Here is a 259,672-nt window from a genome sequence, read left to right as displayed (position 1 = left end):
CACCTAGAGCTCACAATCTCACCACTACCACTAAGCCACATCTTTGAGCACCACATCCATGCATATTTTAAATATCTCCAGGGGATGGTGACCATCTCCCTGGGCAAATTCAAGTTCAATCATATCTTCAAACAGTTGCGAGTGCAAGGTTCTCTTTAATGAGGTATAGCTGTGTATTCTGAACACTTGTTTGCAAACACACTGCACATTTAATCCATAATAGCAAAAAAAAGGAACTGTCTGAAGAGCTGCAGCGTGGTTGTTTCCTTACACTATTTCTGTTTTTCTATTTCCTTATGTTTTGCTGTAGTATTGCCTTCCTAGCTCCTCCCTGCTTGTGCTACCAAAAGCATGTTGGTGGCAGGTGTCTCTCATGTGGGGTTACAGACTAAAGACCTCCATGAAAAGTAATCAAATATTCAAAACATACCTTTTAAAAGTATTGCCATTCTGGCTACTTGAAGAACCTCCATGTAATTTGTATTCAAGTCCACTGCAAGTGGAGTGTTCAGGACTATTATACAAAAAAGTGTAGGCCACTTTGATAAACTGTAGATTCCAAGCAACTCACCCTGAGCAGCTGATTCTGAGCTGTAGAGCATATTCTGCAGGACAGGAGGGAGCCTGGAGTGCTACCATTGCACCAAGCAGATGCTCCCTCCCATCACTGAGGAGACACACAATGCCCCTGCAGCAGGGCAGAGGTGTGCAGTACATCAGGAAGGGCACAGCTGCTCTGCTGCTTCCACAGGTCCCAGGACTCCTCTATGAGGGTAGGTAGGGCTCAGTTTCCTATTAGCCCACTCATATCAAGACTGCTACAAGGAGACAACCCAAGCATTCAAACAGGAACAATTCACTGGTTCTGGACATCTTCAGTTTTGTATCTGAGCTCTTACTGAGCCAAATAGAATATAAAGTGAAACACTGTGAGTTAGAAGCGGAAGTAAAGGTGGTATTTCTTGGGGCTATTAAGTGGTTTCTAAGGGACTGTAAGGATTGTCACACTTCACATGGTCCTAGTGGAACCAGAAAATTTATGCTCAAAACAAATCAAACTTTTCCAAATCAGAAGGCTTGCTGTAGGCTTTAAGCCTTATTCTCTCTTTGAATCAACCCCTCTGATCAGGTTACTGCATCCAGCTCTGGAGCCCCAATTACAAGAGGGATGTGGACATGCTGGAGCATATCCAGAGAAGGGCCATGAGGATGCTCAGAGGGCTGGGGCACCTCTCCCTATGAGGAGAGACTGAAAGAGTTGGGGCTGTGCAGGCTGGAGAACAGGAGGCTCTGAGATTACCTTCTTGTGACCTTCCAGTATCTGGAGAGGGCCTATAAAAAAGCTGGGGAGGGACTTTTTAGGCTATCAGGTAGTGACAGAACTAGGGAGAATGGAGCAAAGCTGGAGGTGGGGAGATTCAGACTGGATGTGAGGAGGAAGTTCTTCAGCATGAGAGTGGTGAGAGCCTGGAAAGGGTTTCCCAGGGAGATGGTTGAAGCTCCATCCCTGGAGGTGTTTAAGGCCAGGCTGGATGAGGCTGCGGTAGGATGTCCCTGCCCATGGCAGGGGGGTTGTGATCCCTTCCAACCCTGACTGAGTCTGTGATTTAGTCAGAGAATTGCACGGGAAGAGGCAGGTCCTATCTCCACCTTGCAGCACATGCCCACTTCCGAGCGTTTTGCCGGGGTGGAAGGAGGCAGCTGTTCGCTCAGCAGAAGGGCCGTTGAGAAGCAGATAAAGGGAGAGCTGTAGATAAGGTTTGCCACCCCTCGGGGCCGGTGTCACAGTGCTGTTGGTGCAAGAGCGCCACGCAGTGGGCAGCCGTAAAAACGGGATCGCCTCTAAACACAGCAGCGCTCACCCTGACTGCCTCCGCAGGTCGTCCCTGCAGCCTGCTGCACAGCTTACTGTAGGGCTACACAGAAGGCAGAAGCCTGAAGTCCTAGCCCAGACATTTCCAGGTTCACCTCCTCTGTAATTTGAGTGGCATGACCACGACCAGCTGTAAATCCAAATAAAGGCTGATATTCTTGTGTGGAACAGAATTCAACTTTTGCAACTCTAACGTTAATCAGAAGCCCTCATGACCGAGAATATCTGCGTGACTGAAACTTCAAGCGTGTCTAGAATGCAGCAGATACACAGCAACCAGCTCAGAAGAGAGACCAAGGAGAGAAAAGGCATAGGAGGCATAGGAAGTTCCATAAGGAGGAATTCTTTCACTGTGAGGGTGACACTACACTGAAACAAGCTACCCAAGAGGGTTGCAGAGTCTCGCTCTCTGGAGATATTCAAAACTTGCCTGGATGTGTTCCTGTGTGATCTGCTCTTAGGTGATCCTGCTCTGGCAGGGGGGTTGGGCCTCTTTTGAGGTCACTTCCAGCCCTTGACATGCTGTGATTCTGTGATTAAACCAGTGTCAGATATACAGGGAGCTACAAGGAAAACATAAAACATAAAAAAGCATAAGTAGATGAGGAACTAAATGAACCATAAGACAACTCTCCCTTCTTAAAAGTAGTCTTCAACTTCCAGCAGAGAAGACAGGATGGTAACTCTTGAGGCTGCCACCCTTAGGAAAAAACTGAACTCTCTTTCTCCACCTTCACCACAACTCTTGAAACTAGAGCACAAGACACAGAAGCTTAAAATTCAGTTTACAGTACATGTGTAAATGTAACTTACAGCTCTATGAGCAGCAGAAACAAGGGTCTGCTATGGAATCCCTGTGGATGACTCCCCACACATTATGGGGCTCTCTAATATACAATAAAATGCCTGTTCTTCAGCCATGCATTACACAGAATCAGTCAGGGGTGAAGGGACCACAAGGACCATCTAGTTCCATCCCCTCTGCCATGGGCAGGGATGCCTCACACTAGATCAGGCTGTCTAGAGCCTTATACAGCCTGGCCTTAAACACGCCCAGAGATGGAGCATCAACCACCTCCCTGGGCAACCCATTCCAAGGTCTCACCACCTGCATGGTGAAGAACTTCTTCTTAACCTCCAGTCTGAATCTCCCCACTTCCAGCTTTGTTTCATTCCCCCTAGTCCTATCACTACCTGCCATCCTACAAAGTCCCTCCCCAACTTTCTTGTAGGCCCCCTTAAGATACTTAAATGGCCACAATAAGGTCACCTGGGAGCCTTCTCCTCTCCAGACTGAACAGCCCCAACTCCTTCAGTCTCTCCTCACAGGAGAGGGGCTCTGGCCCTCTGATCATCCTCATGGCCCTTCTCTGGACATCAGTGTTTCTCTCGTGCTCTGAGGTCCTTTCCAACCTCAGCAAATTAGCAGTAGTTTTTTTTTGCTATTTCAACATCCACAAAGACCAGAGGCATGCATAAAACTGGCAATTTGCCTAGGGAAATATTCGCCTTCCCCAAGTTCAATACCGAGCTGTGCATTGAATTTAGCTGTTAGAACTATTTTAGCTATTATAGTTGCACCAGAGTTTTGAACAGCAGCTGGAAAACAAGTATGCTGCGATACGATACACGTTGAAAGCATTCACTCTTAAAGCAGGCGTTTTGCACAGATTTTTAGGTAATCATTTCTGCAAATCCTCAGGAGTCCACCAATAAAAAAGCAAGCCACATGTACTTCTGCTTGTGACCACAAGAGGGCAAGCTCTGGTCGTGCAGCCAGCTCTGCTTCTGCAGGCAGCTCTCGCTGTTCAGTGAGCTCTGGTTGTGCAGCGAACTCTGGCTGCTCTGCAAGCTCTGGTCGTGCAGCAAGCACTGGCTGGTTGTTCAGCATGCTCTGGTCGTGCAGCAAGCACTGGCTGGTTGTTCAGCATGCTCTGGTTGTGCCGCAAGTTCTGCTTGATCACCAAGCTCTGGTTGGTTGTGCAGCAAGTTCTGCTTGTTCAGCAAGCTCTGGTTGGCTGTGCAGTAAGCTCTGGTTGTGCAGCAAGCTCTGGTTGGTCATGCAGCAAGTTCTGGTTGTGCAGGAAGCTCTGGTTGGTCATGCAGCAAGTTCTGGTTGTGCAGCAAGCTCTGGTTGGTTGTGCAGCAAGTTCTGCTTGTGCAGTAAGCTCTGGTTGGTCATGCAGCAAGTTCTGCTTGTGCAGTAAGCTCTGGTTGTGCAGCCAGCTCTGGTTGGTCATGCAGCAAGTTCTGGTTGTGCAGCAAGCTCTGGTTGGTCATGCAGCAAGTTCTGCTTGTGCAGTAAGCTCTGGTTGGTCATGCAGCAAGTTCTGCTCATGCAGTAAGCTCTGCTTGTGCAGCCAGCTCTGGTTGGTCATGCAGCAAGTTCTGCTTGTTCAGCAAGCTCTGATTGGTCATGCAGCAAGTTCTGCTTGTGCAGTAAGCTCTGGTTGTGCAGCCAGCTCTGGTTGGTCATGCAGCAAGTTCTGCTTGTTCAGCAAGCTCTGGTTGGTCATGCAGCCAGCTCTAGTTGGTTGTGCAGCAAGCTCTAGATGACAGAATTGTTTCTAAAAGCCAGCCAAGATGTGCACTATCCTGGAGATTGATGTGGTAGTTTTGCTCTAAAAACTGGATTTGGGTTTATATTCAACATAAAATTCACTCAATGTGGGATATAGAGGCTGGCTCCTACCCCACAGGCAGTCCAAGTGAACCTTCCTGAGTGCAGGGTGGGAGAGGGGAAACCTCATTGCTTCTCAGCTGGATTTCTTGTTTCTGCAGCTTTGATGCAGCTCCTCAGCAACCAAGCTGGAATTTGAAGTGTTTAAAGTAGAGACATCTTTCTTATTACTTTTCTGGTTATCCAAGGTGTTCAGTCTCTCCATATCAGGGCCAAAGACACTTCTTTTTCTTTCAAAATGCATAGTTGTGGAGAACTAAGAGGAATTTCTCTCTCCACCTTTACCCCAGCACTTGGCACACAAACACAAGACATAGAAGCCTAAAACCCATCCTACAATACATATGTAAATATAACCTGTGGTTTAAAATGCCTAGAAAAATTTAACCTATAGCTTAATTCCCCCCTATAGATGAAAACACCACCTAACATCATCTCCCCAGCCTAGGCATTTTACCAAGAAGCTGGTAACTCTGACACCTCCTTGCAAAGCTCTGGAACAGGCAGCGTTTCCAGTGTTGCCAGGCACACTTTTGACCAGTGCAAGCTGCTGCCGTGCCTGGCAGGTCCCAGGCAGAGTTGGGGAGTCCCACATTGCCACCAAGCAGCCTGCACACAGCTGCTCTGCTTGGACACTGGGATTGTTTATTGAGGCACAGGCTGTGTGCACCATTCGGTCTCCAAGCTGAGGCATGTTTAATGTTCACAGATGTAGTCAGGCAGTCTTGGCTACATAACATCCTTTGCATTGCCCAAGGCATCTGCTGGCTCTTGCAGCCCATGTGCAAGGATGTAACCAAACAGCCCTAAGCTCCCTGGCCTGGGCTCAGGGCTGGCTGAGCTCACGTAGCTTGAGAACAGCATCTCCCCGGCCCAGCAACTCCATGCTGGGAGTCCCAGGACATGCCAATACAAGCACTTGGCTGCTGTAGCACAGCTATGGGACTCCAACTCACTACCACTCAGCTCAGCCAGCCTGGAGGGCAGGCAGACCCTGGAGTCAAGGCACAAGTTGTCACTTTATCCTCTACCAAATTCTGGCTGAGCTTGCTCTGGTCAAGGCTGTCCACTCTGAGGGCTCCCACTTCCTACAGCCAGATTGGCTGCTCCTGTCTTTTTATGCTAAATCCAGGTAATCTTTGGGGTTAATGCAAGCAGTAAGGTGGATTTGGTTCCCTTTTTACCCCAGAAATTTTGGGCAAGTACAGCTGGCTGCTGTGATGCTGAGGCTGACTTCAAAATATGCTCCAGCCACCTTCCTTACTTCACTGCACCCCTGGGCTGAGACCTTTGCAAAAGATGGGTAGGAAGGGAGGGGTGGGGGTAAGACCTGTAGGCCTGCCCTGTAGCTCTGAGCAGGGCTCCCCAACACATTTTCCAAGCTTTTCCAGACTCCTCCAGTTGTTTCCCTCTGAATTAAACAGGTAGGTAACTGCAAGAATGATATCTTGCAAGTCTTATTAATTCTGCAAGAGGAGCTGCACTGGATGGACCAGCACTTGGCCATTGCTGGTTCTGGTCAAAGATGAATATAACAGTACAGGCATACAGCAGTGCTTCTCTAGCCTCCAATAATGGGCACTTCTGAAGCTGCCTGAGCAAGAAATACTTCATCCAGTTAACACTCCTGATAGATATTTTCTTTTCTTAATATATCTAATCACATTATCAACAAGGTTGGAAGAGACCTCACAGATCATCAAGTCCAACCCTTTACCACAGAGCTCAAGGCCAGACCATGGCACCAAGTGCCACTTCCAATCCTGCCTTGAACAGCTCCAGGGACGGCGACTCCACCACCTCCCCAGGCAGCCCATTCCAGTGTCCAATGACTCTCTCAGGGAAGAACTTTCTCCTCACCTCAAGCCTAAATCTCCCCTGGCACAGCCTGAGGCTGTGTCCTCTTGTTCTGGTGCTGGCCACCTGAGAGAAGAGAGCAACCTCCTCCTGGCCACAGCAATAAGGTCTCCCCTGAGCCTCCTCTTCTCCAGGCTAACCAATCCCAGCTCCCTCAGCCTCTCCTCGTAGGGCTGTGCTCAAGGCCTCTCCCCAGCCTCGTCGCCCTTCTCTGGACACGCTCAAGCATCTCAATGTCCCTCCTAAACTGGGGGGCCCAGAACTGAACACAGTACTCAAGGTGAGGTCTAACCAGTGCAGAGTACAGGGGCAGAATGACCTCCCTGCCCCTGCTGACCACACCATTCCTGATGCAGGCCAGGATGCCACTGGCTCTCTTGGCCACCTGGGCACACTGCTGGCTCATGTTCAGGCAGGTATCAATCAGCACCCCCAGATCCCTCTCTGTTTTGGTATCCATAACATCCCCCAGCTATGAGCTTCACAGGTGAAAATGAAAGTTAGAATCCAGCTGGTAGTGGTGTCTATCTGCTGCATATTCAAGAAGTTCTTTCAAAAACAGAGCCCTTAGCAAGAAACTTTGAATTTGTTGTCACAAATTTGAGGAAATTTCCTGGGCAAATTTCTCTAGATCTTATTGTCCTCTACAACTACCTAAAAGGAGCTTGTATTGAGGCTGGAGCTGGTCTCTTCTCCTGAATTACTGAGGAAATGGCCTCAAGTTGCATCAGGGGAGGTTTAGGTTGGATGTTCAGAGAAGTTCTTTACTGAAAAAGTGGTCAGGCACTGGAACAGGCTGCCCAGGGAGGCGGTGGAGTCACCATCCCTGGAGGTGTTTAAAAGCAGAGTGGATGTGGTGCTTGAGGCTATGGTCTAGTGATGAAGCATGTTGGGATGAAGGTCGGACTGGATGATCCTGGTGGTCCTTCCCAACCATAGTGATTCGATGTTGTGCTGAGGGATTTGGTTTAGTCAAGGACCTGTCAGTGTGAAACTGCTGTGTGATCAACAGCACTCAACTCTCTGAACCCTATTACCCACTCCCAACTCAAACACTGCCAGGAAGGCAGGGTTATACCTCAAGTACAATTTGCTTGTCTGTATATTCCCAAATCATTCTATTTCTCTGGAGATTAAGTAGCTTAACTGTTGAGGACCAATCTGTTAACAGACATGTTGCACACCATGGATGTGCAGATGTACACAAGTCAACTCTTCTTCTTGGTACTCACCAACAGCTAAGGAGTAGTCGTTCCCCTCAGGAGGGCGTCTCTCTCCATCCAGGGCCTCAGAAGTGGAGTGGCTCTTCTCCTCACTCACTGCAAATGGATACCCAAAGCACACTTTATATTTTCAAAGCTTGTGGCCTGGAGTTGAAAGCTGCCACATGGACAGCCTCCATAGGTCACCCAGAGATGCTACTGCTTACTCTAAGCATGGAGCACTGTCCATATGATACAGAAAACTGGAGGGTTTTCCCCTATGTTTTAATATTATTTTTATTGGGATCAATAGAATATAAGAATGTTTTTTTTCCATCTCCCTGTTCTACTCTTTTCTTGGAGAAATTAGATTTGCTTTCTTAGTTTGGAGGAAAGGTGGCCAGCACCAGAACGAGAGGACACAGCCTCAAGCTACGTCAGGGGAAATTTAGGCTCGGGGTGAGGAGAAAGTTCCTCACTGAGAGAGTCATTGGACACTGGAATGGGCTGCCCGGGGAGGTGGTGGAGTCGCCGTCCCTGGAGCTGTTCAAGGCAGGATTGGACGTGGCACTTGGTGCCATGGTCTGGCCTTGAGCTCTGTGGTAAAGGGTTGGACTTGATGATCTATGAGGTCTCTTCCAACCTTGTTGATACTGTGAAAGAAATTCCTTATACAGGACAGGGATCTCTTCTTTCCCCTCTCCCACAGCACAGAAGTACCACCATCTAGTCAGGTGCTATTTTACCTGTAGCCTTCTGTGCATGGTCCAGGCAAAGAGAGAAAAAGCAAGAGGTTTCTAAAGCCAAGAGAGCTGCTTCTCAGGGGAATTAAATGGTGGAACAGGCTCCTCAGGGAGGTGGCTAATTCCCTACCCCTGGAGGTGTTTTCAAAAGAGGCAAAGTTGTGGTGCCAAGGGACATGGTTTAGCATCAGACTTGGTAGAGTTAGAGAATGGTTGGACTTGATGCTCTTGAAGGTTTTTTCCAACCAAACCAATTCTATGAACAAAGCACACAGGTGTAGCCTGTATCCCCTTTTTTTTCCCCTCACTACATTTCAGACCATTTTCTAGTGGGCACAAAAGAAGGATGAAAACTAAGAAATCAACTAAGTATTCCAGCTTGCTAAAGACCTCTGCATGCATTTCTTAGCTTTGAAGCTCTCTACTCACCACAGGATGATGTCCAGATCTGGAGTGTGGACTAAAATGTATGACTAAAAAAGAAGCACATCAGGTTTCTAAGTAGTGTCTTGATTTCTGCTGAACACAGAACTGAGCTTGCCCTCAAACACATACGCTCTGAGACAGAAGTCTGGCATAGCTATGCCCGTAAACTTGATCTTGGTTTGTGTGCCATGGGAACCCACAATCTTTCTCCTTACTCTGCTCAGTGATTTATTTGTTATTCTGGTGTGAGCAAAGACATATCTTTTTTCCACTAGCCCTTTAGTTGCCTGAAAGCACAGAAAAAGTTTTGCCCTGGGCACATTATCTCATGAAGAAAATAAAAGCTTCTAATACACTTTTGTGTCCTTGCATCACTATGAATTTGAATTGTTCTTCAAATGACCACTGTGTTTACAGTGGCCTCAGAAGAAAGTAAACAGAAATTAAATATTAAATTATCTCCATTCTACTTGGTCAGACAAGGGCTGGCTGAAAATACAGCTGCAAGCAGCTAGAGCGGTTGCAGTTTTATTCAGCAGCTGGCCCTAGGGAAAGGTTATTAATGAAACACATCAAAATGCCTCAAGAAGAGTTGGAACAACTCCACAGTTTTCTCAAAATTGGGCAAGACTCATGAAACTTGAAGGCTATTTCTGAGAAAATGCCTGGAGATGGAGATAAATCTCATGGATGGAGCAACAGACTTTGGGAAGACAAAGCAAGTGGGTACATGGGTGATGCTATGAACATCTGTGGCAGTCTTTTGCACTGCATGGGGTAGCTGCTGCACATCAGAGGTAACCATGTAATAAAATACAGGCAGTTACTGGCATTTAATGCTGAGCAACAAGTCCACTTCAATAGCAAGTGGTAGTGGTAGAGAATGGCTGGACTCAATAATCTTAAAGGGTTTTTCCAATCAAAATAATCTCATGATTCTAGATCCAACATTCAGCCTGCTACTAGGGAAACCATTAACTGCACTGTGATGGTTTGGGTGTTACCTGCCCCACCACACACACTGAGGAAAATCACCCAGACTAGACTCAGTCAATCTGGAAATTGAAGAATGAAGCTTATATACAGCTTAGCACAATATACAAGCAGATATTCACAATATATACAGCTATAGACAGAAATACACAAGTTAAAGGTAATACAGAAACACAACAGCCTTCCCAGAAACTTGAGTCCCCAGGAGGGGCTCCCAAACACCCTTCTACCTTCCTCCCTCCCACTCCTCTACCTTATCCCAGACTTTGCCTTATGCTCAAGGTGAGTTTGGAGGGTCGGACAATGGGGTTAGGAAGCAGATTAGTCAAGCAGCAGGTAAGGTTAGAGAAAGAAACTCATGCAGCCCCAGAGACAGAGAGCAACTCCATTACCTATGTTTATGTTCTTGTTCTTATACATCTCAGCAAGGCAATGAGTGCAGTAGACATCACCATTGTTTCCTTTTCACAGCCTATCATCTAATTCTTCTCACCAAAATGTCCCAGCTAGGCTCAAACTAGCACATGTAGGTATGCATGAGCTTTGGGTATGATATGCCACTAAAGCAATACAATCTATGAAACATTGACAATGCTGGAGTGATGAAATTAGTTTCACACAATTACAGAAAAGCTGCAGGAAAAAAAAAAGCTACTTTTAGATAGGGGTCACCAAGGAGGATTCTTTATGCAGAAGAGGAGAAATCAGAGAATGGTTTGGGTTGGAAAGTCATCTAGTTAGTTCCAACCCCTCTGCCATGGGCACCTCCTGCTAGACCACGCTGCTCAAGTCCCCATGCAACCTGCCTTTCAACACTTCCAGGCTTGGAGCCTCCACAACTGCTCTGAGTAACCTGTTCCAGTGCCTCACCACCTTCAAGGGGGAGAATTTCTTCCTAATGTCTAATGTAAATCTATCTTCTTCCAATTTTAGGCCATTATCTCTTGTCCTGTCCCTCCACTGGTGAAGACAGAGGCAAAGAAGTCATTGGGTTCCTCAGCCTTCTCTTTAGATCAGAATTGTCTGTGGTCCTGCCCAGAAATTGCTCCTCACAAGCCCCTGGCCACCTGCAAGACACAGAATATCCACCCCTGCAAGCAACAGGAAGATAGGTGTGAAGTTCTGGTGAAAATGTCCTGCATTCAGGCACCTGCAATCACCTGAGCCACCACTGGCACATTTCAAGCTTTCTTTGGGAAGCTGCTGGAAGCACAGACACTGTTCCTACAAATAGTATTAAATTCAAGGCAATTCAAAGCAGAAATTAAAGCTCCTCTGTGATTGTCTTCTCACCCATGCTTTGGATGATTCACATGCTGTCTACCTTAGTTAAGTGGGCCTCTCTCATCACCCAGGTCCTCTAGACAGCTGCTCCAGGTATCATTACAAGCTGCCTATCCTCTGAACAAGTCTGTGCCTGGCACTGGTCTTCATCTGGTACAGCAGACTGTGAATCTAGTAACTTCTCAAGTGCTGCTGAACATCTTAGGATACTCCTTCTGATATGGGTTAGGAACTTCAGCACCACTGAAATTTACCAGACTAGCTCAGCCAGCTTGGAAATAAGATCAAGTTCTATTTACAACATGTACAAGCAGATGTAACAAATATAGTTACAAGTATTTACAATTATATACAAATTAGAAATAACACAGAAAGCCAAACTCCCTCCTAGACAACGAAATTGTCTAGAGGGGCTCAAAGCTACCCTCCCTTTCTCCCTCTACTTTCCCAGACAAACAAAACAACCAGCAAAGCGTAGGTTGTTATGTGTTAGCCAAGATTAGAGGAGAAATATTAGAGTGGAGTGAAAAGGAAGCAAACAGATCCAGCAGCACAGACCAAGTGAGAGAGATTATTTACATTTTGGCTTTTTATCCCTCTCAGCAAACCAATGAATGATACAGACTTCACCATTATTTTCTTTTCACAACCAATGATCTAATTCCTCCCATTAAAATATATTCCAATTAGCCTTAAACAAGCACACCTCTTATCACACATTGCTTAATATTTTCTGGTACAAGAGGTCTCAGAGGCCATGGTAGAGAACAATATGTACAGGAGAAGGAAGACAGTTATCAGAGAATCGTAGACTGTCAGGGGCTGGAAGGGACCTCAAAAGAACATCTGGTCCAGCCCCACTGCCAGAGCAGGATCACCTAGAACAGATGACACTGGAACACATCTGGTTCTTGAATATCTGCAGAGAGGGAGACTCCACAACCTCCCTGGGCAGCCTGTTCCAGTGTTCTGTCACCCTCGCAGTGAAAAAATTCTTCCTCAGGTTCACATGGAACCTCCTATGCCTCAACTTCCACCCATTGCCCCTTGTCCTGTCAGTGGGCATCACCAAGAGGCTGGCTTCACCCTCCTGGCACTCACCTCTTACATATTTTAAACATCAATGAGGTCACTCCTTAGTGTCTTTATCTCCAAGCTAAAACGCTGCACCTCCCTCAGTCTTTCCTCATAAGGAAAATGTTCATCTTCCTTAATAATTTCTGTGGCTCTGTGCTGGACTCTCTCAAGCAGCTCCCTGTCCTTCTTGAGCTGGGGAAGCCAGAACTGGACACAATACTCCAGATGTATTCCTAAAGTATGTCTGGTCTATTCCATCTAATGTATTTTGTCCATGCTAGCTATTACAGGTTGAGCCTCTAGGGGACTGGGAGGCGGTCTGCAACCTTACTCCAGCTCGCTCTTGACACCTTCTGGTGGGTGGTCTAGAACCTGACCCCAGGAGCAAAGGTTAGCCCACTTCCTTCTGCAACCCTATAAAAGCAAGTGAACTTCCTGCTCTCTCTCTGCCTCTGCCTGCTTTGCCTGAAGAGCAGCACCCTTGCTGCTCCAGCCGCTAAAGCTTCGGCACGCGGTCAGCCAACCATGTGGTGGACCAGCTACCTCCATCCATTGCCATCCATCCAGATTTGCACATATTTTTATATCTGTTTCCCTTCCCTTATAGCTCTATAAACTCCCTTACCTCAAATCCCCTTTATTTATTGTTATTTTTAACTTCCAAAATGGGCACTGGACTGTTTTCTTTGGGTGTGTTACCCCTTTTCACTCTTTCTACCTAATTGTTTTCAAAGGGGGGGGGGGGGCATCCTACATTTAATTCTGTTCTGTTGGGCTTTGGGAAGCTCTAACCTAGAACACTTGCATAAAATAAGATGACACTCAAGTCATGGCACAAGTGTTTCATGACAAATGCAAGTCCCCTCTTTGGGGTTCATACAAGAAAGAAAACGACTAACGAGGTAACACATCATTTTGAATGCTTAGACCTCATCAATTCATGGCTGCTGCTTGAAACCCTGCCCTGTGGAAACCTGTTTAAGTCACACATGAGGAATTGCACAGAATCTATGTGCATACCTGTCAAATTGTTGTCAAACCGCAGAAGTGTTGTTCTTTGTGAAGAATTAACTTTGCCTCTCAAAAACCAGATGTGCATCTGCGAAATTACTTCAGGATAACTTTCTTCCCTATTCTTTCCCATTAATCACAACCTGATTTACTTCATTTACTTAAACCTTGAAAGAGAATGGATCATTCTCTTTCATTGCTGTTTCATTCTGAACCTATAAGGAGTCTTTGCCATCGCTATTAAGCGCTGAAACTGCTTTGTATTGTGAAGGCGCTTAACTGTTATTTCATTGTATTTTCATCTCTGAGAGAATACAGAATGAATTTTTGGTGTTAGAATCATAGAGCTGTTCTGAAGAGAAGTTTTAGATCATCAGGTTCAAGCACTGAAACATTATCTCAGCTTTTGTTATTCTAAAGAGCAACTGATGGTGCTGTAATGATCACAAATAAACACATTCTCAGGGCAAAATCCTCTCACAGATTTAAACCTTTCTATTTTGACTATACTTTCAAAAACCCTCACAATTTAACTGTTGACTTCATAAGAAAGGACAAAGTAACACTGAAAAGGTGTGACAATTCAGCTGACAAAGGGTGTGACCTCAGTATTCACTAATACCAATAGAAATTAATTCCATGATGTTGATATAGCCTCCAAATAGGTCCTTCAAAATCTCATAGCTGAAAAGCTGGGTCATGAAAAGCTGAAGAGACCAACACCCACGTCACTACAACCTACAACTTCCTGAAAGAAGGATGGAGCCAGGTGGGCTTCAGTCTTCTCTCCCTGGTAACAAGTGGTAGGACAAGAGGAAATAGCCTCAAGTTGCCCCAGAAGAGATCTAGGTTAGATATTAGAAGAAACTTCTTCACTGAAGGGCTCTTAACCACTGGAACAGGCTCCTCAGGGAGGTGGTTGAACCCACATCCCTGGAGGCGTTTCAAAGAGGCAGAGATGTGGTGCTGAGGGACATGGTTTACAACCAGCCTTCACAGAATTAGGGAACAGTTGGACTCAGTGAACTTAAAGGTATTTTCCAACCACAACAATCCTCTGATTGTATAAAGGAAGCATTTAAAGTCACTTGAGTAAACCAGAAAAGGCATGTACTTCAGAGACAATCCTCTCTTTGTCTAGATACCACGATGTAGTTTTCCCTAAGCCGTCAAATACAGCACTGTTGACCTAGAATTATGGTCATCATTCATTCATCAATTCATTCATTCATGTATTGAAACAGTTCCTCAAACTGGAGTTTCCTGCAAACTGGAAAAGCAGCAGTAGCAGCACAAGAAACCCTCTTTGGCTTCCTACAAAGAAAGAAAACTTTACCTGGCTAAGTACCTGTGACCTGGTGCACGACTCAACTCACAAGTGGTATCTTTCCATTCTCCCACACAGATGAACTTCTTGGTTGGTCTACCTTCCTTGCCAGAGCTCTCATGGATTTATTAGTCCTTGGTGTGCTATCAGTGAAGCCATCAGAAGAGTAGGTTTTGGCACAAGACATACAAACAATAACAGACTACATTGCAACAGAACACCTAAGCAGTCCTTGTCTGCTAGGTGCAGGCCACACCAGTCTCATCTTGACAGCCAGAGGAAATGCATGAAGCAGGTTGCCCTTCCATAACTCCCAAACCAACCTATCCTCAAAGCAGAAAGTCAGGCCACAGCCTGACAGTTGTGTCAGATGTCAAACCTGATGTCAAGGATGTATTGTACAGGTTGCAGTTAGGAATGTGTGAGGATGGCACAAAGAGAAGTTTCTTTATCAACCCTTTTGGAGAGAGATGTAAATGACCAAACTTTTATGCTCACTTGATTTAATGGTATGTTCTCAGTGGCCCTTCACACAAAATATTTGAGACAACCAGAAGAAACTGCCAGGACTAGAAGAGATCAACAGTGACTCCAGATCATTTAGGGTAATTTAAGGTTCTAGCAGGACACTGCAAATGAGCACAGCACTGTGTAGGAGCTGCACTCAAGAAGAACCTGGTTCATCCCAGTGTTAAAAAATTGCTTGACCTTTGAATAACTCTAATGGTAGTTGTGGAAGTAAAGGCAACAAGAAGTGATGTCTGCTGATAACAGTTAAAACCAGAGTCCTAAGATGTACATTTGCTGAACAGAGCCAAGCAAATCATGAGCTGGTGCCCTGGATCAGAGGTCACAAAGGAAGAGAGGATGAGGAGCAAGGGCTTCAAACTAAAGAAGAGCAGATTTAGATTGGATGTTAGGAACAGATTCTTTACTATGAGGGTGGTGAAACACTGGAACAGGTTGCCCAGGGGCTGGAGCCCCATCCCTGGAGATGAATTCAAGGTGAGGCTTGACAGAGCTCTGGGCAGCCTGATCTAATTGAGGATGTCCCTGCTTGCTGCAGAGGGGTTTGGACCAGCTGACCTTTAGAGGTCCCTTCCAACCCAGACCATTCTATGATTCTATGAAGAGCTGCAGCATTTCTTGGCACATTCAGGAGATCCCATGGCTAGTTTTGACAACTATCATGTGATAGCCAGCCAATAGATTCTGCCAGTGGGCAGAGGATCACATCTTGTTGCCAATAAGCTTTAAGAGATTTACTGTCTTCAAGAGCGACACAATGTTTCTAAGCTCTCTCCCAGGCAGTAGCTTCTCAGCACAGGATGAGCTCCAACAAAGCATCTAGCAGGTGATGGGGAACTTCAGCTCACATCTTCAAAGGTAACATGAATCTTTCAGTGCTCTTTGAACCAATTCAGGACACACCTCAAAGCCACCCATAGGTCCAGAGGAAGGCTTGTAGCAAGGCCATGAAGGTGCTTTTGTCACAGATGAACTCTCAGAGCAGACGCTGGTTTGCAGTGTGTCTCAGGCAGGCAGTGAAGACATAAATCTGTTCAAATTTGAGGGGTGCTTTGTAGAGAGTTGAAGCCCCTTTGAGTAACACTCTTCTGTCGGCAGATAATAAATCATGAGGATATTATGCCAACTGAGCGTCTCTTTTAGCATTTTCAAACACAATGTCACGTAGAAGGACACCAGAGAAGTAGGGAGAAAACAAAAGAAACTGCAAGCCAGGGTCTTGCAAGTCTCCAGTGGAAACTGTTTTCATGTCAAATGACCTAACTGTCAAACATGAGTCACTGCTGCCATTGCTCCCTGGCCAGAGGAGGGAAATGTGTGCTCTGCGGTCAAGGCAGAGCAGGACAGGATGATAGATCCCAGGCAGTTTGCCTCTAGTGCAAATGAGCTGTTAGGGTTTCATAAAGGTATCTCTAGAATGCACATCACATTGCCAGAGCACTCCATGCAGGACTGGAAACTGAGCCTTCCAGTCCCTGTGACTTTACCACACTTCAATGACAGAAAGCAATACTCTTGGAAAGCTCTCCTTAACCACTGCCCGTGTTTGGTAACTGTGGTGACTAACAGGAAGCCATTGTTTCAAACCCAGCTTTGGAACCAGAACACTGTAGGGCTGCTTCATCCCTCTCACTGCTTTTCTGCCAAGTGCCAGCAGTGACTGACAGTTCCATGCAAAGAAACGTTCAGGCTGAGGTGTTAATACTTAGACCTGGAAAAAAGCTGAAGCACCTGCAAAGGTGTGTACACACATGCTTTTTGGAGAGCAAGGGGGCTGCCTAAACTAAGAGCCAAGTGGGCCAGGCCTCAGCCACTGCAATGTTTTGAGCAAAGCCCCACCAGCTCATGAATGCCAAGAATCCAGCCTATTGTCTGCTTTTCAACCTTGCTTCCTTGTCTGTGAGAGTCACCCTTGCTTTACTCAAGTTTAGTGTACTTCAATAACTTAGTCAACAGAGGGAAGTAGAAGGCAAACACCACTGTCTCCCAGAAGCCCGAGCTGACTTTCTGGCAGCTGAGTGACACTGGAGGCATCACTGGAGGAAATCCTCCAACCATCTCCTCTCTAGACAAAGCATTGCTGCCTCTTAAAAGTCAAAGTGCCCTGGCTCCTTTTTGGTACCAGCAGTGTATGTGGTTTGAATTATGTCTCAGTTCTTCAGTGATTTGCCCAGAATGAAGTACATGTTTGGGAAAAAGAAAAAAGGCTAACACTGATCCTGCCCTGCTCGCCTGGGCACCTTAGAGGGGTGTGTGTGTAACACTGATCCTGCCCTGCTCGCCTGGGCACCTTAGAGGGGTGTGTGTGTAACACTGATCCTGCCCTGCTCGCCTGGGCACCTTAGAGGGGTGTGTGTGGTTAGTCACACTATGCCATCCCTTGCATGCACAGATTGGGTTCTCTCTGAGATTAGAAGAGGCAATTTAGAGGCCAAGTGGGAGGACTTGCAGTGATGTTGGCAACTGCTGTGACGTCTGTGTGTGAGCCTGCAGGACCTTTCAGTGTGCTCACTGCATTTCAGATTGGGGTTTGCAGTACTACACTCATTTTTTCACTAGCAGTTAATTCAAACCTATTAACAGTGACTCTTTCAACAAAGCATGAAGACAACCTCTCCTCTGGAACACACATTTGCAGGAGTGTAATATTCTTGCTCCACTTAAGTGCCACTACAGCTCCACAGCAGAAAGATGTTTTCTGACACCAGATTATTTTCTGTAAGAGACCACTGGCACTGAAATTATCTTGCAGCTTTGACCATGTAACACTTGGGATCCCCCAGGTCCCAGGAAGAAAAGGATTTCCTTATGTGTTATGTGATCTCAAATAACCTACATCTGCCACCAATTAACCCTCCCAGTTGAAGAGATCCAAGGAGCAAATTAAAGACCTTCAGCCCTCCTGAAGAACCATGATCTGAGACATTGTAAGAGAAGCTGTGCTTTCAAATGACTTAAGAGCAAGTACCTTACATACAAAGGGCTGTTAAAAACAAGGCATTGAGTTGTGGACTTAGACTGCAACAGATCTCAACCCCAGGAAGACGACACGGTGAAACTGAGTTATTACCCATCGTGCCAAACCTCTGCACAGTGTTTGGTTTGGGTTTGTTGAAGGATTTCCTCCTTCCCTTGTGCCCTACACGTCAGAACCGAGCTCAGCTGCTGGCCTTAGAGGGACAGGAAGGAAAGCTAAGGGAGCCAGCCCACTGTGCCCCAACGTGCAGAAAGCCAGAGACACCAGGAGACAATACCCACTATAAAGCCCTCTGCTAGAACAAAAGCACTCATTGCACTCTCAGTCTCTTTGAAAGCACCAGCATCGTAAAAGCTATTTCTAGCGGCACCTATTTTCTCCCTCTCTCGTAAATGGCATGAAAGTGTTTCCCTCCCTATTGTGCAGCCAACCCCCACCCCCCACAGCTCCCTCACTCCCATGGGCCACACAGCGATTGCTCTGCTGCCTCCCAGCCTTCCTCCTCTGAAAGTCAGAGCACAAACCCAAATCATTCCAGCAGCATTAATCTGTGATGTGTTTTCTGTACACCCCCTAACAAGTGAAGTGACTGATGGATTTCTGTGTGTTCTCCAGAACACTTCTCCTACCTTACCTTATGAGGAGCAGCTGAGGGAACTGGGCTTAATTTGGAGAGGAGGAGGCCTGAGGGGACACCTCATTGCTCTCTACACCTGCTTGAAAGGAGATTGCTTGAGGTGGGAGTCAGTCTTTCCTCCCTAGTATCGAGTGGTAGAATAAGAGGAAACAGCCTGAAATTGTGCCAGAGATTTCAGCTGGCTATTAGGGAAACTGTCTCTGCTGCAACAGTGGCCAGGCACTGCAACAGGCTGCCCAGGCACTGCAACAGGCTGCCCAGGCACTGCAACAGGCTGCCCAGGCACTGCAACAGGCTGCCCAGGGAAGCAGTGGAGTCACCGCCCCCGAGAGGCTAAAAAAAACTGTGGAAATGGCACTTCAGGACATGGTTTAGAATCACAGAATCAGTCAGGGTTGGAAGAGATGACAAAAATATCTAGTTCCAAGCCCCCTGCCATGGGCAGGGACACCCTACCCTAGAGCAGGCTGTCCACAGCCTCATCCAGCCTGGCCTTAAACACCTCCAGGGACTAGGCCTCAGCCACCTCCCTGGGCAACCCATTCCAGCCTCTCACCACTCTCATGCTCAACAACTTCCTCCTCACATCCAGTCTGAACTTCCCCACCTCCAGCTTTGCTCCATTCCCTCATGTCCTGTCACTCCCTGAGAGCCTAAAAAGTCCCTGCCCAGCTGTTTTGTAGGCCCCCTTCAGATACCTGGAGGGCCACAATGAGGTCGCTTTGGAGCCCACTCTTCTGCAGCCTGCACAGCCCCAACTCTTTCAGTCTCTCCTCACAGCACAGCTGCTGCAGCCCTCTGAGCGTCCTCGTGGCCCTGCTCTGGACACACTCCAGCACAGTGGTGTTTAAGTTGATGGCTGTACCCTGTGATCCTAGAGGCCTCTTCCAACCAAAAATATTCCATGATTTTAAGGAAGTTCAGCTTTCTCTCCTTATGAAGAATTCCTAAACAAGCCTTCTGTGCAAAGGACTTTTTGTTCTTCTTCTCTTGACCTTATGAGGGGACCACTTGCCAAGGCTGTGGTTTGCTAGAGTTCCTTCTTGATTTCTTGAAAAGGTTCTTGCCCTCACTCCAAGGTACAGATTGGTCATTTGAAGCAAGCCAGCCAGATGTAGGCACGCAGGCTTTGCTGTAGCATCTAGCTGTTTATTTAGTGCTACGTGCTTGTGACTGTGCCTGGCATCAGGCAGGAGAAGCAGAGAGGAAATAAACAATAGGTCAAGTGAAAAATAATCTATAGCTGTTATTGCTTGTGCCCAGGGAAGGCTGTAAGAGCACAGCTGTGCCACGGCAATGAAGGCTCTCATGCAGAAGCAGAGATGTTGGATTGTAAGCTTCTCATCCAGGTAATTATGTTCATTTTGTGAAGAGAAGCAATTTCGGTCAGAGTAGAAGCCCAGCCTGGCGCATGTCCTCGCTCCCAAGTCCCTGCTGAGTCACACAGGGCTGGTAACCACTGTGACAGTTGGGGAAAATGAGGAGGACTGACTGAGGGGAGTATCCCCTCCAGAGCCGTTCCTCAACCCTGACCTCTTTCCACAGTCCTTACCAGCTTCTCTCCGTGCCTTTAGCCCCTCCCAGAGCTGCGCCGGGACTGCCAGCTTTTGCCTCCTGGATGCTTTTGTCCCTGCGAGATTTCCTGCTGAGGTCCCAGCTTGCACCTCCTGCCACGGCCCAGTGCCACCCTAACCACCTGCGCCTTCTCCACAGGGCCTTTGGCTATGCCCCCTCCGCCCCCACAACGGGTTTCTCAAACAAATACTTTGCTCCCCCTTAAACTCACTGCTTTTTTTAAGAGCTGGTCCACATGAAGATCATCTCCATGTGTGACCAATTATCCCTGCCGGCTGCAGCGAATCAAACCCCCTCAGCCCTACTGGTGAGCCATACGCGTGATGAGCTGAGACACTCTAAAGGAAGCTTTCCACTTATTTATGGCCTAGTAACAAGGGGACACAGTCTCCAGTTGTGCCAGGGGAGGTCTAGGCTGCATGTTAGGAGGAAGTTCTTCACAGAGAGAGTGATTGGCATTGGAATGGGCTGCCCAGGGAGGTGGTGGAGTCACCGTCCCTGGAGGTGCTCAAGCCTGGATGAGGCACTTAGTGCCATGGTCTGGTTGAATGGACAGGGCTGGGTGCTAGGTTGGAGTGGATGATCTTAGAGGTCTCTTCCAACCTGGCTGGTTCTATGATTCTATAGACAAAAAGCTGTGTTACAAATGCAATGCTGAGTTGTGAAGTCCAGCATACAAAAACACATCTAAAGGGAGTATTAACTTTGCCTAAGGCATCTGTTTCGTTCCAACTCCTGGCTGAATTTTCTTTCACCAGAGAGCAGTGAAGGGGTTGAGTTGCTGCTGAGGTAGCTGAATGTGGTGGCTCTGGAGCATGACATAACAGTCTTACACTTGAGGGTACTATAGGAGCTGGATTCTTTTTCTTTTGGCTACTGGTCCACAGCCAACTGAAGATGAGGCCCAGAAGGCCTCTACAGGCCTGTACACCTGTATCAGGAACAGTGTGGCCAGCAGGACCAAGGGAGTCCTTCTGCCCCTGTACTCAGCACTGGTCAGGCCACACCTGGAGTACTGTGTCCAGTTCTGGGCCCCTCAGTTTAAGAAAGATGTTGAGGTGCTTGAATGTGTCCAGAGAAGGGCACCGAGGCTGGTGAGGGGCCTGGAGCACAGCCCTGTGAGGAGAGGCTGAGGGAGCTGGGGGTGTCCAGCCTGCAGGAGAGGAGGCTCAGGGGTGACCTCATTGCTGTCTGCAACTACCTGAAGGGAGGCTGTAGCCAGGTGGGGGTTGGTCTCTTCTCCCAGGCACCCAGTGACAGGAGGGGTGGTCACAGAAGGGAGGGGAGGCCACAGAAGGAAAGAAAAGGATCCTGTTTTAACACCTCAGCCAAGCACCTCAACCAGCTGTTTGATTTTTAACTTTCTGAGTCCCAAGTCCCTACCCAGAGCACAGTGCTACACCTCCACAGGACACTGAGAGCATCACTGAACCTTGCAGGAGCAAATGTAGTGGTGCTGAGACTGAGAAACCCTAGGGATAGGGAGAAGGAGTGTTATTACCAAAACCATCCCACTTCAACATAAAAGGGGTCTCGACTTTTCTCCTGTGCCCTACCCACACCCCTGGAGTACATTCCATTCTGCAGCTTCCTTGACCCTGGAACAAAGAAGTGCTGTGTACTGGGCCATAGCATGGTGTACACATTCATCTTCATCATCCCTCACTGTCCCACAGGATTAGCAGCAGTGCTGCAGCAGTTCCAGTACAAACAGGTGAGGAGCAGACACTGTCACCAAAAAATTAAATCTGAGATGGCACTGGCCCCTGGCAAAGTCTTCTCTGGCCTTTTTTCAGTTAGCCAGATGTAGCCATCAAAGGAACCTTGCTTGGAGTGTGTCAAATGCAATCTCACAAAAGATCTCCTTTCTGATGGGAGTTTTGGGTTATAGAATCTAAGGCAATGCAGAGAGCTGAGCTCGACAGGCTGCTCCCCAGCAGGCTCTGAGAGAAAAAGTATTTCATTATATAAATCTGGAGTCACAGCTTTTCCAGCAACAGCTTGTTTGGTGCAGGCTGGGTTTCCATCTCCTGCCAGGCCATCAAAATAAAGTGGAGGGAAAGCTGCACTCCCTACCAGAGCACCTGGCAGTAAGAAGGGGGGTTGAAGTTTGAGGGTGGGATTTTTTTCACATCAGAAAGTATACAGCCCAAATGAAAGCTAAAGAGTAATGCCATTATTGGTCTCATTTTGCCTTAAAAAGTGCAGGAAGTGAGACTGTCTGCCCATCACATTATGAGGGTGCTGATGCTGTTCAAAAATAACTTTAAAAGCAAAGCAGGGATTCTTCTACCAGAAAACCTGATGTGTCACTCCTTCAGCCTCCTCTCTGGGGACAAGCCATGGGAATTCCCAGCCTTGGGCCCCTGTGGCTCTCAGCCAGCCCTGTCATTGAGCTGTGCTGTCAGCCTGGGGGTGCTGCTGTGCTGCAGGGGTGGGAAGTGAGGCTCTAGCTTGTTAACTAGCAGGATGAGGTCAGGCCCAAGGGTGCTGTGGAAAGAGTCCTGCAGACTTCTGTCAGCACCACAAAGAAGCAGGAAGCCTTCCTTAACTTACCAAAGCCTTCCTTACCACCCAAAGATTTTTCAACCCTCATAACAGACTTCCCTTTAACGCCTTTGAGTGAGTATCCAACACATTCAGGGCTCCCCAGCTTCATGGCTGGTTGGGCCAGCACAGGTATGTGAGACTTTAGTCCTCCTTGCAACTGGCATGGGTTTACCAGGGTAGGGAGTGGCAACCATTTAACTTCAGATCTACAATCACACCTCTCAGTGTGCGTGGTTGATTTGGTGCTCCAAATCCCAGGCCACAGCTGTGGCCACATGGCAGCTCTGCCCCTGACTTCAGGTTGGGGCTGCCTTTGTCCCTTGCTCCACTCATGCCAGTGTATGCTGTGGAAAAGGTGTGGGCAGCTGGAAACAAAGCACAGAGGGCCAGAGCTCAGAAGCCTAATGGAGAGAAGGGCTTGTTTTGAAGACTCCTGGCCTGAAGAACTATTTCTCTTTACCCTCCCCACACCAACATCATGGATATTTAGAATCATAACATTGATTTGGCTGGAAATGACCTTTAAGACCATCAAGTCCAACCAATCTTTAACACTGTCATGTTTTATATAGCTAGTGCTAAACCACATCCCTGAGTACCACATTTCTGCCTTTTGGAAACAACCTCCTCTCTGGGGTATTGGTAACTCTGATTTTCTCCAGTAGGTATGTGCACCATTTGCATCTCCCCCTATTCTGGTTCTTAACATGGCAGACTTTAATCATTATTATTGCTGATGCCAGACTGAGGAAGAAAAAAAGAAAGAGTAATTTTGTCGTTGCGTGCTGCAGAAAACATGAAAAGTCTCTAAGGAGGCCAAACTTCCTGTTACCAATGCCTTAAACTTTGCCCCACCTTTGGGAAGCACAGGCAGCTCGTGGAAGAATATCATCCACTCTAACAATTGATTTTCTTATGTACGATAACGTCAGACCTTTTAAATAAAAGGCTGACCCCGCTCCTTCTAAAATAATTCATCTGGTTTATGGAGTGTTGTTCTGATTATATACAATTCCCACAAGAAGGGAAGTACCTTTAAAATAAGGACTATTCAGTACTAGTACAGGATTTCCTCTTGTTGTTGATAATTTCCTCTTAACAGAAGACACCACGGATCCCAGAGAAATTCAAAGGGGCAACCTACAGACAGTTAGGCATCTACATTTCACAGGGAACATTGTTCAATCACACTGATGTTTTCCTGATGAAGTAAAAAATAGATTCACCTGCTGTGCAGCATGTCCAAGAGTTCCTACAGCACACACCTCAGGCCTCTTTGCTACATTTTGAATCCCACAGGCTTTCACGTAGCCACCGCTGAACAACAGCAAATGACAGCTACTCTCATTTCATCTTTTGCTGTTGAAATCCAGCCTCTGACACAGCCTCTGTTGGAGAAGGCAGATTTGGTAATAACAAGAAGCAGCATTACCAAGTTATTATCTTCACTATCAATAGCAGATATATGATGTGAAGCAAGTCAACAACTCTGCATTCTCTCTACCAAACACTCTTTATCTCAGATGAGTGGCCTCCATACTCCGTTTTACTAGAGAAATAGAAGAGGTAGTTTTCGACCACTGGTCTGAACATGCACCTGCCCTCTCAGCAGATAGCAAAGGAGACATCACACCTATGTAGGTGGCTAACACACCCCCAGAAACACCATACCAACCCCCAGGAGCTAGGTGGGTGCATTGGCAGCCAGGTACTAGCTGCTGCTGGATGCTGAGTGTATTATGGAAGTGGCTGCCAGTCACCAGGTGCCCATATAAGTTATCCTGACGTACCAAAGTCTCTGTCAAGTTGGGCCACAAACCCTCTTTTGTGCATATGATGCACTTTAATTCCTCAACCTCCCTAGACCCACTTGGCCAGAGCATGCAAATGCAATCAGTAAATCATATTGTGACACATTCTCATAGCCAGTTATAGCCCATGTGAGCCCTGGTTCCTCCCCAGCCAGCAAAGTAACCCATCAAATTCCATGGAGACCTTCATACACATCCACTCCAGCACCTTACTGGTTTTCAGTTATGTACTTTAGTCTTTGTATGTTGTGCATCTTACTGAGCAAAATCAGGCATACTAAGAACGTTACCATCCCCACTCTGTAGCCCTTCTGTACTTGCATGCAGCTTATTTTGTCACCTGATATCACTTACTTCCATACCTTTGCAAAGGGCAGCAATGTAACTCTTCATCTGTTTGTGGCAGAAGCTTCACCGTGCTGAGACTGCCCCAACAAGCAGCAGTGCAGAAGATCTGCAGAAGCAGCTCCAGCTACCCTCCATTCCTGGTGAAGAGCTCTCCAAGTGCTCAGCTGTGCTGACCACTTGATAAGCCCTTCCTGCATTACACAGCTGTGTTACATGATATATTGAATTACATACAGCTGGAAGAAAACTGAAGCCTGTGAACTTTGGTCTGCTGAGCAGGCTGCATGCAGCACAAGTCACAGCAAGGCGCTTTGGTCCACTCCTTCAAGCTGCATGAGTAATGAGTAGAATTTGCTGGAGAAGAAACTGTGTAGGGCTAGCTGGAAGAAGAGAGAATAACATGTAATACCCAAGCACTTCTGTAGTAAAAGCTTTCACCAGATGATGATTTGAGACTTCCAAAAGACACCTTCAGGTATCTGCATCTTACCAGGCCCTGGCATTTTGACGTTTCTTACTGCAGTCAAGCTCCTATATTGCAAGCATGAGTCAGTGCCTGCATCTTCTGGCTCCAGAAGAAAGAGACTGCCCTAATTTGTATGTGTAAGCTGGGCGAGCGCAGAGGGAGGCATTCAGTCACAGCACAGCGCAGGCTGCTGGGTGGTTACCACACGGCCACTGTCCTGCCTTAGCCTGCTGAGTCACAAGTACCACAGCCCAGCTCTGCTGCCTTTCATGTGCGGCCTCAGAAAAAGGGCTTTGTAAATCATTTTTGTTGCCTTCCAGCACAAAGCTCACATCCTCCATGTTAGTCACTGTAGACTTCCAGCTCCGCATAGAGTGTCCTGACCCAAACTGAGTGTTTCTGGTCAGAAGCACTTGTGAATACACACACAATGTAACACAGGAAGAAGGATTTCAGTTCATCTGTGCTCACTTGGGCATGTTTGCTGCTTGGGAAAAAAAACTGGCAGGCTTCCCACTGCTATGCAACGGTCTGTGAAGTCTCCTGTCACCTGGGACTCACATGCTGATGTGTGAGTGAAGAGAGCAACAGCCAGGATTCAGGAGGGCTCAGCATGATCCTAATAAACTCTGTCATGCTACTAGTGTTGAGAGGGGAGAACTGAGCAGAAACTGGCTCAAGAACTACTGACAGCTTCTTTCCAAAAGCTAAAAAAATGTCATTTTCATGAGCCTTTCCTTTACGCCAAGGCACAGAACGGATTTCAAAGGGCTTCTGTCTGGTTTTATGCAGGATTTACCAGCCTCTTAAATTTATTCTGCACTCAAATCCAGCTTCCTTGATAAAGGAAGATAATATTAGCTTCTATGAAATACCACATCATCATCTCACATCCCACACAGAGCCTTAGCCTGAGGATTTCCCGGCAGACACAGTTCATCCAAAGCAATTGAAGGTAGTTGAGGGGTCATGGGATCAAGTCACATATGCATTTCCTTTCTTCTCTGCATCTCTCTGGTGAAGCTTGTGCTCCTGAATTGCTCTTTTGCAGCAGCATAAACAAGTGAATGTTTTGGGCTCAGGAGAGAGCTGTTGTCTGCAGAAGCAAGCTTATTTTGCCTTTCTCAGTTTGTCTTTAGAGATCTAGCAACCTAGAGGAAGGAAAAACAGCAGAACATCTCAGAACTGTGGGTTTGGGGAGACAGCATCTGTCATTCATATATAACATTTCCATCTACCAACGTCTCTGGATGAAAGGAGAACAAGCATTGCCATCCCTTTTTCCCAGCTGATAAAACAGATATGGAGGCAGTGACTGCCAAGCAGGGTTTACTAAATTAGCAGCACAGATACAAGGCTGCACTTCCGCTGCTCATGCTTCAGCTGCTGGGCCATGCTTTTCCCATTGGAATTACTGTCTTTTGGTGAGTTCCTAGAATTCATCTTTCTGTGATAATAATCAGTAGATTCTAAGTCCTTAGAAATGAATCTAGACTTACTGCAAAAGCTGAACAAAATTAGTGCTTTTCATTAATACCTTTGCCATTGCTAATGAAAAAAAAAAAAAGACAGTGGATATGGAGACAAGCACCAGCAGCTCAACTTTTATTGCACTCTCTGCTTCTGAAGTCCATTCAAGAGGAGGACAGTGGGACAAAAATAATTACAGGGGTCTTTCTACACAAAAGAGGCAGCTATTTAGAGGCAGGCAAAGTCATTTGAATGTCAATGAAATAACCATTAAAAGGCTGAGAAGCATTGCCATTTATTAAAAGATCTAAAGAACAGTTGCACGGACTAAAGCAATCTTCTAGGTAGGAGTTGTTAATTTGGTATAAAAACCTATTAGGGAGAGGGCAGAGCATAATTAAACAGGAGACAATACACACCATGGAAAGGACAGGGGATTTGGAGTTTCACAGCCTCTGATTTCATGTTTCTACATGAATGTCTGAAATCTCTCCATAGTAACATCTCTCCACTTTCAGCTCCCGCCGTGTCCTGCGATCCGTTTCCAGCCGTGGTCTCCTGCAGCCCAGCGAGGAAGGTAAAACGAGGTTATGCACTCGAGTGCCCTCCCACTCTTCCCAGCCTCACAGCAATCCTTCTTCCGAGAAAGCCTCTCATCAATGCCACTCCTTAATTGGCCCGAGAGCCCCTCTTTAAACAAAGCTCTCATCTCCCACAGGGCCAATCTCTTTCTGCTCTTCTGGCAGAGCTAAACCCAGACGAGAATGTGCCATTTACCACCACTCATCCAAACACACCGGAGAGAAGTGAGCTAGTTCTAGGAGGAGCTGTGGATGTTCCGTGGGTAGGATTTGCAGGTAGGATGGGTTGCATCTGGAGAACAACATCTCTCTACACGTAAGCCTGGCAGCCTGTGACTTCAAGCCAAAGTGTAAGATGTTAGTAACATTGCTCAGTAACAAAGACAGGGTAGTGAGAGGCCTTGGGCAGATTCTGCACTCATGAGCACGAGGTAAACCAGACTACGAGGTACCCACTTTGTTACAGACATACAGGACAGATAAAGACTTCATGAGTTAGTCAGGAAAGGACTTTGTGTTGCACTTTTTGGAATACAATTCAGTAACATTCAAGTGCAGCACAGCTTTAACATCTTCTTTAGAGGTACTTCTGGTGTTTTCACTGTCAGGCAAGTAAAAGTGACACACAAAATGAATCCCACATTTTCCTTCCCTCAGCTGTTACTCTGAGGCACTGCAGCTCTTCATGTACTCAAGTAATCCGTAATACCAGAGGACAAAAGTAAATACAAATGCCTACAGCAGGACTAAGCAACAACTACTCACCACCTCCCATGACACCCACAAGGCACAGAACTCTCCACTGGTAAATATCAGCATTTAAACCGCTTTGTTCTTTCTCCTTTATTTAGCCATCACACAAATACAAGAGCAGTCAGACCCCATCCCGTGGAACTCACAAGATAAACCTACTCAGGTTCAGATTCTCATGAAGCCAACTAAAATACACATGTGCACACAGGGAGAGCGCAGCAGAGCCCTCCCAAAGTGAGGGGTAGTACTGAACTGCACCCAAGGGTAAAACACAACAGAAAAATCAACTGGTTCTGATGTAACTGTTCAGCAGCAACTGGCCACCTAACAGGTTCCCACTGTACCATTCCATTCACTAAATACCAGCATCAGCCCTTTCAGGTGCAAACCTGGAGCTTGCAGAGGCAAAGAGTCTGACCCCAGTTAGTCAAGAACACAGGGCAACAGAACAATTACTCCACTGTGACTCAAAGCAGATCTGGCCCTATGAAACAGGATAAATTGGTTTGCTTGAAAAAGACCTTTAAGATCGTCAAGTCCAACCACTCCATAACTCTACTAAGGTTGGTGCTAAACCATGTCCCTTAGCACCACACCTCTGCTTCTCTGAAACACCTCCAGGTATGGATTCAACCACCTCCCTGGGGATCCTATTCCAGTGGTTGAAAACCCTTTCAGTGAAGAAGTTTCTTCTCATGTCCAATCTAAATTTCCCCTGGTGCAACTTGAGACTGTTTCTTACGGTCATCTCCTGCAGAAAGCCTACTGAGGTGACAACTGTGTTTTTCACTTCCCCTGCAACTGAACTCACCACCACTCTAGTATCTAATTTCACTCTTGCAACCTCCCCACTCTCAAGTTTGCTCTAAAGCACATACTGTTCCTTTTGGAACAGATAGTCTAGCAGTTCTGAGATGTCAGATGTCCGCTCAGGACCAGAAGATGACCATCCAATCTACTAAACCACTGCAGAAGAAACAGAAGTTGGGCTCTTAGATAAAGCTGGTCAGGCTGTTCCAGCTGATTTGTCGATGCTTTCTTCAGCCTCCAAAGTAGTTTACAAAAAGAGTAACTCCTTCCAGAACATCTTGGTGTAAAATACTAACAAAATCCACTGCCTGTTAATGCTGAGAAGAGTGGTCTTGGAAAATCTAGTAACTAAACTTGGCTGTTGCTAACAAGAACAGGTGACCTGGCCTCAAAAAAAGGTGGTCTGTCATGCTCAGGAAAAAAAAACCACTTGCAATAAACCATTACAGAAGTGATTTCAATGCTCAGCACAGACCTAACACAAGAGTTAACAACCACTATTAGCATTTTATTAACAACTCCAACAGCTATTAAAAAAAAACCCAAACCTAATACAAAAATGTAGAAAACAGAAAGAAAAAATCCCAAGAGATAGTTTTTAGACAAACTTAAGATGAAGCTGTACCTTTGTCCCAGTCATTAAGAACTTCAACTTTAAGCGTGGCAGAACCCAGCTCAGCTAGGTTTGTAGGTTTCCCCACCCTCACTAAAGAGTTAGTTCTTAGAAGGCTCCAATCTCAGTCCCCCAGGGTCTGTAGGGTTTGCTAAGGCTTGCCGACTGTGTTGGTGCTGACGGGCTCAGCACATTGGGGGAGAGGAGGTGGAAGGAGCCAAATGAAAAGGGGAACGCAGACAGGGATGCCATGGAGGAAAGAAGAGGAGGAGACAGTTTGGTAGTAGATGTGACCACGGGGAGCACTGGTCCAACGCTGCCATTTGGGGGCACTCTGAGTGAGGAAGTTTCAGCATGTGGGGCGGCAATTCTGGTCTGGTGATGCGGTTCTGTGGGAGATGCTGTAGTACTGGTGTTACCGTGCCCATTTTGAGCCAGCAGCAGGGGGTGAGATATATGAGGGTGATGTCCAAAGGCACTGCCCCAGGGAATGTGTCCAATACCAGTGTGCGCGCTACTTGCCGCTTCCCGCTGAGAGGCGTAGTTATTGAGGTGAGAGACAAGCCGAACGCGCAGAGGGTCAGAGGCATCCAGCCCCTCGATGATGCTCAGGTATCGAGCCACCTCAGCCAGGCACTCTCGAAAGCCCAGACTCCGGTAATCCATAGCCAAAGCGTGAGCATCAAAGTAACCTACGAGAAAAAGAACAAACAGTGGAGTCCTACCGGGCTGTTTTCTAGTCATTGTCTACATGCAGCCTCCCCACCCTCCCCTATAAGCATATCTCATTTGGATGTGGTTAGTACTCCCAACCAAGATTAGCTGCCAACCTCCTCTCTTTTTCTGTCTAACAAGCTCTTCTTTTGTATCTGTGCTGTGATGCTGCAAGTCCCAAGACCAGTTGCAAACTTCCATTTTTAACCTGAAACTGCATGCTGGCACTGGAGCAAAATCCTTTTGTCTTTTCACATTTCTCGGTGCAAGCAGAACCACAGCACAGTAACAACACACAGTGACTTATCAGAGGGGACTCCTGCAGGCAACCTACTGTTCTCCTCAAAGTGAATTTCACCACTGTGGCTAATTCTTGTCACTACTTATTTCATATGGTTGCTGGCTTTCTCCTAGCTTCTTCTCAAATGTTCAGAGAGTTAAAGAGACAAACATTTGACAACAACATAAACTTTGTGTTTTCCACGTTATCACAGGCATTTGTAATCACTGTCCCCTTACAACACTAAAATGTTTCAGTGTTGGCGACGCCACAAACCCCCAGTTCCTAACAGAACACGGGATTCCCACTCACTCCCTCCAAGCACCCCCACAACACACTCCACCACAAACACCAGGGAATGCAAGCTGCTACCAGACACAAAACTTTACCTTTCCCTCCTGCTGTATGCAGCATTTTCAGATGATCGACAGTCATCTGCAGAATCTCAGCTTTTTCCAGCTTGGCTGATCCCTAGGAGAGGACGGGAAGCAGGAAACCCTTTAGGCAGAGACAGAGAAGGCAGAGGGGGCAAGCTTTGCTCGGGAACAGAGGAGGAAGGCAGGGAGGATTTGAGGGGTGGAGAGGTGGTGCGTCCCCAGGCGCTAACCTGCTTCTCGAAGGCGCTGGGCACCAGCCTCCTCAGCTCGGACAGGCTGTTGTTGATGCGATCGCGACGGCGTTTCTCGATGATCTAGAACAGAAAACAGGGGTCAGGAGCGGGCGGGTCGGGGCTGAGGGGACCCGCAGCCGCCTGGCAGACACTCACCCCTCGGCGCCTCTTCCTGGCCAGAATCTGCGAGGTGGTGGAGGGAGACATGGAGCCCGCGGCCGAGCTGAGCGCCCTGGGGGGAGCAGCGGGACAGCGGTCACCACGGGGTTCGGGGGACAGGGAGGTATCTGGGCTCCGCGAGGCTGAGGGAAGGGTCACCGGGCCGCCTCACGGCTCCCACTCCCGCTGTGCTCACCCATTCTCGTCCGCGCTCTCCTTCTCCACCTCGACGGCCTCGTCTAGCTCCTCGCTGTCCGACGAGCTGTACTCGGGGTGCGTCCGCTTGACGGCAGTGGCGGAGCGCGGACGGCCGGTAGGGAGGCGGCGAACGGACCGCGGAAGGAGAGTGCCCAGTGCGCGCCCCGCGCCTCGCCCGGCACCCGTCTCTCCCATGGCACTCCTCCCGAGAACCGGCGGGCACGGACAGACAGCCGCGCCGCGCCGCGCCGAGCCCAGCCCGCCCGAGCCGAGCCAAAGGCAGCACACCGCCGCCGCCGCCGCCGCCCGGCACCGCCACACGCGCCCCCGCCGCCCCCATTGGCCGCCGGCGCCCCAGCCTCAGCCAATGGCCGCTGGCCGGGGGCTGGGCCCCGCCTCCCCGGCGGGCGGCGGGGGCCGTGGGAAAGCGGCGCGGGGGGGCCGGCGCGGCACGGCACGGCACGGCCCCGAGCCGGAGGGCTGGTGGAGGCGAAGGGCCTCTGCCTGCCCTGGTGGCGGCTCCGGAGCGCTTAGACGGGGCCCTGGGCGTGATGCGGGGGCAGAAGGGGAAGCTGAGAGGGAGCAGTTGCGCCCTTTCGGAAACAGGAGCTGGATGGGAGGCTAAAAGCCGAATGCTGCGCGGCCTGAAACGGAGGGGACTTGGCTTTGCCGGCAGCGCGGAGGAAACCAAGGCGGCGTTCTGACTGCGCTTTTCTAAACGGCAAATCTGCCACCAGAGTCCTTCTACTGTCACCCCTCTGCCAGCCAGAATCCTTTTCCCTGTCACCCCCTTGCCAGCCAGACTCCTTCTGTTGCCTTCCCTCTGCCAGCTGAATCCTTCCCTCGCCTCCTGCCCCTGTATCTTGGAGGTGCAGAGAAGCAGAACAGATTTTATGACACTGAAAAAGGCTTTGCTGTGCAGTTGCTGGCAAGGAGGAAAGGTCTCTCTGTGCTCGGCGTTGTGGCTGGAATGCTCACAGTGACCCCTTGCTGCTTAGGGCTCTGAGCCTGGCTTCCCTGATCCCCAAAGTGCCATTTTCCCAGCACAAGTCCTCTCCTCCTGCCAGCTTTCTCAGGCTGAGGTGCTGGCAAAGTGGGGCAGGTGAAATGAAGGTATACTCTTTGAGGTGGTTTCATAGTAATTAAATTTTCATTTACATGAAGCCTTTTAACTAAGGCTCCTTTTCTGAGTTGATTTGTTTGCATTTTGGAGTCAGAGGAGCTGGGGGATAACCAAGATGTGCATGGTGTTACAGCGAAGAACAAATGGGCCCAAGTTTCCCCATTTCAAGCCCCTGGAATCGGTGCCTTCAGCCTCTCATTTGATTGGGCAAAAGTTGCTGGCACAGAGCTGCTCCAGATTTCAAGGAGTTGCCTATAGTTTTTCAAACCCTTTGTTGGGAAGGGAAAGCAAAGATCAGCCCAAATGTAGCAAAGAGCTGCAGTTGAGATAGAAGCAGTACTGCATCCGCCTCTAAGTAGCTAACAAAAGGCAGTGGAAATACTTTGTTCCCACATTACATTTTTTGTAAGTCCACCCTTTCTGCAGCGCTATAATTAATCCCGTGTCAGCACTTCTACTACATTCTCCTTGCCATTCTCTCTGTGCTGTGAAACATCTCTGCCTGCACCACTTATTTTACAGGACCAAAAGCCAGGTCAGTGGAACACACAGTGACACTGATGCCTTTTTGGCCTTCAGACTACACAGACTCCCGTGCAGGCATGTGTATGTCTTCTTCCCGTAGTGGGGGAGGGGAAAACCAAACCAAACCAAACCCAAAAGTTGCAAAAGAAGTTCATTGCATGTGTGTAGAGAGCTTCTCTGCAGTCAGATCCTGGGGCTACCTTCCCTCTCCATGCTTTTGGAGCTTGTAGGCACTGACTTCTCTGAGTGATTTACAAGCAGACAGAGTGTAGCTGGGCCTCAGTGCAGGCAACTGTAGTTGGCTATCAGTTGCCACGGGGAGACAAGAGATGTTTGAGTATGTGTGGTTTCAGTCTTCCCATCCATCATTAGTAGGCACAGACAGAAAATCAGCTTGAAATCACACATAGTCTTTTGGTACTGAGCAGGGCTGGATTTTCAGCATTGGTCTGTTAACCACGGCTTGAAGGGAAGTTTCATTGGCCATAAGTTGGCAACACGTGGAGACAGAGCTGTCATACACCTCTTCTTCCAAAGGGGCAGACGGAAAGCAGCCCTTTGCTTGCCGAAGTCCAAGGGGACTAAAGCGACTGTGCACAAGAATGCACTTCTTAAAAACGCTTAATTTCAACCCCCACTGATACCTTCACTGCAATGAGACAATGAACATTAGGAGCTGACAGCCTTCTCTCCTGTCCCCTACACCACCATGCTGCCTCCCTCTTCCCTGCAAGCACCCTCTTGTCTTCTACAAGCCCACCTTACTACAGCCATGCCCACACCTCAGTCACCTCACCATTTACACCTTATGTTCCACACCCCTTCCTAGCCTACACACCTGCCTGCTTCCTCGTCACTTCTCCATCACTTCCAGGTATGGCACAACTTAGTGTTTCCACATTTGAGCTCCACAGCCACATCTGGCCACCCCAGCACTGGAAGTGGGAGTGGCAGGACAGAGCAAAGTCATCACAGCTAAGCAGCGATTCAGCTTTGAGACTTGCGGGAACCACTGGTCATGACTGTCCCTTAGAAGGGAGTGGTGTCCCTTTTTGTGTGCTCCAATCTCCTTTTCTTTGTGGAATGCCTCCTATAGTGATTTCAGTGCTAGGCAGAGTCCCATTGAAAGGGAGTTGTTTATTGTTGCTGCGGGCTTTCCTCCAGAGCGGACCTGCCACTGCTGACCCTTGCTCTAGTGTGAGCACTAAATTAACTCCCATCGCCTTCCTTTAGGTCTTCTCTCCCAAGGGAGCAAGAGCTTTGAAGAGTAATCCTGTCAACCTGTCACTCCCAGTCCCGGAAACTTGCCGTTGCTATGGTTACTGTGCCCAATTCAACTGGTGGCTCTGGCACTCGCAGCCAGGCGAAAACGCTGATGCTCCTCTCCTCCGCTCCACATATATTAAGCTGCAACATCAGCTCTGCAAGCAAGAAGTTGCTGTTCCGAGCCTGGTATTGTTTTTCACTGACTTTGGGCTGAATGTGGCGATTTTTTATGCCACTGACAGTTTAAAACTGTCGCAGATTGGATGGGAGCACCTGAGAAGTGACAGGAGGGACAGGAGAGATTTTTAGACTTCTTGCATGTAAATGCAAGTTCTAGCAGTGTAAATGTGTTTTCTCAGGAGATGAGTGCTGAAATTCAAGTCTGCACATCTCTCAGGTCCAGATACCCAGCTCAGAAGTTAGGCTTGAGCACTCTAAGCACAATGGCCCCAGGTTCTGCCACGCAGATGCTGTGCACCTTTGTGCTTGACCAGCCACTGTAGAAGGGCATAAATGTTACACATTCACACTCTTGTGCATCTCTAGTTATGTCCAGGTCATCACGATATTTCTTTTTCAAGCTGGCCAAGGATGGGGATAATTTTTACTTCAAAGTCCTTACTGTAAGTGGAATGTCTCAGCTGCAACTTCTGCAACACAGGTTTCAGCTCCCATGTTTTGGAAGTAGTCTTTAGCTATAAATAAGCAGCAATAGCACTGCCAGCATATTAACAGCAGCAGTGCAGACAGGTTTCTCTCCTGCATGACTCCTAACAATGCAGGTAGTCTCTGCATTTACCTGATTAGTTTTCAGCTCATCTCCAAAACCTGGCCTGGGCTATAAATGTGTAGAATGCTAATCTGTGGTAAACATACACTCAGGGTGCTGAGAGGCACAGCTACCTCAGGTTCACTGCACCTTCTGACTGAGTGGGACACAGGCAGACCAGATATTTTATCACCTGCTTTCATTTCCAATCAATTCAGCCCTTTTTATGCAGGATCTACTCTAAGCCCAGTCTCTTACAGCCAAAAGCTTCTTGCACTGGACACCTCTTCTTCCATTCCCAAAGCACAGGCTGTCCTGCATGCCAAGACCCCACAGGGGAGATGACACTAGGTCGTGTTAGCTAACAGATGCAAAAGGGGGCCAATTTGGGGTGGCATAATGTAGGAAACTCTGGTTTGATTTGCACCCACCTTTGCTCTTAATCACAGGAAAAGCAGATGCCTGTCCATGCCTGTAAGACTGCACCTTGTGTGGAAAGTCACATGAAATTCAGTAGCATGTTACTGGCAGGACAACCAGCAGCACTGCCAAATGCTAGAAGGGTCACCTACAAACACCATCCCACCAAGGTGACAATTTCACTGTAGCTGGGCAGTTTCTTTACCCCTGTGTTCATTGCTTGGTCTCACATTAGAGTTTGCAGTGCAAATCACAGAGTAAAACTATAGTTCTCTTTTTGCTGACCTATTCCAATCAAGCCTTCTGTAGTTTGCCAAGATGTTTTCCTTTTGTTCAGAAGTACTTCACTCATCACTGAGCTGAGGAATAATCACACAGAAACCTGCTCTGGTTTCCTGCTGTCAAAATCCTTGCAGTCCATCCAGGACCAGGATGTCTTATCCATTTTTCCTGTGCAGCTTTTCAGTGTTGAAAGAGCAGTGTTCACACCATGGGTGTTAACAGTGATGTATGGAAGTGCCTGCTCCAAAGAGTTTACAGTCTGAAACCTACTTTGAGTTTCCTTTGCCAATAAGATGCAGCTTTGAGAAAAAACGTGTGCTGTTTGTTCTTGCTAGGAAGCACAGGAGAGAAAACTCACACATCTTCTGTTCCACCATGCACACTGTTAGTGAAGTGTGCTCTTTCATGGGGAAAACCTGACTTTTTGGCAGATGGAAACAATATTTTTTTTCCTAACAAGTTTCCAAGAGGTAAATTTCATTGTGCAAAAGCAAAGATGAAAGTTGAGCGCGCCCTGTGGCTGCTGGTAAGCACAGTTTGAAATAAAGCAAATCAAAGTAGTACTTCATTGCTTTTGAAGGTACCAGCTATTAAAAGCTTTGCTGACCATCACACAGGCAATTAAATCAAAACAGCAGCTATTGCCTACCTGACATGGTGAGCACTGACTCCTGGAGTAGTGTTTCTTTTATTTTCTCTCAGATGAAAACTTGTATTCACCTCACCCTTCAGCCACAGCATTTACAAGGCACCTTCTGTCTCACAGCAGTCAGCCATCTGAGCAGAATTTAGACCTGGGGAGACAACCACTGCATAAGATACCCTCCCAGCCAGACAGTAATGAACTGTGAGGGTAAGTTTAGCATGTGCAGTGAGAGTGAGAAAGTGCCAAGGATTTCTAATTGCCACAAGGCAGTCAGGACTTAGGCTGAGGTTTCATCATGGATATCCTGACCAAGTAACCTGATTTGCCTACTTTAGATAAAATAAAGACTAAGCTTGACTGCTTCAAATGTGAAACCTTATTCTATGCATACAGAGAGCATCTGGACATTAGGGGATGTCAAAATCAAATCATCGTCATTTGTTACTTCCATTACGTTATGGAATAGCAGGATAAAAATAAACAAGAGCAGAGAAGTGCCACTCTGATTTTACCAGAGCAGTTTAGACACTGAACCTTCTTTCATTCCCAAAGCACAGGCTGTCCTGCATGCCAAAACCCCACAGGGGACGTGACACTAGCTAACATGCAAACGGGGGCTGATTTGGGGTGGCACAGTGTAGGAAAGTCTGGTTTGATTTGCACTGAACCTAATTTTTGTCAGGGCAACTTTTATTTCCTAAATAAGCTTCATGTGCATCAGCATCCAGCCTGGGAATTTTTTACTGCAGATAGAGGGGTCATAAAGCAGGTAAATTTGAGATTCAAGCCAATTTTGAAGTGCCACAAAAACATAGTAGCAAAACAGCAACGGCCTGTGCTGACACTGGGGATATTATCCTTTGGGATGCTTATTTCAGCCCTGTTCCAGTACTTAAAAACTGGGTTTCAGAAAGGTCAAAACTTGTGAACCCTGCAGAGCTGACTAGTATAGCACTGCAAAGCCAATACCTCGCGTGGATCCACTGCTCTCAGAGTGACCTTCATTTCATCTTCTTTGAAAGAAGGTAATTTATTCCGAGAGAAACTGTTTTCTTCCAGAATAGCTTCCATCTGAAAGATTTATTCCAGATCATCTCAGATACAGGGAAAGAGGAGCTAAACAGAGCAGCAAACCTGGTCAGCTACAGCAGTGACTTCCCATGCATAGCCAGGCCTCCCTTTTGATTCATCCTGCTGCAGCTACAATAACGCCTCTCGTGTTTACCTGTCACAAAAAAACAGTCACCAGGACATGCCTCTGGGTGTGCAGGTGCCCAAGCACTGCCCTGCTGTGGTGAGGAGCTCTCTATGGTCGGTGTTAACGGCAGTGCTCTGAAGCAGTGCTCTCGGTGCTGAAACCACAGCAAATGTGCTTAATCCCTCACAATGGCTCTGCTATAATCTGCCTACAAGCTGTGGTCAGCCAGGGAACAGTGACTACTTCTCACATACATAACATATACCAAACATATTCGGCTTGGCAGGAAGACAAGAAGCTGGAAGTGTCACACGGGAGCCCAGCCCCCTGACAGCATGAGACATGTGCTTGTAAGCTGTCTCAAGGAGGATATTTGATTGCCCTCTTTCTTCTTCTGCCTCTCTCCCAACAAAAGTGGAGTGACCTCCCCTCATGACCTGGCAAGTGCTGAAATTCCCCAAACACATTTTTCTGTTGTGCCCCAGCGCTGAACAAAAGGGAACGAAGCAGCCTCAATATACTTGGAAGGCTGGAATGAAAATAATAGCTGGCTCTTGCTGGTCCTGCAGACGTGGACCAGCTCGTCCTGCCCAGCACGGCTTGCGCTGCCCCCCACCCTCATCTGCTGCACTGCTGGCAGCTCTCGGGGATTTATCCCCGGCTTTATTTATTTATTTGTGCCTTCATTCAGTTATTTATTTATTTGCAGAAGGGCGGGCGGGGGGAGGAAGGGGGGTGGGGGGTGTCTATGTAATTGCAGTTTACACTGCGTTCCCACGCTCCTATTGTTTGGGACTTTGTTTCCTATTCCCATCACGTGTGCTAATTAGTTGGAGCTGCTGGCTAGCTGGGAGGCGTGTGTCTGGACTAAATGCAGAAAGATCACTTCCTGGAGGGATCTAGGCAATCTGAACAATTCTTTGCTTTACTTTCAACCCTCTCCCTCCCCCTGGCTTAACCAGTCAGGGAAGAGAGAAAGGAGTGCTGCCTGGCGAATGCTAGGTGCGGGAAAGGCACAGATTCTCCCTTCTGAAAAGCAGCACCTCACAAAGTGAAGGGAAATTGGGCTGGAAAGAACGTCTCATCTCTGTTCAACAAACCAGGTTTATTTTTTTTTCCCTCCAGAAGTCTCCACTGTCTTTCTGTTGTGGCTAAGAAGGCAAAAGCAACGTTTTTAAAAAATCCTCAGGTTCTTCCAGCCTGCCCTTAGGAAGTGAGTCAGATTTTTACGGCCGGGCTAAAGCTAGCTCATGCCATGGCTTGCAAAACAAAGTAAGAGCGAGAGAGAGAGAAAATTACCTGACTCATGGCATTTGGTTATTAGTGCAGGCGTCAGACAGCAGGGCCAACTCACATGGCAAGACCAAGTACCTGCACAGGGATCAAGTTTTAAACTCAATATTTGATTTAGTTTAAGTGTGGTTTGTTGTTGTGGGTTTTTTTGCTTTCATATCTGCAGTTAAATCCTCCTACCAGGAGGGTTCTGCACTTTGGCCACATCAACCCCAAGCAGCGCTACAGGATGGGGACATAGTGGCTGGAGAGGAGCCAGGAAGAAAGGGACCTGGGGGTGATGGTAGATAGTAGGATGAAGATGAGCCAGCAGTGTGCCCAGGTGGGCAAGAGAGCCAATGGCATCCTGGCCTGGATCAGGAACAGTGTGGCCAGTAGGACAAAGGAGGTTATTCTTCCCCTACACTCAACACTGGTCAGGCCACACCTTGAGTACTGTATCCAGTTCTGGGCTCCTCAATTCAAGAGAGATGTTGAGGTGCTGGAACATGTCCAGAGAAGGGCAACAAAGCTGGTGAGGGGCCTGGAGCACAAACTCTATGAGGAGAGGCTGAGGGAGCTGGGGGCGTTTAGCCTGGAGAAGAGGAGGCTCAAGGCAGACCTCATTGCTGTCTACAACTACCTGAAGGGAGGCTGTAGCCAGGTGGGGATTGCTCTCTTCTCCCAGACAATCAGAAACAGAACAAGGGGACACAGTCTCAAGTTGCTCCAGGGGAGGTATAGACTGGATGTTAGGAAGAAGTTCTTTCCAGAGAGAGTGATTGACATTGGAATGGGCTGCCCAGGGAGGTGGTGGAGGCACCATCCCTGAAGGTGTTCAAGAAAAGACTGGATGAGGCACTTGGTGCCATGGTCTAGTTGACTGGATAGGGCTGAGTGATAGGTTGGACTGGATGATCTTGGAGGTCTCTTCCAACTTGGTTGATTCTATGATTCTATGACTATCACACAGGTGCCTTTCAAATAGTGAGCACACTACAGCCTCCTCAGATCATGCAGGCAGCGTGCAGCCCACACAGGCACTGGTCTAGAGATCCTCTGGTGAGAGCTGCCAGAGCCCCACCAAACCCTGGTGTCTCATCAGCAGCCTTGACTGAAAGCTGTCCCGTTCAGTCAGCAAGTCCTGTGGCTGTGGTCTTGTCCCACTGGTGTAGAGTGACCCTCCATGCTCTGCAGTTTCACACACTGAGGATAAAGTGAGGGGCTGAGATCGTGTAAGCAAGGGGAAGTGCTGCAGCTGCACCAGGCAGGGGAAGGGGCACCTGCAGTCTGTGACAGTCATGTCTGAGTCTCTTCCCATTTCAACCTTGGGCAACTGGCTTGGGTGCTGAATGCCTGTGTTATCATCACAGTCAACCTCAGCAAAGACACAGGGGTGCTCAGGAGGCAGGTCCTAACCTATTACAATCATAGAATTGGTTGGAAAAACCCTTTAAGATCATTGAGTCCAACTATTCTCTAACTGTACCAAGGCTGGTGCTAAACCATGTCCTTCAGCACCACATCCTCCAGGGATGAGGATTCAGCCACCTCCCCGGAGAACCTATTCCAGTGTTTGAGAACCTCTTCAGTGAAGAAATTTCTTCTTACATACAACCTAAACCTCCCCTGCCACAATTGGAGGCCTTTTCCTCTCATCCTATGACTTGTTACTAGGGAGAAGAGATCAGTCCTCACCTCACTCCAACCTCCTTTCACTCTCAACAAACAAGGAGTGCCAAGCGCTCACCCGAAAACATGAGAAGGTCTAAGGCTGCATTTGCTTCTCTTTGACCAGGCAGAAGGTTATAAAAGCAGAGTTTTGTTGCTGATAATCATAGCCAAGCTCAGTGCAAGCACAGCTGTGGTAGTGTCCAAAGAAAAGGCCAAAGAAATGGCTCTCAGTCTGCTCTGCACTATGGGATTGCAGCTAGACAAAAAAATTGCACTTCCTTCCTCTGGGAAGTCCCAATATTTCTACACTTTCATTTTGTTTTTCCTTGGGTCAGGAAGAACTGAAGTATCTTAAGTCTATTTGGTTTGGGGTTTTCCTGTCCTTCCTGCAGAGAAAACAAGTCCTAGTTTTTGGAAAAAGTGAAACACTCTCCTGTGAGTCAGCTCAGCTTTAAAGGGCATCTCTTTGAGAATGATATTCATACTTGGATGTTGTCACCTATAGAATTCCAGAATCATAAAACTGTTTTGGTTGGAAAAGTCCTTCACCATCAAGTCCAACCATTCTCTAACTCTACCAAGGCTGGTGCTAAACCATGTTCCTCAGCACCATGTCTGCCTTTCTGAAACAGCTCCAGGGATGGAGATCCAATCTGGGAAGCTTATTTCAGAACCCTTTCAGTGAAGAAGTTTCTTCTAATATTCAACCTAAACCTCTCCTGGTACAACCTGAGGCCATTTCCTCTCATCACTTGTTACTAGGGAGAAGAGACCAACAGCCACTTCACTCCAATCTCCTTTCAGGGAGTTGTAGAGACTGAGAAGGCCTTTCTGTGGCCTCCTTTCCTCTAGACTAAACAACTGCAGTTCCCTAAGCTGCTCCTCATAGGACCCCTCATATGATCCACTTTCTGGGTGACTTGTCTCATGCTGCCCTCTTTGGCTCAGGGTAGAGGAAAATACTTTGATTGGCTGAAGGTAGAGGCTGGCTAGGTGGCCCAGAGCAAGGCTGGGTCATTTTCCTGCTGTGGAAGGGACTGTTTGACAGACTCAGTGTGCCAGTCTTCAAAGCTGGCATCCTCATCCCATCATACATATCCTACTTTCTGTTCATAACCACTTCTGCCATTTCCAAACACTTCACATCCACGTAGTAGCTCTAATTGCTTTGGTAGGTAAATTGGGAAAATATCTGCAGTCTAGCTTTTGATGAGATAAGGAGCTAGAATTTCAGGAGAGATGTGATCATGTACCTGGTGACCCAGCCCACTGCAGATGTGTGGGCACTTCTGGTGCTCCAGTGGGTCACAAAGCACAGACTGCCTTGGAGTCAGGTTCACACAGTGTGAATGTGGAGAAGCTTAATGAGACAAAGACCTTCAGAGTCCACCCTTGCTCCATGGCCTGCTTTACTCAGGAAACAGGTGGCAGGTGAGGAAGGCAGCTTATGAAAGTATGAAAGGTGTTTGCATGTGCTTTGTGAACTTCACTAATGCATTAAATAACCCCTGACCTGGCCCCAGGTTTGTAACTTTGGCAGCCATGGCAAGGAAATGTTTCTGAGCAGTGTCCTGTCAGGTCTTTCTTTTCCTAGTAGGAAGCATCCCTCTCCCTGGGAATGACTACAGAACTACTGAGGGGAAAGCCAATGTAGCACTAGTGCTAATGTAGAACTTAGAGAGTCTGCAGCTTTCTGCACCTGTGGTCCTCTGCTGGCTCTAAAGATGACAATTTCTTTCTTTGCTTTTTAATAGACAAGTCACAAACTGTTCCAGGCACTGACCTGCCAGAGAGATGCCGAATCAGGCAGACTCTCACTGCAGGGAGTGGGGAGTGCTGCCTTCAGATACCTTTTCAAGGATTTTTAAGGACCACTAACATCTTTGCACAAGTAACCTGAACCACAGGAAAAATAATCCAGCAAAGAAACTCTGTGCACTGTAACAATTACAAAACTTCACCAGGACTTAACCTAGTCAACATTTCTTTTAGGTCCTGCAACTCATTATTTATATTTAGAAATTACAAAGCTCCAGCATGGACCAAAACAAAAAAATGCCCAACCCCAAACAACCCCAGCCCATCAGTGAGTCATTCAAAAGCTCTCTGTTCTTTTTCCTGTTTTCTCACTGAATATGGAAAGCAGCTCATGATTCCTGCCCTGATATGCAAAGCCTATCTGAGACTGCCTTAGCTGCCTGAGGGAGCTTCTCTTGGAGTTCACGGCCACAGTTGTCTACAAGATTCACTGCAATGGAACAGCACAGCTCAAATAGAGCCTTCTGGATGCTTTGGTTGTAGTTAACTGCAAAATGCTCTGCAAAGATGCCCACCTCTTTTGGAACTAGAAATTAATAGAATCATAGAATTGTCACGTCTGGAAGTGACCTGAGGGATCATCTAGTTCCAACCTCCATGCCGTGAGCAGGGACACCTCACACTAAATCAGGTTGCTCAGAGCCCCATTCAGCCTGCTCTTAAAGACCTCCAAGGATGGGGCTTCCACCACCACTCTGAGCAACCTGTTCCAGTGTCTCAACAACTTCATGGTGAAGAATGTCTTCCTAACATCCAATCTGAATTTACCCACTTCCATTCCCCCAGTTCTATCACTATCCACCATCCTAAGAAGTCCCTCACCAGCTTCTCTGTAGCCCCCACTTCAAATACTGGAAGTGGTCGTCGAAGCCTTCTGTTCTCCAGACTTAACAGCCCTAACTGTCTCAGTCTGTCTTCATAGGAGAGGTGCTCCCACCCTCTGATCATCATCATGGCCCTTCTCTGGCCATGTTACAGCATGAGTAACCTCACTTCATAAAATCATAGAATCATCAAATCACAGAAAAGACCTTTGAGATCACCAGGTCAAATAATTCTCTAACTCTCTAAGTCTGGTGCTAAACCACGTCCCTCAGCACCACATCTCTGCCTTTTTAACCACTTCAGGCACAGGGATTTCAGCTTTCTCTCTGTGTGTGCACTGGTACAGTATACTTAGCTATACACAAAAGCATTTTAAATGTTTCTTTTCCATCCTCAGCAGGTTTTAATCAAACCACATTTCCATCCTGGTACTGGTCCAGTACCTGTAACTGCTGGTTCACTCCATGCTGCTGCTGCCTGCACCCAGAGGATGGCAGATGGGCAGGAGGAAGACTGTGCTGCAGGCTTGGGCATGCTGACTATCCAGATTGACTCCTCTGTCATGGCCAGCAGACTAATGTAGGTCCTTCTTCTTTACCAGTTTTGATGTTGAGATACTGGAACGTGTCCAGAGAAGGGTGACAAAGCTGGTGAGAGGCATGGAGCACAAACCCTATGATAAGAGGCTGAGGGAGCTGGGGGTGTGCAGCCTGCAGAAGAGGAGGCTCAGGGCAGACCTCATTGCTGTCTACAACTACCTGAAGGGAGGCTGTAGCCAGGTGGGGTTGGGCTCTTCTGCCAGGCAACCAGTAACAGAACAAGGAGACACAGTTTCAAGTTGAGCCGGGGAAGGTCTAGGCTGGATGTTAGGAGGAAGTTGTTGGCAGAGAGAGTGATTGGCATTGGAATGGGCTTCCCAAGGAGATGATGGAGTTGCTGTCCCTGGAGGTGTTCAAGAAAAGACTGGATGAAGCACTTAGTGCCATGGTCTAGTTGACTGGACAGGGCTGGGTGCTAGGTTGGACTGGGTGATCTTGGAGGTCTCTTCCATCCTGGTTGATTCTATGATTCTATGATTTTCATTAGTTTCAATTTGCCACTTGTCAGAGGTGATGGGTGTTGGCCAACAGGCTTCAGCACTATTGACTAGAGAGTGACTGATTGACAGATGGACAGACAGCTAGGCAGGTAAGTGAGATGGTTGCCAAAACTTGGCTGCTAAAAGAAATCCATTTTAAAAGAGCCTCCTTTGAGTACTGGGATGTTTCCTCATGTCTGAAGAGGAAGGAATGTTGCCGTGGACCTGATGGTCTAAATAAATGTGATGCAGGTTTTTTAGGAAGAGTCAATATCTTTAGATCCCTTTGTGTGCCCAGTTTATCGACTTTCTCAGCTATATCTCCTGGACTAGTAAACTCTCTTTGCAAACTTTGCCTCTCTTAAGGATTTGCAAGACTCTTAGGCATTGGAGTAATGGGCCTCAGAGTAGGTACACAGATTAGATAGTTAATCAGTCACTCGCAGATGGGTTCTGAGATAGGAGAGCTTTCATATGCTCTCTTGGAGAGCTCTCAGGTTTGTGATGACTGAAGATGGTGGGGGGATGGTTTCAGTACCACATCTGCAACTACAGGAATGTAGAGCCCACCTCTAACTTGAAAATATTTGCATAAAGCCTTCAGGTAATATAAAGGGAACTGATTACTTTATACCAGCTGGATTACAGCAAACCAATATTGACTTCAGGTTTTGGATGTCAGTAAGATTTATTTCATGCCAGGTAAATATTGACTGTGGCACAGCCAAGGCCAGTATTTACTCTGGAGGAGAATCAATCTTGGGGCTCAAAACTGGAAGTCAATATCTTCATTGTCATACTTTTTAATAAATACTAAGGAGGGGGAGCTTTGGCTAATGGGAAACATACATAGAGAGAGAGAATCTCAGAATCAGTCAGGCTTGGAAGGGACCACAAAGATCATCTAGTTCCAACCCCCTTGCCATGGGCAGGGACACCTTACTCTAGATCAGGCTGGACACATCCTCATCCAGCCTGGCCTTAAATGCATCCAGAGACAGGGCCTCAACCACCTCTCTGGGCAACCCATTCCAGCCTCTCACCACTCTCATGCTGAACAACTTCCTCCTCACATCCAGTCTCAATCTCCTCCCCTCCAGCGTTGCTCCATTCCCCCATGTCCTGTCACTCCCTGATAGCCTAAAATATCCCTCCCCAGCTCTTTTGTAGGCCCCCTTCAGATACAAGAAAGTCACCTCAGAGCCTCCTCTTTGCCAGACTGAACAGCCTCAACTCTTTCAGTCTGTCCTCACAGCAGAGCTGCTGCAGCCCTCTGATCATCCTCATGGCCCTTCTCTGGACATGCTCCAGCATTTTCACATCCCTCTTGTAATGGAGGCTCCAGAACTGGATGCAGCACTCCAGGTGGGGTCTCACCAGAGTGGAGTAGAGGGGGAAATCACCTCCCTCAACCTGCTGGCCACACTTCTCCTGCTGCAGCCCAGGCTCTGGTTGGCTTTCTGGGCTGCAAGTGTACACTGCTGGCTCATGTTGAGCTTCTCATCCACCAGCACCCCCAAGCCACTCTCTTCAGGGCTGCTCTCCAGCCCAGCCTGTGTTTGTGCTTGAGATTGCCTCAACCCAGAATATATACATATATATATATATACACAGAATATATATACCCAGAATGTATATATATATATATATATATATATATATATATATATATATATATACACACACACACTCACACATATACATACATATATATACAGAATTTAAATGAATAGTTCTGATGCAGTGGGGAAAAAATATGGAAAGAAATTGATTACCTTGGAGCAATAAAAGATGGGAGCTGCTGAAAGGAACTGCTGAAATACTCTTAACTCCTGTCTAAATCCTCCCTGCAGACAGTGGCTGTTGACCTCTTGGAACAGCAAGAAAAGGAAGCAGAGGCTGCCATCAGGAATGGTGTTACATATGGAACAAGGTTCCCGGCCTCCTTTGAACTGTCAGTTGATTTTGTCTTAATACTCTGTAAGCTCTACAAAACACAACAGGCCTGCTCAGTTATGGGGTAGGTTTAGGAAGCTATTCAAATTGTGGTTATTAAGAGTTTTGTCACTTGTGTCTTTGCAAAGAAACACAGCATCCCAAACTGAAGCCAAGAGGAAGACAGAGAGTCTGTTTGGATTTGGGGGCACAAACATGGAAAATGCTCTGTGTCACTTCTCACTCTGCTGGCAGAACTGTGGAAAAAGGCATTAAAATCCATGAGCATTATGTTATCCATGAAATTTCTTGGCACATGCACACACATCCCATTTTCCCTGAGGCAACACACAACACTTTCCCAGTTAAAGTGCTACAAGAATATAAAAATAGCTGCTACCCTGATAACATCAGAGATAATCCTGTTAATTACAGAGACAGACAAACAGCCTGCAGGATCCCATGGAGCTGGAAGGGGAGGAGTGCTCCCCAGCATGGGTAACGGTGTGCAGGAGGCACTCACAGATAGCCCCAGCTGTGAAGAACCAGCCACCATCAGGACAAGTCTGCCAAGGACTAGGGATCATTTCCCAGAGGCCTCATTCATGCCACCACACTGGTGATGGCAGCAGGATGGGTTCCATGCAGGTTAGCTAGAATACACTTTCTCAGATAAGAAACCCACGGGCAGATTCTTAGCCAGGCATACGAGCTGAGACCTTCCTGACCTGGAGCTCAGCCCCCCCCAAATGACACTGATGTTAGTGGAGCCAGAACTGGGTCTCTAATCTGTAAATTCAGCCTTGATGTGGACACCTCTTCCAGGTGGTGCCAAAGACCCCCTGCCAAGAGTATATACAAGCAAAGGAGGAATACGTGGCCCTGGGCTGCTTCACACCTGCCAGCTGCATCAGGAGGCACAAACAGCAGTGGGGACACTTGCTGAGCCCACAAACGTGACAGGAATCAGGTCTCTGCAGCAGGCCATTCACTGTCTGTGATGGCTCACAGCTGGATTTGCCATCATCTTTGCTTGCTGACAACTTCTGCTTGCCTTTATACACTCCACAGACTTAACAGCTGTTGTGGCAATTGCTGGAAGATCCAAGATGAGCACCTCCTTGCTTCATGTCTTACTTGTATTTCTATGTTGCAGAATGCAGACATCTTCAAAACACAGACATCAGAGCTGAGGGAACTCAAACCATCCTCCCTGCCTCTGTCTGCTCCTTCCTCGCTGGGGCCACCCCTGCGTGTGTGTGTGGGCAATGATGCTCTTCAAACAGCCTTTCAGGGACTCAAATACCACAAAGCAGTTGCCAAAGTCATCCAATGACAGAATTAGCTTGGGTCCATCCTCTCTTATAGCAAGTGACTCACTGTATATTTGGGTCAATAAATGTCAGCCTGTAACAAAATGACTTCATGAGCTGAAGTTACTGCATGTGAATAAGACAGCACGGAGGCGATGTGATCATCCACTGCCTTTGGCCAAGCAGCAAATTGCTATTTTATCAGGTTTTCTTCTTCCTGTAGTTTTAATGTTTGGCCTAAAAGATGGAAGAAATTCTGTATATGGAAGTCTACATTTTTGAGGTAATAGATGTGAATTTTGTCCCTCAGTTTGCTTCAGTTCCTGACTGATGCAAGCATCAAGGGAAACACAATGGGTTTGGAATAGTATACTCGCCTGCATGACTGCCTCAGAATGTTGTAGGAAGGATCTCTAGAAAGCAATGTGCAGCAGTCCTTCTATGGCAGCATCTACCAGACATAGAGTTGTTGGGGAAAAGACAGCTCCCACACAGGGACATGTGGTCCTCAAGATGAAAAACTGCCACATGCTGAAAAGCCACCTGAGAGCACTTCACCTTGTGAGAAGCACTTGGTCTCATAGTGGCAAGGGGCTGTTTTGGCCCAGGTGATTGATTTTGTGTGTTTGTGTGTTCACTGTGATCAGCTCCAACTCTGCTGGCAAAACTGTGGAGGAGGGCATTAAAATCCATAACCATTATCCATGAAGAATCATAGAGTTCACCTCTTTTTCTGTGTGGACTTCTTTCCTACAAAGCGCTGCTTCCAAGGATGGGACATGCTTGACTCCTTCCTGCTTGTCAGGCCTTCAGCCTCTGTGTTCAAATAAATATGAGCTCTCCCTCTGGGCTCATGTGAAGGGTAGCCAGGCTGTAACTGGGTCCCTCAGGAGGGCCTTACATGAAGAGGAGATGAGATTTGTGGCTTTGATTAAGCCAAGGGGCTAAAGGAGGAGATGAAGGAGGACCCAGTAAGAGCTCTCCCTTACTTTCACCTCTCATGCAAAGAAAGGCATAATGATGAAATGAGTATTTGTCATTTGTTTCTGCCATTCAAAAATACTTCATCCCTTGCATTTGTGCAGTTTTAAGACTTCTTTGCTTTAGTGACATCCCCTTCCTTGCTCAGATTCATAACATTTTTTCTATCTGGCTGTGCTAGAGGTCTGGACCGCTCACTTTCCTCCTCTCTGGGAAGTAATCACCAGTTTGTGTGGTCTAATAAAGGGTCCCAGAGGGCTCAACATGAAATAGCCAGGGCCTACAGGAAAGAAAACTCTGTGGAAACTTGCACAGCCCTGCTAATCTGCAAGGAACAAAACAAAGTTGTACCCTGGGGTAAGAACCAGTAGCGACTCGCTTAATTGCTACCATGTCGGCGTGCGAAACGACTGCCTCTGCACCAGCTAATGCGAACCTGATGCAGGCAGGATTCTGATTAGAACCAGCTAAATTTCACTTCAAACGAGCAGATAATCCCCACAACAGATCTGCTGTGCAGCCAGGCCTCAGTTTGTTATCTGAGCCTGGTGAGATGCCTGTGGGGTGACAGGGCAGTCACCTTTAATATGCAACTGGTATGAAAGGGGCAGCCAGTGTTGCTGAATCCATGTCCCTCCCTTGCCCTCCTCCTGCCCAAGGAAGGGAAACTCAGCATGAGAGTGATGAGAGCAGAAGGCAAAGCACCTCTGATTAGACCACAAGCGATCCTCTGCATCCAAGCCCATTTTCTCCTTTCCCCTGAGAAGCTGTGCTTCAGTGAAGGCAGCTTTACAAAGTCTTCCAAGTCCAGTAGTCTCTGCTGTGACTGCACTAAGAGAGACTGCAAGTGCAGAGGCAGAGGCCACACACGGCTCTGCTGCCTCCAAGATTTGGGATCAGAAAGTCACAACTCAAATCCCTGCTTTGCTCCAGCTGCACAAGCCCCAGTGGGGCTGGCCAGCCAGCACAGAAGCAGTAATGCCACGACCAAGATAATGTCTGTCTCCCTTCCAACCTTCCTATGGTGGCCCTTCCCCAGATTGCTGCCCAGACTGGCCCATGCAATGGCCTCATATTCTTTGGCTTGGACTCTGGGAGCAGCTGATGATCTGCTCCAAGAGCAAAGGCTTGGCCCCACAAAGGCCCTGGCCACAGTCCCAGGCATTGCTCCTGGTGTGCGCCGAGCCGTGCTCATGCTGTCCGGCCCTTCAGCGCCTGCCCAGGCACACAGGAAGCCTGTGGCAAAGCCAGGAACAAAACTGTTGCCAGAACGACCTCCTGGCAGCCCTGTGCCTGCCTTAATCACTAGACTGCACTTCCTTTGCTTCACCCATTACACAAGATTTCTTCTTTTCTGGTATTTTCAGTGGGCCACTCTCCAGTTTCTAGTGGGTTTCAGCCATGGTAAACAACAAGGCTGCTGTTCCTTTTAGGTGTACATGAACACTTTTGGATACAAATTCCTGGCATCTTCTCTTTGAGAGGAATCAAAATCCACAAGAGTGGAAGCTTTTCTTACAGTGCTTTCAATGGTCCTGTAATTCTTTCCTCTTCCAATTTAGTCTACAGTGAAGTGTACATGGCAGTGATGTGGTATCTCCTAGGCTATACACTGCAGTCACTGTAGCAGAGATCCCATGAGTGCTTGGTGGCACATGGCAGACATGTCCTTGCTCATCACCAGTGGAGATTCTATGGAGACTCTGAGCAGGTGCAACAAGGAGCAGTACTGTCAAGACACTGCACAGCTATGCATTCTGCATACACCATATATATATATATATGTATATAATACAGAAAACTACTTTAGGTCTACCTGAAAATACTGAGGCAGTTCATTATTAGCTCTCCCACAAGGAAACTCTGGCTTTGAAGGAAGTATCAGATGGGTTGTTAGGAGGAAAAGGGGATGAAAAAGAGTAGCTGTCTGACACTAGTCAGATCAGTAGGTAAGAGCAATAGTACACAGCTTCTCTTTCAGATCGCTCACAGTCTGGTGTCCCCATGCCTTCACAGCACCACTTGTTTGGTTGGCATGGGGCAGGAGAAGAGAAACCTTTATCTTCTGTGTGCAACCAGCATCCTGAATGATTTCTAGAGGAAGAAGTGCTGAGGAGCACAGGCCATTGCTGCTGTTGCCAGCAGTCAAGGAGCTGTTCCATACTTGCAGCTACTCTGTAGATGGTGTCTGGAGACCAAGGTGGGACAAATGGCTCATGGAGTGCACATTTGCAGATGTTCACTTCAGTAGGCTGCCTCATTGGTGATCTTTTTCCTTTCACCCCTCTAAGACCCACTTTCCTTCTTCAGCATCCCACCAGCTCTGACAGGCACATCACCCCATTTCTGCAGCATCTCTTTCTGCCTGCCAGGAAACAACATCCTGATCTGCAACCTTATAATGCACACAGGCTAATCTCACACATCCAGTGAGCCAGAGCTGATAACAGAGCTGACATCAAAGGGCTGAATCCCCTGATTTGTGCTGCCCAGACATAAACTAACTGCACTCTACACCCAGCATCCCATCCCTCTGACCTCTGGGGTGCTGTATTTACCAGGGCATTCCATGTGCTAAGTCAATGTGGAAATTGGGTTAGTCATACTTTCCTGGAAGTGTGATTTTGCCCTGCTTGGCTGCAACCCCTGAGCCTCTCCTGCACCAGGAGCACTTTCAAACCTGAATGCTGTTCCAGTGGAATGCCTTCCTGCTCCATTGTGAACCAAGACCAAAATGATTTGCACTGGGAGCCAGCAGGAATTCATCTTCTTAATAAAAAATAAAACACCACAAAAAAAGAAGAAAGGGGTATGCTGAGGTGGCCAAATCCCTGCATTTCACACAGAGGTTTTATTTCAGCTGACAAGTGGCTATGAGAGATAGGAGAGTCCTGCAGAGAAGTCACAGTACTGGGTTGTTTCCTAGATGAACTGCTGGATCTCTCATGGAGACTGGAGGAGCCCCAACACAAAACATAACTGCTGATCTTTAACGTGCTGTGAGAATGAGAAACCGTACTGCAAGCAGGCAGTAAAGAAGGAGGAAAGTTATCTGTTCCAGGTAATGAATAGCCAAAATCTCAGCAAGACATGATAAATTCAAGTTGTCTGAAGGACAACATCATCCTTTTTATTGATATTTGGTAGGCCTTCTCTGAACTTAACAGGGTAAGCTTTGGAGGACACATCACACTTCAAACTGAATTCTCAAAACTGCTGGCAAGTTCCTAATGTAGCAAACATCTGCAACAGTAGAATACACTAACTAACTCATCAAAAGTAAATCATATTTCAGTGACTTTGACAAAGCATATTCATTTCAAACTTCAAATAAACTGAAGCACTTCTCTGTCCAGTATCCCCTTCTGGAAAGAGCTCTGCTTTGAGGAACAGTTGTTACCTGTTGCTAAACACTCCACACAAAGCTCCTGATGGCCAGAACTTGTGCATTTACACTGATTCAGTCCTGACAGCACTGGAAATTCAAAGGTGAGTTATTTGTGCTGTATGCCTTGACACAAATGGTGTCGCCTGCCTTGCCACACTGCATCAGCACCTTCTTACCCAAAGGCCAAAACCTGCCAAAATGTCTGAGACTCAAATGCATCTCTGGCTCTGACTTCCTACCCCCTTTGACGGTTACCTCTCATAAAGGTCATGAGAAAGACTCATAAACCCATGAAAAGATTTCTGAATATAAAACTTGCACTGTATGGTTTTTCCATAGTCTGTTGTTTTGTATAATGCTCTGCTGTCAGCTAGCAGATCCTTCAAAAGAATTCATTTCTCACTTTCAGAACAAACTGTTTAGCTGCATCTGCAAGGGGGTGGGAGCAGCCCTTTGTCCTGCAGCCCTTTCACAGGGCCGGTGTAGGGTTAGCCCTGAATGACAGCAACTGGGACCAGAATCAGGGAGTTGTTCAGCAAGTGAGCTATGACAAACACCAAACCAGTCAATAAGCTGGAGGAGAAACTCCTCTCCTCGTTGCATCACAGCTTTTGGGTAACATAGCACTGAACAAGGTTTTCTAGTCCCATTGGCCAAAGAGTGCAGCACCCGAACCCTATCACTCTCCCATAGGGGTGTGTCAGCTTCACAAGAAGGTTGGGCTGATCTCCTCCAGCAAAAATGACAAGGTCATACAGTGATTTTCTCATTGAGAACACAGCTGTGCCCATGGCAGCTACTGGAACCTGATGGCTGAGATTTCAGGAAGCACTGCCCCACATATATTTCCAGTTCTCAGTTCCTAAGTGTAAGAGCATGAATCTGAATATCAAACCCACAAGAATTTGGTGGTGGTTGTCTACTAAAGAACCTCTGGAACAATCCTTGCACTCTTTCCAAAAATCACCAAACAATAAACAACCACAAAACTGAATATATCCCCCTCCTCAGATACTGCAGCAGACAGGGCTGTAAGGAACTCTGGATAAGCACTGAGATAACCCTGTGTGGACATGGCTTGCAGCAGCTCAAAGCTCCCCTCACACTCAGTAACACAGACATCATTTACAGGAGACATAAAGGTCTGTCTGTCTTCATGTATCTACCTCTGACCTTGGCCTTTGAACAAGGGAACCAAGAAAAAAGTGCACTGCAGGGGACACTTTCATAGATTCATAGCATGGTTTAGGCTGGAAGGGACCTTAAAGGTTATCTAGTTCCAACCCCCCCTGCTGTGGGCAGAGACACCTTCCACTAGCCCAGGTTGCTCAAGGCCTTATCCAGCCTGGCCTTGAACACCTTCAGAGAGGGAGCATTCACAACCTCCCTGAGCAACCTGTTCATGTGTCTCCTAATATCCAGTCTAAATCTGCCCTCCTCAAGCTTCAATCCATTCCCTCTTGTCCTATCACTATGAGCCTCTGTAAGAAGTCCTTTCCCTATCTTGAGACGTAATTTCCTGTGACCCAAAGCAGTGTCAGAGTCTGTCGTGTGGCAAGTTGGCTGTGAGCTAGGAATAGCAAACCCTTGCTGTAAGGCTAGGGGATTACTCTGCTGGGACTCTATCTAAACTACTGAATAAACAGGCCAGGGCTCATGAGGCCAAGGGCCACAACACAGCTTATAGCCACACAGCTAAACTTCCTTTTCCCTCAAAAGAGTGGTCTCATCCCTTCTGCATATTGGAGACTGGTGAGCAACCAAACAACTTGGATAATCATGGAACAGAGGCCAAGCCCACAGCCAGCCATCTTGAAATCCCAATGCCAGTGGGCATCCTGCTGTGAATCTGGTCTGGCTGCAGCTGATACAGCTGAAGCAGTTGCTATTCAACGCACCCATCATCCCTTCATCCCACCCACCTCAGCAGTTCTGCCACCACAGCTGTGGGAAATATTCCTTCAGGCCAGGTTAGCCAAATCTGGCTGAGTTTGAAGAATTTTGGTAGAAGGTTCTTCAAGGAGCTGGGTCATTCAGAGATATGACAATTAAGGACTGATCTGCTGTGATGTCTGTAAGAGGTAAAATGATCTGAAGTCAGGGAACTTTTCCCCTGGCTGACATGCAGGCAGTAGATGCATGGTGGCCTTGTGTGCCCTGCACACTGATCACAAGTCACTGGCTGCTTGCTTCAGTCTGTACCTCAGTGTGACAAAATATGATGGTACTGGGAGTCCACCTTTACTGGGAGCTTCCTATCAGTGGAGAGTGTAGGACACTGGTCCAACCTTAAATCCTGGGAAGAGCAGGAGAGAAATGCCTTTGGTATTTATATTGCAGGGCCACTCACTACGAACCATAGCATACCTCTATGTCTTTCCCAGTTCAGGACTCAGAAGAGCTTGAGCTCAGTGACAGCCTCTCCCTGTGGCCAGCTGCTCTGGTTTTCAGCCAAGCAGCACAGAGCAGCTTGCCTTGCATCAGTCTCTTTGACATCAGGGTCTGCAGAGCATAGGTCTGATCCTGCCCTGGAACTGGGGGTGAGTTGCCTTCTGGATCTGTGGGATCTGTGGAGCTTCGGCTCCACTCTCAGGCATTTGTCTGGCTCTTTGGCTTGTGCTTTATTTATGAGAATCAGCCTGGAGGTTGAGAAATTACAAACGGACAGGCCAATGTTTGTGAGTAGAACTGAACAGAGGGGATTATGCAAAGCAGGAGACACTGGAAAATCAAATGAAAAATACTGTTTGGGTTGCTTAATAAAAATAAGAATGAAAGAGAGAGAGAGAGAGAAAAGAATGAATCTGGATGTGAGCCTTTCTAGTCATTTTCTGGCCCCTGTTCACCCAGCCCTCAGGCAGATCTGCAAACGCAGGCGACTGAAGGGGAGGCAAGGAGGATGCTTCTTGCCTGGCAGAGCAAAAGCCGCCGCCAGTGGAACCTACTGTGTTGGGAGAGAAGGAGGGGTGCTGGGCAAAGAAGGCTGCTGGCAAGCGCGGAGGGGTGACAGTGGGCGAGGAGGGGTGGCTGGCATGCAAGAAGGAATGGGCAGTGAGCAAGGAGAGGTGGCCGGCAGGCAAGGAGGGGTGGCTGGCAGGCGCCAAGGGGTGGCTGGCAGGCGCCGAGGTGCGATGGCCCCACAGAAGGCCAGGCATTGTGCGCGGGTACGGCGAGCCGGCGCTCCGGTGCCAGCCAAGAAAACAAATGCCTTCCCGCTGTCTCCTGGAAATGCTTCCACCGCTCCCGCTGAGCGACTTCATTTCAAAGCCAGATGACTTTTTGCCCTTTCTAATCGAGCTTAAAATGTTGCTGTTCACCCAGCAGCCCCCCATCCCGACCCTCTCGGCCCGGAGGCACTAATGGCCCAGGTCTGCGAAGTGCCAGGGCAGCACCCGGCAAGTCAAAAAGATGAGGAGGGCGACTGGTATGTGAGGAGACCGGAGACCGGTGGGCTCTTACGGGTCTCCCCCACGGCGGCAGCGAAACGCTGTAAGGCGCAAGTCATAAGCGGTGTCGCTTGGAGCCAGCACAACGCGCCGTGGGTCTGACCGCTGCGGCTGCGGGGCTGCCACCCTGCCTCTCCCGTCCCGCCCTTCTGCGCCTCATTCTGCCTTTTCCCTGCCCTCCGCGGCCGCGGAGGAGGAGCAGACTCGGGCCCCGCGGGGAGCGGCGGACGAGCTCCCGGGCCGGCCGCGGGGAGAACTCCGGGTCCGGCCCCACCGCCCCCGGCCTGGCCCCGCAGCTGCCTGCCCGCCCGCCCGCCGGCCCCGCCGAGGCCGTGTGTGTGTTTAGGAGGTGCCGTTTCCCACAGCTCTGATCTAATGCAGCTGTAATTCAATCTCCGTGTGAGCGGCACTCGGCCGGCGCTCTCCCACCCGCCGGCAGGCTCCTCTCTCCCAGGCTGTGTGTGTGTGTGTGTGACACATTTACACTGTCAATCTGCCGGGCTCCCCTCACACAACCCCGCGGTATAGCTTTACCGTGTCAATCAGGCGGGCTTCGGGGGACTGTCTGCGGCCAGCGCTCCCGCCGCTCCCTCCCCTGCCCCGCAGCGCAGTCACCCTATACCTGCCACTCAGCCCCGGCCAAAGGACTTTTGTTCAACCGCATTTGTGTGCAGCCACAAAGAGTAAAGGCAACTGAAGCAGATAAGGCTGAGAACCTGAAACAGATGTAAAAGAGATCAGATCGAGTGTTCTGCGGATCCCCAGCTCCTGCAGAGATTTATGACCCCTTTTAACCCCATTTTAAATAGGTTAAACTGGGCTTGTTTTATAGCGATGAAATTAGAAGGGCGCTTGGACAGAAATTCACCCAGAGGCACGGATCAGCCTCCTGATTTTGCTCCATCCCGTATGGCTAAGCCAGCCCGTTTGGCCACTGCGTTGCTCGTCCTTTGAACACTTCTCTGTGATCTCATTATAGCTCACATCCTCTGAGAGATCGCCAAGCTGCCAGCTGACCTTTAGCCCCCTGAAGAGTCCTAATTTTGGGTTGGCAACTTCCATCTCCACTTAGAGCGAGACGAGGTGGGTGGACAATAGCAGCGGCCGAGGACGAGGAGCACAGCACAACAATAAGCTGTCCTTGGAAGTGCTGGGCTGCGATTGTCATCCCAGACACAATCATGGGAGACTCAGCTGGGATCGCTTTCTTTTGGCAGACAGCTTTGAACTCTGCTTTTCCCTTCCTGCTTCTCTGTTAATTATAAGCTTCTGCTTCTTTCCACTGGCAGATGAATCTGCCAGAGGCAAGACAAACCAGAGGGGTAAATTCTGCTCAGCTAGCAGTGCTGAGCCCCAGTTGACTAGCACCAGCTTACTCCAGGTTTACACCAGAAAGCCTGAATTGAGAGGAGAATAGAGCTGAGTAGTTTGGCCAGTGGTTTGTACCTTGCAGAAGGTCTGGCAAAGCACTGTGGTACCCACTATGGATAACAACAAAGCTCTTCAGCTCACTTACTGCTCACAGAACTGCCCTGCTCCTCCTCCTCCTCCTCATCACACATGGACTGACAGCACCAAGTTCTAAAATATGCCAGGATGAAGTCACTTCTGGAGGGCTACATCAGAACTAGAATGCTCAGGAAGACCCATTCTGCATGTCACATTTGTGGACTGGGATACAGGCTGAGCTGGGAAAAAGCAGTGCTGGCCCCTGGGCTGTATCTTGGGAGTTGGCGGCCAGATTCTCTGAGCTGAGCCTTCAGCTGGAGCTCTCCAGCTCCTGCACTACCCGGGAGCTCAGCAGCCCCCATACAACTCCAATACCACTGCCCTTATTTAGAATCATCAGGGTTGGAAAAGAACTCAAAGATGACCAAGTACAAGACCTGTGAAGTGACTTAATGAATTTTTCTAAGCAAAAGCATCAGAGTTTCACTTGATACCAGGAGGGGGCTTTTTTAGAAGTGTGTTTCTCACTATTCTCCTAAAACAGAGGTGCAAATCAGAGGCAGATTTAGAAAGACTACCATAAAAAACTCCATATATTTAATTTCTGCCATACAGGGCTTCTTCTGAATTCCGTCTTCTCTCTGGTTTGGGACGTAGGTAAAAGTTTCCCAAGAACAAAACAAAGAGTGTTCAACTTCTGGCTGTGCCTCTGCTCTCCCACGCATGCACCTGTGTCCACAAGCCTCTAACAATAGGCTCCAGAGAAGAAGAGAGAACACACAGATGAAAAAATAGAAGTGTCATGAAATAGTAATGGAGGTCTCTACATTTTCCCACTTTTGGGGTGGGTATTTTGTGCTGAACTCCTGCCCAGGACCTGACTCACACACACGCAAATGACCACAGATGCCAGTGTTTCCCCCCCATATTTTGCACATGAGATAATTCAGCTTGCAATGAGGGGGCACAAAACCAAGTGCTTGCCGCAGCTGCCGCTGCTGTGAGTTCGTGTCCACCAGCAAACACCCAGAGACAATGAGAGAAGGCTCCACACATGGGACAGCTGCTCCTGGAGAGGCAGCACACTCAACACAAAGCTCCATGTCCATCAACTGCTGCAGGGCTGGGGCTCAGCCCAAGTCCCAGCCTCTCCTGTCCCCCAAGCTGCTGGGGAGTTAAGTTCCTCTGGTTTTGTGCAGACTATCCCAAGATCAAGAGTAAGGGGAAACAAGATCTTCTTGCTTCTTCAGAGGGAGGCCAGGTAGAGCTTACCCTAATTCCCTATTCCCATCATCTCTGCCTTGGCCTGCAAATTAACACCATCATCCTAAATCCACAAGCTGAGCAGAGAGAGCTCGTTTTATTTAAAGACAGCATAAAAAGGATATAAAAAAAGGTTAAAAGCCCCATATAATTATTTTATTTTATATTATTTTATTTTCAGTCCCGTGGTATTAATTAAAAAAAAACATTACCCAGCTTGAGAATTTGATTCCTTCTGCCTGATATAGGGAAAGGTCTCCAGAGTCCTTAATCACCATTTAGGGGCCCTGCTCTTTGAAGGGCCATAGAGGAACAAAGTGGTTTGGGGATTAGTGAATGGCTTTTATTTCTTCCCTAATGATGAGAAAAGTGCAACCAACGCCTAGGGCAGATGATAAATTGAGTCAGAAAATGTTGTAGGAGTGCTCTTTGCTAAGGTAGAGGATCACTGTCAACAATATTAAAGAAATGCTTCTGTTTGCTCATAATAAATACCGTTTGAATCATTAAACGGTGGAGACGGTACTGGCCATATTTAACCGCCTCGTACCTGAAGCCCCTTTGCAAACAAGCCCTTTGAAGTGACTTCAAAGGGTCTGTGCACATAAGGAGAGGCAGCAGTATCAGTCACTTCACTGGTTACTCACGGGGCTGCTGAGGAGAACACAACAGAGCTGAGCTGCCTCTGCCCAACAAACCTCATTCAGAGATGGGAGTAAAAAGGAAGGCCATCCAAAAGCGCCTATGATGTTTTACTCCAAAGAGGAGAAAGAAGAAAATACAGCATGTTCCCTTTGACATTGTGCCCCAAGCCACTTTGAGCTGGGGTTTCTTTCAGCCATGGGAAAAAAATCCTGAAAGTAGCGGGGGGGGGGGGGGGGGGGGGGGGAAGGAAGTCGCTATGGTGCTGTGCAGCATGTTTCTGAAGGATCTGTGGTGGGGACGAGGAATCCAGGACACAGCCAATGTCCCCAGCAGTCACTGGAGACACTCCCTGGTTTTAGAGGCTGCCAAGCTGGGCTCAACTCAAAGCTTGCAGGCAGCACCAGTGAGAAAGCTCTGCTGGCAAGATGGGTACAGACTGGGAGCTGACTTAAGAGAACACAACCAGATCTGCCAAGCAGACTGTCATCTTTTCCCTTCATAAGGCTGAGATACAGCTCCAGCTCGGTGTGCAGATGGGAATGAAACTACCTGCTGCTGCAGCAGCCTTTTCTTCTTCCCTGCTTTTTATAGACCACTTTCCCCATATGAGTCACAGAATTCAGGCTGTCCAGATAGCAAAGATGGCATCAGAATTCTGCAAGTCATTGTTTTATAGCTTAGAGGAATGATAAAGGTTCTTCGGGTAGATCTAGAGCTCAGATCACCTTCTTTGGAAACTAGTGAGATCCAGACAGGAGGTTAACTTTATGTCTTCATTTTACCTCTTCATTGATTGAAGAGGATGTCTATGAAGGTAAGGCATTCAAAAATGCACTATTTGTATGTCTGAGGTTACAAATTTCAATTCTTATGACCATTTAAAAGGTTCAAAAGCATTTTCTGAAGAAAAGCACAATATGAATACCAACCACATGATTTTTTTCTGCAAGATATACTTTGTGAGCAGCCCTCACCAGAGATGTCAGTGTTCTTCCTGCTTCAACAATCTAAAAGCAGCTTCTAGGGTGTTTGGATTTTGGGTTTTGGTTGGTTGGTTTGGGGTTTCTGTTGTTGGTTGGATTTTTGTTTGTTTGTTTAGAAGGAACTTAGGCAGGATGAAGAATCAGGCAAGAACCTCAGGACTTCTGAGAGAATTAAGTGTTTTTAAATGACAAAATAAAAAGTGCCACCAGTTTATCTCTGTGGAGACAAACAAATTACCTGCTACTACAGGGAAGCAATTTGGGTAGCACCTTCAGTATCTGTAAGGGCTGAAAAAAACCTGATAGGGCAAGTGCTCCCCAATTAGCAACTGGCAGAGAAGGAAAACACATTGTGAAGGAGAATAAAGCCTAGCAGCACGCTTTACTGCATGCTACTCAAACATACAGAACAAATGCTGAGCAGGCCTGATTGTCTTCATTAAAACCCTCACACCGTGCAGGTGACATAAATAGATGAAGTGGGGAAATTACTAAGGAATTTGTAAGATAAGGAGCTGGAGAGCCTGTGTTTGCCTCTCTTGCACAAAACCAAACAAACGTGGGAGCAACAGCTTTTAGTGAAGTTTGAAATTGGAAGCAAATCTTTCAACTAAGGCAAGGAAGTGCAGAGATTAGGAAAGAGATGTGCTCATGAAATCTAAGGATGGGTGCTACATAGACCCCCAGTGATGCTGAGGACAGACACTCAGGAGTTGCATTTTACACATGCCAAGAACGTAACACTGCCAGCTTTATGTCTGTGGAACGTAGAAACACGTTATCAGTGGTTCAAAAAGGCTTCTAGAAAAAAACACAAACGGGTTCAAAAAAGGCTTCAGACAATCTGCTGTGGCTGGAGGAAGCAGAGAGAGGAAGTGAGAAGCAAAGCTTCATGGTAAGCAGCAGCGCCACAGCTTATGAAGCCCTTAGGTCATGGGAGGGCAAGGAATAAAGATTCCATTCCCGGGACTAATGCCACTCTGGCCTCCTCACAGGCCAAAAGAAAGGGAGTACTGCCCTCAATCAGGAGTGAACTGGAGGATGTCTGGCCTGCTCAGACATAAGACTGATGAGGTAATAGCTAGAGATAGTTTTGGCTTTGGAGCCAACCTTAGGAAAAGGGATCCTTCTGCAAGGTAAGAGTTAACCCTGGAAGTGTGTTTGTGAGTCTGGAAACTGCAAACACACTGTGAATAGGCAGAAAAGCTAAATACACTGAGAGAGAGAGAGGAGCCATAGAGAAAGCTAAATCAATTGTAGTACAATGGAGCCAGGGATGAGGGCAATGGGTTCAGTGTTGCTAAGTAAACATGCAGGAGATTAGGATGAGCAATAAGCAGAAGGCCTTCCACCTACAAACAAGCTGGGAAAAGAGGGCTCTGGGAAAGCTGTGCAAATAAGCAGAAATGACTTAAAAAGATGTTTAGAGGAGAAAAAATAAATCTTGACAAGAGTCTTGCCCAGAGTGCTTCACATCAGCGCTGATGTGGCATCAGAGAAGGGCAGGCTGCACCCCCACATACCTCCCTCTGCCAGTACTCTTTGACCAGCAAGGCCAGACACTGGTGTCCCTTTAGAGCAGGCTCAGGTTTAGATCTCATTTGTGCAGGTGACAGAGGTTGGGTGATCTCTTAAGGAATAAATAACAGAAACGTTTGGCTCAAGAAGGACAGAGAAGCTTCCTGGGCAGTCAGGTTTTGATTTCATCTGAATGAACAGCAAACAGTGGAACAGAAAAAAAGAGCTAAGCTGAATTTATATTTTCTTAATATACTGAAATGCTTTTCATACTGAGTTGATGAACAGGTTAATAGACAACAAGCCAGGATATGAAGCTTTAATCTGTCAGCTGCCAGTGTTCCACAGAAACAACTTTTTCTGCCCTTCCAGTCATGATATTTTATGTATTTACATAAGAAAACATGAAGTAGAAAATCCTGATAATTTAAATACTCTTACAGCCTGAATTTGTTCAGAGGGAAAAAAAAGAGGAAAAAATAAGGATGCTTTTTCATTATTTTCTTTTGGGAGAAAATCAGATACCACACGGTCATAAAGCCCTGAATTGAGAGTGATAACAAGTCCCCTTTCCCAAAGAGCTTACAATGTGGAGAGGGGAAAAAAAAAAGGTTTTGTGTGTGGAGGGGATAAATGGTCTTTTCATATCCAGAATTGCTTTATTTTTGCATGAGTCATAGCAGGCTTGAGTAAGTCCTTTACAATGCCTCACATTTTAGCTCTGAGCATGGAAAGCTTCTGTCAGAAGTCCCATCTCTTAAAGTCACCCGAAGGCTGTGTATTAGCTAGGGACACTCAGAGCCACTTCCAACACCATAGACCCAGTCCCAGGTCAGTGGCTGTGACCCCACAGTCGTCACCACCCTGGGAGCTTCGACATGTACGTGTAAGCCTGCTTGGATCACACCAAAGTGACTTTCAGATGTCAGCAGGGACACATGAGCCTGTCCATGAAGGTGGAGACTAACTGGTGCTAGCAACCAGTTTAGGGGCATCTGAGTAGCTTTCTTTTCTTTGTGTTTTTGTCTAGAAAGCATCCCTAGGGATCGCGAGGGTGGCTCCTGCCGGGGAAGTCTTTTGTGCCAGCAGTTAAACAGGATCTGTTCAGGATGCTCACACTTAGTTCATACCGTTCTACATTTTCAGAGCCTTTTTCAGTCCTTTTACCTAAGCCTGAAAGCTTTCAATTGTTTCCTCAGTGGTGAAAGATTGGAATCGGCTCAGGTCTCTGGGTGGAGATATCCTCTGGGCCACGGTATTGTCGCCCTGTCCCTCCGCAAGTGGCCGTGTTTGCTAGGACACCCAGCGGGCCTCCTCAGGAGTAGACATGGCCAAGTCCTGCCCGAGCAGTTTGGGGGCACAAAAGAAAAGAGAAGAGATGGGAAGCCTTTTAGCCCTCCCAGCTGTCTTCCCACCAGCCAAAAGTGCTTCCTTATCCATCTCCCTGGGAGAGGCAAGGGAAATATGTAAGAGTAGCCTGCTGGAGCACAGAGAGCTGAACAGCTCTTGCTGCAGGATTTCTGGATCACTTCACACGTTTCCCCTTTTACTGCTAGGAGCCATAAGCAAGATATGGAGAAGCTCCCCAACAGAAAACCTGCTCTGAGTGGCTTTCCTTCAGCATCTGGCATTGCTCTTAATTATTCTGGGGAGAGAGGGAAAATTTCAACCCAAAACTTTAGAGACAGAATTTTGGATGATGAAAATTATTTCTTTACCCAGTGGAAGAGCTTTGCACCTTCCCACTGCACTCTTCCAGGGCTAAACAGAAGTCATTACAACTTCTGGCAGTTTGCTGTAAGCCAGGCCTGAACCAAGGCTATTCCTGAGGATTTTAATGGACTATATACAAAAATAAATTATACAGTCAGTACAATAGCCCTGCATTGCCTGTTTCATACTAAAATAAGCTTTGTTCCCTCTGTTCACCTTTGAATATGTCTAACGAGAGATTTCCACCACAAAAATGGTGGGGAGAAGCTGTCCTGTCGCTCAGACATCTTTCTCTCATTGCACCCACCAGAATATGGCTGGATTTGTTCCTGACATCTCAGTGCCACATCTGCCACATATTCATATCCATTAATGAGCCTTTCTCCTGCTCTGAATGTTACTTGTCACATGAGGAAGGTGAATCTATTATAAGGTGAGTCATGACACAGTCAAGATCAAGCAGAAAAAGCCGGAGAGATTCCCTTAATAAGCAGTGGCCACGAGTGCAGTCAAGAGAAGACAGTCTTCAGCAATTATAATGAAAAACCATAGCCAAGACACCAGTCAGATCTGAATTTGTCTCTTCTTATCTCACTGCATTGTTCTGTGACCACAACATCACTTCATTTAACTAAGTCCACTGTCACCCTGACATTAGGCACTGGCAAGGAGGTGCAGAAGGGCTCAGTGCAGCCAAGATAGAAACCTCTGAGGGTACAGTTTGGCTCCATTCAGTCAAACCAGTTTGCTGCCAGACCTACATGCATGGAAAACAATGAAAATGTCTTCAGCCTGCATGCTGCAAGAGGACATAGATTAGCACTAGACTCATGGTTTAGGATCAGACTTGATAGAGTTCGATAAAGTTTGACTCAATGATCTTTGAGGACTTTTCCAACTGAAATGATTCTATGATTCTATGACAGTTCCTGAGTTTATAAAGATATGGTATGGCCCAGTCCTGCTGGGATTTAATTGCCAGCACCCTTTGCAGTAGGTACGAGTCACCATTGTCACCTGTCAGGCTAATCTCAAAACAATCACATGGGCTTCTCATCCCATGAACACCCCACCAGGAATGCCCGACCTGAGGAAGCAAACTGCAGCTCAACCTCGGGGCTCCTGTAGCTGTGGTCAATAAGGAGCACTGCCCAGTCTGCCTCTCTTGTTGAAGAAAAGCCTCCAGACCTTTCAGGAGGGGCAGATTAAGTCTCTCAGGTTTTAGGAGCAGCCCAGCATGCCTTGTGCATCTGATGGATCCTCGACAGTGCTGGTAGCTTCCAGCCTGACTCTCTCAAATGCCTTTCTCACAAAGATGCATGGTAATAATTTGCACAAGCTGTGACCTCAGGCCACAAATGCCACCTCTTGCATCTCAGGCCCCTGCCACAGTCCTGTGAATGGACTTGCCCATTCTCAAGCTGTCCCTCTGCTTGTCTCACCATGTCACAAATGAGGCTCTCACTAGGCAGGGCTCACAGCAGCATGGCCAGACACATTTCTTTATTTCAAGTTCCTTCTGACTTGAGTCCATCCACATGTCTCTGTGCTTCTCCCCTATTTAAGAGAACTTTGAAACAGATCTTGATGCAGCTAGATGAGCTCCACTCTAGAAACTTAGCAGTTTGAACTGTTTTCACTTGGCACCTCTAAAAACTGCACTCCTTGTTTATTAATCTCAGGAATAACCCTGCCATGAAACCAACATGCTGGGCTTTCTAAAGCAGGACTGCCACTGTGCCTTTTACTTAACCCAAACTATTAGATCCAGATTTCCTTCCATGAAGACTCAAGTGTATCTGCCACCCTTCACAGAGAAAACAGCAGGAGATACTGTATGGCCTTTCTTCCAAGAGCAACATGTACTTCCCATGTACACCTTTATATCTGCCCCAGCCTGCATGGGTACAGCTGTTAGAGACCAAGGCAGGGAGATGTAGAGCCAGGAGAGACCATAAAGGGCTGGCCAGGACCAAGAGGAATCTTCCCCTTGCAGTAACATCTTATCTGACACTAATGTCACCTCTCTTACTTGTCTTAGCAGCAAGACTTCATTCTTCACCCATAAACATCCCCTTGGAATTAGGCAGGGTTGCCTGTGTCTAAGCACAGTGGGATCCCAGGTGCTGCATGGCTGGCACAAGTTCTAGGAAAGGTAACAAGAAATGGTGTGGCAACCAGCAAAGCCTCTGGGAGAGCTGGGCTCCCTTGTCACAGTTGAGGGGTGGCAGTGGGAGTTGTTTTGGTGTTTGTAGAGGGGCAAAGGGAAGGGCAGGTAGAAGCAAAGTGAAAAGCAGGTAGGCGAAGAGAGGATCAGCCACACTGAGGAGTGGGAAGGAGAAGGGTGTTCTGCCTGAGCCAGGGAACAGCTGGATTTTTCTTCACTTTCTCCTGACTCCATCCTTCAGGGCCAAGAAAGACATCTCAAAACCATGAATCAAGCAAATCATACTGACTTAGAAGAAAAGCAAAAGGAGCCCATGGTAACTACCACAGCTTGACATAACTTCTGAATGAGGAGAGCTGAGGCAGTCACTACAGAGCTGTGACCTCCTTCTCAGGTGAACTGCCCTGTGTGAACTTTTGGCTGGTTGTTGCTGGGTGACTGGAAGCCTTCATCATGTTTTAGTTGGTAGCACACAGAAATAGAAAGTCACCAGGACAGGCACATAGAGAGGCACACAGGGCAAGTGCAGGCTTGAAAGGTTTTAAAAGCTCAGCTCACAAGTGCACCCACCCTGCTCAGCAAAGGAGATTCTGAGCCTTTTCTCTTAACACTTCTTATGTTCTGACTAAGATAATCAAATGACTCAGTCAGTGAACATGGCTGGCATTAAAGTCCTGGGGGAGGGAAAAGCAGAGGTAGCAAGCTCTAAATCCTCTGCCAAATCCCCTTTTCATAATTTATAGTCTGTCACCAGTTTATCACCGAGAACTGTCCCTCTTTTTCTCATTCTCCAGGCTCCTTTCCCAGTGGACAGTCCATGCCAGCTGTCTCAGCAGCAGGAACGTCCTTTTTTTCCCAAGCCTCGACCTGTGGGAAAATCTTCATTGGCCAGTAATTGATTCCACCCTGCCAGCTCCATTACTTTAGTCTACAGTCAAACTGCCAGCAAGCTGGAGACAGGCAGCCTCAGCCCTCCCCTGCTTCCACTATTGAAGTCCGCTCCTACCCAGGCCGTTAGCTACTGGAGCTCTGAGCTGATGTGTCAGCCTGCCCTGCAATTAGCACTAATCTGAAAATTGGCCTTTGCTGGCAAAGCCAAGCACCTGACAGCTAATTGTTGATGTCAGATTGATGTGAATTTAATATGGAAAGGTCATTTATTAAAAGGGATCCTTTTTTCTTTCATTTTTTTCCTGTTGGTCTTGGTTTGTCTCTAGATTGCCACAGGTCCTTACAGCCCACAAACCAATAAAGGTCTTATACTTCATTTAACTTAAGGGGCATTCTAAACACCCTTTTCAAAACTCTGGTGTAGGGCAGTGCAGTACTCATCTGTTTATATTGTTTGTAAAGAAACCACTGCTAACCAGTTATTGGTTTTAGTCTTTTTCTTTTGAATCAAAATACTGGGAGAGGAAGAAAGGCTGATAACAGAATAGCAACTGCCAGCCAGCCTTGGGATCACAAATGAATTAAGTTTTGACTCATCTCCAGAGTTCTGCCAGACTGTCTTTACAGCAGGCTACTCCAGCCTTTGCAGCATTGCCTACTCCAGCCTTTACAGCATTGCCTACTCCTGCCCTGGACACCCTATGCTGGTGTCATAGGGAAAATATCACTCCTGATGGTTTTAACACAGGTTCTGCCCCTCAGGACAACAGAGCAGGGACTTCCCTGGTGGCTTTGTGAAGACAGAAGCACTCACTCCTGCAAGCTTGACCCTGTGATCAGACATCAGAAGGCAAGGCCATCCTGGGCACAGAAATCCTGTGTGAATCATAGAATCATGTTAGGGGTTGGAAGGGACCTCTAGAGATCACCAAGTTCAACACCCTTGTCAAAGTAGGATCACCTAGGGCAGGCCACACAGGAACACAGCCAGAAAGGTTTAAAAGTATCCAGAGAAATACACTCCACAGGGGCAGCCTGTTCCAGTGCTCATTCACCCCCATGGTGAAGAAGTTTTTCATCATGTTGAGGAGGAACTTTCTGTTTCCAGCTTGTACTCATTGTTTCTTGTCCTATCACTGGTCACCACCGAAAAGAGACTGACACCTTCATGCTGACAACTACCCCTCAGCCTTCTGTTCTCAAGACTAACAGCCCCACGTCTCTCAGTCTCTCCTAATAACAGAGATGTTCTAATCTCCTAATCATCCTCACAGCTCTCTGTTGCACTCTCTCCAGCAGATCTGTGTCTCTCTTGAACTGGGGAGCCTCAAACTGGAAGTTGGCTGACATCTATCTACCATAAAATGATGTCTCCTGCTGACAAAAGCTGCAGCTAAACGTATTCCATGAGTGTAGACTGAAAACAGACTGTGCTGCAAGCATGATCTTTGGGAGCACCCACTCAATGCTGCACAGGTTACCACCTAGCACCCTTATAAACAGCATAAAACAGCAAACTCAAGAGGTAATTAAACAGAATCAGGTTTGTTTTGATGGGACATGCATATTCCAAGTGGTTAAAAAAAGGGCAAGCTTTTGCAAGTGCTGAGAGGAAATCAATCTGTCCTATGGAGCCTAGAAGGCCAGCAAGAAGACATACATATGTGGCACACATCAAACTCTGGCACACAACCTACACTGAGGGGAAAAAAGCTAATGGTTTTCAGTGGAGCAAGGCAGTCTCCAGCATGGATGAAAAGTGGTAAATCAGACAGGACACAAACACAACAACTGTTTGATACAAATCATGTTCTGACAGGGAAAGGAAAAGTACCAGAGTGAGCTGTGTGAAGCAATTGCTCCTATTTATTCCACAGGTGGAGGAAAACATTTTTGCTGTACAGGGAATGTATTTGCTCTTTGAAAGGAGGTGGTCAAGTATTTCAGAGTCTCTGCCCTCTAAATGAAAATACAAAAGTCTGTCATTTGCATTCTTCCACCAACTTCATGCCACAGAAATTCCAGCAGGAAATATCCAAATGTGCAGGATCTAGAGAAGGATTTTCATGCCAAAAACCCTTTCAAAAGAAGATTTAATCATTCATTAGGCACTGCCTGGATAACAATGTCTGTGCATTACTTTCAGTATTAAATTTCATCCTCTGCAGGGAAGTGTTTAATGAATTTGGAAAAAAAAAACAACAACCCAGAGGCGAATGAAAAACACAGTAGAGTTTACTTGAAATAGTGAATGGAACACTCAGCTTGCTGGAGCTAGGTGCTGGGACAGGCAGGAGCTGCTCTCAGCACCCAGCATCAAGGAGAGATCATGGCAAAGTCCTGAACATCATGCTGGTCCCCAGACAGATGATAGACAGCTTTGGGCTCTCCAGCTCAAGAAGGACAAGGAACTACTGGAAGGGGTCCAGCAAGGAGTCAGCAAGATGCGGATGGGACAGGAACATCGACCTTACAAGGAAAGGCTGAGAGAACTGGGGCTGTTTGGCCTGGAGAGGAGGAGGCTGAGGGGGAATCTCATCAATACTTATCAGTATCTGAAGGGCAAATGTCAGGATGAGGGAGCCAGACTCTTCTCAGTGGTCCCCAGTGACAGCACAAAGAGCAGTGGACTCAAACTGGAAGACAGGAGGTTCCATGTGAACATAAGGAAAAAATTCTTCACTTTGAGGGTGACTGAGCCCTGGACCAGGGTGTCCAGAGAGGTTTTGGAGTCTCCATCTCTGGAGTCACTCCAAACCCACCTGGATGTGTTCCTGTGTGGTTTACTCTAGGTGACACTAGCAGGGTGGGTGGACTAGATGACCTTCAGAGGTCACTTCCAATCCCAGCAATCTGTGATTCTGTGAAAACTTTCATCACCATAGAGCTGCTGAGATCATAAAATGCCTCATTTGCTCTGATGGGTCCTGGGCACGACAATCCTCTTGAGCAGAAACTCCAGGCCACTGTGGATTTACGGTGAGCAGCTCTGGCTGAGGGCTGTGTGTCCCAGCCACAGAGCTGGGGGGAGGGGTTGACGGGTTGCTGGCAAAGTCTTGGGTGCACCCTGCATGATTCTGCCACAGCGTGTCCTCCTGCCAGGTAAGCACCAAGCTCTGGCACAAAACTGCTTTCCTGGCACCCTTGCAAGTAGCACATGAACTAAGCAAATGCTTGGTTTGAAATACACACTTAAACACTTCTGGGCTGGTCCTTAGCTGGGACTTAAAGATGTATTGGGAAGTTCTGGCAGCATTCCTGGCTACAGGAAGGAAATGTTTAAAGCTGCACAACTGCATCCACATTAGAGTTCTGAATGTGTTAATTAAGACAGTCTGTTGCCAGCCCTTCCCTTCCTACATGAGACGAAACCCACCAGGTGACAAACGTGTCTGAAGTGACTCGTGTGCTTCAGTGCTTCCCCGAGTATGAACCCCTTTTTGTAACGTTTGTATCCTCACCAAGACACAGCTGATGACTCCACTCTGATTCAAGCAGACATTCAGTGCCTTCCACTGAACAGGTCTGAGAAGATGGAGAGTCCAAGTGGTCTTCTCACTGTGCTAGTTTGAAGCTAGCTAGAATGTTTGGGTGAGAAGGATTAGATCACAGGATGTGAAAGGAAAACAAGGGTGATGTCTACTTCACCCATAGGCTTGCTGAGAGGTATAAGAACAAGAATCCAAACATAGATAAGGCACTTCTTCTTGGGGCATTGCCTGAGCTGCACTTCTCTCTAGCCTCTCTGCCCTCTCTCTGATTAATCTACTTTATTTCCTAACCCCTTGGCCGAACCTCCATTCTTCTTTGGGACTGGGGTAAGGTTGAGAGGGGTGAGAGAAGGTAGAAGGGTTGTTGAGAGCCCCTCCTGGGGACTCAGGTTTCTGGGAGGGGAGTTGTGTTTCTGTATTACCTTTTACCTTGTATATTTCTGTCTATAACTGTATACACTGTAAATATCTGCTTGTATATTGAGCTAAGACGTAAATAGAAGCTTCATTCAAATTCCCAGAGCCTTCTGAGTCTAGTCTGGGTGATTTCCAAAGTGGGGGGGTGGGCAGGTAACACCCAAACCATCACACTCACTCCCCTGCTCAGGGCAGGAGAGCAGCAGAGTAGGTGTTTGTCTAAGCTTTCCTTGAAGATTTCCAACAATAAAAGCTGCACAAATTTTCTACTCCTTCAGCTTCCTCTCTGACAGAAACTACTCTGTGAAGCCTAACGTTCCCCTACTGCAATGTAAACCATCCCTTCTCCTCCAGCTTCTGTGGCCATGGAGAACACTGACGTGTACCTAGGTGAAGCCCTTTGCATTTTCACTAGTCCAAACAACATGGATTTTGCAGTGTTTGCTCAGAAACGTATCCCAGGACCCTGAGCATGGCTTTCTTCTGCATTCTTAACAGCTGACTCACCTCCTTTTTGCAATATTGAAAGTAAAACTGGAGCTGATGCCCCAGTGGAGGTCACACAAGTTCAAGTAGAGCAGAAGGATGAGGCCATAGGCCTCTATGTGCAGGTTCTATTACATGTCCCAGTAAGACACTTCCCTTCCACAATATGACAATGCTGAATCACAATATGACAATGCTGAATCATTATCCTCTGCAATGCCATTTTTGCCTCTCTATAGCTGCACTTCACTGCTTCACAAGTTAGGAGAGCCGCTGGGTTCACGTGCTTCCCTCCTACCCCTCTGGAGCACTGAGGTTTTAGGCAGGATTCTTTCAAAGCTGCTATTCAAGGGCAGCCTCATCAGTCCTCCTCCAACCCAAATATCTCTCCATACATCATCCCACATCACTTGGACTTCTCTCCTGCAAAAATGAAATCCCCACCCAGGCCAACCCACTCTGCAGAAGTGTCCCTGGTGCCCTCCAGAACCCCCATCACTCTCTGGCAGGGCAGGAGGAAGCGGACATGGAGGTGATGCATGAATGGTGTAACAGACCCACTTAATATGTCCTGCACATGGACAGGCATTCCTAGCTCCACAGAGGGGCTTCTTGGGAAGGACCACTTTTGTGAAGGCACCAATCCCTTCACTGACGTCCTGCTGTATCCAGGACTACCAGCAAAGTCAAGAACTGAGGTGCACATGCAAAGAAGAGGTGCCAGAGCCTGACTCCATTTCTCTTGCCTTTGAATACAAGGAAGCTAAGAGCCCTGCTCCCTGTTCTCCCACCACTCAGCTGGCAAACATAGGCACCTCTGGGGAGACTGAAGTTGGGTTTCTTTCTAATTCCTGTGTGACAAGTTCCAAAAGATGGATCTGGTAACAGACTGTCCTAGTATCATTCTTGCCTGCATCTACATAGTGTAAACATTATTTAGACAACTCATCAGCACACACTGTAGGATCATAGAATTTAAGTTGGTTTAAGTTGGAAAGAACTTTTAAAGGTCATTTAGTCCAACCTCCCTGCAGGGAGCAGAATCTTTAACTTGATCAGGTTGCTCAGAGACCTGTCCAACCTGACCTGAATGTTTCAAGGGATGGGACATCTACCACCTTTCTGGGCAACCTAGGCCAGCTGTCTTACCACCCTCACTGTAAAAATCTCCCTTGTATCTAGTCTCAACCTACCTCCTCTTAGTCTGAGACCATCACCCCTTGTCCTGTCACAACAGGCCCTGCTGAAAAGACTGCCCCAAGCTTTCTTATTTGCCTGGTTAAGCTCTGAAAGGTCACAATAAGGTCTCCCTAGAGCCTTCTCCAGGCTGAAGAGCCCTAACTCTCTCAGCCTGTCCTCACGGCAGAGTTGCCCCAGGCTTTGGCTCATTTTTGTGGTCTCCTCTGCACTCATTCTAAGAAGTCTCACCTGGAGAGACCTCCTACTGATATGGAATACTACAGCCGCTAGTTCAGTAGGAATTTTGGCAGTGAACAAGGGGGACATTCTCACTACTAAGTTTGTTCTTACTTATAGTATTAACAGCACTAGATAACACATATCCCTTTAACCTGGAACAAGGGTTTAGGATGTAAAAGCTAAGATTCTATCAGCCTGGAACATGTGTGTCTTGGTTAGTTTGTATCTTGTGTTGTTTAAAAGAGAAAGGGAAAAAACTGCTAAATGAGGAAAATATCTCAGCCTGTCCAACTGAAACAATAACCTGATGCAGGACTCCAGTCTAGCAGGTAATGCTCAAGGGAACATTTTAAATAAGGAAAAAAAAGAGTGGAAGTGGGAAAAAAAATCATTGTATTATTGAGTAATGTTCCCCCACTAGCATTTACTTCTTATCTTGCCATCTAAGCACTCCTAGATAACAGACTGGGGTTTATGTTGAGTACAGGCTGTACCAAGCCACTAAAGCCTCTCTATTGTTAAAGATGATGTAAAATGGGCAATCAAAGTGTAATTTCTTCCTGCCCGTCCCCCAGGCTGCTCTGTTGCATAGTTCCACATAAAGCCAAGTGCAAAGGGGGAGCAAAGCACCAACAAGAAGAGAATGGCACATTGGGTGCATGGGACATCCCACTGCTGCAGAGGTGCCTTTCAGAGGGTCATACCACAAGGTTACCTAAGTGAAGAGAGAAAAATACCCAAATTACAGCTGCTTAAAGAGTCTTTCCGTGTAAAAACACTCATGTTTAGCAGCCTGAGTGCCTGCAGAGCTTCTGAGGATCTTTCCGTGCCTTGGCCTGTACAACACGGCCAACACAAGACAGATAGATGAAGCTGGAATAGGCTCAGGAGAAGTACACTTTCCTAGCATTTCAAATGACCCTTCTAGGTATCTGTGTCACATCCACCACTCAAAACCAAACTGTGTCAGATCATACAGAATCAAACGGGTTGGAAGAGACCTCCAAGATCACCCAGTCCAACCTAGCACCCAGCCCTGTCCAATCAACTAGACCATGGGGGTTGCTTGGGTGTGCTGGTGGTTGGTCTTTTCCCCCAAGTAGGTTTTCATACATATTTTAGTGCCATTTTGAAGGTGCTTTCAGAGGAAGGCCTGGACTGGTTCAAAGCGGCAGCTGCAAGTTGCAGCTCCATGGCCAGTGTTTATGTGTGATGGGAAACAGCTCCTCTGAGCCAGAGCAATCCTACAGGCGTCATGGGAATATGAGGACAAACTCTTCATTCTGTATGAGGGCAAAGTAATCACCTCAGAGCAGCTTTGACTGAGAGAAGATTGCTCAGAAGTTGTGTTGTGTGCCAGGCCTCAGAGAAGTAGAAAGTCTAGGTAAAGAGGATGACAAATTCAGTATGTTGTGACTTTTTTCCCTTCTCTTCTCTTTTCTCCTCTCTTCTCTCTTCTTCTCTCTTCTTCTCTCTTCTTCTCTCTTCTTCTCTCTTCTTCTCTCTTCTTCTCTCTTCTTCTCTCTTCTTCTCTCTTCTTCTCTCATCTCTCTTCTCTCTTCTCTCTTCTCTCTTCTCTCTTCTCTCTTCTCTCTTCTCTCTTCTCTCTTCTCTCTTCTCTCTTCTCTCTTCTCTCTTCTCTCTTCTCTCTTCTCTTCTCTCTTCTCTTCTCTTCTCTTCTCTTCTCTTCTCTTCTCTTCTCTTCTCTTCTCTTCTCTTCTCTTCTCTTCTCTTCTCTTCTCTTCTCTTCTCTTCTCCTCTTTGTTTTTAGGAAAATAAAATGCCCATTCTCTTTCAGCAGCCAGCTCAAGTAAAGTGACTTTTCAGGCCAGTCAGCGTTCCTAGGTTAAACACAGACAGGCACTTGATAGATGCCTTAGAGGATACACCACTCCTGAAGCCTGTCCAGAGGAATTGGTGGGGTTAGATGAATGTCATGGATGAAGATCAGTTTTAGCCAACTGCAGCTGGTTGACACTACTCTGCTTAGGGTGGATGACTGAGAAGAGAACAGCTGTCCTGGGTCAGACAAGCACTGCCCAGCTTCCAGCCCTTGGAAGATCTGCCTCAGCCAGCAGCAGCTTCTGTGCCTTTAGCAACCCTTGACAGCTTTCCCTCCTTTGATTTGTCCTCTCAATCTGTGCAAGCATTCAGCCTCCCCAGCATCCCACAGCAACGAACTAGCTATGCATCATCTGGAGAAGGTTCTTCCTTGTCTTTGCTTTGACCTTGCCTCTTGCTGGCTTCACTGAAAACCCTGTGCTAGAAGAACAATCAATCCCTACCACAAAACAATGTTCCTCTATCACACCTGCCCTCACTCACCTCTTTTTCGCAGCACCAGAAGGATGCAAACCAGTTGCATCTCACCCTTAATGCTCATACTCCTGGGAAAACTGAATGGGCAGGAGAGCTGCACACATTTGTGCAGGACTGAAACAAGCCTTCATTAAGCATATGTTTAACATTCAAATGCTTTTCACATATCAAGATAGACAAATCAAGCCTATGTCCTAATTAAGGAAGGGATCAGATGATGTTTTCCCCTCAGCAGAGATTTTCCAAAACTTTTCCTGCATTCAGCTGTGTATTCTAAGCACATAGATTGACAGGGAGAGGAGATGGGGAACACAGGGCTTGTGCTGTTTGTGATTTGTGCTACAGAGTACATAAAAGAAAGGGAAGAAGGGAAATAATTTCCACTTCTCAAATGTCCAAGAGCTGGTCAAGATTAAGTCCAGTTTGTATCAACAAGAGCAGCAAAGCAGCAGCACATCTCACTTTCATCTGCTATATGCTGGGGCCTGACATGACAGATTTAAAGGAAATCCATGTATCATTCCATCAGGATACATGTCCTCTTCTACACAGCATGCACACAGGCATAGCTACATCATGTGCTGGCAAGTAATGGAGAAGTTCAGCAAACATACCTGAAATAGTTCACATATTCAGGGATGCCAAAGAGGCTCCCTTATACCATTTCCAGAGGGTTTTTTCCCCCCAGTTCTCCACATCTCCCAGCCTTCCAAACAACAGTTGTTCATGTGGGCTCCACTCTCATGCACTCATCAATTAGAAGGTGATGACTTGAAAAACTATCATCTGTCATTGCAAGCCAAAACGTGCAGCCCTGCTCCTTCATGTCCAGCTCTGACAAGGAGCTTCTTCAGGCCCAGGCTTGCTCCAGGGCTGGGCACACTCTTGTCCCACTGTCCGTTCTCTCTGCTACCTCCTCCTCCCCCAGTCCCTGTCCTCTGAATCCACTGGTACACTCTTGCATCTTTTTCCTTCTAGCCACTTTCCTAGGTTTTTGCAGGCAGGAAAGCTTTCTCTTCCCTTTTCTGTCTCTCCCCCTGCTCCAACCATATCTGCTGGCAATCCAGCCTCCCAGGCAGCCACAGTGATAGGGACAGCTGAACAGCAGCTAAAAGTACCCAAAGCAACTTAACTGCTGTGTTTTGGATGCTTAGTCCTGCTATTCTTTCCACTGGTTGATGGACCAGCTGAGGACCATATCTGCTTCTCAGAAGAATGTGATGGGTTTATGGAGCAAAGAAGGTATCTGAGCAGTGTGAGCAATTGTATGGGATAGCCCAGCTAGGAGTGGGGAATTAAAAATGAAATGGGAAAGAGAAAGGGAAAGTGAAGCTGAGCAGCCATGAAGAAGTTTACTGGTGAAGAAACCTAGCAGATAAGGTAAGAAGTGGATGCTCCTTTCCTGAAGTGTTTAAAACTGGACTGAGAGTCATGGAAGAGAGTCGGGGATAGCCTGTAGGATGCTCTTCTGCAAGCCAGCTGGGTCTAGTGGCCCTGATCCCCTGCCGTGGGACTTGTGCAAGCACGCAGTGTCCTGTCTGCCCCTGGGGCAGCCCCCACCAAACCCTCAGGTGCCAGTCAGGCCCCAAAGCAACTGCCTTCCCCTGGGGCTTCGCTGTGCTGCCTGGGGGCCGCGGCATATGGGAGCCACCGGGCTCGGCCCTGCAGCTCAATTAAATCAGAAAACAAGGCAGAAAAACGCCCCTGTGCCCTGGCAGGGGAGGGCGAGGAGCCGACACGGTCCCCCCGGTAGCTGCCTAATCCCTGCGGGGGTGAGGGCCCCGCTGCTGTCAGCACAAACGAGCAATTACGATTAATGGGCCGCGGCAATCGGAGCCGGCACCGGCGGAGACAGCAGGGCCACCATTTGCATGCCGTAAATTATTCAGGCTGTCAGCTGCGGGGATGTGACTCGGCAGTGCCGCGGCTAAACGCTGGCCACATGGCTAAGCGGAGGTGTGCCTCCAGCCCCTGCGCCGGGGAGAGCTGGCTCCGCGCTGCGCAGGCAGCACAGCTGCGCGGCCGGCCCCGGCTGTCCCTCCACACCCAACCTAATGACATGTCCTCTGGGAGCGACCAGCACCAGGAAAAGCCCAGCGGCGCCTCGTTTAGCTTCACTTCCAAGGGGCTTGAGAAGACGGGGAGAGCTCGATGCCAGCGAGCAAGCTCCGGTGGCTAAACTCGCCTGTGCCTGCAGCCACGGCCAAGTGTTTCACAGAAACCAAATGCACGGCCAGGCTGAGCGCTGGGGCACCCTTGTACTACCAAGTAGCAGCATGTAATAAACTCGGAGTTTGTCACTTAAACCTGGTTTTAAAAAGCCAGAGGTAGCACTCCAAAAGGACCTCCATTCAGATGAGCACACAGCCAGTACCTGGCATGAGCATCCACAGTCAGCTCTGGGTGACCTGGATGTGCTCTGCCGGGCTGGCCGACAGAGTTGTGTCTTTTCATGTACTCACCTTCCTGCAGAAAATGGTTATTCCAGGATAACCCTCCTGAACAGAAAGGCTAAACTCTCCTAAGCCAAACTACTGCTTCTCAGGAGCACAGCAAGAGAAATAGCAAACACAGAATCTTAGAGTCATTTTAGTTGGAAAAGACTTCTAAGATCATTGAATCCAAACATTATCTAACTCTGCTGAGTGCTAAACCATGTCCCTTAGGTCCGTATCTATGTGCCAACACGGGACAGTAGAGAGAGAGTTCTTTGAAAAGTAAGGGGGAAAAAATGGCACAGGCAGTTGTGTACCCCTGCATTAATACAGTTCTGCATCCCTGGAGAGAAGGGACGGTGAGGGATCTGGCATAAGCACACCACCAAGCTCAGTAGGATCAAGCTGTTTCTTCACTAGCACCTCAGTGTGGACAACTGCAGCAAAGTCCCATCACTTACATTCAAGCCAGATACACTTTTACATAGGGATCTAGTACACAGCCTGACAGGGACTATATGCCATGTCAGGAGGTTGAAATGGTTCAGACTTGTCCCATGCGATTCAGTAACCCAGAAGGGTCCATACCCTTGCTAACCATCATTTCCCCAGCAAACATGCTGGGCTGCAGGACTGGCAGCTTTTGTGGGACAGCCACTGGCTTTTCCAAAATGCAGGTCTTTTAGTAGAAAGGGGAATGTTTGATTAAGGCATTCTTCTGAGCAAAAGGAATTTAAAAACCCAGATCAATCCTCAGACTTCCAGAGTCTGAAACTAAAAATGAAAAGAAGGGGGATGTCAAATAGTCATGCTCTCTGTATGCACAGTAGCATAAATTGGTAGGAAAGTCATGACAATGAGTTGCAAAACCTAAGTTTAAAGGCACTTTGCTAAACGAGCACCTACCTGGGAACATACAGCCAGACCAAGGAGCCTGTGCCAGCCTAATCTCTCCAGCACTCAGATCACTTCTCTTTGGAAATGCCTGGGCATATCCCCTTCAGTCTGCCTATATTTAGAACAGGGAATTAGGAGAGTGTGATTGTCAGAAGGTCAAGCTATTTCAAATCTACAAAGACTTAAAATCCATTCAAGTTCTCAGATGTATGCACTGAATAGTGCCATGGTGACCAAAGGCCCACGTAGCAGCGTGGAAATTTAGGCAGCAGTATGGGGTTTCACACATCAGAGCCATATTTTTCTCCTCATTGAGGCCCAAAGTACTTATGCATATATACACCAGCAGTAAAACAACAGAGTGATCCTTTATGACAGTATGACCATAATCTAACTTGACAAATGCAGTTGTCAGCAGCCCTTAAAGTAAATTTTAACTATGCCCCCTCGGCTAAATCCTGAGCCCTTTCAAATGACAAAACAAACTGCTCTCTCCCAAGAGTTGTGTTCTCTGCATTGTATTTTCTGACACGCTTTCCCACCACCAACCTTTCATCCTGCTGAACTAATTTCCATTGTAAGTGGCGGAAGGCAGGGAGGAGAACTCCTGTTGACTTCGTGCTGGTGAAGTGTGGGCCTGCCCTGGAAAGGAGGCACATCTGTGACAGCAATTGTCACCAAGTCCAATGTCAAAGAGCCAGGACAGAGCTATGTGTATATATGACTGTGCTCTTCTGGAAACAGCAGATAAGATGGGGCTAACAACAGGGAAAAAGGCCTCCCAAGCTGCCCACCTTCAGAATTTATTGGGTGCTACTGTGATTTGCATCAAGGTGATCAGATACAGCTCCTCAAGGCTGGTGCTCTCCCTGTTACCAGCAACCAAGGCACCCAAAATGGAATCATACAATTGTTTTGGTTGGGAAAGACCTCTAAGCTTATCAAGCCCAACCATTCTCTAACTCTACCGAGGATGCTGCTAAACCGTGTCCTCAGCACTACATATTTGCCTCTTCAAAGCACCTCCAGGGATGGAGATTCAGCCTCCCCCCTGAGCAGCCTGCTCCAGGACTGGACAAACATTTCAGCGAAGATGTTTCTTCTGATATCCAACCTATACCTCTCCTGGTGCATTTTGAGGCCACTGCCTCTCATCCTGTCACTTGTTACTAGGAAGAAGAAATCAACCTGAACCTCACTCTGGCCTTTCAGGGAGCTCTAAAGTGTCAGAAGGTCTCCCCTCAGCCTCCTTTTCTCCAGACTAAACCCCAGTTCCCTCAGCTGCTCCTCACCAAATCTGTTCTTCAGACCTTTCACCAGATCTGTTGCCCTTTTCTGGACCCAATCTAGCACCTCAATGTCTTTCTTGTGATAAGGGCCCACAGACTAAACACAGGACTCAAGGTGTGATCTCACCAGTAAAGTGCAGAGACATTGCAATTGGCTCTTTTAGAGGAGGGATTTGATTCAGCTCTGAGTCTTACCACGGTGTTGAATGGAGGCACAACGAGGTGCTGCCAGGGGCACTGCTGGCAGAATGGTTGAATCTTTCTGAATAGATTGAAGAACTATGCCTTTTACACTGATTTTCTCCACCTAGTGCCCAGGCACGTTTGTACTCCATACTGTACTCCACACCTCTCTTGGTTGAACAAGGAACCACGGTCTTGTTCTGCCCGGTTTTATTCACCTGAGACTCAATCCTGTTTCAGAGCGACTTCCTGCTCTTTCAAAACCACTCAACAAATGTGAAACAAGGCCTGTTCTTTCTCCTGAAGACAGAACTCCTTGCTCTGTGTCCCATCTGGGGCTTTGCCCTCCAGCAGAAGTTAAACAGCAGGGATGCTCCCCATGATGGATGTGTGGGTGCTTCCTTGCAGGGAGACTTCCCCTGCAATGCTATGTGCCTACAAGGAGGGCAGATAGAGCCCAAGATGAGCAAGAATTTTGTTTGCTTTGCTTTCACTTTGTTCTCTGCATTTTCTGTACCCTAATCTTTTGGCTTTCAGCCATAAAAATCCAACCTTTGCTTCCATTCTGATTTGTGGGTCAGTGGCGGCACCGTGCAAAGCTGTATTGACATTGGCATAATTCACAGAGAATTTAATTCCACAACCTTGCCAGAGCCCAACCAAGGCTGTCAGGGCTGTCGGGGCTTGGATGGATGGGATAGTTCAAGGAAAATAATTCTCATACATGGTGGAGGCAATTCATTAGGTGAAGCCTTCTTCTGAAAGCTTACAGCTTCTTCAGTGTACAATCTCAGCCTCAGCCTGTGTGTGGTGACAATTTCAAGGGAAGACGAAGGCTTAGGGTAATGTGCACACATATAGCTTGAGTCACCAAGAGACAGGCTGAATGTGCCAAACCCTAATCCTGGGGTTGCATCCTGCCCCAAAGGTGTGCCTGCTGGCCTCATCCATAGGCACTCTCTTGCCCCAGTGCTCAGCAGCAGTCTTCTGGAGATAGAAAGGCAACTGCCCCCAACTTATGCCAGATTCCCCTCCTATTCCCTGACCCTGCTCCTGTAAGCACATCTTCCAAAACCAGCAACCAGAATGACCAGTTAACTTTAAGGTGTACAAACAGCAGGGTCAAGGTTGTTTGGAAACTCACCTGGGAGTGAGTTCCTGGGGTGGGAAGTAGCAGAGCAGCTGTACAAGAGCAGCAGACTCAGCAGAAACCAGAGAGGATGTGTCCATGGTCTTGATACACTACAAGTGTCTTAAAGTGTTTAAAAGAAGCAGTTGTGGTGCTGAGGGACATGGTTTGGCATCAGACTTGGTAGAGATAATATTTAGACTTGATGATCCTAAAGGTCTTTTCCCACCAAATTTGACCTCAGAAATCATCTTAGGTGTAGACCTCTCCTGCTCCTAAGGCTCATGTGTGCAGCTTTCAGCAGTGGGCTAAAACCCCCGAGGATGAGCAGGTTAAAGAGTCACACTTTAGTCCCTGTTGTACATGTTTGCCACTTCTCTTGCTGCCAAGAGACACAACAAAAAGGTTTGCCAGCCCATCCTGTGGCCAGCTGCTGGTGTGTATGGCAGAAGCAACAAGTGTGTCCTGCCATGCTGCCCCTGTGAGCAAAGTACAGGTAGGAGTTAGCTGAAATCCTTCTTCCTTATCCTAACAGCCTGCCATGCGTGGCCAGTGTGCCTTTAGACCATTAGGAGTCTTAGATGGTCAGTATCTAGGCACACAGAGGAGCTCTTCCTCGTGGCATCTAAGCAGATTCCAAAATTGAGATCTCAAAGACCACATCTGTCTGAATGTGGCTAAATGCAACTGAACCCTGTTTGAAGTGAGGAAGGATTCAATCAGCCAGCCTGACACTGCACAGCATCTCAGGTCTCTTCAGGTGACTCAGGCCAAACACAAGCCAGCATGTGCCTAGGTGGCCAAGAAGGCAAACAGCATCATTATCTGTATCAGTAATAGTGTGACCAGACAGACCAGGGCAGTGATTGGCCTCCTGTACTCTGCACTGGTGAGGCCACACCTTGAGTACTGAGCTGTTTTGGGGCCCTCCCTATAAGAAAGACATTGAGATGCTGGAATGGTTCCAGAGGAGGAACAAAGCTGGTGAAGGGTCTGGAGAACAGGTCTGCTGAGGAGTGGCTGTGGGAACTGGAGTTAAGTCTGGAGAAAAGGAGGCTGAGGGGAGGCCTTCTTTTTCAAACTCTCTTCAGGTAGATGTAGAAAGGTGGGTGTTGCTTTCTCTTCCCTTAGTGATAGGACAAAGAGAAATGGCTTCCAGTTACAGCAGGGGAGGTTTAGGTTGGATATTAAGACAAATTCTTTGCTGAAAGAGTTCTCAAGGACTGGAACAGGCTTCCCAGAGAGGTGCCTGAATCCCCATCCCTGGAGGTGTTGTGAAGAGGCAGAGATGTGGTGCTGAAGGACATAGTTTAGCATCAGCCTTCTATGGTTCCATGATTCTATGACTTAAGATCAGCAGTGCCCACAGACCCGAAATGTTTACACTTGCAGAGCAGCTTCTGCTCAGTGCTGTTTCCAAAGCTTCAGCAGACAGATAGCAGCAGGTGCAGTAAGCTCTGGAAGAAGATGATAAGATGCTGTAAATTACGAGGGGCTCAGCTCTCCTCATCCAGTCAGATAAGGAATGATGCATGGAGAACAAGGGGGGCTCACACTTGTCTCCAGATGACCCTTCGCAAGATGCACAATACAGTTCCACAGACAGAAATCAAAGGATCTCTCTGCAGTGAAAGATCTGCTCTTGCTGTGAGGGGCTTTATGCCTTTGGGTTGTTGGGTTGGTTTTTTTTTACAGCCAGTGAAGATTTCCAATGTGCTGAAACCGTTTATAACAATAACTGGGAGAAAGAAGAAAAAGCTCTGGGAAATTATTGGCATGAACTTTCAGGGCTCTAAATTAAGGCCAGCCTAATTTTCTAATTAGGCAACTTGATAGGCAAGCTGACATGTGCGGGGGAGAAGGGCAGGCTCCTAAACGGCGTTTTTATGAACATTTCTCATGCCTGCAGCAGCCTTTCTATCCCCACCAGCTGAGGAGTGCACTTTCCCATGCCGTCAGAGGTGAGGAGGTTACGACTCCAGCATTGTGCCCCTTGTTTTTCACACAAGAACCCGGCGCGCCGCAGCTCGCTTGAAAGGGTCCAGCGCCCTGGGGAGGGGCGGCCGTCCCCAGCCCCCGCCCGGCATGTGCTGCCGGCTCCCCTGCCCGCCCACGGGCTCCCGCGTCCCTCCAGCCCGGCACCTCGGCGGGCAGCTCGCTTTAACCCGCCACTGAGGCGGGCGAGCGGCGACGCTAATTGGGACGGGGGGGAGCTTCTGCAGGGTCGTGCAGTCAGTAAGCGAAACCGCAGCCCCCCGGCGGTCCCGCGTGTGCGCGGCGGCGCAGCCGGCGGGCCGAGAGCGCAGCAAGCTTTGGAGCGGAGCCTGCTCCTGCACAGCTTCCGCTGGCACGCAGCGGCCGCCTCTCGCCTCGCCGCTGCTCGCCCGGCGGAGGGAAGCCCCGGGCACGCCGGTGAGGCGTCCTTCCTCAGCTTCCTGAAGGCTCTGCCACCCAAATGCTGCTGCGAGCACAAAGGTGACCTTCGAGGGGACAGCGAGAACCCAAACTGGCTCGTGAAACGCTCAGTCGGAGAGAGCAAGGTCTGGCCTCAGTACAAGCTACAACAAAACCACACAGCAAGGCTTGCTCAGCACCTAGAATCGTGCAGTTGTATTGGTTGGAAAAGACCTTCAAGATGACTGAGTCCACCCGTTCTCTAACTCTGCCAAGGCTGGTGCTAAACTATGTCCCTCAGCTCCACATCTCTGTCTCTTTGAAACACCAACAGGGATGAGGATTCAGCCACCTCCTTGGAGAGCCTTTTCCAGTGGTTGACCCTTTTCAGTTAAGAAGTTGTTTCTCATATCCAACCTAGCCCTTCCCTGGTGCAACTTGAGGCCATTTCCTCTTATTGCTTGTTCCTAGGGAGAAAGAGCAACCCCCACCTCTCTCCAACCTCCTTTTAGGTAGTTGTAGAGAATGAGGTCTGCCCTCAGCCTCCAGTTCCCTCAGCCACTCTTCACCGGACCTGTCTTCCAGACCCTTCACCATTTTGTTGCCCTTCTCTGGACCTGCTCCAGGACCACAAAGTCTTTCTTGGAATGAGTGGCCTAAACTGAGCACTTATGTGATCCTGAGCAAACCACACCAGGCCTACTTAAATGTCCTTCTCTGAGGCAAGCAGTTTAACAGCTAGATCCATGCGACAAGCCAGGGGAGCTCACATGAGGGCTTCAGCAGACTGGAGAAGGAGTTAGAAGCCACTAGGAGGAGAGGACATTTAAACATAGGGGTTCACGGAGCACCACTGCTCTGAAAAAACATCCTTGGAGAATAGCTGTGTCAGCTGCAAGATGCTTTTGGCAGCCACAGTGACAGAATTGCCCTTTGAATTGTGGCTGACAGACACCTTGATCATGGTGTACAGGAGCCTGAACTTGTGGGAAACCAATTTTGGCTGAACTGTCTTTTGGTTTGCCAACACAGGCAGTAGGAATAAAATAAAGCAAATTACACCTTCAGTAGAAGGGGGAGATGGTAGCAGGCACATGCAGTAGCCAGTCAGCCAGTCTCCCTTCCACTACAGGGAAGGCCATGCTGAACAAACAAGCCAGCCACAAGCTTATGCAGAAGGTACTAATTTCCACCTCTGACACTTCTGGAAAATCCTGATTCCCTGCAGTCCTTCAGCAATTGGATTCCCAAATGAAAACCATACCCTACTAGCTTAGGAGCAGGTGTCTCCATGTCAGGGCATATACAATAATCTCTAAACTTTCACAAACTTACCAAAAGAAGCAGTGTTCAGAGTGGCATGAGAAGTAAGGTGCCAGAAGGTCAGAGAACCACAGGATGGTTGAAGCTGGAAGGGACCTCTGAAGGTCATCTCGTTCATCTCCTCTGCTACAGAAAAGGCAGCTAGAGCAGGCTGTCCAGGACCATGTCCAGGTGGCTTTCAATTATCTCCAAGGATGACAACTTCACAGCCTCTCTGGGCAACTTGTGACAGTGCTGAGCAACCCTCACAGTGAAAACATTTCCTGATGTTCATAGGGAACCTCTCCTTCTCTGTTTCAATGTGTGTCCACTGCCTCTGGTCCTAACATTGAGAACTTCTGGGGTCCTCCTTTGGGTGCTTGAAGATAGGAGTGACATTCACATTCCTCTAGTCCTCAAGCATCATTCCCAGTCATCGTGATCATTATTGAATGTGATGCTCACACACTCATACACTCATTTGTATAGCAGACCAGGACGTACCCTGCACTCTCTTCTCTGATGTCTCTGTTTCTGTCATTTGGTAACTGGCGCATTGGATTGTGGCCTTCAACTTCTGACAGTTTTGTGTTTTATTTGCTTTCCATCTAGTCATTTTGATGAGAAGATGACAACTCCTGTTCCTGGGAAGAGAAATATTAAACCTTTAACTATCATGTTAACTTCATGCTGATGGACTGAGATCATGATGCAACATTCAGGTTCCTGTATGCCCCATGTCACAGAATCTCAGAAACATTCAGGTTGGAAAAGCCCCTCAGGATCACCAAGTCCAACCAATATCCCTACTCTACAAGCTTCACCCTAAACCATATCCCTAAGCACCACATCCAAATGACTTTTAAACACATACAGGGTGGGTGACAACCATCTCCTGGGCAGCTCATTCCAATGCCTGACCACTCCTTCTGTAAAAAACTTGTTCCTAATTATCTGGTCTAAACCTACTCAGTTGTAGTTTGAGGCCATTCCCTCTTGTTCTATCACTCTTTACCTGTGAGAAGAGACCAGTACCAACCTCTCCACAATATCCTTTCAGGTAGTTGTAGACAACAATGAGGTCTCCCCTAATCTTAACCACAAGCCAGGTTTGAGGCTGAGAAGACAGGCAAAGATTGAAATGGACAAGCTGCTATTATGTAAAGGAAAGAACAGTCAACAGTCTGCTGTCTTACAACAGAGCTGGTTATTTCCACAGTTGTTTGATTTCTCACTAAAGGCAGAAAAAAAACCCCAACCTTTGTCACCACTTTAAATGTCAACCTTTCTAAAAAAAAAAATCAACTATTTTGTCACTTTCAGCCCTTGTCCCAAAGCTGCAGAGTGACTGCAGAACCCATGGAAAAAGACCAAGAAGGAAACAGGAACACTTAGGAGTATTTAACAACTCAGTGATGTTAGGTTAATGCAGGGATGTTGGTCTGTACCAGGGATAATATTTATTTTGGGTCACGGCCAGATGACAAGGTCCCAGGCTCATTTGGGCAGTCTAGACTCTGCAGATGTGAGAAACACTTCCCCAGAATGCACCATTTAGTAAAAAACACATGGAGTGCACGCTTGGATCCAGCAGAAATCTTCTTTAGCCAAAACAGGAGACTTGAAAAGCCTTCCCAGCATAAAAGAATAATGCTGTCAGGAAAGAAACCTTGGACAATAATTTGCCTGATTTATAAATGTGACAATATTGAGAAACTGAGAAGGAACTGAAACTTTTCAGAATGTCCCAAAGAAAAGTAAGACGTGAAGTGTTATTCAGAAAAGAGCACAGTGCCAAAGCTGTGGTGCAAGATTTGCTCTCAAATAGGCAGGCCTGATTTCTTTCTCTTCTTCGCCAGCTCCTCACCTAAAGGCCTGGAACATGAAAGGGCAGACAAGCTCAGGAGGATTGACCAGGTCCCTCTAGAGCACTTCAGCCACCAAAAGAACACTGAACAGCATTCATTTTTCTTCTCACTCCACATCATGATAAAGCTGTTTTGCTTTCCAAGTATGCATAGAGTCACAGAATCATAAAATGCTAGGGGCTAAAAGGGACCTATAGAGATCATTGAGCCCAATCCCCCTATCAAAGCAGGATCTCCTCGAGGAGGTCATATAGGAAAGCATCCAGATAGGTTTTGAAAGTCTCCAAGGAAAGAGACTCCACAACCTCTTTGGGCAGCATGCTGCAGTGCTGCAGCAGCTTTACAGTAAAGAAGTTTTTCCTCATGTTGAGGTGGAACTTTCTGTGTCCAGTTGGTACCTGTTGTCCCTTGTCCTATCACAGAGCACCACTGACAAGCCTGCCCCTTTCTTCTTGACACAAGTGTTTTAATATTTTATTTGTAAAATAAAAGGAAGATTTTAAGGAAAACTTATTAAAACCTTCTAAACAGGACTTGAATAACACAAAAGGCCAACTATAGTTTCAGCTAAAACCCCAGACTGCTTTGACTCAGTTTTTACTGAAGCTTGTCAGCACTTCTACAAAACCAGAAAACAGCAAGGACATTCAGGTAAAACTTTTGGGTGCAGTAAGGAGTGGATGTGGGGCAGGGTGAAGTTTATGGGTTCTTCAGTTAAAGGCTTACAAAAAGCATGTGCACACTGTCTGCTCATGTCCAGCTTCTCATCTGTCAGCACCCCCAAGTCCTTTTCCACATGGCTGCTTTCTATCACCTCATTCCTGATCCAGTATAGAGCTCTAATGAGTAACTGCCTTGACAGTCCTTGAAGATGAGCTGTGAGAAGAACTTGTTCTCTGAAAGCCAGAACAGCCTAGCAGCGACCTAAAGCCATTGAATATTCAACCACATGGATTGTCAGACTAGGTCAGTTTATGTGAAGCTGTGGGATTCCAAACAAAACACTAAGCTGGATGTGAAACATCAACCACTACAGTCTCTCAAAATCACTGCTCTGAAGCTTAGTCAGAGGAAGGTTTGGTGAAAATCCTAATTTGATACCCTAATGTGAAACAGCTCTTAGCCTGCTCCCAAAATATTTATGCTTGTTTTCTCTCAAATCACTCATTTAAAGCTGATGGATCAGGCTGGACAAGTTAATTTCAACAGCCAGGATGTCTCTTTGGTATTTTAAATCTCTTGTGGCCTTGATTTCCTACTCCAGTGTTAGGATAACTTTACCTGGAGGCTACAGCCAATCAAATTAATGTTCAAACTCCCCTACTAAGGTCAGGGAGATGAATGACTAAATTAAACAAAATAAGCTCACAGAATCACTAAGGCTGGAAAATACCTCTGAGATCATCAAGCCCAATCTATAACCTAACACCATGACATCAGCTAAACCATGCCACCAAGTGCCACATCCAGTCTTTTCTTAAAGACCTCCAGGGATGGTGACTCCTTGGGCAGTCGATTCCAGTGTCTAATTACCCTTCCCATGAGGAAGTGCTTCCTAATATCCTACCTAAACCTTCCCTGGTGCAGCTTCAGACTATGTCCTTTTGTCCTGTCACAAGTTGCCTGGGAGAAGAGTCTGACATCCACCTGACTACAACTTCCTTTTAGGTAGTTGTAGAGAGTGATAAGGTCCCCTCTAAGTCTCCTCTTCTCCAGGATGAACAACCCCATCTCCCTTGGCCTCTCTTCACACCGTTTGATTTCCTCTCTCTTGCTGGACATTTCCTGATTCCAGAAACAACCTTCAGTTTGCAAGAGGCTAAAAGGATCTGCTAGAACATGACCATTCCCTTCAGAATGGTTACACATTTCCCAAAAGATACCCCTTAGTATTCTGAGCAAATAAATACTTAACACCAAAAGTCTTCTCCTTGACAGATCACACAGACCTGCGGATGTTCTGCATCCTGCAACCTGGCAAACAGGAACTACTCGTATTCTGTCTGAAACACTGTAGTGGAAGGAGCACCATTACAGCAAACTTTGGACTTCCTCCAGGGAAGTACAATGTCTTAGATCAACATCTGAGATGGAAAGACAAACTCTGGAATACTTTCTGCAAGGATATGTAAACATTCAACTCCTATTACCTACAGAAGCTTAGTTAAACTTTCATATTGAAATCCAAAGGCAAAGAATTAGGAAGATGAGTGAATAAAATCAGGTCTGAGGTGGTAATTGTTTTTTATTGGTCTCATTGTTTACAGAACCAAGCAGAAACTTTTCATTTATTCCCTGAGGAAACATCTCATTTTTATAATTTGCTATAGAGCACTAAGTAGATATTTACAGGAAATTTACTCCTTTTGCTTTGTTTGCTTACTTTCCACAAGCCCTAAAAGCACTGCATCAGCTTCCAGCAAGGTTGTGTCAGTTGTCGCACCCAAGAACCTAGAGGTAAGCTCAAGATCCAGCAGTCTCAGGCGTACTTGGGTTCCCCTCTGATACTTTCTGTGGAGAAAAGGGAGAAGGGAAAGAAGGTAAGTTTATTTTAAGCAATGCTCTGGCATCTTCTAAGGCTGCTCTCCTGCCTGCAGCCCCAATTAGCAGCCCCTGCTGTGATGCAAGCACACCACTGTTATAATGCACCAGCTCTGCAGCTGCTGGGACACTGCAACACCACAGAGACACTCTGTTGATGACAGGCCTGTCCAGCGAGGAGCAGACACCACCAGATCCCACTGAGGGAATGCAGGCTCTACAGAAAAGCAGTTTATTATAGAGACAGTTGCTGTGCCTTCCATCAAAACATTTCCCTGTATCATCTGCTATCATGCACACAATTATCTGCAGGACAACATATCATTAAAGGGGAGGACAAGCCATGGTTAGATCAGTGGTGACATTGCTATTACCACAAAAGCAGAATGCCAGCTGGCTATGGTTTGTATACCCAACTCTGGGCCTCAGGCAAGGAAACTTTTCTTGCCTTACTCCTTCTCTGAAGAGTGGATATCATCTGTAAGGTTTTTATTACATATAATTAGAAAGCAAACACACAACTATTGTAGGGAAACATTCTGCCTTCAGGGTTGGTTTTATTGTTTTATGCTCTTTTGGATGTTTTCTTTCTTTCCAAGTCAGAAGGTAAGAGTGATCAGCAAGTCTTAATCAGATCCTGCATCAGGATGACCATGCCAAATCAGTGGATTTCCAGAATACCAACATCTTACATAATGCACCTGGAGACCTGCTGATCAAAGTTCAGCAATAAAACTGAGTATTATTCTCCTTTTCAAGTTCCAGCCATACTTTTTTTCTTCCTAGTCAATGCATAAAGAGCTGCAGACACATCAAGCTTGATCACCTTGAGCTTGCCTTTCGCTTTTTGTTTTTCCACTGTGTGTCAGTTCTCCCTCAGTAATTTCCTGTGGCTCTGGGTTAATCCTGAGTAATATCACTGGTTGTGTTATAAACTCCAAAGAAAGATCATTTGGCACCTCCACTCTGAACAAGTAGATACACTAAGGAACTTCAGCCTGCAAGGTTTCTGCCAGCACTCATCCCAGTGAATCCTGTGACAACCTGCATGAATCAACACAGTGGAAGCACCATACATTTTCTGAATATCATGAAACTGAAGGCATTAATCTACTTCCTCTGTCCATAATGAGAATAAGCCCTGTTGTGGTGAAGAGGACAGCGCAGATACCAAGGACAGAGAACAGGTTATGTCTGGTTGTTCACTCAGCAGCTATAAAGGACCAATTCTGCCCTTTTCTCTGTGAAAGATTTTCAGGTCAAACCAGAACAGTTTCACAACTGATGATAATTACTCATGAAAGCCAGGGTGCAGCATTTCAGAGGAGTAAGACAAAGGTGACACAAAATTAGAAGAGAATTGCTAAGGGCTTGAAAATGGAGGATACCTTCTGAGATTTGTTATGCTGGTTTCAAAGAGAATGCTCCTCAGAGAAGCCAGGATGTTCTGAGGTAAGAAGGAGAATGAAGACAACAGCTCCTCATCGAAGAACCTTAAATGGAGGCACCAGTTGACCAGTGATTTTAGCCACTTGGGTAGAAGGCAGAAATCTCCAGAATATTCTCTAGGATGAGCCACACCTTTACCTTACTGACAGCTGCTGGCTAGATGGGCTGCTTCTGCATCCAACCCTAAAGGGGCCTAATACTACTTCTGGCATAAACTACCAGACTTTTCTGCCTGTGTCAATGAGTTTGAGCAGTGGATGAGGAATGAGAAAAGACAATTTAGTTTGGTTTTTGCTTTTGTTTTTTTAAGAGAGATTAGGCACCAAGAAGGTATTTATCCTTAAAATAGATAAAACTAGCCTATGGTTAAAGCAGAAGTTTGAAGCAGGACTCACAAACAAAGCAGGCTTTTTATTAATCTCAGGAGCAGTGTCGTAGGAGACACAGGATACCAGTGTAAAAGAAAGGATCTACTACATTTTGCTAAAGGACTTGCTTTATTTTTTGGTAACAATGCTGGTATTCAAGATCATCCTATCTCGTGACCATCAGCAGGAACCATTAACCTTTGCCCAAGCCCCAGGCACTGTGTCTGTGGAGCAGACATGTGTTTACCTCCTACCACTTCCTACCACCAGGTAAGAGTATTAAATTCGCTTTGAAGCAGACAAAAGTGCTTCAGATGCATTCACCAGTGAAGGTATAGGAACATTCTGTCTTCCTGGATAAAGCTCTGGCTGGACAGGAGGGCCCAGAGAGTGTTAGTCAATGGAGTTAAATCCAGTTGGTAGCCAGTGACTAATTGTGCTCCTCAGGGATCTGTGTTGGGACCACTTCTTTTTAACATCTTTGTTGATGACATTGATTCAAACAGAGAGAGTATCAGCAGTAAGTTTGCAGATGACACCAAGTTAGGTGGCAGTGTTGATTTGAATGAGGGTAGAGAGACTCTTCAGAGGGACTTGGATAGGCTAGATCAATGGTCCCACATTAATGGGATGAGTTTCAGCAAGGCCAAATGCCAGGTCCTGCACTTGGGTCACAACAGCCTTAAGCAGTGCTACCGGCTTGGGGCAGTGTGGTTGGAGAGCTGCCTGGCAGAAAGGGATCTGGGGGTTGTAACAGACAGGCAGCTGAATATGAGCCAGCAGTGTGCCCAGGCAGCCAAGAAGGCCAAGGGCATCCTGGCTTGTATTAAAAATGTTGTGGCCAGCAGGAGTAGGGAGGTGATTGTCCCCTTGTACTCAGCTTTGGTGAGGCCACACCTTGAGTACTGTGTCAGTTTTGGGCACCACAACACAAGAGAGGTGTGGATGTGCTGGAGTGATCCAGAGGAGGGCAACAAAGCTGGGGAAGGGCCTAGAGAAAAAAATCTTATGAGGAACGACTGAGGGAGATGGGGCTGTTTAGTGTGAGGAAGAGGAGGCTGAGGGGAGACCTCAGGACTGTCTACAACTTCCTGAAGGGACACTGTGGAGAGGCTGATGCTGCTCTCTTCTCGCAGGTAGTTGGAGACAGAACAAGGGGGAATGGTCTCAAGATGAGATTAGTCATTAGGAAAAAGTTTTTTACTGAGAGAGCGGTCAGGGGCTGGAATGAGCTGCCTAGGGAGGTGGTTGAGTCACCGATCCTGGATGTGTTTAAGGGTCATTTGGAAGTGGTGTTTAGGGATATGGTTTAATGTGAATCTTCTAGAGTAGGGTTAGAGGTTGGACTTGGTGATCCTGAGGGGCTTTTCCAACCTTTTCTGTGATTCTACAGAGCTTTAAACAATCATTTTGCAAGTTGAGTCAAAGCTTTCTCCACTTTCAGAATTTATTTGCAACAGCTACCAATTTTAACCCTTCGGGCACACCAGTTTTGTCCAGAAGGATTCTGCCTAACATCCAGTCTCAGAGGTGCTGACCTGCCTGAAGCCCTTATCAGTAGAGCACCCACTGCAGCACCCAAGAGAAACGTTCAGCCAAGGATCAATAGGCTCCAAAAAGCTTTCTCTACATTAAATGAGTGCTTGCAGTCTTCTCTCCAACTCTCCCGAAGGGGGCAAAGCACTGAGTACAGCTGCACCCTTCCTCAAACATCCACTTCTAGAAGATTCCTTCCAGTTATGTTGGAGGAAACCCAAATAATTACTTCAGTGCTCTTTGTCATTTTTTCATGGCAAAGAACTTGAAAAGAAGCAAGATGAAAATCATTTGGCTTATTTAAACTCTAAGTCTACCCAACCATAGATCACCAGCCCAATCCAGTGTATAACAGCACAGAGAAACCACACAGCACAGCCTTGCTGGTGCTGATTAGAGAGACTTTAACAAATAGAATAATTAAGGTTTATGATCTTTTATTGTATTAAAAGTAGGGGCTTTTATTTTAGCAGCTAGTGCTGTGTCTTAACTTACACAAACCAGGTCTCTGCTGAACACACAGAAAAAGCAGAGAGGATCCTTCCAAACTTGAGCAACCTGGAATTGTCCCTCTGGGTATTTTCCTCTCATTGTGATTTGGTCCCTCTTACCCTAATCCTTTCACTTCTGTTCTGAAGACCTGCATTTCTCAAAATCTTAATGATAAATTAAAGGAATAAGCTAAAGCAAGTCAAGATTTTAAACCTGCAATTTTTTTAAAGAAATTTACTTTACCACACCTCCTTAAAACATAAGAATAGACTAAATACCTCAGTATTTTCACATACTAAAATTGGAGGGGAAGGATATGGGATGAGGTATTTCAACTCTTGCTGACTTTCAAGATTGTTGAGGTGGAATATTTATTTCTTTTTAATTTAAGAAGTAATTTCAGTGAAAGGTTTACAAAGGGAGGCAACTTGCAAAGCAGAGAACATGTGAAAACAAAGAGAGGCTGGGACTCAAAATGGATTTTTGATCTTAATGATACTATTTGCTAGCAAGCAACTGGAATGGTAGTTTTTCAGCTGTGTAACTGCACATCTAGAAGAAATACCCTTGCTACTACACAGCATTAAGAATTTTACTCAGGCTCTGAATTCATAGCATGCATTGGGTTAAAAGGGACCTTTAAAGATCATCTAGTACACCCTCCCTGCAGTAAGCAGGGACATGCCCACATAAAAGCTTTTTTTAACTGTCCAATATTTAGACCTGCATGTGATCACAAAATACAAACTGTCTATCAAAGCCACTCAAGTTATTACTTTAAAACTTAAAGCAAGAAACCTGTTCTTGGAAACAGTGACACAAAACCAACAACTCTGTCATGAAATGGTTGAGCCACACCTGACTCATAGAATCAACCAGGTTGGAAGAGACCTCCAACATCATCCAGTCCAACCTAGCACCCAGCCAGCCCTAGCCAGTCAATTAGACCATGGCACTGAGTGCCTCATCAAGTCTTTTCTTGAACAGCTCAAGGGATGGTGCCTCTACCACCTCCCTGGGCAGCCCATTCCAATGCCAATCACTCTCTCTGTGAAGAACTTCCTCCTAACATCCAGCCTATACCTACCCTGGCACAACTTGAAACTGTGTCCCCTTGTTCTGTTGCTGCTTGCCTGGGAGAAGAGGCCACCCCCCACATGGCTACAGCCTCCCTTCAGGTAGTTGTAGACAGCAATGAGGTCACCCCTGAGCCTCCTCTTCTCCAGGCTAAACACTCCCAGCTCACTCAGCCTCTCCTCATAGGGTTTGACCTTTGGAGGTCCCTTCCAACCCAGACCATTCTATGATAACCTGTGCAATACAAGGACTGAAAGGCTGGCCACCATCACTCATTCTTCCATGCCATCTATCCCCCCCCCCCCCCCCCCCCCCCCCCCCCCCCCAATCGTTTCTGGATGCAATAGGAAGGCAACTGCCTACCCAAAATTAATTCCCATACTGGAGGTGTCACTTGCAGAATCTAAGTTGAACTCTTAACTTTTATTTGCATCATAATTTTTTAACATCTCCAAACACATAGGGATGGCTTCCAAAAACTGCAGTAAATGGAATCCCTGCATTATCTCTGTAGAGAATAGATGCAGACAAAATAGTCCAAAAACAGAGTTAGAGTTAAGCCCTGGTATGCTCAGAAAATGCCATGAGAAGCCTTGATGTCCTTCAGTTTTGTACTGCAGGAATTTCAAAGTGTGCTTTTCAGATGCATTATTCAAGAGGTTTTGTTTCAGTGCCTTAACAGAACACAGTACAGAACATTTACAAGATTCTTAACTGACTGATTTTATCTTCTTTTTTCATTATTATTATGCAGAAGATATCCCATTATCAAACTCAGAAAAAAATACAACCATAAAAGGTAATTAAACAAATCTGACCATCATTTTTTACAGAATGATTTGGGTTGCAAGGGACCTGAAAGATCATCTAGTTTCAACCTCCCTGCCACGGGCAGAGACACCTCTTACTATACCAGGTTGCTCAAGGCCACACCCAACCCAGGTTTGAACACTTCCAAGCCTCCATAGCTGGGCAACCTGTTCCAGTCCCTCACCATTCTCATGGGGAAGAACTTCCTCCTAATGTCTAATCTCAATTAGAAGCCATTACTCCTTATCCTGTCACTTCATGCCTTTGTAACAAGTCACGCTCCATCTCTCCTGTTGTCTTGGGTTTAGAGAGCGAGAGAGGTGCGCCACACAGCATTGGAAAGCTCCCTTCAAATACTGGGAGGACGCTGGAAGGTCTCCCTGGAGTCTTCTCCAGGTTGAAAAGTCTCATCTCTGTCTTTGTAGGAGAGGTGTTCCAGCCTCTGGACCACCATCATAGCCTCTATTTGGACCTGCTACATGTTCTTCTTGTGTTGGGGGCTCCAGAGCTGGACACAAGGCACCAGGTATGGTTTCATGTGCATGGAGCAGAGGGGTAGAATCTGCTTCCTCCACCTGCTGACCACACTGCTTTTGGTGCAGGACATGGTTGGCTTTCTGGCCTGCAAGCGCAAATTGCTGGCTCATGTTGAGCACCCACAAGTCCTCCTCAGGACTGCTCTCTCTATTTCTCCAGCTTTTTTGTTCACTGTTCTTACTACCATTCAGATCCACTCAAAATCACCCAGCAGCTCCTCATTAGTCATACTGATACTATGATGCATGCCCCGAAGTGAGCCCACCTCTAACTGACTCCAGCCAGCAGCAAAGCAGCGCAGCTGAGGCGGCACAAAGCTGTGTGCACAACAATTCATCTTGTTTCTCAAAAATGTTTTGAAGCCTTTACATAAACTGACCAGGCACATACTGGTCTTAACTTTGTCAGCAAAGGCAGCTATACAGCTGGCTTAGGGAGCTGTTCTGGCACAGATCTATATGGCTTTTGTGTAGGTCAGCCTCTGATGCCCTGCAGGGCAAAAGCTCAACAAGAGCACAGCATTTCCCAGCAATCCTTCACTGCCAGCACACATAAAACTCCTCTTCAGAAGAAAGAGATGAGATCAGCAGATGGCTGTCAAGTTGAAGGCAGCATAGTGCTACACAAATATTGCTGAAGTGGCTCTTTCCAGCAAGGTACATCTTGTACATCTAGCAACATGGGGACATCCAGCAGCCTGATGGAAGTTATAACACATCTTGGTGTGAGCTTCAAGGCACTGCTGGGGCAAAAAGGCCAAACCCTGGTACTGTAGGTACGAGCGAGATAGTAGAAATAGGCAGTAGGAAGGTAGTGTGAACTCTGCATCAAGCAGAATGATGCTACTAGTGTCTAGCCTCACGCTGCCTACCCTTCCTTAAAGGGTATTAAAGAGAGGACACAGAGCATGCATGAAACTGAATAACCCTATAAAGATCTTGATCTAAGGGCAATCAAGGTGATTAAGGGACTGAAACATCTGTTTGCTGAGGAAAGGCTGAGAGACTTAGGGCTGTTTAGCCTGGAGAAAAGAAGGCTGAGAGGGAATCTTATCAATGGTTACAAATACCTTAAAGGTGGGCGTCAAGAAGGGGCCAGTCTCTTTTCACTGGTATCCAGTCATAGGATGAGGGGCAGTGGGTACAAACTGGAAACCAGGGAGTTTTGCCTCCACATGAGAATAAACGTCTTTACTGTGAGGGTGACAGAGCACTGACACAAGCTGCCCAGAGAGGCTGCAGTGTCTCCTTCTCGGGAGACTTCGGAAACTCACTTGGATGCGTTCATGTGTGGCCTGCCCTAGGTGAACCTGCTTTGGCAGAGGGTTTGGATGAGTATCTCCAGAAGTCACTTCAAACCCCCACCATCCTGTGATTCTGTCATCTGTTGATCTGCCTTCTGCAGATCTCTTATTCACCTTTACAGAAAGAAAATGCATGTGTTAAATGGTACTTAGAACTATCTGGGAAAACCATATAAGAGCAAAACAGGGAAGTGCAACAAATGCAAATGAGAATCACAATTTTGCCAATAATATTGATGAAACCCTAGGAAAAAAACCTCCAAGCACTGAACCTTTCAGGCATTGATGGTTTTAGCTGAAGAGATGTCAAAACAGAACTGTCAGTTCAGTTGAGGACAACCTGCTGAAATGTCATGTCCCGTGATACACTGAAGTCCTGAGAGATGACCTGAAGGTCCTTTCAGCTTAGATTTTATTCATCCATTATTTATCATCACAGCACCCAGTCATTCAAAGAAAGGATGGATGCTCAGAACAGGCTTTTCAAAGCATTTCTGTGCTCTGCAATCGAACAACACTTCACAAAAGATGCACCAAGTTTGCTGTTGCTATTCTCTCAGAAAACCTCACCTTACTCTGGTGACTCATTAACACATTGCCACTTCAGCTGTATTTATCTCTTTGTCAATTTGTTTTCCTCCTTCCATGAAGTAAGCCAACAAACATGCTCTCATTTCTTCTGAGCATTTACCATTTGTGACACTTGCTTAGCAATTTTTTCAGGATAATTTTGTTCCTTGTGCCAAAGCCATCCTTCTACAAGGAAGAAGCTACATACAAGCAGAAAACTGGATACTTTGCTAGATGAAAGAAGGTAAAGACCTCTCATGTTCTTTAAAGTATCTGGCAGAATGCTGTATGCCTGTGTGAAACCACCAGCTTAAACAAGTCATTGTCACCTTCTGCCTTAAAACAAGAGCACGGAAGCTGAGCCCATGGCAATCATCCTTGAAACAAACATAAGCTTCATGAAGTCAAAATCCAAACCCGACTTTGCTCCGACCACTGCTAAAGCAGAAATTGGAAATGCATACCAGGAAGAGTTTGGGGATGTTAGCTAGATCCTGGTGTGAAAAACACTCTGAAGCACTTGGATATGCCTTGGTCAACTGAAGCTTACAGAAGCAAACACACCCTAACATCACTCCATGTACCAACATCTGATGGGAAAAGAACTACCAGACTGTTACGAGCACAGAATTTGGGGGGCACCTCATCATCTGGGGACAAAATATGATCGCTGTTTATGAAACTGCCCAAAACCTTAAGATATTGTCCAAGCCCTGGCATCTTCATTCTGTGGGATCCAAACTGAGGCACTCTATTACCCCTCCCTGTGTCTCCACTAAGGTGACTAGCAGCTGACTCAAAGTGTGATGGATGTAGGCAAAAGGAGAAGGGACATTTTCATTCCTATAGCTTCAAGAAGGTAAAGGACAAGAACTGCTTTATGATTGTCATGGAGAAGCCCTGAGCAAGGCACCATGAAGATGCTGCCAAGTTCTGCTATTACAGTGAAAGCAATAAAGAGGGACATTTGTTTGTACAATAGCAAAACAGCCACACAGCCATAGGTACCAAATATTTCAATCTAATTCTGTTCCACTGGGTATGGACATTGAGACTCTCAGCAGTCATGCAAAACTTGTAACAAGTAAAGTGCTTGCCTTCAATTCAGACAAAAACTGAAGTGCCCAATAGAGCAGGCGCAACAAAACACACTGACATTTTTGCTAGTCTCTGCAAGAATCTCTTTGAATTCACCAAAACCTGAGGGACAGGAGCATTCCCTTTTTAGAGACAGAATCCATGCAATAATCTCTATTTTAACACATACCTCACAGCACATCAAAGATGAATGCTATAACCTTTTCTTCATGGCATGGGCAGGTAAGCTTTGACAAATGAAACTTGCAGTAGGTGCCTCCTGTCATCTAAGGACTTGTATCAGATACGGTTATGTCATCACACAGTTCATTTATGCCAGTTGCTTTTTCAGTCCTTAACATAAAACACATCCTTTACATAAAACACATCCTTTAACCTGAGAGGAAACGGCACCCTAAAATAAATCTGAGTCTTTAGTCCTAGTATTTTATATTTCTTTCCTGCTGTTTAAACTGTCTAATGATCTATTTTGATTAGAACAGTGCTTTGTAACTTATAAAATGGTAAAAATTAAAGCTTATAGACTAAAATGCATGAAAAAGAATAGCAAATTATGCTCCAAAAACATTTCAAAAATCACATAGCCCTTCATGCTTATAGGCATCAGAAGCCAGGCAAGCTGCTTAAAAGATGAAAGAAAAAGGTAGCCAAGTGCAAAAACCCCACAAAACCAAACAAGCCCCCTAGAAGCATGCTCTAGCTCATTCCTCCATCCATCTTTCCCCAGATGATCTCAGCTGCAGGTCCTGCCCTTTCCCTTCCCACACAGGGTCCCTGTCTCACTCAGATACTTTCCATGCACATAGTCCTGGACCTTTATCCCTCCATATTTCATACTCCATTTCCACAACCCTGTTATTGTTTGCCTCTTAATACACTTGATCTCAATCTTACTCTCCTTTCTACACTGAGGCTGTTTCCCCAGTCATAACTTCTCCTCTGACCTCTCTGTCTCCCTGGGATCTCTGACCAGGCCTTTCCAGTTTTCTTTTTTCTACCTCTGGGGAAAATCATAGAACGGTTTAGGTTGGAAGTGATCTCAGAGATCATCTCGTTCCAACCTCCCACCATAGGCAGGGACACCTCTCACTAGAACAGGTCGCTCAAGGCCTCATCCAACCTGGCCTTGAACACCTCCAGGGAGGAGCATCCATAGCCTCCCTGAGCAACCTGTGCCAGTGTCTCACCGCCCTCACTGTAAAGAACCCTTTCCTAACATCTAGTTTGAATCTCCCCTCTTCAAGTTTAAACTCATTACCCCTTGCCCTGTCATTACAAGACCTTGTAAATTGTGCCTCCCCAGGCCCTCTTGCAGGCCCCCTTCAGATACTGGAAGGCTACTACAAGGTCTCCTCGAAGCCTTCTCTTCTCCAGGCTGAAGAGCCCTAGGCCTCATAGCCTTTTTTGGCCTCTCTTACTTGCTAGCTCCTCACTGATCCCAGTCCCAGCCCATTTATCCAGCCAGCCTTATCTTATTTCCTGTTTCTCACTTCATCTCAGCTTTTTCTCTTTCACCTGTATCCAGTTATCTTTTTCTTGCAGGGCCTCAGTTTCACTCGGCTCCCTTGCACCAGCCATCTTGACAGGTCTCTTGTAAGGCATTAAAAATAGTAGGTTTTGATAATCCAGACATGGACTATCAAAATTGAAATCAGACTGTTTCTCCCTTACTGTCTGGGTAATGACAATTATCCACGGGTAATTGTCTGGGTAATTACAATTGCCCATGGGAACTATGGCAATGAATTTGAAAACATGCCCAGCCTTGATGCTCAGTCCTAAAGCTTTGTACAGTTTGGAGGAGCTGTCACACAGGAAACACTTCAGCAGACCAGAATCATTCTCATACTGTCAAGCAGATTTCTGCAGACTGGCATATACAGACAGAAGAAAACAGAGCTGCTGAAGAGCTGAAGCAGAAACCTGAATTCTCAGTTGCATGTGAATCCCAAGGAGAAAATGAAAAAAGTGCTAAAGATAAGGGAAGGCTGGACACTGATGGCTTGGGATCCCAGAGAAAGGCTGGCAGGGAGCAGTGGGTTTCTGCAAGAGATGCACATTGAGGAATACAACTTTGGAGAATACTGGGTGAGTGGGAAGTGGTGGCCTTGACTCAAAAGGAGGAAGAACTGGATGGGACTCTAACACAAGAGGACCTGCAGGTTTCCTTTTATCAGTCAACTAAGGCCAAGAGAGGACTGCTCCTTCTGAAAGGACTGCTGAAAAGTACAAGTTTCTTCCCTGGAACTCCCTATTCCCATGTCTCAGCCAAATTCTCCATAATAACAATGATAGGACAAGAGGAAATAGCCTCAATTTGCACCAGGGGAGGTTTAGGTTGGATACAAGAAGAAACTTCTTCACTGAAAGGGTTCTCAAAACACTCAAACAGGCTCCCAGGGAGGTGGTTGCATGCCCATCCCTGGAGGTCTGTAGAAGAGGCAGAGATGTGGTGCTGAGGGATATGATTTAGCACCAGCCTTGGTAGAGTTAGAGAGTGGTTGGACTGGATAATCTTAAAGGTCTTTTCCAGTCAAAAACTATTCCATGACTCTATGACAAACCCTCTGACCATACAAACCATGCCAACCATACCTTATGTGACTCCTTGCCATGTAGAGTGTTACTGGCCAGGCTTGGCTCTAACAATTCACAGCCCAAAAAGCTACTTTAATGTACTGTCTCTACTGGGAAAAAAAACACAGCCACCTAACAATACATTACGATACTTTCCCATCACTGCAGCAATTCCCACCACAGGCAACACTTTGTCTCCAACAAAGAAGCCTCACATTCTGTGCCGGCAAAAAACCTATCCATACTGTAGGGGTGCCAAGAGGAACATCTGTGTGCTCAGAAGGACACAAAACTGGCTTTTTGTGTGTGTATGTGTGTGTGTATGCCTGGGTGAAAGAGCTGGGGGTGGGGAGCTCCCAGACAATAGCCTGTGTGAGTGCCTAGTAAGGAAATGCTCTTTCATTGCCTTCCTCCTTCCTTTAGTGAACAAGGGAGTCAAACAGTTGCCCGCAGCAGCTCTCAACTACTTCTCCAAGCCCAGTGAAAAGGGTTAAGTTTCTCCCACATTACTAGTTTTAGCTTGGATTTATTTTTACCAGAAAGGCTTTCTTTGGCTGTTAAACACATATATCTACTTCTCATTTAATCACTTGAAGATGCTGGGTCTAGTTGTCCCTTTAGCACAAATTACTATGACCGCAACGTAGATCTCATTCATGAAATGCTAACTACAGAGAGCAAAATTTCTCGAGCAAGACGGATGCATTTGTGGGCTTTGAGTATCAGCAAAGTGGAGTTTACAAAGGAGAAAAGAAGAAATCAGACAAAAAAGTGCAAATACTGCTGCCTTTCTGAATGCTGGGTCAGTCAGTTGGAGAGCAGCATGAAAATGTGAACCAGGAGCTTGCACCACCATGAAATCAAAGCTGTAAAGCAATGAAAACAAGCCCAGTGGAAGCAAGTGATTGTAGAAAGCCTTCTATGGAGAGCTGCTTGCATTGCTTACCAATGACCATCTAGATTTTGGTTTTTGTAAGACATCCTTAATCAGCTATTTAAGTAATCCAACAATTCTCTACTGATGGATTGAAAAGTGACATTTCTTTCCCTATGCTTCAGGAGATACTTCCTGGTGGTGGCCCAGTAACAGTTAAATAAGTTCAAGTTCCTGGCTATATAAAAAACAGAGGAAACTCTATGTTCTTTTTAACCTAGAGAGATGCTTAGTAACACCATATTCTCCATTTATTCCTGCCCATTCTCCAGCTGCTCCTTCCCAACCTGTCTGGTGCAATCCAACGACCTGACAAGAGACCACTAATGCGGATCACTTCATCCTTCCACCTTTAATGCTGGCAGTGCCTCCAAAAGTGGGAACAAGTGTCCCAGGAAATCAATTAACAGCAACTTATCTGTTTCCCCAAATATTTGTAACTCTCTAACCAAAGGTCTGAAATTACATCCCCTTCCCTTCGGGGAAAAGGGAGTCAGATGATGCAGATCTGCAATAGAGCTCAGTCCTTCAGTCAGCCTCTCAAACACTTCCCTTGCTGGGAACATGCTCCAGCAAAGCAGGCAGGTTCTGACATACCCAGTGCACGGCAGACAAAGAACACTACGTGTTCTGCTCACAGTATGCAGTGTTATCTTAATATGCCTTCTCCGGAGAGGAAATTGAGTTACACAAGCTCCTGCAACCTCTGTCCACAGGGAAAAGGCACAAACCAGCTCTGTCATCTGGGAGCAGTGTCCATAGCATGTAACTCTGGATTTGGAGACAATGGTCCAGCACTTCCACTTCAGGATGCTCAGCAAAGAGAGGGCTGAACTCAGGCATGCAGAATTCAGATCTAGCAGGGCTCCCTGGGTGTGGAAGCAGTCCAAGCATCTTTACTGGGCAGATCTTGACTACCAAACGATGCAGATTTAAACTGCTACTTTGTGGTGCCAGATCTGATACAGCTTTCAGTATGAGGAGCAATGAGGGTGGTGGTGAAAGTAGCTTTTCAGAGTTAAGGACAAGGAAAATGGTTTAGCTCTTGTTTAGCCCTGACCATACCAAATCAAAACTGATTGCACACTTCTGCACTAGGCTCAAACTTCTAGAAGGTCTTATTGACCCAGGTCTAATACTAACTGAATGGGAGGCGTCAGCTGTAGTTGAGCATTTATAGAACCATTTCGGCTGGAACAGACTCTTAGGATCATCAGATTCACAGACTGCATTGGGTGGGAACAGACCCTCACAAAGGATGCTGCTGTCCAACCTCGTTGCAGTGAGCATGGACACCTCCTACTAGATCAAGGTGCCCTGGGGCCACATCAAGTCTGATCTTGAGTGCCTCCAGGGACAGAGCCTCAACCACATCCCTGGACAACCTGTCCCAGTATTTCATTGCTCTTTTTAAGAAGAACTTCTATTATTTAAGCTACTTTGTCCTTCTGGAACTTAGGATGAGAAGGGTTACAACACAGCACTGTGAAAAAACACCCATCTGTCAGGGCTTGAGGTGAGTGGGTGCCAGCATCTCCTGCATGGAACCACTTGGATGAACTCTCATGCAATCCTGGCAAATGGTATGAACTCTGTATCTCCACCTCAATCACCTCGGGAATAGGGGCAAAGAATGCAGTCCAAATGAGGAGCCATTTAGGCAAAACATAACTAAATACTTGAATTTAGAAACAAATACTTAAATTTAGAAGCAATGCTTGAAATTAGAGCATTTACTTGAGCTTACTACTGTGTGAAAGCAGAATGTTTCACCTCTTCTAGGCAGGAATAAAAATAACAGAAAAGTTAAAAAACTGGACAATACCTATGCACGTACAGATTATTTTTATTCTCACCTTGCAGTTATCAGTGCAGCTCATTGATGTAAATGCTCATGAAAACAAGATTTAGATAATTTTTGATCATTTTGCTTTTTGCCCTCATTCTTATTGTCAAGTCCTCAACCCAGTTTCAGAGTGACAGTGTACAGTGATTAGTGTACAGAGACAGAAAATCCTGAAGCATTTGCAGACTACTGCTTAGAGTCTCTCAGATTTCTGATTTCTGGCCTATCTCACTGATAGGAGGAAGCTTACTGATTTCTGTGGGAATACACACACAGCTCTGCGATATACCCGCACAAGTGGCTGTTGAAATCAGGCTGAAAACCTAAGACTCAACCAAAATAATGAAGAACAGACAGAACAAAAGGTGGTGGCAACACCTCTCACTTGCTGGGCTTTTTTCAGAGCAGTAAGTCCTCTTTATGCATGTAACTCTTCATGTTTTTCTCCAAACTCTAGGCAGTTAGACCGAATCTCCCCATAAACCTTTTTCACTACCTCCCTTCTCCTTACCAGCATACATTTGATTCTTTAAAATTCATCCACAGTTTCTCTAGCTGGCATCAGAGGACACAAGCATTCAGAGAATGCTCACACCATCTCCTAGACCTGTATTACTGGAGTGAAAAGGGAAGCTGTTAAGATTCTGTCTCATTTTCTCCCTGCTACCCACCATTACTGTACATTCGACACCCAAATCTTGATCATATGCAAAAAATATTCAAACCCTGTATCACGAGCTCCTTAATTCATCACTGAGTTCCTCTGTAGTGACTCCAAGTCCTGATCTTCAAGCCCTACTGCCAAACTGTTCACTACTTAAGAAAATAAAAGCCCACATCTCCTTTGTGTGCAGCAGTCCTCCAAGGGTCTTCACTTGTTCAAATCAGAATTCATTTGCACCATGGCTCTGAAAGGTTCTGAAAGGCTCTGAAGGAGACTTCAAGCCCCCTCCCTACTTTTCTTTTATCTGCAAAATATTCCACTGAACATTTATGGTTATACTTTTAAAAACACTGAGAAAGTATTTTGAGACTATGGAATTCAAACATGTTTAAAATGCATGATGGCTCTTCATGAGCACAGCAAACCACTCTAGAGCAAGCTATACTTGGATGTTTGGTCTGTTCACCTTTACCTTCTGACAAGTAAGGATAGTGATTCTATTTTATAAGGTTTTAAGCTTTGAGGTATACTAAACCAAGCACATCCTCCAAGGGAATGACTGTGGTGGCACACATGAAGATGACAGAATGGTTTGGGAAATCCTTGCAAAGAAATCCAGAATGTCCACCCACCACCCCTCCATACATTCTCCAGTTCATGCACCTTTTTGTTTTTCATCTTTTACTCTCTTTTTCTTCTCCCAGGCTGCCTTGAAAACCTTGACTGTTTTAATTTCCCAGCCTCAAGCTCCTAGGAATTCTGCTGTAGAACTTCTGCATGCAGTGGCTTTGCTGCTGTGAATTGTCTCAACACGGCTGATGGAGAAAGTTCTACTCGTTTACAGTTCTTGTATTTGTTCTGCTCTGCATGCAGCAGGGATGTTGGGTTCACGAGACTGGGACTGCCTGGTCATACCCACCAAGTGCAAACTGGAGCTGCTGAAAGGCAGTCTGAACCTTCTTCCTTCACTCCCACCCTGGCCACTCCTGCTGCTGCCCCCATGATAGGGAAAGGTCTCTGGCTGCCAGTTTTATCAGGAACTAGATCATTTGAACTTAAGTTTTCTTCGGCATAAGCTCTACAAACCATCTCGAAGTGCAGCTGCACAAAGGACGTGGCCAGTGCAAATGGCTGAGGATAATGCCAACATGGAGCCTGCATTCTGCTCGCAAGGCTGTAAAAACAATTACCGACCCCTCCTACTGCTAACTGCCATCAAGTTAGATGGAGAATAGGATAACAGACTTTGCCAGCATCTTAGACTGAAGGGATTTTGTTAGCGCAAGCAAAACCCAACGGGAAATTCACAGTTCTTGCAGTAAAGGCAGCCCTTGGTTTAAATGCCAGCTTTGCCCTACAGATTCAGCAATACTAAAAAAACAAAGCATGCTTTTGTCCAAATTCACGTTCAAATAAACTTGGTCATTGTAAAGGGACCTGCTTATCACTTCCATCTAGCTCAGAAGCTGGAGCTTGTGGCTGTATTTGTTAGCAGAAGAGAGACCTCAAGACTGCTTCCGTGCCTTTCACTTCTGTCTCTTCTTTCCATGGCTCAAGGATTTGAGCTCCTGCTATTGCTTACCCTCTGGTGGAGCAGAGCATGGCGCAATCAATCACGATAACAAAATCCCATTCTCATCTGTGAGTAAAACTAATTGTAGTACAGTATTTCTTTTCCACCACCTCTGAAGGTGCCTTGCAGCTTTCCCACAGTATCGGGTTGCCAATACAAGCACACACACAGAGCGCCTGAGTGAGGACTCATTCCAGCTTCACCTACCTTTTCAAACAAACTCCTCCACACAATGTCCTATCTGCATTTTAAATGGAGGGGTGAAACTCTACCGCTCTCCGGAGAAAAAGGACAGGGAGGTTTATTGTACTACACAAAAGGTTTAAGGAAAGTAATGATGGTTCAAGCCATCCGTAGTGCTCTCAGGGTGAAAGAATCCTTCTGAAAGTTTTCTCACGCAGGGAAAAGAAAAACCCCACACAGCAACGACCGTGCCCATTCATGAAGCAATTCTGTTCAAATGTGGCAATGCCATCAAAATATTTTGTCGACTCTGAAGGAATTTCCTTGTGCATTTTTAAAGGTTATGCCTGCAGTAAAAGGCTTCTGATCCCAACGGTGTTAGTTATAACAATAGTGACTGCACAAAGCCAAACCAGGTATTTAGTTACCCAGACTGAATTCAGCTTCCCTTGTATTTGGGAATAAAGTCAGGTGACGTGGGTGACAAAACACCCACAGAGCCCAGAAGCAGCTACAGGTTTACCTGGTTACAGGATTGAACTTCAGGCTATCACCTGTAAACTTTAACCTCCAAGCAGCAAAAAGAGTGTACGTCCTTCCACAGAGCCAATGTTCTGCTCTGCTGCCACCGTAGTGCCACGGTGCTCTGGACCAAAACCTTGCATTTAGCTCCAGTAAGGCTGACACTATTTCAACACCTCATCTGTCATGGAATCTAGAACAGCTTGGATTGGAAGGGGACTTAAAGATAGCTAGTTCCAACTCTGCTACCATGTGCAGGGCACATCCTACTAGACCTGGTGCTCAAGGTCCCGTCCAACCTGTCTTTTGGCACACTTCCAGGCTTGGAGCCTCCACAACTGCTCTGGCAAACTTGTTCCTATGCCTCAACCACCTTCGTGGGGAAGAACTGCCTCCTAATGTCTGACCTCATTCGACCTTCTTCCAGTTTGAATCCATTACACCTCATCCTGTCACTCCCTGCCTTTGTAAAAGGTCTCTCTCTCCAGAGGGCTGGGTGATAGGTTGAACTGGATGATTTTGGAGGTCTCTTCCAATCTGGTTGATTCTATGATTCCTGCAGGTCTCTCCAAAGGCTGGAAGATTGCTTTAAGGTCTCCAGACTGAACTCCAACTCTCCTGTAGGAGAGGTGCTCCAGCCCTCTGATTATCTTCACGGCCTCCTCTGGATGGTCTCTAACAGTTCCATGTCCTTCTTGTGTTGGGGACTCCAGAGCTGGACACAGGACTGCATCCAGTTTTGGGCTCCCCAGTTCAAGACAGACAGACACCTGCTGGAAAGAGTCCAGCAGAGAGCCACGAAGATGACTGGGGGAGTTGAGCATCTCCCCTACAAAGAGAGACTCAGAGCCCTGGGGCTGTTTAGTCTAGAGAAGAAAGGACTGAGAGGAGATCTTATCAATGTATACAAATATCTGAGGGGTGGGTGTCAAGTGGATGGGGACAAACTCTTTTCAGTGATTCACAGCAATAAAACAAGGAGCAATAGCTACAAATTGGAACATTGGTTGCACCTCAATATGAGGAGAAACTTCTTTACAGTGAAAGTGACAGAGCACTGGAGCAGGCTGCCCAGAGAGGTTGTGGTCTCCTTCTCTGGAGACTTTCAAAACACACCTGGATGTCTTCCTGTGTGAACTACTCCAGGTGATCCTACTTTGGCAGAGAGGTTGTCCCTTCCAACCTCTAAGGTTCTGTGATTCTGTGACTCCAGGTGAGGCCTCACCAAAGCAGTGAAGAGTAGGTAAATCCCTTGACCTGAGAAGCTTTTCAAGCATGTTGGACTTGCACCCTTTTAGACCCCACCTTATCCACATGTCACCCTGACCCATTCAGCATTATGCACACTGCTAGAAGGAACTCAGAATGAAGAACAATGGACAAGGTAAAGTTATGCAACCCCAGTACTCTGCAAAACTAACATATGAAGAAAATGATGTCCATTAAAAAGTCACTATTTATTCCACACTGTAACTAGTCTGAAACTGAAATGTTTAAATACTTGAATTACCTTCCTTTTTACAACAGGTGAGCCACTTGATCAGCCTTTTCATCCCCGGGGACAAGAGATCTGATCAAATCATTCCAACAATACCACATAGATAAAATACGAATAATCATACTTCAAAGTATCACTTTTTGCATAGAAATAATTCTAATGTACAAAAAGCCATGTTGTTTATAAAATACAAATAAAACACAGCACATAAAATACAGTTTCTAAGAAGTCAGGTTTGTTTAACAGAGGTTTTTAGCAACTTGCCACACGTACCACTCAATAAAAGAGCAAATAAATGCAAGAATAATGGCTTTGCTTCATCAGCCACAGTAAAACTTAAGAAGAAACCACGGAAGTTTTACAGTTCAGCTTGCACTGCAACTGCTGTTAGCTGGGATTTGGAAATCCCTGGCAAGGGACTTAGATATGCCTGTGTATTGGATTCTCTGCTCCCAGAGCAGTTTTTGTGGCAGCAGGAGCATTTCTGAGTGGTAGAGCCAGACCAGCAGGCAGGCTCACCCCTGCTGAGCTCGGGTTAATGGTGAAGCAGCAGCTACCAGAACCTCACTGCTGCAACAGGGACGGTGTAATGGCTCTGGGAAGGCCAAGGGGTCCCCCTCACTTCATGAACAGTTAATTCCTCACACTTCTGTCAGATTTAGCTCCAAATAATTGTGTTTCAGTGGTTTTCTTCCAGCATTAGCAGATGCAATCCCAACATTTCAGCTTTACTAAAGAAAACGAATTAATTTTGCTGGAGGGACTGGAGATGAGAGCAGGGAAGCATCTATTGAATGTTGCTGGAATGCCATCATCATAGCCTGCATGTCAGAAACATGCTCCTCCATGCAAAGGAAAAAACATAGCTCACAACATGTGCCACTTGATATTGCAGTGTACCTGCAACCTGCATTTCAAGCTCAAATCTAAACGTCTGAAGGCAGTGCCGAGGAGGACCTGGGGTGCTGGGTGATGAGAAGCCAGCAATATATGCCTGCAAACCAGAAAGCCAACTGTGCCCTGGGCTGCATCAGAAGAACAGAAGGCTCCAGAGAGACCTTAGAGCAGCCTTCCAGTATTCGGAGAAGGACATCTACAACGGCATGGGGTAACAGAATGAGGGATAATGGCTTCAAAATGCAAGGAGCTTGACTGAGACTCAACATTAGGAGGAAATTCTTCCCTGTAAGGGTGATGAGGCTCTGGAATAGGTTTACCAGAGAAACTGTGGTGACTCCAAGTCTGGAAACATTGAATGGTAAGGTGGATAAGGCCTTGAGAAACCTGGTCTAGTAGGAGGTGTCCCTGTCCATGGCAGGGGGGCTGGAATTAGCTATCATTAAGGTCTCTTCCCACTAACTATTCTATTCTGCTGCCAGTCCTCAAGTTGTCTTTGGTCTGGGAGAAGAACCAAGAGGCATTAAAGGGTATGGAAAACAATGCAGAGATGTCTGAAGATGACCATTGCTCAGAGAAGCTTATTTGAAGATCCACACAGGAGCATCTATGAAATCTGTGTGTCCAGACATCTACTGTCTTAGTTCAGTCCAGATGGATTATCAGTCGTGCAGTAGGAGACACCCCTGCCAAATGCCAAGCTTCTGCCCTGGAGCAGGGCAAAGTAACACTGGATAAAAAAATCACTCACGACCAGGAGCTTCCAGAAAGGTCTGAAATGTTTCTACAGTGCAGAAAGTAAAAAGAACAGATGGCCAACTACAGGCAGAATGACAACATGATTCGGTGCTCAGCACCCCAAATCTGACAGAACTCAGCATGCCAAGTGCCAGGAGACAGAAAACCCAGTGGATGAGGTAAGCTGGCTTGGGCAGCACCAGAAGCAGTTTTGCCTGTGTAGTACCAGCAGATGTATACACTTAACAACTGCTTGCTAATAACCAACTGTTCTGAAGAGCTGCTTTGCTACAGGAACAACCATCCCACATCAAAAGAACCTCATTTGTGTATCAAAGGAGAAACTATGCTCAATAATAATGTTTCTTTGAATTGTCACCTAAAAATAGCATAGGGCAAACTTCACTTTTGGCCTGAAGACTTCTGAAGGGAGGAGAGATTTTCATTTTAGCTGAAAAAAACCCAAGCACTTTCACTATGCATGCTGCAAATACCATAGGAAAGAACAGAAACTGACTTGAAGTACGTGGTGTGAGGAGGTGGGTGTGAAAAAGAGGAAGACTACTTCTTACATGTACTTCAAAACCTCTCAGCAACATCAAAGGACAGCATGCCACATCCTTCCAAAAGGTGTTTGTTTGCACTGCAAGAGCAACTTATGGTGCACAGGCTTCCCAATGGCATGGAGGAACACGTTCCTCTCAATGCCAAAATCCTCTCACGCTTCCCTATTTACTCCTCAACCACCTCCTTTGTTCCACTAGCCCCATCTGGAAGCTTGTTGGAGGCTCAAGAGGTGCACAGCCTGCTTTGCCCACTTAAAACAGAACATCAAATAGTGCCTTGCTGCTCGCTCTCTGCTGCTTTCCTCTTTCAAGAAACACTTTGGTGCTCTCTGTGGAGTTCTGCTACTTCATTCAACACTGCCCACAAAGTCTGAAGTGGCTTTACGTCACTGAGCAGTGATGGCATGCCTTTATGTCACACACAGCACTTTCAGGCCTTTCACTAATCCCCATTCTTCTTTTCTTCTAAGCTTTATATTACTTGAGAATTTGACAGGAGGAAGTTTCACGTAGACAAGGCCTTCCAAAACCAAGCTACCACTGGCTGCCAATGAGCAGAGCAGAGCTTTCATCTATCAAAGGCTGACCAAACTGTAACATAAGCTCTCATTCTTTTCCTTTAAACAAGGGCAGAAGTCAAAGCTCAGGGTTCAAACCCAAGTCCTTAAGCCCCACAGATGTATTCTGAACAAACAGCCAAGAGCTACAAGCAAGGATGGCCATGCCCTATTTCCCATTCCACTTCTGTGGGTATGAAAAGCCCAAAGAAAGTGAAAACTTGTAAACAGAGCCTAACACCAATGGTACAACGGAAAGAGAGTGTTACAAGGTTTTCAATTCAGTGCAAATTTAAGCAATAGACCCTGCTCTGCTTATGGAGAAAAAAGTCAAGTCACATGGTGACTCTGTCATTAGTCTAGAGTCATAAAATGCAGCAGAAAAACAAGGCAGGTAACCTCAATGTACTCAAATTATTTCCATTAATTGTTCATACTTCCTAATGAAATCAGTTTTGCAGCCCTGAGCAATATAGCTTAGAGATGAAAAAGCAGGCCATATCCTCCTTGTTTTGAAGTCTCTCTACTCTTATGAGCTGTTCGTAGTAGGAACTACTCTTCCTCCAGCTGTAAGGACAGGAGAGCAGCTGCCTGACTGAGCAGTGCCAACCCCACATATTGCTACAGAAAAGCAGCTGCCTGCTTGCCTATGCAGCTGAAAGAGCAGCACTGGAGACACCAGGCAGCAGCTCATGCTGGCACTGACTGCAAAGGCAGCTGCTTGGTTTGTACAGCTGCAGGAAGAGTGCTAGATATTGAAGTCAGAGGAGAAATTGAAGATGGAATGGCTCAAGCTGTGTAATCATAATTCCCAGAATTTAGAATAGATACTTGCATCCTTAACCTCTGATCCTTAGCCAACCATTTGTGAACTGGGATAAATATGGAATAAATATTGCATAAGTATGAGATAAATATTGGATAAATATGCCTCCTGCTCATGGCATCCTGAAAAATTGAATTCATTTGTGACCGTGAAGCATATGAATGCAAGAATAGCAGAGCAATACCAAGGAGAAACAGGGAATTCCATCCTTTTTGCAAACTCTCCGAAGCATGGCCTAGCTGCTCGTACAGAAACACCATTCAGTCTGTGCACTAACAAACAGCAAACATTGGGGAAAACTTAAGGTTAAAATTAAGCATAGAATCATACAAACATTTTGGTTGGAAAAGACTTTAAAGATCAAGTCCAACCTTTACCTACTTCTAACAAGTCCACTGCTAAATGATGTTCCTCAGCATCACATCTCTGCCTCTTTGAAACATCTGCAGGGATGGGGATTCACCCACTGCCCTGGGCAGCCTGTTCCAGTGTTTGAGAAGCCTCAAACCTGGCTTCAGCTTCCTTTCAGGCAGTTGTAAAGAGTGAGGTGGTCTCCCCACAGCCTCCTTTTCTCCAGACTTGTTGAAAAGTTAGCTGCAGGACTAGCAGAAATGGCCAGACTCTTCAAGTTGGAAGCAGGAGAGAAGAGGGGGAAAAAAAGATATCAGAGTACTGAAAAAACAGATGGAGGCACTTCAGAAACACAAGGTCTACGCTGGAGTGGACTTCAGTATATTGAGGCACAAGGGAGGAACCAATCACAAGACAAGAATGAGAAGCAAGGGGAAATCTAGGGGCAGAAAATGGGATAAGGAGCTTTGTCACACACAGGTTCTTCCTCTTGTGCCACCTCTTAACTTCAGGTCTCATTTCCAGAGTGAGACCAAGGGTTAAGAAGCTCTGAATCAAGCACAGAGAATCTTCCAATGTGTCTACAGAAACCAGAATGGGGCTGGCAGGACTGGTAGGTCTACATGTAGGCAGTACCTGATTCAGGCCCACAGCATACTCTGCAATAGCAACATCAGGTGTCCTTATGTTCTCCAAAGCATTCCACACTTTATTTAGCTGAAGTTGAGATGCCCTGCCTTCCTAGTACTTTGGCTTAATTGCTGAACAAATGCTTAGGGAAAGAAAAAACCAACATGAAGCATAGGGAAATTCCCATCTCTGTTTTCAACTAATCATACATATACAGCTGCTGGCTATGCAAGGTGTAAGTGACACAAGACTGGGGAGAGAAGCAGAAGCTAAATCCAAAGAAACTGAAATCTCACAGTACTACTGACCCCTCCTCGGTTCTCTAAGCTTTTAGTTGAGTTTAAAGATCAAATACTGAAAATGGTAATCTAAGAAAATGATGCAAGTAGGACTTTGTGTCCCAGCCCTGGTCACCCATAAAACATTCTTCCTTCCTTTTACTGCAAAGTGACAGTGAGTGAATAAACTCTCCAGGGTGCTGCTATGCAGCCCATGCTGCTTGATGACCCTCTCTATGTAAGCTACTTTGGCTCCTCTTGTTCATCTGCCGACAGGAGTCTCTTCAGGTCAAGTCCCACAAGGCGATGGGTTTCTCCCCAGCACTGACAGCAGAGTAATACTTCAGAGATGGGCTGCTGCTGAAAGGTGACATATTTCACAGGAAACATTATTACTCATTTGCCTACATCCTGCTCAGGCATACTGCTGCTGCAGATAAACTGGCACTAACATGACCATTAACAGTTGTATACGAGAAGTTAGCAAGCAGATAACCATGCTCAGGAGCAGCCACTGCCCAAATACAGTGCAATCCATTCCTCTGAGATGCCTTTCCCATCAAAACCTCTTGAGAAATGGAGAAAGACCAGGCAGAACCAATATATGGCATAACCAAAGAAACTCGGGTGGGCTTTTTTGCTTTTAGTATTCTCCACCTATTTTCTGTCTCCTCCCCAAACTGAGGATATAAGGTTACTGTATAAAAAGTACATTCAAATGACACCATCACAGAATGTATGACTGCAACACCCTGTTTTAATATCAAATAAACTTTAACCTTGGTATCAAATTGAGTAAATCCCTACAGCAGCTCCTCCTTATGCTGCTGGTTGTTTTTTTCTGTGTAAGAACTGAAGCCCACAGTAAACAAATGACTCACACTTCTCATTATAGGCCCAATTAGATATAAAACTCCAGTTGATAATTAGTGTTTTCTGCTTAGTTCCTGTCACTCACACAACACTTCTAATGAAAGGGAATACATCAGCATGTGACATTCTGCATTACATACAAAGTAAAATTAATTCATCACCAATAATGGTATCTTCCACTGCTCTGTTAGTACAGAACTTCCATGTCTTCTCTCCATGACTCTGGTAAATGAAGAGATTCTTGCAATGTCTTCCTGAAATGGTTTCCCCCCTTTTTGGGGTGCGTCTGTTGTGCTAAATGCCAACTTGCACTGAAAAGAGCTGAGAGAAGTAAGCAAAAACTTTCCAAATTTCTCCAAACCTAAAGATGTAGAGCAGAAATGGAATGGCTAAAAAGATAACATGAATGGTGGCCAGCAGGTTGGGGGAGGTGATTCTCTCCTCTGCTCTGGTGAGATCCCAGCTGTACTGTGTCAAACTCTGTGAAGTCCTCAGCACAAGAAGGACATGGAACTGTTGGAGCAGATCCAGCAGAAGACACAACAATGATCTGACCGTTGGAACCCTTCTCCTATGAAGAAAAGTTGAGAGGGTTAAAGTTGTTCAGACTGGAGAAGAGAAGGTTCTCAGGAGACCTTGGTAGCTCTCAGTATAGAAGAAGGGACTGTTAAGAGAGATTATATAAGACTTTTCATCAAGGCCTGTAGCTGTCGGACAAGCGACAATGAGAGGAAGACATTTTTATGATGAGAGTGACAAGACATTAGAATGGACTGCCCAGGGAGTCTGTGCATGCTCCCTGGATGTGTTTAAAGGCAGACTGGATGGGACCTTAAGCAACCTGATCTTGAAAGATGCTCACTGCAGGGGAGTTGGACTAGGTGATCTTCAAGAGTCTCCAACATAAACCATTCTGTGATTCCCTAACCGAAGACTAGTTCTTATTTTCATAGCCAACACACACCAGTTCTCTGAAAAGGATAACTTCCATCATTCACCCCAAAACACCAGTGAGGGATCTGAAGATTTTTTTTAGCACATTTCAGGGTCTTCTTTAGTTAGGTTTCAAGAAATAATAACTAGAGCATCCTGCTGTTACATGCTCCCCAGATTTCCTAAAGACTCTCTATTTGCTTGCTATCAGACAGTGAGTGGCAGGCTATCACATGTACAGTACTGCAGACACAAAAAGAGTCACTGATGTGGAGCTGGAGGATGCACAGAATAGGGAAGAAATAACAACAGAACTCTTCTGCCTCACTTAAATGTTCCCTGATGCACTCCAGAGGCAGGACAAATCCTCAGCAATGGTGTACACAAGGAGTATGAACTCTGGAGAAGACAACAGTGTCAAGCTGCTGCTGCTGCTACCTTATTCATGCCAGAATTACAAGGCTGGTTTTGTTAGATCCTACCAGTGTGCAAGCAGGCTGGGACAACAATTCAACTGTCACCATTTTCTTTCCCCATGTACCATGTGTTTCTACATATCTCAGAGGAGTTTAATACTCTCACTCAGCTTCTCTTTCCTGAAACAGAAGTAACGAAGGCTGTAACAGGCCCTATGAACATGTCCTAAATAGAAATAGCCCACTATAGTGGTTTGGGAATTACCTGCCCCTCCCAACAAGGACTCACCCAGACTAAACTCAGCCAGCTGGAAGTTAAAGAATGAAGCTTTTATATTCACAGATTAGCACAATTTATAAGCATATATATACACAATATATTACAGATCTTTACAACTATATACAGTTATATACAAGTTCAAATTAATACAGAAATATGAGACCACTCCCAGCAGTCAAAGTGCCCAGGAGGGGCTCCCAATCACCTTTCACCTTCTTTCCAGCCTTTCCCTTATCTCAGAATCTCTCTTACCTGCAAGATCACCTGGAAAGGTCAGCAAGAGGTGTTAGAAGCAGATTGATTAGTTGGAAGATGTGCAGGGTCAGGTGGAAGAGTTAATACAGCAACAGCCCAACAGAGACTGTTGGACCTGTGTTTGTGTCCTCGCTTTTATACGTCCCCGCAGAACGAACGGGTAATTCAGATATCACTGTATTTTCTTTTCACAGCCAATAATCTCATTTCTCTCATTAAAATATTCTAATTAGCCTCAAACTAGCATACCCACTAAACAATGGCTTACAGCAAAAGCTACAGTTTGTTAAAACATGTAACTGTCTACACAGCTTTATCCAAAACATAACAGAACATCTGTTTAGAGGACCACTTTCAGTGTTCAGAAACATCTGTTATATTAAGCAAAATATCGGTCAATATTTAACTCCAGTAACTGCCTGAAGGATGATGACGATGATCAAAGTACACAGCTGTACGGTACATGAAGAGCAAGAAAGCTGGTGAAGGGTCTGGAGAACAGATCTTGTGAGGACCAGCTGAGGGAACTGCAGTTGTTTAGCCTGGAGAAGAGGATGCTAAGGGGAGACCTCATTCCTCTCTACAACTCCCTGAAAGGAGATTGGAGTGTGGCATATCTCTAGTATCAGGCAATAGAAATGGTCTGAAATTGTGCTGGGGGAGGTTTAGATTGGATATTTGGAAAAATTTCTTCACTGCAAGAGTGGTCAGGCATTGAAACAGGCTGCCCAGGGAGGTGGTGGAGTCACCATCCCTAGAGGTGCTCGAGAAACAAGTGTACATGGCACTTTGGGACATGGCTTAATAGCCATGTGATCTAGGTTGCTGTATGGACTTAATTATCTTAGAGGTCTTTTCCAATCAAAACAATTCTATGGTCTTATGTATTAAAATATTCCTAATTTATTCTTACAAATTTCAAATAAGCAAAGTAAGAATCTAAACTGTAAGGATGAAAGAAACATTTGAGTTTTCCTTCTCACTGTAAAGCAGAGAAGAATGCTGCTGACACTCTTCGTAACAGCACAGCTCTGCAAACTGGCACAAGCAGAGGTAGATGCCTCATCAGCGCCAAGCTGCTAGGCAGTCTGACTGCCAGAAAACAGATGCTGAGAAGCCACAGCAGCCTTTAAGCCATTTATTAGAAGAGTCCTTTCCAATTATGAAGTGAATCAACAAATTTCAGCCAGAAAGAATAATGCACCCTGGTTAAAACACAGAAATAAAAACCCCAGGTACTTCCTGCTCCTGCCAAAAAAAGTTTCTGCTCCTGGACACTTTACAGTTGTCATGCTTGATTTTATTTTTCTTTCCATGAAATGGGATGTTAAAAACCATTTCATTAATATTTCAAACAATCACAGAATTCAAGCAAGGCACTGCCATTCCTACCCTAAAAGAGCCTACGAGCCTGTTTTTAATGGAAAAATTAATTCAGCTTCAAAAAGCAAGGGGGAAGGGCAACTGAAGATGAAAAACAGGCCATGAGGTTACTCAGGATGTATTTTATGAAGTACAGGTTGTGATAATTCAGAATAATTTTAAACAAAATAAATGTGGGCTGAGGTTTGTTACAGAGATTATCCCATAGCACGAGGAGATTACCATTAAAAAAGTAGGGAAAAAACAATACTCCAAAGACCAGTTAATAAAATAAAGGTAGAAAAAGCTAAAAGAGGCAAGAATAGAATAAAACTCCAAATTGTTCTGCAGCCAGGGTGGTTGGGCCTGTGTCTTTACTGCTCTGAGAAGCTGGACATGAGCCCACTATGCGTGCTTGCAGCCCAGAAAGCAAATGACATCCTGGACTGCATCAAAACAAGTGTGTCCAGAAGGTCAAGAGAGGTGATTCTACCACTCTGCTCTGGTGAGACCTCACCTGGAGTACTGTCCAGCTCCAGGGCCCCCAACACAAGGACATGGACCTGACAAAGTAGATCTAGAAGACAGCCTCTCCTACAAAGACAGGCTGAAAGAATTAAGGCTGTTCAGCCTGGAGAAGAGAAGGCTCCAGGGAGGCTTTATAGTTAAATTTCAGTATTTGAAAGGGACCTACAGGAAGGCTGGGGAGGGACTGTTTAGAAGGGCCTGTGGTGATAGGATGAGGGGCAGTGGTTTGAAGTTGGAGCAGGGAAGATTTAGGTTGGCATAAGGAGGAAGTTCTTTACAATGAGAGTAGCAAAAGACTGGAACAGGTTGCCCAGGGATGTGGCTGAGGCACTGGCTCTGGAAACAATCAAGATTGAACTTGATGTGGCCCTGGGCAGCCTGATTTAGTTGCAGATGTCCCTGCTGACTGAAAGGGGAGGTTGGACAAGATGACCTTTGAGGGTCCCTTCCACCCCAATGCAATCTGCGCATCTATGATTCTCTGTACTGCAAACTCTGCTGCTCTAATGTGACCTAAATGTTCACCAACTCACCCTGTAGGCCAACAAGCTTTCCTTAGCCTCCTCCCTAAGCTCCTAGTGGGAAAACACCCTTGGACAGGAGCAACATTTGCAGGCGGCTTGGCTGAGTGGAAGCAGTGGCTGCAGGTCACATCTTGTATACTCTGTGAAATGTACCAAGTGCTGCCACATTTCCCCTCCCACATCCCTGCTCCCACCACACAGCTGAACACTGGAACAAGTCAAAAGGCTTTTACCATCAAACGTGGTTTGTTTCCTTATGAGGGAGGGGATGCCCAGACATGTCCTGCAGTTTTCAAAGCTGTTTGGAAAATAATTGGGTTTTCAGGAAGTATTTCAGGGGGTGATGGAGTCACAGCTTACAGTGAGACACGGCCAGTCCCAGGGGAAAGCTGGAGAAATCCAAGGCTTTTATCTGTAACCAACTGGCCTGAGCTGGCCTGTGCTCACAGAATGCTGGCAAGGCAGCCTGGCTCTTTGCACAACAGCACTTGTGTCTCTCCAAGGCTCCTCAAGTTCCCACCAAGCTCTTACTCTGCAGGAGAGAACAGCAGCTACTTGTTCACTTCAGCACACTTTCTCATTAGAGGAGAACTGCGGATTTTGGGGAACATCACAAAAATAATAGCAGAGAACAAAAGCACCTCTTCAGTGTGGGATCACTGCCTAGGAAGAGGTGAACATTTACTTCCACGTGCCCAGAGACAGACAATGCAGAACGTGGTACTATGAGATCTGGGGTCCAGATTACACTTCAAACCCCTCAAATTAGAGCTCCATCTGTGAACATAGCCCTGCCTTGCTGCAGACTTTAATCTCAAATAAGCAGTAATTTAATCAATAAAGAAATAAAGTACTGAAACACTCGATCACAACATCAAAATCAAAGTCTATCAATCTATATAAAAACTGTTCATAACATCTTAGATGCTACCCTTCACCAGCCCCCCTACATCATCTTCTCCAATTCCAACATATGCTTGTCTCTCTGCTTGAGATAATTTCTGATAGCAGGCACACTAATTAAACATTCTTTAGAAGCCACAGGGCTGAAGTCACCGCGTGGTGACTAAACACTGCAGCTGTCAGGAAAAGCAAAGTGGGTTCCCATCCTAATCCCGTGCTGACCTCGGAGCTGAGCCTGAGAACCTGTCAGAAAGGTGCTCTCACAGCACAAGACAGCAAGCAGCAGCTGGCTATGCTCAGCAGGCTGCAGCCAGTCTGGTGGTTTCCCCCCCCCCCGCTTTTTTCCTCACTGTCACTCTGGGTACATGCTGCACAGTGCTGGCGCATACGTGGCCCTGAACCCTGGTGAGAAGGAGCCGCCTGTAAATCCGCAGGCTCTAAAGTGCTCAAGTCCAGCTCAAGATGAGAGCAAATGTCCTCTAGTCAAACTGCAGGCAGAAAACCTGCACCCACCTTGTGCCTGGGACAAGAAGCATTAAAGATAAATTTAAAGGTACTTCCAAACCCAATTATTTTATGTAATCAACAAAGGTTATTTTTCCTTGAAAATAAAGAAAATTAATTCCAAAAGCACATCAATAATACAAGTCAAAGAGGAAGAAAACTTCCTTATCCATGCTAAGTCACTGAGGAATAAAATATGAGGCAGAGCATCTAACCTATCTTTAGCTTGGAAGTGTGATACAAGGTAGAAGACAGAGAGAAAGCAAACCTTTGTATTTCACCTGTGATGCAACACAGACATATCATTAACTCACAGTGAAAACCAGATCCAGAAGAGAGGGAAAATCTGAATAATGTCTTTGAACTAGGCATTCATTCTGTCGAGGGTCAGGGCCGGGCTGGCCACCAAGCAAATGACAGAGGCTGTTTATGAACCTCTCATTCTTTCCCAAAGCGACAAGAAAGGGAATAAAGGAGAGAGTCAGATGGGCTGGAAAACTGAAACTACTTTCATTAAAATAAGAAAAAAAAATGCACAAATAGATTCAAAACAAATATTGAACCAAATCCTGTGATGGCAATTGGCCAGTGTCACCAATTGGTCAGTGTCACTGGACTCAGCAGCAGATTTGATCCAGATTCAGGAGCTGGATTATGGAACTGGATTCAGGAACACACAGATAGGATTGAAGGCAGAACAAACAGTCCTCAGACACTGTCCACTGATCCACAGCTGATCCCTCAGCTTTATACCAAATATGAGGTCCATGGGATGGAATCCCTTGTTAGTCACCTGACCTATCTGCTCCTCCCCAGCCTTTTACTCTGCATCCCAAGACGACACAAAAGATGTAGCAGTGTCTTGGTCTGCAGCCCAATCCGTGGTGCTAACTGTCCCCATTACGTCCTCACTGCTAGCAGCAGCCACTGTCTGTGCAAACCTGCCCTGAACTGCACAAAGTGCTGGCACTGGGCAGAGACTGAGTTGGGATGTCACAGCACTGACCAGAATCAGTTCTGCTCTAGCTCAAACCAGGACACACTCAAACAAGCAAACCTCAGCGATTCAGCTAGGTGTGGTCTGTCCACAAGGGCTCAGACTACTAAACTGACTAGAGGACAGAAGCATTCTGCCCACAGATCAGTAAAGGAGGTGGTTTATCAGTAGTAACAACACTCAAAAGGCAAGTGTGGTGACTGTTTGTGGGAAGCTAATTGTGAAACCAAGAGACAAGAAAGGGACACTTTTTGTTGTATGAGTTACTAGAACACAGTTAAAGCCATTACTCAGCATCTCAGCATTACTCAGCACCGCCTCAGCAGTTTCGCTTCCAGTTCACTGCAAGGTCTAGCTCAATGTCCTGCAAAGACCTGTTCTCATCAGAGGTATCCAGTATTTTCCTTTGGTACCATAAGCTCATCCCTTCCACCCCAAATAAAACAACTGGCTCAATCCTTGCATCCATAAGGAAATACCAATGGAATCCGAAGGGACTGCAGTTTATCTTGTGCACATGTAACCCCTCTGTTTCCTACCTTTGTACATAATTGGAACAGTTGACACCAGTTTCAGTAAAAAACCAGACTTGATTAGAGGTGCAAAAGTCCCACCTGAGTTAAGGTCTCAAATAAAATTTAAAATAACACTTGGTGATATCCAGATATCGGCAAAGATCTTGTGCCATGACTGACACTGATCTGGCTTCAGAAATGAATACATCTTAAATCAAGCAAGCAGGGCTACTGTCTTGTTCTGAAGTCTTTTTCAGACACTCTGCTGCCTTACTGCTTTTCAAGGGCACCAGTGATTAGATGACAAAATGGTTTAGACCTTCTCAAAACGGTGGGAATTGAGGTGGCACTTGAATTCCACCTTCTCTTGTGAACAGTGCTCTCCTGCCAGTTTCCCAGCTGTCAGGGTAATAGGAGAGGTATCAGGCACCGAGGCAACAGCACCACCACTTCTCCAGGCATCAAGCCACTCTTGAGACAACAGCTAGAAATCCCTTGGCAAAACAGGTTATTAGGAGCACACCAAATCGTTTCTTTGATCAACACACTGACTTAAATTAGCACTCTATTACAAGACCTTAATCCCCTGGACTTGGAGGTACTTCAAGAAACAGGGCTTGATATAGTGTGCAGATTTCTATTACTTAAAGGTATTTAAAGGCATTTTTTTAAGCTTAACTATGCAGAGTTATTTACTCAAATCAAAACTCCTGTTCAAGAGACAGGCTTCAAAAAGAGAGCCCAAGTGAGAACCACCACGCACAGGCTGCATTACTCCAGCTGGGGCTCCTTCTTAGAAGCAAACTTAACAAATGAGATATGAATTCAAATCTGTAAAACCAAAATTTTGCATGAAACTTTCCTCCTGAGAAAAGGAACGAGAAACAGAGAACAGACTGCATGTGACAGATTGTAGGCATGGCTCTCATGGTGTCGCTGGAATGTGCACACATACATGGCGCAGGGGTGCAAGAGATGGGACCCAAGCACAAAAAAAACTCCACTGTCCCTAATCTGCAAGGACAGAGGCAAAACTTTGCTTTTAATCTTCCAAGTGTAGTCGGGATCATTATCCCATAACCTTTAACTAACATTCAAAGTGACCAAAACCCTGAGGGTTTATTAACTAGGGGCTGCGCTGGACACACTGTCTCTATCCCATGGGGCTTGCTGTTTTGAACAGCCCATAAAATACTTAGTAAGACTCTGTGTGAGAAGTTTTAGGCATAATAGAAAAGGGGGAGCACAGATGAGCTCTGCTAAATAAAGCATTTTTCTTGTTATAAGTGAGAATCCTGAGTAAGAATAAGGATAATTTGTTACCTGAAATAAAAGATCCTTTTCACACAAATCAAAATGTTGACTGTAAAAGTATTTTCTTTTATTTTTAGTTTTTTTTTAAGTTATCCTAGAAGTTACCTGATTTATTCATATGAATAGTGGGGAAAGATTTCACACTTCTGTCAGTACACATCACATAGTTCACTAAATTACTGCTTTCTGCTGAGATCAAAGTTGGCTACAGAATCACAGAATGTTAGATGTTGGAAGGGACCTCCAGAGATCATCAGGTCCAACCCCCCTGCCACAAGCAGGATCACCTAGGGTAGTCTACACAGGAATGCACCCAGGCAGGCTTTGAAAGTCTCCAGAGAAGGAGACTACACAACCTCTCTGGGCTAGAAAGCAACTTGCTGTAAACAACTGAAAGTTGTACTTTCAAATCAAAAAGGAGGAGCACCATAGCAGAAGATGCTCTATTAGGGGAACTGATGGAGAAGATGGAAAACCTGTGCCTCTCTTCACACAAATATAATCATTTGAAAACATAACAGTAAAGCAAAGGCATTCTTAGCAGCAGCACCTCTGCAGTCACATCCTTCTATCAGCTGCAGGATACAAAAAGCCAAAATGAACTCTCTGGGTAGAAGCCAGCCGTGATGCTTGACTGCATGTTACATGCACCAACTGTCTATTTGCTCAGCCAGAAAGTTTTGAGTACATTTAATATTTTAAAGGGAAAATAATTGACCAGGTAGGGATGGGGGAGAGGTCCCTTCCAAAGCTAACCTTCTGAAAACTGATTTTCTACCTACAGTACTGATGGCCTAATTACAGTTTACCCCCTTTCCTCCTCAAGCAACAGTGACTTCTGATTTCATATTCATGTAGGAACCGAGAAGTGTTCTTGTTCTCCATCTGCTGGCTCTGCAGCAGTAGTTGATCATAATTTCCAGAACACTCCACTACTAATAAGGCAGCAAGGAAAAGCAAGGAACCAGACACAAAGGTTTTATCCTACAGCCCTTACTATTAATATTTGATGAAGTTGTGTCTGTAATGAAATTAAAGCAGACATAATAGAACCAGAAATCATCTCAGAACTAATCAGACAGACAATATGAAGGTGATGACCTGGGCCTTACTACTGCAAAGAATTAATTGCTTAATCATACTCACTTCTTCTGAGTAAATTTATTTCAGGCTGTATATCTATTAAGGATGCTGTTTGTTTACTATATCATGACAATTGTGATCATCATTGATTCACATCACTGATACAACATTTCTGGTCTCACAGCTTATACTGTGCCACATCCTGGAGCCCTCCTACTTGATCCAAGTGTTAATTTGACCCTCAAAAGAAGCCCACAAGCCCACACGAGCTGGTACCCAACCTCATACTGATGGTTTCTAAAATAAGGTACATCAAGAATAAGTTATTTTAAGAAGCTTAACAGGAAATTTTAAATTGTAGATATATATTGGCAGCCTTGCAAGTATATGAGAGACAGGTATACTCTAGCATACACACTCATGCAGAGCAGGATGCTTTAAGAAGGTGAATTCCTGGACAGGCTAAGTATAAAACAGAAGACAGTGGATAAATAAGGTGATTTTACTTATCTAATAACCTCTGATAGGCAGCATGGTGTCAACGGAACTACTCCAAAGAAGCTGCCTCTCCAGCTTCCCCTCACAACCCCATATCACAAGATTGCTCAAACCACTGACAAGAATGGCCCAGATGCCAAGAAAAAAAGCTGTGATACTCTGTCATAACTTACTGCTGATGCTGAAACAGGTACAGAAGTTCAATAAATGTTGTCCTGGGACAGGGAGAACACAAGGACGGTACCCGTGGCTCAGGAAGCCTCCCCAACCATAAGCAGCTGGAAGATGGACAAAGGCATCTCTCTGTTCAATGGCCATGCCCTTTAAGCTTCCCCAGGCATTGGCTACTGCTGGAGACAGGGAACTGTCAGAGGTACTGCTGTTTGTCCAGAATAGCTGGACAAACATTCTTTCTGCCATAGAAGCCACAGGTGATCACAATGAGAGACTCTGAGGGTAGGAAATCAGTTCCCAGGCAGGCTGAAGGGAGGTGGATGTAACAGGAGTCCTCAGCTGGGAAGTCCTCCCTTCCAAATCTATGCTCTTCATACATTCAAAACACCTTGAAAACCTCAATATTTTCAAGTATCCTCAGATGTGAGTTAAATACTTGTGATTAGAGGGAAGTAAAGGCTTTAAAAGCTACCCTTATGCTCAAATCAAAATACTCCAAGACTAAGAATCTCATCACTTACCTGGAAGCAAAAATCAGTCACTGAAAAGAAAAACACAGATGCCCTGGAAACTTCCTGTCATGCAAACATGAAAAGGTTTTAAAATCATTGGTTTTAAACTACCATTGCGAAAAATAAGTCTGAATCTAAACTGAAGGTTTACAGTAAAAAGTTGTTCTTTCTCCTCACCAGGAATGTGACCTTGCTTTAATTTGGTTTGGGGCTTTTTAATTTTTTTTTTTTTTAATGCTTGTATAGCTCTTTTATTTGGAGAAACAGCCTAAGAAGTGACTGGAAAAGGCTGAATAAACTGTTATTCCTTTCAGGTACTTATACCTATGCAACCAACTCAGCACTTGTTTTAACATTGTTTAATCAGGAGATCCCACACTAAAAATGCACATTTTCTCTCCCTGAATAGCTGTAGAAATACTTTCTCCTCCAAATCTGATCTTTTTATAGAGGGTAACCCTGGATACCACACTTGGACTTGGATCAGAACAGACCTTTACTTAAAGATCATCTAGTTCCAATCCCTCTGCCATGGGCAGAGACACCTCCTACCAGACCAGGTTGCTCAAGGCCACATCAAACCTGCCTTTCAATGCTTACAGATCTGAAGCCTCCACAATTGCTCTGGACAACCTTCTCCAGAGCCTCACCACCCTCATGGGAAAGAATTTCTTCTTAATGTCAAATCTAAGCTGAGCTTCTTCCGATTTGAAACCATTACTCCTTGTCCTATCACTACATGTCTTTGTAGTCTCCAGCTCTATGTGCCCCCAGAGCCTTCTCTTTCCCAGGCTGAACTCAGCCTGTCTTAAGTAGAAAGGTTATCCAGCTCTCTGATCATTTTCATGGCTCTCTTATAGATCTGCTCTAACATACCTACGTCCTTCTTGTGCTCAGGGCTCCAGAACTGGACACAGAACTCCAGATAGGGTCAGAGAGCAGAGGAGAGGGGCAGAATTCCCTTCCTCAACCTACAGCCCATGCTACTGAGGATGCAATCCAGGATGCAGTTGGATTTTTGGGCTGCAAGTGCACATCACTGGCTCACACAGAGCTTCTCAAATCCAGCACCAGTTGGGATTACCCCAACTCACACACAGTACTTTGCCCCTGCCATTGTTGAATTCTATAAAGTTGGCATTGGCCCACCTCTACAGGTTCCTCTGAAGGGATCCCTTCTTTCCACCATGTCACCACACTGCACAACTTGGTGTCATTGGCAAACTTGCTGAAGGAGCCTCGATCCCACTGTTTGGGTTGCCAACAAAGATGTTGTTGGCAACATCTAAGCAACCTCTAAGCAACACTTCTCACCACTGACCTCCACCTAAGCATTCCAAGATATATTTTCTCATGGTAGACTTTAACTGATCATCAGCAGCTCTTTCATAAAACTGCTTTCAATTTTACTGGGTTGAACTTATTTTCAGGAGTGTCTAAACAAATTTACACAGATCTGTTACACTGCTTAGAATAAACAAACACCCATGCAAACTGCCTGCAGTCACAGATTTGAGTATTAACTTTGCTCTTCTATTTCTATTTCAAGTAATTGCACAAACATTTAGAAAAGCAGAGCAGATCACTGACTACTCAAATATTTCTCCTAGAAAACATACGCAGACAATGTAAACACACAACTTCTGCTGTAAAACTAACTTGGCAGTTACTGCATATACCCAAGACCAATTTGGTCAGGAGGAAATATTTCCATGCACAAAGACATTATCCACTTTCCTATGCAGTTTCTTTGGAAGGAATAGTCCACATCTTTACCAGGCAGGAAAGAGACGCTTCACTCATCCATGGCATGCAACAAAGAGCTGGTGGTCTCACAGAGGCATAATCCAAGTGGACAAATCCAAGAAGCTTAATTCTTTATATTTCAATCAGGTACATGGACTGACCCTAGGACTCAAAATTCTTTACTATCTATGCTTACTATAAATTAAACTGAAGAGAGTAAGACACTTCATACAATAAGAACTAAACAAGTGTTGCTCTCCACAAAGGTCCTTATCTTCTGACACAGTCTGAGCTACAACTGAATGCTATGGAAAAAGGCCCTTACTGTGCTTTGCAGGGTGGACTTGCACGGTTTGAAGCTTCAGATGACTTTCTCTCTAAGCAAAAAATCAGAGTTGTGAGCAGAAAGTAGAAAACAGTCTTTTCAGGGATGTTATCATCTTATTCCAAGCAGGTTTTTATCAGAGCAAATTGTGGACTGTGATTCACAGCTGTTTTTTTGGGTTGGGTTTTTGGGTTTTTTTTTTTACTTCTTTATATTTAACCAAAGCCTACAGTGCAGAACAGATCCATAATGGTACCCATCAGCCTGGCACACACAACGCCAAAACACCAGCACTGCCACTCTGCCATCACTCAATATGCAAAAGTAGAGTCAGAAACTCCAGAGATGCTTCCCTGAGGTGTTAAAGTAACAGACGATTGCTACGGATAGAGATGGCATGGGTTGAACCACCATGCAGTGACTAACTAATTAGCAGGAATTCTATACTGCTGTGACCTGCAAGTCTCCCCTGATGTAATTTGCTATGTCATGCAGAGTCCTACTGAAGTCAATAAGATCTATCTGGAGATTTAAAGACACACACAAGTATGCTTTTTATTCAGTCTTGTTACTTATTATTAAATGTAAATACAAGTGGAATCTATTTCTGGTACTGTGGGTTTGTGAAATAGGACTGTAAGGTATTCCTGATGATGCTGTACCTACAAGAAGATGACTTTAAGACTTCACAGACCAGGTGCAGGTGCTTAATTTCCCTTCAGTGAGAGACAGAAAAGCGTAACTACTACTGGTACCTCTGGAAACACCTTCAAACATACAACACATTTTCTGCTCTTCAAATACAGGCATGGGCCATTTCAACATTCACACAGACCTTATGACACAGTCTCACAAATTCTGGAGATTTTTTGAATTGTAAAGGAAATTTTTTTCTACACACTTCAGAAAGATACTAACTAGAGGAGCACCCACCCTACTATCTCCCTGAATCTGCTTAGGGACATGGTTTAGCAGTGACCTTGCTGTGCTGGATCAAAAGTTGGACTAGATGATCATAAAGGTCTCTTCTGTGACTCTGTGTGCCTCAAGTTTATCACAGGTCTGCATTTCTCATTGTAAGATTCAGCAACCTGATCCTCAAATTATATTTTATCCTTTCATTTTTGAAATGCACCTTTTCGGCTTACATTTAACCCACATCATCCATCCTGGGACAATCTATGATTAACTGAGCAACATGGCATGTTGTTTTCCCACCAGGACTGCAAACAGGCCATAAGGTCAGGAAAGCAGTACCTGTCAATAATTCCTACAAATGAAGCATCATCTTTCTTAAAAAACAATGGAATCAAACTGTAATTCCCAGTTTGAAAAGCATCACTACAGGTTATCAATGCTTTAAAATCTTTTCGGTATCAAGTTTCAGGGACATGGTTTAGCAGCAAACTTGGTAGGGTTGGGTTCATGACTGGACTACCTCCAAGGTCTTCTATCCTAAATGATTCTATCATCCTATGATACAAACTCTCCTATTTTAATATTGTAGTCTACCGTTTGTAAAGCTAGATTTGCTCTGCAGTGTGAACTTCAGACCCTCCTTCAACTTGCAGACCACTATGTGCAGCTAACTGTTGTTGCAAAAGCTGCTTTTATTGACAGGTATCTCCCCCCTCTCCACATCTTTTCTTTTTAAGGTTATAACAGTGAAGCTGGGTGGGAAAACAATTAGCTGCTTCGTTTCAGGTCTGGGCAGCATCTTGCTTTCCCACCACAGGTAGGCACAAGCAGAGAGTGCTGCTGAATGCAAGAGACCTGCCAGAGGCTCAGACCACTGAGCCCTCTCAGGCACAGCCTTTTTTCTACTGACCCTGGCTCTTTGCCAAGCTCTAATTAAGACACTTCAGTATGCCAGAGAGTTAACTCTCTGCTGCACCTACCTTCTCCCATAGCAATCAAGAAAATAAGCATCTTTTTTTTTTAATACCTGAGCAGTTTTCCCATTAGCTGTCCTGTGAGTGCTCCAAGCCTTCTATACTTTGAACCCACCAACTCCATCAATAAAGGTGAATTAACCATGTGGTTGGCACTTTGGCTTTCAGCAGCATTTCTACAAGTGAGGAAGTGTCCTCCTGTGTGAATCTGGTGTGGAGTGTTGTCATTACTTTCTATCAGAGAAAACCAAATTATCAAAGAGCAGAAATTGCTCTAAAAAATAAAGCAAGAATAAGCTGTTGAAAATTCTTTGCTCTCTGAATAGCTTTTTGTTTCTTTCTCAAAGGCTGCAGAGAAGCAATGTTGTCATGAGGGAAATGAGGAATTCTGAAGGATCTAGAGCTGCATTTCTGCTTTAGAAGAGATCAAACATAAAGGCAACATTTGCTGATCTAGCAATATAATCTGTTGCTCCCACACAAAGGACAACTACCAGCAAAGTGAATGAGGGGAAGCTGTGACAATGGTCAGAGAGAGAAAAAGGAAGCCCATGTGGAGGCTGACTTGCATTGATTGTCATCTGCATTTTCTTGTTCCACAAAACCTGTTTGTCCACTGCATCCTACCCATACACAGAAAACAACACAAGTCACAATGTGACTGAGATGATCTAAGTCAATGTCACTCTAGTAACTGGGAGAAAAAAGAGAATCTGAACTTGAACGCTAAGCATGTCTACATGCAGTTAAACCAGTCAGAGAAGCAAACTGTTTCAACAGTCTCAAGACTGAAAGCCTCGGGGCTGTTTAGCCTGGAGAAGGCAGAGAGGAGATCTTATTAATGTTTACAAATATCTGAAGGGTGGGTATCAAGAAGAACGGACTCTTTTTTTTTTCCTCTGGGGCTCGCTGATAGGGCAAGGGGCAACAGGTATAAACTGGCACACAAGGAAGCTCTGCCTCACCATTAGGAGAAACTTTGTTCCTGTGAGAGTGCTGGAGCACTGGAGCAGGCTGCCCAGAGACTTTGTGGAGTCTCCCTCTCCAGAGATTTTCAAAACTCATCTGGACATGTTCCTGTGCAGCCTGCCCTCAGTGATCCTGATGCTTTGGCAGGGAGGTTGCACTTGATCTCCAGAGGTCTCCTCCAACCCTTGCCATTCTGTGACTCTATGAAACCTTAAAACAGAAAATGTAGCTGACTAACCAACTGTCCTGTTATTATAGAGTATAACAAAGCATTCATAAAGGAGGTTTTGATTACTTCAGGGTAATAAATCTGGATTTTACACACTAAATGAGGTAATTTGTAAATCAATTTCACCTTCTTTGCTCTTACTGCACATCAGCCCTCATGGCAGTAAAACCAGACCTGTTTTCCAAAAACATTACTGATAAGATCTTGGCTGTGGACAAGTTCTCCTTTTTTTGAAGTGAAATTCTCCACTTCACACAGATGGTAACAACTGAAATACCTGATCCTCCCTATAGCTGTGTTTCTGCATCACACCATCTCTTAATTTTGACACATACAGGAAACTACATTCCGTGAGCATACTCAGAATGTTGTCTCAATATTAGATGACATCACACATTTTTAAACTGGAACAATTTGCTGCTGAGACAAATGCACTTTCTTAAAACCTGCAAAATACTCTTTTTAAGTGCATGGTCCTGCACTTGAGTTGGGACAATCCTTGATATCAGTCCAGGCTGGGGCATGATAAGTGTGAGAGCGGCCCTGCAGGAAAGGATTTGAGGATGAGAAGCTGGACATGAGCCAACGTGCACTTGCAGCCAGAAAGCAAATAGCATCCTGGGCTGCATCAAAAGAATTGTGGCCAGCAGATCAAGAGAGGCGATTCTATCAGTTCTGCTCTGGTGGGAGACCCCACCTGGAGTACTGCGTGCAGCTATGGGACCCCCAACACAGGAAGGACATGGACCTGCTGGAACACAGTCAAAAGAGGGCCACAAAGATCATCAGAGGACTGGAGCACCTCTTTCGTGAGGACAGGCTGAGAGACTTGGAGTTGTTCAGCCTGGAGTAAAAAAAGGCTCCAGGGAGACCTTAGAGCAGTATTTCAGTACCTGAAGGGGACTTACAGGAAGGCTGGGAGGGACTGTTTAGAAGGGCTTGTAGAGATACAACAAGAGGCAATGGTTTGAAGCTGGAACAGGGCAGATTTAGGTTGGCCATTAGGAGGAAGTTCTTTACAACGAGCATGGTGGAATACTGGAACAGGCAGCCCAGAGATGTAGTTGAGACCCCATCCCTTGAGACATTCAAGGGCAAACACGACAGGGCCCGGATCAACCTGATCTAGTTGGAGACATTCCCTGCTCACTGCAGGGTGGTTGAACCCTTCGAGGGTTCCTTTCAATCCCATGCATTCTGTTATTCTGGTTAAGGTTATGCTTAAGGTCCAGCTCTACTGTGAGGTCACAGAACCGTAAGTCCTTCCCCACAGTCTGTACAGGGAGAAATACTAAAAAGAGCATCCCTCCACTGCCCATTCCTACATCCCACTGCTGTTATCTTCCTTCTAGCTCTATCTGGCAGATGCTCTGCATTGGAGTCTGTATGTCCCACACACACTGTGCAGGGGGTATTTCCAGTACTGAAAGAGTATGCCCTCAGATGTATTTTTAGAAAGGTTGAGTTTCCATACAGTTCTTTTGAACTCAGAGGGACAATGTGTGCCAAGAGGGCTATTGTTTTGTTACACACAGGTTATGGTATCCCAAGGCCCTTTGTTCAAACAAGCCAATTAATTTCTCTTAGAAACATTTTTTTTTCTTTTTTCCTGACTCACATTTCATTCTCCTTCTAAGAAAAGGACATGAAGTATGCCCACTGAGATCACAGCTACACACACACCACATATATTGCCATCTTTAGGGATGACTTTACCAGTAAGTGTACCAGTTTAACAAAGAATGTTGTTCATTTCCATACCCAATACATGGACATTGATCAACAGACAATCTTGTTGGACTGTACGTAGTCTCACACAGGCTATTTATGTACATATTTAATAAAACAGGAAAACAAGTGATAGGATGAGAAGAAATAGCCTCAGGTTGCACCAGAAGAGGTTTAGGTTGGATATGAGAAGAAACTTCTTCACTGAAAGGGTTCTTAACCACTGGAAAAGACTCCCTAGGGAAGTGGCTGAATCTCCATCCCTGAGGTATTTCAAAGAGGCAGAGATGTGGTGCTGAGGGACATAGTTTAGCACCAGCCTTGGTGAATGGATGGGCTCAATACTCATAAAGGTCTTTCCCAACCAAAATGATTCTATGACTCTATGAAAAAGATAACTATTAAAATTTAATCTAACCCACTACAAAAAGAAACACAAGATCAAGTAGAACCCATTTTTAAAAGGTGTAATAAATTACTTTAAGTTTTTCACTTAATGTATGCTGCTGTGAAAGATAAAGGAAAAGCTGTTAAGCATTGATCAGACACATCTTGTTCCCATGTAACAGTAAGCACCACCTCTGAGAAATAAAGAAAAAAAAGCAACAACTATTTTGCTATTAAAATTTGAGGGGTTTATGCTTATTTATGTTTTACTTCTGCAAGAAGTACACTGCTTCAAGAAAATTAGTTGGACAAATGAAGTATTAACAATTTTTTTTTCTTCTGGGAAAACCTAGGAGCCAACACTGAAGTTGTTCTCCACTACGTGTGGGACAGGATGTTGAGTACACATACTGCATATGCAGGTGATTGGTGTTTAGTGCACATCCAAGGAGCCTACAGCCTACATTCTCTGTTGCCTTATTTTGTCTATGAATGTACAAGGTTTGTCCACAATGGCTTACTTGCTGAAGCAGGAAACTAAACTACACGCCAAGTCTCACCCTGATCACATTGTTGTTACCACCTTAGAGCTTCAAATCACTGAGGACATCATCATTTCTACATCCAGCTTTCAACCTTTCATTAGACAGCATCACCTTCCAAAGGTACAAGAAAGCTGTAGTGGTTAATAGCTACTTCCATCAAAGCCAGGTGACATATCTAAAGACAAGAAGTCATCTTTGCCTCTGAAACAAAATTCTTGAGCTCCTTTTGCATTACCTACAGAGACACTCAGAATTACAACTCAGACATCACATGATGCACATGGCATCAAAATATAAATACTTGAGTTAAAAGTTTGTTCAAGCTTTACTCAGTAGGCAAGTCACTGCGATAAAAAAAAAAAAAAACAAACAACAAACAATTTAGTCAGGAAGCTTCTTGATTTCTGCTGGGAATTCTCATTTCAAGTTCTTCCTGACTTTTTATATTTGGAATGAAACAAATTTTCTTAGCTATAGAATTAAAGTGTCCTAAAGAGTGTGAAGAATTTAGATAGACTCTCTCAAGAGAGTCAACAAACTACTGGGGAGAGGCCAGCAGAAGCTACAAACATGATGGGACTGGAGCATCTCTCTGATGATGAAAGGCTGAGAGATCTAGGGCTGTTTAATCTGAAGAGCAGACTGAGAGGGAATCTTCTCTATGAAGGTGACTCCACAACCTCTCTGGCATTTTCCAAGTACAGAATATTTTGCCTATGAAAACTCCTGTGTTTCAATTTGTGCCTGTTGCCCCTTGTCCTATCACTAGGCACCACTGGAAAGTGGTGGTCTCATCCTCTTGTCTCCTGCCCCCTTTAGATACTGATCAGCAGTGAGAAGATCCCCTCACAGTCTGCTTTTCTCCAGACACAGCCTCTCCTCATGAGAGGGATGTTCCAGCCCCTCTGGGATCTTTGTGGCCCTCTGTCAGGCTCACAATCATTCTGAAATACAGCTTATCCTGACTTAGAACTGCTAAGTACTAAGTGGATCTAGAGTTCAGTCAAGCCCGTAGCTACGGGAAAAATCGTGATGCATAAGGTAGCAGAGGCACCCACGCAACTGTGCTAGTACTTATTTCTGCCTACACGGATCAAGTATCCACCTTGTTGACCTGTCAGTCTGGCTAATCCAACCCCTATTTTCAGTTAATATCATTAGAGTTCAGGGCTCGAGTGGCTGGGGGGGAGAGGCAAGGACCCCAGCCCCCTGTTCGGCGGGGCGGTGACCAGCTGTCACTGGCTGCAGCTGTGACTACATAATTACCTGTTTGCATGAACACGGCTCGCAGTTTAGATTTAATGGGTCAGCCCACAATGCCGCAGAACGCATTTAGCCCACCATTACCTCTTTTCAAACATTCTCTGGCTCGCAACTTCGACCCTGGGAACATCGCGGGCACAGACTCGGGTCAATAAGAAACACTGGGCAGCACAATGGGGCTGGCCTCAAGCGGCGCTGTTGACAGACACCAGCACAAAGACGCTGAATAGAGTCCCCCTCAGTTCTCACACAGCGCGAAGAATGGGGCAGTGTCCTGCCGCTTTGCTGCTCTGTTTGTACAGTGTGTGCAGCCTTTGTGCCCCGCCGCTGCCCGCCGCTCAATGGCAGCTAAAGAGCCGAGGAAGTGACGGCGGAAGAACGGCTCCACGCTCGCCCCGGCAGCCAGCGGCAGGTCCCCCCGCATAGGGCAGCTCCGCCGGGCAGTTCGGAACCACCGCGACTCCTAACGTCGGGCGGCTCCGCCAGGCAGTCCGGAGCCACCCCACTGCGACGCCTAACGGCGGGCAGCTCCGCCGGGCAGTCCGGAGCCACCTCACTGCGACGCCTAACGGCGGGCAGCTCCGCCGGGCAGTCCGGAGCCACCCCACTGCAACGCCTAACGGCGGGCAGCTCCGCCGGGCAGTCCGGAGCCACCCCACTGCGACGCCTAACGGCGGGCAGCTCCGCCGGGCAGTCCGGAGCCACCCCACTGCAACGCCTAACGGCGGGCAGCTCCGCCGGGCAGTCCGGAGCCACCGCGGCTTTCACCGCCCCACTTCAGGGCGGAGAGGCTCTCGCTTCGGACTTCGGGCAATGCCTGCGCACGATGCCCGCTGCGGGGACATTCTAGCTCCTGCAAAACCAAAGCGCAGCAACATGCTGCCCTCACACTCTCCCTTCTCTCCCACTGAGACCCAATTCACGGCTGCAGCTTCGACCAAGAAGAAATAATGGGCATGGCATACGGAATTCAAAAAAGCCTTTGTTCTTTCACAAGTTGTATTAAAAGCAAGAACGATGTGGTCATCATTTTCAATCCCAGCCACCGAGACCTTTCTAAAGGAACTGACAAGGCTAACAAAAGGCAGCCGCTACTGTACATCTATGGCCTGGTTGGAGCTAGAGCAGAACTGATTCTGGTCAGCGCTGTGACTTCCCAGCTCAAGTCTCTGCTCAGTGCCCGCACTTTGTGCAGCTCAGGGCAGGTTTGCACAGACAGTGAGGATGTACTGGGGAGAGTTAGCAGGAAGGGTTGGGCTGCAGAGCAAGAGTACTGCTACATCTTCTTGTGTGCCACCTTGGGGTGCAGAGTAAAGGCTGCACCTGTGGGAAGGAGCAGACAGTTCAGATGACCAACAAGAGATTCCATTCCATGGACCTCATATTTGGTATAAAGCCAAGGGATCACAAGGGCCAAGTTTCTTTTCTTTCTCCTCTTCCTCATCTTAAGTGACCATTGTCTGATCCATGAGTTTCTGAATCAAATTCCAGAACCCAGTTCCTGAATCTGGTTCCTGTCCGCTGCTGAGTCCCATCTGGGACCTCTGCTACAGCATCAGTGGTGACACTGACCAACTGGCTTTGGGGAGTTGGGTTTGATATTGGATTTGAATATATCTTTATCTACTTCATTTTCTTATTTTCATTAAGGCTAGTTTAAATTCCCAGCCCATCAGTCTCCCTTACTCATTGCCTTTTCCCTTTGGGAAGACAGAGGGATTCATCTGTCACTCATTTAGTGGCCTGCCCAGTCCTGACCCTTGACAATCTTTTTTTCACAGAAAACATTTAGACTGTGCAAATAAAGGACCAGGGAGAACTCATCAGCCACACAATATTACACATGCACATGTATCTTAGTTACCTATTAGAGACAAAAATCCACTACATGCAGGTTCCTGCAGCACTTAATTTTGTCAGCTTTCTCTTTACAAAATCCACACTTCATGACTCTGCCATCCTTATAAACAAGTTGAAGGGACAAAAACAGCCCTCTCACAGAACATCAAAACTGTTGACACAAAGCACATAGTTCATTTTCTCTCTAGTAGCCCAGACTTTCTACCACTTTCTACTACTCTGTCCATTTTATTTTTTAAGCTCAAAATATTGGCACGTTATTACATTAACCAGCTATGGAAGAAAGTCCCAAAATACTAAAAAAAAATGATGTGTCTAATGCCAAAACTAAAATCAATCCCACAAACTGCAAAGTTTCATCACATGTCACAAAACTCTGGGAAGTCTGAAGCCATGACTTTCACTCTTGGCAAACAAGTTCTGAAGGAGTAACATGAAAGGTATGTGAAACCCATCACCTTATTCTCAGATACTTCATATTAAAGCAGCACAATAATGTCTACTTTTCATACCTACATAGGGCATCATTTAAATAGAGTAGGCCTGTCAGCTTGACAACTTACTGGTTGTAAGACATATGACTGCCTCTGAATATCCTACCTTGAGAGGTAGACCTGGGTGAACCTCAAAGTTCAACAAAGCCAAGTACAAGGATCCTGCACCTGGGGCACGGCAATCCCAAACATAAATACAGGCTGAGCAGAAAATGGACAGACAGCAGACATGAGGAGAAGGACTTGAAGGGTGCTGGTTGATAAGAAACTAAACATGACCCAGGAATGTGGAATGTGTGCTTGCAGCTCATAAACACAACCATGTCCTGAGCTGCATCAAAAGTATGGCCAGCTGTGCTAGCTTGAGGCTAATTGGAGTATTTTAATGAGAAAAAATAGATTATAGGCTGTAAAACAATGGTGATGTCTACTTCACTCACAAGCTTGCTGAGATGTATAAAAACAAGAACACAAATATAGATAAGACAGTGTGTGCCTCTGTGCTTTTCTCTCTGGGCTTCTTCTGTGTAACTGATCATTCTGCTTGTAACTCCCCTTGTCTATCCTCCAAACTCACCCTGCACATAAGGCAAACTCTGGGATAAGGTAGAGGGGTGGAAAGAAGGTGGGAGGATGGTTGGGAGCCCCTCCTGGGGCCTCTGACTTCTGAGAGGGCTGTCATGTTCTGTATTAATTTTAACCCGCATATTTCTGTCTATAGCTGTAAATGTTGTAAATATCTGTTTGTATATTGTGCTAAGCTGTAAATACAAAGCTTCATTCCTAAACTTCCAGCCAGCTGAGTCTTGTCTGGGTGATTTCATAAGAGTGGAGGGCAGGGAAACTCCCAAACCATCAGGCCAGCAAGTGGAGGGAGGAAACTCTGTCACTGTACTCCACTCAGGTGAGATCCAGCCTGGAGTCCTGTGTCCAGCTCTGGAGCCCCCAACACAAGAACAACACTGAACTGTTGCAGAGTGTCCAGAGAAGGCCACAAAGATGATCAGAGGGCTAGAGCACCTCTGCTGTGAAGGCAACAGAGAGAGTTATTCTTCCCCTGTACTCAGCACTGGTCAGGCCACACCTTGAGTCCTGTGTCCAGTTCTGGGCCCCTCAGTTTAAGAAAGATGTTGAGGTGCTTGAATGTGTCCAGAGAAGGGCACCGAGGCCAGTGAGGGGCCTGGAACACAAACCCTATGAGGAGAGGCTGAGGGAGCTGGGGGTGTTTAGCCTAGAGAAGAGGAGGCTCAGGGGTGACCTCATTGCTGTCTACAGCTACCTGAAGGGAGGTTGTAGCCAGGTGGGGGTTGGCCTCTTCTGTCAGGTAACCACCAATAGAACAAGGGGACACAGTCTCAAGTTGTGCCGGGGGAAGTATAGGCTGGATGTTAGGAAGAAATTCTTCACAGAGAGAGTGATTGGCATTGGAATGGGCTGCCCAGGGAGGTGGTGGAGGAAAAGACTGGATGAGGCACTTAGTGCCATGATCTAGTTGACTGGATAGGGCTGGGTGCTAGGTTGGACTGGATGATCTTGGAGGTCTCTTCCAACCTGGTTGATTCTATGATTCCCTTTTTTCTTTATTCTTTTTTAAGCCTGAATCACATTTTACCAAGTTAAACCTAGCCTAAGCTACTCTTGCCACATGCTAGTCATTTCCAGTGGCTTACTATAGCTTTATCTAACTGCATCACTAATTACACCAGGGCCAAGCTTAAAACACTTTCAGTCATCTTGCAGAAGCAAAGGAGTGTTTCACAAACCTTCACATTACAACAACACATGACTTAAGTCATAGAGAGACCCAGAAAGCAATATTGTATTTCTGCTATGCACCACTGGTGCTCTGCAGCCCCCTCAGGCTGGCAGTAGTGCCTCCTGCCAAACAGAGGAGCACAGCTTGTTTACTGAGTTCTGTCTGGAGGCAGCAGAGCAAGTTTCAGTCTCATATCCAGGAGCCCTGTCAGGCCAGCTGCCAAGAATATCTTAAAGGCTTCAGAGAGAGCAAAATCTCATACTTAGGTGGCAAGTGGACTAGTCTGGGCACTAGAAACACAAAGATGAGTGAGGAGAAGCAGGCACTACCTGATTTTCAGATTTACAAAGTCCCTGGATAAGAATGACTGAACTCCCTAAGTGGAAGGACAGATGAGCAATCAGTTTATTGTTACCACTCAGATTAAGATAACTAACTGAATACTTGAAGTTAATGAGTACAAATTGCAAATAAACTCCCATACAACTTACACTTCCTTATGACACACAGAAAAGATTTGAAAGTCTGATTTGGATTTAATCTTGTATATTATAGTTTATTTAATTAACAAACTGTCACTTCCAGAAAAATTCAGAAGGATTAAGCATGTGCACTGTGCATTTCCATGAAGACAAGCTTGGTATAGGTTGGTACAAACCATGAAGCTGGCTGACAGGTTCTCACTGTCTGTGGAAGAGGCTGCTAAGTGCTATGAAAATACAGAACAAGAGTTTTCACTGAGAACGAGTAAGCAATTTTTCATTCCTACTATAATCATTAAGCAAAGGAAAATTCCTTAAGGCCTTTTCCTATCACTCTGCTAATGGGAATCACCAAACACTACCAAGTGACAGGCATTTATCATTGTCATTGCCCCGCCTTTAGAGTCACACAGGTTCAGAGAGTATGTGCTTGGGCAGTGTGACATTATGTGCACTTCACCGTGTGAGCTTGCCAAGCCTCAAAACAAATCATTTAAAGCACAGCTTCGGTATTTTTCAGAACAATCCCTTCAGTATTTTGAGGACTGGGGAGGTGTTTTATTTCTCACCCAAGCTGGGTGGCTGGAGTTTTGAGTTCTTTACATAAAAAATAAATTGTAAAATGCAAAGACAAGAGAATAGACAATTTGGCTCTCTCGACAGCAATGGCAAAAGGAAAAAGTAAAGAGCTTTGGTTTTGCAGAGAGAAGAAAAAAAACTGCTTCATGATTGACTGTCTCATACTACATATTTCACTGCCCATAACTCCTGGCTATGTTCAGCAAGTTCACAAAGCAACAGACATCTGCATCCCCGCTTGCCTGCTATCACACTCAAAATGCTGACAGAGCGAGGCAGCCATGACCACACACAGACTCCGAGATCTACTGCAGCAAGTCTGAACAGCTATTGAATGCTTTTAGAAGAGTGACATTTTCTTTTCTTCCTTTTTAAATATATGATTTTTCACTTACACTGGAGCTCTTCCAGCACAACAGCAATACCTGCCTAGTATTTTAAATTTAATCTTGCAAATGTAAAAAAAACCAGAGCAGTAAACACTGCCTTACCAGACACTCCTTACCCAGTAAGGGCAATGACACACAACCTAAGTGGTGCTTCAGTTCTGATGCCTCTGCTGCTTCCTCCAAAGCATTCAACACAAAAATTAAACCCAGATGATATTCACATCCCAGTTCCACAACAAGCACATGTGAAAAGAGAGGCAGCAAGGAGTGTTTTGGTACTAGTGAGTAAAAAAAGGAAAATAAATTACTCTAAATAACAGACATTAAATCAAACATTATTTATTTTTGCCTCTAAATGCCGATTTTTCTTTTTATTCAGATTTGTAGAGCTGCCCAACAATAACAAAGCAGCTGAGCACCCTACTTTTGGAAACTGCCTCACAGCTCGCCTTGTCTTGAAGGAATTTACTTGATTTTGTGTCCCGGTTGGGTAACAGCATCTCTACAGGCTGACAAGGAGCTACGCAAAGTGCCAGGGCAAAACCAGCATCTGTCAGGGGCTTAGTGTGCAGCAGTAACTGAACTAATTTTATCAGTCTTTTGGCCCTGTTCCAAGAAGCAGTCACCATCCACTCCTCCCTCTGATGAGGCATCCCTCTCTACAGACAGTTGGCTGCAGATACAAATGCATGACTAAACCAATAGCTACAGACAGCTTTTAAGCATCAAGGATGGGAGACTCCACAACTTCCCCAGGCAACCTGTGCCAGTTTTCTGTCACCCTTACAGTAAAGAAGTGGTTTCCTGATGTTCATCGAGAATCTCCTGTTTCTCTGGCCCTGTCACAGGGTGCCAATGAAAAGAACCTGGTTCTGTCCTTTTTGCTCTCTCTTTTCAGATATTTACAGGCATTGATGAGATCCCCCCCTGAGATTTCTCTTCAGGCTGGACACTCCCAGATCTCTCAGTCTCTCTCTCCTCCAGGCTCTCAATCATCTTAGAGGCCTTCTACTGCACTGTCTTGAACTGGGAAGCCTCAAACTGGACACAACACTCCAGGTATAGCATCACCAGGGCTGGACGGAGAAGGATCACCTCCCTCCACCTGCTGGCAATACCTTGTCTAGTGCAGCCCAGGACATCATTCACCTTCTTTGCTACAAGGTCACACAGCTGGCTCACGTTCAACTTGGTGTCCACCAGGCCTCCCAGGGCCTTTTATACCAAGCTGCTTTCTAGCCAGGCAGCCTTGACATGTACTGGTGCCTGGAGTTGTTCCTCCCGAGGGGAAGGACTTGTCACCTCTCTTTGTTGAACTTCATGAGGTTGTCGAGGTCTCAAGGATGGGAGCACAACTACCCTGTCTAACAACAACTCCTCTGAGTTTTGTCCTCTATGCAGACTTACTGAAGGACAAGTCTTTGTCCCACTATTGAGATAATTAATGAAGAGGTTAAACAGAACTGGACCCAATACTGACTTGTGGGAGTGCAGTGCTAGTTACTCACCTCCAGCCTCTGTAATCTTATTATGTAACAGACCGAGGTTCATTATCAGTGAAGTAATTCTGTATGTCTCTAGCTTTGCTAATATTAACAACGTACTCAGTCTCTCGCATTCTTGGTTCTTGCAGCTATACTGGTACACAAGAAGCTCAACTGCCTTTTAAAAACTGCTCAGTTCAAAATTCCTATCCTGCCAAGTTAAAAAGTGTTGTGAATCCACAGAATAAAGAACCCAGAAAGAAATTTAAAAATAGAAAATATTTTCTCTAATATCATGATTTGTGGGAGGCTTGACTCCTGCCCTCTGACAAGCTCAGGGTTGATATATTCACCTGCAAAGGTTTCCCTAGCTACGCTAATTCCCTTCTCAGACTCACTGAAACTATTCCAGAGGGATGAATAATCACCACTTCATGGTTCTATGATAGCATTAATTTTCCTGAGTGAGATCTATGTTACAAATCACACTTGGTCCAAAGCACTGTTAATTCAGCCTCGTCCAAACCATCGTTAATTCAGTCTCTCAGCCTAGAAACTAAACAGCTTGTGTCTTTGGGCAAGCCTACAACTCTCAGTGAATTGCCATGCATAGATCAGGAGCTACCGTAGTCCAAGCTGGCTCCCCAGCTGAAATCAAAGGTCTTCTGCACAGCAGCTCAATTCATTATGCTAAGAGGAGGGTTCAGTGCCCAGTTACATCCATCTTAACACAGCAGGTACACTACCATGGTAACCTGGACTGGTTTTGCATCCGTGTTATAGGAACAGGTCAAATCAGCCAGACTTTAAGCAGAAGTATCTGCACCTTGCTCTGTAGTTCAGTGAAGTACCCCTGAAAAGCATCACACACCTAACAAGCGTGTCCCTACTTCATCCACTGCCACACACAGTCACTCCTCAGTGAAAGCTGTTGGAGAGTGTTAAGAGTTTTCACTAAAATTCATCATCTCCTGAATCTGGAATGGCTGAGATTGCTTGAGCCTCATCTAGCTGCTCAGGTAATTCAGTCTACTTGACTATAAATATTTCAGTGAGAACACTTGTCTTTGCATGCAAACAGTAGGGCTTTCTCAGGGCATGTGGGGAGGAAAGCATTCCCAAATATGCTGCACACATACACCCAATAGAATTGTTCTGTCCAGTCAAGAGTTTATAATCCTAGTTTCTACAGTTCTAGACAGCCTATACCTGAATTAGAGGAAAAGAAAGAGTTAACCCCTCTCATCCACAGACAACACTCAAGCCTTCCAGCACCAGAACAAGTTTGCCAAGCCTTCTCTTCTTATTGTGTGTGTGTGTGCACGTCCACATATGAGAAAAGGGTGGTTTCAAGAGTATTTACAGACTTTGGCACAGTCAAAAAGGCTCCAGGCCACCTATGGACTGCTTTGTTCTCCCAAAAGAGTTTATACAACATATTCCATCCTCCATTTATAATGATGCCCTGGAAACAGATAACTGGCACAAAGTTTGCACCAGTAAATGCTACTAGTTTTGTAGGTCTTTTTTCCTCCAAAAGCCATCAAATCACTTAACTCTCTGCTACTGTAAACTAATGACAGAAGGGAAAACAAAGGTGAAAAAGTGATTAGCAGCCTTGCACACACTGCGGTGGCTGTAATCCTAGGTGAATGCTGTATACTACATACCCAATGCTGAGTAAAGTGCCTTATTAATATGGATTAATTGGACTTTTGATAACCAACACCTGTCCCATGGTACCATTACATTAACTAAAACGTCTATCTGGGATGAATTCAGTATAGTAATCTGAAATAATCATCAGTATAATCATCTCCTTACATTGATGATTATAATCCTGATTACAACATTAAAAAAAAAAAAAAAGAAAAAGTTTACAGAAATTGGATTTCAGAAACTCTGGAAGTAGAGTCCTGTAGAGTTCTGTATTCCAGAACCACACAAAGCCAACACATCAATTTGTGGTTTAAAAGAACTGCTGAGGAACGATATCCAGTGGGTGGCAAAACCAGTCACAACTGTAAAGCAACCAATCAAATAATAAGCTATGTCCATGGGGTATAAAAATGCTGCAATTTCCAAAATACATGCTGCTATAAATAAGTTAGAGGTTATTTGCTGAGGTACACAAATGAACTTTGCAATCACAAGGCTGTTGTGTGTGCCCCTTTTAAAAACAGAGAGCTGCAATTGTTTGACAGCAGACGGAGTGGCACCACATGCATTGTCTGGGCTGGGAGCAATGGCAAGTTGTGCTGTTTGGAAGCTTGGTAGAAAAGGGAACTCATCCATCTCCTTCAATTTAGCCCTTGTGCCGGTTTTGGCTGGCACAGAGTTAATTTTCTTCCCAGTAGCTGGTACAGGGCTATGTTTTGGATTTGTGGTGGGAACAGTGTTGATCACACAGGGATGGTTTAGTTACTGCTGAGCAAAGCCAACACAGAGTCAAGGCCTTTTCTGCCTCTCACCCCACCAGTGAGCAGGCTGAGGGAATGCACAAGAAATTAGGAGAGGACATAGCTGGGATAGCTGATTCCAACTTACCAAAGGGATATGATGCTCAGCACATTAAGCTGGAGGAAGAAAAAAGGGAGGGATGTTCAGAGTATAGTGTTTGTCTTCCCTAGCAGCCAGGTAGTCCATCTCTCCTGGCGATGGTTGAATACCTGCCTGCTGATGGGAAGCAGTGACCAAATTCCTTGGTTTGCTTTGCTTGCACATGCTGGCTTTTGCTTTACCTGTTAAACTGCCTTTATATCAACCCACGAGTTTTCTCACTTTTACCCTTCTGATTCTCTCCCCACAACCCACTGGGGGAGTTACTGAGTGCTTGCGTGCGCAGTTCCAGCTGGGGTTACACCACAACGGCTCTCCTCAATACAAACAATTAGACTTCGTTTTCAAGTTGAAATGTTGCTATGTGGGAACAGGACAACAAGATCAGTCCTGCCTAACATTTCCCCTGGCATTTGGTTAAAGTTTGAGACCAAAGGCTGACCAGAGTACCAAAAAAACAAGTTTGCTGATGACTAGTGCAAACCACCGTGGTCCTCAGAGAATTTCAACATGACATTCTGGTAATTTTAATCACAGAAAGAAACTGGTTTTTCCAGTGTGGAGACTGGCTGTCTGCTTATGTTTTCCATCAAAGAAACTGGAAGAGATTCAGGAAAGTGTGTGCACACTTTGTTTTATACTCCAGAAATCTTACCAGGTCATAAGTATTCAACTATTCCAAAATAACATGCTGTAAGTTCACCCTTCAAAATACAGAGGAATTTTGCTCTCCAGTAAGTAGGTCTTTACCTGATGGGTAGGAAAGCTTGGAAGCTAAGGAGGGTGAGGAAGATTGTTTTGATTTCAGATAGCTGTTTAGTACTACAAATGTAGTGGTCAGCAACACAGCACTAATGAATGTAAATCACTTCAAATTGTATGCACAAAGGAAAGTTTACCATGGGGGTAATGGAACACTGGAACAGGTTCCCCATGGAGATGGTTGAGGCATCATCCCTGCAGATATTCAAGACAAGGCTCAAGATGGCTCTGGGCAACCTGATCTAGTTGAGGATGCCCCTGCTAATTGCACAAGGGGTTGGACTAGATGGCGTTTGGAGGTCACTTCCAACCCAGACCATTCTGAGATTCTACAAAACCACTGTCATATAAATTTAAATTTTCACAGGGTACTTCAGCTACTAATTTTTTTTTAGTAAGTCAGAAAGTCTTTCCAAACAAAACAAAAAAGTTGATGACAAGACTAGAAGTAATTCTGTGTGACAAATCAGGTAAGCTGACTAAATAAGATTATATTAATAGATATTTTAGTAAGTTTAGTCATTTCTACTTTCATTATGGGTAAATGCACAGAAATTATAATTGTCAAAAAGCATCATTAGAAAGAGAAAAAATTGCACACTGCTGCAATATGGCCATCTCTAAAACATGGTGGCTGCTAAAAATACGCAGCAGAACTGTAAATTCTAACACTTCAGAGGTAAACACTGATAAACAAGTCAGCAATAATTATATATAATTTAAAAGGGTTTACTGAGTTCTAGAATACCACACAGAGATAAAACCATAAACCTGTGATTACTTATAAATGTAACTATATGGCATTCACATTGGAAATATCAGTATTGGAAAAAAGGATCCAGAGAATAAGCCTGGAAAGGGTACAAATAGTTAACAGTGAACGTGATAATGGCAGTAAAAGATGATGGAAGGAAGAAAGAGAATGTATTGCACGTAACAGACTGGCTAATAATCTTGTCCATCTCCTCCTAAGAGTTTTCTACAGTGTGGTTACCACTAAAAAGACTTGTGAGAACAAGATCTGCTGGAAATAAAAACTACAACAGATAAAAAAAATTAGTAGTGCAGGAGGAAACCACTGATTTAATGCCCAATTCAAACACGTAAATACAATAAGAACATGCTGTTAGTATAGTTCTGTGCTCATTCTCCTCACTTAAAAACAGGAACTAAAAACATTTTCCTCAGTGGACCTTGACCCTTTTCTGAGCAAGACTACACCACAGAAATCCAAAATTGTGCACATTGACCCAGCAATGTGCACTGCTAAAGAAAACCCAAATTACTACATTTCTAAAGGTTTTCAGTCTCTTCTGTATGACTTGCTTTGCTGCATCTGCACAAGTCTGAAAACTACTTGCAAAAGCATCAACTATTATATCACTTTCACTGCTGGTTAGCAATTTCCTTATTTCCTCTGGAGAATTACACACTACAGAGAGATGCTACTTTGCTGGCCAACAGACAACAAAAAGGAAGTAGGCCACTGTAAAAACAAAAACATAGAACCAGCATTCCTGTAGCAAGAAATGCTTCCTTTATACAGTACATCAATTACTTTTTTTTTATTCCAAGTTTGACATGAAAGCTGTAGGATGTGCCAGGCTGCCAGAACACCACCACTCCAGTCAGCAGAACAGTAGAGGTTAGGCAAGACCTAGATACTACAAAGAAAACGTCGTTAAGTTTAATGGACATGGTGGTCTCAGGTTGAAGGTTAGACTAGCTGATCTTAGAGGTTTCTTCAGGCTGAAACAATTCTGTGATTCTGTGGTTCTCTTAAGTCTCTCTGCTGCCACCAGATCTGTATCCTAAGAGCAGCCTGTACTGCTACTCAGACTTCCCTGCAGCCTTTGCTCTTTCAGTGACAGAAGAATCACAAGCATCAATTTCATGCTTAACCTGTTGTCTGTGACTAACTGGGAAGTGAGTAGGGCACAAGGCCTCTCTATTGGGCCAGCCTCTTGCCAGTTGTCTGATCTTCATTAAAAGGAAAAGAGTTACAATGGTTTGGTCTTTAACAGCATCTCTTTAATTTCCATAGTAATATTGCACACTACCATCAGGGAAACTAGGGTTCAGCAAGCAAAGGGAGAATTGACCACACACTGACATCTTCCCCTTTGCCACACATGGAGAGCAAGGTAGCTTACTCGGTGGGGCTGCCTGTGAGGCAGCTCAGTCTGGTTGAAAGATGGACTAATTGCTCAAGAAGCATGTTCACACAGCACCCAAATAGAGTAGTTAACTCCAAACTCACCCTCCAGCTTAATGTGTAGCAGCTTCATTTAATATGAAAACTGGAACTAAACCAAATGGTGCCTTACTCAAATGCTCCCCCCTTCAAAGCATCTCCCTTCATGCAGTTTTGGTGGTTTTTTTCTGAAATTGAGTCTCTTAATCTCACAAGATCTTTTAAATAGTTTCACTTATCACTATTAACTTAAATTTAAGACTCTTTTAACGTAATGGATGTGCCAGAACAGAGCTAGCCTTATTCTTATTTCCTAGGCTAAGAAGATACTTTATTTTTAATTGCATTCCATTCTGCCCTTATCTATAAAATATTTTTTAAATAGAACAAAAAGAGAGGAATTTAAAATGTTTCCCCAATAAAATTCACCCTGGCAGCCACTCAAACAGTGCAAATATTTTAATACTATTTAGAGAAGCAGCATCAGGCAATGTTTTATGATGCTCATTAAGCTGTCATGCTTTAAATCACAACCAGCATCAACTGAATCCTGCCCTTCTCTGCGATTTCAGTTTGGCACTGCCGTGTGATGTGGAAGGTGTCAAGTGAAATCGCCACAGGATATACTGGAAACCCCTGCACCAGCTGCAGACTCAAGCATAAAGGAAGTGCCTTTCTGATCCTGCAGTGTGATAACACTGGAGTTGCTGGAGGGTTCCAGCAGCCTTTGAAAATAAAGCTTCACTACACCGGCACAGTTTAATCCTTTCGGGAAGCTGGTCCCACAACGCTATATTTTGGCAAGCTGCTGAAAGCCATTGTGCTTTGATGCAAGTACAGGTGCAGACCATGCAACAGGCAGTGTCAGTGCAGCCTCTTCCCACATTTTCTGGCTCTCAAATTCTATTTCATTTTCTCTGCATGTCAAAAGAAATAACAGAAAAAAGACACCACTTTCTTCCTCTGGCTGAAAGGTTACCTCACCTCTGCTACAGACCTTTTTTCATCTGTATAAACTCTGTGCGCTATACAGAAGTGCTACATTTGTTGGCATAGAACACAAAATTTAATACAGCATCTAAGTCACAGAAAATCATGGACTCGCAGAAACAGACGGGTTAGAAAAGACCCTCAGGATCACCAAGTCCAACCTATAACCCTACTCTACAAGAATCACCTTAAACCATATTCCAAAGCACCACATCCAAATGACCCTTAAACACATCCAGGGTTGGTGACTCAACCACCTCTCTGGGCAGCTCATTCCAGTGCCTGACCACTGGAGACAATCACCTCCCTACTCCTGCTGGCCACAACATTTTTAATACAAGCCAGGATGCCCTTGGCCTTCTTGGCTGCCTGGGCACACTGCTGGCTCATATTCAGCTGCCTGTCTGTTACAACCCCCAGATCCCTTTCTGCCAGGCAGCTCTCCAACCACACTGCCCCAAGTCTGTAGCATTGCTTGGGTTTTGTTGTTGTGACCCAAGTGCAGGACCTGGCATTTGGCCTTGTTGAAACTCATCCCATTAATGTGGGACCATTGATCTAGCCTATCCAAGTCCCTCTGAAGAGTCTCTCTACGCTCATTCAAATCAACACTGCCACCTAACTTGGTGTCATCTGCAAACTTACTGCTGATACTCTCTATGTTTGAATCAATGTCATCAATAAAGATGTTAAAAACAAATGGTCTCAACACAGATCCCTGAGGAACACCACTAGTGACTGGCTGCTAATTGGATTTAACTCCATTGACTACCACTCTCTGGGCTCTCCTCCTGTCCAGACAGAGCTTTATCAGGAGACTCATCCAAGCCACAAGTAGCCAATTTGTCTACAAGAATTTTGTGGGGAACAGTATCAAAGGCTTTTCAAAAGTCTAGGACTATAACATTGAAAGCATATTAAAAATCACAATTGTACTAATTACAGTAATTAAGTACAGCATATATTAAATAAGACCTTGAAACCATAAGGACAATAAATGCTCCTCTCACATTCAATAAATCCTAAGTAACAAAACTTTGTTGGCATTTACAACCAAACTCATCCTTGCCTGACCTCAAGTCAGATTTTACCAATGATATCTTTGGTCTCTGAGTAAGCTGATGCAAGCTTCCAGTCTCCATTCAATTAATGCCAAAACACATTTTTTGCAATCCTAAACAACAGCTTTTCCAAAGAGGGCAAGAAGGCAACAAGCAGTTAGTAAAAAGTGAAAGAAAACAGCTGGCAAGTTCTTCACTTGTTTCTTCCATTTAAATTCTGTATTACTGCTCTTGTAAGGTTTCTCTTAATGCATTGTAGTGTTTGTTTTGGCGGGGCTTTTTTCAAAAGGTTTCTTTGAGAAGAGCTGATGGAAAAAATGTATTTTATGTAGCTACTTCAAATTTTTCAAGAGGGACACTGTCTCATCTACCCAAGACAGCCTTGATGGTGGAATCCTTTCTTCTGGACACATGGTGGTAGCACTACAGGATCTTCCACTCGGACATCCCAAGAAATCACAGAGATCACGATCAGAATGGAGCAGCCCAAGAGAACAAGCTTTACAAGCATGCCTGGTAGGAGTTGGCTTCTTTTCCAATAACTTCTAGCACTTAAGGATATTCTATAAGAAAAAAGGAAAATCTATATATAGTATCATGAAAACAGTAGTGTTCTGGTGAGAAAAGAGTCAAGTGACCAAGGAAATATCTAAAGTACACGTCTGCATGGAGATGCCTCCTTAGATGAATGGCGAGAGAGAAGGATTTTCCCTTTAAAAGATACTGAACTAATGTTTTGGAGGAGTTGCCAAATACCTAAAGTGACAATACAGTCAAATCAAAGGCATCAGAATACAGGTACTAGAAGAGCTGTGGTCTCTAGACTGACATCACAGAAATGGTACCATGAACAGTTCTACTGATTGGATGTGTGTAAAATGTGGTGATTGTGTCATTTCTGTCAGCAAGTGAATTAACAGAACAGTCTTACTGCAGTCACCAGTGCAAGCTGGTACAGATGTGAATACGCACTCCAAAAATCTACCCAGCTCCTTTCAAGCTTCAGTAGAAGCTACCCTAGCACTAGCTTGACCTTTATTCTGGTGATCAAAAGCAGTTAGTGCCTTCCACAGAGAAGTAAGCACTCATCAAAAGACTAAGTCTTCACACATAGGCTGAGGCCATCCCATGGACAGATTCTATTTGTTTTTGCAAGGCAAACTTGACTCCATAAAGCTGTAAGCTGCTGCCTGTGCTATGTAAGCAGATCAAAGCAACAAGCAAAGGCACAAGTTTGCACAATACTTCTAGCGGTGGACTCAGCATTCATCAAGTGAATGAATCATAGTTGGTGGTAGTTGGGAATCTGAAGACAATGCAGTAAGTTCCCTGCTCCCCAAGTCCAGGAGGAAGCACACAAGCAAACATGGGACAACAGAAAGGGAGCTGCCCTGGATGCAAGGAAGGAACATGAGTGCATGAAGTTAACTGTTCAAAGACAGTTGAGAGCTATGAGATGGAATCAAAGACCAAAGACAGGGTGACAGTGAATGTCTGCTATGGGCTGTCTGATGAGGAAGAGGGTGCAGTTGAAGCTTTATTGAACTAGAAATCATCTCCTTCATTCTCACAAGGGACTTCAAATGTCATTATGTCTGCTCATGCTGAAACAAACACAAAGGGAAGCAATTAATGCAGAGCCAGTGCCCTGGTGACATTTTTTGCTAGAGATACCAGACAGCCAAACCAGGGCAAATCTTCTGCTGCGAATTCTTCTCATGGGGAAGAAAGAACTGCTTGGGAACGTGGTGGCAGCCATGGCCATAATGGCCACTGGAGACAGAGCTTAAAAGGAAAGGAACAAAGAAAGGTAAGCAGCAGAATGGAAATCTGGGCTTCAAGACTCGCTTTTATTCTGTAACAAGAAGCTGACCTGACATGAAAAGGTGTTCAGAAGAGGCCACTGATCTATAGTCAACTGAACAGGAGCCAGCAGTGTGCCCAGGTGGCCAAGAAAGCCAATGTCATCCTGGCCTGTATCAGGAATAGTGTGGTCAACAGGACCAGGGAAGTCATTCTGCCCCTGTACTCAGCACTGGTTAGGCCACACCAGAACTGGACACAGTACTCAAGGGCTCCTCAATGTAAGAGAGAAGCTGAGATACTGGGACGTGTCTAGAGAAGGGCACCAAGGCCGGTGAGGGGGCTGGAGCACAGCCCTGTGAGGAGTGGCTGAGGGAGCCTGCTACCAGATGCACAAAGGACTCAGTTCATCCTGGGACATCAATTACCTCTGCTCTGAACGTCATACACCTGACACAAAAATGAAGCTGAGCATTCTATCAGAGTATTTATATACCTTCACAAGCTTGCACACAAATGTGTGATTACTTCTGTTCAACCTTATTCAAAACAAATCATCTCTTTCAAAACTGTCAAAGGAACCATAGCCACTGGTTTGGACCCAGCAATCATACAGATTAACAAAGATATTCCTCCACTCTCAAGGATAAAAGATCGACAAGAGATAGGCTGAGACATTCCAATGTCATTAATTACAAAATGTGGCATTTTGCCTACATTTTAAAGCCTAAGTGTTAAAGCAACCTAAAGGCAAATTAAATAGATGAGATATCTCTGAATGATACATAAATATAAGGTGCTAAAGAGTTTAGAAATCTTATAAACACCATTTCCACCAGCATGTTGCTTTCTTATCTTTCAGCTCTATATACTGCATTCTCCAGCACAACTGTTCTAAGTTCCAGCACAACCAATCTAGTTCAGGACTTACCACCAAAATCTATATTAAATCACCTCCTGTAGTAGGAAGTATCTGATCACATTAGCACTAATCATCTACTGGGAACATTACTATTGCAAGTCATGTCTGAACTTCTCAGTACATCACCTCAAGTTAAGAATAGACATTTCCTGCCCAAGGAGGCTTGAGATTAAAGTTCAACACCAACAGAACTCTCAAGTGTTTCAATAAACAGCATTTGTTTTAACAACTCAGAAGATGCTGATTTCCTCTTTGCTTAGTGATAAAATATTCAGTGGCCATCATAAACTGGAATAACACAGACAGCTGTTATGTAAATTTTCAAAGGAATACATATTCAAGACAAGAATGTCCGAGCTACTCAGAGCTATTTGTGATCACACTTTCATTCTACACAATAGGTTAACTCCTCTAGCTTAAACCATAAGACACATTCAGGCGATCCAAGCTCAGTCTAGGTAGTGGTCACCTCCCATTAGCTAAGCATTTTGGTGTGTTGTTCACACATGTTCATTGTTTACCATATCTTTATTACTTACTTTCCATCTACTTCTGGTCTTTTGCACACGCAGTGAAACTTGCCACCAAAATCTATGTAAAGATCATCTTCTACAACATGGAATATTCGACCAATGGCAATTTTGTCTTTGGCAGGTCCCATCTGGATTAAAGGAGAGCGTCTCAACATGGAAGCAAAGGATTCCGACTTTTCCGAAGGAGCCTACAGATCAATAACATTTAAAAATTCATTCACAAACATTCCCTCTGGAGGAGAAATCAAATTAAATTCACAATACACACACAAGAAGGCTTTCTTCACTCCATTTCAAGCAAAGGTTCCATATGCCCAGTGTGGTCTTAGTAGGACTTTCAAGAAGGTATCTGGTAGATTTCTCTAAACCTGAATATTTTACACGTCAAAGGTAAAGCTTTTATTAATTCAGTCACACCCAAGGGCAAACTTTGCACTGAAAACATCTGCATGTTCTACTGTTGCTTAGGTAAGCTGTTTTAAAAATGCATTCCCAGTATCAGCAATCTCCTGAAAACAAAATCTCATCACTCTTATCACCTTAGTGAAAACAAAACAGAATCAGTACCTTCCAGCTACTTAACAACATGCAATACTTAAACCATTTTAAAGAACAAACTAATTTTGCCAAAGCAGCAAGCACATCCAGGATTGGTCTCCTGATAGAGCTGTGGGTATCCTTCCATCACACGTCTTTCAAATATGAGCATTTCTTCATCAAGATCAGGAAAGGAAACACATTCATATCACTTAAGAGTTGCTTAAATGTTTTTACTATTTTATGCAATGTATGTAAAAAGATAAATAAGGAACCAAGAGGCCATTCCTACAAGACCCTGAACATGCAAGTCCATGGATTTTCATGTTATCCCCTGCTAGCACTTATTCATACATACTCCTTGCCTGTCCCTGCACCAGTTCCCAAAGGAGCTGGGATCAGCTATCTTCACAGTAAGATTCTCATCTACCCAAGGGAATCATAGAATCAACCAGGTTGGAAGAGACCTCCAAGATCATTCGGTCCAATTTATCACCCAGCCCTACCGAGCCAACTAGAACAGTATCCTCTTAAACATCCCCAGTGATGGCGACTCCACCACCTCCCTGGCCAGCCCATTCCAATGGCAAATCTCTCACTCTGGGAAGAACTTCCTCCTAACATCCAGCCTATACCTCCCCCAGCACAACTTGTGGCTGTGTCCTCTTGTTCTATTGCTGGTTGCATGGAACAAGAGACCAACCCCACCTAACACACAACCCACGGGTATACATTTTAATCTTTCCATTAAAACATGAAGAGATGAGGCAATTCTTTGTATCAGCTACTAAAATACCTTTTACTTTCTTCTCTTCATAAATAGTGACTTTTTTTTTAAGATAGTGAGAAGGCACTTAAAGATACAGATGCTCTCCTTGAATTTCTGAATCCTTTCAGGAAACTGTGGCTAAAAAAATTAAACTATGTCATTTTGTGGAAGAAAAATTTCTAATGCCACTATTTCAGATATCAGTTATGATGATGTACTGATACCAATGCAGTTCCTTCCAGCTGAACTTTAGAGATGAGTTGTGTTTCTTTTTAATAAATTCCCTCTGCTAAAACACAGCATTCAAGGAACTAAATAGAAAATGCCTCAAACGAGCTGCTTTCCCTGAGCCATCTAGAAAGAAGCAATGCCCTCTGCTGAGCCAGGCGCAGAGGTTCACCCAGAGCTGGCCGCAGCATCCCTGCCTGATGGCCTCGGTGGGATCACAGTCTGACCAACCTGGAGATCTCCACTGAGGAACAACCACCACATTTCTGCTCCTGCCACTGAGCTCTGCCATTCACACAGTGGTTTGTATCCTGTTACTATAATATTAAAATGAACCAACAGCAAAGTTTTATCACGCTGTAACATGTATTACAACACAGCAGCAAAGCTAACAGTGATAACCCATTTCCACCTCAAAATATATTGGACAAATTATGTCACTCATTTTCAAAACCGTTTTAGACTATTTATAATTCACAGCACAGGAAAAATATATAATTTACTGTTTGTTAGTTACTTAATTCTTATATTTTCTTCAAGCATTGGTAATGCAGCTAAGAACATAGCTCAATAACCACTACTCTACCCATAGCAAGAAAATTCATCACATCCTTCCCAAACGGCAAAGGTTTCCCATTTCATTAGGCAAACCACTTCAGATTGCCAACATAGGTAGCACCTAAAGCATTTCCTAATTTCTACAAGATCCCCTTAAGCAATTCCACAGAGGAGGGCTTTAAATGTGTCCCTTTTTTGGTTCAGTTTCAAATGCAGACCTTAGACATCAATCACCTCTTCCCCCAGCAAAGAAATAGACACATCACAGACCCAAATAACCTATCTATTTTTACAGGGTGTGTGCACACCGAAAGCCACGCAGTACTTTGTACCTATTTGCCAGCAGAGACAAGGAACACAGGCTTTCCTCTGGTTGTGGTTCGAATAAAGGAGTAGCCACACCATGTTTCTCCTGCTTCAAAGAGCAGAACGTGAATGGCACCTCAGAAAAAAGACTGCAGCTAGAGCCACCACACTCTCCCTTAAGGGCAGCATGTTGCTGCCCTGAAGGAGTTTCTCTAAAGGTCATCTAATGCCTGGAATTCTTGCAGCAGCATTCTGTAATCCTCCCTTAAGCATTACCTAGCTTTACACTACACTAAGTCAGGGCTGCTCTCAGCTGTGGAAAATTTACTTACTCATGTCCCAGCAATCAACAATCAGTTAAAAGTGGTGAAAAGCTGATTTTAAGAGAACTACAGAGAACTGTTATTTCCCACTGCCGACTTCTCCCCAAAATCCACTCCCTCTTCTTCATGCTCATAAAAGACCAAAGAGTGAATAATCATCAATTGCCCTTGAGCTCAGAAAGCACTTGGCTAACCAGGCTAAGAACAGCATGAGAGCAGACTCATGGCAATCCCCACCTCATTGTTTTGTTTTTAACATCACTGTTTCACTGCAAAGCAAGCTACTGGTTTTCCCTCTTGTGCAGCCCAGGAAGTAATTCAGCAGAGCACAGAGAAATCCAGAGCTGCTGTCCAGCTCTTCATTTTACATTCTTAGTCCAACTTCTTTATCACATGACTTACGTTTGTATATGTAGTGCCATTTGCACATGATGTTGATGTTAGTTCAGAACCTTCAAAGGCTTGATGACTATTTGCAAATAAAAACAGAAAATAATATATTCCTAGCATCTTATTTCAACAGAAAAAAACCCAAAATCAATCTCCTCAAGTTCCTGAAGCAGTGATCAGTATCTTTGATAGCTAGATCAACTCCATGTCTCCCATACTCTTCTGTGGACACCACCTATGCCAGCACCCTCAGTCAGACACTTTTCACCCTGACACAGTCTTGTCAGCGTGGATATTCAGTAGAAAACAGTGTTACAGACTGCATTGCAAAATGGACTGTCAGGCCCTGGATTTAGTGAGGGAGGCATTTCTAGCTCCCTATTTCCAACACTAAAAGAGCCCTGCTAATTAATTCCCAGCATCAATCTTTATATCCTGTGAGGCAGATTCCAAGCAACTCCAGCCCCCAGTATGGTCAAACACAACTGGAGAAGTCAGAAAAAGAGTGACAAGGATGGAGATCAGTACAGAATCACTTCCATCTGAGAGAAAAGCAGAGCTCTGGGGTTTTCAGTCTGCAAGAGATATTCTGGGGTATGTTAGTACTGACACAATCTTTTTTTGGTGACTCCCTAGGTATGCGTGAACAGCCATGGCAACATTGCCAGAAAATCAGCAAGACAAAAATCAGTGCACAAGGTGCCATCTTTCAACCAAAGCTCTCTATATGCTCAACCCACACTCATTCCTTCACAAGTTTTACCCACTTACATTCTCGTACCCACAGACCCACGACAAGCACACACTGGAGTAGGCCGGGCAAGACCATTTGGGTACAACACATGGCTGAAGGACGTCAGCTCTTAAGGCCTCACCACATCTCTGAGGCTCTTCCTGTTCAGCAGTGATACACTAAGTTGAGAGCAAATCTTTATGCCCTTTGGGAGACAACAGTAATGCACAGTAATCTCCTTTGCTCCACAATCTAACGGCAACCTCAGCAGCAGACTGCTGCTCACTATTACCTCTCCACATTTGCTCTCACGGTGCAGCCACGGGAAAACACAGGGTACCTAAGATACAGGCCTGCTGCCTTCCTGCTGCTTAGAAGCAGGGCCTGCTCCTCACAAATCATCTGTGCACTCGACTTCAGAGTACAGGCTTTGACAAATGCATCACAATCTTCAATTTCACTCCCAAGAACAGTATCATAGAATCATTTTTATCGGGAAACACCTTTCAGATCACCAAGTCCAACTACTAACCTAACGCTGACAAGTCCCACTACACTGCGGCCCTCAACAGCACATCGACTCACCTCTGAAACCTCTTCAGGGACAGAGACAAGAATCACTCGCCTGGGGAGCCTGTTCCAGGGCTTTCTAACACTTTCAGTTAAAAACATTTCCCTGATAATCAATGTAAACCTCGCCTGGAGCTACTTGAAGCCACTTCTCTCCTATCACTTGCTGACAGGGAGGGGTCCGACACCCACCTCGCTCCTTTCAGGTACTCAGAGCGTGAAAAATCTCCCCTCAGCCTCCTTTTCTCCAGGCTAAACAACCTCAGTTCCCCTCACAGGGCTTCTTTACGGCATTACCACGTTAATCCACACTGCTCTTTCAACCCCATGCCGCTGTTTCTTTCGCCACCTTCACACACAGGAGTTTCCACAGGCGTTTCATCGCTACCAGCCTTCACATTCCCACCGCAGGTCTCTCAGCCTCCGGCCTGACTCTTTGACCTACTAAAACAATTTTAATTAAAGACTTTCCGCACCCTCCCTGCCCGCCTGCAAAAGTCAGAACAGAGTTTTGCCCACAGAGCTGCGCCTCGCATTCCGCGCACCCGAAACTCCCTGTACGTTTTCTACAGCAGGAACACAGAAATGCACGGGCGGCCACCCCGCCGCGGACTCACCTGCCGCGGGCCTGGGTACGCGGTGGCTGTGCCCGGCCGCTCGGCTGTCTTTTGCGTGAGGGGCCCATCCTCCGCAGCTCCCGCCGGCGGGGCGCCGCTGCACCGCCTCACCGCCAGCAGCCGCCACGGTCGCAGCCGTGCCCGAGCGATCGGAAGGGCCCAGCCAGGAGCCGCCATCGCCGCCTGCGTGCGGCGCAGAGCGCGAACTGTCAGCCCGCGGGCAGGGTCACAGGGCGGGCGCAGGCGCGGCGGGCTCTGCTGAGCCGCGGCCGGCGCCATCTTGGGTGAGGGCGGGAGGTAGCGGCTGGGCGGCAGGGTCCGACAGTCCCACACGACGAGCCCCAGGCGGCTTGCGAGGGTAGGCGGGAACCGTCCGCCCGCTCCGGCACACGGCCCTGCCATAGGGAAAAGCACGGCGACGTTGGCTGCCACTCGAGCGCACCCAGCCCTGAGCAGAGAGCGGCGTTCCACAGCCGCCCTGAGGCAGCCTGCCCTCGAGAGACGCAGCTGCGAAGCCGGACAGACGATGTCCCGAACCCAGGGAGGCAGCCAAACACACCCACACACAAACCCACCCACGGAAACCCCCGAGCGAACAACCAAACCGACAAAGCCAAGCCAGAAAGCCCAAATCTGAACTAGATGGCCATTACGACAACTCTGTTCAGCCGATATTAAAAGAGAAGGGCTATGGCAGGGGTGGTGTCTCAGACTGACCCTACAAAGGAAGAGCTCAGTTCCGACTGCGTCATTTAATTCTCCCTTCTTTTGCCGAGGAATTACTCTTCAATTACGAGCATCATCAGGGTAGTTCAGTTTTGCATAAGCCACTAAAAGCCAACCTGGACTTGATCCACGTAGATTCCCCATACAGATCAGCACTACTTTGAAACCAAGCTTAAAGGACTGTTTCAACAAGATATAACCCTCCCCCCCCCATGATTTATGTAATGCTCTGTACTCACAGGACAAACATTCCTCACATAGAGACTTTTATTAAGCTTCTCACATGTAATTCAGCATATATATTACATCTGACATGCTAACAGGGTTGTAAGGAACCAGCTTCCCCCCAAAAAAAACTTCTGTGGCAGTTGAATTTTCAGGGATTCCACACCTGCGTTTCAAAACTCATTTCCAGTTCTAAGCACGGTGATAAAACACTTGCCAAAAGTTCTAACCGTGCCAACACCATGTGCCAGAAGCAGACAAAATACAAGGAACTTGAAGAACACGTCAGATAAAGCAAGATGCAGGAGGAGAGATCTTGTAGGAGAGCTATGCTGGGTTATGACACCGTACACCCCTCAGAACAGATTTCTGGGGTCTCAGACAGGAACAAGGGTGCCAGTGGCACAGGCCTTTAACACAAAATGATGTAAGGAAGTGTAGCAGGTGTTTTTGATGGTCAGCCTACAAGGGAAACGTTAGCATTTGAGAGCAATTGTCCTGATGCCTGGAAAAGAACCACTTCTGCGCTCAGGTTTATGACAGTCCGTGCGTTGTTAGTGTAGATGTGACACCACCACATGTGAGTTAAGATGACTCTATTCACAAGGTGAAAAGTTCAGATGAATGTACCACATTAACATCAGGTTCATAAAATAACACTTTCAGTTGTTTTTACTGACTCAAACCAGCACTACTGGGCATCTCGCTCCCGTTTACAAGGGTCAGAAGTTTCCTAGGTGGATAATCCACAGACAAATCAGGAAGTTTTAGATGTTATGTATTACCCTATCCACAAATGGATGAGGAACATGCTCGTAAGACAGTTATGTCCCTTCCCATGTGTGATCCTCCTATGGATAACTTGTTTAAAGCCTGCTAAAGCAGAAGTCCTTTCCTGAGTTTGAAGTGATTTTCGTAATCTGGTGTCCTTTGCAGGAAACACTTAACTGAAACAATCACAAGGGAGCAAAGTAACACGCTTCAGTTTGGCAGCAGCAGTAGATTCATAATGATTAAGTTGAGCAGAAGTTACAGATTCCAAAGAAATTATGTATCCACAGTTTATGTACAGTATAATTAACTTCTCAAAAGAGGCTTTTTCATTGCTATATTTTAAAGGTTGCCTTCAAACTACAGATAAGTCCTTTAAATGCTTGAAAGGCATAAAAATTCTGCTTCCCACACAAAACCCCAAACTACATATTTTAGTTTCAAAAATATTTTGAACCCACAAACAAGCTTGGTATCAGTTAATCTGGTAAAATATCTACGTGCTAAGTAAAAGCACATCTGGTGGAAAGAGCGCAAGGAACGTTACAACTGTGCTTTGTTTTTGCTTGCAGCATCTGGCAGTGGGTAGCAGGAGAAAGGCAGGAATCTCACTGGGTCTCCTCCTGCGTCTGTTCTGCAATTGTTTCTGTGGCACTGGCATTGGCAGCAGAGTTGAGAACTTCTCCAAAGTCTCCCCCAGCAGGTTTGCCTCCTCCAACTTTAGACTGGAACACAGAGAGAGCCTCAGTGTAAAATTGCAGTTCCTTGGCACATCAAAAACACTGACCTGTATAAAAACACTACTTCTGCATGAAGAACCTTAGTGACTCTCTTCAGCAGAGCAGCATTTCCAGGACTGAGCTACCTCCATAATCATCTAAAGTCTTTGGGTATTGTGTGGAAAATAATCACTATTGGCAGATTAACACAGCAGTCTCTCTTGGGCTGTGAGATACATGAAGCAGCCCTGATGCCAGTGAGTCTGGAGATTGGTGCACCTTCAGTTAAAACCAGACAGAGGCACACAGCCTTGCAAGCCTTTTAGGCTTTGAAAGGTTCAGAGCTGAAACTCACCTCTGTATTGCTCAAAAACCTTGAACAGTTTTCAGGCTCAACACCACTTTCTAAGAGCACAGCAACTAATTTACTTTCTCCAGGTAACATGTTTGTCTTTCCACTTCTTTATACAGCACACTCCCCGAGACATGGCAGGAGGGTTAATGACAGTTAATTTGCCAAGGACCTTAGCTCCCCATGCTGTCACTTGCATGTTTCTCATCCAGCCCAGTGTGCCCACAAGACCTGTGAAATCTGGTTCCAATTACATGCATTAGTGAATTTAAAGTGATATTTTTAACCTGGAGAAGCTATTAATGGTTGTTTCTAGCACTTAAAAGCCTAGACCACGTTGGATACACAATACTAGTTACATAAGGTACTACACATAACACTACGTTATACTCACTGCTTGTGCAGGTTAGCTACCTGTTAGTCCTTCTAATTAAAGGCATCCTCCTGGAAAAGGTGCAGGAAGCCCATGTTTTTCATTAGGCAGACAAACGATTTCCACAGTACTTCAAAAGACCTCATCTAAGCACCTTCAGCAGCTTACCAATCACTAATGAACAGCCTACCCTAAGGGCACTTCAGTTTTTGTCCACATCCACAGCTCCACAATCACCGTAGTTGAGTAATGCTTACCTTTAAGTTTTCAACTTTTTCCTCAAAGGATTTGAAGGTAGGAGAATTTCTAGAAAAATAAACACAGGAACCACAGAATTAAGCTCAAATCTGGTTAGTCTATAAACAAGCAGTTAGTTGTTTTTTTCCAACATCAATATGACTTTTGTTTGTTTGAGGCTCGTTCCTTGTTTTAAGGGTAGCCTAAGAATAGTTCAGATCTGGATATGTCCCCAGGTACTACAAAACTGAAGTTCAAACATACTCAAGTTGCATTTTGTTTCTCTGGCAACTAAGCACTGCCAGGCTCAGCAAAAGGATCTTTCATCACAACACAGAAGGGAGAACTAGCAAGTATTTTAGCTTTAGCTTACTAGTCCCAGTGATTTCAAAAAGGTTTCTGACTTCAAAGGATTTGTTCAGCAAAGCTTAGTCATGATTTGTGGTTAGCCTAGTATATTCTAGCTGAAGACAGCTTGTCACCAGAGTGTTCTCACTAATCACAGGAGAACTAGTTTAATTTCAAAGGTTCTGTATTAACAGAACATGATTGACAGGGGCATTTTCTACTAATGTGTTCAATCTAAGGAAGCCTCTCTCTTGCCTTTTAAGAACTGAAAACAGTTATGACTACAAATCTTTAAAGGTGTTTTCCAATAGAACTATTCAAGTTCAACCATTCCCTAAACCTGACAAAACTGGTGCTAAACCATGTCCCTCAGCACCACATCTCTGCCTCTTTTCAACACCTCCAGGGATGGGGATTCAACTACCTCCCTGAGAAGCCTGCTCCAAGACTTGACAACCCTTTAAGTGAAGAAGTTTCTTTTAGGAGCCAACCTAAATCTGCCCTGGTGCAACTTGCCTTATCACCTTTTACTAGGGAAAGAGAGACCAACACCCATCTTTCTCCAACATCCTTTCAGGGTGTTGTAGAGAGCCAGGTCTTCTCTCAGCCTCATCTTCTCCAGACTTAACAACCCCAGTTCCCTAAGCTGCTTCTCACCAGACCTGTTCTCCAGACACTTCACCAGCTTTGTTGCCCTTCTCTGCACCCACTCCAGCACCTCAAGGTATTTCTTGTAGTGAAGGCCCCAAAACTGGGGACAGTACTCAATATATGGCCTCAACTGCTAGGTTTTGCTTAAGACAAGCAGGACGGCCTGGAATTTTCAGTGTTGGGGACCAGTGTATTATTTAAGGTCAGAAGAGTTGCTTAATGCTCCAAGCAGCTGTCACTGCCATTTGCAAATCCATGCAATCCATGTACACCTTCTCAGCCTTTATGCAGGTTGGAAAATGCTTGCCTTCAGCAGGCTCGGATGATTCTATGACTAAGGATTTGTTGCAGACTTCAAAATATATCGTTATATAAAAGATAGGAGAGATTTTTCAACAGAGGTCTTAAGCTTCCTTTCCCCCTTTGTGTAGGTCACCCACACCTAGCAGCATTTGGGAAAGCACACTGTGACATGTCTGTACTTATCTTGCTCTCTCCCTCTGTGTCAGTCAGTCTCAGGAGATGAAGGGAGAGAATGCCAAGCAAGGCAAGCACTCCCAGTCAGCAACAGACTTTCGATGAAACCACAGTATTTGTTACTCATTTTCATTGCTCTAAAACAGATGCCAAGCTGTTGCTTTTTAAACTTGGAGTCATTTAGTAGCGTGACATTTCCAACAGGCAGGGAAAGGCTGCTATAGTTCTCCCACCACCAGGACAGTGGTCACACTCCCAACGTACTACAACCACCACCATTAAGCAGAAACAAATTTTATCCCATGTGTTAGTACATGAAATCCATTAGAAAGCTGGGTGAGCCTTTTGTTTTCCTTTTAAATCCATGTTAGCTGACCTAAGTTCAGTTTGGTACTATTCCATCCATGAAAACCAACAGAGCCAGCAACTTGATTACGCACACCTTACCTCATAATAGGCATGCTAATGGAATGTTGTAAGGAGCGGATACTAAATGGCAGCATTAAGAGAAAAGAAAAGGAGAAGTTAGTTTAAGTGACAGACAGAAGGAATTGGCTAAGAGGTATCGTCTTTGGTAAAGAGCAAAGCAGTCTTACATAGCAACTGCTTGGCTTTGCTTTCCTAAGTTGCTTAGCCATGCACACACACACAAGTACACCAGAGCAAAAGCTGCAAAACAGCTTTTTTTCCTGTCTTCGGAAGATTCAAGTGCCATGCCTGTTAGCACAGACTCTGCTGAGCTGCAACAGTCTGTCTGCTCACAAAGCTTCTCAGTGAGTCATGCTGCATTGACGGTTTTCATCAGATCAAGTAGAAAATGAACATTCAAGAGTTACCAATCAAATAACTTTCCCACTGAAAGAATTATTCCAATATTCATAAGGCTTCCAATTCACTTCTGTCTAACATTTCCATACTCATCAACATAAAATATCTAGTGAGAGCAGGCACAGTCATCTCTAGTCACAAACAGGTTTATGCTGGGGATGGAGGGAAAGTCCTAGTCTCAGTCCTCTTCTGTGACCTGCCAGTGTTGCTATGGAGTTACTATTTGATTAGTGACAACACACACATCTACTCCTAGAAAGTGACTGGATATAGATTAAGGACTTCCTAACTGGATATACATTAAGGAGCTCCTAAATAACTTCCAAGACCATTTGGAATCTAATTTAGTTCCATATTCTAAAAAATTCTTGTTTACTCTTGATGAATCTTAGCTGTTTCTTGTCAAATATCACACCAGTAAATCAGAAAAAAACCTGCCATTTAGAGTTTTTTGTAACTATAGTTGAAATGTGAAATGGTAGGGGTTGGAAGGGACCTCTGGAGGTCATTTGGTCCAACCTCTAATTTCTGGGCAGTTGCTGGAAGGGATCTCTCACATTTGATTCACTTCCAAAACTGCAATGGGTGTTTCAGCACAACAGGAGACATATTCAGAGAAGCAAAGAGATTTTGTGTTCACTGCACAGTAAGTTTTAAGCAATTACTTCTGGAGGCTCAGCAGTAGAACACAATGATAGATAAAACAATAGATACACAAAGATGTGTGATGCCCCTTAAGGTTGGGATCCCTCACAACAGATGCACAGCTGAAGGTTGGTTTGTAGGCACATACTGGGAACCAGCTGGGCAGTGTGCCCATGTTTCATCCCTTTCCCCAGCTCCATTTCTGCTGTTTCCCCTTCACAGGTGGTTTGGCTTCCACAAGCTTTTCCAGAGCCCAGAGAAGCTGACTGTCTTCTGGAGTACATTTACATTCCTTGCTATGATGTGGATTACTACAAGTTTTGGTCTTGCCATATGCCAAGCTTTAATGCAGAACTAGGGTGATACTAATGAGTTCCCTTTAGTCACTTGTGCTCACCCTACAGAAAATGCCTCCCTGCAAGAAGCCTCAAGGCTAAAGAGTATGTGATTTACCTTTTTCCCCCCCATATTGATTTACAATCTGTAGAACTGCTCATGCTGAAAAGCAGCAACCTAAAGCAAGTCTTTTAAGAGGTGTCTGGAAAAAAAATAGTTTAATCTCCCAGGGATCATTTAATGAAAGATCCATTTGTAGATTCACAAAGGATTTACTTGTTGTGCAGTACACTTACATACACTCAGTATCCACTTTGTGAAGTGTCACTATAGGTGGCATGTAGTTTGATCACAGAATGATCTTGTTTGCCAGAAAACTGGATCAGATAAACACAGTTGATCTTTTAATGTCAAACCATCTGTTCCTCAGGTAATACAAAGACACACAATTAAGCCTTGCAAAGCTTTACAAAGAGAAGAACTTGTGTCTCTCTTCAAGATGACAGAAAGTTGCATCAAAGCACTCCCTTAACTAGGCCACCATGCTGGGTGGTTTGAAGAAGAAAAGCCCTTTCTACAATGCTCACAAGTAAATCTCTAGCTTAAAAAATAAAAGAATAAACCCCAAAAAGGCACAGTAAGTTTTCTCCAGTCTGCCATGTACTTTGTTCTGCATTAAAAGCTTTCTTATCCTTTACATGATTATATTTATAGCTACCGCATTGCCTCACATTTTCAGAATGCCCAAGGAGGCACAGCAGAGGTCCCTGCCTGGAAAGCACAAGCTGAAGAGCACATTAGCATAACTCAGATGCCGTTGTTAATGGGTTTCCAGCTGATAAATGATGCTGCTTAGGAGTCCATAACCATATCTGATTTCTACAGCAAGTAGAGAAAGTCATTGTGTCATTTCAGAACAGGGCAAAGATGAGGACTTCTGATCCATAATATGGATGCAGTGCAGGAAAAGCCTAGTGCAAAGTCATGACTGCTGGAAGTTTGCGGTGTGCTTGTGTCTCAGCACTACTGCTGGTTGGCAAAAGTGCTGCTGTTGCACACAAGGACAGGATAGCTCACCTAAAGTTCTTGAAAGGGACAATAAAAGTAACAAGAGAATCATAGAGTCAACCAGGTTGAAAGAGACCTCCAAGATCATCCAGTCCAACCCAGCACCCAGCATTATCCAATCAACTAGACCATGGTACTAAATGCCTCAACCAGTCTTTTCTTGACCACCTCCAGGCACGGTGACTCCACCACCTCCCTGGGCAGCCCATTCCAATGCCAATCATTCTCTCTGGCAACAACTTCCTCCTAGCATCCAGCCTATACCTCCCCTGGCACAACTTGAGGCTGTGTCCCCTTGTTCTGTTGCTGGTTGCCTGGGAGAAGAGACCAACCCCCACCTGGCTACAGCCTTCCTTCAGGTAGTTGTAGACAGCAATGAAGTCTGCCCTGAGCCTCCTCTTCTCCAGGCTGCACACCCCCAGCTCCCTCAGCCTCTCCTCACAGGGCTGTGCTCCAGGCCCCTCACCAGCTTCATTGCCCTTCTCTGGACACGTTCCAGCACCTCAACATCTCTCTTGAATTGAGGAGCCCAGAACTGGACACGGGGCTCAAGGTGTGGCCTGACCAGTGCTGAGTACAAGGGAAAAGTAACCTCCCTTGTCCTACTGGCCACATGGTTCCCGATACAGGCTAGGATGCCTCTGGCTCATGCTCAGCTACTATCTTCCAGTAGCCCCAGGTCCCTTTCTTCCTGACTGCTCTCCAGCCACTCTGTCCCCAGCCTGTAGCACTGCTTGGGGTTTTTGTGGCCAAAGGTAGAACCCTGCACTTGGCTTTGTTAAATTTCATCCCATTGGCCTCTGCCCACCCATCCAGCCTGTCAAGGTCCAAGAAGAAATCCAAGAAGGAGCAGAGTTCAATTTTAGCCCTATAAAAAAAAAGCAGAGGGAACCAACACAGAAAGGAAGCTACAATGCACTGACTTTGCACTATCAGTCCTTTCTCTTCCTCTCCGTTTCAGTGCTTTCCAAGTTCACCACCCCACCAGCTGCCTTGCTCTCTTTCGCAACTCCCTGCGAAATCATTCTGCAGTGCAAGAGTGAAGGCCTGCATGTGATATTTGCTGCATGGAACATGTGGGAACAGCCCAACACAGAAGAAATCAAGCCATTAGAGCTGAAAAATGGGAAGCCATGATGGAGTCACATCAGAGTTCAAGAATAAAAATAACAGAATTACAGAATGGTGTGTTGGAAGGGATCTTAAAATCATCGAGTTCCAGACCACAGCCTCTGTGGGCAGGGACACCTTCAGGTTGCTCAGTATGTACCTGTATATTCAGTAGTTGTTCCAGTCAGTTCTCATCTTCAGCAAAGAACCTGGGCTCTAAAACTGCCTACGAGTTCAGTCTCACACAGTCTTTAATGCTGTTACCACCTGAGTAACCACATAACTCTGGGACTCAAATTCACAGGTTGAATCCCAGATGAACTTGGTCTTCATGAAAGAAAACAGCTCCAAGGTTTTGAATTGCCCACTTAAGTGCAACTAAGACCTTGGACCCACTTTTGTTTGGTTTGTTTTTAAACCTAGCTGCTCCTGAATTTGTAACAATTTCCATTGCTACAATTCTGCCCCAAAAGCACACCAACAGCGTGGACTCATCTAGCCCCATTACCCTCCTTCCCACTGACCCAGTGTCTGACAGAGTACTCAGTGCCTACCTAGTCACTAACTTCAGGAATTAGGACACTCTTCTTTTGAGGTCTTAATTTCCTGAAGCCAGAAGAGAGCTGTGAGTCTGTGCTTGTCTTTGTCTAATACTAGTAGAGGGACACCATAGCCGTAAGGAAGAAAGCTGAACCCTGTTAAGGGAACAGCCAAGCTCCAAAAGGCACAGGGACATCTTGCAGGCTCCCTTTCCCCTACTGATGATAAGGGGGAGATATTTCAGTGAGGCTGCTCTTCTTCACCAGAGCAAACACCTCCCTTCAGAGATAGAGTTCAGATAGCATCCTGTACCAGTGCCTGTCCCCTCCCCAGGCACTGCCCCAGGGCTATGTCTCCCCGTTAGCATTTTGGGAGCCAGATCCCTACACCTTTATAGAAATCCCACGGTTGTTGATAACTTCTGAGTGGGAGAGCCCAGAAAAGAGGGAGTCAGACTCCCAAGTGCATGTAGGCAGGATGAGAGGCAATGCATAGAAACTTTACTGCACTTTACTACACTGAAACTTTAGCTGCTGAGACCTTAACACTGAATGTTTGCTTAGACTAGGCAGATAAAGGGGCAATGCAGAAAAGGCAACCAAAATACTCAGTGTCTGGAGGTGCTCAAGTAATCAACCCAAAGATGAGGATTGCTTCACTTCACAATGAACAGAGAATGCATCAACTACCTTACATTCAGACTCCAGTGATTTGGTTTGGGTCACAAGGCTAAACAGCCATTGTAATCGACACAAAAAAGGGTAAGTTTCTACTCTGTCAAGGCACAAACACTACAGACAAAGAAAAGGGGAGTTCTGCATGCCATTGCCATATTGTGTCACAAGCACTTACAGAATCATTTTAACTCATTGCTTTCTTTGAAGGAAACGAAACTAACTGGTTATTATTACAGGTACTCGAGTTTTCATGTTCTGGCACAGTTACCAGATGAACATGAAGAAATATCTCCCCTGGCATTAGAAGAGCTTCAGTTTTACATTAATACTGGTGAGAAAAAAAAAGAAATTACCTTCTACAGACAAAACTTAAAGGTTTTAATGGAGACAGTCTAACTACATGCTTAGTTTCAGAAACAGTTCTTGTGCCCACCTTACCTAAAGGAATGTGCAAAAGCCTGTAGTCTGCACAATGCCAGAGTAAGCATTAAAAAGAGAAAGGAAGTTCTGATAAATCTGAAGAAAAATACGTAACTGTAGCTGCACCTCAAAGAGTTTTCTCACTAGACTTCAGAAAGCAAGAAAGAGGCTAATGGCAGCACTTTAAAACAGAGGCTGATTTTATTACTCTGCAGCAATAATGTGTTTGAACGTCTGACTTTTTGTTTGTCCAGTGGTTGAAAATAAGCTTTGATCCACTATTCACAGCAAGTTACAAGAAGAGAATGGTAGTTGTATATGTTCCAGTAGTAAAAAATATAATCACATAAAGAATTGTAAGCTAAACATGTGGCTCATGTAGTGCTCACAATAGTGCTAAAAGCAACCACCAAATGTACCCAGTGCATGTAAAGGGTTGTGGGAGCTGGCATCATGCCAAAACACATCCTATGCCAGTATTTAAGAATTAGAAAATGCCAATTGGCTATGAAAAATAGTAATAAAATCGAGCCACTGCTGTGAGGTAGGATGGCTTACAAGGATAGAAAACACATCTGGAAAGAATCCATGCACAAGACAATAAAAAAAGAACACAACCAAACCACAAACAGTTGAAGACATTCATTGTTTAAGTGCAGTAATCCACAGGCTGAGAAAGTCAGAGAAATCACAATGTTACGTGCAGCACACAGGCAGGCAGAGACTCTGCCACCTGCAACCCAGCTAGAGAAACAGGAGCAGTAGTGAGGCTACCAGCACACATTGCTTCTCTTGCAGACAGAAACTACACACTGCAGAACTCCACTGCACCAGGGAGGATGTACAAGCACGTTTTGCAGCTCTCCTAAAACAGATCCTGAAGGTTCTTGACAGAGTAACTTTTAGAAGTGCTAGGTATGCTAACAGCATAAAATTATTTCAGTGGTTACCTGCTTAAATCTACACCACAGCTACTTGTGAAAAGCTAAAGAAACCTACCTGACATCTTCAAACTTCTTGGTTATGACTGAACCGACAGATGAAAAAGCAGCAGAAGCCTTCTGGCCAGCCTGAGAAAGGGTCTCTGATGTTTTCTTGTAGCTGTGTTCAAACAAAATTAAAGTCTGTGGTTATTTTACTAGAACACAAAAGCAGTGCATGTATATTTGTATCAAACCCAGAGGTATACTTTAACTTCAGGGTCAAATGGACAAGCTACTTAAGAGATTATTTTGAGCCACTACAGTCCCTTCTGGCCACAGCATCTCTACCTCTTCAGATGTCAGGTGAGGCTGATCAGCATGCACCTACTACCCCACCCCCAGAACAGATGCTCTCTGCTATGGTAGGATTTAAAAAACACCCTAAGCCCACAAACCTCCCACCAGCACACATACACAAAACCACACCACCAAACAAACAACCAAACAAACAAACACAAAAACCACACCATGCACACAGTGGAAAAGAACAGGTCTGGGTTTTGCGCCTGGCGTCTAAAATCTTACACCAAACAGTTTTGTCAATAAACTCCACCACAAAAAGTCTGAGGCACTGCCTCTTGCAGTCTGTGTAGCCATTAACCCCAGAAGGCAGCTCATTCTGGACCTTAAGTCAGTTGTGTTTGGCAAGAACATGAACTGTGACTTTGTGCCCTTCCTGCATGAGCTCTGTCACAACAACTCTTCAAGCTGGAGAAGTGAGCTATTCTGTTGGACTTAGGACACCCTGGCACCTCAGTAATGGTACCACAGATCTGTCAAGACAAAAAAGGTGTTAGAACCACCCATAGTGTGGCAAATCATTCCTCTGCGTGAGATGAGATGGACAATAGTGGCCTTCTTTGAAAAATCTCTGATGATTTATCCTACTGTCTCAGTGCAACTTCACTTTGTAATATCCACACTCATTTGACAAGAACAGAAGGTTTAGATCTGACCCAAGAATCACAGAGCCCTCAGCCAACAGCTGAGACAATCAGCAGGAACCAGGACATACGCTGTGGTTGCTGTAACATCTTGCCAGCTTTTGGTAATGTTCTGCCTTAGCTCCTGTAATGAGTTAATTCCCAGCTTCCTCTTGATTTCTGCTAGGTGCTTCTCTTTGGCAGCCAGCACTTGTGAGAGTGTCTGGATTTCCTCTTCCACCTGTGGCAAAGTTGATGAGAAGTTAACAAACAATACACTCAGCCATTTAACTACACATTTATTACAGTATCTGCTTGGCAGTGCTAAGAGGAGGGCTGGCACATTTAAACACTGCCTCACAGTTGTTCCTAAATACTAAAAGAGAAATCCAACATAGTCTACAAGACAGGCTGGTGAGAAAGTAACCCACCTGCAGCTAGCTCTGTTCCTGGAACACGCGCAAGGAAGTTGGTAGCTAAAAAACTGTATAGTTTGAAACTGTTACCTTTAGACAACATCAGGTTTTAGCTTGAAGATTAGTCAGACCTGGGACAATCGCCAAGCCTCTATTCTCCTGCCATGTCAGAAGAGATACCAATGTATAACCAGTACTAAGAAGCTCAGAGCACACCTGACCCATGCACAAGTTTTGTCTCCTTGAACTGAAAAATTCATCCACAGGAATGCCTTCTCCAGGGCAGAGATGGGAATGGTGACAGGCTGAGCAATTAAAACCCAACAATGCAGCAACCAAACAAAAAAACCCCAAAATACTAACAAAAACTCCACACCAACTTGAAACAAACACACAGCACCTGTTGAGCAGGTCATGATCAGAGATGTCAAAGCAGTTTTACCATGCCCTTCTGTGGGATACATAGACATGGCAGAGGCAGTAAGGCCACAGGAACCAAGGGCAGGCACACATTCGACCCTGCTCCCACCTTCAGACCAGACTTGCTTTAGAGTATCATTTAAACTCCTTTGAGGAAATGCCACTATCTTCAATGCACCTTTGTTGTGGATACCAGTCCAAAGTCCAGCATGATGTATCCTAGCAGGACCAGATCTCCCTCACCATCTTCAGCTGGTTGGAGAGGCATGAAGTAATACTTGAGACTACCAAACCAACACTGCATTTAATGTGCTTATTTCACAGCACATTAGGCTTTTATTTGCCAACCTTAGGATTAAGTCACTATTTTTAGTGGAGTCCTAAAATCACACAGAGCTACACAAGAAAGAAGATAGGTGACTCAAAAAAACTTGACTTTGACAACTTCTGAAGTGCATGGATCAGGTTTGAATGTCTGATTGTCCTCTGAAGAGTGGTACTTTAACTTACTCTTGTAAACAAGCTGCTGTATGACCAAGAATAGTTGCATGGTTAGACATTAGCAAAACAGTGTCTGCATGGACAGTATGAAGCATCCTTCATGAAAACAACAGCTTTAGTTACTCCACACCAATTGACACAGTACTTGGGGTTTGGTTTCCGACCACGTTCTCTCTGGCAGGTTGTTTACCTCCTTCTCATTTGAGGAAAAAGAAAAAAGGGTGAGGCATTTATGTGTCTTACTTTAAGCTCTCTACAATCTGCACTTCCAGCTTAACCCCATAGTTAGAATTGGCTGTTTTCTCCTTGCCACTTTCCCTTTCCCTCCCCACAATGTGTGGGAGTGCCATACATGGCTTGAGACACAAAATTAATACACAAGGCATCAACTGTGTGTTTAAAGACAGCATTATCCCAGAGTTCCATTTTCAAAACCAATTTAAGAGCTGTTTGCAAGAGAATTACCTTAGCGAGCTCTTTCCTTAGCTCATCCTGCTCTTCTTCTGAGAGTGTTTCTGCCATGCCAACTGTTGCAGCAGCATCCTCTCCAGCCTCAGGTATAGAGTCACTTCTCAGCAGCCCTGGAGGTGAATAAACCAAAGCCATCATATGTCTGCCACACAACAGCTGTTAATATACAGCCCTTTCGTGCCAGTACACTTAGAAAACTGATAAGAAGACCAAGTCCCATTCCCTGAGTACTACAGCTCAGGAAAACCAAATGGCTTTTCACTGGCTGATTTGTGCTGTCAAGTTGCATTAAAGCACAACGCAATCACAACTGCTGCAATAACAGGAAGCTGGAAAGATGTTGAGAACAATGCACCCCACTGCTCTGACAGAAATCATGGTGCAAAACTCTAGGTCCCAACCAGTGGCCCCCACACACACTTTGCTCTCTCTGGTTCATGCAGCACATGAAGCTAAGAAGCACTGAAGGTACTCAAGACCAAGGCAGAGAGTCCCTCCCTCCCTGCTCTCTGGCTTAAGAAATGCCCCTTCTCAGCACACTAGGAGTGGTCACAGCAACCAGCAAGCTCAGCAACAGCAGAAAAAGTGTTGCAGCCTCAAGTACAAACTCTCCCCCTACACCCAACTCAACCCTAGTAACTGGGGCCACTGTGAGTAGAAAACCACAGATGTGGAATAAGAAGCTGCTGTTTTGTGCCTGGACATTAGGACAGATGAGAAGCCCAGAGAAAGAGTCACTCAGAGAAGTGGAGGACACACGAAATAACATTCCCTTACTAGTCACTACAGTAATTCATCAGGTAAAATGCCATCCTCATTCCAGCAGCTTCTGATGGCAACCCACACTACCATTTTGGTATGGGAATCCCAAAAGTCATTAATGTGCAATCAGCCCACCACTGATTTTACTGTGAGACTTGGTATCACAATCAACTGAAAAACAAACAAAAAATCAAGGAAAAAAGGTTCTGTGCAGCTGTTAATTACTTACAGTTATGCTATGAAGCATGCCCCTAAGCAGCTGTCCAGCACAAGATGAGAAGGTGCCTTGCTCTGGATGATCTTACTAAACTCAGGTAAAGCTCCTTTCCAGAAATTCCTTCCAAGTCAGTGTTTTCTGCCTGTATTTGTGCCCAGAACACTATATCCACAGCACATTTCCAAATGGCAGGTTACCATGGAATGTAGCGAGAAAGAAGCATCCAGAAAGCAACTGAAAGCCCATCCTACATTGATCTATGAAATCTATACCATGTTTTCCCAGAGATTTGTCAGCCTCCTACACAAACAATCTAATTCCTACAGGTTGCCCAATACACTGTTTGCTGGCAGAAATCTAGGGCAGCACAAAAAGGAGTCTATTGCCCAAACCCACGGCACAGCACTACAGCATCCAAACAAAGCCCCAAAAAAGAATTACAGTTCTGTCATTTTTTTTCCCTACATCAACATCTTTCCTTTTAACATCAGACAGCCAAGACTGCCCTTTCTCCTATTCATTACATATGCCTCCACTGAAGGAAAACTGAAATTGCATTTTCCCCTGACACTCCAACACCCAGCATATGAGGCTCCAACTCATTCTCCATCTGCAAGCCCTCCAGAGATTGCTGCTGCAAAAGCCATTTCAGAAAGTTTGCAAGTCTCAAAGACCTCGATGGCTCCAAGAGCATTAGCACATCCAGCTGAAAGGCTGTTCAATCTGGCCACGAAGAGTCATCTGGATTACCTCCCCAAAAATAGATCAAGCAAATCCAGCAGTAGAAAAAAAACACACTGGACTGTGTCCAGCAGCAGTAGCTTCTGTTTGGGGAATTACCTTCCCCTTGGAAAGCTGCTGTTTTACGGCAGTTTGAGCTGCTTGTTGCCTGCACTGAAGGCAGCACTGAGAAGCAAGGGAACAGTTTTGCCTCGTTTTCCTGTTTCTAGACCTTTTAGTGAGACCAGGAAATCAGTGCTGCTCAGTCCTCCATACCTCACCCTGTACATTCTGGAATCACAGAATGGTTTGGGTTGGAAAGGATCTTAAAGACCATCTAGTTCCAAACCTCTTACTAGGTAGGAGGCAGGGACATCTACTAGACCAGTGATCAAGGCCCCATACAACCTTTGAAATCTAACCAAGCTACTTCATCCTCACCTTGCCTTCTACCCTCCTCTCACTTATTACATTTTCTTTAGCTCCATTTGAAGTATACAAACATCTTCCCATCTGTCTTTACTCTGGCACCTCCCCTCTCATTCCATTACTGTTCACCTCTCTACTTTGCTCTCATTCCTCAGGCCACAGGGTTCATCTGTGCTAGGCAACTTGACCAAGAAACAGTTATACACACAGGTGACAACACACAGACCTCCACAATGGCATAGACACAAGCCAAATGCTGATGCTGACTTTGAGCAAGCTTTGTAAGAAAGGTGCACAGCCCACCTTGGATATTTGTGTGATGTGTGGGGTAAGAAACCAGGGAAGTAGCAGTCAGACAACTGCTGGAAATACTTCAGCTCAATCTGCAACTCAGATATTTTCTCACTTGGGGTCTTCTCTGTTCACTAGCACAACTATTGTTATTGGCTTCCAACTTGCTACCTTTCATTATGTTAGTTCTCTTGCGCCTCTAATGTTGCAAAGGACTTAAAATTCAGTTGTTTGGTAATTCTGATTGGTGTAACCAAGCTCAGCTGAACATTTCACATCTCAAACTCCTTACACAGAGTAAAAATTATTTCAGGAAAAACAACTGAAAAAACTTGTCTAGTATTGTGAAAACTTAGCAAGTTTCAGTTCTTAAGGTGTCCGCATTTCTAAGATGAACATATTATGCCAGAACATCATTAGGTCTAAATAACCCAAATAAAGGCATGAACAAGTTAGCTGATTAGGACTCCACAGATCATGTTCAGGGAAACAACACTTAAGCCTTCCTTATTCTGCTAGAGCAGGCAAAGCATGCAAGTCATTCAGTTCACATTCAGGTTTACTGGTTTGGAGATTGCTTGGGTTGGTTTCAGCCCTAGCTTGTCCCTGTTTTGAGCAGAAGTCCCTACATAAGCAGTTTCAGGAGTCCCTGGTTACTTCAGATGAGCAGCCTTCAGACCAGGAGAGGGTTAGACCTCACAAAGCTTTATCTTTAGAGGGATATGTTCTGTGTCAGACACTCAGAATGAGCACCTGAGCTATTGCTATACAGTTGGAAAGCCAAAGAAAAACAGCTCTTGACAGAGTTCAGGAGAACAAGTGATACAAGATTATGACTGGATGATCTTGGAGGTCTCTTCCAACCTGGTTGATTCTATGATTCTATAAGATCATTCCAGCATTGAGTAATGTACAGTGCTACAGAAGATACTATTTTACAGCACATAAGAGACATCAAATATAAGTGCTTCCTATTTATCTCAGTGAAAAAGCCAAAGTGATTTCTTTAACTCAGAGAAAGTTCTTTGGCTTCTCTGCCCAGCTCTGGAGCCCCCAACACAGGAAGAACACAGAACTGTTAGGGCCAGGTCCAGAGTAGGGCCACAAAGATGATCAGAGGGCTGGAGCATCTCTGTTCTGAAGATAGGCTGAGAGAGTTAAGGTTGTTCATTGTGGAAAAAAGAAGGCTCTGGAGAGCCTTAAGGCAGCCTTCCACCATTTGAAGGGAACTTTGAGGAGAGATGGAAAGGGACTTTGTACTCAGGCATGGAGTGACAGGATGAAGACTAATCGCTTCAGAATGGAAAAGAAATAGATCAAGATTAGACATTAGGAATAAATCCTTCCCCATGAGGGCAGTGAGGCACTGAAACAGGTTGCCCAGAGCAGTTGTGGAGGCTACAAGCCTGGAAGTGTTTAAAGACAAAATGGACGGAGCATTGAGTATCTTGGTGTAGGTAGGAAGCATCCCTGCCCACAGCAGGGGCTAGTGGGAACTAGAAGATCTTTCAGATCCCTTCCAACTCAAGCCATTCTATGATTGTCCAAAATGCTAACCAGAAACTCATTCAAAATGAATAAAAAAGGAAATGAAGTCCAGCAAAGATTGGTGCTTATGGTGATGCATCACCACCAGATACAGAAGACTACTCCCCTCTGCTTTAGAAGAGGCAGATGATACAGTCACTGCAGAAGTGAAAGCTGCCCACTGTTCCACAGAGTTCACAGAGGGGTCTGGGCTAGTTCAGACATTCTTGAAGATGTTAAAGAACAAGCCCATGCAAAAAGAAGTAGTCAACCTTGGTCACACTTTGTCAGGCTTAGTCTGTTCTAGCTTTCTAAAGTTTTAGTTAGTCTAGAAGATCATAGCCAGCAGCACTCAATGGACAGGAAAGGCAAGAACACCAGAGTGGGCTGTAGGTGCTCCATTCAACAGGTTGCCAGCTAGAAACTGGTAGGGCTAAGGACTAGATGGATGTTGCTGCAGCGCAGCACCCAACAGAGGCTTCCTCAGGGCAGCACAAGTACAACTTCTATCTGCAGGCACAAAATCTACAGTGTTTTCAATGCTCAGTGGACTAGAGTCGAGGGTTAATCAGTCCTATCTTCAGTACTAGAGGCAAACAGATGTCAGATCACACAGAGCTCTGAAGTCAGACTCAGTATGCAATTCCTACCTCTCCTTGAAAAAAAGCTAACAGTCAAACTAGGCCAATCACTCCAGTCTTACAGAAGCTGCCCTTTTGTTCCTAATTATTTTGCTCACTCCATTTTCCCTCAAACTGCCTTTCTACTGAATTAAGAAATGAGGTAAAGCTGGCAAACTCATAGGACAGGAGAGATTACCTACAGGGCACGCTGCAGCTAAGCAACTACCAGAGTTAACAGCAGGTCAGCTTTTACCTCCATTTACATCAGTGTTGCAGCCACGTTTTACAGATTCTTAATTTAAGGACTTGCTTTTTAACAGACCTTAATCACTAAGGTTTTGAAAAAGAAAGAGAGAGAAGTTACCAGACTTGGCCAGCGTAGGTGATCCCGGTGGAGAAAGGTTTATGCTAGGTGACAGGTAGAGATAGTTTCTGTTCACTCCAGCATTGAAATCAAAAGGTGATTTGTAATCCTCATACAGATCCATGCCAGAGAAGTCAGAGCGTGCAGCCATCCTCCTCTTCCACCGCAGCATTCATCTTTGCTCTCTGAGGCAACCCAGACAGCAGGATTAAGAATCCCTCTTTTTCTTCACATGCCACTCACTGTACCTCCCCAAGATTCGATTCTGTTACATTTGATAGAGCCGTCTAGCAAGTGATTCCTGAGCCATCTCATAGCAGCTGCTGTTTACATGGCACAGCCTTCAGTTCCTGTAAATTTATAACCGGGGCTGGATCTAAGCAGACCGTTCCTTTAACAAACATTCAGAGCACACAGTGCCCGGCTTCTGGGAGAGCCTTGCTCCTCTTGCACAACTGCACCAAGAATTTTCAGTCATTTAAATAAAAAAAGGTCAGCTGACTGCAGCTACACCAGAATATCCTTAATCTTCTAGGACACAAAAGGATTACTAGCCATAATCTATCCTATATACCATCTGTGTAGGAGTTTTTCCCCCTGATTAATGGAAAATTCTGCCTGTGTAACTATTTCTCCAGCTGGCTTTCACCAGTGTCATAACCAGCAGCCAGTCTCTGCTGCCCGGGTCTCGCACTGCAGCACGGGCTCGGAACAGGAGGAAGCAGCACTGATCTCTGAAGGCTATGCTGTGAACATCATCTACCTTTCAGTCAGCATGCTACTGTGCCTTGGTTCTGCCCACGAGGCGAGAAGTATGAGGGGTTTCAGGCTGTTTTGTACCACCCTGGGTGTGCCAGGCAGCGTCACCTAGAGCAGCCTGTTATGCCAAGAGCCGGTAACGCCGGAACGCTCGGTCCTGACCAGAAGCATTGCTCTTGTGCCACGTACACCAGAAACATCAGCTTACGTAAGCCATTCCATTCCGTGCTGGGCGTTAGATTTAGCCCTGAGAAGCAGAAGTTCTTACCTACAAGAGGCACCTGGCACAGTTCTGCAGTGCTTCACTGCGTTTCTCTTCTGGTCTGGTTTGCTGTTTTGTTGCTTTTGTTTTGTTTTCATTTCCAAGGCCAGGCTCTTTTCACTGAAAAACCGAGCTCAGAAGCAGTGCAGGTCGCCTTTACAGCTCAGCAATCGTTCCCTCCCACCCCCTGTCCCCTCACCTGGGCTCCCCACTGCACCCCTGCACACAGAGCAGCAGTCAGTGGAAGTGCAGAGCCGATCAGAGGCATTGCACCATCCTCCCTGCTCGGAGCCGCAGAAGGGAAGGAGCTCTGCAGCACATCCAAGCCAAGCCCAGGCAACGTATTCCCTGGGGATGCAAGAAGAACGTGTACAGCTTCTGAAGTTTTAACCTCTCCTTTCCGCTGCAGTCAGCAGGAACAGACCCTCCAGCTAATTAAAGAGCAGTTCCTTTTAGACTGCAGACCTACATTGGCTTCTGGTGCAGGCTACCTGCGGGCTCACAACAGTGCAAGTCCCAGAGCCTAAAACACTCTGCTACTTTCTGAACCCGGTGAAGAAGAGGAAAATGTAACAGCTCTCTGCACTTCTGACACGTGGCAGATTCTAATTAAAGCACCCAGAGGCAGGAGAGCGCTGCGACATGGCTACAGCAGTTAAACTCTCTACTAACCAAGCAGCCCACAGGGAGAAGCTACCTGTTTTGCTCTACTGCATTCCCTCCTGTAACTCAGAATAGAGGCTGCCTCTGCACAACAGCTCAGGCAGGAGCTGTACTGACTGGATTAGGCAAAGCAACGAGTTCTTAGATGGGGAACACTGGAAGAGCTGGGTGCTTTCTACCACCACAGAACCAGGTGAAGCTATCCCCTCAGACTTTTTCCCAACCCCAAAGAATCATTCAGTGTAAGACCAGGCAGTGCTAGCAGGCTACAACAGCTAGAGTAGTGTTTTAAGAAAAAGAACCCCTTACAATGATCTCTCAGGCCACACCTTGAGTACTGTGTCCAGTTCTGGGCCCCTCAATTCAAGAGAGATGTTGAGGTGCTGGAACATGTCCAGAGAAGGGCAACGAAGCTGGTGAGGGGCCTGGAGCACAAATCCTATGAGGAGAGGTTGAGGGAGCTGGGCCTGTTTAGCCTGGTGAAGAGGAGGCTCAGGGGTGATCTTATTACTGTCTACAACTACCTGAAGGGGCATTGTAGCCAGGTGGGGGGTGGCCTCTTCTCCCAGGCAACCAGCAATAGAACAAGGGGACACAGTCTCAAGTTGTGCCAGGGTAGGTATAGGCTGGATATTAGGAAGAAGTTCTTCACAGAGAGAGTGATTTCCCATTGGAATGGGCTGCCCAGGGAGGTGGTGGAGGCACCGTCCCTGGGGGTCTTCAAGAAAAGACTGGATGAGGCACTTAGTGCCATGGTCTAGTTGATTGGATAGGGCTGGGTGCTAGGTTGGACTGGATGACCTTGGAGGTCTCTTCCAACCTGGTTGATTCTATGATTCTAAATCCTTGCTAACGATCAGGAGTCCCAGTTCCTGATCAAGGACATTTACTGGAGTCAGTACTTAAACCCACAGGAAACTTCCTGTGTTCAGTTTTACCCCAGACCAGCCACTACAACAATGCAGCACTCTTCCTGCACCTTTCCAGTGCACAGGAGTTGGTTTTGTGTACCTGGAGACATCTGGATTGCAATCTAAATCAAGTTGCTGATGTGGCCTATCACTGCTGCAGCCAGAAGTGTGGATGGGCCACACTCTGCAGCCCATCTTCAATGTGGCTGCAGAGACAAGTACAGGATTTGGCCCCCTGCTAGAAAAGATCAGTTGTCACCTGGTTGCTCCTGTAGGCATTGGCTGCAAGACAGTATCTGAAGACATCTTGAAGCCTGCAGAGGCACTGCTCCAGAGACGAGAGGCAGTGAGGCTTTGCTCACTGTGCAAGAGATTAAAACTGAAGATTTTGCTGTTCCCCAACAACTACTCATTTGGCCTTAACATTTTTGGATAACTAAGAGATTGGTGCTTCAGTCATACATGACATCTGAGAAGCTGCTGTTTGAGAGACTGGCACGAAATAACTTCTGTCAGTAATTGTTTCAAGCACCCTTGACAAGTTCAACTGAATGTCACCAGCTGGCTCTCAGGAAGGCTCAGTAAGCCTCAGCAAAACACTTCCATCACAACGACTACAGTTAATCACCTGCAATCTCCTCTGGCCAGGTTAGAGAGTGTGTGCTTAAAGCCTTCCCAGGTAACTAGCTAGCACCAGCAGTCAGCACAGATTGTGCACACCATGAATTAGAAGGGAGGGCATTTCCTGCACACCTAGAAAAGCCATGGACTTTAAGCAGAGGTTGTTACCAGATATTTGCCTGCCCACTCTCAGATATGCTTTCCTCAGATACCACCTGCTACCCAGGTCTGCAGCTGCCACCTGAGCCCAAGGGTCTAGCAGCCATTTCACAGAACAAGTTGGTCGGAAACAACGTTTATGATCACTTAATCCAACCGTCCTCTAACTCTACCAAATCTGGTGCTAAACCACGTTCCTCTTGGAAACACCTCCAGGGATGGGGATCCAAACACCTCCCTGGGCATCCTGCTTCAGCACTTGACAACCCTTTCAGTGAAGTTTCTTCTAATATTCAACCTAAACTTCCCCTGGGGCAATTTGAGGCCACTTCCTCTTATCCTATCACTTCTTACCAGGGAGAAAACACTGACACCCACCTTACTACAGCTTTCTTTCAGGGAGTTGCAGAGAGTGAGAAGGTCTCCCCTCAACCTCCTTTCTTCCAGACTAAAAACCTCCAGTTCCCTCAGCTGCTCCTCAGAAGACCTGTTACCCAGACCCTCTACCAGTTTAAGTAAGACAATATAGCATTAAGAGTGCTGTACTTTGTTGGTAGCTAAGCAAGGATAAGATGTTGCTGTAGCATTGCAGAGATGCTGCTTCTTCCATGTAGCAGAACAGTGGTTTATTCACACATGGAAAAGTTTAGTCTTTCCTGTTTAGTCTTGAGAAGGCTGAGAGGGGATCTCATCAGCATCTATAAATATCTGAGGAATGGGTGTCAAGATGAAGATGCCAGTGTCTTCAGTAGTGCTCAGTGATAAGAGAATAAACAAGAGGGACAAGCTAGAACACAGGAGGTTCCACATCAACACAAGGAGACATTTCTTTATGGTGAGGTGACGGTAATGAAGCACTGGACCAGGCTGCCCAGAGAAGTTGTGGAGTCTCCTTCTCTGGAGACTTTCAAAACTCACCTGCATGCATCCCTGTGTGGGCTGCCCTAGGTGATCTTGCTTTGGCAGAGGGCTTGGACTCGATCTCTGGGGGTTACTTCCAATCCCTAACATTCTGTGATACCTTACAGAGACCAAACCAGCTCAACTAGGACTGAATGCCATCTCTGAGCTTTGAAGAAACTAAGCTATGTTTTCAGTAATGTTTCATATAAAGAGACTGAAAATGGAAAGGCTGCCACTAATGCCTGGGAATTGGAAGAATGCACAGGCTACCCTAGAACAAGATCCAAACAATGTTCTGGATAAAGCTACCTAAATAACATGAGATCTGTGCTTAATCGTCCTGCATTGGTATCCTGCTTAAGCATAGAGATGCCAAACTTGTATATCACAGCCCAGACTTTTGGCTCCCCCACTTAGTTCAGCAAGCAAAAGAGGGTGGGGAAACATGAAGGGATGAGTTTGTGACCAAAGAGAGAATAGAGGTTCTTGCAATAACAACAAAAAAAGAATCTCATATTTCAAGGATGATTGTTATGATTCATCTGCCTGCTCAGCCTGTACCTGGTCTCAATTTGCATCTTCTACAGTCTGCTAACAGTCAAGACTAAGCAGAAGTCTTCCAGTAACCGGGGTAAAGACTTCCAGCTAGGTCTTCTCCCAGCTGTACCAGGTAGAGCTCAATTAGGCAGCAGCAGTCAGGCTCTTGCCCTCTCCAACTGAATTTTATAGGGCATAAGCCATTGTAAGAGCTATAAAGCTACTTAAGCATCTTAAGCCAATCTAGGTTCTCTAGATTCAATTTGATCTTCAAAGTCTCACCACTTTACAGACAAGTAAAGCCTCTCAGCACCTGATCCAATGCCTTAAAACTGCAGTCTGAGAGGATGCCATGAAGCAATAGGACAGAAGCTTAAACACTAACCAAGCATTAAAGTGGTTCACTTATGCTCCTATTTCCTCGTTGTTCTCCCTTCCTCCCCTTCCAGCCTCACAGGATTATGTATGGCATGGAGCTGCACAGCTACAGTGGTTGCTGAACAGTGTGAGCACAGCCTTCTGCAGCCCTGTTAGTAAGGGTCAGCAGACTGTGGCTTAGGGGTTTAGGCATTTGTTGTCTTCTAGCAGAGTCCAACTCAACACCAGCATGTTAATCTCATTACTTCAGCTTCCTCACACAGGCTTTCTCTGGACTAGCTCCCCTTGATGCAACTGCACTGTCTAGTATGGCTCTTTGTATAGGACCACAGAACCATTTAGGCTAGAAAAGACCCTGAAAATCATCAAATCAGCCATTAACCCAACACAGTCTGCTGCTAAACTGTGTCCCTCAGCACCACATCTCTGCTTCTTTTAAACACCTCCAGGAACAGTCACTCAACCACTGCCCTGGACAGCCTGGTCCAGGGCTTGGCAATCCTTTCAGAGAAGAATTGTCTTCTAACATCCAACCTAAACATCCCCTGGTCCAACTTGAGACTGTTGTCTCGCATCCAGTCACTTGCTGCTTGGGCGAACAAAAAACACTCACATCACTACAACTTCCTTCCAGGCACCTGTAGGGAGAAAGGTCATCCCTCATCTTCCTCTTCTCCAGGCTAAACAACTCCAGAGCCCTCAGCTGCTCCTCACCAGACCTGTTCTCTAGATCTTCCACCAGATTCAGTGCCCTTCTCTGGATACTTCAGGACATCAGTGTCTTTCTTACAGTCAGGGCCCCAAAACTGAACACAGTATAGAAGATCTTCAACGTTTTCTTAAGACTAAATGTTTTAATGTAAATCAGCAAAGGCAGAAAATAGCCCTAAACAAACAAACCCTCTTGGAATGCTCAGTGTTCTCCCAAGATCACCCTGCAACAAAGACACTTCTGAGTGTTGCAGCTCCAGATTTCTGGGCTATTAGTATTGCCCTTTTCTTAAACCAAAGTCTGAGCCCACAGCATTCTAGAGCCAAGGCAGCATTCTCTTCTCTCCTCCTCCCAATCCAACTATAAACTCAGACTAATTTCCTGAAATCTTATGAAGGAGTAGATCCACAGTCAGGTACATTTTGCTGCTGGACAAGCTGGTACCACAGTAAGGCTCTTGACCCGTTTGTACTGAGCAGAAGTAGGGCAGGTAGAGCATTGCACCAGTTCTGGAGAACTCAAGCCAAATTCTGCAAACACAGAGGAATATTTCCAAGTGAGACTAACAGACTCAAAGCACTGTCAGGTAGATTTCAGAGAAATATATTTATTTGACTTCAGTTGCTTATCCCAGTCATGCTGACATTCTCTAGAGACTCCAGTCCCTGGTAGGAGACTGAACCTGTCAAGAATGCTGGCGAAACAGTGCTGAGCTGCAGCCAAATGACAGCTGAAAAAAGATTAGGAAGAAAAGGCTGTAGTGCAGAACTAAATTGTTTTCAACAAAGTTTTAGCATGGAACCTTGCAATCTAATTAAAAGCTTTACTTGAGCGAGTTCAATTGCAGCAGCTTCTAGCCTCCCTCAGAAGACAAGTCTGCTCTTCTGCCTTCTTAAAAGTATTGAAAGCTTTAGTTTTTTAAAACTTTCAACACTGCCCCCCAAAATTTCTATTTCTGAAAAGCAGCTCCAGAAAAGCTCACTATTCTCAATCCACAATATCAAGCCCCACCATAAAAATGATACTGAAGCTTTAAGAACAAAGGACATCTGGTTACATATTAGGCTGTATCATGTACTGTGATGTCCGGACACACACACACCCAAATAACCACCATCTGGTCTTAGCAATACCTTAATAATGCCAAAAACACTCTTGGGTGCTTGAGGTTCACACTAGCTTCCACCATGTAATTACCAAGTTGGTGTCTGGATTTGGTGTAGCACAGGATTTGCAACAGTTCCTATCAAGGACAGAAGTCCAGAAGCACACAAGCAGCTGAGCAGTGCATGATTTGGTGCTAGTAACAGGACTCAGGCAAGTACTGTACAAAATCTCATCCTTGGAGATATTCATAGAATCATAGAATCAACCAGGTTGGAAGAGACCTCCACGATCATCCAGTCCAACCTAGCACCCAGCCCTGTCCAGTCAACTAGAGCATGGCACTAAGTGCCTCATCCAGTCTTTTCTTGAACACCTCCAGAGATGGTGACTCCACCACCTCCCCGGGCAGCCCATTCCATTCAAAAGCCATCTGGGCATGGCTGTGGGCAGCTGGCTCTAGGTGGCCCTGCTTGAGCAGCAGGGTTGGACCAGATGGCCTCCAGAAATCTCGTCCTACCTCGACCATTCTGTGATTGAGGCAATGGCTGGAAAAAGTCACCCAGATCCTCTACTATTTGTAACCTTGAAGAGACTGTTCAGGAACACAAGGAGTCCTGGTTCCCTGGTAGCCCTTCATCCTGTGAACTCAATTTGCAAACACCTACCTACTGACAGAACAAAGCTCCATCTTCCCCCATACTTTCCAAACTGAGTTATGGACAAAGACTTCACAGGAGACTTTGTGCTTGGACACATCTCCCTAGTGTAGGGTAGTATTATGACAGCTGTGTGATGTTAGGGTGTTACCCACCCCTCACACTTAAGAAAATCACCCAGACTAGGCTCAGCAGCTCAAAATTAAGGAATGAAGCTTTATATTTAGAGCTTAGCACAAGACACAAGCAGATATTTACAATCTATACAGCTATAGACAGAAATATACAAGGTAAAAAAGTAATACAGAAACACAAACCTCCTCCCAGAAATCAGAGTCCCCATGAGGGGCTCCCAACCACCCTTCCAACTCCTTTCCACCCCTCTACCTTATCCCAGACTTTGCCTTATGTTTAAGGTGAGTTTGGAAAATAGGCCAGGGGGGTTAAAGCAGACAGATTAGTCACACAGACAGCAGGTTAGGGAGAGAGAAGTGCATGCAGCCAGAGCCCAAGAGCAACTCTGTTATCTGTGTTTGTGGTCTTCTTTTTATACATCTCAGCAGGCCTATGAGTGAAGTAGACATCACCATTGTTTCCTTTTCACAGCCTGTAATCTAATTCTTCTCAGCAAAATATCCTAGCTAGGCTCAAACTAGCACACAGCTGACAAGCAAGGCAAGAACATTTACAGCAGTAGAGACTATTTTGATTTCAGTTAGGATTCTGCAGGAAGAAGGTAACTGACCAGTTGGGCTGGACTCTGGGGAAAATAAGTCCTGTGTCATCCTAAACCAAAAAAGTTTAGATTGCAAAGGATCATCTAGTTCTAACCCCTTCACAAGATCAATCCACTCATTGCCCAGCCTGTATTTGTGCTTGAGATTGCCCTGACTCACATGCCGGCCTTGCACTTGTTGAACTTCATGATACTGGCACTGGCTCACCTTTCAAGCCTGTCCACATGGCAAACTTGCTGTGGAAGCCTCAAACCCACTGTCCATGTTGCCAATGAAGATGCTACATAGAGTTAAAGAGAGTTAAATCTACCCTGCTCCAGTTTAAAACCATTACCCCTCATTCTGTCTCTAGAAGCCCATCTAAACAGTTCCTTCACAGTCTTCCTGTAGTTCCCCTTCAGATACTGAAATTTAGCTATAAGACCTCCCTAGAGCCTTCTCTTCTTCAGACTGAGTAGCCCAAACTCTCTCAGCCTGTCCTAATAGGAGAGCTGCTCCAGCCTTCTAATCATCTTTGAGGACTTCCTCTGGCCTAGCTCCATCAGGCCCATATCCTTCTTGTGTTGGGGGCCCCAGAGCTGGATGGAGGACTCGGTGAGGTCTCAGCTGGGCAGCAGCACTTCCTACATTGCTTGGGAGCAACGTCTGTCACTAGAAAAGGGCTACTAAACCACATTCTGCTGGGGCTGCAAACTGGGCAAACCTGAATATTTCCTCACTGCTCTTAATCTCATTTAAGAGATAAGAGGGAGAATCCTGCAGCTGTGCATCCAACAAAGAGCTTTTCACTAACAAACCAACGGCACTGACTCATTGTTTCCTAACATAATGCAGAGAACACATCTACCTTTAAAGTATTATGGCCACTGAAGTTCCCATTTTAAATACCCTGAAATTTTATCCAATTCGTATGTCCTTGAATGACTTTTAATGCTGCTTGAGTCGTGTAAATCCTGTTAAGAGACATTTGCTGCTCCTTCAAGTCAAGTCTAGGACAGCAAATTAAATTAAACTGTTAGCCTAGAGATACTGCTGTCACACAAATTAACACAGTCACAAAACACTCATTGCTCCAAAAGCAGAAGGTAGTGGAAAAAAGGGTCATAAGGTTGTTCAGAGATCACTTCCCCAAAAAGAAATAAAGCTTTTAAGGTCCTAGAACTTGAGCATGCTTCCTTCCATCACTTGGAACTTTGGGCAGAGCACATCACTTTCCACCTCTGTCTGTGACATCACCCAATCTGTACTTGTTTCTCTCCAACCTACATGGGTTCAGATCATAAAAGTACCAATGTCTCAAGATTTCCAAGCAATATTACATAATCACAGAGTGATAGAGGTTGAAAGGGACTTCTGGAGATCATCTCATCCAGCCCCCCTGCCAGAGCAGATTCACCTAAAGCAGGTTGCACAGGAGAGTGTCCTAGTGGGTTTGGAATGACTCCAAAGATGGAGGGTCCACTACATCTGTGAGCAGCCTGTTTCAGTGCTCCATCACCCTTAAGGAAAGTTCCTTATGCATGACCTATTTGTATCCCAGTCCACTCTGCACAAGATTTCCTAAGCATCAACATGCTTGGCTAAGCCGATTTCCTGGCTCCTCACTTGTATTTCATAGCAAAGTAAGTAGAGCAGGTTAAACCATTTCTTTTACTGACGTATATGAGAGTGGACAAAAGTGGAAAAGTGCATCTAGATGAACACAAAGTCAGGCAGACACTCTTCCTAATTCTGGCACAGCTGATGTGATGGAAACTACAGGGGGAGAGAAGTGGTGCAGTGAGTTTGAAGGATGTGTCTTTAAGGAAACAGAGCATCAGCTCTAGAAGTTGGGGGAAGGCGTGTGAGGGAAGAACAAAAAGGGATTTGGGGTTGGGTTTGTTGTTTGGGTTGTTATGTTTGGTTTGGGTTTTCTGTTAAACAAAGCACACCTCCACTGATTAGACAAGTTACCTCCTCACAATATATGGAACTGTATCACTGCAAACCCTAAGCATAAAGCTTTGCACTGCCAAGTGAAATCTAAGCTTGGCATCATCGCAAACTCATCACACTCTGCTTCACAACTATCTGTAACCACTCTGAGCTCATGGCTCCAGAATTTAATGGACCAGTTCTGCTCAGTGGAAGAGCCTGGAAGGCTTTTCAAACTTTATGCTTAAGGACTGGTCTAGCTGATATCGAGGAGACATCAGGTTTGGCACATCGTAGCTCAGCCAACAGCACAGACACCACTCAAAGGAATTCAGAGCTTAAATAGCTCTTAAAAATGCAATTCACAACCTTTCATTTTGCCTTCCCAGAGGGAAAAAAAAAAGGCAAAAAACCAGATCAGGATATTTAAGAAGGAAAAGACCAAGCCCTGACTTGCATACTGCTCGTTCCCAGTTGTCAACCCCCAGATGTGCACTTCAGCTGAGGATCTGTGACATGACATTACCATTAATGGGTTGTCACACCCCTCACAAGTGCTACTGCCACCACCTTGAATGAAGAGGAAACAATAAGACCTGTCCAGTGGCATTGCCTTGGAACAGGGAGACCACAGGAATTTAGCTATTTCACTTGACTCTTGCTTTGTCCTCAGCATCTCAACTCTCCCTCCTAAAGAGCTTAAAAAGCTCCTCCTGAGCACACACAGCAGTCTGCCTTTGAGTTCTGTATCCTTCTTCCCATTTCCATATTGTCACTTGCACAGAGTCAATGTTAGGGGCTGGAAGGGACCTTGAAAGATCATCTAGTCGAACCCCCTTGCCAGAGCAGGATCACACAGGAATGCATCCAGGAAGGTCTTGAGTATTTTCAGAGACTGAAGTACTTCCCAATGGGGAGGGAAGAGAAGGATGTTCCTGTGATTCACCAAGGTGAAGGTTGCTCTTGAATTGTAAATAAGAAACAGCAGCATATTAAAGACTTCACCTGCTGGTATGCTAGAAGAGAATCCAAGCAGTGTTCCAGTAAGTGCTGTCCTTTGCTTTTTACTCCAGAAACACTTCCTCACCACTGCAGGAAGCAGTTACCAGGCTGCTCTGCAGATTCTACTGACACTCAAGTTGCTTTCCTTCTTACACAATCGCCAGGAATCTTTCACACCAACAGACCTGCTCAGTGACAGACACACAAACCAACCGAAACCATTCAGCTTCAGTGCATTCATTCCAGCAGTTTCCACTTGCTTCTGTTTAGAAGTATGCAGAAACTAACTCTCCCTGTTCACCACTGCTCCTGTCAGCCACATTTGTGTTCGTCTGCAGTCTATACCAAATCCTATCAAAGCAGGATGCCTTAAAACTACTCTTGAAGGGTGCTAGAAACTTCCCAATTCAGTGTCTGCAATTTATCATAGAATGTTTTTGTTGGAAGGGACCTTTAAAGGTCATCCAGTTCAATTTCTCTGCAGCGAGCAGGGACATCTTCAACTAGATCAGAGCCCAGACCAACCTGACCTGGAATGTTTTCCAGGGATGGGGCTTTTTACCACCTCTCTGAGCAACCTGTTTCACCACCCTCAGTGTAAAGATTAAAATCTTCTTTATATCTAGGCTAAATCTCCCTATTTCCATTTAAAACCCATCACCTCTTGTCCTATCACAACAGGCCTTGCTAAAAAGACTGCCCTCAGCTTTCTTATTGGCTCCTTTAAGTACTGAAATACTGCAACAAGGTCTTCCTGGAGCCTTCTCTTCCCCAGGCCGAACAAAACCTACTCTCTTAACCTTTCTTCATAGTAGAGGTGCTCCAGCCCCCCCATCACTGCTGTGGCCTCCTCTGGCTCCTCTCCACCAAGTCCATGTCTCTCCTATGCTAAGGAGGCAGCCCCAGCACTGCAGGTGGGGTCTCAGCAAAGCAGAGGGGCAGAATTCCCTCCCTCTGCTGCCCATGCTGCTGGAGATCAGTCCAGGACATGGTTGGATCTGGGCTACTAGTGCACATTGCTGGGTCATGTCCAGCTTTGCATCCACCGGTATCTCCACATCCTTCTCTGCAGGGCTGCTCTTCATCCCACAGACTGGATTGATACCAGAGGGTGCCCCAACTCAGAACAACTTCCAAGGACAAATTATACACCTAATAGGGTGAACAACTTGCAGCTCAGAAACTACACTCTGGAGCAGGAGCTAGTAGGGAAGATGGAGTGCAGTGGTCCAAACATGGCCTAAGACCTGGGAGAAGTAGGAAGACAGACACATGCTGTGCTCTGTCTTGCTCGGCAAGGAGGTTGAGGATTAGCAACTGCTTGGCAGGCAGCAGCACAACCCCATGTGTCATTTCAGACACATCACCTGGTCACCTTCAGCTGCCCAGACAGTTATCTCTTTGAGATCCTGTGTGATAACTTCTGCCCCCTGCTTATTCAAGTGTCTCTGGAGGTGGTGATGGACCACATGACAATGTTCTGGATACAACAGATGGACACATCCAGGACACATCTCAGACTCGAGGGCCTGTACACTGCCTTCCTGGGGACTCTAGCTGCATGGCACTTGAAGAGACTGGCAGCAGACACAAAAGGCTGTCACAACCCAGAGGACAAGAAGGTAGAACAAACACCTGCCAGGCAGGCATCAGAACCACCCTGGGAGAGAAGACAGACAAGATGTCACTGCAGGTCTATCCTTTTACTGAAGATGAAATCCCCTCTAAAATAAAATATCTGGGGCACAACACTGCAAGTGGCTTATGGAGGAGACTAAAGCCACAGCGTGAATGGTGCTTTGAAGGGCTGATGGCTCTGCAAAGCTGCAGTGAAATAGCCCATTTTCCTTCTGCCAAGACAATCACATCTGGCAACAGGAAAGCCAGTATTTAAATAAGGCTCCTTCCTCACCCTGTGTGCTACTCCTAACACTCCTCAGCCCTGAGCACACATCAGCTGCTCAGCAAGATCCTGCAGGACTCTCCAGCACAGATATAAGTAGTGCTGTAGGAGCAGCATGCAGAAGTGTGGGACCAACTCACACAGACTGAATCTTGTCAATGTTGAGGCATAAAACTAAGCTTCACAAATGCTAATCAAAGTACACAGAAGAGTCAGCAGGTTAATTAAGAACAGCAACTGATTTGAGGGCTTCTGCTCTGCCTTCAGCTTGCTTCTTGAGACTATAGATTGCAGGCAAAGCACTTTTGAGCTGTGCTGAAGGGATCAGTCTTCAGAGCAACACAGCAACAAGACAGCAAGAGGCACTTCAGCCAGTTAAACTTCTTTTGGGTTGGAAGTGCTGCTTCCTACTTGGAATCATAGAATCATTTCAGTTGGAAAAGACTTTTAAGATCATTGAGTCCAATCAGGACAGTTTCTTTAAAGATGCTTACGGTCAAGTAAGTCCTTTTACAGCCTCACTCTTGGGAGCCTCTGTGAGGAAAAATGGGAGACATGTCAAGACCCTAGAATAACCTTGTGTGATCTCTTCCAACCCTGTTGATTTTATGATTCTATGATCTTCTGGTCCCCTGTAACCTCTGCAGAGTTTGAAGAGAAATGACCATCCTCAAAGAGGCAGCTCAAAGAGGCAGCTGCAGATGTCCACTGTTAGATGAGCATTCCCAGGGACTGCTGTAGAACATTGAAATGAACATCAGACACCAGTGACTTGAGTGGAAGCATTGGGGGTTTCTTTTAAATCCTGCTCTCCTGATCAAGTTAAAAGAAGCCTTTCTAGTGCCATCATGTGGTACATGTGCAAGGACAGAGCAGTCAGAAAGTGACGAGCAAGACTGGTTTTTCACTAGTCTTAGGACTCCTGACACAAGTTGAAAGTACCTCTTTTGAAGACAAGCAAGCAAGCAGTGCTCCCAGCTGAAATGGGCAGTTTTGCCATGGTAGAGAGCAGCGAAGAAGCACTACTTACAAAGCTTCTCTGCAGCACTTTTTATATTTCCTCATGAACCAAGATCACTGCCAGGCATGGACTCTGATCCTAGCAAAGCACCTGACTGAAAACACTAACTCCAGCCCAGGCTCCCTCCCTTGGCACATCTTTATATTGATATCCCGGGCTTAGGGGGCTCTGATGAAGCTCCACTCCCCTCTAGCTGCTAGAGAAGGAAAAGCAAAGTAGGAAAAATCCAGCTGCTCTGCCTCCGATAGCAGGAAGCTGCGGCTGCTCACCAGCCTCTTTGCTAGCCCTTAACACCGTACTGCCATTTGTAGCAACAGGCCAGGAGACTTCAACTGAGCTTGCAAGGCCTCAGGAGCAGAAGCCTGTCAGGCTTGCTCTGTCTGAACTCCTTGATTGGCCTGGAGCTCTGTTTCTTCTGGTGTATCTCAGAAAGCAGAGACAGGATGTGACAGTACAGGCACGGTGTGCTAAGTCATATGGTATGGCGTTGACACTGAAGATCCCAAGGCTGCAAAAAGTCATCAGCTGCCCATGGACATCTGCAGCTGGACAAAAACTGCTTTAAAGGTAACAGAGAGCAAGAAATAATACCTAACATACATAAAAGGCACTTTGCATAGACTTGGGTGTAAAACAGACATTACAGAGCAACAAGAGACAGTGTGTAAAAAGCAAATGTGCATGGTCCAGTGGTCATGGAGGTGTTGGGCAGAAGGTTGGACTTGATCTTAGTTTTTTTCCAACCGTTATGATTCTATGATTCTGTTAGAGAAGGAACTCAGTGGATCCTGCTGTGAGCAAGCAGCAGCTATCAACATTCTGTTCCTCCTAACAAAGGAGTCACAACACTAACGACATGATGTAATACCCCTGCCACCACCAAAATGACACTAATAGCCTCAGAACAGAGAGGAAGCATAAGAATAACACCACAAAAAGGTGCAAAAACTAAGTGCATACATGACCTTCATTACTGCTGAGACTTCATCTGCATAAATCTTTTTCTGCAATAGGATCTAAACCAGTAACCATTCTTGAGTTAAAATCTCAGTGACACCAGCAATACATTATTTACTGTATTTTACATATATACACACACAAAGTGTTCTTCCTCTTTGCCTATGAAGTGTTTAAGCTCTTGCTGGGCCACTGGCAGGCTACAAGCAGGAAGAGCAGCAGGTCAGAACCTTCCCACTGCAAACCACATGTGGTACAACATGTTTCTGCAGAAATTAGAGGAGCATCCCAGGCCTGGCCAAGGCAGCATTTGCTGGAGCATTTCTCTGTCAGTGAGCATCACAGGACATGCATTGCTCTGCATTCACACCCTGCAACAGAGAAGTCAGCTTGTGAAACAGGAAAGCTGCCCCTTTCACTAGCTGCATTCATGCCATAAGAGCAGCACCAGTTTCTCCCTAGACAGCATCAATTCAGCCCCTTCTGCTCGGGAGCAAGCACCAGCACAATGAGGATTTTTCTGCACACCAGCATCTGCTGGCAGCCATTGTACTCTCTGCTGTACTGCCCTCCCCCAGGGGCAAATGGCTGCAGACTCATGCAGATGATTGCCACCACTTGTAACTGCAGGAGCAGAAAAATCCATACAGCTGTCTTACACTCCTGCCACGGAGCAGGGCAGCCACAGGCAGCCACTTACCCTAGCTCCTGGTATCACTCTGCCAAAGCCAACACACAGCTATGTGTTCTTTCAGTCCCCCTTAACCAGGGCCAGAGGAGAAGGTGAAAGAGGAAAGAGAAAGAAAACGACAGGAGTGACAATCGGGAGAGTTCCAGATTAAAAAGTTGTAAGCAGCTGGTCTGTTACTGCAGTCCTTCCTGAAAGAGAAGGCTTGTAGCTGAAAGCCTATTCTCCAACAGGAGGTTTCTGAGCAAAGGCTCCAAGTCTCTCTGGATCTCTCCCAAATATGAGGGACTCTGAATCATGGAATCATAGAATGAGAGAGATTGAAAGAGACCTCTGGAGATCACGGAGTCCAACCTCCCTGCTGAAGTAGGTTCACTTAGGGCAGGCTACACAGGAATGGAAAGTTTCTAGAGAAGGAGACTCCACAATCTTTGCAGATATTCACTACCTTTAACAGGAGAGAAACCTGTCCCTCTGGAGTCTTAAATTGAAGATTACACAGAGTGACAGTTCTGGCTGAACGAGAGCATTTCAATTTGTGCTTAATCTCACTTAATGCTTGCTTTCCCTTTCAGTCACCTTTTGTTTGACATTTTTCTGCTTGCTCACTGCAGGATATTAAAAGTACAAGGGCAAACGCCTCCCTTCCTCCACATAGCAAATCTCAAATCAGAAGTGCCCATATTACAAAGACTGAAATGGAGGCAACAGTGGCATCATCACCATCCTACCTGGAGGTGAAGCCCTCTAAAAACATGTCTGCTGCACAAGATTTAGTAGCCAATACCATTGTTCTTTCCTGGTAAACTGAGAATGGAGTTATTTGGGTGAAAAAAAAATGGGGGGAAGCTGGTCAAGAAAACACTGCCTTTCAGGAAGACTCCAAGCACTGTATCTGCTGCCATGGAAACATGATTTTCTGGAGAGATACAGCTGATGTCCTCCTTTACCTGCAGCAATATCCAGCACCCTCAAGAGTCAGCAATCTACAAACAACTCACTGATCTTGTGTGGTAAATCTAGTCCCTGGACTCCACACAAGATTTCTCTGTACTAGCTAAGAGGCTCCCTCACTGTGAAAAGTGCCTGGAACTCTTCCTCTTTGAGGAGCAAAGGGTTGTGGAGAAAGAGGACAAAGGCTACCCAGCATCCCAGCCTTGACAAAAAGCAGGGCAGCCAAAGCTGCTTTCAAGGTGCCATTGCCCAGTAGTGTCAATGCACAGCAGAAAGCATCAGAAGTCTCAGCACCCATTTCCCATGCCACTGACTCCTCCTGGGAGTCTCCTCCTGAGATCTGGCTTCTGAAGCAGAGGCTTCTAGTCAAAGGCTACTGTATTTAGCAGCTACAGAAGACAAGGAAAAAACACATCTACAGAATAGACAGGAACAAGGAAATGAACACAAACAGAACTCCCAAGGCAGACTAGTGTAGGACATGGTTATCACCAGCCCCTGCAGTTGGAAAGGGCCGTCTCCAGGCACAGCTGAAAGCAGCTTAGTAACAGTCCTACCCAAGCCAGCTTTAGGAGAGGTGTTAACATAAGGCAGCCAACTCCAGCCATAAAATCAGCTGTTCCCACTCTACCCAGAGAGCACCCAGATTAGGCAAAGCAAGGCCCTTGCCCAGCTTGCACCAGCAGTCCTAAACTGCAGCTGAGGTGCAGGGCTTTGTTTTGCGCCAGCAAGGTCAGACCCAGCCTCCAAGGTCTCCCGTTGCTTAGATGGGGATTTGCAGTGGGAGAAAGGGGAACCCATGGGCTGTTCCACAGGGCTGCAAAGTGTGGGAAACTGGAACAAACAGGGCTTGCATCAGTTTCATGTCACTGGGATTTTAAAAGCAGTTAGTGGAGGATCAAAGGAAGCAGATCCTTAGCTAAGCTTTCCCCATCTCCGAGAAACCTGAGAGTAGGCTTTACTCTGGCTGGGTGAGAGATTGTCTTGGCTGCATGTGACAGTGCTGGCAACAGGGAACAGGAGCAGAAGGTCCACACAGTACAACCAAGAGATTCTTGCCACTGTTAGATATTCAAGCATGCTATCTCCTAGACCTCCTCCTGAAGCAGGTGTGAGCATGAAGGGTTAAGTTACCCTTCAATGCCAAAGCTGGGAGAGGGCAGAAACAGCTGACATTGCCTGTGCAGCAGCTGCTCCTGCATCCCTCCAACACAGCACACCACTCCCCTGCATTTCAGTACCTGATTTATGCACTGGCTGAGGGAGGAGGACAGCAAAGTCATTAAATAACTCACATATGCCTCCTTGTCAATCCAGGACCCTTGGACCGAGTCAGAAGAATGAGATCTCCACCCCCAAGCTTCTCATACAAGAGGGGAAGACTTGCCGGGGACACACTGATCTGTCTGCTGTTTTTCTCTTATCTTCAAGTCACTGTGACAGACACTCGGCTCAAGGAAATCATTCTTCCTTTGCAGTAAGGACAACAGCTGTCCACTCTTATTTACTTGCAAGTGTTTGATTTCACAACTACACCCTAAGGAAAAAAAAAACAACACCCTACCTACAGCAGTGCAAGCACCTAGAGAGAAAGAAAACAGAGCAGTAAAAAGCAGTGCAGCTTCGTCCATTAGGACAACAGCAAAAACCTTACCCTATGGCCAGCAACAGGTTCCTTCTGCACAAATGAAACATTCGAGTCCATTTTGCCAGCCCCACAAACACAAGGCAATGCTCTATAGAAAGGCTTATGTACTCTGACAAGAAATTATGTGTGGTGTAAAAAAGGTTTCAGTGCTTAGAGTGAATCTGCACTTGGGTCACAAAAACCTCCTGCAGCACTCCAGGTTTGGGGAAGAGTAGCTGGAAAGCCATCCTGCAGAAAAGGACCTGGGGATGTGCTGGTCCACAGCCAGCCAGCGTGTGCCCAGGTGGCCAAGAAGGCCAACAGCATGCTGGCTTGGATGCTTGGTCTATTCTTCGAAGCAACAAGTGACATGAGGAAAGGAAATGGCCTCAAGTTGCAGCAAGTTTAGGTTGAAGATTAAAGTCATCACTGAAAGAGTTCTCAAACACTGGAACAGGTTGCCCAGGGGCATTTAGAAGAGACAGAGATGTGATGCTGAGAGACACGGTTTAACATCAAACCTGATACAGTTAGTCTCAATCTTAAAGGTGTTTTCCAAGCAAAATAATTATGATGTCCTAAGTCCCACAAAGCCAGAAGATTTTGAAAGACAACAGGTTGCATAATTGCAAAGCTGCTGAAACAGAAGAGGAACCTTCACCTGAACACAGTTTTGTTGGTTACTATAGGTGCTGTGCTGCACACCTCCGTGAGACTGCTCAGTGGCACAGCCTCCTCCTCCAGAGCATGCTGCTTCTGCTCTTGGGCAGCTTCATCCTTGGTTTTGCTGAGGTGAGCCATCCGCAGCGCTAACAGGAACAGTGGCAAGCCACAGAAAGACCGTTTTCACAAGCAAAAAAGGTACACATTTTTTTCTGAGAGGGGAAAAGAAAAGGCATAATCTTTGTGAAAACACAACTGCAGGTAACAGCCCACTCAGCAAACAAGTCAGCACTGTGAAAGACCAGATCTTTGTCCACGGCAAGCTAATGCAATGCCATAGAACAAGAGACCCTTCAGCTCAGTAGAGTATTACATCCATTTGGCTTGGGCTGACAGTACTGCTTTGGTGCTTGTACGCACAGAGCTGGAGACTCCAGCTTTCCAGCTGGAATGCACAGAGCACCACGCAGAGGCACACTGCCAGGCCAAACATCCCTTCACTGAAAACAAAGACACTTCAGGTGAAAAACTGCTCAGTGCTTCCCGACAATTGCCACACTATTGCTGATCCAGGCCAAGATGTTGTTAGCCTTCTTGGCCACCCGGGCACATGCTGGCTGGCTGTGGACCAGCACATCCCCAGGTCCTTTTCTGCAGGATGGCTTTCCAGCTACTCTTCCCCAAACCTGGAGTGCTGCAGGAGGTTTTTGTGACCCAAGTGCAGATTCACTCTAAGCACTGAAACCTTTTTTACACCACACATGATTTCTTGTCAGAGTACGTAAGCCTTTCTACAGAGCATTGCCTTGTGTTTGTGGGGCTGGCAAAATGGACTCGAATGTTTCATTTGTGCAGAAGGAACCTGTTGCTGGCCATAGGGTAAGGTTTTTGCTGTTGTCCTAATGGACGAAGCTGCACTGCTTTTTACTGCTCTGTTTGTTTTCTTTATCTCTAGGTGCTTGCACTGCTGTAGGTAGGGTGTTGGTTTTTTTTTTCCTTCCTTAGGGTGTAGTTGTTGCTGCCAGACCCAACTGCTCATAAGAGAGGGAAGACACATCACACACTTTGTCTAGCTTGGCCACAACCTTAACTATAGATCTTTGCCTTCTTCCCACCTCCTAGCATTCGCTAGTTGAGAAAGCAGCCAAAACAACAGTGAAAAATGCAACCTCTGACTCACACTTCAAACAAATTAATTTCTGGTTAGAGGAGGCAACCCAGGATGTTTATGCCAGCCCCAGAGACAGAACCTGGCACCTTGGATCTTAGCCAAGTACATGGCTTCAGTGACTAATACCATATCATCAAGCACAGTTTCCACTGCCAGCACACCAGTTCGCCAGGGAGAAAGGTCTTTGAGGGCTAACCAGCAGGGTATTCGAAGCCATTAATGGAACAGACACAAGTCTGTTGGCTCTTCTGTATTTTCCTACTGTACCTGCAGGCCTTCACCTCACCCAAAAGAGAAAATAGCATAATTGCCCTGAAACGAAGGCAGGGGAATAAAGTGTTGCCCCATGTTTGCTCCGTAGCAGTCACTTATGTCACATTAGATACACCAATCTGACGCACAACCTGAGGTGCAATACAAAGCACTATTTGTACAAAAATTAGTTCAAAGGCCAAGCAGATGTCTCCAAATTGTCAGCTTTTTAAAAGATCACAGTATTTTACTCTCCTTTTGCTTTAGGAGCTGTTCAAGACCCTGTAGTTGCATTTTAACACGCTCGAACACAAAGAACTTTAGGACCAGTAGCTGAATTCTGTGCCAATGCTCCTGCAGCTGAATTCAAAATCCTGACTGAACTGGTGGCTGTACTGAACCGTTCTGCTTGTCAGTCCCCAAAAACACGGCCTGGGGTTTGGTTGGTCGGGTTTGTTGTACTTGTGACTGAAGGCACCTCCCTGAGGAGGCTTAGCTCCTGCTCTGACAAGTGCCATTTGCTCTATATGGAGAAACTCAGAAGTCGTTGCTAATTGCACAAGTGCACTACGGCAGCCTCGCCACACATCAGCAAGCACACAGGCAGACCAGGCTGGTGCCTGAACCAGCTCCCCTGGCAGAGCGGAGGGGGGCAGAGCTTCACCACACAGGCTCAGGGGTCATGCCCCCAGCACCTCATGCGCCTCCAACACCACTGCTACCACCACAAGCAAACACTTCCAGCCGTTTCCAACACACTCGTCAGCAAAACTCAGAACAAAACCGGCCCAAGGGCACAAACACTGAGTTAGGCCCGGAGTCGCACCGGCTCACTCAAAGTCACAGCCTCCCTCCCTGGGTCCAGAGGAATGCCGCTACTGCTCAGGTCAGTGTGACACCCTAGAGCAGACTCCAGCTGAGGGAACGGCCACTGACACACCTCTGCGGGAGAAGCTGCTCTAGCCAGAGGCTGGATGCTTTACTCGCCTCCAGGTCAGTGCTCACCAGGACAGCAAATCCTCACTCCGGCATCCTCACTGTTCTGAGGAGACGGCTGCAACCGCGGCAGCTGGGACAAGCCCTTCCCCGGCCAAACGCAGGTCGCTGAGCACCGCGGCCTTGCACAACCCGAGGAGCCACGAGGAGCCACGCAAGCGACCGCCCGGGGGTGCCACCCCCGCCGCTACAGCCCAGGAGCCGGGAGGGCAACCGCCAAAATGGAGCTTGCCGGCCGCTGGGCAGCCCTGGGCAAGTGCGAACTGCGAGGGCACAAACCCTGCGAGCAGCGTTGGCTAATCCAAAGTTGCACACCGGTGCAATAGAAGCGCTCCACTTTACTCCTGGGCGGAACCAGAAAGTTTATTCTCCCCACTAATCGCGGCGGGAAGGCCGGAATTGACGCTCCGTGCCCGCCGCCCAGGGAGCGCCGGCATCCACTGAGCAGGGAAGGCGGCGGAGGGGCCGCCCCAGGCTCCGCCACACGCCTGCCGGTTCCGCATTTGCCGAGCTGGCGGCGGCAGGCGAAGCCTTGCGGCAGGCCGGGGGGACCCACTCCGGCCCTGGGCTCCAGGAGCTCTCTCCGCGCAGTGCCTCACTCCTGCCTTAGAGTTACCTGGGGAGGGGAATCTCGCCCAAAGCGCTCGCCCAGGCTCCAAAGCGCGGAGGGGAACAGACGGGGCGCTCAGCCGCTCCCGCTACAGGCTGCCAGGGCAGAGCGGAGCAGGGCAGGTCCGGCCCGGGCGTGCCGGCAGCGGAGGAGCTGCGGGGAGAACCGCCGTCCCCACGCCGCACGGCAGCGCCAAGCACGTCTGAGCAGCCCTCCGCCGCCTTCTCCTCCGCCCTACCTTGATCCCCCGAGGGCTCCATAGCAGCGGCGGCCCCAGTCCCGGCTCGACAATCGCAGCCTCTCCCCGCCGGCTGCTGGCTGGCAGCGAAGACGCCGCCCGTGACCGCCGAGGCGGTGCCGCGGCACGTCAGTCACCGGCTCGCCCCGCCCCGCCCAGGTGAGGGTGGCCGAGGACCGGGGCACGGACCGAGACCAACCCTGCCAGCCACTGTGAGCGGACGCGGGTGCCGTGCTGGAACGCCCAAGAGCTCCGAACCGGCCCAGCGACGCCGTTATCCGTGATCAGAACGAAGGGATCCAGGGAACCCTCACCCAGTCTGCAGGCGACACTAGGACGGGAGGGAGCATGGACCTGCTGGAGGGTGAGACCTGGACAGATTGGATCAGTAGACCACGGTACATGGTGTAAGGTTCAACAACGCCAAGTACCGGGTGCTGCACTTGGGTCACAACAGCCCCATGAATGCTCCAGACTTGGGGCAGAGTGGCTGGGAAATGCCCAGCAGAGAGAGACCTGAGGGTGTTGAACAACAGCTGCCTGAACATGAGCCAGTGAGTGCCCAGGTGGCCAAGAAGGCCAACAGCATCCTGGCTTGGATCACCAATAGTGTACCCAGCAGGACCAGGCCAGCGATGGAGCCTCTGTACTCTGCACTGCAGAGACCACACCTTGAGTACTGTGTTCAGTTTTGAGGCTCTCACTGGAAGAAGGGCATTCAGGCACTGGTGCAGCCTTTGGCACCTCAGGGTGCAACAAGTGCGGTGCAGCCGTTTGCGCTCCCTCGCACAGCTCAGTGCAGGTGGGTGAGGGGCAAGAAGAAGAACCTGTTGTCTGCTGTCAATGCTACAGGTGGGAAGGAGCTATATAAGCACAGCGACTGACAAGGTGGAGTTGTGCTGTTGGTGCTGGTGGTTCTCCCCCCTGTTTGTTACAGATTCACACACCCTGGCAAATTGCACTGCCTTGGGGAAACTCAGCTGTAGGTTTAGTGTTGCTCCGGAGATTCCTCTGCAAGCGCTGGCAGCAGGCAAACCCCAGCATTGTGGTTTCATTAAGTTGGCTTTAACAGCTAAAACCAAAACCAACAACAACTGTCCTAGATGCAGCCTGAGTTCTTTCTAGTAAAACAGAATTAGGAGCAAAGAAATGGGTGGTGCTGGTAGATGAAAAACTGGACTCGAGCTGCCAATGCGCACTCACAGCCCAGACTCAACCATGTCTTGGGCTGCATCCCCAGCAGCATGGGCAGCAGGTGGAGGGAGGAGGTTCTGCCCTCTGCTCCACTCTGCTGAGCCCCCACCTGCAGTACTGGGACCACCTCTGGAGCATAAGAAGGAACTGAACCTGTTGCAACAGATCCAGAGGACTGCCACAGAAATGATTAAGAGGGCTGGAGCACCTCTGCTGTGAGAGCAGGCTTGAGAAAGTTGAGATGTTCCGCCTGGAGAATAGGAAGTTCCAAGGAGAGCTTTTTGTGACCATTCAGGACCTAAAGGGGCTAATGAGAAAGCTGGGGACAGACTTTTTAGCAGGACCTGTTGTGACAGGACAAGGGGTGACGAGTTTAAAGTAAAAGAGGGAATTTTTGCCTAGATATAAAGAAGTTTGGGGGGGGTGTTTGTTTTTTGGTTGTTTTTTTTTTTTGCAATGAGAGTGCTGGAACAGGTTGCCCAGAGAGTTGTTAGAAGCCCTGTCCCTGGAAACATAGCAGGTCAGGTTGGATGGGGCTCTGAGCAACCTGTTCTAGTTAAAGCTCTCCCTATTTACCACAAGGATATTGAACTGGACTACCTTTAAAGGTCCCTTCCAACATAAAGCATTCTACAATTCTAGAAGTTTTGATTATGTAGTTTGCCCAGCAAACTGTTTTACAGGACTACCAAGATTGATAAGCCACCAAACAGATCTTTTACTCCAGCCTTTCCAAATCCCTGGTCTTGACAGCTATGGATTTGATTGTTCAAAAAGATCAATGCTCACACAGAATGAGCAGCAAGGCCTCCACGGCGTGAGGCTGTGTGAATAGCCAAATTGTCACCAGCGTTCAGCAGGCACGGTCACATGCTAAAGCAGAGCACAATAGAGAGTCAGGAGGCGCCAACTCAGGAAGCACTTGCTTCAGATAACAAACAGCAGCAGCAAATCCAGGTATTTTTCAATCCACAGGGCAGCTGAGGAACGTGAGCTTTTGCTAGGATAAAGGAAGGCTTGCTAATATTCTAGGATCTGTGTAGCTGCAGCAGGAGGTGATATAATGGAGCCATAAAACCAGCAAGCAGATCAGCCTGTATCTCTGCATGTTTATACCTTGTTTCATCTCACAGTACAGAAATTAACTTGGTCAAATGTATGCTTGTAAGCACAGCCTCATCCCACACATCTCAGTTATGTTTTATGGTTCAAAAATTCATCTCAAATAGATATGAGAAGGCACATCTGGGTTTTTTTTTCCTTTAAAATAATAATAATTTAAAAAGGATTAGATTTTGTTCCACAGTACTCCACTTGAATTCCCAAGCTTTCCCACTGCTATGTGATACATGATCTGTAATCATAGTGGAAGAATATCAACACAACAAAATTTGCAGCTCCTTTACACTGGCAGCAGCCCTGGCAGAACTGAAATGTCTGTCAGGAGCAAACCTGCCGAGCAGCGAAGTTGTCAGCATCCCACTGCTGCTTTTAGAGGCAGTGAGATTTCACCAGTGCATCCCAAAATGCAGGAGCTGGTGACCAGGAAAAGAGTATTACCTGGAGAGCTGATCCTCTGCCAGCGACAGTTCCACCAGCCCCCTGAGCCTGAGTGGAGTGGATCACTGCTGACACACCCATGACCTGCCTGGCTGAGGAATGCCCTGTTCAGTGCAGGTGGAGCCCTTGCACCGTGTGGCTGAACTCACTGTCTAAGTTTAGAAATCTCCCCTTTCCCAGCCCCACACACACTATGCCCTTTGATTGCCCTAACAGCTGTGGCCCACTCGAAGTGACAACAGGGCTACCTTTGGGATCAGATCCCAAGCAGGCCCTCATCCATCCTGTCCAGAAAGGTTATAGATGCCAGAAAGAGGCAAAAGCCAGCATCTCTAAATAAGATGAAGCATTATGCTGTTTGTACAGATTGTCCTGGCTAGCAAGGAGATGGAATTGTTGTAATGAGCATTTGTTGCTCAGACCAATGCCTGCTACAAGCAGTGTGAATGTTGCCTACAGGCTCTTATTAGCATCCTAGAATACCAACATGTGAACTGAATCTGTCGTGAAGGTCTTTATAACAAAGGACAAAAGTGAAGGACAATGGGACTAGTGGTGTACTGGGCAACTGAGCTTTGTGCCTGTGACTTCTTGTTTCCTACAGACATGAAAACTTTCCTATAAACATGAAAACTTAGGACTATCCACCTAAATACAGAACCTTCAAAATCCTTTGTTCTGAGTATGATTGAGCCTGTCCTGTGCAGGAGACATTGACTGGACGGTAATAAGATTAGAGCAGCAATTGCAGGAGCAGCTCATGTTATAGCTGTACATCACATTCCATTTCACACACTCACAGCACTTGAGCCTACCCAGTGCTCTGCCATCCAGATAGGCTGGCTCTCCCTCTGTGGAGTCACAACCCAGTCTTAAAATACATTCCCCCTAGGTCAGCTGTTTATTGAAAATAACAGACAAGGCAGTCTGAAGCGTATAAAGGCCAAGGTTTGAAAGAATTAATACTGCCAAGGTCACTGAAGAACCCACACTTAAGAGAACTAATTATTTTTCAAAGGATCTTGCTGCCTTTTGGCTTTCCTGCCATAGTTACAAATGCAATTACCCCCAGACATATAGCTTCCGATGTACTCAGAGCAGGAGTGGATGATGGGAGGTTATGCTATGTCAGGGTATCACAGAATGGTAGGGGTTGGAAGTGACCTCTGGAGATCAAGTCCAACCCCTTTGCCTAGGCAGGTTCTTCTAAAGAAGGTCACATAAGAAAACTGTTATGCTGATCTCATGGTACACAAACAAGTCTGCACAACTGTAAGCATGCTGAATGGGCTGTGCTTAGTGCAAGGGTGGAACATTTTAGACCTGAACCATGTAGGTCACATAACCTGAGCATCAGAAAGTGCTAGAGACATTTGTCCCTGGCACAAAATGCCCTCCAGCCCTGAGTCATCTTCTGGGAGAAATTTTCTTTCCAGTATTTGAAGGAGGCTGCAGAAGAGCTGGAGAAGGACAATTTGCAAAGGCTTGGAATGATGGGACAAGGGATAATGACTTGAAAGTGGAAGAAGCTTGACTGGGACTAGACATGAGGAAGAAATTCTTCCCCATGAGGGTGATGGCACTGTAACAGGTTGCCCAGAGAAATTGTGAAGGTTCCAAGCCTGGAAGTGTTGAAAGGCAGGTTAGATGGGACCTTAAGCATCCTGGTCTAGTAGGAGGTGTCCCTGCCCATGGCAGGGAGGTTGTAACTAGATAATCTTTGTGATCCCTCCCAAGCCAAACCATTCTAGGCAGGGACTTCAGCTCATAAAGCTGTCGCAAAGTCAGCCTGCTGTGGGTCTGTCGCAAAGTCAGCCTGCTGTGGGTCAGGATAACATTTGCCCCCTCCAATGGAAATGGTTGCATTACATAGGAAGGATCAAATGAATCTAACATTAAATTTTAGCAAGAGAAAAGCCTCATTGCTCAGCTGCATTCCAGTAAGGCCATTATTGCCTAGTCAACGTAATATAGGTAAACACAGAGAGGATTTTTCTCTCCCACACAACAGCCCTGATAGCAGGGTGGTATTCACACCACTCTCTGGATCTCTTGGTAGCCCCTTCCTCTTAATCCCCTGACTTGGACACTGTGCTACAAAGTGCAAATTCAGAAGCTCCTCAGCAGAGGAGGTAACTACGTACTGAACCATCACTCTCTTGGGTGAGTGAAAAATGTAGCTGCTCAATGAACCTTTGTCATATCCTGGGTGAACATCACTGGGATATTAAAGGAAGGAAAACAGACAGATGAGCTCCCTCCCTCTGCATCACTGCCTGATGCATCAGGCATAACCTTGAAAACATTTACGGGATCAAAGTCCTGGCAGCCAGAGGGGGATACATTGGATCAGAAATCCTGTGCAATGTGTCACACCCGAGCCAGCAGTAGAAATTCCTGACAGCAGAATTGCCTGTGCCCAGAACTGACTGTACCATCAAAAAGAGACACTGAACATGGAAGTGTCTCCTTTAGGTTAGGTGTCAACTGGCTAGCAAGTCAAAGAGTCTAACATTTTGACTTCTGTATTTCTTGCTAAAAGCCTTTTGTGGAAAGGAAATCCTTCACAGCTCTTGGTGTCTACAAGTCAAGATAATGCCTATAGACCCAGTGGGATAGATAAGCAGATGCCCTGCAGGATTGTAAAATCCCATAGGCTCCAACTTTACCCTGAGCTAATTGTGGTATTGCTGAAAATATCTGTGGATGCCTTTCTCCCTCTTTAAATGCCCATGTGTCTCCCAGTTCAAAGCCACTCTAGCAAATGGGAGTTGAATGCTGAATTGATTGAATGCTTTAAGAAGAGAATGACTGTGCAGTTCTCATCATTCATGTGTCCATATTTTTAGGGCAGGGCTGTCAAAGACACCTCCAGAAAAACTCTGGAAATTGTCAGTTTATTAGTCCACCAGAGAAGGAAGCTTCCATGAGCATTGCACAGTGGTTAGCTAGCTCTAAGACAATTATTTGCCCTGGGAAGATCCTGAAATCCTGCTGGCAACTCAAGCTTCCACCAAAGGACTGGGCTTCACGACACCCACCTAGATGGAGCTGGCTTCCTGTAACAGATCCCACTGGGGGCATGCAGAAGGCTGCTAGCTGGAACTGGGTGCCTCCCATCTGCAGCAGCATTTGACATCTACTCTGTACAGCTGTTGCCGAGTGTGGGATGACTTGGGAGGGCAGGGAGGAAGGGGAGGGTGAAAATAAAACAAGAATTAGAGCCCGGTGTTAGATCTGCTGCAGAGGCACTAGAGGGAGCGCACGCCGTGGTCTGAGATTTTGGCTGTCTGCCACTAAGCTCACTGTTTCCCCACACAGGAAGAGTACTATGAAAATGCTTATAAATACTTCAAGGGTGGGTGTCAGGAGGATGTCAGGAGTGTCTTTTCAGTGGTGCCCAGTGACAGGGCATGAGGTGATGGAGCAGTGGAACAGGTTGCCCAGAGAGGCTGTGGAGTCTCCATCTCTGGAGATGTTCAAAACCCACCTAGACGTGTTCCTGTGTGATCTTTTTTAGGTGGACCTGCCTTGGTGGGGGGTTTGGGCTCAATGATCTCTGGAGGTCCCTTCCAACCCCTACCATTCTGCAGTTCTGTGTGAGTGCCTAGGTAAACAATACCCAAAGACTTGTAGCGAGGCTTCTTGTGCCTGAGAAATGAGGGATCCAGCACAGACATGCACAGATGCAGATGAAAGAATGGTATCAAGCTACCATTAATTTGTTGTTAATGTCATCACTTCTCCCCATTGCAAAGTTACTAAAGCTCAGGCACATCTAAGAATACTTTGCCTTTCTCATCTCCCCCCACTCCTTCCTTTCCCACCCCTACTCTTTACTTTCTTTCACGAAGAGAAGAAATATTTATACCTTCTCATTGGTTACTTTTGTACCACAGCTTCCGTTGCGCAATTATAGCTCCAGGAATGATGTGATAAAGCATTCTCAAGCCTCCGAGCTATTTCCAGTGCTGACATAAATACATCAATTGAGGAGCACAGTCCTTCCTTTGCCACATGCATTACCACCTGCAGCAAGCACCTTTACTGCTGCATTAAATACACCACGGATATAGCTTTAGCTGAACTACATCCACGTCAACTAACTGCTAATTAGTCAGTCACAAACACTCTGCTCCAGAAAATGGACTACATGGAACATTTTCACAGTCTACAAATTGATACTAGGAATAAAATGAGGTCATGTCTTCTCATTACTCATTCATTACTAAATTATTTTTAAGGCTGCTGTGCTGTACAGCTACTGCCTGGTAATTAAGAACCAGAGGATCTAGGATTGCTTTTCAAATGGTAGTTAACTTCCAGTGTACTCTAGTGAAATGACAAGGTATTACCAGGTCCACTTTATTACTGGCAAACCAAAATGCAAGGATTGTTTATAATTTGCTTGAAGCAGACTGCAAGAGCAGGACTGGAGCCAAAAGAAATGTAGAGGAATCCAATTAAAAGGTTATAAAGGGAGGAAGAAAAAAAAAATGGCAATGACCCAATTAACTAAAACTGCTGCAAATTGTTTATGGATTTTACAAGCAGGGGCAAACTACTGCAAAAGCTCACTTGTGTAGCAAAAGCTGGCTCACTTGTGTAGCACAAGCCACAGAACTCCAGCCTTTCCTTTCCCTCAGCTGGCATGTTTTTCCCTCCCTGTTTTGAGAACAAAACGTCAAGCCTCATACCTCACTGATAGCAGAGCATCTAGCCTCCTGAAAAGAGACAAGCTTTGTTCCAGGCTTGGAGGAATATCGCTGTTTTCCTTGCTAAGGATGGTCAGTGTAAAGAGAAAACAGCAGCAACACATTGGGCGATAAACACTGAGATTAAAGATTCATTCATCTCATTAATCATTTACTGATGGCACTGCCGACTCCCCGCTGCCACTTCCCAGACAGTTCCATCACAATTTCACTTAGAAATAATATTCTGACACAAGAAGTGCACAAATCATAGAGTTGTAGAATCATTTTGGTTGGAAAAGACCTTTAAGATCATCAAGTCCAACCATTCTCTAACTCTGCCAAGGCTGGAGCTAAGCCATATCCCTCAGCACCACTTCTCTGCCTCTTCAAAACACCTCCAGGGATGGGGATTCAACTGCTGCCCTGGGAAGCCCATTCTAGCCTTTGAAAACCTTTTCAGTGAAGAAATCTTCCCTAGTATGCAACCTAAACCTCCCCAGCACAACTTGCTCTCATCCTATCACTTGTTGCTAGAGAGAAGAGACCAGCCCCCACCTGACTCCAACCTCATTTCAGGGAGTTGCAGACAACAAGGAGGTCTCTCTAAAGAGTGCTAAATCAGATATAAGTCAGCTTTTCCTCCAGGCTGCTGTGAAGCCAACTACACTATATCTCATAACTCAATTTCTGTTTGATTTCACAGAGCTCACTTTGAAACTCCTTGCAAAATCTTGCCTTGACACTTTCCCAAAGCAGACAATCTGTGCTTCTGCTTCCAGCCAGACCAAAACACGTAAAGCAGGCCTCCTCTCCTCCTATTCTACCACATCTCTCTGCCACCAGAAGCTCTGCAGCCCTTTCCCTGCTCAGCAGCAGCCAGAAGGCACAGCTGAGGTTTGGAGTCAGCCTGTGCTGGTTTCACTTTTACTCCTCTCAGAGAGAAAATCCTGGTACCTACTCCATTTGTACTTTGTGACTGAGCTATACTTGGGTGCCTGTGCTCCATGCAGACACGAGGGTGTTACCTGCCAATGCAATCACAGAGGGGGTGTGAGCTGTGATAAACACTCTCACTACGTGAAAAACATTGAGTCCAGAGAAGGGCAACAAAGCTGGTGAAGGGTCTGGAGAACAGGTCTGGTGAGGAGCAGCTGAGGGAACTGGAGCTTTGTCTGGAGAAGAGGAGGCTGAGGGGAGACCTTATTGCTCTGTACAATGCCCTGAAAGGAGATTGGAGTGAGGAGGAGGTTAGCCTCATCTCCGTGGTGTCAAGTGATGGAACAAGAGGGAATGGCCTGAAACTGTGCCAGAGGAGGTTTATACTGGATGCTAGGAGAAATTGCTTTGCTGCAAGAACGGCCAGGCATTGGAACAGGCTGCCTGAAGAGGTGGTGGTGTCACTGCCCCTGGAGGGCATTCAAGAAACATGTGGACATGGCACTTTGGGACATGGTTTAATGGCCATGGTGGTGTTAGGTTGAAGGTTGGTCTCAATGATCTTAGAGGCCTTTTCCAACCAAAACAATTCTATGGTTCACACTGCTGACTGTCTGCAAGCAGCACACACGCAGTTGTCTGACCAGTGACCTAAAGGAAAACTTATGCCTTTGGGAGTAGTACCCTGTCCTCCTACAGCACTGGCAGAGCTATGGATAGATGTTTAGATCCCCATTCCAAATCTGCATCTCTCAGCTCTCCCTTTCAATTCAAGATGCGCTCAGCTGATGCTTAGCAAGCTCCAGTGTCAGGCCTGAGCACGGCAGCAGCTCTCCAGATCCATACATGAAGGCAGACTGGGGGAGCAGCTGTGAAGACTCTGTGCCTGGGAAATCCCCCTGCTCTCCTGAAACTCTGTTTTTGCACTGCCTGTTTTTCACTTCCATTTTTTCACTAAACGAGTACAATTAATAGCACAGAGACTGCTCCCCTCGTGGCTGCAGAGGCTGTTGAGCATTCCTAGCGTGCTGTTAGGGATTTTGCAGGGGGGAGGCATTGCAGGCATGTGGCTCTGCTATGCTGCAGGGTGGCTGCCTAGCAGTGCTAACTGGAAGTGACTGGAAGATAAATAATGTAAAGCCCCTTTTCAGAACTCCTGGTGTGCAGTACAGCAGGGGATAGAGCTACAATCTGGATTTGTTTAACCTTCATGTCCCCCTCTGTAATGTAGCACTTCACATATCCCTCCAGCTCTTCATGTGCACACTCTCCTTCACTCTCTTCTGCATGTGTATCAAGTCCCAGCTGCTCCATTTCTGCCTTGAGCAGCTATGACCACACTTGGTCACTCTCACTCACAGTTACTTTTATTTCCCTTATCCTCAAAGTCAAAAACATCTGGGATATCTTGGTCAAGTTTCCACAGGCAGGATACCACAATACAGGCCAGAATCTTGGTCACAGTCTTGTCCTCTTCAGCCTCTGCCAGGTGGGTACATTGGGCAGTGAAATGATACACATAATGCCACTACCTCACCTTACGAGGGTGAGGAACTACTACTAAGAGCAAACTTCTAATCTGTTCTGTAAAGCCCTGGGAGCATGAAATACACAATAAACATCTTCAGCACCAGTAAGGTCTCAGAAAACAGCTGTTTGCCTGTTCCCTATGCTGAAAGGATTTGTGTGTACCAGGGGAAGTCAATATCCCCCTCACACACGCAGAGCTCAAGGAGCCATACCTGGAGGGCAGAAAAGGATGTGCAAGCTCAAAAGCCATAAGGCAGCATATTCTGCAATTCACTTTCTAACACATCTGTGATAGATAATTATTCAGTAGAAGTCTCCACAGTGGCTTTATGAGCAATACATTGGTTTGCTGTAAAGGAAACATCCACATGGTTTGGTGACTCAGCCTAGAACCAGTACCTGCTTATTTGGATTAAGAACTAATACTTGCATCCACTCTCTCTGAACACTGGACCCTCTGGTTTTATTTCTCTTGTGATGATGATATGTCAACGGTGTCTCCAGTGTGCTTTCCTCTTCATGTATTAGCTACTTCTGTCAACTTGAAAGAGCCTGGGACACAGCTCATGGTTTTTCTTGCAGCTCTTCTGTGCTTTAACTTTAGGGTTTGTGAGGTAAACCAATGTGTGACTCTCTATCTCCAGCCAACTTCAGCATTAAGAGAAAATATCACAGATAACAAGTAATTCTCTTCTCATGTGTTCCAAGATACAGAGAGAGCCTACTCACTGCTATGAAGTTTTCACTATTACCAAAACAGAAAAGGAGAGGGAAATTGGGCTACTCATGTAACATGTATCATGACCAAATTAAAGAGGTGCTGCAGGTTCTTTTCCCTTATTGAACAGAGCAGTAATAAAGAGGTCTATTTAATTGTGTAAAAGCAATCACCTTTTGAAGATGTTTCCTGCTCCTGTGAGGAAGCTTGGTTTTGTGCAGCATATTTCTGTCAAAGTAGAAGAGTCTCCAAGTGCCTTGCAGTACTAAATACATCAGCTGAAGAACTAAATAATAAATAAGGCTAGGCAAAGGCAGACCTTTTAGCAAAGCTTCCTCTGGCTCTAAGCAGGCATTGCTTTCATTTTGAAAGAGGATGTACACTCCTCCCCAAGCAAAAATAGAAGAAGGAACGTTTCAAACTGACTGATGACAAATCCCCCACCTATTTACATGCTCCATCTGTCTGCACACAAGTGCATACATTAAGAAAAAGTATGGATGCTTAGGGTGTCACTTTACACATGGATGATTTCCTTGGCTTTTACTTGCCTAATTGTCTTCCACTGACCTGTTTCTGTAGCAACTGCCACCTCGCTGCAACTGCACTGTCTCATAGCCATCAGACAACACTTGGAAGGTAGTACTCATTTACCCAAGCCAGGGAAAAAGACAGTATCGTCCCTGAAATGTTTATGGGCTTCCCCTAGAGCATCCCCAGGCACTGTGCAGCGCTTACAGGGCTGTAGTTCAGCAGCCTGGGCTGCTGGCAGTGAATCCCCTGCCTGTCACACACTGCTTGCAGCCTTCCAGCTTGCCCATCGTATGGATCCCTCACCCAAGGCAGAGTAGGAGGGAAGGACAAAGGGCAGAAACAACCCATGAGAACAGCAGCAGGAAGAAAGCACTTTGAGGTGGCTCTTTAGGAGAAGGAAAAAAAGGACAATGCTCCAACAGGCTTCCTTTCTCATAAGGCTTCTTCCATGGCTTGTCTTTACTTATCTTGTCTTGCCTTCTTCACAGATAACAGAATTGGCAAGAATGAAGACTTTCTCAGCCTTAATGTGCTGACGTCTTCTGGACAAGTGAGCAGTGCTAAGTGGCCAGGCTCACACTCTCTAAATAGCTGCCTGCTCACTGCCACTGCTGGCAGAATAAAGGCTCAAAACGAAACAAAACAAAAAAATCATGACAATTGCTTTTGCAAATGGGATTTGATATTGTTCTGATTCTTTTCACTTTCTTTTTTGGTCCAGAAGCTTGGGGGAGTACACTGATTGTATCCCTCAGACTCACCCTTCTGCCTCCTGGGAAGTTTTAATGACACAGTGCACTCCTCATGGAGCTCATACACACGTTAAAGGCCAAATAGGTAATTAACTCTACTCTGTAAAGAAGAGATGGAAAATCAAGGTGAAAGGCATACCTAATCAGGAACTAGGAAACAGTGGGATTTAGAGACAAAGCACTCAATGCTATAGCTTACACACCGGGTTGTGTTGGTTACCATTTTTTGATCACTCCTTCCTACAAGCTTATTCCTGTTACCTCTACTGGCAAAACAATTTCAGTTTCAAGTGGAAACTAATGTCACAGTCACAGTTAATTGTGGTACTCCATTAAAGTCCCTCTTGCCCATCACCCTGTTGTGTCATGGCAAGCTGAAGGACCTGCCATGCCACATCACTGTGATGACTCCAGCTCTACAGTACCTAGCTTTGAGGTTTTCAGTAGCGTAGCTATAGCAAGGAATTGAATTGCAGGTTGTAAAATCTACCTAAGCAGCAGCATAAATATGGACTGCAGCATGAGAACCAGGCTTGCACAGTTACACATGTGGTGCTGAGAGACATGGCTTAGAATCAGACTTGAAAGAGTAGGTAATGATCTTAAAGGCCTTTGCCAGCCAAAATGATTCTATGATTATCGGTGCCTGAACTAGTCAGGGTGTACCTCCATGAGATACAGTTTTAGCAGTAAGTCCACCATGCAGAGCTACTTCTGCTTTTCCTGAGGTACACAGTGCAATGGGAGATCTCCACACAATACAGAACAGCTGAGTTGACTTTTATAGAGCAGATCAATCTGAGGCCATTCTTTTCACATGAGAAATTAAGTGAAAGCAGTGGCTCTAATAATTTGTTTAGTAGCTGATGTCTCCACCTGGAAGGTAACACCTCCCTCACACATTTTGGGAATTCATATGTCCTGTGCCTTTCCCCAGGGTCACCAATGAACCAGGAGGGGGTGGACTTGAGTTTCAGGACTCGCATCATTCTCTTCTCTCTCCACTCACATAGTATCCTTAGAGCCACTGCAGAGGCAGCAGTGGCAACAGAGCCCATTTGCATGTCTGCTGTTGCTTCTTTAGAAGCTGGTGAGGATATTTACATGTGACACTGCGTGACAGCAGAGTTGTACTTTTAATGAAGACCCAGCTCAGTCAGAGTCTCCAGCTCGCTGACTCTGCTCTTTGTAACTCACTCTGTCAACGTCAGGAAGCTGTCAGAGGCTGTAAACGGTGCTGAAGGAAAGTCATTGCCCCAAGACTCTGATCTGCATATTGGGAAAATATTAACTCAGCAATATTAACACAAGATATTTCTTGCTCTAAGGTGCAGGCGTCTTTGACGCGACTGAAGCGTTTAGCAAATGTGGACAGATTTCTCAGCCAGCATGAATCACTGTAGTTTATATTGACTTCAGCTTAAACAAGCTGGCTTTTACTGAGGCTGCAGTATAAATATTGACAAATCTGCTATTACTCATTGGAAAGAATGAACTGGGCAGAAATAGCTTTACCATGTGGCCATAGGAAGGCAATTCAGTCTTCCCAGGGGTTTGAATTGGAGGGAATGTTATTGAACAGGATTAAATCATTCCCTGGACAGACAAAAGCAAGCCAGGTGTCCAGTTCCTGCTCCCACAAGGAAAGAGACAGCACTTTATGTTGTTGTCCATCCCTGAAAACAATTTCACAGCCCCAAGAAATCTGGGGGTATCACCTTTACTTTAGCTTCTAACCTGCTATCCTTCACAATGATGGGCTACAAGGATGATTAGGGGACTGGAGGGCATGGCTTATGAGGAGAGGCTGAGGGACCTGGGGCTGCTTAGTCTGGAGAAGAGAAGACTGAGAGGGGATTTGATAAATGTTTATAAGTATCTGAAGGCTGCCAGGAGTGGGGGACAGGCTCTGCTCACTGCTCCCTGGGATAGGACAAGGAGCAATGGGTGCGAGTTGCAGCAAAAGAGGTTTTGCCTCAACACAAAGGGGAACTTCTTTACTGTAAGGGTCACAGAGCACTGGAACAGGCTGCCCAGAGAGGTTGTGGAGTTTCCTTCTCTGGAGACTTTGAAGGCCTGTCTGGATGTGTTCCTCTGTGATCTGTGTTAGATAGTATTGTCCTGCTCTGGCAGGGGGGTTTGACTCAATGATCTCCTTGGGTCCCTTCCAGCCCCTAACATCCTGTGATCTCTATTAAGGCTCTGCAAAAGACCTGGCTTGAAACAAAATATGTTCAGCTCCTGCTCCACCAGGGAAAGTGCCAGCACTGAATGCTTTTGTTCATCATTATGGTCCCTTGGCAACTATTTCATAGCCCAAAGAAATTTGAGGGTACCAACTTTATTTTAGCTTCTAACTTGTTATCCATCACAATTTGTTCTGCTTGGTTAAAGTACGGTTTCAAAACAGAATCATAGAATCAACTAGCTTGGAAGAGACCTCCAAGACCATCCAGTCCAACCTATCATCCAGTCCTATCATACATGCACCTCAATGCTGCTCTGTGGCAGCACAGCTAGCAAGGTACAACCACCAAGACTAAGGGGCCAGGATGCTGAGTATCCAGTCTGGGAATCAGGTGTGGGGCAATGACTAGGGCCAGACACAGCCATGTGGTCACCAGGCAAATCCACATCATCAAAACATATCTAAGGGCAAGTTGGGAAGCTGAGCCAGTTTTTGCTGGGTCAGGTCCAGAACCGCAGCAGCAGGAGCCCAGGAGTGGACATCATTGTGACACAGCAGCGATGTAGCACAGGAGGAGGGCAGGGGTAAAGGCTCAGCTGAAGAGCAGTTCCCACAAGGCAGGACGAGCAGGCTTTCACTTCTGCATTTCTTCACAACAGCCCTTATCAGCAGAGGAGCCGACCTTGGATGCAGCCAGCACTGCTCCAAAATGGATGTGCCCAGAACCCTGGCAAGGGGGTTCAGTTTTTCCACCCCCATTTAGAGATGCTTTCTCCACCCTCTCCTAATCTCCTTGGGCAAATAGCAGTCAGAGCAGAGCTGTATTTCGTTAGTGTGAACTAATATTTCCCCAAATCTTCAGCTAGGTAATTGCTGAGTGACTTAGCCATGAAAGGAGAAAGGAAACATATTTAAATTTCAAAACTAAAACTGGGAGATTAGAAGACAGGTTTAGATAAGCTATTGGAAGAGCTTTTTAACATACTGCTCACTCTTCTTTGCAGAGAGTGTGAAAACCCAGGGGGTTATCCCTGTAGATTAAAGTAATCCATTTAGAGAAACTGGATGAAAAACAACAAACCACAGCATTACTGCTACTGCTGCTCCCACTGCTAAACATATTGGCCACCTTCTCTGGACTGTATGGAGGGGCTGTGCTGATAGTGCCCAGCGAGGACAAGATTCTCAGGTAGGCTGGAAGTGGATGGACAGCCCAGCAGCTTCCTTCATCCCTTTGGTGTTTGCTGTAGAGACCTCAAGGAATGGCCCTGCACACCACAGGGCCACCACAGAGCAATGGCAGGATCTAGCAGCATGGGATGGAAATGCACAAGGAACAAGGCTTCCTTCCCCATTCTGATATATCAACAGCAGCTTATGAAGGGACAGAAAAACTGATTAATGCAGCTGCTTTCACAGAATCATACAGAATCACATAATTAACCACGCTGGAAAAGACCTCTAGGATCATTGAGTCCAACCTTCTAATTAACTAAACCATGTCACTATGTGCCTCAACCAGCCTCCTTTTAATCACCTCCAGGGATGGTGACTCCACCACCTCCCTGGGCACCCCATTCCAATTTCAGAGAATCACAGGATCATTTCAGTTGGAAAAGACCTCTAAGATCAAGTCCAACCTTCAACCCAGCACCACCATGGCCACTAAACCACTTCCTGTAATGCCGTGTCCACGCATTCCAAGGACTGTGACTCCACTACATCCCTGGGCAGTCAGTTCCAGTGCTTGGCCACTCTTGCAGCAAAGAAATTTTTCCTAATATCCAATCTAAAGCTTCCCCAGCATAGTTTCAAGACATTTCCTCTTGTTCTATAATTTGATACTAGGGAGAAGAGACCAATCCCCACTTCACTCCAACCTCCTTTCAGGAAGCTGTAGAGAGAAAATGATGCCTACTCAGCCTCCTCTTCTCCAAGCTAAACAATGCCAGTTCCCTCAGCTGCTCCTCACAAAGAGATCCAAGGCCAATGACTAGTAAAGAGTAACGGTGTGTTCCAGCCAGAGAAAAGAAAGGACTGCAGGGAATCCCTCATTTTACTTGACCTAAATATACATGTGTTGATTTTTTGAATATTTCATACTGCTGTGGCTTGTAGCATGCATTCCATTTCTGTGCCTTGGTTTGAACGTTGTGCTCCGTGTGCCATTTGCAACAGTTTCAAGAAGGAAGAGATAAGAAAAACATTTTTAAAGGGAAAAAAAGTAAAATAAAAAGATGATACCCTAAATGAAAAATGAGCAAAATGAGGCATTGGCACCCTTAGTATCTGGGACAGCAGATGGGGTGGTGAAAAATGTGCCTGCGGGGCACAGCTCTGCTCCAATCCCTGCCGTGCTCACAGCAGACAGGTTTAAAGCGCTGAGGATTACGCACCACAGGGATACAGCTACACTTTGTCAACTTATTATCCCTCAGCTAATCCAGTGTGTAAATCATGGCAACAAGCAAGTGCACAGCAAAAGGTGCAGGCTGCTCCACCCTAGCAAGCAGGGTTAGATTATGAGGTGCAGAGATGAGGAAACCTTTACACGTCAGCAGAGAAAGCTCCCCTGCTAAACATCCCATCAGCTCCCCAGCAGTTTTCCAGCGACAGGGCAGGAGCTGCTGCACACAAAATGGAGAGGGGGAAGTGTTGATAAAGAAACTATTTTCAGTATCAAGGCTTAGGATGAGGTAAAGTAGTTCAGAACGAAAGGGAGAAGTTTTGGACAACTGTGTTTTAAGCCATAAAAAATCACGTTAAAAGAGAAAGCTTTTTCTTTCTCTGTAATAACTCCACGTTGTATTGGCATGCACAGTGGTGAAGCCTTCCCCTTGCCAGTCAACACACAAATGGACTTTCATAGCTTTCTGATATGGGTTTCACCCATAGATTCTAGTGGGTCACCCCTCTGGAGGAGGTGTCTTTGCCCACTAAAGAGATGACCTGCTTATGACATTGCACTTGCTGATCTCTAAGCCCAAAGAGGACACATTAGATCATTGGTCATTTACATAAAGGAACTAAAACAGGCAATGGGATTTCCCCACAAGTAGTTCCTTCTCTGAGTACTGTCTGTGAGCACTCATACTTTTCACATCTTGAGCAAGAGTCTTACCTCAGATCTCAAGCCAGGTGGTATCTTCGGACATGACAAAGTGGCTCAGAAATCAGATGGAGATTTCAGACTGGCATGCAAAACCTGCTCTTCAAGATGTCTCCTTGGAGGTACTGAAAGTGCAGAGTGATAAAGCAAAGTGTAAGTAAGTTCCTGGGTCTACAGATAAGGTGACAGTATAAAACCCTTACTTTCTGGGTACTTCCTGCACTGTATGAGGAATCAAAAGGAAGCACCAAAAAGCCACAAGAACATCTTGGATGCTAAGTGGTACACAGCCAGCCCCATACTGAATTCCTGGCAGATTCAGTAAAGCACAGTAGTGGTTGTCTCCACCCATAGGTTGACAGACCATCCAGCCATTTGGTGTCCACCTGTGGATGGATGAATTATCACACACATTCAATCAGTAAAGCAGCTTCAGTGGAACCCAAACTTAAATGCCTGTCTTGGGTTCAAATGCAAGTTCCCAGAGACTCTTATAAATTTGGTAGACCCAATGACAATTTATAGAATTTATAGAGTTTATAGAGTGCCCTCCCCTCCTCCCCCTCCTTTCCCCAAAAGACAGGGAGAGAGATAAAGGTGGGGACACCCAAATAAATCAATCTCACTCGATTTGGAAGTTAAAAAAGGAAAAGTTTAACAATAACTTAGAAAAAAGGGATTGGAGGTAGGGGAGTTTACAAAGGATAAGGAAGGGAAAAAAAACAGAAGAAATACAAACAGGGATGGATACAACCCGAGTAGTGTGATGGTGTCTCTGCCTCGTGGCTGGTATGCAGTATCAGTGTGTGTGTGATCATGAACGCAGGTAAAGGAGAAAAGGGGAGAAAGAGAGTGAGGAGCAGGAAGTGCTCCTCTTTTATACCGCAGGAAGTGGGGGGAGTGGGCTAACCATCACCTGGAGTGTGGCCCACCCCTGAGGAGGGGCCAAGACCCCTAGGGTCAGGTTCAGGGTCACTCCCCCAGGAGTGTTAACCCTATACAATGCCTCCACACTAAGGCACAGAGTATGGGGACCTCACTGTCTACAGCCACCCAAAATGACTGTGGAGAGGCTGCTGCTGGTCTCTTCTCATAGGTGGATAATGATAGAACAAGTGGGAAGGGCCTCAAGCTGTTACTGGGTGGGTTTAAACTTGACATTAGGAAACATTTTTTCATGGGAAGAGTGGTCAGGCATTGGAATGGGCTGCCCAGGTAGGTGATTGAGTCACCAACCCTGAGTGCGTTCAAAAGTCATTTGGATGTGATGCTTGAGGATATGGTTTAAGGGTGAACTTTGTAGAGTAGGGATAATGTTTGGACTTGGTGATCCTGGGGGTCTTTTCCAATCTGAATGTTTCTGTGAATAAGCAAGAAGAGCTACAGATACATCCACACCTGCAGGGCTGTGATGTCATTGGCATCAGTGAGACAAGGTGGGCTGGCTCCCATGACTGGAGCTCTTTGGAAAAGACAGGTAGGGGAGAAGAGGAGCAGGTGCTGCCCTCCACATCAAGGACCAACGAGTTCATGAGGCTTCACCCAGAGATAGATGAAGAGGTAACAGAAGGCTTACTGGTGAGGATTAAAGGAAAAGGACATCATATTGAGGGTCTGCTATGAGACACTTGGCCAGGAAGATGAGCAGATGAGGCCCTCTACAGAGAGACGGGAACAGTTTCACGTTCACAAGCCTTGGTCCTCACAGGCAACCTCAACCACCTGGATATCTGTTGGAAGGACAACACAGCAGGCCACCAGCAGTTTAAGAGGAGTGTATTGATAATCATTTCCTCCTCCAGGTGGTAAGGGAACCCACAAGAAAAGGTGCTCTGATTCTAGGATTTAAAGGCTCTTCTCCATGTTTGGAGAAGATGAAAATGTCTCACAACACAGTACAAAGGCAGTGTTCCACAGAGGTAGTGCTGCACAGAGGTGCCAATCAATAAATGATTAATTGTTCTGGGCACACCTCAGCTGTACCAACCACGTTCACCTGATAGGAAGGCTTTGCTTTAGGATACATCTGTGAGAGCTGCATGCATAAAGTGTGGGATCTGTGTCAAAAGGCTGGGGAGAGGCATGCAGCAGAGAGCAAAAAGAATTAAAGATCTGGGGAGTATTCAAAAATAGTAATATTAATAATCAATAAATACAACTAATAATAACAATCCCATCAACTTTTAAGAGACACTGCTTATACACAGGGCTTACTAATACTTCTGTGGGAGGTGGGTTGAGTAGAGTGCAACTTAAGTGGTCAAAACGTACCTAAAAGCTGTAGTTAATTTGGCTGCCTTGAGTAACCTGCTAGAATCCCCAAGCCTAATGGTGTGGAACAAAAAAAATCACTTGTTGCTTCATCATTAAAATCCCAGTCCAGTAGCATTGATTTAATCACTTGCATATTGCTGGATGCAGACATTTCCTTACATCTGAATAACAGCTGCCAAACTCCTCTTCCTCAGTTGATGGGCAGGCAACAAAACTCCCCTATCCACTCCCCTATCTGAGGTAGCTAGGTTATAGGTTACTAAAATTAGAAGATTGAACTGCCAGGAAGTGCTTACCCTGCGTTCCCCTGCAGATGTTTGGAGCAACAGTAGCATCCAGTGGTCAAAATGTTAATTACATTACGGGAGGGCACTGCAGGCTGGCAGCATCTTACCTCTTCACCTTCTTTGCAATAAAAAAAGCCAGGTGGGAGCAAGCCTTGAAAATCCAGGATCATGCTTACATTGCACAAAAGTAAACTTGAACACAGCAACACAGCAGTCTTCCTGCAAGCTTGGTGTGTTCTGCCTGCTCATGCTGAGTGAGATCTCCTGATCTTCACCTTTGTAAATACTAAGACTGAGACTTCTCTGTCTGTCTGGATGCCAGTGTGCATGGATGCCATGCACCAGAACATGGAAAGGAAAGAAAGAAGATGGGGGAATATGCCTTTGGCTAATGTCTGGGGAGTGCAGCCCTGAGCACAGGACACTGCAGGGTAGCTGTGCTGCAGTGCTGTGACTCATCTCCACCCCAGCGACCTCAGGCACCAGGCACAGCTCAAAGCAGCAGAGAAGCTATAGGTCTGTTCTGGAAATGGGCTGCCAGCACTGCAGGGGGGAATAGGTGGAGTTTGACTCATAGTCAGGGAAATAGCAGAGGGGATGTCCTCAGAGGAAGCAAAACATCCTCCTGTTCATTGCTGGGAGCACACAGTTTAGAGGGGGCATCTGTCTTACTCCTCCCCAAGTGCTCTATCTTCAGCTGGGCTGGTGAGTGAGAAACAGTCAAAATATGAATCCCACATTGAAAGAACAATCCTTGCTTGGGCTTTGGGGACCACATGAAACACAATGCCAGATAAAGGATTTACACATCCTGAAGGGCATGAGGAAAGGAGGAGGCTTTCTGCTGTCACCCAGAAAAGACACTGCAAGTGAGGAAGCTGACACATGTTTGTGGGTGAGAGCTGGGTTTGATATTCCCAGCTGTACAGGACTAACGACAGAGCAGGGAGCATAATGTCCAGTCAGGAGAACAGGACCTCAAAGACAAGGCAACTAGGCTGAGATGTCAGAGATTTAGCAGGTGGTAACCACAGAGATCTAGGACTAATTTCACCCTGGAATTGCAATTAAAAAAATGAGAACAACAAAAATTAAAACTGAAGAAACAGCTTTTAGGTTGTTCAACATTCACATCCTTGCACTATGTCAGCATCAGAGATGAAGAATCCAAGGAATAAACCTGGCTGCCGGCGTGCACAGAGCTCTGCCTTTGTGGATGAGGGGTTTTGATCCCCCCAGCACCAACACACTGGTTTGGCTGCATTCCTGCAGTCTCTCTCTACATCACTGCCCTGTGACCTTGAGGCCAGGGAAACCAGCAGGGGCAGTTAATGATTTTCTGAGCCCCATTAGCATCTCTCTGCTCCCACACAAACATTAGCTGAGGTGACAGGTACCAGCTGTGAGGACTGTCACATTTCCTTTTCCCTCCTCTGGTTTTAAACTTTGGCAGCAGCGACTTTGCAGCTGTCATGCAGAACCATGCATGACCAAAATGCTGGGGAGAAGCATTCTCCATCACCACCTTTGCTCCCCACAAAAGTATTGAGAGGCAGATACTGCGGCATATGTGGGGAGAGCTCAGTCTGGGGGCAGGTGTGGTTTTGGATTCCAGTCTGCCTCACATGCCTGCATAGGTGTGCTTTCAAAATTAATGCCTTCAGGTTCATACTGTCTGACATGAAAGAGAGCATATCTAGAAGCAACAGTCTTCTACAGGACAGCTTCTAGGCTTAAAATAGATCTTAGGAAGAAGTTCTTTGGTATGAGGGTGCTGAGACTCTGAAACAGGTTGCCCAAAATGGTTGTGGAAGCCCCCTCCCTCGAGGTATTTAAAGCCAGATTGGATGAGGCCTTGGGCAACCAAATCTACTTGAGAGGCACCTCTGAGGTTCCTTCCAACCTAAGCCATTCTGTGATTCTCACCACTTCCCTGGTAACACATTGGGAATTCTCCACCATGCCTATGCTTGGTGTAGTCACAGGATCACTATGGGAGTCTCAATGGGGTACATGGCACAGGTTACTGTGCTGCAGTCTTCAGGACAACTTGAAGGGCTCTTCTCCCCCTCATCCCGCCCAGCTTTGCAGGTAGGCTGGGACATTTTCAAGCTGCCAGCAGACAGCTGTGGGCATGGTGTTAGGGCACCTTGCTTTTGTCTCAAAACCTCTCAGATATAACAAATGCCACACACAGCAGCCAGGTGTAGCTGCATTACCAAAGGGTCACATGAACCTCCAATACATGGGGTAGTCCTCAGAGCATGGCAGCCTGAACCACCATAACTTCTTCTGTCTGATGCACATTAACAAAACCAACCTCCCTGCTCTCATCCTGAGGAACCCTGTGCTCTCTTGCAGCAAGCATGAAGTCTTCCTCTACCTCAGAGCTAAACTTACCTAACTCTCCTCACTGAAGCTGAGACTGGCTGGGAAAATGAGCCATACATGGCAGCTATTAACAGAAAGATAAAGGCAACAGAGCAGTATTTGTTTCAAATCATGGATCCTGCATAGCACGTGGGAGAGCAGAGGGGAGAGCTTTTTAAGCTTGGGACTTGGGGACTCGGTGACTTCCTAGATATTTCGATGCCCCTTCTGAAAACCTGGCCATGTAGGGCATGTTATATGCACTGTGTATATGCTACAGTGCATCATACTTGGCTGTGTTATGAGCTATTAGGGGAGCCTGGTGTGTTTTTGTGGCCCATGGATGGTAAGCACTGGGGAATGAAGCCAAGGTAGGCTCATAGTCCTTCCAAAGCTGTCCTGCAGGGGAAACTCAACGTGCTCACAAAAATACTCCTATACTTAAAGGTAATTTTAGTATCCTTAATAAAATAACAAGCACCAGTAAACTTGTGAACACCAAGAACAGCTACACTCTGCAAACAGAAGCTTAAATTAACAGGTAAAAGTGTTTTACACCAAGGTGATGGAAGTCAGGGAGAGGTCTCGCTGCCATTGGGCACTTTTTCTCTTTGAGACCATGCGGGAATCTCTTGTGCCTGCAGCAGCATGGGTCTGAGGGATAAGAGCAGGCTTATCCTAGGTTGCTTAGTTTCCATGGTAGCAACACTAAAAATCACATCACATCCAATTCTAGAAAGCCATGTCACAAGGACAATGCACAGATACACAAGACCCTAGGTGTAGGAGGTCCTTTTCAGATATTCCTCTCAGGTTTCTTGGTATGCTGATACAAGCAAGCACTCTGGCACAGGCATCTTCTATTTGGTAGGCTGCACACTGGCTTTGTAGTTGATTGATTGTTCAGCAGAGGCTGCATTGGCTCTGTGGCTAAAGGACTAGAAGTCTAATTAGCAGCATAAATGAGGAAGGTCTAAGACACCATCTGGGTGAGAGCTGCTTGCAAAAGCAGGCAAGCAGCTGTTGTGTTCACACTCTGCAAGCTATCTTGCCTGCTAGACACCACAGTGTGGACTATGTAATGGACAGCAAGGAAAGTGCACTCATGAACAGTCACCTGAACCAGGCACGGTGGGATTCTGCTGCTCATCACACTGCTGCCTCCAGAGAGTGTGCTCAGCCAAGAGCAACACGACCATGTCCCCAGTCCTAGCAAAACTAGCATCTGACTACCAATGTCAGCACCTTGATAGAGCGCTCCCTGAATCTGAAACACCATTTTCTTTCCCCTGCAGCTACCATCAGATTCGCTATCCACTCACCAGTCCTGTTTTAAAAGCATTTCTAGAGTCAGAGGGGTTTGTGGCTTTGGTTTGCAAGCAGAGGAAGGAGCACACTGCAAACCAAATGAGGCCAGCAGTCAATGTAATGCTACATAGGAAAGGCTCTGTTATCAAAAGCTTCTTGCACAGTAATATTTTAATAAAAGGGAAAATAACTTCCTGAGAAGTGTGACAGTAGAACTAACCTGGGCTGCCTCCACCTGTGTCCTGCAGTAATTCCCAGCACAGTTCACAGCTCTTATGTCTACAAACACATTTCAAGGCCGTTCCAGTAGAGTGAGATGTGGGTGTTAAGGCAGATTTGTTCAGCCTTTTCCAGCTGGTCCTATCCTTCTGTCCTTGAGCTTTTCAGCTAGGTCTGAGATAAAGTGCGATTTCACTCTGGGGTCTCATGCCAAAGTCCTGTTTAAGGGCAGCAAGGGCTGGTTTTGTCTTGCAACGCACTGGAGCCATTTCCCAGTCATTCCAGGCACATGCAGATGTAACCAGAGCAGCCTGTGAGGGCAAAGTGATGCAAGAAAACACTTGTAGCAAAGCCAAACGTTGTGGGTTCATAGATGCCTGATATATGTTCTCACTTTCTCCAGCATAAAATTATTCCCAAGCCAAACAGCAATAAAATCTCGTGCCAGGTCTTCAGTGCCACTGATGTCAGGACAAGTACACTGAACTCTTGCCTCTGAAATGCAGAACACTGGCCCCCACAAAGTGCATTGCAAGATACTGCAGGTGCAGCAGTAGAGCCTTTACATAACAGCATCAGACCCTTCAAATTCCTGCATATAGTACCTACATCTGCAAAATAGAGCCCCCCCCCACCCCCTCAAAACAAACAAACGCTGGAGGGTAGCTGCAGATTGTTAGGAAGAGTGATACAATAAATACTAATGAGCCAAAGAGGAGAAACATGAGCTGCAAGTATTAAAAATACCTTCTTGAAATAGAAACCTTATCCAAAAGCCTTGAAAGTAACATTCTGTTTCTGCAGCGTTTCAGCACCCACCCACCCCTCCCCTCCACTAAAGCAGCCATAGGAATGCAAGGCAAAGGGTTTGTTGCTGTGTGCGACTCAAAACAATGTGTAGCTGTTCCAGATCTTTGAACCAGCCCAGGATCTATAGTGCTTGCAAAGCTGGTTTAACAGGGCTGGAAGAGGGCCAAGCTCTTGCTTTTAGGAGTCGAATTTGAGTGTTATCCTCCACAAAGAGGTTCCTTCAAGAAAGAAGAGTGTAGCGCACACACAAGCTGTTGCTTTCCTGAGGAGATGCTTTGTGATTGTGTGTTCTGCTAAAGGCACCTGGAAGGATTTCACATTTCTGTTTTCCAGGTCATTTGCTCCTCAGGGAATTTAAGGGGCAGGAAACATGCAGCAGAGGCTGGTAAAACTGTGGTTAATGCAGAAAGTAAAAACGGAGAACAGTTTTCTCTTATAACACAAAAGGTCAAGAGGCATGAAATGAACAAGTTAAAATAATGGAAAGTACTTCTCAGCACCATACAGAGTCAAGCTATGAAGCTCCCTGTCACAGGGCACTAGGAATGTTGGAAGTTCCTATAAGTTAAAGGAGCAAGCAGACTAAAAAGGAAGAAAAAGCCATCCAGTCACCCCTCCTGCCTAAGTTGTCCCTCAGCTTCAAGTATCTGCAGAGCAGGAAAGTATTTTGTGTTATCTCTGTGCTTTTCCTGATTTTATTTTCTTCCTTAGGTATTAGCTATCATTGACTGGTTTGGGAAAGAAAAAACAAAGACAAGGATAAAAGCTCAAACCTTTGAAACAAACAGAACTGCACCGTTTCAGCACAAGCATCCTCGACAGTAGCTGTTGTTGCTCCCTGTCATTGAGCTGCTGAAACCTACCTGCTGGTGTACTGCTATCAGTTTCCCCTTTGAGGGTGCCCAGACCTAACAACATTCAATGTCTTCTCCTCCTCCTCTCATTCCACCCAAAAAGAGGAAAAGCCAAATCATGGCAATGCAAAGTAAATGACAAACAATGGGAATTTTTATGTCCTTTCTCCTTTTTGTTTCATAATGAGCTGGAATTTCCTAATTTCCTGGAATATGCATCTCTGACTCCCAGTAATTTAAATCCTTTAATTATGGTTTGGGTTGGAGGTTTTTTGTTTGGTATTTTTTTAAGAGACAAAAGGTCCACCCTACTGAGTACCTCCCCACTCCTACCTCTCCCTTATTTCTGTGCTCAGCAAGACCTGGAGCTGAGGAGGAAGGTGGGGAGGGATGAGATGTTTTCATTGTAAGACATACAGGACATTTTGTCTGTCTCTTTGACAAGGGAAGAAGAATTACTCGAAGTGCAATTAAAATCTTTAAGACTTTACTACCCTTCCTTAACCTTATGCCCTTTGCATGCCTAGACCTTGTTTCACAGACCAGAGCTATGCTTCCTGGGAGTCAGAAGCCAATGTGCTCTTCATGGCAGCACCATCACATTTACGGTGTCTACACTGCAGAGGTAACCCAAGACCAAGCAAGAATGGGCTCTTATTGCACAAACCCTCTATCCTAAGACTACAAGACAACTGGCACCCAGTTGTTCCAGGCCCTTGTCTCATACAGCTCTTTTCAAGAGCAGAATTAAACATTCAAACCACCTATGGCAGCCAACGGTGCAGGGAAGATGTATGGAGTTTCCACACTCAGTTCAAGGTGGCTTTGTCATGCTGTGGTGCACTTATCAGGCTGGTGGTTTCAGCCACTATCTGCCATCACAGATGCAGTCCCTCCCCTGCTCTCCTCAGTTGGTTTGCGATGCGCCCAGGGAGCCTCCCTGCCATGGGGCTACTGCACCTGCAAAGTACATTTACCAGCCTCTCCCCTCAGCATGGGCAGAGGCTGGAGCTGGCAGATGAGGAAATCAGAGACCATTTTTTCCCAGCTGTCAGAGAAAGATAATTATCTCTCTTCCCAGTCCTGCAGAGATGTAACAGCCCCACCACAGCTTCCAGTCTCTCAGGGACCCACTCCTTTGCACAGCTCTGCAGGCACTTAGGATTACAAGATGTAGCTAAAGGCAGAATTTGGCTCAGGATCTATTTTTGGTCCTGTTCCTATTCACGAATATAATGTTTAATTAAATCAAACATTTCCTCCTGAATAAACAAACCACTACATATTTTCCTTTTGCTCCAAATGTACCGTTTAATTACAACAGAATTAGGCTTGGCAGCTCCAGCTAAAGACTTCCCCCTGAGCAAACAAACAAGCAAGTAAATAAAAGAGCCCTTCAGAGGAGTATTCTTATGTAAAGGACTACTTTTGAGGTGAAGCTTATGTATAGGGCATCAAAACAGCACGGCAGAGAATAATGAATACTCTGAGGCTAGTAACACCACACTAAAAAAATTAGGATTTCTAACCAAAATGCATCAGGGGAGAAACTTCAAAGGATCTGATGAAGCCCACCACTCATGCCCCCAGTCTTTGAAACATCCCCAGATCGATAGCTACCTGTCAGGAGTATCAGTGTGGTCTGAGGAGCCTGGAAGATTTCCAGGCCCACCTCCTTCCCCACCAAAAAAGATTGTGCTAGTTTGAGCCTAGCTGGGATGTTTTGGTGAGAAGAATTAGATGATAGGCTGTGTAAAGGAAACAATGGTGATGTCTGCTGCACTCATAGGCTTGCTGAGATGTATAAGAACAAGAACACAAACGTAGATAATGCAGTCTGCTCTCTGACTTTGGGCTACACTTCTCTCACTAACTTGCTGCCTAACTAATCCTTCTGCTTCCTAACCCCCCTGGCAAATCCTCCACACTCACCTTGAACATAAAGCAAAGTCTGGGGTAAGGTAGAGGAGTGGGAAGAAGGTTGAAGGGTGGTTGAGAGCCCCTCCTGGGGACTCTGGTTTCTGGGAGGGCTGTTGTGTTTCTGTATTACTTTTTAACTTGTATATTTCTGTCTATAGCTGTATAGATTGTAAATATCTGCTTGTATCTTGTGCTAAGCTGTAAATATAGCTTCACTCTTTAATTTTCAGATCAGCTGAGTCTAGTCTGGGTGATTTTCTTGGGGGGGGAGGCAGGCAGATAACACCCAAACCGTCACATAAAGGTATTTTTTGCTTTAATTAACTCTTAAAAGCCAATGAGATTTGTTTGGCATTTTGGACATTCTATAGAATGGGTTCCAACGTGCAGAGTTTTCTTTAAAGCTTCCAGTAATTATTTAGTTGTGAGGAATTTAAACCTTTCTTTGAAATAAGACTTTAAAAGAAAAGTCTGCTTCAGGGTTGAGGAAGCCTCAGCCAGAAAGATAAAAATGTTTAATTCCATAGACAGATAAAGACCAAATATCTTCTTTTATCCCTCAAAAATGTTTGTCATTTTGGGAGCAACAAGTTTGGGGATTTGGCCATAGTCTATCTGAAATTAAAACTAGAGTAGTACCCAAGTCTGTTTGAAAATTGCTTTACACTTTTCCAACAACTGAACCTATTCAAAATAATGAGAAGCAGCAACACGTTGAAACTTAGATTTTCCATGTGTGTTACTGAGTCTAGAGCAGAACTCTTCCAACACCTATTCCTAGGCACTGAATGATTTTTTCGAAGGCAATGAAAGCTCAATCACACTGCCATTCTAGGCAACAATGTTTTCCTTTTCTCTGATAATATTCTTTTTCACCGGGTCTTGTTTGGAAAGCCCTTTTTAGCAGTTCCATCTCAGCCCTGCCCATTGACTCAAGCAGGGCTCAGCCTCTTTTGGGAAAAAAACCCAAACCAAATCACCCCTGGCTCCAGTTGCCATCATTTCTCCAAAGCACTTACTGGGAAAAGGTCTTTATGGCAGTGGGCTCCAGCTCAGTTGTCTCTTTTATTACTCGCGTTACACTGTTTGCGCTGCACGGGTGAGACTTTTCGGTGTGTAGAACAGGTAACAGAAACCAAAGGGATGATTATGCACTCCTGATAATACATGCATAGCAGGGGAGGAAAGAGGGATGTTATTTCTCCACGTTCCCACACGCCGAGGCAGAACTGGTACAACCAACCTCAAGATATACCCAAAAGCAACGCAAGCAAAGCTCGAAACAATCAACCCTTTAAAATGTTGGGCTTTGTGCGAAAGAAACGAGGAGATAACAACCCTGAAGTTGTCGCTTTGAAATGCTTCCAGTAAAGGTTAACTCCCTAATTTTTCCTGCCAGAGATAAGAAAGTATTTAGTCAGCTAATTAACCCATCCATCCCACGAATGCTAATGCAATGTAAAATTCCCACAGCTGACTGTGAAGCCATCCTGGAGTCCCAGGAGCAGGGCAAGGGGGTTGGGGAGCCCTGGGACCTTATTTCAGTTCTGCCATGGCAGCGGCAGGCAGCAGGCAGGGGAGGGGAAGGAGAGCCCTGCAGAGAGCCAGGGCAGTGGAGAGAAAGAAGGAAGCAGTGCAAGTTCAAGAGCATACATAAAACAAATGGGCAGGTTTAAGGAGAGAGAGAGCACACATCAGCCACTCTAGATCCGTGTTTACTCTTTTTCTTCCACCTTGGACCTGACAGTATGCAAAGATTTGTACAAAATAATTGATTTTAAGGCATTTGAAATAACTGGAAGAATTAAGTGACCTCATGCTTCTCTATAACCTCTCTCCCCCAGCTTTTGCCCTTCTATTTCCACAGTGCTACAACTCCAGCAATTCTACCACAGCAGCTCCGTGCATCAGTACCTCTGCTATCACCTGTCCTCCCTTCATGCCTTTGCCTGGTTTTTAACTCCGTGGAAACAGCACTGCATGTTAGCTACAGACAGCTGAACCCTAGGTGTGGTTTGAGGTCGGGTTTTTTTCTTCTTTAATCTTTTCCTCATGATGCAGTCCAAAAGGAATGCTCATTCTCATCACTAACCACCCTTAAAGACCACACCAAAGGGGATTCTAATATTCCTTGCAGCTTGGAAGAAATAAGAGTATGAAAGTGCTAGGAAATCACAGAATCAGTCAGGGTTGGAAGGGACCACAAGGATCATCTAGTTCCAACCCCCCTGCCATGGGCAGGGACACCCTACCCTAGACCAGGTTGGCCAGAGGACTCATCCAGCCTGGCCTTGAACACCTCCAGGGATGTAGCCTCACTGATCCATTCTAGCCATCTTTTCATTGCTTACAGGGTTTTCAGCAACAAGTTACAGGTTGAGAATGATGGTTGCCACTTTAGGATTAAGCAGGTTCTCCTCACTGTTTTCTCAATCCCCAGTAACACATTCAACCACAGCAGGATCATGCTTCCACTCTGAATGATGTCACCCATTAATCCCCTCGAAGTCAAGCCAGCAGAGCATTCCTGAGAGATAGGGGAAGCATCCTGCTGAAGGCTAACAGAGGATGAAAGAGCAGGGATATGTGACTTAGTACCAACACCTTGGTAAATGGGGGCCTGGACACCTCAGATGAGGCTGCTAAAAGAGTGTAAGAGCGACACTGCTCTTTCCTGTCTCTTCTCTGTTTGAACCATTCCCCTCTTTCATCAGCAGCATGTCTACTCCAAATATTTTTCTTCTTGATAACACCCTTTCCTTGGAAGTCGATTTGGTTGGTTCCCCCCCCCCCCCCAAAAAAAAAAACCCTACAATATTATTTCTTGGAGAACAAAATCCCTTAGCTCCTCTGGGCATAATTAGTAAAAGATGAAGCTTAAACTATCCAAAATGCTGTTTCATTAGAACAGCTCATACCAGTTTCCCTGTTCAGCTGTACTACCAGGTAACTTTCCCTAACAGTGTGGACATCCACACCAAAGTTTCTGCAGATGCAAGTATGTAAATTACTACACAGTTTGAGTTTGTTCTTGTTTTATACTTTCATCCATATCTATGCCAACAGTGCTGCTGATCAACCCCTCATTCCTGTGTCATGTTTAGCATGGTCTTGCCATCTATCCCATTCCATTGACTTCAGTTCCATTTCCCAGGAGAGCACAGAGCCAGGCCCTCTAGCCTATCCCATGGTATAAAAGTGGGGCCTTTTCCCTTATGTGTCCACATGGTCAGGAAGCAAACTGCAAGTAACTAAAAGCAACAGTCTCAGAGACCACCACAGCCTCCTCACCAGCTCAAATTAATTCTGGAGCAGATCACGTCCTGCACAATCATGAGATGATACAACTAAAGACCACACTGGTGAGCACAAACAAGTTTCAGTTAAGATAGAAGGAGCAATGGAAAGGTGCTTGGGTGGCATTTATGATATCCAGCATCAGATAGGAATGAGGACAACTCTGCCAGCAGGTTTTCCAGATGTATCTTTAGGACTAACTCAAATGATTTGTGTTTTTATGTATGTCTGCCTGTGTTTGAGACATTATCGGTTGCCTTTGGTGCTCAGGCTTGAAAGGGCTCCAAGAGTGTAACAGAAATGCTCTTGATCAGTGACTATTGCCCAGCTTTGGCAGCTGAAACTTCACCATGCCCTGTTAGTTGCTATCTCTTCGTGCTGCCCAGCACACTTCTATCTGCTTTTCCCTTCCCATCTCCCTCTGCTCTATTTCAAAGAGGTTACTTGTGGACAGAAAAACCTTGAAAAGTATGAACACAGCGCAGGGAGGTCCCTGCAGAACTCAGAGGCAAAGGCTGCAGAAAAGGTAAGCTCTAGTCCATTTAGTAAGGGTTATGCCACAGCACAAACCAGGTTTTTAAAAGACTGGTTTTGACGGGGGCTTTAAGTTTAAAGGCTGACTTCCTAGCCACAGGGCTTCCAGGCAACAGGAGTCGTAGTCGAGCTTGAACAATGCCTGCTGTGAGCACTTCCCCACTACTTCAGGTTTCCAAAGCTGGATAAACCCTCTCAGAAGGCTGTGTTTGCAGAGGCTTTTGCCTTGGCACAGTGAGTCAGCTGTATTTGCCTCTGTGTGTTTTATCTTCTGTTTGTGCACTATTTTAATAGCTTTGACTTTCGTGACTTTTCAGGTTCCTCAAGTGCTGCAGCAGACAGGCACAGTAACATTTTTATTAGAAAGCTTTGCCAGTCTGGGTTTTAATTCAGACTTTTCCAGTTGCTCATCTGTGGTCCAGTGGCTGAAATTTACAGCCAGTTCATTTTGTTTTCTGTGGGTAAAAACAAGGGGCCAAATGCCACACTTTGGGTGCAAACTGAGCCCTTACGAGCCCACAGCTATGCCTCTTGAGAAACATAACTCCTATGCGAGGGCATACTGTGTACCCACCAGTGTGTCAGCCTCAGAGAAGATATGAATACCTGAGCTCTGCAGTCTGCCTCTTTACTTGGAGTTCCTATACAATGAGCTTTGCTGGATCATCAGCACAAAGCTGCCCAGCCTTAGTCCTGACGCCTGGAAAGCAAGCACTGGACACCTTTCCCCTACTGACTCGGTATAAATGGCAAACAAGTGCTAAGCAGCTTGAAGCTGTGGCACAGTTTATGCATGCATGCTTTGCTAGAAATACTCTCCTTAAGCAGGATCTTGGGCTGGCCTGACACCACAGTGCCCTGGTTGCCAGAGATTTTGAGCTGAGAAAGAGGAAACTCAGCACTGGAGGACTTGAACTGCTGCAATTAATTCTTAAGTGGCTCAAGCTAAATTGTCTCCAGTTCTACCTCAGAGATTCAGCTTCAGGGAAGTATCCTGAACTTCCAGATTCATTCTAGACCTCACTTTTGCTTCCACATTTTAAAAAGGCCACTAAGCTCTTAATTTATCTAAGCTAGCAAGTCTCTTTCCATGTAACAAGGGATTAATGAAATAATTTTCTCATTAGAATCATAGAAAGATAGAATCAACCAGGTTGGAAGAGACCTCCAAGATCACCCAGTCCAACCTAGCACCCAGCCCTAGCCAGTCAACTAGACCATGGCACTAAGTGCCTCATCCAGCCTTTGCTTGAACACCTCCAGGGAGGGTGCCTCCACCACCTCCCTGGGCAGCCCATTCCAATGCCAATCACTCTCTCTGTGAAGATCTTCCTCCTAACATCCAGCCTAGACCTACCCCGGCACAACTTGAGACTGTGTCCCCTTGTTCTATTGCTGGTTGCCTGGCAGAAGAGACCAACTCCACCTGGATACAGCCTCCCTTCAGGTAGTTGTAGACAGCAATGAGGTCACCCCTGAGCCTCCTCTTCTGCAGGCTGCACACCCCCAGCTCCCTCAGCCTCTCCTCATAGGGTTTGTGTTCCAGGCCCTCACCAGCTTTGTTGCCCTTCTCTGGACACATTCCAGCACCTCAACATCCCTTTTGAATTGAGGAGCCCAGAACTGGACACAGTACCCAAATGGTCCTGCCCAGCCTATTCCTTCCAGCAGGAGGAAGTCAAGAAGGAAGCTCTAGCAGGCAGCTCCTCATACTTCCCTCTTCATCCTGAGTGTGATGCTGATGGTGTGGGACGCATCTGTAGCCAACTGGAGTCAGCTGTGCTGGCTAACTCAGAACTGCTGTCAGCCTGCAGCCCATGGCTGGCCTGGCATTCTGGCCCAGCAACATCAGAACACATCTTTATTTCTTCCTTTTTTAAGCTGCTAGGTAACCCTCTCACACAGCCAAGTAACTTGGTACATTTTTCATCAGCAGTAGGAAATCATGCTTTGGTTTTTTTTGATTGATGGTGGGTTTGTTTGGTTTGGTTTTGGTTTTCCTTTTGGCAAACAGCTGCCCAACAGCAACTTTTCAACATTTTTTTTTTAAGCACAGGTTAACATTTCACAAATAAAGGAGTGCAGAGAATCCCCTCTAAAATTTCTAACTCAAAGAGAACAATTTAAAATCATTCAACTAAAGATGAGACAATAACAAGTCTATTCATTAGGCTCATGTCAATAAATTGAACAGTTTGGGCAGTATATTCCTCAGCACCATTATACAGTGTAACAGTGTCATAGTAACTCTGGCACTGGCATTTCACAGGATCACAGGATATTAAGGGGTTGGAAGGGACCCAAGGAGATCATTGAGTCAAACCTGCTTGCCGGAGCAGGACAATACTATCCAACACAACTCACAGAGGAACACATCCAGACAGGCCTTCAAAGTCTCCAGAGAAGGAGACTCCACAACCTCTCTGAGGAGCCTGTTCCAGTGCTCTGGGACCCTTACAGTAAAGAAGTTCTCCCTTGTGTTGAGGCAGAACCTCTTTTGCTGCAACTTGTACCCATTGCTCCTTGTCCTATCCCAGGGAGCAGTGAGCAGAGCCTGTCCCCCCACTCCTGACCAGCCCTCAGATACTTATAAACATTTATCAAATCCCCTCTCAGTCTTCTCTTCTCCAGACTAAGCAGCCCCAGATCCCTCAGCCTCTCCTCATAAGCCATGCCCTCCTGTCCTCTCATCAGCCTCCTAGCCCTCCGCTGCACCCTCTCCAGCAGATCCCTGTCCCTCTGAAACTGGAGAGCCCAAAACTGAACACAGTATTCAAGATGAGGTCTCACCAGGGCAGAGTAGAGGGGGAGGAGAACCTCCCTTGATCTGCTGGACACACTCCTCCTAATACACCCCAGGATGCCATCGGCCTTCTTGGCCACAAGGGCACATTGCTGTGCCATGGGTAACTTGTCATCCATATCTGTCACTGTTCCTTCCTGCTTTGTCCATATTCTACAGCAGGCTTGCTAGTAATGCATTAACAGAACTCACATTCCCAAGGCAGGGAAACACTTTTTTTTTGGCTCCACCATTATAGACATATCTTGAATAAACAGAGTGGGCCATTTACTGCCATAATCAGAAATAGTGTGCAAGGTAATTACTTCACAGCTAATAACTTCACAGAATGTGATAATTGCTAGGTCACAGGCATTATTCTTGCTGTTAATACATTGGGATTTATTATCTGTTCTACTCTCTTTATCATCACATTCTTGTTCCGAGCTTCCTGATTCTTGTCTCTCAGAGCCCAGCTGCACATTTCATTGCTGGCAGTTAGAAAATAAACCAAACATCAAAAAGCAAACAATAAAAATTAGATTAAATCTCAGTTGAAGTGCTGTGCCCAAAGAAGACATTTCACCTGTGCTGTGTCTGGAGAGTTTCCTGGGCAGCCCTCAGTCCCATTTTTCAGTCTTTGTGGTAAGTCTGAGGGAGTATGTCAGTGAAAGTCCCCTCTCTGGAGTGACAAAGATTAGATTTCACTTAACTTTTAAGTCTGGCCACAAATACCTGGCACTGCACCTCTCCACTGTCCAGCTGACCTGTACTGAACATGTGTCAGAAGGGCTTTAAAAATACACTATTATCGATGTTATTTCCATGCTCTTGGGTTTCAAGAGTTCTTAGATTCAACTGCTTTTGGATAGCAGGTGAAGCCAGTGCTAGCTGACCTGCATTTCCTTCCACTCTGTTTAACATTTTAATACTCTTTGTATTTCCCAGGTGAGAGGCATGCCTTGGAGATGCAGGTGAAAGCCCTCAGGTCCTGCTGCAGGTAAGAAGGTAGAGCGGCCACAGAGCAGGTTTCCGACACAGCTTGCCCAGAGCTGCTGAGCTGGAAGTGGGTCTGTGAACACCTCTGGGGAGCAGACAGGGCTGCCCTAAAATGACTCTTTGCTTGGAACTTTCTGCCCAGAATTTGTGCAACATGCTTTCACAACTGTCACAGTTGCGTGTGCAATACGACTTTGCATGAACAAGGAAGAGAGGCTTCCCTCTGCAAGGTGACAACAATCAGCTCTAGGGCCTTGAAGAAAGCTCTTCTTCTGCCTCAAAGGCTGTATCACTTCTGCTGGATTGTTTCATAGGCAGTGAGGCAGGAGGTGCAGACGGCAGCAACAGTGCTAAGGAACTTCAGATGATGCTCCCATTAGTTGCCCCTATATAAAAGTGAAATATCTGTAGCTGAGCTATGTAAAGCTTTGGGACAGAAGGAGGCAGCATTTCCACCAGGCTGATCTAAATGACCCTCAAAGCTGTTAAGATGACACTCTCCATCTATACCAAAGCACAAGCAGAATCCCAGCCTGTGAGTGACTGGGGTACTGAAAATCATTCACCATCCTAGAGGATGACCTGGTAGCTGAACTACTAGCTAGGTTAACCCTAGGTCAATGGGCTACCTCTAAAGTTACATGAGGAGAAGGCATCCTCTCATCCCTTCTGAACAGCAGGAGGTTTGCCAGGCTGATGCTTCTTTTCCCTTTCTAGTGAATGCAGTTTTCTTTGCCTGTGACTCCTGGTCTACAGAGGAATTTGTGGCCAGAAAGACAAGTGAAGTTGTGTTTGGTTTTGCTTAAATGAGACCTTTGTTTCAGCTGACAATTCAGTAGTGGCTAAAGCCCACCTGACATGGTAGTGATCCATCACCAGGAGAGTGATGAGCATTCTTCTTTGACCTGTACTTCCTTCTCCCATTTCTGTAACTCATTGCAAATGTTGCTGCTGGTTATGCTCCATGTGTATTTAACCTGTTCCTCATGCCACTGTTGTCTCTCTTTCTGACTGACTAGGAAACTGAGAGTCAAGATTTTTCTTTGACTAGTAAAGTGCATTCAGTCTGGTTTACTGCTTACTAATCAGCATTTCCCCATTGCCTGCAGCACACAGTTCCTTTCTCTGTCTTTACTCACTGCATGGTATATCCAAGCTGCAACTACTGCTCAAGAAGGGGTTTTCCTACTATGCAGCTAATAATGACAAATTGATTATGATAACTTGTGCCTTCTGTGGGTTTGGGGTAAAGCCCATACCTCTTTCTGGTAAAACTGACATAGCAGTCACCAGAAGTGGTGGAAGTTGCATCTACAGCCTTAGATGTCCCTGTGGCTTTGATTTCTAGCCCTTTTTGAAGCAAATGGTCTTAACAGCCATGTCATTACCTCTTTCTGGCAGGATGAGCAGAATTTCCCCTCTCCTTCTCCCCTCGTTCCTAAGCCACAGAGGCAAAGTTGCTGGAAGAACGGTTCCTTGAAGCCTGCCTGCCAAGAGCTGGTCTTGTCACTGCTTATTGTCTGCAGGCTTTACCCAGCTGCCCATTTCCCGAGGGATAAGAGTCTAAAGATGAGAGTTTCATTCATCAGTGACCTTCAGCTGAGAGACAAGTCTGTCAGTACATACAGCATTTTAAATCCTCTGCCACAGTCATTCTTCTTGCCATAAATGTACCAGTAAGCACAGTGTTAAAAATGGCCTTCAATTCTGTCATAAACAGAATATTTATTGCAGCATTCACCAGAGACCTTTATGGAGCAGCGAACACTGTCACTGCCCTTGTGGACACAGTCTGAAGGCTCAGTGTGTCTCACAGAGGACTCTGTATGAAACAGAGCCTCCATCAGCGATGCTCAGACAACACCTATTTCCTCAGAGCTCACTCACGAGAGAGGAACATCCTACCTGCATGTGCATGGCCTCCCTCCTTCTCCAACCCCTATTTCACTTGTCCCCCTGTCAGGTGGTGAGAAGGCTTGGACTGTGTTGTCCAAGGAATAGTCCATCCCTCTTCTCACTCTTCCCAGTTGCTGGACTTTCACTGTCTGGGTAAAGCATGAGGTTTAAATTCACCATGGCAAGCTCTCACCTGAAGACTTGGACCCAGCTGACATAGACCTAAGAGGAGTCTGGCTTTTAGGGCTGCAACTACAGGAATACAAAGGACAGCAAGCAAAAGTCTGGAAATAGCTGCCTTAGAGACATCTATGGGAAAATGAACATCTGGTTTTGAGAAGGACTGCCCTGAACAGGTAAAGCTCCTCTGATTTATCTGACTGAAAGGCATTCTATCATGTGAGCATGACTTACTTCTCTTTGGCACAGCTGAGGTTTTCCCAGGATCACCTCCTCACAGCCAAATGCAACAGTTATATTTGAATAGGCAGTGATGTTCCTCTAGAGCATGGAATATGATGACTGAATTATGTCTGTAGCAGTTTGCTGAATCTGAAACTAAACATTTTGCTGGGGCTTGTCAAAAGAGCTCTTAGCCAGGATACGATTTCTGCAGCCACTCCTGAAACAACCTGAGCTATGTGATTATCTAGCATCTCTAGCTTTGGACTGTACTTTTAAACAAAGATTTTGCTTGCTTTGTTTTCTCAGTGCCAAGGTCTTGGTAGTTCTGCAGAGCAATAACTTGGCAGTCCAAGCAAAAGTGCCTAAAGAATATTCTTCCTGACAGTGTTGTGAGGGGAGACCTTGTTACTCTCTACAACTACCTGAAAGGAAGTCAGAGTCAGGTGGTGCTCCATCTCTTCTCCCTAGTATCAGGTGGCAGAAGAAGAGGAAAGGGCCTGAAATTGTACCAAGGGAGGTTTATAATGGATATTAACAGAAATTTATTTCCTGAGAGTGGTCAGGGATTGGAGCAGGCTGCCCAGGCAGGTGGTGGAGTCACCATCCCTGGAGGTGTTCAAGTTATGTGTGGACATGGCACTTCAGGGCATGGTTATGCCCTGAAGCTATGGTGCTGTTAGGTTGATGGTTGGACTTAATAATCTTAGAAGTCTTTTCCAACCCAGACACTTCCATGATTCTATGAGACATATCTATAGTGTTGTGGTAGGTCAAACCTATGGATGCTCCTTTGGGTGCTGCATGAAGAAGCACTAAACTTGAGCACTCTCTACAGATCCTGGACCCACCCTACGCTCTTTGGCATGATCCTTTTCTTCCTAAGTCTTTGCAAACTGCCCTGCAAGGCCATTCCATTAGCATTTCCTCCACTGCTCTGACCTATTCATTCTGCATATGTGAAATGGTGCAAGGGTGGGCAATATCCACCAAGTCCTTGCAACAACACAGGGGTAAAAGACCTTCTCCATACTGCCACGGAGCTAGATGCTAGGCAGCAGCCCTCTGGTGTAGTGACCCTGATCCCTGAACGCATTTGTGTTGACCCACATGTCAGAGGGCATCCACTTCAGATGTTCAGCCTAAATCAGAGGCTGTACAGACCAGAAAGTGCCTAAGTTATGCGACAAGATCTTGTCTCAGGCATTCACAGGCATGTGGTACAGATAAAGGAGCAGGTAGGTTTGCAGTACAGCTTTGGTATGGCATAGGTCCCCCTCATCAACTCAGCTCTGCATAAATGCTCCCAGACTACTCAAAAAGATTTCATTTTCTAAGCATGGAAGACTTTGGCCAAAGACACCACAGTGTGAGCACATTGCAGATGCCTCCACACAAGACAGAACAAATCCACAGTATGGAGTGGTTGCCCTGTGGCAGTGACACTGGCTGGGTTGTCAGTGACAGGGAGCTGGCAACAGGCTGGCAGGCAGAATGCCACCTTGGCAGGTGAGAGGACAACAGAGTGGGCAGAACGACGTTCTGCAAGGGCTGTCCCAACTGGTTGCTTTTTGCCTTGACCACTTGCTTGGTAGACTGCACTCATGCCACAGCTCCTGTCCCTGGAAGCCCACCTGACAAGATACAGTACCAGCCTTGCCACTTGCTTCCAAATATGGCTGTGCAGAAATGATGGGTCAGGGGACTGAAGCTTTGCAAGGGGCTAAGTCTGAGATGTAGACAAAGATGGGAGGCAGGGACTGAAGAGTGGATGGGGCTGGTCACAGACCCTAAAGTGTCCTGCTTTATTCTGTCCCTAAGGAGCTACCTTGTTATCCTAACACAATCTGTCCTGAACTGTGTTTCTGATGTGTGCTCACAGCCCCAGCTCAGGAAAGGCCAGCTTGGGAGTCACACAGCTCTACATGAGCCTTGTGGGACTCATCAAGCATCACAGCTTGGGGCTAATGGGGATGGAGGGCAGGGCCATGGGCTAAGCACACGGGCTGGAGCAGCAGGAGTGGCTAGGGTCCACATACAACAGCAAAGGATTTGTAGGCAAGTAAAGAGGCCTTCTGCTGAGGTTTTGGGAATGCTGGTTCACAGCTGTGCTGGTGCCTGTACAAAACCAAGGGGCAAGCTAGGCCTACAGCCCCTGCTGGCTAGGGCACAGGAGAAGCGGGGGGGAGAGACAGCTGAGCAGACAGAAGCCTCAGTGTGCATGGCAGAGTAACACATGGTACTAAGCCTAAGGAAGCACACTGTGCTCCTCATCTAGGGGAAGTAGCTGGTTGGTGTCAACAGCAAGCACGAACACAGCCCAAATCTGTCAGTGGCCATCTGTCAGGGAACCAATATTTTGGAGCTCAGTTACTAACGCTGGAGTTTTTAAGTGAGGGAAGGCAAATATTGTGTTTGATAGCCATGGAGGAGGGAGAAGCTAAAGAGGCTGCAGATGAGCTACAGTGTGTTGCTCTCTGGGCAGTCTTCTGCTTCTCAGTGCACAGGACTGAGGTAAATGTCAGGGAGGACCACAACTTACAGCTCTTCCATGATGCCTTTGGTGTGAGGTTGTCCTGAGACATGCAGGAACTCCTCTTGAGGCTGTACCATATTATTGGTGTATCTTGTTGCTAGAGAAGTAACAAGGATGAGTCTGGGTGAGAGCCCAGTTTCCTGCCCGTGCCTTGAAGAGCAATAGGCATACCGTGGCACCTAAAAATAGTGACCTTCAAGTGATCTTAACAGTCATGACCATGTGAACTGCCAGAACACTTAGTCCCAAAGGCCCTGCAGCAGGAGGATCGCTGGGGTGCTATGAACAGGCTGAGTCCACCCTCTGCTATCATAGCAACCACAACCCTGCACGAATTCAGTGAGCTTACTCCTGAAGGAGCTAGATTTCTCTTCCCACCCTTCTGTTGTAAAATACGTTACTTGTCATGTACCCTAAGGAAGTAACCCAAACAAACTCAACTTTAAACAGGAAATTCCTTGTGTCTCCCACAGTTTGCTGAAAGGGACATAAAGAAGCACTACACCTGCAGCATCCTGCCTGTCCAGGGAAACAGCTCATTGGCAAGGAGCTACATGGAGGGTCATTCTCACATAGAGTTTCCCTGTTGGCTGCACTCCAAGGCTTTAAAACTGAGATCTGCATTTAGCTCAATGGCATTCTTGTAGAAGCACACATCTGGCTTGCAAGGTAGCAGGCTTCACGAGGAGTAGTGAACAGAGTGCTTATAGTTGACCCTGTTACTTCTGTACAGCTGTCTCACACTGCTGCCTGACTGCTTGCTGCTCACTGACAACAAACCTGAACCTGGACATGCAATGAGAAGCCACCAGTTTCAGAGCTGAGATACTATTTAGAGGTAGCTTGGTCACTTCCCAAGTGTGTCTGTGACGGGACCCTCTTCCACCTGGATTCCTGTGCATGGGTGATCAGATACAGCACCACAGCTGATGCAGCAGGAGCCAGCTTGCCGACATGCTCCTATCACATGACTGCTTTGTTTTGCTCAGGCAATATCAACAGCACTATAACTTCGTTTCTAGCAAGAGAACTACAATATAGGACCACAGAATCATTTTGGTTGGAATAGGCTTTTAAAATCATTGAGCCAAACCACTCTCTAATGCTCTCAAGGCTGGTGCTAAAACACGTCACTCAGCACCATACCCCTGCCTCTTTTAAACATCTCCAAGGGGAGTAACATTATTCTTGGTTGTTCAGTCCTCTTTGTTTCCAGAGAAGTGCATGCATGTCTATGTTCTCAAACCCATTGCAATGGGCTGCCCAGGGAGGTGGTGGAAGCACTGTCACTGGAGGTGTTCAAGAAAAGACTGGATGAGGCACTTAGTGCCATGGTCTAGTTGACTGGATAGGGCTGGGGGATAGGTTGGACTGGATGATCTTGGAGGTCTCTTCCAACCTGGTTGATTCTATTCTATGTTCTAAACCAACCTGAAGGCAAACAGCACATAGCTGTGTTGATCACTCTTTACAAGTCTGCTTTTCCTTGAGCTCTGCTTGTCCAAATTTCCTGTCTCCAGGAGAGCTGTCTCAGAGCAACTCTCTGTCTTATTTCCCCTGGCTTCCAGCATCTAACATGCATCCAACAGCCAACCTATTTCCTTCAGCACTTGCAACTCATTCCATCAGGTCAGGTCTTTCATGCCATGTATTAAGTAAGTTCCTTCTCTTTTTAGCTATCATGGCCTTCAGAAGCTGTTTTCATCTTTCCATTTAACTTGGTGAAAACTTACTGAGAATGCCCACTGTCCAGAATGTGGTCTGCTTTTTGTCTGTAGAATGCTATTTGATTTCAAATTGAAAGAGCCTCTATTGGAGTACTAAAACACACTTCCAATCACTTGTGTGAATGGTAACTAAAGGCCAGATCCAACAAGACTCAGGAGAAAATTTACAGTGGAAAAATGCTGTGAAATAAGCAGAAGTGTGTATCGCTACACACTATTTATCCTGCACTTCCTCTTGTGCTGTTCTTAAGATGCAGTGAGTTCAAAGAGGTTTCAGTTTTGAAATGTCAATATTCATTGCAGCTTGATCCACCTCCTTAGCTTCACCTAAGCCAGGAGATTTCTAATTTCAGAAGCTGCTTCCATTTTCTTTCCTACTTCATCTTGTTACAAACATCTAAAGTGCTGCTTCAGAGCACACCATGGTGTAGCTTTGCCTTGACAGTGGAGAGCAGCTCAGCACCTATCTAATGCTGAAGTGCTTGAGTTTGAGAAACCAGGTTCTTCACACCCTTACCCACACAATGGACACCATCTGCTCTGAGCACACCCACAGGATGGGTTCTGTACAGAGGCATTCCTGCTCCTTCTCACTAAGCACATTTCTTCATGCAGAATCATGGAACTGTTCTAACTGAAAAAGACCTTGAAAGATCATTGAGTCCACAGAACCGCACAAGCTCAGAGTGTTAAGGGTTGGGAGAGACCATCAAACCCAACGCCCCTGCTAGACCTAGAGAAGGTCACAGAGGAACACATCCAGGCAGGTTTTGAATGTCTCCAGAGGAGAATCCATAATGTCTCTGGCCAGCTGGTTCCGGGGCTCTATTACCCTCACAGCAAAATAAGTTCTTCCTTATGCTTATAAAGAACCTCCTATGCTCCACCTTGCATCTGCTGCCCCTTGTCCTTTCATGGGACATCTCTGAGAAAACCATTCAGCTGATGACAGCTGGGCCAGGGAGAGGAGGACAACCTGCCAAGTTGGGCAACAGGAGCACTTTGAGACCCAAACTGCCTGCAGTCTGGGCTAAACAGAAGCTGGTTTGGTGATCATGTTCAGGTATCTGATGGAGACCTGACTGTTCTGGTGCGGGGTAGTTGGGATTTGCCAGCACTCCTCTGACCTCCAGACTCCTGTATTAAGTTTGCTGTGAGAATTCAAGGTGTCAATGGCTATGTAGTTAAGGGACAGTGAAGATGGCACACACTAAACTTGTCAAGACGTTTTTCTTACCAGGCAATAATGTACTGATTCTCACCATTTTTCCATAGTCAGATCTGTTATTTGCTACCTGTCAGCTATTTGCTGACACAATTTACACTGCACAGCAGAAAAACCCAAACAAACAAACAAACAAACAACAAAAAAGCCAGAAACAACAACTGCTGCTGGTGTTATTGTTATTATTATTAATAATAATAGGTTGGGTTGAGGTTTTTTGTGCAACCATTTGATGATTTCTGAAGAATCAGTGGAATGCTGTTAAGGTAAGAGCTAGCTGTTGGACAATGGTAAACGGGAAGTAGAAGAAGATTTCGGTCTAAGCAGCCTGCAGTGACCTGAGGAAAGGGCTCTGTCCACATCACATGTAATGCAGTAAGTATGGATCAGCAGAGAGGAACAAATCATGCTGAAAACCTGACATCTCCATTAGGTGGCTTTTAGGAGGGTGCTTAAGATGAACTCTTGTCTGGTCCAGTGGACTGAGTACACACCTGTGGCTCAAGCATGCCAGATACTTCTGGATGCACATCTCATGGTACAATTTAAGCTGAAAGCAGTCCAGCTTACAGACTCCAAGCAGACAGTGAGGACAAGTGGACAATTTGTTTCAAAAGCACATTCATCTACTAAGACATTAACACACATAAGGCAAAAGACAGCCTGAAATAGATTAAACTGAGTCTAAATGAAGCAAACTTCGCCCTGTGTGATGCACAGGAACAAGGAAGCTGCAGATTCATAAATAATAAACTGCAGCTGACAAACTCCTTCAAATGAGGATGCAAGTTTCATCTTTCTGCATCATTCTTCTTTCCTGGTACAGCACAAAGGAAGCTTGGGTCCTTAGCTCTGTATTTTGGGTCTCACTAAAGAAGCCAGCCAGGCAGAAGTTAGCTGTTGCAATGCAATCTTACAGCATTGAATAACAAGCATTTTTTGATTAAATTAAATATTACCCACCTCATATTTTAAACAGAGGGGGGACCAGATTTTGCTTTTACTTACTCTGACTGCAGAATGGAGCAATATTTACTCTATAAATATTTAAATAAACCATATTCATTAAATTAGTTTTCCTCCCAGTCTTTCTATTTGCTATCAAAAACATCATTATGGATTCAGCTCCATTTTCCCCAAGAGGCCGTCGCCACAATAATATTGTTTGATGTTAATAGGTTGTGGTGACTGAATTTTTTACTCCAGTAAGCATATTGTTTGGAACATGCTGCTTGCTCCCATGGTCTAAAACACTGTGAAGGGATGACTCATACTTTGCAACTGCTACTGATTTCATTTGACTTACTCAAACTCCACAGCATATGCACAGTTCTATTTTGTACAGTAGGATGGATGAAAGTGTCTCCAGTGTGTATTTACTCAGCCACAGCAGCAAGGAAGGGACTATTTTTCCTTTCTTTTTGTTGATTCTCACTGCTGTTGAGTCCAGTTACAAGAACATCTTCGAAGCTTTGACTTCAGTATATCCCACAGCAACTGTGAGGCAATTTTAGAACTGCTTTCTGAGCACCCTGGGGGTAGATGGCCAGGTGGACTTGCACCAGCCTAGATTTTAAGGAGTTGTTCACAGAGATGCATTAACCACTCTGAGCTGCTTGCCTCAGAACATCAAGATCTGCCTGCACAAGACCTGCTTCCTTCCCAGGATGTAATTAGATTCCTGTTGTGGTCTTCCCTTGCTCAAACTGGCCACAAAGATTTTATGCTGTAGTACTCCTCTGGGCATGTTTGGTTTAGTGGTTCTGTGCATGCCTAGCTGAAGTGTTGGCCTGTTCTTGGGTCACTGCAACTGAAGTCCCAGCACTGTGATTCTACAGTGGTCAGTGTGGACGTACAGAGCACACAGCAGTGAGCAAGCTCTCTATCCACTTGTTCCTTGAGTGCAGGCTTGGAAATAAAAAGATAGCCTGAAGGATGATGTGCAAGGCCTTCCAAGGAAAAGGAACAAGAGAGACAGAACTGCAAAAAGAGAAGACATAAAAAAAGAAGAAACTAAGAGCAAAAAGGACCTAAAGAAGACAGTGGACTGAAAACTGTGCCACAAACAGTATTGAAAAGATGAGAGGGAACTGGTATGCAGTTCAGGCTTTAGACAAATACCTGCAGAGGCTGTACTGAGAGCTCGTTGCAGGAAATGGAGCAGGGGGAAGCCGCACTTTAAAGATTCACAATGCTTTTAGACGAGATTTCTCTGTCTCGTGATGTTCATTAAATATCCAATTTTAGACTAGTGCTAAGGTCAGACATTCATACCTGGCTCCTATGTTAATATTTAATACTTATTGATCCTTGTTTTCATGTTTCAGGGGAACATGCTGGAACTTGTTACAAAAATTACACAGGGATGTGGGATACAAATAAATGGGAAGAGTAGCTGTAGAGCTCATATCTCTGATGCCTGAAACTGGATTCACTTGCTTCTCATCTGTAGCTTAGACCTTGAGGATATGAGGAATATTTTATTCACAGAATCACAGATGCTGGGATTGGAAGGGACCTCTGAAGATCATCTAGTCCAAGCTCCCTGCTAGAGGAGGGTCACCTAAAGCAAATCACATGGTTAGCACATCCATGTGGATTTTGAATGCCTCCAGTGATGGAGACTCCATGACCTCTCTTGGCAGCTTGTTCCAGTACTCTGCTACCCACAAAGTAGGGAATTATTTTCCTTATATTTACATGAAACCTCCTGTGTTACAATTTGTGTCCACTGCCCCTTGTCCTGTCACTGGACACCACCAGGAAGAGTCTGGCTCCATCCTACTCACACTCACCCTTTAGACACTGATTAGCATTAATGAGATCTCCCCTCAGTCTGCTCTTCTCCAGACTAAGCAACCACATCTCTCAGCCTTTTCTCAGAAGGTGCTCTCATCATCTCAGAGGCTCCCTGCTGGACTTCATCCAGTAGTTCCCACTCTTAAGCTGAGGAGCCCCCAGCTGGCTGCAGTATTCCAGATGAGGCCTCACTATGGCAGACCATAGTGAAAGGATTCTCAGCACATCATGTTACTGCATGCACAGAAAGGTTATGGCTGTTTCTCCCAGGCTGCAGAGTCTGTGGTGATGCCAATCAGTGCAGGCAAAGACAGGAGCAGGGGATGTGTTCGTTTTGGCCAGCACCACCAGTTTACAACATTGCCTTTTTCCTCCTGAACTGCGATGCCCAATGCCAAACACAGACCTTGTGATCCCCTTCCAACTGTTCTGCAGCCAGAAGGAGCACGGAGCCTGGCAGCACAGCTTCAGTTACCAATGGATTAATGAATACAGAATGACAGCTAGCCAGTTATCCTTAAATAAATGTGATGATGACAACATGCACACATCATCTCTCCCCTGCTGCTGCAAACTGCTGAAGTTAGCTCCAAAATGTCACTACAAAATGACCAGTCATTGCATCTGCTGATGGTTAAAATCAAACCTTTAAAAAGCATGCAAAAGAAAGTTCAAAGGCAATATTTTAAGGGGAAGGGAGAAGCATACCCAAAGATCGTGCACATCAGCTAGTGAAAAGTGGGCAGCTTGTGAGTCAGGGTCTCAGTCTGCCATATGAAAAAGCCTAAGATGTGACCTTCAAGAAACCATGAATATGAGAAGAATGAGTCATTACAGTGTTCATATGTTTTCACACATTCTAGTCTCAGAAAGACATAACAAAGCAGAACACACAGTGAGCTCCAGCACGACAAAATGCACTTGGAGTTGCTACATACCATACCAGTGATCTGCAGCAGAAGGTCATGCACAACAACTGAGGCACCAACTTTTGCCAGGTGACTAACTCTGTTCATCTCACACAGGGCGAATTTCTAAATGAGCTGGGAGACCTGCATGAGGCACAGCACGACGAGAGACTGGAGAGGCTACCTTGAGCTCATTCCAGACCTGCAATAAAACAAAGTGCAAGTATTCAGCTAAATACGGTGCTGGTGGCTTTTCTGTCTCTGCAGGACACATGCTTTATACACAAGTTTGAGGCAGTTTGGGAGTGAAACTGTTTCTTTATGGAGTTTATTTTGTACAGGATTAAGGATTAGTAACAACAATAGAACACTGTTAATATAATAATGCTTGTAAATGTAATAATAATGAGAATCAATATAACAAGAAGAAAGCAAGAATGGCTTCTCTCTGATCTCTGCTGACTCATTCCCTCTGCACTGTTCTACAGACAGGAGCAGCATCGCCTGAGCTCTGTATCCTTACTCTCCCTTCTGCCCTCCAAACTATGGAGCATTTTGAAGTCAGCTCTTATAAAATGCAAATGGAGCTTAAAGAAATGCTGCTCTTTCTGCTGTAGTTTCCCCACAGGTCCAGGTAGATGAAGTGAGGTCAGAACCAGTAGTCAAGGCTACATACAGTTTGTCCTGATTTTCCTGAGTGCTGGATAATTCTTTTCAACACTAGCACAGAAGAACAGATATGAGCTCTTGATTGCATGTCACTAACCAGGAGATGCTGCTCATAAGGATGCATCTCCACATCTCCAGCTTCTGGAGGAAATCTTGGTAGCTGTTTACAGTATTGATCAGACATAACAGCAAGTACTGGGGTCAGCGATTTCCTGACCAAGCAGAGCAGCTGCCTACATGCTAGCAGAGCTCCAGTGCCCTCATGTGAGTCAGAGCTGCAGGCTTCTAAACACTTGGACAGGAGCATGCACAATTACTCCTACTTTGGAAGTCTCTAGTGCTTTACAAAACACACAGCTCTGGTGTCTCCAGCCTGTATAACACCTCTCAATTTTATCCTTTTCTTTCACTGGTGGAAGAGATGCTGGATGTGACCACCAATGCACACTTGCAGCTCAGAAGGCAAACCACATCCTGGGCTGTAACAAAAGCAACACGGCCAGCAAAATGGAAGAGATGATTTTGCCTCTCTACTCTGCCCTAGTGAGGCTCACCTGGAGTACTGTGTCCAGCTCTGGGACCCTCCACACAAGAAAAGACATGAGCCTGTTGGAGCAGGTCCAGAGGACACACAGAGGGCCCACAAAAATGATCAAAGGACTGGAGCACCTCTCCTGTGAAGACAGGCTGAAAGAATTGGGGATGTTCAGCTTGGAGAAGAGGAGGCTGTGGGATGACCTTAGAGCTACATTTCAGGATCTGAAGGGGACCTACAGAAAGAGTGGGGAAGGACTGTTTAGAAGGGTTTGTAGAGATAGGATGAGAGGCAATGGCTGGAAACTGGAGCAGGGTCTAGTTGACTGGGTAGGGCTGGGAGCTAGGTTGGACTGGATGAGCTTGGAGGTCTCTTCCAAGCTGGTTGATTCTATGGTTTTACAGTCAGTGTGTTCTATATGGGAGTAGTTCTGTGCCCGCGGCTTGTACCTGTAGGAGGTGCAGTACTGGGGGTAGCTAGACTGGGATGTGGTGGCACAATTTACAGGACAAAGGGCCCCCCACTTGGCTTTAAACAATAGCCACTGTCACCTCTGAAAGCCTGAGAAGTGCTCATTGGCTTGCCCACTCTGCAGGGGCTCTCCTCCAGGGCTGCCGGCTGGCAGTGGAACGGGAGCTCCCAGCTCCCTTTCTTTTGGGTGAGGGCCGAGAACACCTCGTGGGGAGCTGCGAGTCGAGCACCTCGCAAAGGCGGCGGCAAGGGAAGCCTGCCGCCGATAAAAGATAAAACCACCACATGCACTTAACCCGGCTAACCTTATCTTGTTATCTCTTAAATTAGCAGAGTTCAATCTAATTAAGAGCTCACATGGAAGAAACCCAAGTTGCGGTGTGACTAAGCAGCTCGGAGAGGCTCCTGCAACCACCCCGCGGATAGGGCTCGGCTGCGCTGGGGCGGAGGGAAGATACCCTTCGTGCCCAGGATGGTTTGCAAGCCAAAGCCTGGCCCCTCTCAAGACGTTGGGTAGGTGGGCAGGCAGTTTATAGGCACAGTTTATATCTTTAAAAGGTAATTCTGTGGCGTCACTGCAACACTTAAAACAAGATCAGCTTCTGGCTTTTCTGCTGTTATCAGCTGCATTTACTATGCCAGGGCTGTTGCCTAACATACCTAACTGATAAGCTATATTGTCTCTAAGGCTGAAGCTTCTAGAGTAGATAGTCTCAGGAATCAACTTTTATCAAGGGTTCTATCTCGATTTAGTTATTTATTTATGCACCAAGGCTTACCAGCAAAGGAGCAGTTGATCAACAGAAGTGATTGTGCCTCCCCTGCTCAGCACTGGGGAGGCCACACCTCACATCCTGGGTTTAGTTTTGGGCCCATCACTACGCTCAGGTGCTGGAGCATGTCCAGAGAAGGGCAATAAAGCTGATGAAGGGTCTGGAGAACAGGCCTGGTGAGGAGGAGCTGAGGGAACTGGGGTTGTTTAGCCTGGAGAAGATGAGGCTGAGAGACCTCATTGCTTTCTACAGCTTCCTGAGAGGAGGCTGCGTTGAGGCATCTCTAGCATGAGGTGATAGCAAGGGCCTGAAATTGTGCCAGAGAAGGTTTAGATTGGATATTAGGAAAAAATTCTTCACTGAAGAAGCAGTCAGTCATTGAAGCAGGTTGCCTATGGAGACGGTGGAGACACTGACTCTGGAGAGTGTGGACATGGCACTTTGGGACATGGTTTAAGGACCATGGTGATGTTAGGTTTGAAGGTTGGACTCGATGACCTTAGGCATTTTCCAACCAAAACAATTCTGATCCTGTTCCATCACAATTGGGTGCTATGGATTCTTCACACCGTTAGGAGCAGATCTGGATCCCAAAGCTGTCACCAGGTAGATCCAACAACAAACAATGAACACCCAGGGGAGCAATGTGTCCAGCCTTTGCATCTAGTGGTATATTACTTCCTGTCCAGTTAGCTGGATGTCCTCTGTATCTAGGTGGTCTTTTACGAACACCTGCAGCCAAGCCTAGAACTCCCACAGCTGGATCTTACAGTTAACTGGAAGTACTGTCCTCCTGGCCCATATGATAGAGTTAAAACTACACAAATGGATACAGCACATCTGCTGTATGGATTCCATTGTGATATCAGAGAGGCTACCTGCTCGTTACTGGATCTGACACACTCATTACTATGGTTTGATACATTTCTCTGAACAAATAACTGAATTGTGTTGAGCATAACACAGGTCTCAGTTACTTGTGTCCAGGTCTGAAGCTGGTGTAGATATTGAGGATTAGAATAAACTGAGTGTATCTAGAGTAGGCCAATGTGAGATACAGTCTGATGTTGATGGATACCAGATGTGGCACAGCACCAGACCTCTGCTACCAGGCTGCTGGTCTCTGCTGTCTGGTTCATGCAGAATATAAACCCCAGGGAGGATGGGAACCTGAAGCTCAGCTAGAAGGAGAGCAAACTGGAAGGGAAAACAAGCTCTTGTTGTTCTCTTCATTTGCCTGGAGAGGGGGGAAGCTTGCAAATGAAAAAGTCAACCAGCTCCTTCATTTGAACTAGTTACAAAAAGTAAAAAACAAAACCAAAAATAAAAACACCAAAAAAAAGCAGCTGTAATATCAGCTACAGCCACCCACACCAGTGCATCTCAGCTACTAGAGAGGCAAAATTGGAAGAACAAGCATCTGGTCTTTCTGGTAATTGTCTGACCTTGTGAATTTAAAACCCTGTGAGACTCAGAGGTGTGAAGGCTACTCCCAGGGAGCTGTGCAGCATTCCTGGGAGCAAAAAACAGCCCAACATCCAAAGCAGCTCACCTGCACAACAGCTTAGCTATTCCTATCTCTAAGTAGGTGAGAGAATGACAACTCCTTTCTACACCTTTCTTCCTTCACTTGGGCTGTCACAGCCCAGAGGTTCAAAGCCCTCTGCTTGCATTCCAGCTTAAATCCCCTTCATGACCCACCTACCATGACTGGCTGCTGTCCTGTTGACAAGTCTCATGGACTGTCAGAAAGGATCTTGGCACCTGTAGGTTGCTAAAGGTCCTCAGTGCCCTCAGCACCTCTTGCACTCAAAGGGAGCAGTATCCTAGCCAAGGGCAGCCCTTTTCCCACCCACAGCCCCATAGAACTGGGCTTCAGCTAGGACCACAAAGCTGCCAGAGCTGAACCATACCAATTGGAGCTCTGCTGCTGGAGTGTCTACTGCCCATCTTCAGTGGGTTTCACTGCCCACACTGGGCTCCTTGCTACTGAAGACAGACCAGTGCAAGTGGAAGGGCATACAGTTATGGGAATGCTTTCAATTGAGCTGCAGGAAAAAGGGTAGGGGTGCAGCCAGGAGAGAAACACGGCAGACAGAGCTAGGGATGCCTGGGTACAATCTGACTCCAGCTGCTCCCTTAGCAGAAGGTAGCCAGGACATTTTCCATCGCATATTGGAATCTGCAAGGAAAAGATCCTGCCTCTATTTACAGTATCCTAAGAGCTGCTTCCCAGACTGGGAGTACTCGGGGCCACTGCCATCTGCATCCTGGCAGCTGCTGGCTTGCAGGGGGCAAGGGAGAGATGGAGGAAGTGGTGGGCAGGAGCAGGGCTCTCACCTTCCCTCATTTATTTGTTGCCTACATCCCTCACCCCTCCTGTGTGAGAACAAGGACATATTAATACATGTCTTTTATGGGCCTTAGAAACTCTCCACTCCTCAGCCCTAAGCACAGATCAGGAGGTCTTCCAGGTCACTTGGGTCTTACACAACAGTGCCTTCAGCACGTGTCCTGTTGGTCTCCTCATTGCCCTCCATCCTCTGACATCATAGGGACCTGGAGATCCCAGTACTTCAAACAGTTGCCCACTTAGAATGTATGAGCAATAATACCATCAAGAGGAGCCCTGGTTGTTTCTCAGATGTAAAACTGAGCAGCATTATGCACTGACATGCACAAAGTTGAAATCTGATAGTCAGTTGTGGTATTGTGAACATGAAGCCAAAACCAGCAAATGTGTTAAAGGACAAGAAATGGAGCCCCTTTGCCAGCTGAAGGATATCTCAGTGTGCTGCAGACTAGCTGCTTTTTTTGGCCCACAGTGACTTAGGATAAATACTTAGAAACTGTAAGCACCAGAGAAGATTCAAGGGGGAGTGAGAACCTAGATAAGCCAGGCTTACATTAAGCAGGTTTACCTCCAAATACAAGCAAATGAAGCAGCTGCAGAGAGCAGGAACTACCTATGGCAGCCTCAGAAAGCCAGGGGTCTCTGGTAGATGTGGCCTGACTCTGCAGAAACAGAAGCAGTAACACTCAGTTATGTGTAGGATGCTGGAAAGCCTGAAATGATTCGTGGATGAATTATTTCATCTCCTATTACTGAAAGATTGACAAAAAATATTGGCCCAGAACAGGCAGAGAGGTAACTCTCAGTGTAACTTCACTGAGAAGCAAAAAATAAAACCAAACCAAACAATCATATTATGGGCAAGGAAAAAAAAAAGAGACAAGCCTAGTAGGAAAATTTCATGTAATGTGAATGGGTTCATCAGAACTGAAGATGTGCAGCCTAACTCCAGACAGGCTGCTCAAATTTTCTCTGAAAAGCCTCTCGAGCTCAGATGTAAAAGCATGTGGGTTGTTCCTCTGCCCTCCCCGGGGCAGATAAGCAATCAAAACAAACAAATTTATCTGAGGGATCTGTTAATCCTCTGCATAAACAACGTTTCACCATACAAGTTATAGTGGGCTAAGTGTTCCTTGAGCATCGAGAAGTTTAATGCTGCAGCTGAGTCCTTATCCTGTGAGCACAACCACAAAATTCAAGCCATGTTTGCATATTCTAAGGTTAACCAGGAGGCAGGAATGAGGGTCATATTTGGCCTCTCTCTGCTCAGAATCCACCAAAATCCCTGCTTCGTGGTAACAGCAAGTAGATGGAGGGAGCCTGGCACACAGTTTGGGACTTAAACTTCACTTTTGCTTAAGTTAGCAGGAATGTTCACGAGAATCGATTTCTCCCAAAGCAAAGGAGCTCCTTAGCTTGTTCTTTCAGTACTCTAAGGTTGGAGCAGCACATGCCTGCATAGCTGTGGGGCAGAGAAGCGTGAATTCTGGTACTAGGGAGAGTACATGGCCTTAGGGACTCCAGGCTTTATTGGGAAACCCTTTCAGAAATGTTACCAGACCTGAAAGCTCAGGGAATCCTCTACAGAGCACACCTGCCAGGCATGAGCTGCTGCTCACACTGGCTGAAGAGTCTGAGAGGTGAATAAAGAGGATGGTCCTGCTGGGAAGTGAAGGCACCTCTCCCATCTCCCCTTCCCAAGGGATTTCTGTGAACTGGTCACCTTGCTGTCTTGCAGCTACAGGCCTTCCTGGCTCTTGTCTCAACCTTTCCACACGAGTTCCTTCTGGTTACAGGACTTAACCAGGGAAGAAAAGATCACTGGCTGAGTCTGGGGCTCTCTCAACAGCAGGTTTTATCTGGAAGCACACTTCTCTGCACTGGCCATGCCAGTCATTTTTGACCTTTGTGTCACAGGGAGCTGGTTTTGCAAGTTAAGCTGCAAAGCCCTGGAAGGAAAAGTAGATGTCAGGATATACAAGTGCTCTGTTGTGCTCCACCAAATGCAGAGGCTTTAACTCTGAAAGAGGAACTTGGTAAGGGTGGTAGGAAAGCTGGGGTGGGGGGAAGCAAAAACAAGAGTTTTTTTTCCCTATATGCCACATTGTAAGAGAGTAAAGTCATTGCCTCTGGTGTTATCCAGAGAGGAGGAGCTGAGATCTGATAGTTACTCCTGCTGTGGCGAATATGAGTTTAAGGCTGTGTCACCAGTGATGTTCACTGCTGCAGACAGGGTGGAAGATCTATGTCACACCAAAACTAACACCCTGACTAGTGTAGTCCAGCAGCAGAGACTATGACAGAACTTCATCCACCTTGCTTTCTAGAGAGCTAAACTGTGGCTGAACAGAGTGAAGCCCACTTTACAGGAGATGGCTCCAATCCCTTTTCCCCTCATAGTAACTTTGAATGATCACAATGGCTTCAGCAGGGCCTCTTTCAAGGGTAGTTTCAACATAAGCTTTCCAAAGGCAGTTCACACAGAATCAGCTTCAGTGCATGACTCTCCTTTTAGTTTCTTTAGGTCACTTGTAGTCCATAGTCCTCCATATGTCTATCTTAATCAGCTGCTTTCCCTTAAACAGAAAAACAATGATGGACCAAGTATCTTCTGTATGATGGTGACAAAAAAGCCCCTGCGACATCCTATCAGCTTCACTGCCTTATTTGAAGACACACACCAGGGGGAAAAAAAGGAAAGAAAAAGAAAAAAACAAGGCAACCACTTCCACACTTCAGGAAGATGCCTGGAAAGAAGAGAACCATGAAATGTCACTCCCTGCCGTTGGCAAATAGCACTCTTTTTCCCTGGAAGAGATTATTCCATCACAGCATTTATTAATGAGCAACTCTTCCTTTACTTGAAAATATCCAGAATTACCCAGGAAATCCACAAGTAACCTCATGCCCACCTCTGAACGGCTTGTTAATGGCTTGCACTGCTAGCCAGCCCACTGCCCTGGACTCCTTTCCTCTCAGGAAGAGAGGAATTCACTGTATTTCCCTTCAAAACAGTCTGCACGCAAGGTAGAAGCAACCCAAATGCTTAGACTAATGTTCCTGTTTGCTGGCTCAAGATACTGTTGTGTTGTCTGTGCCTTTTTTTCACACATCTTTTACCAGACATGGCTTCTTTCTTAGATACCCCTTGCTCAGACTTCCTCTTTAGAAACTTAAGTGCCACATTAGCCACAGTTTGTGGCCAAATATTTGCTTCCATTTCCTTTTCTTTCACAAATACTAATAGCGGTGTGTAATCTACGGTTTGGGGGTTTGTTTTGTTTCAAGAAGGAAAGTGAAAAGAAGCTGCAAAGCCCAGGTGATTTTTAAATGCTTTTCTTTATGACTGTTCCTTTTTCTGAATACCTCACTTCTCCTATTTACTCACCTTCCCAAGGTGAGGTAACAAAACAAGGATGAAGTGATTATTTGCATTGCATTTGCCTTGTAATTTGCCAGTTTTATGCTTCCTCACCATCCACACGAGAGATGTAAGACATTACCAAAAAGGCAAATGGATCAGCTTTTGGTTTAAGCAGCTTGAGTTCTTCCAAACAGAACAGATCCATCATTTTTGCTGAAGCACCTTGTGAACTGAGCTAGTTCTGCTGACTGGGAGTTTCAAGGTGAGCTCTTTATGAGGCTATGCAAGCAAGGAGAGCACACAGCTCTTGCTTTTCTTTCACCCATTGCAGTTGTGCACCAAAACCCATTACTTTCGTTCATCCCTTGGTCAAAGATTCACTGGATAACTATTTTCTGCTGCTGAAACTTTAAGCCATTTGCTGCCACTTACTGGATAACTAGACATCCTGCTTCACAAAAAGGGAAGAAAGAATCAGAAATGGGCTCACAATGAAATTCAGAGTAGGCATTGCTGTAAGCCTGTGTTGGTGTAAGAAAAATGTCAAGGGCAAAATGAACATTAAAGTTGTTCTGCTCACTGGAGACCAAGCCTTTTGTTAATGAGTTACAGCTATAAAATGCTTGTAAACCATACTGCCCTGTTGCACTTCCTTCTTCTCTGAACCACTCAGTACTTGCTGCATGAATCTCTTGGGAGTGGGAGCAGACAATCAGAGTACCCGAGTAAAAGGAGATTTAATCCCTTTGCAGAAGGGTTAAAGTAGCACCTTCCAGGAAGAGAGAGTACATTTTCCTACCTTCTTCACTTTATTTCTGCATGATTTTATTGCCTAAGGACATGAGGACTGACAGGAGTGCTGTTTTTTTCTGAAATGAGAGGTTTAGTGCTGTGTTGATGTATCTGCAGAGTTTTAATACTAGTTGTCTTGGAAAAAAAAGGTGGTTAAAAGAATATTAAAGGCTTCAAAGCTAAACATTTACAATCAATAGTCAAGACTAAGAGGGTAGAAGTGAGAGCATGCATTTACACTGCAGCCTAGGCTTTAATCACTCAATGTACTGCTTTGCTGGAATTGTTGCCTAATTGGGAATGGGAGAGTACAACAACTGAAAACTGAAGACAGACCAAATAGGCATCAGCTGTACCTCACCCTCCCACGCCGCTGAAACCCTTATCTGAAGGCAAAATTGCTAATTTCTTCCCAGGCTGTCCTGCCTCTCTGAGAAGAGAATTGCAGTGAATTTGTCATTTCACAGCTGACAGCTGAGACCTGATCAGCAACGGCCACAATATTTCCATACAGGAAGCAGCCAGCTCTCCAGCAAGCAGCCTGGAAGAGAGAAACACCATCAGGAGCCACTTTTGAAAAGCCTGGTTTTAGCAGTGTGTGTGAGGTTTCTGTGGCACAGCCAAGGACACAGCACAGTTCTACAGCACAACACCCCCTTTCCTTGGATGCACCTCTTTCAGCCAGGGTCCGAAAGTCAATAAACTTGATCCATGGCCAAACATCCATCAGCTGAGCTAAGAACTCAGGACAATACTTCTGGACTAGGTGTCATCAGCCCAATTTTGAAGTTGAACTAGGAAAATTTCTTCCTGACAGGTCAGAAGATGGTAGGTTTTGCTTCTTAGACAAACCAGTTGAACTGGGTAAGCAGTGAAGATCTTAGGTCAGTTCACAATATCCCTCAAGCCATTCCATGTATGATCACCTTTTGAGGAACTACTAAGTATAAAAAATGGGATATGAAAAATGATGACTTTGTGATTCAGTGCTTCTTCTTGCACAGAGGGATTTAAAGCACAGACTAAGACACTTCACCCTTGTGGTACTAACAAGAATCAACCCATTCCTCTACGGTGCTTCCTGAATTTCCCACTAACTTATCTCAGCATTTGTTGTTTTTAGCAGCAGAAGATGTTGAGAAATAAAGATATGAGGAATCTTATTTGTTGCCAGGGTGTAATGGAGGAGTAGTTAATTGATGTGAGATGGTATTTTCAAGACTAATATTGTTTATTAATTTTGGTATTTGAAATTCTCACCACTCCCAAACACTAATTTTAGTAATAACTGTTTCCTTGCACGGTCATGGAAACATTATACAAAGGAACAACTAGACCTAGAAATAACTAGAAAAAATACGTAAACATTAATTGAACTGGAAGAGAAGGTTCCTGAGGTCAATACACTGCTTGTGGTCAATATACCACTAGTGGTAATTATACCACTTGTCCACTAGATGGACTCAAGGAGCTCCTTTCTGCTTATGGCAGAAGGCAATGCCTTACAAGAGGCTTTAAGTATTTACTTCCAAAACTGTCTCCCAACTTGCAGGGCTAGCTACAGCTTCACACAGTACTCAAATGCTTTCAGGGAATTCTGTTACTGTTTTGTCAGCTGCTGAGACTTCTGATTCTTCCCAGGCTTCACAGGATGCTGGGGAAAGGAGGCAGACTATCTCTGACCTGGTCCTGGTTTCTCTGGATGATCTGTGTGTCCAGGACTTCTTGTCTTGGCAGGAGACTTTCAGGTGTAGGCAAGATGTCTTGTGATGTGCAGTCTCAGCTCAGATGTCACGCTGGATGTGCAGGCCTATTGTGTGGAGGCATTTGGAGCCTGTTCCTGGTAAACTTGAGGCAGCAGAGTTACCAGGCAGCTCGGGATACAATAAGGCAGTGAGCAGTGGCAGCAGGCAGCAGCAGGCATGAATACAATGGCAGAGCACACTGTGTTACCTGCTCATCTCCTTTTATCAATACAGACAGAGACTAAAGGGCCTTTGGACCCAATCAGAATGGTAGTTAGCCAAGCTTGACCATATTAGGTAAAGACATAAGCTTGCTTAACCCAAATTTTGGGAAAAAAGTAGGCCTTACACAAGGCAGGTACAAGCCAAGTATGTGTACCTTGTTTACCACAGGATGTAAACAGCAGCAAAACAAGTCTGGGCAAGCCAGAGTACTTCGACTCAGTGGCTCCAGGTTCTTTGTCTTCTTTCCCACCATTGCTTCTTCCCATAAGAGAAGAAGGGAGAGCAGAAAAACATGTCTGGGCAAGCCAGGCCATGTATAAGCCTATTTTGGCCTATTCAGGCCTACCATGACACAGGGTCACCCCATCACACCAACACTGTCTCTAGTTCTAGGAACCACCTAGGCACAGTGTAAGGAAACTGCAGAAAGCAAAGGCAAAGCATAAGCTCAGGCACGCTGGGCTTCTCCCAGACAGGTTTTCATCGCTCATCTCCATATAGTGTAAAAGAATTCAGAAGTGGGCATAAGCCATGAAGTAACCCCCAGGGCAATCATACAGAACCTACTCATTAATTGCTTCCTTCCTCCACTGTATGCCCTCACTCTGAGAAAGCCATGCTGAACTGCAGGGCATTTTGCCATCTCTGTGCACACAGCTGGCTACAGCCCAGCTAAGGAGTGATGCTCTTCCCTAGCCCTCTTCCATGGCCTTCACAAGCTGCACAAAATAGCTCCTCCAGGTTGCACAGTCAACTGCTGCATTGCCTTCTCAGGCAGAGGGGAAGGGAGGAATGCTGCAGTGTGGCTCAAAGACAGAAGATGGGGAGATAACAGCAGCGGCCAGCAGGTATGCGGGGTGAGAGGGCTTCCCTTTTCTCCTTGGCTCTGGGCGAGCACGGCCTGGCCTATGAACAGCCCTGGCGCAGGGAGGAGAGAAAAATCTCCAGACCCACAGAACAGAGAGGTGGTGTGTGAGCTCTGCCTGAAGACAGAGACATTTTAAACATTGCTGCCTGATTGTTTTCTGCTCATAAAGTGGAGTAGCCTACGAGCTTCTCCTGCCCAATTACTTTGCCATGGAGAGGTTGTAACTGAAGTACTGCGCCCAGTTCTGGGCTCCCCACTTCCAGAGGGACAGGGATATACTAGAGAGACTCTAATGAGGGCTATGAGGATGATTAAGGGAACAGACCATCTATCTCATGAGGAAAGGCTTAGAGACCTGAGGAGAATTTGTCCAGAAATGGGACAGCAGTGTGCTTTGTTCACCTGTATGACTAAGGCTGTGATGTTTGCCTGCCATTTGCTACTCAGAATAACAGCTTTCCTTTAGTTCTAGGTGGATTGATTTAGCTATAAGAAGCCAAATATAAACAGAAGTTATCATTTCTCAAAACATTTTTCTTCTGCTTATTTGCAACACCTTGTTTCTGCCCCTCAAGCAACTTTTCCACCCTGCCTTGCACATGTTCTCCTCTCTGCAAACACACATGTGTATATATACATGTTTACGTGCAGAAACACACACATATATGAACAAATTCCCTACAGAACTGCAAACATCAGTTCTTTTAACACTTATCTATAAACTGTCAAGTACCCTGAGCCAGTGGAGTTGAGGGAAATCATTCATAGCTGTTACTATAGTCATTTCTATTTTCTTGGATTAGATTTTCAAGTTCCTCTTCTTTGCAGTTTCTAAGTAGTTATAAAATACCAAGAAATGGCTAAACTGCAGCAGGAAATTCGCCTGGCTCTTCCTCCCTTCTTTTCCTTCAGAGGAATAAAACATCTTTCAAATGTGAAGTACACTGCAGCTCATGTTCAGCCCCTGTGTTTGTGCCTTGCCCCACAGCACGCAGCCAAGATGTGCGGTCAGTTGCAGGAATCTGAAAGCACACCTGGGTGTTCCAGCTGGGATGGAGCCTCTGGGGCCACCTCAGGGTAGAGACATGTGACTGGGCTGTCCTTAGGCTTTAGAATCATAGATTTGTTTCTGTTGGAAAAGATCTCTAAGATCATGGAGTCCAACCATCAACACAGGACCACTACGGCCATTAGACCATGTCCCACATTGCCACGTCCACTGGTTTCTTGAACACCTCCAGGGGTGATGACTCCACTGCTTCCCAGGGCAACCAGTTCCAGTGCCTGGCCAGACCTTGGCAAGTCCCAGCTACTTCATTTCATGTCAGCCCCTGGCTAACTATAAGTTCTGCAATGCACAAGGGTCTCTTTGAATTCCTCCTCTGGGTGACTCAGACAACAGGAACTTAGCCTTACCCTAATTCATGCTCAGTTGCCTTTGTAACTTGTCCCTTAATTAACTGATGCATGCAAGAAACCTGTTCTCCTAGCTATTCAAAATGTGGCTATTCAACATTAATCCATGGTCTGTTACTATATCAACAGTCACCAGCACAAATTAATGCAGCTACTTGACTTGGATCAGTTTGGACACAAGTGAAATCACTGCAAATAAAGGAACATTGTTTCAGAACAGCCTCTCCTACCAGTGTGATCTAAGGCCAATTCCAAACTAAGTCCCCAAAATGCCATGGGATACTGAAGTCTGCTAATTACATGTATCCTGAGTTGAAGGGAGTGGTTATCTTGAAGAACAAGCAGGTCTGTTTTCTTGAGCTGAACTCTGGTGGGAGTATTCGCTAGAACACAAAGCCCCAGCCCAAACTAGTGAATAGCCACACACTTAGATAATAGACCTGAGACTCTTCCTTCAGGATTTTTTAACTCTTCCTCTCCTCCAAACCTCAGCTTTTGTGCAGTGCTACCAAGGATTGTTTACCACTCATCACATTCAGTTCTCAAAATGCCTGCATGTTACTTAGGGGTGAAAAACATAGTGTCATAGAATTGTTGGAAAAGACCTCTAATATCCTCAAGTCCAACTGTCAACCTAACACTACCATGGCCATTAAACCATGTCCCAGAGTGCCATGTCCACATATTTCTCAAACATTTCCATGGACAGTGACTCCACCACCATTCCAGGCAGCCTGTTCCAGTGCCTGACCACTCTTGTATCAAAGAAGAAATTTTAATTAATATCCAACCTAAACTCCCACCTGGCTCCAACCTCCCTTTGGGGAATTGTAGAGAGCAATGAGGTCTCCCCTCAGCCTCCTCTTCTCCAGACTAAATAAATCCAGTTCTCTCAGCTGCTCCTCACAAGACCTGTTCTTGCAGGACATTATACTTCCATGTCATCTTTTCTTCTCCAACAAAGCTGGCAGATAAACCTGTCCAGATCTGCCCATTTCCACCCCCACGTTGCTCCCATACTGCCCCCACAGCTGTGCCAACACTGCCTGTCTGCAGGGCTGCCCATAAACTGGATCACTGAACTTTAACTGGGTCAAAGGCCCTTAAAAAAACCCAAACAATAACAAAGAACTCCAAAACAAGTCACATCCAGGGCTGCACTGCTCACAAAAAGAATGTGTGTGCAGCACAGAACTATGGTCTCTCTCCAGCCCTCAGAATAGTCTTAGTTTCTTGATGAATAAAATACACTGAGTTTCCTCACTGTGGCTGTTCCAAGTCTAATTCAGGATGGAAAATGTCAGCACATCAGGTTTTCATAAAGAACAGAAATTCCATTTTCTTGTTGGGGTCAGTAACACAATTGGGGTTCTTTCAAAGCAGGAAATAGATTTTCAAAGGCAAAACATGAAAATGGTGATTCTTGGTGTTATTTTTGAACCCCACACCATTTTTCCCCCCTCAAGACTTTGCTTTTTTGTTTCCTTCATTTACCTTGTGGAGGGAAAGTAAAGCTTGAAATCACACAAGTAAAAGTTCTCCCTCTTGAGGGTGTCCATGTCTTTGGCAGAGCTGAACATGGGAGGAAGCTATGTGCCTTCAGCTGCTCTCCTAACGCCTTCTCAACTGGCACATCATGAAGACCAAGCACAGACAGACAGATCTGAAAATCTTCTCAGCTGCTGCCAGTGCAAGTCCTCTCATCAAAGGAAGCCCAGTTTCCTCTTTTCCTCAAAAGGCTTCCTTCAGCTCTCTTGTTCTCCTAAGATAACTGCAGGCTGATGCCATTCATCTGCCTTCTCTTCCAGGTTCCAGCACACTTTACCTCTTCTCCTCAGAACTGCACGTCCCTCCATCCATCCACCTGAGATCACCAGGCACCAGGACTTCCACTCACCCACTCCACCTCCAGCTAGCAGCCTTGAAATGATCCACAAATCCTATCTGTTCTGCACCCAGCCCTTATGCAGCAAACAAGAAGCACAGATGCAGCAGGTGCTGCCCATACCCATGCATCCCATCCTTCACTTGAAACATCCCCAGCTGGACCCATTTCAACTCTGCTTCCCTAAACTTCCTTTCTTTGGGCAGGCAGTCGCCTGCCCTGGATCTGAGCAGATCTATTTACTGCCACCAGAGAGAAATGCCCATATGGATTATTTGCAAACCTGCCCTTCAATCCCAGCATGGAGCTGTACAGGATTTAGCAGCCAGAGATGTGACAGCTGCCTGTCTTTGCACACACTTGAAGCAATAGCTCCAAATGAACTACTTTGGTCATCTTCACACTGACACCTGCTGCCACTTCAAGGGTAGACAAAGCCTTCAGGTGGGAGTCAATACCATCACAGGCAAGAGGAAAGTGGAGTACACCAAAGTAGAGAGCGTCCTGGACACTGTTTTGCTTTAATCCAGACTTGCTGAAGTCAGTTTTTTACAAGTCCTGCTACTTCAAAGATCCTTTTACCCCTCCTAGTTCTGAGTAAGGAAAAAAATCAGATCCAAAGGCCAGGTTTTCAGTGTGTACTGCAGAACAGGGATTTCTGCATGAAGAGGACTGACACAGTCTGGAAGTACATCAACATGGAAACGAGGACCTTTTACCTTCCAGCAAGGAAAAAAATCCATCTTCCAGAGAAATATTTAACTGTCTCTGCCTTCAGACAGACAGTCCAATGTGGGTGAGGATGTGCTTATTTT

General features: G+C 45.8%; 2 protein-coding genes and 1 long non-coding RNA gene across 10 annotated transcripts; all 3 read right to left on the bottom strand.

Moving 5' to 3' along the window:
• Nucleotides 1–28,244: 28,244 nt before the first annotated feature.
• Nucleotides 28,245–31,836, bottom strand: HEY1 (hes related family bHLH transcription factor with YRPW motif 1). Of its 2 annotated transcripts, XM_064154620.1 has the most exons (5): nt 31,552–31,836; nt 31,353–31,428; nt 31,194–31,277; nt 30,976–31,057; nt 28,245–30,284 (listed from the first exon to the last, which is right to left on the bottom strand). In XM_064154620.1, exons 1-5 carry the CDS (start codon nt 31,746–31,748, stop codon nt 29,701–29,703), a joined length of 1,023 nt encoding a protein of 340 aa, XP_064010690.1. In that variant the 5' UTR covers nt 31,749–31,836; the 3' UTR covers nt 28,245–29,700. The 2 variants fall into 2 exon arrangements, with proteins under 2 accessions (XP_064010690.1, XP_064010691.1); XM_064154621.1 differs by lacking the exon at nt 31,353–31,428.
• A 106-nt stretch (nt 31,837–31,942) lies between these two features.
• LOC135181430 (uncharacterized) lies at nt 31,943–84,540 on the bottom strand. Its single transcript, XR_010304876.1, has 3 exons — nt 83,936–84,540; nt 77,615–77,717; nt 31,943–36,732 (listed from the first exon to the last, which is right to left on the bottom strand). It is a non-coding gene; the product is annotated as an uncharacterized LOC135181430 (long non-coding RNA).
• Nucleotides 84,541–87,997: 3,457 nt separating this feature from the next.
• On the bottom strand, nt 87,998–214,649 carry TPD52 (tumor protein D52). 7 transcript variants are annotated; one of them, XM_064154612.1, is made up of 9 exons: nt 176,023–176,147; nt 174,996–175,180; nt 170,057–170,172; nt 168,347–168,495; nt 167,348–167,449; nt 166,367–166,393; nt 161,172–161,213; nt 159,269–159,317; nt 156,821–158,292 (listed from the first exon to the last, which is right to left on the bottom strand). In XM_064154612.1, the coding sequence occupies exons 2-9, from the start codon at nt 175,165–175,167 to the stop codon at nt 158,176–158,178; spliced, it is 774 nt and encodes a 257-aa protein (XP_064010682.1). In that variant the 5' UTR covers nt 175,168–175,180; nt 176,023–176,147; the 3' UTR covers nt 156,821–158,175. The 7 variants fall into 7 exon arrangements, with proteins under 7 accessions (XP_064010686.1, XP_064010682.1, XP_064010688.1 ...); XM_064154618.1 differs by lacking the exons at nt 174,996–175,180; nt 176,023–176,147 and adding an exon at nt 214,627–214,649; XM_064154619.1 differs by lacking the exons at nt 174,996–175,180; nt 176,023–176,147 and adding an exon at nt 197,397–197,524.
• Nucleotides 214,650–259,672: the final 45,023 nt, after the last annotated feature.

The sequence above is a fragment of the Pogoniulus pusillus genome, chromosome 14 (assembly GCF_015220805.1).
Source record: "Pogoniulus pusillus isolate bPogPus1 chromosome 14, bPogPus1.pri, whole genome shotgun sequence".
Classification (NCBI taxonomy): domain Eukaryota; kingdom Metazoa; phylum Chordata; class Aves; order Piciformes; family Lybiidae; genus Pogoniulus; species Pogoniulus pusillus.
The sequence above is the reverse complement of the archived record's forward strand: the minus strand, read 5'-3'. Positions and strand labels throughout refer to the sequence as shown.

Excerpts from the sequence above, each read along its gene's own strand:
- HEY1 (XM_064154620.1), bottom strand. The coding sequence starts at position 31,748 with ATGGGAGAGACGGGTGCCGGGCGAGGCGCGGGGCGCGCACTGGGCACT. Across the intron at positions 31,429-31,551 it reads GAGAGCGCGGACGAGAATGG|GGCGCTCAGCTCGGCCGCGG; the intron begins GTGAGCACAGCG and ends TGCTCCCCCCAG. Across the intron at positions 31,278-31,352 it reads CCAGGAAGAGGCGCCGAGGG|ATCATCGAGAAACGCCGTCG; the intron begins GTGAGTGTCTGC and ends TTTCTGTTCTAG.
- TPD52 (XM_064154612.1), bottom strand. The coding sequence starts at position 175,167 with ATGCTGCGGTGGAAGAGGAGGATGGCTGCACGCTCTGACTTCTCTGGC. Across the intron at positions 168,496-170,056 it reads TAAGGAAAGAGCTCGCTAAG|GTGGAAGAGGAAATCCAGAC; the intron begins GTAATTCTCTTG and ends ACTTTGCCACAG. Across the intron at positions 158,293-159,268 it reads AAAAAGTTGAAAACTTAAAG|TCTAAAGTTGGAGGAGGCAA; the intron begins GTAAGCATTACT and ends TCTGTGTTCCAG.